This window comes from Camelus bactrianus, chromosome 10 (assembly GCF_048773025.1).
Source record: "Camelus bactrianus isolate YW-2024 breed Bactrian camel chromosome 10, ASM4877302v1, whole genome shotgun sequence".
NCBI classification, from domain to species: Eukaryota; Metazoa; Chordata; class Mammalia; order Artiodactyla; family Camelidae; genus Camelus; species Camelus bactrianus.
In genome coordinates this window covers 48,943,297-49,217,482 of record NC_133548.1, presented here as the reverse complement: position 1 = coordinate 49,217,482, position 274,186 = coordinate 48,943,297, and the positions used below count along the sequence as shown (strand labels likewise).

The 274,186-nt window shown below is 40.3% G+C and overlaps 4 protein-coding genes and 2 pseudogenes across 21 annotated transcripts; 3 read left to right on the top strand and 3 right to left on the bottom strand.

Annotated features, from left to right (window-relative positions):
* The first annotated feature begins 5,926 nt into the window (after nt 1–5,926).
* LOC105083350 (olfactory receptor 2AT4-like) lies at nt 5,927–6,905 on the top strand (annotated as a pseudogene).
* A 34,545-nt stretch (nt 6,906–41,450) lies between these two features.
* Nucleotides 41,451–58,344, bottom strand: NEU3 (neuraminidase 3). 3 transcript variants are annotated; one of them, XM_010973140.3, is made up of 3 exons: nt 57,955–58,344; nt 53,896–54,107; nt 41,451–46,457 (listed from the first exon to the last, which is right to left on the bottom strand). In XM_010973140.3, the coding sequence occupies exons 1-3, from the start codon at nt 57,977–57,979 to the stop codon at nt 45,396–45,398; spliced, it is 1,299 nt and encodes a 432-aa protein (XP_010971442.2). In that variant the 5' UTR covers nt 57,980–58,344; the 3' UTR covers nt 41,451–45,395. The 3 variants fall into 3 exon arrangements, with proteins under 3 accessions (XP_010971442.2, XP_045364732.2, XP_010971444.2); XM_045508776.2 differs by lacking the exon at nt 57,955–58,344 and adding an exon at nt 52,846–52,922 and having other exon boundaries at nt 53,896–53,912; XM_010973142.3 differs by lacking the exon at nt 53,896–54,107.
* Nucleotides 58,345–65,439: 7,095 nt separating this feature from the next.
* Nucleotides 65,440–89,612, bottom strand: SPCS2 (signal peptidase complex subunit 2). Its single transcript, XM_074372639.1, has 5 exons — nt 89,454–89,612; nt 76,793–76,876; nt 75,886–76,045; nt 71,211–71,346; nt 65,440–66,332 (listed from the first exon to the last, which is right to left on the bottom strand). Exons 1-5 carry the CDS (start codon nt 89,562–89,564, stop codon nt 66,146–66,148), a joined length of 678 nt encoding a protein of 225 aa, XP_074228740.1. The 5' UTR covers nt 89,565–89,612; the 3' UTR covers nt 65,440–66,145.
* A 132-nt stretch (nt 89,613–89,744) lies between these two features.
* Nucleotides 89,745–175,929, top strand: XRRA1 (X-ray radiation resistance associated 1). Of its 16 annotated transcripts, XM_074372621.1 has the most exons (19): nt 89,745–89,925; nt 92,402–92,466; nt 95,101–95,198; nt 100,503–100,684; nt 104,073–104,144; nt 105,318–105,390; nt 108,478–108,575; nt 113,364–113,497; nt 130,019–130,147; nt 130,900–131,117; nt 147,827–147,867; nt 151,036–151,161; nt 165,526–165,619; nt 166,394–166,509; nt 169,227–169,562; nt 173,689–173,884; nt 174,628–174,743; nt 174,960–175,065; nt 175,463–175,929. In XM_074372621.1, the coding sequence occupies exons 3-19, from the start codon at nt 95,105–95,107 to the stop codon at nt 175,714–175,716; spliced, it is 2,385 nt and encodes a 794-aa protein (XP_074228722.1). In that variant the 5' UTR covers nt 89,745–89,925; nt 92,402–92,466; nt 95,101–95,104; the 3' UTR covers nt 175,717–175,929. The 16 variants fall into 16 exon arrangements, with proteins under 16 accessions (XP_074228722.1, XP_074228723.1, XP_074228726.1 ...); XM_074372622.1 differs by lacking the exon at nt 92,402–92,466; XM_074372625.1 differs by lacking the exon at nt 130,900–131,117 and having other exon boundaries at nt 151,036–151,136.
* Nucleotides 175,930–180,338: 4,409 nt separating this feature from the next.
* On the bottom strand, nt 180,339–263,379 carry RNF169 (ring finger protein 169). The gene is made up of 6 exons (XM_074372638.1): nt 262,844–263,379; nt 237,545–237,618; nt 216,575–216,721; nt 211,141–211,259; nt 187,600–187,699; nt 180,339–187,157 (listed from the first exon to the last, which is right to left on the bottom strand). The coding sequence occupies exons 1-6, from the start codon at nt 263,343–263,345 to the stop codon at nt 185,976–185,978; spliced, it is 2,124 nt and encodes a 707-aa protein (XP_074228739.1). The 5' UTR covers nt 263,346–263,379; the 3' UTR covers nt 180,339–185,975.
* On the top strand, nt 224,410–233,614 carry LOC141578892 (small ribosomal subunit protein mS31 pseudogene; annotated as a pseudogene).
* Nucleotides 263,380–274,186: the final 10,807 nt, after the last annotated feature.

Here is a 274,186-nt window from a genome sequence, read left to right as displayed (position 1 = left end):
TTTAGTTTCATTGATACTTCTCAGCTGTTTTTGTGTTTTCAATTGGATTGATTCCTGCTCTACTATTTATAATTTTCTTTCTTTTACATACTTTGGGTTTAATTTTGTTGCGGAAAAATGTGTTACAGCTCGGTGTTACAGCTCAGTTGTGACAGCAACCTGGATACAGGCGAGAGACCAAGCAGCACTCCGAGAGTTGGAGAAAGGTTTATTAACGCCAGCAGTACCAGAGGAGTTAACACTCCAAACTCTGGACCCCATCTGTAGGTTTACACAGGCATTTATAGGCTGCCAGCTTACACTTTGCAACATCATATGCAAATAAAGTATAACAGAAGTTGACCAACTAGGAACAAGCTTTGTAGAAATAGACCAATCAGGAGTGAGAGAAATAACCAATCAGGAGTGAGCTCCATGCAAATAAAGTACTACAAATGGACCAATCAGAAGTTACGGAAGTGGACCAATCAGAAGTGAGAGTAAAAACCAATCAGGAGTGAAGGAAACAACCAATCAGAAGTGAGCTCAGGGACCCAATAGAATTTTAGGGGTAAGTAAGCCATTTCAGAGGCAAAAAGTGAGATAGAGCCTCTGGGCCAGGGAAATGGATGATGCTGGCAGGAGAGTAGTGGCCCTGCTTGGGGGTCCTGCCAGTCTTTTCATGGGGCTTCCTGCCTCAATTTCACCTTCTTTTTCTTAATGTGGAAGATTAGATTGTTGATATGAGTCTTCTTCTTTTCCAATATAAGTATTAAACTCTATAAATTTCTCTCTAGCTACTGCTTTAGCAATTTCCTACAAAGTTTGATATGTTGTATTTTCCTTTTTATTCAATTCAAAACGTGTTTTTCACTTCCAATGAGACTTCCTAAATCCTGGAAGACTTACTAAGGCCCATTCACTTGGACAGGGCTTGAATTCTACACTCTGACTCTCCAACATCCTGTGGCTGCTAAAATCTTTCTGCAGCTCGGAAGCCTCCCAGTTGTGTATTCTTCTGGTTTCTCTAAGTCTCTCCCTGTACATGCACACCTTAGGAGCTTGTCACTGACTTGAAAGGAATCTGTGCACAGATTTTGAAGTTCTTTCTCTGTAGTACTGTCCTCTCCAGGATTTTTCCCCGTAATTTCCAGTTCCTTCGGTAACCCAAATTCCAACGTGTATCTCCTCAGACTAGTAGGACTCAGTTTTCTAACTGAGCTCTATTCTCCAGTCCTGCAAATTGGGAAATGCCCTCAGGTAAAACCTGGGGTCATGTGGAAATTACCTCACAAGACTTCCTTCTCTCAAGGATCACAGTCCTTCAAGACCTGCTATTGATTGCTCTCTGAAGCCTCCAAACAATTGTTTTACACATTTTGTCCAAATTTTACAGTTGTTTTTGGCAAAAAGGTTAGTTGAAGAAGGTACTCTGTCATAGACAAAACTTAAAAGTCCTCTTTGAGTTTTTGAGTTTTCACACTATTAATAGGAGAAACACAGTGGGGTTTTAGAGTGAACTTTTATTTTCTGTAGATAACTATTCTCTTTTTGAGAAACAGTTCCTTACTCTGGTGCAGACTGAATGCCTGACAAGGAACACTAAATGACTGTGGTCCTGAGCTGACCCTTGTAATTGGGTACTAATTTGAACAAACAAAATAAAAAATTGGATATGTACAGAAACATCCAACTATTGAATGGAAGTAAAATAATAAATGTTATATTAGTTTAAGCAGATCTTGAAGGCACAAGGCAGTTACATGAGTGGGTGGCCCAGACTCCCATGATGTGCAGTCTTACTATATTGATACCTTCTCATCAACTCTAACTTATGACCTCATGGGAAATTGCCTATAATCAACTCCCTCAAGGAGAAAAAAATTCAGGCCTAATTCACAAATAGTTCTTCAAAATATGCTGGGACCACCCAAAAGTGGACTGCTGTTGCATTATAGCCCATTCGGGAGGGCCCTGAAGGATCAACATGAAGGTAAATCCTGTCAGTGGGCAGAACCTTTGGCAGTGCACCTGGTTTTCTACCTGGTAGGTTCATCTCACCTGGGAGGTAAAGTAGAAAGAAGTATGAATTTATACAAGTTTATGAGAAACAGCTAAAGCCTTTGCTGGGATATGAAGGAACTTAGAACAAGATAAGAGGATTAGTGAACAGAAAGTCTTGAGAAGAGTTAAGGTGATAGACTTCTCAGAATGGTCATGAATCGTGAAGATATTTGTGTCCCACGTGACTATTTACCCAAGGGTACCCGTAGTAGAAAGAGCGCTCCAAAATCAGCAAGAGTCGGCAAAATCAGGTAGACAAGATGATCCATCCATGGATCTCAGTCAAACTCATAATGAGAATGAAGGTTACACCATTGATATAAAGTCCTAAGCCCCTGAGAGCTGTTAATAATGTTCTTCTCATTATTAGCAAAGCCTGGGGACAAATCCTACCCGTACTCCTCATATATGCTCTAGGAAATGTTGGGGAGTTGATCCCTGAGCAATGGTGGGTCCCCAAGGGAACACCTTCCCAAGGAAAACACCCCAGAAGGCCTGCCTGAAAGGAGGGAGCTGAGGGTTTAATAGACCATGGCTCAGCGTCCAACAACTCCTCACATGGAGATACCACAGGAAACAGCAGTGTGGGCCTGGCTTAACAGGTGAGCTGGGCTAGGGATGGAGACAGGCAGATAAAACAAGGGGTAGGAAGACAGGGGCAGAGAAGCCAGGGCCTATAAACCCAGGCCAGGGATCAGGAAGACTGACTGGGTGTGCACAAGAGGCAGGTGCCCAGAATCCAGGTTGGATGTGCAAACGTGGGCTGTGGGACATTGGACCACACACCTTGGCAGGTCCAGGCAAGTGGGTATACTCACAGGTAGAATTCAAATCATCATCTTATCAAACCATTTCCTCCCACAGTAAAGCCAGGCTGAAGACAACAGTAACCACTGGAAACATTAGCAAACTTTGAGCGCTTACCTGTTCCAGGCCCTTGTGTAGCATTGCCTAAGCATTCTCTCCATAAGGACTCACAACAACCCCAGCGGGTCACAGCTAAGGGAAACGAGCTCAGGGAGGGGAAAGTGACTTGCCCAAGGTGACACAATTGCAGGCAGGAGCTGGAACTGGAATCCAGTCCTTTATGACTCACAAGTGCACACACTTGACCACCAAGACTCACAGGACAGGATGAAGGTAAAGCACTTGGCTGGCAGCAGGAGCTCTCTAGGTGGGAGAACCCTCACCCTCTCCTTTGGGGCATGGACCCTGTGACATCCGCTCTGCTGGACACAGAGGAGACACTCAGAAAAGGGCTCATCAAATTATAAACCCCTCAGAGATCTTTTTCTCCAAACCCCCCACTGCACAGAGGAGAAAACCAAGGCTCAGAGGCCCAAAGTTACAGCAAGCAAGAGGCAGAGCTGGTCTCAAAGCCAGGATTTCTGCTTGCCAGGAAGGGATCCTTTATAGTAGACTGGCTCCTGAACAACCTCTGCTCTCATCAGTCGTGGTCTTGAACAAGGACAATCCTTCTCCAACCCTCAGCTTCTCATTTGTTTAACAGGCATAACCACTCCCTGGCAGTATTGGATTATGGGAGGAGATGATGTTCACGAAGTGTAGCATGAGGTTGGACACTCAGTGATTGGTTTTTCTGTTCTTTTCTGTCCCCACCAGCACTGTAACCGGCTCGTAGACAATCCCAACTGGGAGGATCTACTGGGGCAATTTTTGGGCCTTGGGAAACAGGACCCTTTAGGTCCTAAGCACAGGGCTGCATCACCCAGATGTAGTGTGTAATCCAAAGCAAAACAAGAACTCTAACCTGTAAAAATAAGTGTAAGAGAAGTCCAGCCAAATTTTGGATATTTCCTGTCATGGGTTGGTTGAATGGTGTTTTGAAAGAACAAATGTTAAATTCTTTCAGAAACTACTTTTGGTACCTCTGCTTGGCTGGTGACCCAGCACATACCCATACCTGGTCCACCTGTTCTCTAGTCCAGCACTGCCTGGCAGTGAAAAGCCACGTACCGTCTCTCCGTCAGAGTCTCAGCATCCCTACCTTCATCTGCAAAGCAGTGGGACAGGGGAGGCAGGAGGAGCAACTGACTTGATGGCTCCTTTAGGGTCCCTCTGGCTTTGATGCTCTGTGTTTCTGCCAATCAAATCCCCGGCTCTGCCTCACCCGGGACTGGCAGCCATGATTGCCTCTCTGAGAGCAGAATGTCCAGGGCAGAGCAGAGCAGCTTCATCCTTTTGCTAGGTCCTGGAGTCTGACTTCTAGAACATTATTTCAATGTTCAGTGAAGGAAGATTTGCATTGCCAGATACCAGTTAGTACTCACCATATAGAGACTCAGATAAAAAACTGAAATATAATTTGTCTGATGTTATCAGTGAAAAGACAGAAAGGGAAACAGAAAATTTTGGCCTTAATATTTTCTTCCCTGAAAACCTGAACTTCTGGATTCTCCAGAAAACATGGCATAGAAGAAAGAGTCTTGTCCTGGAAATAAAAGACCTGAGTTCTGGTGGTGGCTCTGCGTCCAGTGCCTGTGGCACTAGAGAAAGGTCCTGCCCTTTCTCTGCTCAGTCTCTGGCCTTCAGGAGGAAAATTGGTTAGATTTGAAAATAAAAAAAAAGTTGTTTCCAACTTTTACATTAGTGGTTTTATGCTTAAAAGGTGTTTTGAGAAGAGAAAAAAATTACAGATGATTCTAGGAAAATCGTGGGGCTACTGCTCATGGACTCATCAGGATCAATGAGGCAGGAATACCAATATCAATATGGACTTGCCTGGGGGATTGCTTAGTCCAAGGGACACATATAAAGTGGAGGGTGAATCAGTATTTCTCTGTTAAAACCCCCCAATCTGTGGGTTGAAAACACTCCCTCCTGATTCCTCTGGGAGGGGTTCTTTTGTCTGGGAGCAGCTATTGCAAGCAGATCTCCAGTTCCTTTCCTTCCAAAATGCTTCCCAAGCAATGACCAGGGAGTAGGGAAGCCTGCTGGCTAGTGGGCGTGCAAAACAGGAGCACCTGCTGAGCTGCAGCGGTCAGTAGGGAGGCAGGTTCAATGGAGTAACACAGATACTGTCTTGGATTCTCTGTTGCTGGCCAACTGTGGGAGAATCCATTAACAGTTCAGACAGGCAGAATCACTACACCAAGCAAATAAGAGAGAAAGGAGCCATTCCCTGGTTAATAATTATGATGGGAAGACAGCATGTTGCTGTAAACCTCAGAGAAATCAGCTCTCCCTAGCAACGTGGTGACAAAGATGTCACTTTTTCAAAATTTAAAGCAAATGCCAAAAGAGAAAGGAGCTTAGGGGCCTGGTTTAAGAGATCTAATATCTCCAGAAGGACCATATGGGACATGGAAAAGGGGATCAGCATAAGTTCTTAGCACTTAACTGAAATTAAATAATTATGTGATTCTTTGCTGAATGTCTTTTTTTTTTTTTTTTTTTGGTGTGGGGAGGGAGGTAATTAAGTTTATTTACTTATTTTTAGAGGAGGTACTGGGGATTGAACCAGGACCTTGTGCATGCTAAGCGTGTGTTCTACCACTTTAGCAATACCCTCCCCTCCTTTAATGTCTTTCTCTACCACCAAAATTTCAGATCCATGAAGTTAGAGACCTTATTTGTTTTGTTCAACTTGTTATATACCCAGTATATAATACATGATTTTGTATATCATAGGTACTTTTTCCATACTTAATTTAAAAAAAGGAAAAATAGATGGAGGGTGAAGGATGAAGGGATGAAGGATGAAGGCAGATCCCATCATCTCTCTTCTAGAGTTGGCTGTAAATAAAGATAGTTATATTAATTATACAGTGATTATTATGTAATTCTCATTCCAGAATCACTGATTTTTCTGGTTCCCACCTGTTCCCACTACCTACCACCTGGGCATACAGCTTAACCCATCATGGAAACTGTAGCCTATAATGGATCAGAGGGCTCATCGACCATCTTCTTCCTTATGGGCATCCCTTCTCTGCCAAAATCCCTCTTCCTTCCTATCTTCTTTGTCTTTCTCCTCCTCTATCTGCTCATCCTGGTGGATAACACCCTGATCCTGGTGTCTGTGGTGATAGAGCCCAGACTCCACAAGCCCATGTACTTCTTCCTGATCAACCACTCAGCCCTGGACATTCTTTTCACTACAACCACTCTCCCCAAGATGCTGTCCCTAAGATGCTGTCCCTACTCTTACTTGGGGACTACTACCTCAGCTTCACTGCCTGCTTCCTGCAGATGTACCTCTTCCACAGCTTCTCCTGCTCTGAAGCCTTCAATTGGTGGTCATGGCTTATGACCGCTATGTGGCTATCTGCCGCCCACTGCACTACCCTGTCCTCATGACCTCACAGATCAATGCTGCACTGGCAGCCAGTGCCTGGCTCACTGCCCTCCTCCTGCCCATCCCAGCAGTGGTGCAGACCTCCCACATGGCTTTTGACAGCACTGCTCACATCTACCATTGCTTCTGTGACCACCTGGCTGTGGTCCAGGCCTCCTGTTCTGACACCACACCCCAGACCCTCATAGGCTTTTGCATCGCCATGGTGGTGTCCTTCCTGCCCCTTCTCCTGGTGCTTCTCTCCTATGCCCACATCCTGGCCTCGGTGCTTTGCATCAGCTCCCGAGAAGGACGCTCAAAAGCCTTCTCCACGTGCAGCTCCCACCTGCTGGTGGTTGGCACCTACTACTCCTCCATTGCCATAGCCTATGTGGCCTATAGGGCAGACCTGCCCCTTGACTTCCACGTCATGGGCAACGTGGTGTATGCTATTCTCACATCAGGCCTCAACCCCCTCATCTACACACTGAGGAACAAGGATGTCAAAGCAGCCATCAACAAAATGGCACATCCCCAGGACCCAAAGAATGCTGGGAAATCCTGATTCATAGGTGTAACTTTATCTTCTCACAAACACAAATAACAGTAGAGGGAAAAGTGGACATTTCAGATAGCCAGACAATTAGAATAACAATTCTCAAAGTACAGTCCTAGGTATTCTTCCATTGTAATAAAATAATGATTTTCTTTCCTTATTTCACAGACAAAATGGGTTGGATTTTTCTATTCAATTTTAAAGCTGTGAATCCTAAATTTCACAAGACTGTGAGTACAGTTGTGGGCACATTTCCATTATTTAAGCAATTTTGATTCTCAGAGACTTCAAGTATTTGACTAGAAAGAAATTCAGTCTTTTCCTTTGTATTTCCTCTTCTAATATTTCTAAATGTCCCCAGAATTGCTGACACATAGATATGAATCAGCTTTGCCTTTCTTGCTGGAGTAGCAACTTAGAAATTCCCTTCAAGGAAAAAGTCTGAAACTACTACTATCTCAACCCTGTTGCCTGGAAACTCACTGCCACTACCAATATTTCAATACCAGTCATATAGGAAATTTACCTCTGGTGTCTAACCCCTCATGGCATCATAAAAGTAGAGCATGCTCTTCCTCTAGCTTGTGCTTAGGCAAGAAGTGTCCCTCACCAAGCCTGTGGGCAAAAAACCTTTACAATCCTTTTAATTCTAAGCCACACCATAGTTTTCCTATCCATGACAATGGGGAGCTAAGTAGAGAAGTCTCTCCCTGCCATCAGTAGTATGCTGTGTCCAGGACCTCCACTCTTTCTCAAGATACAGTCCTAGGTATTCTTCTTTTTGGCCTTAGAAACCAGCCCAAGCTCTTTATTCCCTTCCCCAATGCCAAATTTCATCCTGAAGAATGTCTTTCACCTATAGCCTCACCCGCTAACTGGCACAGTCTCTTTGTATTTCCCAATTTTAAAAAGTCGTTTCAGCTTTTGTGCATCAAAGGACACTATCAAGAGACTAAAAAGAAAATCCGCAGTGGGGGAAAATATTTGCAAATTTGATAAGGGGTTAATATCCAGAATATATAAAGAATTCCTACAATTCAGCAACTACAACAAAAAACGAACAACCCAGTTCAAAAAATAGGCAAAAGATTTGAGTAGACATTTCTCTAAAGAAGATATACAAATGGCAAATAAGCACATGAAAATACGCTCAACATTACCAGCCATCAGGCAAATCAAAACCGTAATGAGATATCACTTCATACTCCTTAGGATACCTATTGTCAAAAAATGGAAAATAACAAGTGTTAGTGAGGATGTGCAGAAGTTGGAAACCTTGAAATAGTTGTGCAGCCCCTGTGGAAAATAATATGGTGGTTCCTCAGAAATTTAAACATAGAATTACCAAATGTTCCATCAATTCTACTTTTGGGTATATATCCAAAAGAATTGAAAGCAGAGTCCTAAGAGACATTTGTACACCAATGTTCATAGCAGCCTCATTCACAATAGCCAAAAGATGGAAACCACATGTCTATCGACAGATGAACAGATAAGCATATACCTACAGTGGAATATAATTCAGCCTTAAAAAGAAATGAAATTCTGATACATTCTACAATGTGGATAAACTTTGAAGACATTATGGTAAGTGAAATAAGCCAAGACACCAAAAAAACTAATATTATGTGATTCCACTTACATGAGGTACTTGGAATAGTCAAATCACAGAAACAGAAAGTGAAATAATGGTTACCAGGAGCTGGGAAGTGACAGGGAAAAGGGAAAGTTATTGTTTTATGCATATGGAGTTCTGTTTGGGATGATAAAAAAGTTCTGGAAATGTACCGTGGTGATGGTTGCATAACACTGTGAATGGACTTAATGCCCTCTATTGTACATTTTTAAATGGTTAAAATGATAAATTTTATATTACGTATGTTTTGCCACAATAAAAAATATTTTGACAAATAGTTTCAAATCAGGCCATAGGTCACAGGTCCCTGAGTAGCCTAGGGGCTGGCTGCCATCTTGTCAGATGCCCACTCCAGACCGACGGACTAGCTGTGGCCAGAGAAAGATGTGTGGTGTTCAATCACGTGGTTCAACATGGACACTAGAGTTAGTGGAGCAGTCTGCCTTAACAATTGGGGTGGGAAGGTAGGCATTTGAAACCTGGGACACTTAGGGGAGTTGTTGCCTTATCTGTGTCACATAGTTGTTGTGAAGATTTGAGTCAGACTGGGAAATTTCATCTCTCAAATATCTCTAGACTGCATCCACTCCTCTCTGTTCCACTTCGTTCACCCTGGTGCCATGTTACCACCTACTCTCTCCTGAATGAGCACAAGAGTCTCTTGGCTGGTCCCTTTGCCTGTGTGCCTGCCCTCCATTTCATCAGGGGCCAGAATGGGCTTTCTGACATACAAATCTGGTCACCTTACTACCCTCCACATAACTTACAGGCCTTCCCTGATCTGGCCCTAAATGACTTCTTTGACTTCAGATCTCACCATTGCCTCTCTCATGGCAACTCTGAACTTCTTTCTTTTTCTTTTCTTTTTTTTTTTATTGAGGTATAGTCTATTTACAATGTTAGTTTCAGGTATACAGCAAAGTGATTCAGTTATACATATAACATATTTCAGTTTCTTTTCCATTTATGGCTCATTACAAGAAATTGAATATAGTTCCCGTGCTATACAGAAGTTCTTGCCAACTGCTTTCAGTTTCCCAAACACACAAAGTTCTCATTCTTACCAGTAAGTCACTCTTCTCTCTTCCTTAAACCCTCTTCCTCTTTGTCCATTTCAGCTAAAATCTTACTCAAGTTTCTTCTGAAACATTGCTTTCTCAGGGGAGCCCTGGCACCTCACCCTGAAAAGTGGAGTAGATGCCCTTTGTATGTGCCCCCTTAGCACTTTATAATTCCCCCATAATGGCACTTTTAAATTTTTAATTTAAGGAGACCTTAGGAGAAAAGAGCTCCGAGCACATTATACCCATCAGTCTGTGTAGGCTCCTTGCTGGTTTTATTTGTCCTCCCCTTTACTTCCAATGCTCAAATTCCCATTCCATCCCCCTTTCCCGTTTAAGCACCCACTCTGATGTGTTTGCTGTATGTCCATAAATATAAGCATATCTTTGTAAAGTAGGTAGTGTTTTGTGCATGAATGAACAGGTCTATTTATATAAAAAGAATTATGTTACATGTCTCTATTTACTTCTTACATTTTCCACTCAGTTCTGTTTTTTAGATCTGTCTGTGTTGCTATTTATAGATAAAGTTTCATTGGTTCCAATTGATGCCTAATATTCCACAGTATGATTTTATCACATTTTACTTTTCTCCTAGTGCAGAACACCTAAATAGCCTCCAACTCTTCGCTACCACAGTGTCATGATAAATGTCCTTGTATATGTCCTTGTACGATCCCGTAGAGGATTGTCCCTGAAATATATAATAAGGACTCAAATATAGGTTAGTCACGGGTATGGACAAACTTCAGCTAAACATACTCCCTCTTCATTATTTGCAGATTCTGTATTTGCAAATTTGCTTACTCACTAACCCCAAAACCAACATTCTTGGCACTTTCAGGGTTACTCTCAGACACACCCAAAGCAGCACAATATCTGAGTCATCATATGTACATTCTTAGTGAGGTCTAACCAGGCAACACTGTTGTCTTGTTTCAGCTCATACTGTGAACATGTGTTATTTCCATGGTCTATTTTTGCATTGTTTTTCACATTTTTGTGCTATTTTGGTAATTTCCTTTTTAAATTTGTACCCAAGCATAGTGCTCAAGTGCTGTCTATGGCTCCTGAGCACAAAAAGTCTGTGATGTGCCTTCTGGAGAAAATACATGTGTTAGATAAGCCTCTCTCAGGCATGAGTTATAGTGATGTTGGCATGAGTTCAATGTTAATGAATCAACAATATATATTAAATAAGGGGTTTTTAAATAGAAACATCTATAAAACAAGGTTATGTGTTTGATCATTTGACAAAAATGTGACAAGAGGCTCATAGGAAACTAATCCTGTGTTTCCCCTAGAAGAGTGATGGAATATGTTCACTAATTTAGGGTTTGCAGTGACCTTATAAAACATAACTACCACAAATAATGAAAATTGACTATATGTACTTCAATATTGTTTCCTAGAATGAAATAGTGCTTCCTGTGCCACTTATACTCCCAGCAATAATGAATTACAGACTGTATAGTTCCCACCCTATCCCCCACATCTTCCCCCCAATACCAACATTGGTATTATCCAACTTTCTAATTTTCTTCATCTTTATCAGGATAAAGTGGTACCTCATTTTGTTTCACTTGCATCTCTGATTACTAATGAATCATCTCTGTAAATACTTGGTAGCAACTAGCATTTCCCCTTATGTGTATTGCTTATTGAGAAACTTCGCTCATTTTCTTTGGAATTCTTGTAATATTTCTGCTTTCAGGACTTCTGTATGTTTGTGCCTTGTCAACTTTAAATACTGAAAATATGTTTTTTCAAGTTTGTAATCTGTCCTTCATTGATCAGAAATTCTTAATTTTGATATACTTAAATCCATCACATTTTTTACCTTTTGGTATGTGGGTTTTCAGCCTTTCCTCACCACTATATCACAGCTATTCACCAACATTTTCTTTCATTAGCTTCCTAGGTTTTTTATACTTGTATCTTGAATTCAGGAGGGGAAGGTATAGCCCAGTGGTACAGTGCATACTTAGCATGCACAAGGTCCTGGGTTCAATCCCCAGTGCCTCCATTAAAAAGTAAGTAAATAAGCCTAATTACCTCTCCACTGCAAAATATAATACAGTAAAAAAAAAAAAAAGGTAAAAGTTGAATTCATGTGGAGTTCCTTTCTGTTTAAGTTGTAAGGTAGGAAGTCTGCTTTATTTTTCTTCATATTTGAAGCCATTTTTTTGCAAGTCTATTTTTTTAAAATCTGTCCTTCCTCACTGTTTTATATCTTTATCAATATCAAGTTCCCTATACACTTGTATACTTCTGAGCTATTTGTTTTGTTCTGTTGTCTATTTGCCTATTGCTATGTCAGTACCATATTATTATACTATAGCTTTGTAGTATGTCTTTTTACCTGATTCAGGAAGCCCCCTCTGACCTTTCATATTTCTTGAAGTTGACTTTATTCGTTTATTTAAATTTTGGAACATGTTTGTAAGCTCCCTCAAAAGTGTAGCAATAACTTTTTGAGACTGCATTATGCTACCTCTCCTACTTATTTGATACAGCTCCTGCATTTATTCAAATCTTCTCTCATGTCTTTCATTCAAATTTTTAATTTTTCAACAAACATGGTAGTCTTTTTTGATAGTTTAAACTTCATCATCTGTTTTACTATTGTAAAAAAGCATTTCCATTTTTTACTTGTTATGCTAGAAAAAGAAGATCAGTTTCTAGCTGGTACAGAGGTTCCCAATTATAGCCCTTATCACACTGAGTTATAAATTACCTTGTCATTACTTGTATTTATTCTCCGTTAGACTCCAAGCTATGTGAGGACAGACAGCCTCTGCCTTTTCCATTCCTACATGCCCAGCACCTCTCATAGGACCTGGCACACAGTAGCAGCTTGACAAATAGTTCTGCCCTTGGCATGTGGTGTCATTTGGCATTAGTTCCCTCACAATCTCTGAACAATCACCACATCAGACCCCACGTTTTATAGATGGATATACTCACACCCAAAGAGGGAAAGGATGTGTTTCCCATGGACTCAGTAAATTAAAGAAGAAGCTGGGGCCATAGCCTAGGTCTCCTGGCTGAGATCCATTCCATTTCCATTAAGCTGTCTCTGCTCTTCAAGTGCCCCTTCTCTTAATCTCACGGGAAGAACAGATGACAGATTCAAAAGTCAATTTCCCTAAGAGGTTCAAGAACCTGGAGGGTCATTCCTGGTGGCACAGAACCCCAAACTGCCCCTCCCCTCCACGTCAGTGGTTCTTGAACTTCTGTGTGCATTAAAATCACACTGAGGGCTTGTTGAAACACTGGTTACTGGGCCCCCTGCTGAAATTTTTTATTCAGTTTGTCTTGAATGGGGCCCAAGAATTTGCATTTCTAACACAAATAAGCACATAGTAAGCACTCAGTAAGCATTAGGTTTTTAATATTATCCTGCAGAATCAATGAGTGGATTACAGTGCCCATTATACTACTCAGCACTGCCCTATAACTTTCTCCTTAAATGCAGTGGGAGAAAAAACATTTTATCAAAAGTAAACTATTTTCTTTTTTTTTTCCCTAACAATGAAATCCTTCATATACAGACTCTTTCTCTGCCTTGTCTTACATGAACTCAGGGCCATCTTGTTGCCTGAAAATGTCTACTGCTCTTTTCCCTCCCTCTAGATTATTTTTTTATGTTTTGCCCTATTTTACATTGTCTTCAATTTCTAAACCCTTCTTTTGCATAGAATATAAATAAGCATACATGTATTACATATAAATGCATAGATATCATTATAAAGACATTTGCTTAAAACAAAATAATAATCATTAGAAAAAGTTAAGGACTAGACCCACTGTTTTGTGTTACATTTTATTCTGAGTAGATTCCCTCGGATAATCTCTAGTTTTGCTACTAAACTCAGATTCAGCTGCTTATCACTCAAGAATCCAATACTGAGAGACAAGTGTTGGGTAAAAGGAAAGACAGCGTTATTGAGGAAGCTGGCAATCCTGGGGAGAAGGTAGACTCATGTCTCAAAGAACCAACTCCCCATTGCCAATCAAGGGGCAAGAAAGTTTAAAGGGGAGTTTCAGGGGGACATGATCAGCTCATGGACGTTCTCCTGATTGGTTGGTGGTGAAGTAATCGGGAGCCAATATCACCAACCTTTTGGTTCCAAACGGTCTGGGGGCTACGTGCTTGTGGGTAGCATACAGTTAATTTCTTCCACTTGGTGATGGTTTCAGTATATTTCAAACAGCTCAAAGAATATGGCTCAAAATATCATCTATAGACTTTGAAGAGGAACTAAAAAGTCTCTGACTTTGTTTAATGGCTAAACTATTATTATTTTGTCTTGCTTGACGATTTTCCTTTGTTCCTGAATTTTCTCACTTCTCTGATTAAATTTATTCTTTGGAACTCAGAAGAGGCCTAGGAGGCTAAAGTTTGTTCTACAAACAAGAGGCAGATGGAGGACATGGTGGGGGAGGTCTGCCCCAGGAAGGCCTCATAGGGTCCTACTCAGTTACAGTTTCAGGGAATTTTCCAACCCCTGAACTGCTTAATTAATGTTCAGTATGGAGAGGTGGCAATCAGATATCTCAATAATATGACAGAGTAGTAAGATAATACTGAATATTAGGCCCCAGACAGCAGTTGCTCTTATGGTGTGTTGCAAGAGCCTGGTGAGATTCTTTCGTATTTCTATATTCTACTGGAGGCCTCCTCCAAGCCTGGGATTCCTTCTGTTCCAGTTGCCAGTAGGCCAATATTCAGAGAAGACTTCATTGCCTCAAGAAAGCTCAGAGGACCTCCAGGAAAATGTCTGGCAAGGTGACTATTGCCCTCTCCTACTGGTTCATCTGCCCAGTATTGGATTCTATTCATGTGAGTAGTCACCAGTGGAGGCTTGGACACCCTGATCCCAGGAAGAGAAGAAACAGCCCCAAGAAGATGAGGTGGCCTGGGCTCAGGGTGTTGTAAATACATGTCCTAGGCTGTGGGAGAGAGTGTGAGGTCGCCAGGCAGATCAGGTTCAGGATGGGATACCCAGAACAGCAACTATACCAGGGATCTAAATTCACCACCTGCCCCAGTGCCCTCTTGTGAAGGTCTGAGGCACCAAATAAGGTTCTTTCCTGACTTTAATCCCTGACAGTACAGAGGTCCCAGGGTCAAGAGTCCAGCAGTCTGAGCCCAAGCTTCTCTGATTTTGAAGACTCGTGATTACAAAGCCAAGATTCTGAGAGTAAGGTTCAAAATGCTAGTATTCTATTATTCTAAACCATTCTCAGAGTATGATTCTAAAGTTCCCAGACTCAGGGTCTAAGGTTTAAGACTGTAAAATTTAAAACTTAGAAACAAAGATTCCCCAAAAAATGGGGATAAAAATAGAAAATTCCATGATTTTAGAGATTGTAGACTCAGCATCCAAAATTAGGAACTAATTGCCAATGATTCCAAATTCTTAAAATTTTAAGTCAAAGAGTATAGAAATGTGGACTCTTTAGTTCTATGACTTTATTCCTAACTACTGATGGTACCTGAACAAATAAATCAGCTTTCCAGTGCACCTGCCAGGAAGTACTTTGCTCCTTCTGAGATGGTGCTCAGAGGCAAACCTAAAGGAAGGTCAGAGCTGCCAACTTGCTCAGTCACTTCCTTGTAAGGTCAGATTGTCTATGACAGTGAACCACTTCTCTGCCTTCAATTACATCACTATGTGGCTGGAGTGGACACCGAGTACTTTTTGTGTGCCCAGCATCTCTTCTTTTTAGAAACTACAACCCCCTACTCCATGCAACTCAGTGGGGTCATCAGCCACACACAGCATCACCTCTCCCACCTTAAGAGTGGGCACATGACCCAGTCTGGCTAGAAAATCCCTATACCCTGAGCACAGTGATCCTTCCACACATGAGCAGAGGGACTTTTCAAGCAATAATATACACAATGGGAGAAAGAGCAATGCACACTCTCATCACCTGGGATTAGGATCTGTAAGAACAGTATGAACGCTGTGAGTCAAGATTTGCTCCTAGCCAACTTTTCCATGTGGTTGAAGGAGCCAGGGCTGGCTTCTCCGTAAGTACAATACCTACAGTGCCAAAGGCCCACCATATTTTTAGGAACCCATGAAAATGTTTTAATTTCTTTTAAAATCATAAGAAAAGGAATATAATCCAGCACGGATTATATTCATCTTTATAACAATGCAATTACACAAAATTTAATTTTTATATAGAGGAAACAGTTCAAAAACCAAAAATACTGAGGGTCCATGAACATTATAGTGCAGCTTTGGAAAGAACTTGTCTGAGAATGAAACCAACATGGGAAAAATATCTTTGAGAGATGGAGCAGGAGAGCAAAGTTACCATGTGAATCTCTGGATCATTTATATCAGAAACCCAAATATCCCCTTGGGCTTCCCAGTTAAGTGAACAATTGATTCCATGTTTAACTCAGGCTAGTGTGTTGGACATTTGCTATTATGTTGGTTGTCCAGAAACTTCCTATGTTTGTGGATTTCCATCTTCTCCCACAAAAGAAGCTGTTTCTTGCTTTCCAGCTTCCCTTGCGAGTAGAACCCAGGCATGTGACCTAAATTCTCTGGCCCAACAGAGATTTTGTAAGCTGCCTAATCTCTTTTAGCAAAATTCTTTGCTGATTAAGCCAATCAGAGTCAGTTTTTGCTATTTGCAAGCAAGATTCCAACAGGTACAGCTAGTTTGAGCTGGGCTTCTGTCACTTGCAACCAAAAATGTTCTGACTAATACACAGCAGAGCCCTCTTCTGACCCTGCCCCTTCCTCAGGAGACAGAGCCAATCAATGGTGATATCTTCCCAACAGTCAAATCTCATTTGTCCCAGAGAAAGAATGGGTCAGGTTAAGTTCTAGCCAGGGCAGGACCACAGGGACCAGGAAAACTATAGAGTGCAGCTTGAAAAGTCAGTGTAATGTCAAGACTCCTCCTTAAAACCATTACCCTTTTCTCCTTGACTCCAACATCTTGTTTACCCAGGACTTTCTCTCTGACCATTTTTAGGAGGTAGGGTGCAAGGAAAATCACTTTATTGCTTTCTCCAACCCACAAGCACCACAGTCTCCCACAGATGTGTGTAAGACAGGTGCCTCTCCTTCTTCCCAATGCCTAAATGGAGAGAAGATAATAAATATGGAAGAAAATGTTTATCTATTTGGTGTCCTTGAAGTAGAGAACCCAGTGACTATGACAGAAAGAGTATTCCAAGATAAATAGCAGAGATATTCCAAGGAATAAAGAACTAATTCTGCAGCACTAAACACTGCAGCATATTTCAAGAAAACTTGGTGCAGGAAGATTGATACCTATGCATATTTTAAGTTATCAAACCTCAATGATAAAGAAAAATTGTTTCAAGCACTTAGGGAGAAAAAAATAATTATTGTATTTCTCCTCAGTATCATTCAACATTCCAAATGGTGGAACAATGTCACTGAAGTCCTTCAAGCCTAAAGACAACAGGTAAATATTCCAAACCTAACTCAGTAAGTATAGCATCCATGAGCTCTTCATTAAAAACTTACTTCATAAAGAAATCCAGACAACCAAGAAATGAATCAAAATAAAGATTTCTGGAATGCAGAAGCACAGTAAAAGGATAGTGGTGAGTACTAAAGAATCTATACTTAAATATAGAACTAAGACTCAAGAACTCTGGGGATTATAACTGCAGGATATAAATTAATGTTATAAATTTTAACAAAGTAAAATTAATTACTAACATTCTGAGGCTCCAAAGGAAGTGAGAACAAGTATACAAAGCTAATAGCTTCTAAAATTGAAATGAGAAATTTAAGAAATGACTCCAATCTCTTGTTTTTCATAGCATTTTTAAATTTTTTAATCATTGTGTTGTTTTTAGGAATTAATATCTCTTCAACTAAATATACATTTATCTGACCTTCATTGGTTTCTTCAGTTTCACTTCAGTTCCTTTTCCTTCTATTGAATTTAACTAAAATAAAACTTAACGCTATATATATATATATTTCAGATTATTTTCCATTATAGGTTATTATAAGATATTGAATATGGGGAGGGATAAATTAGGAGTATGAGATTAGCAGATACAAACTGCTATATATAAAATAGATAAGCAACATGGATTTACTGTAGAGCATGGGGAACTATTTCTATTTTTAGTGAGAATTGTGTAATAATAAAAAAAATAAAAGAAGCTTTATTTTGAAAATAAATTAAAAGGTTCTGTCCCAGTCATCAAACTAGTAAAACTGCTGGCTTCCTCCCACAATCTCAACCTCAAGGAGCCAGAGAGGAAAAACACCAGGATGCTGAGAAAACAAGACAAAATCCCTGGTATGACAGGGCCTTTTTAGAACTGGTATATTGGAGGGTGGTAGTACTGGTTTGGGGCAGGAGGCAGCCTTGAAGAATTGCAGGAGGAGAAAACAAATGGGGAACCATTGAAGTTCTGCTTTGACTTCTGTCCCACCGCACCAGCAGCAACTCGGAACTCCATTCCAAGTAGCCTCAGCAAAATCAGGGCAGTCCAGAAGAACTTCTGAGGTGTGAATAACTGACTCAGGCACTTGCCCAGGCACTGTTCCCCTCAAAACCCCAGAACTGGGTAATTACAGTCTAATTACAGTCTGACCTTAATGCTGCTTCTGCTTGTGAAGCAAGAGGTGATGACTTGACCTCCTGAGGTCCGTCTTGTTGGGAAAGGAGGGACTGATTATGATTTTCTCCAACTAGGGTTCAGCTGCTCTCCACATCCTGAGCTAACTAGGACTGACGTTTTGGGTCTGGCCTCCCCTCATATGCATTGCCTGATACTGCAAAACCAATACCAACAGGGGAAATGAATTAGTAGACTACAGTAACAAAGCATTTATGGTGCGCTACCATTTTAAAGAAAAAGACAATATACTGGGTTACTTATTTCAACAATATCAGAAATATTAAATAAGAGAGCCCAAGAATTATATTTAGCTTTTTAAATATATGTATAATGGTGCAGTAAGACATTATCAATGTGTAACACAAATGATAAAACAGAAAAGATCCATGCAGAAATATTAAAGATGAAAAGTGTAATAGTGGAAATAAAGAATACAATTGATGAAGTTAACAACAGAACAGATATAACTGAGAAACCATTAGGAAATTGGAGGACTACATTGAAAAAAGTGCCCAGAATTAAGAAGGAAGGAACAAAGAAAAAGAAATCTTTAATATTAAATATTTTTCTAAAACCCACTTAAAGATATGGAGAATTTCAACAGAGAACAGGAAACTAAGGTAAAGAACCAGAAAAACAATTCTAAAAATTGAAAAACATAGTAACTGAAATTAAAATTCAACAAATGAATTTGTCAGCAAGTTAGACAGCTAGAGAAAAAAATAAGTGAGGGGGAACATATGTCAGAATAAAGTGTCCAGAATTAGGCATGAGGCAACAAAAGCGGGACAAATACAGAAGAGAGTATAAGAGATTTATGGAATGAAGAAAGGAGGTCTTTCTTCAGGGAAGACCAGACAGGGAGCTCTAGAGGTAATGGGGAGAGAAAATGGGAAAGAAGTAATATATGAAGATCTAATGATTGAGATTTTTAAAGAACTGACCGAAGACATTAATGCCCATACTCAAGCAATCCTATAAGCCCTAATAGGGATAAACATGCACATCACAGTAAAGTTGCTAAAAACCAAAGACCAATAAAAATTCTTAAAGCAGCTAGAGAAAAAAGACAAATTCCCTCCAAGGAACGACCTTTATATACACTGACAGCAGATTTTTCAACAGAAGCAATGGAAATAGAAGATAATGTAATAATACCTTCAAAGTGATGATAGAAAATAATTGTCAGCCAAAAAGTCTATACCCAGTGAAAATATCCTTTATAAAAGAAAGACGAACAAAGCCATTTTCTGACAAACAAAAGCTGAAAGAATTTTCATCATCAAATTCACACCAAAGGGTGTTTCAGGCAAAAGGAAATCAAATCTTGATGATAGAGGAGCAGAAACATGCAGTGAGATTTTACACACGCACATACACACACCCAAAATTGAGTAACTCCATGGTCCTTATAATGATCGTTTCCCCTATTATCTCTCAAATGCTAGAGTCAGTGCTAATTCAGTATCCCACTCCAGTTCACAACATGTGTAATTTATCTGCACAGGAAACTCAATACATTATTAAGAAAAATTAAAAAGACCTAAATAAATAGGGGGATATGCCACGCTCATATACTGGAAGATTCACTGTTGTAAACATGTCAATTTTTCTCAAAATGATATATATGCACAATGAAATTCCAATCAAAATCTAAGCAGAGTTTTGTGTAAGTGTGGAAATTAACAAGTGGATTCCAAAATTTAAATGTAAATGGAGAGATCTAAGAATAGAAAAGATAATCTTGAGCAGAAGTCGGAGAGGAAGATGAGGAGGAAGGTGAAAGAAGAAGGGGGTGGAGGAGAAATAGGAAGAAGAAGAAGAATTTGAAGAAGAAAGTGGACTGGGTGGGGGCAGAATAAGGAAGAAGGGGAGGAGAAGCAGGGGGAAAGGGTGAGAGGTATTTGTGTAACATGAAGATTTGAAGTAGCATATAGTGCAATGGAAAATGGGAGCGGGAGCTGACACTAAGGTGTCTGAGTGATGCTGAAGACTCAGTTAAGATGGGTGAGGATTTGAGGTTAAGGAGACTCAAGTCCCCAACATTAAACAGAGTTTTCTGAAGGATTCTTCAGACATGTTGTTTCATCTGTTTTTCACAACATTCCTGTATGGGAGAGGTCATTCTCCCCGTTGTGCAAGGGAACCCGGGCAGGGGGACAACCAGCCCGCATCACACTATGAGTTGATGGTAAATCTCTAACCACAAAGCCTGTGGCAGAGCTGGTGCCTGGGGAAGGGGGCCAGAATCTGCTCACCTGGGCTTCCTCTTCAGGAGACTGGGCTGCTGAGCCAGTGTGTGGAGCTGCTCTTGGACAAGTCCCTGGCCCCCTCTTGGCCTCAATATCCCTATCTGGACAGATGGAGGTTGGGGTTCTATGGTGTGGGTCTGTGATTCTGGAATCCCATCTTTTCTGTCCATCCCTCCCTCCACAAGTGGAGGGTGACACAGAGCTCTGCCTGCATTCGAGACAATGGAGAGGCCCCCAGAGGGAGGGAGCTCAAAGCTGAGGGAGCACAGGAAGCAGTCACTGATGTATGAAGACAAGTCACTCTGAGTGCAGACCCCTCCCCTAGGCCTTTCTCCTCACATTCCTGAGGCAAACAACTTGCCACTGGGGGAGGAAAACAAGCCTAGGCTGGGCAGCAGGAGACCAGGATTCCAGTTAAGCTTTGTCACTGCCTTGCTGTGTTCCTCACCAAGTCCTTACTCATCTCTGAACCTCAGTTCTCTCCCTGTAAGATGAGGGACTTGGACCAAGATGTCTTTAAGGGTTCATCTGAATCTGACCCTGCGGGATGCTAAAAATTGCTCATAGATTCAGGGATCTCAACATTCTTAAAAAGTGCTGCCTTCAATAGACATTCTGAATTAACTACTCCCTACTGCCTTTTCCTTTGAATCAAATTGATAACAATCTTCATTCAACAAACATCTATGAAAGAAACACCAAAAACTAGGCATAGGAAATAGAGAGATGGACAAGTCAAAATTCCTGTCCTTATGGAGTCTACATTCAAGTGAGAGCACAGACAACAAGAAATAAACAGGATAATTATAGTTTATATAGTGCTATTAGTGAAATAAACCACCCCAAAATACACAAATAAATAAACCATCAGATACATGGGTGGCACTAGCTAAGAAGTGTGACTTCAGTTAAGTCACTTTTCCATTCTGGGCCTCACTTCTTTCTCTAGAAGGAGAATAATAATCCCGGGCTGGCGTAGAGGATGAGCACAGGGTGATTTTCCTGCTGCACTGCCAGGAAAGCGAGAGAACAGGAGTTGCTGGAGGGGAATACGCCTGTGACCTGGGTGAGAAGAGCAGATTCACACCAGGTTACTGGGGCAACAGAGAATATACAGAGGAAGGGAGGAGGGAAGGAGAGAGGACCCACAACCAGTATCACCGCACTTGCTCTGGGTTGTGCACTGTGTCAGGGGATTCAGGTTGTTGTTTCCAAGTCTCACAACAAACCAGCCATGTGGACATTTCTGTCCCCATTTTACAGAGGAGGAAACTGGTTCTGAGAGATGATGTGACTTTACAAAGTGGCAGAAAGAGGATTCGAGATGAGGTTTCTCTGACTTCAATTCTGATGTTGATTCAAGTATTAGAAGGATTTTAATGAGATACAAATAAGTATAATACTGAGGCCTTACATTCTTTGAAAAGGGAAGGGAAGAGATGTAGGAGGGCTGAGAGGTTAGGAAAGTCTTCCTGGAGCAGGTGGGTTGTCAGCTGGGCCTTTGAGTATAAGTGGGCTTGAAAAAAGAAGAAGAGAGAAACAGAGAGCATGGGGCATTGATTGGACTGAGACCAGGCCACCAGCTCAAGTGAGGGGTACCTAAAGGTGGCTCAGGAAAGATGAGGCTGAAAATGTGGACTGGCCTAATAAAGAGTAAGGCTGCCTCATTGTAGTTTATGGGCTTGGTTCCTGGGCATTCAGGAGCTGTAGGAGGTGTGCAAACCAGGTGGGAGCATGGGACAGGAGAGTAGATTTAAAGTCACAAGAAGATCTAAGGCAGGGTCATGGTTCTCGCACTTACTAGTCCTGTGACTCTACACAGCTTATTTAATTTCTCTGAAGTGCAAATACCTCATCCATAACATGCCTGACATAAAGAGTTGTGCTCATCATTGTATTTTCAAGCACCTGGCCTAGGAGCCATCGTTTTTGTAAGTGTTTAACAGATGTTTATTAGATGAGTTAAGATTAAAAACTGCCTGTCCCAAAGACCTAAACATAAGAGCTAAAAATACAAAACCCTTAGAATAAAACATAGAGGAAAAGCTTCATGACACCGGATCGGGCAATGATTTTTTTGAATATGACAACAAAAGCACAGGCAACAAAAGAAAAAATAGAAAATTGAGCTTCATCAAAATGAAAATATTTTCTTCATCAAAGGATACTATCCAAAGGAGTAAAAGGGCAAACCATAGAATGGGAGAAAATATTTGCAAAGCATGTATCTGATGAGTGATTAACATCCAAAATACATACAGAATGCCTACAGCTCAACAACAACAAAAAATCCCAAACAACCCAATTTAAAAATGGGCAAAAGCCTTGAATAGACATCGCTTCAAAAAAGATATACACATGGCCTATAAGCACATGAAAGGATGCTCAACATCACTAATTATTAGGGAAATGCAAATCAAAACCACTTCACCCACCTGGATGGCTATCATCAAAACAAAGAAACAAACAAACAAAAACAAATATTGGCAAGGATGAGGAAAAATTAGAACCCTGTGCATTGCTGGTGGATCATGAATGTAAAGGCCTAGCCTAGGGCCTGGCGCCTAGCGAGTGCTCAGTACAGGTTTATTACTACGGAGGTGATTTCTGTGATGAAGATGATGCACTTCATATAGAGCAACACTGAAGTCTAGTCCTTAGATGATGAAAACAGTTCTGTGATTATCTCTGCATTTGTACTTTTCCTGTAAGTGGACACGGTACCCCTGAGGTCTGCTCTCCCCTCAGAGGGACCCAGCCTAGCACAGGACAGATGGGCCTGCCTCAGACACACGCACACATACCTACTCTCTTCTCCCCACTTCCGAAGCTTCCTTCCCTAATTGGCCTCCAGAGGGGAAACAGATCACATTGAAGGGCCCTAATTAATCCCTAGGAATCCGGGTCCCCATAGTCTCCTCTCACTCCACCCCAACTCCCCAGCTATTTGTTCCAGACAACTCTGCAGACTCCCAGAGGAAAAAGAGGCCTTGGGAGGGGGTCACATGTGTGCCCTGCACCGTCTGTCATAATGAGTACCCAGGAGACCCTGCCTCATCAAGGCAGACCTGGAACTTGGAAAATGAATGCTAAGTACCCTTCCCTGCACCTGTTCTGGCCGCATACCCGCACTCACCTTTGCCCCTTGTTACAAGCATTTGTGTTCTCACCTGGCTTCCCCATGGGCATCTAATTTTGGTGTTCTGTTCAGATAGCTCGGTCTGTCCCTTGTTCTGAAGGCATGGCCTGTGTCCCTGCCCTGGCAGGGTGTCACTGCTGGAGTTCCTACCCTCACAAGAGATATTTCCACCATACACTTCTGCTCATCCTTCAAAGCGCAGAGCAAACATCCTCTGTAAGTCTTAGCCAAGTGCCAGACAGGCCGCCTCTCCCTCCCTGGGGCAGAGCTCTGGTTTGTGGCTCCTGGCAGAGATCTTGGGACTGCAGGCCTTGGCGCAGAGCTAGTCGAGTGCATATCAGTCTTCTTGGCCAGACCCCAAATCCACAAGCAGGTAGAAGCTGAGGCAGAGGAGGCCTCAGTCTCGGTTCTACTCTGCTGTCATCTTTACTGCAAAATGGATGCTCTGCATTGTGTTCAGAGTTATAATTTAACAACAGGTTCTGTAGTGAAATAAAATTAGAAAGCAAGACATAAAAATGTCCTTACTGCAGGACTCCTCTGGGCCTTTACTATGCTCATGACCCCTGTGAATCTCTAAGAAGGTTATCAGGATACAATAGCTCCTAAACTTTTTTGTCTACAGATCTTTTTGACTCCTGAGCATCTTATGGGACCAGTATTCTATAGAATCACTCTGGAAATTTCTGATCTAGATTACAACCCACATGTATCCAGTCCAATTGGGGGAAATATTTTACAGCTTCATCTTATACCATATGCCCAAATAAACCCTAAGTGAGTTAAAGAATAAAATGTGGAAAATGAAACCATAAACACTAAAGGAAATGTAGGCCTAAGCTGTAGACTCCTCGAGCCTGGCATTGAGCCTAATTCACAGTATTCTGTCATTATTCGCAGAATGAACACAAGATTTATGATGTCACTGACAGACATGCTATGTAGGAAACCCCCGATTTTGCATCTTGAACAGGCTGCTTCTGCTGTTAGATTGACAAGGTTCCATTTTGGCCATATTCCTCCTATGAAATTACATCTGGGAAACAAATAACCTGACCCTTGTAAAAGCTCCCTAATGGTGCCACCTAATGAGACCACCAGCTTGGGCCTGCATAAAACAGCCTTTCATCCAAAGCAGTGACCTCAGCCCTAAGACAATGGTTCCCTGGAATGTGGAATGGGACCTGGGGAGAATCTCCTAAACCTTCCCCTAGTAGGGACCAGTTTTCCGATCAGGACTCATTCCCTTGTAGGACCCCGTGGGCCTGGGCTCCAGAAACAACTCAGTGGGGCAGGTGCATTCTAACCTCCCACCTGGCCACCCTCACCCCTAGGCACCCAGGACCCTGGACATCACATACCTCTTGCCAGTTCTACTTCTCTGGCATCCTTCCCTTCCCCTCTACCCACCACCACTGCAGTGATTTAGTCTTATCTTCTCTCCCCTCAAGGGTCTCTGTCTCCCATCTCTAGGCCTGTGAGCTGGAAGGGCAAGGACCAAGTGTCCCTGACACCCAGTAGAGGAGCTCGTGTTTCTGAATGGGTGGCAGCACCTGGTAGGGACAAGTCCTAACCAGAGTTGGAAGTCAGGTTGTGTCACCTGGAGAAGGAAGCTGAGCCCCTTGCCATTGTCCACGTACCCAATCATGTCATGAAGCTGTCAATGGCCAAGATTTGCAACTTTTAAAAATTGAAGTACAGCTGATTTACAATGTTATATTAGTTTCAGATGTATAGCATAGTGATTCAGTATTTTTGCAGATTATACTCCATTATAGGTTATTACAAGTTAACAGCTACAATTCCCTGTGCTATACAGTATATCCTTGTTGCTTATCTGTTTTATACACAGTAGTGTGTATCTGTTAATCCCATACCCTAATTTGTCCCTCTCTCATTCCCTCTTCCCTTTGGTAACCACAAGTTTGTTTTCTGTCTGTGAGTCTGTTTTTGTTTTGCATATACATTCATTCATATTATTTTTTAGATTTCACATATAAGTGATATCATATAGCATTTGTATTTCTTTTATTTTACTAAGCATAATATTCTCTAGGTCCATTCATGTTGCTGCAAATGGCAGAATTTCATTCTTTTTTATGACTAAGTAATATTTCATTATATATATGACATATTTTCTTAACTGAATCATCTATTAATAGGCATTTGGGTTGCTTCTGTGTCTTGGTTATTACAAATAGTGCTGCTATAAACTTTGGGGTGCATGTATCTTTTTTAATTAGTGTTTTCATTTTTTCTGGATATATACCCACAAGTGGAATTGCTGGATCTTATGGTAGTTCTATTTTTAGTTTTTTGAGGAAGCTGTGTACTGTTTTCCATAAAAGAAAAAATAAACAAATGGGACCTAATTAAACCTAAGAGCTTTTGCACAACAAAGGAAACCATTGAAAAAACAAAAAGGCAACCTACAAAATGGAAAAAAGTATTTGCAAATAATGTGATCACCAAGGGGTTAATATCCAAAGTATGCAAACAGCTCAATATCAACTCAATATCAAAAAAAAAAAACCAGACAAACCAGTCAAAAAAAGGACAGAAGACCTGAATAGACATTTTTTTCCAAAGAAGGCATACACATGGTTAACAGGTACATAAAAAGATGCTCAACATTACTAATTACTAGAGAAATGTAAATCAAAACCCCAATGAAATACCACCTCACACCTGTCAGAATGGCTATCATCAAAAAGTGTACAAATAACAAATGTGGGAGAGGATGTGGAGAAAACGGAATCCTTGGGCACTGTTGGTGGGAATGTAAATTGGTAAGATTTGTAGCTTTAATACTAATTTCCAGGCAGGATGGAGACCCCCTCCCCAGCCCCTATGTGACTAACTTTCTGAGAAGAAATGCCAGCCAGTCACATCTGTTACATTCCCCGTGGACAGAGACTAGCAACAAGAAGTGCTGTTAAGGTGGGAGAGTGAGGGAGGACAGATCTGTTTCTCTGGTTCCACAGGAGTAGGGTTTATCACTGACCATTTTGAGTTCCCAGCATGTGGAGGTTTGGCAAAGGAGAAAGCCTCAGTGAGCATTGGATAGATGGTTGCATGGATGTTTGGATGGATGGATGGATGAGTAGATGGAAGCGTGGGTAAATAGATGGCTTCAAGGGTGGGTGTAGAGCACTCCCCTACAGGGAAGCCTACTTTCTAAGACTATCCTTCTACCCTTTCAAATCTGAGCTATATCCTTAACTCCTCTTTCCTCACCCCAGCACCTGCTGTTCACTGGGGTTGGACAGAAATGTTAGAAGATCTTTCAAATCCATAATGCCCTCTCCATTCCCATGGCCTCTGCCCACCTTGAGCCTCATTGTCTTTCTCTGGCATCATGACCCCAACCTCCTTTCTGATCTTCCTGCCTTCTGTGGATCCCCCTAACCCACTTATGTTGCTACATTTCAGTGGTCTTTCTAGAACTCAAGTATGACCATACCACTTCCTACTTGAAATTTTTTGCATGCCCATCACCTGTAGGATAAAGTCTGAACTCTTCCGTCTGACACTCAGTGTCCTGTCTAGCCTGGTTACAAACTATTAATCTACAGGTGTTCACACAGGCCAGGCCACCACGAGCTTATACCACAGCCTTTATGCAAATCCCCCCATGGTAGACGGATTACAAAGAAGCCCTCTTTCCTGGTGAATTCAAAATGGTACTGAAGGCAGATGCTGTCCGATCTATGCATAGACAGAGAGGTCTTGAGAGGGAAAACTTTCTGAGTAGAATGAAGCCTGGGTGGTAGCTTTGTGCAGTGCACAACTTTTGCTGCAGCCCAGATGGAGTGCACTCTCGTGTGGGGAGGGACTAGGAAGTTTCCCATTGCCCTTGCCCATGGTCTTCTCTCTGGAGCCCTGAAAGGCAGGATGTGCCCATCCCTCTTCACTGAGCACAAACCCTACTCAGTAGTCACTCCTCTCTGTCTCTGCACAACCTCTGTGCAAGTCCCTGGCTCACCACTCCATGTCATGGAATGGAAATGTGGAGTGCTAGGTGGGCTCCTGGCTGGGAACCTGGGGCCTTGGATTTTGGTCTCAGGCCCGGCCCTAACATTCTGGGGCAACTGGGCAAATCCTATCCTATCCTGTGCCTCAGTCAGGTAAATTCAGAGACTTGCAACCCTGATAGAACAGAACCAGCAGGAGCCCAATGAGGATGGGATTTCAATTAGCAGAAGCCCCTCCCCTGCCTAAGTCTCTCCTGCTAAGATCTCTCACCCCAAGAGGTGGATAGCCCAGATGCCCCTGCTGACGTGCCTCTAGAGTGTTCTGCCTTTTCTGCAGTCCTGCTCTAGCCTGTGCCCTCACCCTGGACAGAAGGACTAGATAAGCCCCAGACCTGGCTCTACACTGACTTGCTAGGTGGCCACTGCCCTGTCTGGGCCTCAGTTTCTCCATCTGTACAATGAGGGATTATAGGAGGTCACTGCTGGGCCCCCTGTGGCTCAGACACTCTCTGGTCATCAGCAGTAGGAGGGAAAACAGACAGTATCACTTCCACTTGAGGCTGTGGTGACTCCACAGAATGGGTCCTCTGTGGGGCTTGGATCTCGACAAACTTCTGGAGGGGCTGGAGCAGGGGCCTAAGCACAACACTGGGCAGGGCGAGGGCCTGGGAGAACAGTTTGAGCAAATGTGAGGAGGGGGGCGAGGAAGCCAGGCTGCAAATGCAGACAGCTGGGGGACAAGACAGGGCCAGGTCCTGCAGGGTCTTCAGTGCCAAGTTGAGGAGCTCAACTGAGGGCAGCAGGGAGCTGAGGAAGTGTTTGGCACAGGGAGGGGCAGGCGCAGTCAGATAAATGCTTTAGAAGTGTCACTCTGACTGGAGAGGGTAGTGTGGTGGACAGAGGCTGTGAGACCAGTGAAGAGGCTACTGCACTGGTCTGGGAGGGAAAAAGGGGTACTGAGGTGAGGCAGTGGCCATAAGGGAGAGGGAAGGGATGGATTTGGGGGACACAGAGGGAGAGCCGCAGAACATAGCTGCTAACTGGCTCTAGGCTTGGGGGCCTAACTGCCTCCTAGAGCACAGGCAGAAACCTTACAGGTGGGGAAACTGAGACCTGAAGACGTAAAGGCCCTGCCACAGTCACCAGCAGGAGGGTGGGGAGACTGGCCAGAACCCAGGCACCTGGTGCCCGCCCCAGAGCCTCTCCCACCACAGCACAAATAGAAGAGGTGAGATTACACAGGCTTCACGGCCCCGGACGCCAAGCCTGGGAATGTGGCTCGTCGGGGACTATGGCAGTTTATTCATATTTGGCAGCATTCTGGGTTTTTTGCCTTTTCCACTACAGGAAGCTTTCCAGTGCTGTTGCCAAATTGCACAGCCTAGCTGCTTGTAGGCCAGCTCAGCCCCCTTGATCTTTTGCAAGGAGAAAGCACAAAGCTCAAAGAGGTAAAGAGAATCACCTAAAGCCACACAGCAAATAAGTATCCCAGATTTTTCCAATCCCAGAACAGCTCTCCCATACCCTAGTAATAAAATCCAGAAGCCTGAAATGATGGGTCTGGAGAAGGAGGGGTCTGACCCAAAGTCATCACAAGTGGATGACAGAAGCAGGACCTTGAGCCTGGGTCAGACCCCAGGGGCCAATGCAGCAGCTGACTAGCTGCCTCCCCTTCCTTGGCCTCCCCTCCACAGCTGCAGCCTAGCGAGGAAGTCTGTGTCCTGACTCCCTCCGCCAGCAGTCATTGTGCCCCCATCTGTCTTGCCCGATCTGGTGCTGGGACATCTCCAGGCTGCCTTCAATTATGAGCCAATAAATATGAGATGTGCTGCGAGATGAGGGGCTGCTCAGGCCACCAGCCCCACCCCCACCACACTATTGCCAACCTCTGCACCAAGGAAGATTGGATTTTGTGTCCTTCATTTTTTATCTCTAGTCCATGTTGGATGGGGAGGTACAGGGCATGGGCAGTGGATAATTTTATCCTTCCCCCACTCTCTGGAGCCACATTGAGATGGGGTGAGTGATGCCCTCAGGCAGAAGTGGGGTAGTCCCCCACCCCAGCCACCAGTCCTGGGCTCCCGCCCTCTGCTGGGGCAAAATGATGTGCACAGAAGAAAGGGTCCTGGCAGGAAGACAAGGGACCTGGGTTCAAGCCTTGGCCCTCTTGCTGACCCACTCTGTGACCTTGGGTAAGAGTCTGAAGACATTCTGTGAGGTCCTTCTCTATTCCAAGCCCTGTGCAGGCAGGCAGAGGCCACAAAGAAACGTCAGACTCTCCCCCTGCCCTCAAGGAGCTGGCAGTCAACTCCAAGTAAACAGAAATCCAGGGAGAGGTGGCAGATGTTGGCACTGGTGGGAAAGGTGAGGATTTGCCAGGAAGGGAGTGAGGGAAGGAGGAGAAAGGAGACATTCAGGTAGAGGCAGAGGCGACTGCTTGAATGAAACGTGGCAGAATGTAGTCAGTGACCATCGTGTGCTTGGAGACCCCTATGGCTGGGACACAGGGCAGATGGAATGAGGGAGAGAAGAGTTTCAAGCAGGTAGATATGATCAGTTTTGCATTTTAGAAAAATTTCCCCAACTACTGTGAAAAGCAGATTTCAGGGGGTGGCAATGGAGAATGAAGGCAGGGAGTTCAGTGAGGAGGCTAATGCAATGGTCCAGGAGAGAGAAGATGATGTCCTAGATTAGAGCAATAACAGTGAATCCAGAAATAATAATAATCATCATTATCATCATTATGATGAATACTACCATTAAGTGTTACCATGGGACAGGCACAGTGCTAGGTATTTACATCATTTTTTCTAATCTTCACAACAACTCTTCAAAGTGATCTATTATCCCCATTTTGTAGATAAGGAAATTAAGCCTTGGCTGAATTAAGAGAGTTGCCCAAAGTCACATAGCCAATAAGTGGCAGAGGCAGGATTTCAACCCAGGTCTGTCCAATCCTAAAGCCCATGCTCTTTCTACTGTGTTCTGTTTCCTAGAAAGGAAGGCACAGATTCCAGGTAGTCTAAGAGGGCATAGAATCCATGTAATTTCTGTGATTGGATGTGGGAAGCAAAGGGCAGAGAAGATTCAAGGAAGCTGTGTGGGCTTCTAGCCATGGAGGCTGTGGATGGAGGGAGCACGGGAGGAGGAGCAGGCTTGGGAGCTGCAGATGGGTTTGGTCTTGAATCAGAGGTCAGTTGGATATCTGGGTGTAGAGTGAAGCCCTACCCTGGAGACAGAGATTTGGGAATTGCTGATAAACAAATGATCACAGTTGTGTGAGTAAATTAGGTCATTAGAGGGAATTTCTATAGCAAATGGAAGATTGAGGCTGGAACTTTGGAGCATTCCAACACTTGAGGATGAGCAGAAGGAAGAATCAGTGTGGTGCAATGTGAGGTCATCCCAGGAGAAATGGAACTGCTTCAGGTCAAGAAGTAAGTGGTTCCTCGCTCCTACACTGTTGGTGGCAATGCAAATTGGTGCAGCCACTGTGGAAAACAGTATGAAGTTTTCTTAAAAATACTAAAAATAGAGTTACTGTACAATCCAGCAATCCCATTCCTGGGTATATATCCGGAGAAAACTCTAATTTGAAAAGATGCATGCATACCAATGTTTATAGCAGCACTATTTACAATGGCCAAGACAAGGAAGCAACCTAAATGTCCATAAACAGATGAGTGGATAAAGAAAACGTGGTGTGTGTATGTATATATACACACACAATGAAATACTATTCAGCCATAGAAAAGAATGAAATAATGTCATTTGCAGCAACATGGATGGACCTAGAGATTATCATACTAAATGAAGTAAGTCAGCCAGAGAAAGACAAATATCATATAATATCACTTACATGTGGAATCTAAAAAAATTACACAAATGAACTTATTTACAAAACAGAAACAGACTCACAGACATAGAAAACAAACTTATGGTTACCAAAGGGGAATGGGGGGAAGGGATATATTGGGAGTTTGGGACTAACAGACACAAACAACTGTTTACAGAATAGATAAACAACATGGTCCTGCTGTATGGTACAGGGAACCAGATTCAATGGCTTGTAGTAACCTGTAATGAAAAAGAGTATGTATATTTTATATTTATAACTGAGTCACCATGGTGTACACCAGAAACTATTACAACATTGTAAATCAACTATACTTCAATTTTAAAAATGGGAAAAAAACCAAAACAAAACAAAACAAAACAAATAAGTAGACAAAAATCCAGATTCTGGAAACATATTTTATTGTTTTATAAATGTTTATCAACAACCCTCCAACCCCACAAAAAGAAGGAGAAGGAGGAGGAGGAGGAGAAGAAGAAGAAGTTCCTGAGGCTGCTGAGTGGTCAGAAAGGTGAAAGTGGAAAACTGGGTTTCGGGACCAGCAGGCAGCAGTCATTGGGAACCTTGGCAAAGGAGTCTTCATGGGCACAGTGTCACTAAATTGTTGGAGGGGCCCATATACACCCTACCCATGGCCCTTGGGCCATTTTTTGACCCCAGAATACTAGTGAATCCTATCCAACCTCTCCAGAAATCCTGAGTCAGGTGAGGGAAAATAGCCATGTTAGGGAGATAGAGGAGACATGAAGGGAAGGAAAAGGAAGATCATGGGAGAAGACAAATATATAAAAACTGTTAGGGCGGTATGATAACTAAGAAGCCACACAGCCCACCATGGCTGAATGCTAAATGAGTGAAGAAGAGTAAAAACTGTGTATAACAAGGGAGACAGAAGAGCGCGAGTGTCAGCTGTTGGTTTTAAAGACTCTTGGGCTGTTGCCTTTACACCTGAATGGCATATTGGCTGGGTTTAATAGTCCAGTGCATGTGAGCAGAAAAGCAAAACCTCAGCTAGATAGAGAAGACTCGACTCAAGGGTCATCATCAATTGGGTTGTACCAAAATACTCAGTGTTTGTCTTTGCTCCTATTTTTAATATTGATGAACCATTTGTTACAGAACTACTGAACTGTAACATGTTTTACCATTGACATGACTGATTTCATGTTTGATTGACAGGGTATTTTTTAGTCTGTTGATGGGCATACGTTGTTTTCCTCTGGAAAGGCTGCACAGTCTCCATGTGCTGAGGGCAGTTTGGTGGCGTGGGAGGAGTGGAAGCCAGTGTGAAGAAGGGTGAGAAAGTGTAGGCAGCAAGTAGAGAAATTCTTTCAAGAAAATGGGCTGTGCTATGGTAGTGAGGAAAGAAATAGGAGTAGCTGTAGAGGGACATGGGATGGAGGACATTTTTGAGGTGGGAAAGTCATACACATGTTGAATGCTAAGGAGTGATCAATGGAACCATGTTCCTGGAGGAACTGGGCAAAAAATGGGCTCCAGGGCCTTGAATCAGAGTAGGGGCAGCTCAGTGGCCACTCTACCGTACAGCACAGTGGTTAAGCTCAGGGTGTATAGGGAGACGGTCTGGCTTTGAAACTGGGCTCCATCAGGATGGCTTGACTTTGGTCAAGTTACTTTACCCAAGGCAGAACTGTCAGTTCCTTGTTTCTAAAATGGGGATATTGACATTGCTTGTCCCATAAAGTTATTATGAAGATCAAGTGAGATGATAGATGTAAAGTGCTTAGAACAGTACCAGGCACATATTAAGTGCTTGATAAAAGCTGTTAGTGGTCAATACAAATTAGCTATTAGCTAACTCGTCCTGTAAAGCTAGAGAGAAGGAGGGAAAGATTGGTGTGACCTGTGGAAACCCCACTTGGAAGGGAGGAATAATGATGGAGCTCACATCAGCATCTTTGCTCTTGGGCTAAGGATTTGGAGTTGGGCAGAGCTGGGTGCACCTCACTGTACCAGCCAAACCATGGCGTTTTCATCTGGACAGAGCTCCATCTCAAGGGGGATTGTGAAGAGTTCATAACATAAATGGGTAAAGCACTGAACACAGGGCTAGTCACTTGGAGCTGCTCAGTGAATGGGAGCGACTTTCAGTGATCACCCACCACTTTCCCAGGGGCACAGACCTTGGCAAGAGGTCTGCTGAGAGGGAGTGCAGAGCTGGGGATTGGAGCTTTAAGTACGAGAAGGTTGGCTGAGGTGCAAGGTGGTGAGTGCTGGGCGCTGCAGAGGGTCTGGATGGAACGATTGCCCCATCCCAGGTCCAGGCTGGCCAGGAGAAGGGCAGCCAAGAAGAGCTACAGGTATGAGGGGGTCCGAGGCTGGAAGCCTCCACAAAGTGGAAGGGGCCAGGAGAAAGGTCTATGGTGTGAGAGGAAGATTTTTGAGTTTCATTCAAAGTTCTGAATGCTTGCAGTATGCTAGGTGCCAGGAGTGGCACTATGCATACTTGAGCTCATTCGACCTCGAGCCCCCACCAGTAAGAGGCATGTCAGTCCAGGTGCAGGTTGATGCCTCAACCCCTAGACCTTTTGAGTCTCCCCATCCCACTGGGAACCCTTGGTATGCAAGCAGAAAGCATCCATAGTGGCTGGGCATCAAATTTTAGGGCTCTGGGAATGGAGGGGAGGGGCTTGCAGGATGCAGACAAGGGGAACAAGGGCCAGACATGAGCAGTGGGAGTGAGAATGAGTTTCCTCAGAGTGGTTCTCAGGTCTACCTAAGGCCCAATAATCTCCTTAGAACCTCACAACTTCCTAGTACAGTCTGCACCATCATCCCCATTTTACATCTTGGAGAAACTGAGGCTCAGAGATACTAAGTCCTTCCCAAGATTATGTAACCAATAAGAGACAAAGCTGGGATTTTCCCTCCAGCCTCATGAGTCCAAGTCCAGGCACCTCCTGCTGCTGTAGCTGCCCATCTACGTCCAGAATCAGCTGCACTCAGAGAGCTCTCACCTGGCTCTGCTTGGAACAACTGTGGCTCTGAGCCAGTCACCTTCCTCCCTGGGTCTCAGCTGAGTGGGGAGGGGTCCGCTGGATTTCGAAAGTCCACCCTCCTGCTCTTCCAGTGGGTTACAGTCTCCACCACCAGGCATCATGCAGGCCACTCCCCCTGCTCCCTAATAATTAATCTCCAGCCAACAGTCCCAGCTGCAGTGCTTTCATCATCCAATTACCGGAGTTGCTGGCACAATAAATCATGGTCACACAAATGCAGGCAAATCTGCAGCTATTTTCATGGCCATTACTGTGCATAGGACATTGGGACTCAGGTCATTTGCCTTTTTGACGTGGAGTCCTGCCCCCTCCCGCCCCATCTTCCCTGTCTTCTTTCATTTCTCACTGGTAGCTGCCCCACCCCCCTCCACCCATCACCTCCCTAAGCACACACTCCTCCCTTCCCCTCTCCTATCAGTAGGCAGTGGGGCCAAGATCAGAAGACTCTCCATGACCTTGGCCAAGCCATTTCACCTCTCTAAGATTTTATTGACCTCAGAGGGTTTTGCGCAAACTATATAACCCAAATATGGTACACCCCTCACTGGTGGTACACAGGGTGTTTGTTGGTGGTCTCTGCTATTTTTTTAATAACTACATATTTATTTTAATTTGTATTAGGAAAAAAATTTGCTAATATATCAAACCTGTGATCTCATGAGTATTATTACTTAGGAGACAGTGAAATTAGGTATATACATAAAATATGCTAAAGAAAAATATCAAGAATAATACATGCATTTAACAAAAATCAGAGAGGAGGCATGGAACTGCGAGAAGCTTGGAAACCCTGAAACAATGGCTGTGCAAGGCTATATAATGGCTAACTTTGATAAATGTTTGTTCTGTTCTCCACCTCCACTTCCTGTAGAGGGGAGGGTGGGGAGCCACAGAGGGAGGGGACCCATCCTGCTCTGAGAGGCAACCCAATCTAACCCAGGGTGGGGGTGGGGGGGCCTTTCAGTCATCTGAGAAACCTTCCCGAATGCCTGTTCCATGCAGGTCTGTGATGGGTTCTGGGGACACAGAGCTCAAATGGCAGGTCCCTACCCTACTGAAGCCGCCCCTGGTCTCCCTCACTTTTGAACGAAACTCTTTCAGTGTCTGTCAAGGTAGCTGTCATGACCTTTACCTGACAGGATGTCAGGTAGGCCTTTCCCTGAGGCTCCGATTTGTGGAATTGCAGTGAAGGCCCCCAGCTCAGGACTGGAGGCTCTAAGACCACACACACTCAGTAGAGAGACACAGGGGAGAGTGTGTGCACATGTGCACGTGCACACACACACACACACACACACACACACACACACACACACATATACACACTCACACTCACACACAGGACATAGAAGCAGTGGTAGCCTGAGTGCTCTGTGCTGAGAAGTTACTGTCATGGAAGGTGGAGAGTGTTCCGGAGCTCCTCAGAGAAATGAGCATACCAGATCTTGGGCAGAAAATTTGGGGAGCTGAGAACCCACAGGCCCACCCTGGGGCAGCCACTGAGCAGCACAGAGACTGGGGTGAAGTTTCCAGTCGAGCTATCCAGCAGCAGGACTCCCACTGAGGGCGTCCTTCCAGCCCTTCGAGCCAGTGGTGATGAAGGGAACACAGACAGGTATTCCAGGAAGGACTTAGAGGGCTCCCTCCCAGCTGTTCCCAGCTGCAGGCAGCATGGAAGAAGATCACAGCTCCACACAAAGAACACGCAGGTTAGAACTGGGGAGAGACCCATGGACTGTTCAGATGACCTCAGACCAGGTAAGGGTGACACCATCCACAGAAGGGGCTGGGCCTTACGCCTCTGACAGAGTCAAAGGAAAACTCAGCTGCCATCTCTGAGTGAGGTCTTGGTAACAGAGGGAGCAGAAGGGAAAGAACACTGTGCCAAGAAAACCATGCCCACCATCTCAGTCAACGACAGGTCTGCAGGTCCGCCAGTCTCAAATAGAACAGAACTAAAATAGGTCCTGTGTTCAAGCACACCCAGAACTTCCTCCCCTGGAAAGCAGCCGCCCATCTCAGGACATCAATTTCTCCTTGGGGACAACAGAGTGAATTAGTGATACCTCAGGCCAGTTTTGAAAGACTGGCAGAGATTGCTGCCCTGTCACCACCCCCAGGCACTGCTGGCCAGCAAGGAGTTGGAGGAGATTGCCACCTGGTGGTCAGTGTTGGCAGTGCCACAGAGCTACAGGCAAAATCATGATCTGGGAGCCCCCAGGCCCAGATCCAGGCTTGACTTAAACCGTATGACCTTGGGAAATTCGCTGCCACCCTACCCTCTGAGACTCATTCTTCTCAGCTAAAATGTGGGATTCATGATGCCAGCCTCGAGGGGCAATAGTGGGCATTTAACTAAACAATTGCGCCAGTGTCCCTCTCTTGGGCAGGCCCTTAATAAAGGTTTGATACACCTGGATCTCGTCCTAGCCAGACTCAGAGCAGGGTCAGCCCCAGGAGACAGAACAGGAGGTGAATGCCCCATATTTAGATGCAGGGCAGACATATCCTAGCCCCAGGTCAACCTCTCTCAGTCATGGCAAAGAGGAGAGCCAGACCTTGGCCCCAGCATCCTCCAGAGGAGCCAGGCATAGGCTCCACAGCCTAGAGCTCTCAGGCAGCTGTGCTCAGCCCAGTCTCCAACACCCAAACCCAGGGTTTCCCAGGTCTGCTCTGTACTAATTAGAAGAAGGTGTGCCCTCAGGTGGTTGTAGCCTTACAGGAGAGTGATTTGGGGAGCTCTCCACTGGCTGAATTTCAGGCCCCGCTTGCCCCTTGGCCACGCGCTTTTGTCTGGTGCACCAAAGACGGCAACCCTGTCCAAACACATCACTTACCTGAGCTCCCGACTCTGAAACCCATCTGCTCCCAGTTGGCAGAATCAGCCTCAGTTCCCCAACAAGTATAAGTGTATCTGCAGCTGCGAACCCTTGTCGGGCCCCTTTGGGCTAAGGGATGTCCGACGAGGACCTGAGCTTGGTATGAGGTTTCTGCTCTCCATCTGCAACTCCTGAAGCACTGGGATATTCAGTGGCCTAAGCAAACATGGAACCCTACCCTCAAGCCCCATCACACCTCACTGAGAATTGTAAAAAAAGTAGTTACTATCCTGAAAGGGGAGTCTTCACATAATGGGTGGAAGGCAATTGACACACCAGACTTTGGTCTCAAGATTCAAATTCCCCTTTTGGTCTTTTCTCACTGATTTCTGCTGCCACCACCATGTTGGCCTTTGGGAGCCTCGCTCTCTACTTCCAAGGCTCCAGGTCAAGTGTGCCCATCCAGCCATCCATCCCTCAATGCCAGCAACACAGGGGAAGCCAGGCTGCAGTGTCAGATCAGGCTCTTGGAAAGGTTTTTGAGTAACAACAGAAAATGTGGCATGAACCTGGATTACTGGAATGGCAGGGAAGGTGTTCCTCAGCTCCAACCTGGGAGCCACTTGGCGGCACCTCCCTGAATCCAGGGTTCACTTTAACTTGGGGTTCCGGGGATCATCCTCTGGGTCACTTAGATGCCATGAAGTCTCGACCAAAGCAGTGAGGTTAGGAAAGGCAGGAGTGTCCTATCCCGCCTAAACCCCACCTCAAAGTTTCCAATTTTGGAGGATCTCTACTTTTCCAAGTGATTGAAACTGGAATGGCCACTAACTCATTCATTCAACAAATATTTATTGAGTACCTAATACATTAGGGGAAGAAACAATATGGTGAACAATCGGGCACAGCACTCTCCCCTCAAACCTCATACCTGCCCATAGGGCTTGGCCTTAACGCAAACTCCATGGCCCAGAACCATCATTCAACTTCAAAAACAGGAGCCTGAGCTTTCAAGCCAGGCACACAGAGTAAGTAGCAGGAGGGGTGCTGCAGCTTCTTGATCACTTTCCAATGTCTTGATCACAAAGAAATCTGGGTCTCGGGCCCCTGAGAAGAGGGAGCCAAAGAGAAGGGTAACAGGAGACAGTAACGAGGACTTTTGCCTATGGCTGTGCACAGTGTGACCACAAAGGGCAGAACATGACAATTCAGACCAGACACAGGGTCAGATTACTGTCTGACTAGTGGGTATCATCACGTGAACATTAGTACTAGCAGTCTCTGTTCCTCCTGCCCCATGGGGCTGGCCAGAGTGTGAGTATGAGGTAGGTGAGGTAATAGGTGAAGAGGTAAGTTTGGTAACATGGTGCTGCTCAAAGAGTTTCCGTGGACCTGCAGCATCAGCATTACTTGGGGGCTTGTTAGAAATGCAGATTCTCAGGCCTCACTCCAGACCTACTGAATTAGATTCTGGGAGAGGGGAAGCAGCATGCTATTAAAAAACAACAACAACTCTCTAGGTGATCCACAGGGACACATAAGCTTGAAAAGTACAACTCCCACACTGTGTGCAGGTGATGGGCTAACAATTATTGCAGGGGAAAATCATAATAATTATGGCAGCTTCCATTTTTTGAATTACCTGCTATGTGCCAGGCACTTGTTAACCTTTATCTAAATTTAAATACCTTATTTCACATAACCTTGGCAACAACTCTTTGAGATACTTCTATTATCCTAGTTTTTGCAGGTGAAGAATTTATAGTAAACTACCCAAGTCACTTAACCTTTACAAGGCTCAGTTCCCTTGTCTGTATTTCAGAGACAACGTCTGGCCTCCCTGGTTGTTGTGAGAACAAGAGACAGTGTGTGGAGGTCCATCCACATTGTGTGATGGGCTCAGACCTGGCACTGGGTGCAGCTCCAGGGACTGGCCCACGGCAGGGAAGGGCAGAGGCAGTGTTGCTATCTCCGACTTGTGCCTCAATTGGAGACCTGCCCAGAGCCCGCAGGCTCTGATCTCACTCAGCGCTAAGCCAGCTTCACCTGCTATCAAGCTCTATTACCCCTCAAGGAAACCTATGTTCTCATTTCTGATTCTATTCCTAGTTGATGACAACAAAATCTATGTTTAGGATGACGCTGGGTTTTGGAAGGCAACTGCCCTGAAGGTTGAGGGTACTGGAAAGTAATTTCCAGCTAGATCTAGGCTCCCAAGGAGAGAAATTAATGCATTTTTCTTGGATGAAATAGAAAGGGAAGACCTTTGGTTTGAGAGACAACTCTAGTGCAACTGTGAGACACATTACTACCAGGATCAGCAGCAGCAGCCTCTTAACTAGCTACTGAATGCCCACCACATTCCAAGGACTTAAGAGACACCATCTCTGCCTCACATCAACCTGCAAGGTAGTAATCACACACAGGTCAGCCTTTTATCTGCCAGATGACAAAAATATAGGTTTGGAATCAGATCTGACTTCATTACTTACTGGTATGTGACATTGGACTATGTCATGTAATCTTATTGAGTCTCAACTTTCCTATCTCTAAAATGGGTTATTGAATTAAATGAGAGAATGTATGTATAACTGAAAACACACAGTATGCACTTTACAAGTGTTGCTCACCTCACATCTCCTTTCCTATACTGTGCTGTTCCTGGCCCTATGGTGGGCATGGAGAACAGCAATGACTCAGACCAAGTTCCTTCCTCCTTGGAGCTGAGATTCCCCTCTTCTATATCAGGCTGGGTCATTTCTCAGTAAGGGAGCAAAAGGTCTGGGGCAAAGTCAGAAGGTTGGGAAAATCAAAAGGCTGGAGATTTGCTAAGGACGTGACAGCCTTGGAGCACTCTCCCCGGGGGGCCCTGCCTTCCTCCCCTCTCCTCCATCCATAACTCTTATTTTCAGCATTCAATTGTCCAATGTTGCCAATGAAGATCAATGGGTGAAAGGTAATTTATTCCCTATTTACATGAAATTGCACCATTTCCTAAACCCTTTTGAGGATTCACTCCCTGGTGAGTGGCCGGGCTAGAAGCCTGCTCCTGCTATAACTAAACAAATGGATTCCCAGAGAGGGCCAGTGACTGGCACAAAATCACCCATCAGGCCAGTGTCAAGCTCGAGGAAAAGACCCTGGACTCCTGACTCCTCCTGGCCCAGTTCTTTGTCCATTCTATTCCAGTGTGTCTCCTGGTAATGTACCTTTTAGGTAATACTGTCAATCAAACTTGAGTAGACTGTATTGAAAATTTATTTCCCATGGCTTGTAGTTCTGCTCCAGGTAATAACAGGTTGTGGTACCAACTAATTGAATTTTCCAAGTATGGGTAGTCATATTCTTTTGGTTGCCAGCTATATACATCCAGCCCAAACTAGCTTAAGAAATAAAAAATCAAACAAAGTTGGGGGTTACGGGTTCCCATGACAGTGGGGGCCCTAGTTGGTATCATCAGGACTGTTGCTGCCTGGCTCTTGATTCTTTCAGGCTTCTGCTATGTACAGGCATTCTCACAACTTCATTCTTAGAACTTCATTCTTCCGTTTTATATGACTCTTAGTGTTATGATGAAAGATAGGCCCATTTGAAACTTTTTCAATAGTCATTTGCTTTAAGAAAGCAGCCTGACCTACTGAAAGAACTTGAAACATTTGGCGAAATTCAGCAGCTCATTAAGCATCTCAATGGTAGCAGTCAAATAAAAAATCACGAGTCAAGTTAAAGCTATCACCCACTTCACTGAGGTAATATTTGTGGCCTCTCCAGCTTCAATTTGAGAATAACCTCAAGGTTATTTTCAAAATAGAAAAAGACATGCAGTGACAAGCACTGGGGCTGGTGTCAGACAGGGGAGATTCTGTGCATCCCACTTCCTTCACTTAATAGCTAGTATGTAATATGCAACTAAATCAGTCATGCTCATCTCTGCCCTGCTTCCCTCGGTAGGTAACTTTGTTCAAAGGACAAGGTGTAAAAATGCAAAGGACGATTATTAAGGTTTTCTGAAAGTAAAAGTTCTTATGAAAAGCAAGAAACTGCCTCAAATCCATTTTTTAAAGGAGTTGGCTACAAACTAGCTACAAGTATTAGGATAATAACCATCTCATAGTTTCCTTAACAGCAACAAAAGTCAAAACAGTAGTCATCAGAATTAAGCTCTTTATTCATCTTCCTTGTTTCAAAGAGTCAAGGTAGTTCTTATAGTACAGAGAACACTTCTGGCACTTGGTATCACAGAGCCAAGGCACGCTCAAACATGCAGACCCCCGCATCCCACTTTGAGTCCTGGAGGAATGGCAGTTATAGAAAACCCAATCAGGGACAGAGGGGAAATACCAGTGACATGAGACCCCCCAAGTCAAGGCTTGGCTTTAGGCTTGGGCTGTGATCCTGGGACATTCAGGCAGGACCAACCAAGACAGAGAGCAGCTCATTCCCAGGAAGTACTGAGACCAGCCTGGACATACCCTCCCCCCACCCTCCTGCCGATAAGACTCATTTAGGGCCAATGTTCAGCAGGCTGAGTGCTATGCAAGCCACAGAGGGACACATCACGCTCTTCCTGCTCTTCCCACAGGGAACTTGCCCTGGCCTCTCAGTTACCTCCAGGAGGCCAAGGGTCTGTGACCCCTTTGTTCATTTAGCATAACTTTACTGCTGTCTGTGCTGTGCCAGGCCCTGTGCTGGGTGCAGAGGGCATAGAGAGGAATCAGACACAGTCCTTATCTTCAGGAAATTCAGAATATGATAGAAAAATCATATATTTCTAAGTAAGTCATTGTGATTCAAGGTAAAAAGGATGCAGAGAGGAGTCAGACTTGGCCCTCAAGGATTCATAGCCTAGCAGAGGCTGAGCGGGCACAACATGGACAATAACTCCAGGCAGCCTGTGGTAAGGCCACAGGGAGGCATGACCCGACAGCCACTGACTAACACAGGGGGGAAATTTACAGCTTACTGGAGAAGACCAAGCAGCCTAATCTAGCCAAAGTGGAAGTAATGAATCTTACTGCCCTGGGGAGGGGACTGTGCACCCTCAGGCTGGCCTCTGTGCATCCCTCGGACTACCCAACAGGCAGGGTGCAAGGTCTCTTACCTCTGGCTGCAGGTGCATGATATCCTATAGATCTGAGGGGAGACTGGTGACCAGGAGGAACAGGTCAAAATAAAGGGCCTGAGGTAAACGTTAGGAGCCTAGGAATGTGGGAACCAGCAGGTTGAATGAGTGGGAGGCTGGTCTGGGCATACACCAGCAGGAGGGCAGCCTTCCTGCACTCCCAGTGGTGGGCCACCTGTGCTGGATGGATCCATCCTAAGGGTCCAAGGACAGGGTGGGGGCCTCTAGGGGCAAAGGACCACAGCCTACACAGTCCTCTTATCATGCCGCTGGATTGGAAGCCTCCAGTCTGCTTTCCTCTTTTCTTCACAGCTGCCATCACCTGTCCTATCTTTTCCATTCTCCCAACCTGAGAGTGGCTGAAATGGGTTCAGTTAGGGGAACAGTATCCTGGTATAAGTCCCAGGGTCCTGAAGACCTTGGCTAACTGACACTAACAGAGTTGGAGGGCCTACAGCTGTTTTTAAAGTTTAAGACAGCTTAAAGTTTCAGGGTTGGGCAGGAACTTACCAGCAGCCTAACCTGTGCAGCCCTCTTTCCCTCCCAAAAACGTCTCGGAGAACAGCTCCAGCCTGTTGTCATTTCTTCTTCACAGCAGCTACCACCTACTCCATCTCTCCTGCCAAGGCTCCATGTCTGCGCCCCTTCTCTCTCTTCCTAAAGGCGTCAGGACTCCTACCTGCTGTTCTTTTCCTTCACAGCTGCCATCCCCCACTCTGGTCCTCTCTCATCCTCATTCTGGATTACCCCAGCCCTCTTTTCTTGTCATTCCTGAAATATGCACGCAGGCCCTCTGCCTATTCAGAATTTCACTGCTAGTCACTAAGCAGCAGCAAACATGAGGCAAAGGGGAAGGAGAAAGGGGAGGGAAACTAGAGGTAGATGAGACATCTTATGAGAACAGTGTGGTCCACACGGGCATGTGACTCAGCACCTGTCCCTGACTCCCTTCTTGGGTGGTCCCAAGAAGTCTTCATATTCTCATTCTCTCCATCCTTTAGCTTTTGTTATAGAACTTAGCCATCTTCCCTATTCCTATCTATTTGGGGTACAGTGCTCAGGAAAGCTTTGCTTAACAAGGAGTTTCCACTACTGAGGAGGGGGCAGCCCTTTTAATCCTCTCCCCTCCCCAGTTCCTCCCTGTACCACTAACTCTGCCCACTCCCAAACCCCCACCCCCTCCACTTGCCAACTTGACAGAGGTCTTCTTTGACAGCGGCTTCATTTGAAGAAGTAGAGATGAGTATTCATTATTTCACCCAACAACTAAAGGACCTATATGCTAGGCTAAATGTAAACACAATGAGGTGTTGGTGGCAATGAGGAGCCACAAATGACTTTTAACAAGGGAATGGCAATAGAAAGTGCCTCACACTATGCACAGGCACTCAGTTATAGAAATATTTACATAAACGTATAAATGAGTGAATGAATGATCATAACTGTGTGCTGGGAAGACAACTTTGGGAAATTCGTATGAGAGGCTAAGGGAATTTTTTAAAGCCCCTCTAAGCCCTGGGCTTAAGCCAGACGCTAAAGTAGGTGAAGTTAATCTCTACCAGCCTCTTAGGCTGTGTTCCATGACTAAGACTTGCTCTCCAGGGTCATTACCCAGCAGCAAACATATTTACCTGATACCTGTTCAAGGCATTATCCTCCCAAAATAGGGACAAAAAAGAAATCTCTCATGATAGAATATCTGTCACACTCTATGGGAGAAACAATCTAAAATAAGAGCAGCCATCTGGTATCATCTGAGACCCAGCACTGGCACAGTTCAGCCCCAAACCTATCACACAAAGAGGCATCCCAGTAGGTCCAAACAAATAGGCCTGAATCAGAGGTTTGGGAGTCCAGAGACCTTCCTAATGGTGAAGAGCTTCTCTACAGGTAAAGCAGTGGCTGGGCCAGGACAACATTCTGAAAAAAACAAACTGGGAAACTCAGCAGCTTGGACAAGCCCTGGGGAAGATGCCTGCAGGCACAATGAGATACAGTGAAGATAATGACATCAGGAGCTACGAGCACTCCAACTTAGAGCCCAGCATCTACAAACTAGCTGCTTATTTTCTCCTCCTTCTATCCCTATAAACTGCGAACTGCTTAAGGGCAGAAACTATGAGAAGTTTTGTCCAATGCTTTAAACTCCTAACCCATGTTCTTTTCCCATCAAGAGCTATCCTAATAAGGGAACTTCAGGTTCATCTTTCATAGGAGTCGTGCCATCAGAAATAATAAGTACCATTATTAAAGACCACTGACACGGAGCTTCTCACTTTCTTCTGAGGAAATAATGTTTTCTGGATAGGGGAGGGAAGGTTGAGCAGAGGGGCAAAGCTGGAGCAGACAAGTGATCACATGATTCTACTGTTCGGCCCAATTCCTCTAGAACAGGGAGCCTGTAGAGCTCTGAGCATGATTGGAAGGGTGTGGGCATCTTTTGTTACTAAAAACAGAACAAACCATCCAGGTCTTCCTTTGTGCCATGGCATCTGCTTGTAACCTCACACTTGGATGAGTGGCAAGTCATTTGAAAAGATGAGTCCTCTGACTTCCATTTTGAGATGAGAGTCACATATGCAGCCAGGACTTGCTGATCACATAGCATACGGGCACCCTGACTTTCCTAGACCTGGGAAGAAGAGAAATCACAGAACCAATCCTCTCATTTTACAGATGGAGACCTGAGGCCCAGAGTTCACGTGACATGTCCAAGGTCCCAAAACAAGACAGTGGCAGAGCCAGGATTATGTCATGGTCTCTCAATTCACAGTTCAGTGCTCCTTCCCCTGCAGTAGCTATGGCAAGATTTTCATTTTGCTCTTTGGAGGAGAAGCGGAAAAAAAGGTAGGGGGCAGAATGTTTTGGATTCTCTGCAGACTTCAGTAACCTCTGTTATCCTGGCCATGGTTGCCTGTTATGGTAACCCTTCTATGAAAAGATGGGTCCTAAGCCAATTGGTTTTGAGTTGGCTCAGTTCTGACCAGAGCTGGAACAGTCCCCGTTCACATGGCTCAGGATCTCTCGGTCTGTGAACAGGCGGAAGGCAATCTGCTCACACTCCCTCTTCGTTCCACATTCAAACAAACACCCAAATAAGCCCTCCTTCTCCAGAGCAGCCAAATCAGAGTAACCACAGGGCCCGCAGTGCAAGATCCAGGGGCGGGACCAGCAGGCAGCCTCCAAGGGGGTCTGGTTGAGGTAGATGCCTAGGTCAACCCTCCGTTTCTTATTGGTTGGGTGTGAGTACAAGAGCCATGATTCTGACCGGGTTCCAGCTTCCAGCTCTAGCCTCAGTGATCTGCCCAGGAGAGGGATCTGCTGAATGGTAGGAAAATCTTTGCCAGTAGGGTCCTGGCACACATGTGGAATCTCCAGGGGCCGGAAACTCACCACACTGCCTTGGCAGCCATGCGGGGGCTCACAGAGCTGTTGGCTCAGGGCTGGTCTCTGAAAGCATTCACCGTGGTCAGTGCTAAGAGCCTCTGCCCGGCGCCTGTTTGGTGTTCGGGCACTACAATACAGCACAGGTTGGCCGGCCCTCCTGCTCACCTCTGCCACTTCACACTCCACTGTCACTATGGGCTTAATCAGCCTGCCACGCTGCCATGTGGCTCCTAGGTCGTCACTGTAGATCATCAGGGAATGAGGCCTGACTTTATATGGTATCCGAAAGCAAAAGAACCAGTAAGGGATGTAGTAGGCGTATGCAGGGATGACCAGCCTCCCGGACTGCAGCTGGATGCCATGACCCGGGCCCACAGCAAATGTGGCCCAATGCTTGACCTCTGGGCCAATGACCTCCTCGGTCAGGTCCCTCACTTCGCTCCATGAATAGCCAGCATCCTGACTGCAGATGAAACAGAGACGGGCAGCATTCCTGCCTGTCATAATCTGTTGACGCTCAGTGACATGGCTCCGCACGCAGATGAAGAATAGGTACACACGGCCACTCTTCTGCTCCCACACAGGACAGGGGTTCATGGTCCGATGCCCAGGTAATGTGGCTTCCATCAGTGGCTTCAGGGGTTCCCACTGGACAAGGGAAGGGAGAGAGAGCAGGAGTGAAAGACTAATAGGAAGACAGGAGGCTCATTAAAAGATTAAAAGTATTAGGACCTCTCAAAGATAAGAAATAAATGGTAGTGAAATCTGTAAAATCATGAAGGCCCAAGTGTTGACTGAATTCTCAAATATTATATAAGTTATAAAGTTGCAGAGAGGTAATGCTGGACATTGTACATGCTGTCTCCTCTGTCTGGAACACTCTTCCCCACTTTGCCTAGATGCCCAATTCATCTTCCAAAACAACTCAAAATCACTTCATTTATGAAGCCTCCCATCAAACTCCCTCTCCATCCCTACCAAAGAATCAGTGGCTTTCTCTTTGTACATATAGAAGAGTTACAGCACATATTATATATCATACAGGCAGACCTCGGAAATACCGCAGGCTCAGTTTCAGATCACTGCAATAAAGGAAATAGCATGAAAAAGTGAGTCACGTGAATTTTTTGGTGTCCCAGTGTATATAAAAGTTATACTTACACTATCCTGTAGTCTATTAAGTGTGCAAAAGCATTATGTCTAAAAATCCCCAATGTATATACCTTGATTTAAAAACACTTTGTTGCTAAAAAAATGCTAACCCTTATCTAAGCCTTCAGCAAGTTGTAATCTTTCTGCTGCTGGAGGGTTTGAAATATTGCAAGAATTACCAAAATGTGACACAGAGACTTAAAGGGAGCAATGCTGTTGGAAAAATGGTGCCGACAGACTTGCTTCACGCAGAGGTGCCACAAACCTTCAATTTGTTAAAAACACATTATCTGTGAAGCACAGTAAAGGGAAGTGCACTGAAACAGGTGTCTGTAATTTTTTTATGTGACTGGCTCCCTTCCTGGACTGAGTCTTTTGAAGGTAGAAACCAATTTATTCTACTTTTGTATCACCAGTGCCTAGCACATGATGGGGGCAAAATAAATATTTTTATAAAGAAAGACCCCCCCCCAAAAAAAAGCAGAAAGAAAGAAAGAAAAGAAAAACAAATGGAAGAAAAGCACAGCAAGGCAGATAAATATGGAAGTTTTAGGCAAATAAAGGAAAATTTAAGACCAAGATTTTTTTCCCTTCTTCTACTACCCTGGGAAGGCAATTCATAAAAGTGTCATTAAAAACATGGAGTGAGAGACACCTAGTTCAACCCCTGCCTCCATCACTTGTCGTGTGATCTAGGCCAGGTTACTTAATCTTAACTTTACCTCCATTTCTTTATCAGTTAAATCGAGGACATAATAACATGCTCAAAGAGGAGTTGTAAGGATAACATGAGATAATGCCTAATCCGACATATCATAAACAAATACCTAATTTCCTTAATATATCTTTAAAACAACATTTGAAATTGGTATAAGAAATTTTCCAAAAACCTAACAGAACTGGGCAAAGACCAAGATCAGACAACTCACAGAAAGAGAAAAAAAAAAAAAAAGAAAATATGTTCAACCTCACATATAAAAAAGAAAAGCAAATTAAACTGGCATAGTATTTTTCATCAAACAAATTGGCAACATCATTAACTCTGACAATATTCTGTTGACAAAAATGTGAAGAAACAGGCACTCATATGTGGATTGGAGTGCAAAATGCTTCAACACTCATGAACGTCATATCAAAATTATAAATGCACTTATCTTTTCCCAGCATCCCCCATTCTGGGAATTTACCCTAAGATATATCTGCTCATCAAATTAAGTATGTATAAGATTACTCACTGTGGCATTGCTTGAAACAGCACAATACAGTGAACCCAAATATTCATCAATAGGGGACTGGTTAAATGAACATACAATACAACAGGTGAAAAAAGAGAAAGGAAAGCTTCTGTATACTGATATGGAAAGATCTCCATAATATATTATTAAATGAACAAAGCAAAATACAGAAGAGTGTATAAGAAACGTGAAGGAAAAGGACTTCCAATTACAGCAAACTAGGTATGTAACCAAATCTTCCAAAGAAAAATAGGCTAGATAAAAAATTAAAACAAAAACATCTATTTGGAAGCACCAGAGAGCAAACAAGGTGATGAAGAATTTTGGCCAAGAACTGAAACAGTTCATTCAGAGAGGATGACCTGGTATTTTAAGTACCTTTTCCCCTCAGTATGTCTACTAATTTTCAAAGAGGTAACTGAAAGGCTAAGAAGCTGAGCAATTCATCTGACAGCCCTATGGGGCTAGGAGGACAAAAATTAGAGGCCCTGGTAAACCCACCATGCTTTGAGTTGCAACCTTAATATACACAGCAACAAAGATGCATGCACATAGTACAGAAAAACATGCGCAGAATATTCAGAGCCACATTATCTATACACTTAATCACTAACCCAAATATGCAACAAATATAGAATGCATCGATTCAATGTATATAGTCATACAATGGACTATTATATAACAATGAAAATGAACAAATTACAGCTGTACATAACAATCTGAATAAACCTCAAGAATATGGAACAAAAGAAGCAAGACAGAAAAAAAGCCAAACATAAAGAATACATAGATTAAAAACAAGCAAAACAAAACTCTAGAATCAGACTAGTAATTACCTTTGGGAAGAAGAGAGGGGACAAAAGAGAAGCTTCTGAGGTGCTGGCAATATTCTATTCCTTGAGCTGAGTGGTGAGTCCAGAAGTACTGGCTTTGTCAATTTACAAAGCTGACATTTATGTTTTGTGCCTTTGACAATTATTTTTTATGTTTTCTGTATCTATGTTATCACTTCACATTTAAAAAAGTTTTAAAAGGGGGTATTAAGACTATCTACTTGTATTTCTTTGTTTCTACATGAAGAAGCACTAGGAGGATACATAAGAAATAACTGACTGCCTATAGGAGGTAGAGGACTGGAAATGGGATGTACACATTTCTATACCGTCTTTATCCTTCAGCCCTATGAATGCATTATCCACCCACAACAAAAAATTTAATTCCTGCATGAATGAGCAAAACACATTATTAAGCAAAGCTCAGATCATGGAATTTCAGAGTCATAAGGACCCAGTGCTAACACGTCCTACAGAAGATTCTCCTCTAATTCTTGTGGATAAAGGCCATTCAGTCTCTCCTTGAACTAGTCTAGGGACAGGGAACTCACTATGTCTGGGGCAGCCCATTCTATGACGGAGTACTCTGTACAATTGTAAACAGTTCTAACATATGTGCCAAAGTCAACTTAATTACTGGGCAGAAGTCCACCTTCCTCCATGAAGCTTTCCCAGATTGGCTAAGACTGCTTCCTAAATCCCCTCAAATGGCTTTGTTCCTCTCTGGAAAATATACGCATGAGAAGTCCACATTGCTGTCTGACCTGACTGCATTTTAAACCATGGAGACAGGGACCTCGCTTCCCTGTTTACTCTCAGAAAATCAAGGCCCGGAAGGCCACCAGCGGGAGAGGGCAGCTAGGCCTGCCTCGAGGAGGATAGAAAAGGCACCCACAGAGCTGACTCCAAAGTCTTACAGATACCACAAGAGACAGGAGATAAACAAAGCACTGTGGATGTCAGAGAAGGGAAAGATCATGTCTGATGTAGAGAATCCAGGGAGAAATCACTTTTGGTTCTTCTTACCTTCAACACACCCACTTCAAGTGTCAGCTTAGATGCCATGCCCCACACAATAGCTTCTCTATCTCCAGCTGCGTATGCACTCCTAAGGAAACACCCATTCTGCGTGAACCTGCCTTGTGACACTTTGTGGATTCTGTGTGGATGTTTTGGACAGTTACATCTATGCACAGCTTTGCTTTCTCTTTGCAATTTGGTTGAGCAAATTCTTCCCAAAGAGGAGTCAATGTATGAAGGCTCTTCTCTGCCCTCCTCCATACATGTCTCTTCTCTCTTTCAAGTGCCAATAAGACCGTCTGGGGAGCAGACTTAATTTTCCATTGTCACCCCAGGGATAGTGTGCCTGTCTTCTCAGCACCCTGTGTGGAAACCAACACTTTATGGATAGCACTCAATATGTGAGCTGATGAGAAGTAACAGGTGCAAACTCATTTGGATAATTAAGATTGCTCAGATCAACAATCTTGAGCGGGAGCCAGGAATATTTAAGAATATCCATCAGCACTGCTATTCCTTTCAGGAATAGGAGGGGAAAAAAAATACTGGGCAGTCCAGTTGTTGAGAAGTCAGAAGCTCAGCCATCCTTACTAGCTGTGAAGAGAAAATTCTTTGGGCCAGATATGTCTAACATAAAGTTGACATGAAGCTGGAAGAAACTGTAAACAAAATATGAAAGCATTAGAAGCCAAATGACCTCAACCAGGTGGGGCAATGGGACATAAACAAGCTGAGGCTTGACAGAGATAAAACAAATCTTGGGCTTAAAAATTTAGATGGAGAAACATGAATAAAGAACAACAAATGTAATGGCCAACAAGCATATGAAAAGATACCAAACATTGCTAATAACCAGGGAAATGCAAATTAAAATCATAATGAGCTATCACCTCATATTCATTAGGGTGGCTACTATCAAAAAAACCAAAAAGCAAAATAAGTGTTTGTGAGGATGTGGAAAAACTGTGTATTGTTGGAGGGAATATAAAAAGGTGCATTGTGGTAAACAGTATGGAGGTCCCTCAAAAATTTATAACAGAATCACCATATAATGATCAATTCAACTTCTAGGTATATATCCCAAAGAACTGAGAGAAAGGTCTTGAAGAGATGTTTGCACACCCATGTTCCACAGCAGCATTATTCACAATAGCCAAAGGTGGGAACACTCAAGTCCGTCAACCGATGAATGGATAAACAAAATGGTTAAATGTTATAATGGACAAACATACAACAGAATATTATTTGGCCTTTGAAAAGAAGGAAATCCTGACATATGCTACAACATGGATGACCCTTGAGAACATTACGTTAAGTGAAATAAACCAATCACAAAAAGACAAATACTACATGATTCCACTTAAATGACATAGCTAAAGTAATCAAACTTATAGAAACAAAGAACAGTAATGGGTGCTAGGGGCCGGGGGAGAGGGAAAGTTGTTGTGCAATGAGCTGTTGTGCAATGAGTATAAACTTGCAGTCGTGTACTAAGTTCTTGAGATTTGTTGCACAACAATGTGCATACAGTTAATGATACTGCAATGTACACTTAAAACGGTTAAGATGGAAAGTTTTATGTTAAGTGTATTTTACCACAATTGAAAAGGTTTTAAAAGGAAGAAAAAATGTGAAAAAGGCTTGGAGGTTTTAGCTGACCATGTACTTAATACTTGGGCAGCTACCCAAAAAAGTAAATGCTACTTTACCTTAGCCTGCGTTAAAAGGATACAAGATTGGACAGCCACCTGGCTGTTGAGCTGGTCAATCTATCTCTGGGGCCATAAGTTCAATTCTGAGTACCATACTTCAAAAAAGGACACAGACATCCCAGACCAGGTCCCAGGGACAGTAATCACAGTTTTCAAGGGACCAGAAACTAAATCAAACTGTAGCCGAAGGAGCCACTAAAAGAACCGAAGCTGTTGAAGCGGGTGTGAATATCGCTTTCAGGTACGTCAAAGTGCAGTTCTCCACAAGAGGGACTTTATCTGTACAATGTACAGATGGACTTCCCCAGAAGGCAGAAGACCAACAGTTAATTACAGACAAGTGCAGATCATCTCATTCCACACACACACACACACACACACACACACACAAAGTTCAGTTGCCTTAGGATTAAGGCAAAACTCATTGGAGGAGTTGTGTAAGCAGACCCTTAATAGAAGATGACTAAAGTTGAGTTCCTACTATGTAATTGCGATTATTAATTATATTCTGCAGATGATGAAACAGAGAAGAGTCAATTATCCGAGGTCACAGCCGATAAATAGGTCTTCCCTGACTTCATAGCCGTGCTCTTAACCACTAAGCTATTAGTAGCTCCAACAGAATACAAAAAACTTCTTTATTTGGGAAAGAAGTTGACGGTTCTTCTAACTTCAAGATTCTACAATTAAGTACATCAGAGAATGAATGTGAATAACATGAAGAGAAGGGAGGATGAGTTAAAGTGGATACATTTGTTAACGTGTGTGACTACCAGATAGTGAAGTTAAGTAACAGGTATGGTCTGATAACAAATGCTTAACCGCCCAACTGTCAGTGACAGAAAGTAAGGCAACATAACCACAGGCATGGCCTGTCCCGAAGGAAACAAAAGAACTAGAACTCCACGCTGGGCTGCAGGACGCCAGTAATATAAGCTGAGGTTTGACCATGGGACGCCATAAGAAAAACTCATGACAAGGTGTAAGAGCATGGACTGGAAATTCCCTAAAGTAAAACACTTCCCCACAGGGAAATGTGGGTAAGTCATCAAAAGCAAAGACAGGGGTTGCTGGCAAGACCCACCTTCAGCAGAATAGCATTTGCATTATAACAGCAAAACAAGGCATCCCAATGGACATGAAGTTTTAACGGTGAGATTTCTGTGGGCAGAAAAGCAGGGCACATTATGGGGATTAAAGTGCCTGTTTATTAAAAATGTATGTATGTATGTATGTATGTATTTAAGTCTCAAATCCATTGCCTCACTTGATCCTCACTTCAGCCAGCTCTGAGAGATAAAAGAAGGCAACAATAAGAAAAATGGGATCTGAACTAACCCTGTAGCTCACAGGCCCAAGGGCAGCAAGGCTTCTCTCCTCCATTAAAAACACAGTAAAAATGTGCTACTTAGGGACAAGGGCTCTGCCCCTTATAAGTTCTGCCCCTTATTAGGTGTGTGCTTAAGGGAAGTCACTTTAATCCTCAGCTCCAGTTTCCTCTTGTAAAATGGGGACAATCATATGCACTTCACATAAAGCACGGAGGAAGAAGAGGAAGAGGAGGAAGACAAGGAGGAGGAGGAAGCTAAGCAGGAGGAGGAGGAGTAAGGTGGCTGTTATCCTCCCAGCATCTTCTGCTAGCTGTGGTCTTGAACAAGCTACCTATCTGCTGGAGCATCAGGATCCCTCATCAGCAAAACTGGAATAATAATGCTTACTTCTTTTGTAACTCATGAGGATTAAAGAGAATGTCAGTGAAAAGCACACCACATGTTGGTTGAATCTAACGAAACATAGAAGCCTCTAGTCAGAGACTGAGTTTGAAGCCTACTTTTACTGCTTTATTATAGCTGTGTGACCTTGAGCAAGTAGCAACCTCTCTGAGCCTCAGTTTCCTCTTCTGTAAAATGTGACTGACAACAGTTCCTACATCACAGAGCGGCTGTGAGATCCAGTGTGCCCATGGAACAAAATAAGTACTCTATAAGTGAAAGCCATTGCTTTTACTGTTTTTTTAACTCCTCAGCTCTGACACAAGCTTTTTCCTGCAGTGACAGGAAAAGGCACAGGCTTTGACACGCTCTGAGCAATGTAGAAACCAAGGCCCAGGCCCAGATCTGGGATAGGGAGTCACCTGTACTGAGTGCCCAGTCCTCAACCCTCGCCTCAGCACCAGGTGGAGCGCATCCTCATCCCTGCTCGTAGAGCGCTTCTCTGCAAAGGCCAGGAAGGTGTGGGCAGGGGGAACGTAGATCAGGGCTGGGATCCGGTAGGTGACCCCTTTCTCATCTTCCTGCTGGAACAGAGGGCTGCTGAAGGAGCATGATGTCACCTCTTCCATGACCTCTGCAAGGATAGGAGGCAGCTAAATACATGTCCACATCCAAATGTGGCTTGTATACAAGTTCTGCTCTATCATCCATTTCTGGAGATCACTAGAAGGCACAGATGTACTTAAAATGTTTAAATTTTTATACAAAAGTAACATCATGATCTCGACAGCACAGAGCAGGCAATATACATTCTCATTTAACAAGTCTCCCCTCCAGACTCTGTGGGACTCCTGTCAAGTGTCTCTCCAGGGAAATTCTGCATGTGCCTCTGCCAAGCAGGCAGGGTATTAAAAGCCTAGATAGTTTCTAATGTCCATTACTTGGCTTGGAATTTTTAGGCCTTTCAGGTAATATAAATATAAACCCAAATCCATATGAGGGAATGCTTCTACTGGAACCTAGGATAAGAGGCAACCTTTTTCATCTTTGTCAGTAGCGAGATTTCTTTTTCCTGCTCCACCTGATAAGAGGACATAGATTTTCAAGGCACCAAGCTTCACGAAGGCGTCTCAGTTCTAACCAGAGTCTAACCCATGTGGGCCCATAGTTTCATTCACTGTAACAGTAGCCCAAGCTTCTACGTAAGTGGGACCAGCAAACATCCAGGGCATCTGAGGTCAGGTAAAGGGGCTGACTTCTCTGGTTTTCAGCTTACTCTTGGTTTTTTAGGCCCCTGGGGATTTCTCTTACTTTCTTGCAAATTCAACTACAAGGGACTTTGTTATATTTTACCTACCATTTTACAGGTTAGCCAGCCTGCCATAATGCTGAAAGTGGAAGTCTCTAGCTACATTTCTCAAAGAAAATCAGGTATTCAACTTCTCAGAGGTCAAAAAACAGAATCAAGCCAGACAGACAGAATCAGGCTTAGAATTTTTTTCTTTTTTCTCTCTCACTATCTGTCATCAAGCCCTGTCTTCCAAATCATTTGTAAAAAATAATGAGGCTGTAAGAACAGGGCCCATAGGTCTTACTCATAATATTTAATAAATATTTTTGAGTGCCTACTCCATCTAAGTCAGGCCATAAGGTAGGTGCTGAGCAGTCAGAACCAGAGGTCCCTGCCCTCAAGAAACCCATATCCAAGTTGGGGAAACAGACATATACATAGACAAGTATAATACCATGTAGTAAGTGCTACTTTAGAGGTCAACATGAGAGCATGTAGGAAAACAGAAAAGGGCATCAGTCCAGATCAAGGCAGCAGAGGAGTTCTGGAAGAGTCGTAACTGAGCCAAGTCATTTCCTGTCTCATATCCTTAAACTCTGTGCTTGGAACATTCAAATTGGCACTGTCCTCACTCCCTCACCTCCTCCAGATCTGTTCAAACATCATCAAACCCCTGAAGACTTTCCTGATGACTCCCTTGCCCCTCTCGATCCTCTTTCCCCACTCTATTCTCCATGCCACTCATCACTGATTTATTAGACTTGTTTAATATGCGCTACAGGATAGAAGCTCCATAAAGGGCAGGGATGTGTCTGTTTTACTCACTGCTACACCTCTACACCTATAACCATGCCTGGTAGTTGACAGGCACTTGACAAACATTCATTGAATGACTGAATGAATGGGCGAGCTGGATCTTAAAGGATGAATAGTGGGTTAGCCAGGTGAAAGGTGAAAAGGAGAAGGGCAGAGGGGTGCGATGCAAAAAGCCTAAAGGTCACAGAAAACATAGCAAGCTGTGGGGACTCTGTAATCCAGTATGTCTCTAGTGGAACGCAAAAGCTGTGAGCAAAGGTGGGATTGAAGGGGTCAGGCGAGTGCAAATCCTGGGAGGCTTTGATACCTCATTAGGGTGTTTACCCCACAGATAGGGAGCCATTCAACAGTTTTTGGCAGAGGAATGCCATAATCAAGTATGCATTTTAGACTATTCTCTCAGGTAGCCTTCTGGGCAATGAACTGAAGGGGAAAGTTGCATTGTCAAAGGCTACAGACTCCTAGTGTCAATCAGGACAAGCTTTGTCATCAGCAACATGAGTGATTCATTCAGTCACTTGTTTCTAACTTAAAGAGAGAAGAACCGTGGTTCGTTATCTGAGGCGGGTGGGGAGGTGGCCTCGAGTCCAGAAGCAAAACCTCCCCTCACTCCAATTCTGGGCTCTCAGTTGTCTTTCTCACACCGTACCTGAGCACACCTCTCTCTCCCCTGTTCAGGCTCTCCTGCTAGAGGGTCAGGCTTTCTCCTAAGTAAAGATCTGTTCCTAGGCCAAGCTGGTGTAATGGTTTAGAATACAGAACTGGACCAGACCAGGACTTCATGAACCCAGGCACGTTATTTAACTTCTCTATGCTTCCAGAGCCTCATTTATAAGATTCAGTACAATGGTTGAGGGAATTAAGTTAAAAAGCTTACTTAAGAGGCTATTACAAGGCCCATGACATAGTATGAGCTCAATATATAACAGTTATTATTCTTAGACTGTCAGTCACTGCATATTCTAGTTTCATTCCTTGAAACCTGTGGATGATGATGATGATAACAACCACAGTTACAACTCCCCTTCTTAAAGGCATTTAAATCCCTCTGCATCTCTGAGATTTAAACTCTTAGAAGTCATACGAGTTAATACCAACACTATTATTCATCAGCCAACACATGATTATTGGTTAACATCAAAAGAGGATGTCTCTGAGTGATACAAAGAATGGAGCACAGGCTAGGCATGGGAATGGGTGGGGAGGACCAGGACAAAGAAAAGGGAGAGAAAGTGGAGAGAGCACATAAGGAGAAATACAAGTTCTCACTGTGTGACCTTGTGCAGGTCACTTAATCTCTCTAGGTCTTAGATTCCTTGCTTATAAAATGTGACCAACAATAATATTTATCTAAGATTATCGAATGAAGAACCACTCAAAAGTGCTGTATAAACTTTAAAACACCGTGTAAGTATTATAAATTCCGATGTCCTCACAATTTCACTTGCGGCTTTGCTATCACTGTAACAATTAGAGTCCCCATCATTCTTTTTATTAATTATGATTATGCTGATCATGTTGATGACAGTGTGCAACACAGGTGGTGGCTCTGGCACTGATACCCAAACTATTTCACACAAACTATATGCTGGGAGCTAGGGATAGAGAAGAATCAGATATAGTTCTGCTCTGGAGCCGTTCATTTTAGCAGAGAACTCAAAGTTGTTAACTGCTGCTCCCTATAATCACCTTTCAGTCAAGCCCTCCATGCTCTCCTACTGGGAGAAAGTATAGTGTAGTTTGGTCTTTGAAGTCTGACTTGGCTTTGACACTTACTAGCAAATCACTTTACCTCTGAGCCTATTACCTTATTTGTAATGCGGATAATACCACCTATTTCTCAAGCTTTAAGAACAATGTAATTCCATAGACTCCAATAAATTCAGTGTAGCTGGCAGCCTCCAGTGAACCCCAAAAGGAGGCCTCTCTCATTTACTCACTCCTAACAAATAAAACTTAAGGGGCACCCATCGTCAGGCCTCTGGAAATCCTGTAGTCCAAACCCCTCTCATGGAACACATGGTAAAAACCGATCCGAAGGGCATAAACTTCTCTAAGGCCTCTCAATGAGTCAGTAACAAAACCTGGACCGAGGCCCAGATCTAAGTTTCAGCTCAGGGCTCTCTGCAGCCCACAGACCCTCTCTAATAAGAAGGGTTTTTCTAGCCTCAGTTCCCTTTCATCTCTAAATAAGTTTGGCTTCAGTCGAAGGAAAACAAAAACATAACAAGCCAAGAATACTTTCTGGCTATGTCTAAGACCCAATATTCCCTGTAGACTGGATTTCCTAAACCCAGATGGTGCTGCCCAACCTGTTCCCACAGTCACAGTACCCCACTTTTCGGGGGCTCTCCAGTCTCCCTGCCCCACTCACCTCCGCGGGACGCCAGCTCCGCCATCTCTCTCAGGGCAGATCTGGGCGCGAGGTCAAGCTCTCACGTCTCGGACACCAAAGTCCGGGAGAATGACCAAGACTAGGGAGACCGAGGCAAGAGAAGGACGGCGGACACGGACACAAACAGCCGAACAGTGCAGGATAAAGCGGGGGCGGGCATGCGCGGAGGCTGCGGCCGGCAGTTGCGGCCGTTGGTTGGCTGCAGCGGGGAGTCAGCCCCGCCCCCACCGGTCAGTGCAGCCTTGAACGTCTCTCCCCACGCCAGCCTTCAGCCACGTCCCAGCCTAGGCTTGGGACTTGCCCCTTCCTTTCCGGTCACCCTCTCCTGCCCAGGCCCCGGTTCAGCTCCTAATGGCCGCGCAGCTCCCTGGCTCCGCCCCTCACCCTTCCATTTCCTGCCCCCCTCCCCGTTCACCCACCCCCGCTTTTTTGAGTCCCCTGTATCCACGCTCTCACCTATTGGTCGCCACTCTGATGCTAGGTATCACTGCCTAAAACTTCCCTGGACTGCTTGAGAGTCGAGCAAAAGTTCCGGGCCTCGGAGAGGACTTCACAAAAGGGTACAGGGGTCCAGAGCATTGGGGAACCTACCCAATTCAAATTATATTCATATGCGTTATTTTATGTATGTATGTATGTATGTATGCATGTATGAATATATTTTTTGAGCAAATTGTATTTGATAACTCGCTGAATAAAATAAAAATCCGAGTCCATACTGATATGCACAATTGAATAGGAGAGAAAAAACAATTCTTCCTATAGTAGAATTCCAATTAATAAATGTAGACAGTGTGGAGACTATTTGAACATAATATGGTTTCTGAACACCTGCTTTCCTTCTGGGAGCCTGGAATTTTGATACGTGGTAGGCAGAGGGTTCCCCCATGAATAGCCCCAATAATATGGGTCCTGAGTCTAATGGATTCTCTAGGGAGAAACATGGCACACACGCTCCATTTGCATTGCTGGGGTAAACTGTATTTAATGAGATCCCTCATGGACGGAGAGAGCATAAGAAAGCCTACACATGGATTCCTTCAGACTCTGCCTGCATCTTTTTCTCTTACAATCCAGTGTGTGTCCTCTCTATATTGCTATCATAGATCTTAGCTGTGAGTACAACTATATGCTTAGTCCTGTGAGTGCTTCTAACTAATCTCTGAACCTAGGGATGAATCTGAGTCTTGGGAACCCTCAGCCAAATACCATATATAAAGATTTAAAACAAGTAAAACAATAATACCATGTGTTGTTAATGCACACATGTGTGAAGAAAATGCATAGGAATAATAAATACCAAATTCAGGATAGTAGTCATTTCTGAGAGTGCAGAAGTAGATGTGATTAGGGATACCCAAGGGACTTCAACTGTATTGGTAATTTTTTTTAAAGGTGGCAGTGGGCTTATGGGTGTTCACTTTATTATTCTCTAAACTTTATAATTTGTCTGAAATATTTCATTTTTAAAGAGTGGTTCTTACAAAGTCCTAGGGTTCTTCATCAGACTTCTTCAAACACATAATCACCAATTCTATGGATCATCAAGTCAACTTTAGGAAAATATCTAAAGTGAATTCCAAATCTCTCTCAGTTCTTCTTTGGTGGTCTCAGTCTAATGCTGAGGCAGTGAGGTTTAGCAGCAATCTCTATATTTGGAGGTGAAGAGATCTTGACTCCAGTCCTTTACTTCCTACTTCCTAGCTGAGTGACATTGGCAAGTTATTTAACATCTGTGCCTCAGGTTCCTCATCTGTAAAACAGGCACTCTTGGCCCCACTCCTCATTTAAAGATCAGATCAAATACATTTCATTTCATGGAGGCCTACCAGGCCTCTGTGCTAAAATAGTTACTCTCTCTCCAGCCTCCACAGCACTTTGTACAGATGGTTTCTGAGGCATAACTCCAAGTACAGCAGGATATATTAGCAACTGCACACTCTACCGTGGCCCAGAAGGAAGTCAAGAGTGATTCTATCATCCATAACCACACTGGCCAGTGAGTTGAGGTTCACCTGAGTAACTTCCAGGGCTGAGGTGATACCATTGATGGCTTCAGCTTAAGTCAGGAGCAAATTTCAAATCAACATTTCTAACAGGATGACTCTCAAGATGGGGATAACCTCCTGCAGAATGTGCATAAATGAGTCGGTCACCCTCCAGGAAGCTCCCCTGTGTAACCAAGGGTAGCCTCATTTTGGGGCAATCTCCACAGTCACCTAAGGGCTACATGACCTACTAGTGGTGTTTCCTTAAACACTTGAAGGTTGCTTATGACCCTCCATATGTGCAAGACACCATGTTTTCAGGGCAGAAGGGGCTAATGCCTGGCTTCCACAAAGGAAATACAATCCTGGGGGCATATATGATGTCCCCATTTATCATTGTTGGGACCTCCCAAGTGGGATCTACATCATTTAGAGGACACAGATTGACAGTGTCCCTAATGTAACTGCCTGCCCACCTGGTAGGCCTCAGAGTTCCCAGGTCATTTAGAATAATTGAAATCAGTCCTTGTTTTTGAAGATTCCCTGGTAACAGTCCAACCTAGCCCATTTGTCCATGTCACCAGCCAGGTGGCATCTATCCATCCTACAGGATGACTGAGCAATAGCTACAAGAATGGGGGTGAGGAAACATCTAGAGGTTGTGACATGTGTTTTGCATGAGGTACAGGGGCTGAAATTACACCTGATGTTTTTGCATGAGAGGTATAGGAGCTGAAATTACACCTGACCTCTCAGTAGGTTAAAGGGAATGTTTAAAAGGAATCAAACTGTGGTCAGAGCCATCAAGTGGTGGATAGCAAATCCAGCAGTTAGTTAAGTTTAAGGAGCTTGCAACAGTTTGAGACAGTTGTACTAGGCCATTTTTCTTTGAGAGGAAGCCTCCAGGGGTGACTTCTTCTAAATTTTATGATCTAGGACCATGTCAAACATCATCAAATATACAATTGATATCAATAACACATTGATGTGAAAGCCACAAAGCATTAGTACACTGAATTCATTTAGAGGCTCCCCCTACAGGTCATTTTAATTTTCCTTTCCCACTGCAAACTTGGCCCAAACCCCACCAGTTGAATTCAGACACTTTTCCCCCCACCATGGGAATCCAAACTAAGCAGTTTAAAATAGGTAAGTAGCAGGCCACAGTCACAGCCACAGCCACCAAGAGATCATGTTCTCTTCCAGCCGTAAGTGTGAGAGGCTAGCCTACACGGGGCAGCTGGGTAAGGACTTTTCTGACTCCTGCTCCAGGGTCAGTGCTGCCTCTTCCCTTGTGTACTGCTTGGCTCCTACAAGCATCTGCAGATCAGAGATTTCTATTTTGGGTATATTTTTCACCCCTCTGCATACCACTGTGGATCTGCCCCACAGTCCTTGGCACTTTTGAGCATCCCTGTGCCCAGTGCTCCCTGTCTCCATGGGACTAAGTAGGATGGTGACTTAGATGATTATATCCAATACAGCTATAAAAGGGGAGTCTCTCCCCTCCTCAAAGATTCCCCCAGCATACATAGCTTCCTTCCTTAAATCAGGAAAGGGATCAGGTCATGCATTTACTTTTGTTTCAAATGGTTACCTGCTTGGACTCAACAAACTCCTAATATTTTTGGTCCACTCAAAGCTCTATATCCTGATTGCGACACCACTTATTCCACCTTTGGGGAATCCTTTACTCATCAGTCACAGCCATAACTGCCTTCAGCTCGGGCCACAGGCTTGCTGCCTCATTATCAAAACATCCTTCCCTCCTTCTGGCCTTAGGAGAATGAGCAACAACCTAAATCCCAGTTGGGCAGTGTGTTTCAATTCTACCTCTTGTTGCTTAGTCTCAAAACATTCATTAACATGTAGGACAACCAGGGGCCCTTATTCCCCTCCTTTCTCACTAGCATTTGCTACCAGACCCCAGGTTACCTTCTTATATTCTCACCTGGCCCATGTCCTCTCTCTTCTGAAGCCTTGTCTGTCAGGATCCCATCCCTGCTACCAGACTGTCAAGAGTAGTCTATGAAAGGTCTAGAATTTGATCCTACTTGCAAAACGAACAAGTTAACCTATTATTTTTTCACAGATGCTGGCAGATGACGTGAGATTCCTGAATCAGAGACAAAGAACTTTATTGCTTATACTACAGTAAGCAGCAATGGGCAAGTTTGTGCCAGTCCCCCCTTCACCCCCCAACAAGTGATGCAGGTAGGCCTAGGTGGATGCCTACACATGCAGTGGGTTGTGTCACAGGAAAACCCTGAGCTTGGGGGATTCAACACTTTCACAGTGAACAGTAGGCAAACCTGCTCCTAGGAAAGAGACATTACCTCATCTCTCAAGGTTGCTCACTACAAACAGAAAACACTGAGATAAGGCATTCATGTGAAGCAAGAACATGCAGGGATGCTCAGGGTTCCTGGCAGATTGCTTCTCCCAACACTTTCTCATTCTCCAGTGGGTCACCTCTGACAGCATTATAAACTAAATCCAGGGCACTAAGAGCCTGAATACTGATACTGAATATTATTCAATACTAATCAGTGGTTTCCCAGAAGTTTGTCAGTCACAGGGAAATTTCCCTCAAAGAGCCAAAGCTCCCTTATAGCAGCCAAGACATTCTGCAAAAGACCCTGAGACCTTTACTGTTGTCTCTGAATGAATCTAAAGTTGGCATGATAGACTGCAGGAGGCAGCAAGCTATAAGACAATCTAACAGTTGCCTTTCTTCCTTAACAAGCCTTATACCCCAGAACCTCTCCTCACCCAAGTAAACCAGACAAATTTCTAACAATTCACATAGTTTCCATTCACAGAAGTAGGGAATTTTCCTCTTTTCATGTTTGTGTAGGTGTCTCTGTAACTGCTGTCTGAAAGGAGGAGGAACCTGTTGCCCATCCGGGATGAATATTAGTGTATTACAATGGGGTGGATCTGAAGCTGACTGCCAGATGAGTGAGGAAGTCCTCCTAATCAGAAGAGAGTGAGCAACCACCAGTTGCACCTTCTGAAGAACTGTCTTTGAACCTACTTCCCGGTACTCAGAGCCTACAACCACCTCCCCAATCCTCATTAACAGGCAATAATGTATTTAAAACATTATTCTGAGAAGGGGGTCATAGACAACACTAGGCTGTCAAAAAAGATCCATGGCATTAAAAAAAAAAGGTTAAGAGTCCTTGTCAATTATTCTTGAAGTAGTTGTGAATATCAGAGGAGTCATCTGAGCACATGTGCTTTCAGGCTGGATTATTAAGAATATTTTATTTAATAACACTAAAGGCTGTTAGTGGGGATAGTCTTTTACAAAAAAATATTGTGATATTAGCTGTTTTCCCAGATAACTTCCATCAAGGAGACAAGGTTGGAATCAGGGAAGGGGGTGTCTAGCCAGGGGTGAAGACATGATAGAGAGCTGGTGAGAGAAAGAGCTCTAAACTGAGTAGGAACTTGGACCCAGAGAAAAATACAATTTGCATGTATTCAAAGGAACTTTTGCATTTTCTTCCATTCCCTAAGGTTGTTCTGAAGCAAAAAGATTATTTCTAAAATACATATAAAAGCACCAAACATCAAATACACATTAGCAGCTCAAATTTACAAATAATGAAAAACATTAGCTGTCTTTCCCCACTCTCCTTAGCAGCCTTACATTTTTGGGAAGACCTAAGTCCAACCTAGGCAAGTGTGAAGGGTTGAGAGCAAGGAGGAAAACGTGATGGGCATCAGGGTTTCCTGGTGGGAGGGGTGCTGCAGACCTACTCAAGAGAGTGAAGAACAGCCCAGCCAACATTCAAAACTGGCTGGAGTGACCAGCTGGTTGATGCATGTGTGAAATGCCGGCCAGAAGCACTCTGCAGTGCCTCTGCAGCCTCACAGACTATGCCCATGCCAAGGCTTGAGCCTGTTCGAGTGATGAGAAACTGTCCTAAAATACCATAATTGGATAGGTGGGTGGGTGGAGGTACATGCAGGATGACCACATGGCTGGGCTGCTAACCCACTTCTTTACTTATCAAATTGATACTGCCAACTGGTTACTGGAGTCGGGGAAAAACCTTAAGGGATCCATGTAGCTGAAGAAATCTCAAAGTGGGGTTTTACGGGCAGATTTAAGGGATTATAGCATTCATATTATTCATAATGAAAAATGTTTTATACGCAGGCATTTCTGGGGGGGGGTAGGGAGTCTTTATAATCTCAAAGTATACATTACTGAAACTTCTCTGACAGATTCAGACACTTGGACCTAGAGAAAGAATGAGATTTGCTCAAGGTCACAAATTAGAATAAAGCTGAAAACAATCTCGGTCTCTTGTTTCTCACTGGAGGACCTTTTTCCCCACTCTCTCCCAAACCGATTCCTCCTTTGGGATAGTAAAAAACTAGAAACAAACAAACATATCAATTAATAGGCAAATAGTTAAATTAAAACCATCTCTACTGTGGAATATTATGCAGCTTTCAAAAGTGCATTGACCTATGTATACTGACAGGGAAAATACCTAAGAACAATTAAGTTAAAAAGACACAGAACATATTTCAAAATAATTCAATTTTCATTAAAAAAAAAAGTGAAGATACACGTTTGCATATTTAAAGAAAAAAAGTATGCATGGTGTGAAAGAATTCCAAGGAGTCATCATGGAGAGGGCTACTCCCTGTCCACATCACAAGCCTTGGGACCCTGTGTCTAACAGTAACTCCTTCATTGTAAAAACACAATTACCCGATTATACACTTTCAAAAGCTTCAAGTAGCTGACAGAATAGGATCACCACCTAAAAAAAAGAAGAAACTAGAAGCTCAGAGAATTACATGACTTACCCAGGGTTTATGGGAATAAAGAGTACAGAATTCAAGGCTTCAACTTCCTGTCCAATGATGTTCCTCAAACCCCCACTGTGTGGTGCTAGATAGGACATTCCCAAGTCAGAGAGGAGAATGTGCTAAGTGTGATTTCTTATAAACTGAATATAGTTTTAGGTACTAGGCTCAGTTGAAATTGTACTTACGTAGGGCTAGAGCAACAATATTCCCATAGGTCACAGTATCTGGGCAAGTGCCCAGTTCTTCTCTGACCACAGTGGGAAAATACTAGAAAAGATGCTGCTCACAACTCTGGAGCCAAACTCACAAGGTTTAAATCCCAGCTCTATTGGTAGCTATGAGACAATTATTCAATTTTAGTGCCTCAGTTTCCTCACCTATAAAATGGGGCTAATACTACTACCTACTATCTTAGGACTGTCGTGGGCATTAGTGAGCTAGTACATGTAAGGTACCTGGAACACTACCCGACACAAAGTACTGAGTGTCATTATTGTTATCACTGGAAAGCTAGTAGTTCCTCCTCTACAGGTCCTCAGGGACCTCTGATCTGTGAAGCAGCCTAGAAACAAAAGGAACCTATAGTAGTAAGACAGTTAACATGTACTGCTTTGTTCCTTCCATCAAGACTATGACTCCATTTTTTCACATATCTTTCCTTTTATTGAAAAAAATTTTAGAAAATGGCAGTTAATAAAGGGCACAAACAAATCAATGGGGATATACTAGTGGAAAACATAGACAAGATAAAACTAAAAATGCCACTGACTTCTTTAATTGGTTAAGAGCACAAAATGTAACAGGCAGAAAGTCTGTTTCAAACAAATTAAAAAGCTGTGGGGGTTTCTTTTCCAATTCTCCCCAATTCAGATATATACACACCCACAAAAATGGTGTGTGAAGGAAAACTGTCATACACAAGAAGTTGTATCCTGAATTAAGGGAAACAGCTGTTGAAATGAGAATTAACACAATGAAGTCAGCAACAGGTTAACAATTTTAAAAACTGCATCTTAAACGCCACCATGGCACAAAGCTATACTATATAAAGTACTGCTAGGTATGAAGGAGGAAATCTGTATGGTTTTTAGCAAAAAATGCTTTTCCAGAAAAGCAAATCAAAACAATGTCATCAGCAGACCAAAGAGGCTATAGCTAGATATCAGAGCTACAACTTCTCGTATCTGAGCTAGAAAATCCTATTTATCCAGAACAGACTAAAATTTTAGGACAAAACAGGGACTTTTTAACATTTCTTACTTTATCCATTTTAAGTTCACTGTCTCTTTCTCCCTTACCCCTAATTCAGCATGATCCGGCAGAAAGACGGCTGCTTTTAGAAGTGGCTATTTTATTTTTCTTTCTGTAGCGAGACTGTCATGGAGCCTAGATATTTCAGGCTCATATGCATCCATGACCAGTGTCCCGCTGTGGTCAAAAAACTTAGCAATGGACTTGGTGAACTCGGCTTCCCGTTGCTGCTTTGTTCTTCCACTGATGAAGGTCAGCTTCAGAGTGTATTTGTCATCAAACCTGAGCAAAGACAACAAATCAAAAACTATACACAGACTTTCAACAGACTTTTCAACACAGACATTTAACAGTAGAGCATTAAGTACTTTTTAAAAATTAATTTATTAATATTTAAAAAGTGCTTTACTATGAAAGTAACTTTCTCAATCAATGTCCATAATATAGATGCAGTTTTATAATCCAATAAACAACTCAAAAAGAATCATCCTACTGTTTTCGTGGAAAACCCACAGTAATTTTTTGGGGTAGTAATTGGATCCAACAGTTTTATAATTCCAATGAACAAGTTAAATCAGGGATCTCTAAATTTTGGAATCCCAGTATTAATAAACTTCAAGTAGGTATGAGCCCACATCTATCACTAATGACTCATGTTTCTTTCTGATGAATTGACATTACATTTCCAAAGTTCTGAAATGGCCAACGACCATAAGACTCTTCTTTAGACTCCTGATTGAAACCAAGAGCACTAAGGGTGGAGCTGGCTACTGGTGATATAGGGAACACACAGCACTAGCCTTTCAAAAAAAAAAAAAAATTACTGTGCATGCCCTTCACCTTGTCATAGACTGTTAAACCATATGGACCATCTTCTCTCACCTCTGGATTTCGGTTCGTTGTTATGCTAAGGGTCTTCCTAGTAGACACTTCTCTCCAATCTCACCTGACTAGTTTCCATTTGTTAATACTTGGGCATAAAACTTTCTGGGAAAACCTTTCCAAACACTCCCAAATTGCGTTAGATGTCTCTCCTATGTCATCCACAGCACCGTCAATCAATAGCTAACTCAAATACTGAGTGCCTGTCATTAACTAGGTCTAATGATAGGCTCCTATGCTATCAGTGAGATTATCTCTTAAAGTGATGACTAAGTATTTGTTTTCTTCACTAGTCACAGGGATTCTTGAGGGCAAGGATTTTGTCTTACTTGTTTTCTATTCTTAGCTTGGCACTTGGTAGGCAAATTTTTATTAATGAATGAAGAACTCTTATTTTCACAGATGTTCCCCAATTCCAGGCTACACAGTCCTTGTTCCCTGTAATCAGTCTAGCTCCAGGTTCCACCCTGATCCCAGGCCAGGGATATCTTTTACTACACAAACTCCACAGATTTCTTAGCTACACCATAAGGTATATCGTGAAGGCCTTTACTATCTCCACCCACTAAAGAAGGTTTATAACATCAACCTCTGGCAGGCTGACATTCCTCCCCCAAGTCCTCTCTTTCTGTCTCCATTTAATTAGGGCATATTCAACGGATTGTCAGGCTGGTATTACCTTTAGAGGAAGCAGATGCTTAAGCATCTGTTTTTCTCGGCCTGTTTAAAACAGTAACACTATCACCTATTTTTCAGAATCACTGTTACAGTTGTAATAGTTCCTATCATTAACTGGTGTTTAAAAGATCATAGCTCCATAAATTGTTGTCTAGCCAGTTACTTCCAACCTGGATAGCTAGGAGTACAGGTCCTTGAACTATTTTCAACACCTCAAAAGTTTTTCTCAAGTTTTGATCACTGTTGCTAAGCAATATCACAGCAATTTTTGGACTTTTGAGTCCAGTTCCATGGTTCTGATGGTAGGACATGATCTAACAGAAATAGTTTTAGAAATAGTTTCTCATTAATTGAACAAATATTTATTCAGGACCATCCATATGTCACGCAGTTTTGGATGCTAAGGACATACAGTAATGAACACAGCAGAGTAATCTCTCTGTCTTTTGAGAGTTTTATTTTAGTATGTGTGAGGAAACCAACAATAAAATAAAAACTATGATGCTCTTTTAAATATGGAAAGTCTTCACTAAACAGATGTTTGAGCAGAGCCTAAAGAAGGTTAGAGAACAAGCTATCTGGAAAAAGAATATTCCAGGCAGTGGAAACAATGCAAAGGCCTGAGGCAAGCACATGCCTAGAATGTGTGAAGAACAGAAAGGAGGCCAATACAAACAATGGAGAGGGAGGAGATGCGAGTCACAGGAGGTGAGGGGTGTCTGCATGTATGTGGGATGCAGAGAATAGGTAAGTATGCACTTCTAAGCCATGCTTAGGAATTTAGTTTTTTCTGAGAGGATTTTGAGCTGAGGATTGAGTTGATCTGCCTTACATTTTAAAGGGATCACTCTGCCTCCTGTACTGGAAATAGACTATGGGCAGGGAAAGCAGCTGCAGAAGTCTATTAGGACATTATTATAGGAACCTAACTGAGAGATGATGGCAGCAGTGGAGATACTAAGTGGTTAGAATGAATCTAATTAGGAGGTAGAGCTGACAATCTGCTGACAATCTATCTGAAGGACTGAGAGAGGAGTTAAATGGCCTGAATAACTAGGATGGAGTTGCCATTTACTGAGATTGGGAAAACAGGGAAAAGGAGGTTTAGATGAGGGATAGAAGAGTTAAGTTTTGTATATATTAACTATGAGATGCTCATTAGGATCCAATGTCAAATAGAAAGGTGGAACGTACCTGGAGTTCAGAGAATAGGTCTAGGATGAAAATACAGATTTAGAGATCTTCATCATTACAGATGGTATTTAAAATCTTGAAAGTCTAGATAAGATTACACCTAGTGAGTGAATATAGATAGAGAAGAGGTGGCAGGAACAAGCATTTCAAACTTAGAGAAAGAGGATAAAGAAGAATCACAGAGGAGACTAAGGAACAGACATTAAGAGAAAATTGTAAGACTATGGCACCCTAGAAGCCTAGTTTAAAAAAAAAAAAGAAGTATAACAAGGAGAGAGTGATCCACTGTGTTAAATGCTGCTGACAGGTCAAGTACGATGAGGAAAGAGAAGTAAAGATGAGCAGACCCCAGAAATAATGGGAGAGGAAGAAAAGGGGAGCAGGGAAATGGGGAGACCATATGAGAGAAGAAGGGAAGAGAAAAACAATTTTCCACTGGGAGAAATTACAATATATGCTCATGCCAGAGAGAATGACCCAGCAGAAAGGGAAACATCATGTCAATGAGAAGGGATAGATGCTAGCGGACAAATGGAGAGGAGGCTTCAGACAGGAACTGAGAAAGAAGGCAGGGTATGATGAGCACTGTGAGTGGATAACGATGGGAGACTTCTCATTGCTTCTATCTTCTCAGAAACAAAAAGAATATGAGAACGAAGATGGGTGAAGAGGACAAGAGGTTTGAGAACAGAGGCGAAGGTATGACAGATCCTCTCGGACAGTGAGAGAGTAACTGGATTACAGAAGTGCCAGGGAATCTAAGCAGGGAAAGGAGGAAGTGAGACACTGAAGGGATGAGGTACAGTGAAAAGGTGGGAGGCTCAATGGGGTTATTGATGCCACTGGGGCTGAATAACTGTTGGGACAAGAGAACAAGGAGACAAACTAGAAAAATAGAAAGCAGTGGTCAGAGAGTGGGATACTTAGAAGTGAAATTATTGAAGGTAATTAGTTATCAGTAACAGTAAGGTCTAGGGTATGTAAGGGAAATAAATATTTAAGACATGGCAGAAAACAAGATAATCAGACAGGAAGTAAAACTGAGAGACCACAGTACTGGAATAATCACCTACGTGGATACTGAAATTATCAAGCCTTCTGAAAGGAACTATGTTAGAGAGAGTGCCAATGAGTCAGGAGTCATCTCCAAGGAAAGAGAAGCAAGTCTGTATTTAACTACAATGAGACAAAAAGAGGTGGCATATTTCCTCTCCACAGGCACCAACAATGTGGCAGTTGGTAAAAGTCAACAGGTAATGTGAAAAAAAATCAGAGCCCTCTTATACTGCTAGTGGGACTGTAAAATGGTGTAGCTGTTTTGGAAAACAGACTGGCAGTTCCTCAAGCAATTAAAAAAGAGTTACTATATGATCCAGCAATTAAAATGTATGTCCACACAAAAACTTGTACATGAATGTTTATAGAAGCATTATTCATAATAGCCAAAAGGTGGAAACGACTCAAACATCCATCAAGGAATAAATGGATAAATAAAATGTGGTATGTCCTTACAATATAACATCAGGCATAAAAAGGAATGAAGTATCAATACATGCTACACTATGGCTGAACCTTGAAAACATTCTAAGTGAAAGAAGCCAGTCACAAAGGATCATGTATTATATGATTCCATTCACGTGAAATATCCAGGACAGGGAAATCTAGAGACAGAAAGTAGATTAGTGGGTATTTAAGGCTGGAGCAATGAGGAGACAGGGAGATGACAGTCAAAGGGTACAGTTTCTCTTGGAGACGATGAAAATGTTGTAAAGTTACCTGTGGTTATGGTTGCAAATATCTTTAAACACACTAGAAACCACTGAACTATATACACTTTAAATAGGTGAGCTATAGTATCTGAACTATATTTCAATAAAGCTGTTAAAAAAATACCTAAGTCAGAATGAAAATAATGAAATCAAGATGTTGCTAAGGTCTAGAACTCTGCAACTCTGCTCTAGGGGCCTGGCACAGGGTACAGATTTATGATGGCTGAGGCCAAAATGGCAGCTAGGAGCCCTACCAGCAGGAGAAAGAACCAACATCAGAATGAAAGTCTGCTCCTTCTTACATGTATCTCAAGTTGGTAATGACAGAAGCTGTTTATTAATTTATAATTCTTACTCTAATTGGCTCAGTTTATTGGCCACAAGGAAAAAGAGACTCATTTTTCATTCTTCCACCAAAGTGTACCTTCTCCCAGTTTATCCCCATTATCTGTGATAAATCATGCTATCTCAGAAGTGTAATGCTAGGGAAAATCTTCTAGGTCATTCATAACCCTTCATTTTACATGACTAACACTATGACCTGCAAAGAATAGGCATACAACAGTCTGTTGATAATGACTAAATACCCAGAGAAAATCCAACCGCAGGATTTAAGAATCTGTGAGGATAGTCATACCTTTTGAGACTAGACGACAGTTGCCAAATGTCATCAGGATCCATCCCTGTAGGATCTTTCCTGTGCGCCACAAGAAAGATGCTCTTTTCCTTATACGAGGTATAAATAGTCAGGATCCCCATCATCACAAAATAGGTTCAGATAAAGTTAAGGGAGAATACACAAACATACACACAAAAGAGAAATAACACAAAATGACAAGCAAGGGCTACAAAAACTTTCCTAATGGTGGTCCTAAAGGATAGAGTTTTGCTTGCTGCAAAAACACTGAAAATTTAACTATTTCATTTTCATCCTTATGTTTATATACCAAGAGAAGCAAGGCTCTCTCTGGTTAAATTTAGTAAAGAACACCTCAAAAAGGAAGAAAGGAAAAAGGAACAGAGCATAAACCAGCTCTCATCTTTTCTGCTCAAGGACAACATATATAAGATCCTCTATTACCTAGTTTGTAAAGACTTGTGCTATTTCTCTATACAATTCAAAACTAATAATCACAATGGACTTGACCGTGCTCAACCAATTTCAAGGATCAGTCAAAGAGAAGAAAATCTACTTCAAATTAGTTTACTATAAGAACAATTACTTCCTATATACATGTAGGCTTATTATTATATTCAGTTTTTCATAGGAGTAACTACCGTATTTGAGTAGCTGTGTGCCAGAAATTGGCATAAGAGCTTTGTGTACATGTGTCATTTAAATTTTATGGACGCGCTAGGCAGGAAAGTATAGTACGAAGTGTATGAGCTTTGGAATAAAGCAGTCCTAGATTTGAATTCAGGCTTTTAACTAATGTAACCTTGACAAGTGACTCCTTTCCCCAAGGCGTAATAATATCACCTCTAAAATGGGGATAAAACTGACTTTTTAGAATTGTCACGAGATTTAGAGATGGTATATATTTTTTAGTCTGTGAAAAATATCACAGATTTTTTAAAAAAAATTTTACTGAAGTGTAGTTGATTTACAATGTTAGTTTCAGGTGTATAGCAAAGTGATTGTTATACATATACATACACATATATATTTTCTTTTCAGAGTCTTTTCCATTATGTGTTATTACAAGAAATTGAATATAGTTCCCTGTGCTATATAGTAGGTCCTTGTTGTTTATCTATTTATATATATATAGTCATGTGTGTCTGTTAATCCCCAACCTGTAATTTATGCCTCTCCATCCTTTTCCCTTTGGTAACCAGATTGTTTTGTATGTCCGTGAGTCTCACAGAAGATATTCATAATGGTAGTCATTACTATTATAAAAATGACATGATTATAAAAGTGGCAAGATGTTGTTCTGTTTTAAACAAGTATAACCAAACAGATGAAATTCCATTGAGGCTGATCTCTTGGGAGACTACATATTAGTAATAAGGTTGTTGTCATTGTTCAAATTTCTTTGCAACTCCTTTGGGAACTTTTTTCAGAACCTATGGCATACTCTTTTGAACTGTTGTCTTAATAGTGAAAAAGTTCACACTGGGATCATTTATCTGATACTGAAAGGAGTTAAGGTATAAATTCTGGGACTGTGATTTGGGATCAATTTGGACAATACCAATTTTGACCAAGACCTGCTTTATTAAATGGCTTTCTAACTGCCTCTGAAGAAAAATTCCCAAAGCGGAGTTTTTAGAACTATTTCAGGCAGTGGTAAGATTGTGATGAAAAGTAAACTACCTATCAAAATGATTTATTTTAAACAACTAGTACACAGCAGTAGTACTAAGTGGCTATTAAGAATGAGGTAGTCCTGTATATACTAACATGGAAAGACATTCAAAGTATTTTTCAAATTAAAAAGTTCAGTATGCACAAACTGACTTGGGGAAGAGGGAGTGGCAACCACAAGAAAATTGTTACTGTGAACATATAACTTTACATACCAAAAGCTTTATTTATTTATTTTTTTTAGTTTTTTTTAAACCAAAAGCTTTATAAAATCTCTCATTTAATCTTTATGCTAATTCTTAGTGTGTATTACTCATATTTACAAATGAGCAGCATTCAGTCTCCAAAAAGTTAAATTCTATTGGCACAACTCACAAAATTACTTGGGATTTCAAACTCAGGTCTATTAAGTGTGCAATAACATTATGTCTAAAAACAATGTACATACCTTAATCTAAAAATACTTCATTGTTAAAAAATGCTAACTATCATCTGAGCACTTCAGTGAGTCATAATATTCTTCCTGGTGGGAGGGTCTTGCCTCAAATGTCGATGGCTTCTGACTGATCAAGGTGATGGATGCTGAAGGTTGGGGTGGCTGTGGCAATTTCTTATAATAAGACAACAATGAAGTTTACTGCATCAACTGACTCTTCCTTTCAAATACCTCTATAGCATGCAATGCTATTTGATAGCATTTTACCCACCGTAGAATTTCTTTCAAAATTAGAATCAATCCTCTCTCAAATCCTGCAGCTTCATCAACTAAGTTTATGTAATATTCTAAATCCTTGTTGTCATTTCAATAATCTTCACAGCATCTTCACCAGGAGTGGATTCCAGTTCAAGAAACCATCCAGAAGCAACTCCTCATCTGTTAAAGTTTGGTTATGAGATTGCAGCAATACAGTCACATCTTCAGGCTCTACTTCTAATTGTCGTGATCTTGTTATTTCTACCACATCTGCAGTTACTTCCTCCACTGAGATTTGAACCTCTCAAAGTCATACATAAGGGCTAGAATCAATTTCTTCTAAAGTCCTGTTAATGGTGATATTTTGTCCTCTTCCCATGAATCACAAATGTTCTTAATGGCATCTACAACAGTGAATCTTTCCCAGAAGGTTTCAATTTATTATGCCCAGATTCATCAGAGGAATCACTATCCAGGGCAGTTATAGCATTACAACATATTTCTTAAATAATAAAGCCTGAAAGTTGAAATCACTCCTTGAGCTATGGCTACTAAAGGGATGTTGTATTAGCAGGCATGAAAACAACATTAATCTTGCTATACATCTCTATCAGAGTTCTTGGATGACTAAGGGCACTGTCAACAAGCAGTAATATCTTGAAAGGAATTTTTTTTTTCTGAGTAGTAAGTCTCAACAATGGGCTTAAAATATTCAGTAAACAATGCTGTAAACAGATGTGCTGTCATCCAGATGTGCTGTCATTAAGGCTTTGTTGTTCCATTTGCAGAGCAGAGGCAGAGCAGATGTAGTATAATTCTTAAAAAGCTTTAGAATTTTCAGAATTGTAAATAAACATTGACTTCAGTTTAAAGTCACCAGCTGCAAGAGTCAGCCTGTCCTTTAAAGCTTTGAAGCCAGGCATTGTCTTCTAACTACAAAAGCCCTAGATGGCATCTTCCAATGTAAGGCTGTTTCATGTACATCAAAAATCTGTTGTTTAGTGTAGCCACCTTCATTAATGATCTCAGCTAGATCTCCTGGATAACTTGCTGCAGCTTCTACATCAGCAGTTGCTGCTTCACCTTGTACTTTATGTTATGGAGATGGTTCTTTCTCTAAATCTCATGAACAACCCATGTTAGCTTCAAACTTTTCTTCTGAAGATTCCTCACCTCTCTCAGCCTTCATAGAACTGAAGACAGTTCGCTGTGCTCTGGATTAGGCTTTGGCTTAAGGAAATCTTGTAGCTGGTTTGATCTTCTATCCAGACCACTAAAACTTTCACCATATCAGGATTAAGGTTCTTTCGCTTTCTTACCATTCATGTGTTCACTGGAGTAGCACTTTTAATCTCCTTTAAGAACTTTTCCTTTGCATTCACAATTTGCCTCACTATTTGGCACAAGAGTCCTAGAGTTTGGCCTATCTTGGCTTTCAAAATGCCTTCCTCATCACATTTAATTATTTCTAGCTTTTGATTTAAAATGAGAGACCTGCAACTCTCCCTTTCATTTGAACAATCAGAGGCCACTGTAGGGCTTAGTTTCAATATTACTGCATCTCAGGGAATAGGGAGGCCCCAGGGGAGGGAGAAGACAGGTGAATGGCTGGGCAGTGGAACAGTCAGAACACATACATTTATTAAGTTTGTTGTCTTACATGGGTATGGTTTGTAGTGCCACAAAAAACAACTACAATATTAACATGAATGCTCACTGATTACATATCACCATAACAAATATAATCATTGAAAAGTCTGAAATATTGAAAGAACTACCAAAACATAACACAGAAATATAAAGTGAGCAAATGCTGTTAGAAAAATGGCACTGATAGACTTGCTCAAGATGCATGGTTGCCACAGATCTTCCATTTGTTTAAAAAAAAAAAAAAAGTAGCTGTGAAGCATAATAAAACAAAGGGCAATAAAGTGAGGTAAGTCTATACCCTGGAATGAGAGGCTTGAAGCAGCCCGGTCGAATGGGAAAAGTTCTAGGCTAGAAATGAGAAGAGCTGGGTCTCACTATTACTATTACTGTGTTTTGCTATTAGTTGTTCACACTTGGATTATAATAACCTCTACCAATAACCCAAAAGAATTTAAGATAAAATAACAATACTGAATCTAAAATGTTAACAATAATTACTACATAATCTACAAATGCCCACATTTCATAATGTTAAATCCTAACATTAGCAGGCCCCAGGCTTGAAGTTTATTTTTTGTAGGGAGCAGGGACAAGTATCAGTAGAAAATTTAAAAAACTGTCAGTAGAAAACAAACATGAGCTTCAATAAAGGATATGATATGACGCACAAAGCCAAAACAGGCTTGGACTCTGGAAAGGGGTGCATATAATCCCAAATCAAAGCCACTAAGGCAAAGAAACAGGAGATGGTACAGATGGTGAGGCGACCGTCAATTAGACCAAAATTCTCCACATACTTGTACTTTTCCAGAAGTACCTAGTGAGAAGAACAAGGAATCAAGCTATTAGGAATACCTCCTTCTCTGTACTGCCTTTAATTCTTAATTTCTATGATAAAAGTTATCTTAATCACACAAATGACCAAGTAGTTCTCTCCAACCAGGATTTTGCCACTGCAAGCAAAAAAAGACTCAAGTTGTTTACAATGATCCCAGAGAGAAAGTTCATCAGCTTTTTCTACTTTTTTTTTTAATCCTCAACTTCTTCCCTAGGATGAAGCTAAAAATTTCTTTTCCTCGTTTTAAATAGAGAGATGAACGGGAAGGGTATAGCTCAGTGGTAGAGTGCATGCTTAGCATGCACAAGGTCCTGGGTTCAATCCCCAGTATCTCCATTAAAAAAAAAATAAATAAATAAACCTAATTCCCACCTCCCCAAACAAACCCCAATCAAACAAAAAAATAAGCAGAGAGATGATCCATCATGGATGAATGTCCTATATCCCCTCAACCTTCTTGTCTCTAGGCTAATTAACCTCAAAAACAATAGATTACCAGCTTTCTGGAATTTAAGACTTAGAGAAGCCTGAGGTAGGTAACAATTAGATTTTAACACATGTCCCCTATATACACTGCAAAGATTTTAGAAAATACTTTCTGGCTCAATTTCTAACACTGAAAACTAAGGTCATTCCAAGTCACAGAAGAAAAAAATCCTGCAAGAGATGTGTCACCAGCTGTACCCATACTAACAGACACCCCCTCCCCCAATCTCAAGAAAGTACCTTTTTGGCAGAATCATCCAAAGAATTTTTCACAGCTGATCCATCCCATTTGTCAATTTTTACAGGCTTATCATCAATCTTCCACTGTAAAACAAATAAATAAGTTGTGCATTAAGAGACATGGTATCTTACTGAAAGTAAAATGAACTACTTCTTTAAGAGCATCCTCAAGTATATATAACATTTACTCTGTCTTCTGATCCTGGACAGCTAAAAGACAAAACAGTTACAAATGAAGTTGAAGGAGACCAGGTCACTGGAATCAGGTGGTACGCATATGATGTTGCCAGTCTTCATGTTGGTTAAACTATGGCACACCCAGATATCCTGAGAAGATAGAGGGGCATGGGTGGGAGTGAGATTTCTCAATGTATACCTTTTTAATTTTTGACCATGTGAATGGATTATATAGTAAATTTTTTCAAATACAAGTGATTATGTGAACATAGCTTAAGGGGAACAGGATACTACAAATAATCCGATAAACCTGCCTTTCATAGATCATAATGCCCAACTCTTAATTTTTTTATTTCATAAAATTATTTAATTCATAAAAATTACAAACCAGCAGGCAATCCAAAATTCATTTGGCTTTAGAATAGATTTTACTGAAGGACAGAGACGAGAACTTCTCATTTCTCTTTCTGATTGAGTACAAGTTCACAGACACTGCATGTAAGAAATAAAGATGGAACAAATATCTGTAAAATGAGAAGACTTTAAAATAATGTAGAAATATAATTTATTAAACTTAACTTTGTGATTCTATATATTTTTACACAAAAAAGAAAAACTATTCTGTGAAGTTTGTTGAGAGGAAAACGTGAACTAAAACGGTCATACTTCAAATGATTAACAATCAGGGTTTTTTCTCTTTGGTGTCAAATAAAATCAAGCATTTTTTTGAGATAATTACTAGTGGCAGCCATGTTGTAATAATGAGTCTCACAGCCTGCCAGCCTAGAAATCAAACATGACACCTAATTTTAAAAATACTAATGGGACTGGGAAGAAATTAACAGGCTACCTAGCTAAATATAATCATTGAAAAGTCTGAAATATTGAGAGAATTACCAAAACATAACACAGAGATATAAAGTGAGCAAATGCTGTTAGAAAAATGGCACTGATAGACTTGCTCAAGATGCATGGTTGCCACAGATCTTCCATTTGTTTAAAAAAAAAAAAAGTAGCTGTGAAGTAAATCCCATTTTGATAACAGCAAGCAAAACAAAGAACTTGTACAGCCAGAATCCATAACAGACTTTATTTGTGAATCAAAGTCATTAAAAGACTTTTTTGGCTCATTCCAAAAAAAAAAACTATACTCTCAAAGAAATTCAGCTATACATACATCACAGAAAGGAAATGTGCCTCTACAATTCAGAGGATAATCCACTGTGTACATGAAAAACCTTAGCCTATCTCAAAGCAAATAGCATCTCTGCTGTAGTACAGACACACATCTGGAAAAAGGGCAGGAGGGTGTCCATTTCCCATCATTCTCGAAAACTGCCCATCAACTAAAATGTATGCTACCTGTCATGTACTCTCTCCTTCTATTCAGGATATTTTAGAAACTGTCTTTTCTTTCTCACTTTTACCTTCCTCAACCCTAAGTGCAAATTACTTTCCCTTTGTAGCAATAAAAAGATGAAGCAAAGGTTGGTTTCTTTTATGTTGACCCTCATAGGATAAACTACGAAGAAAAGCTCTGTGAAGAAGAATTCATATAGGCTTGAGACTTCCATCCTTAGAAAGGCCTGCTTTTTAAAAAGGATGGCCCTTGGCTGGCATCTGGGAAGTTGGCTGGTAGTTTCCTAGGCTGATATTAAAACTTTCCCTAAACTGTAAACAATGTGGTGTGTGCTAAACACCTGTTTTCCTTCTAGGAGTCTGGAATTTTGTCATGGGTTAGGCAGAGGGTGCCAACTTAACAAGCCCCCAATAAAAAACTTGGGCACCGAGTTTCTAGTAGGCTTCCCTGGCAGACAACACTTCACACATATCACCATAGCATGTTGTTAGAAGAATTAAGCACATTATGTGGAACTCCAGGAATCTTGCATTTGGTTTCCTCTGGACTTCATCCTATGCACCTTTTCCCTTTTGCTGTTTTTGCTTTGTATCTGTTTGCTGTAATAAATCTTACCCAATAGGACAACCACACACTGAGTCCTGTTGAGTCCTTCTAGTGAATCATTGAACAAAGTGATATTGGGATTTCTGATACACAGGCAGTATTGCCAATTAAGATACAGAAGATGTGGTAACTACACACACAATTCCTCTTCCCTTTATTCCCTCCTGCATATTATGGATACATGTATATTGGGCATAATCAACAAGTATTGACTTATTTAGTTATTATTTACACCAAGGTCACGTATGTACATAGTTTAAAAAGTAAAAGAGTTCTGTAAGTTGCTATAAAAAAAAAATCAGTCCTGTTTCCACTTAAGACTCTTGCTATTGTCATTTCCCACTCCCCAAAGAGAGACACAAATTTCAACTTCTTTGGCTGATTTTTTTTTTGGTATTCACCTCTATATCTCTGGGGGAAAAAGTCTGTATTATTAATTTTGTCAGCTTTTGGTATTAAATCTATTGACTTTTCACCATGAAGATAAGATTTAACTGTTTCATCTTCTGCCATTCTCACAGTTATTTTTCTTGCTTATCCCTCACCACTTTTTAAGATAGTCATAGTAGATCAATATTGATTTGATCTCATATAATACCTTAATTTTGGCTAGATCATTATTTGGAGTTTACATTTTGACCCTAAACGTTACTCACAGATTACTCACGTAGTGTATTACCTTTTTTTCCTGCTAGTTTTTTGTTTTCCTTGGAGCTACTGTTGTTTTCGTTTTTAATTATACAATGTGTTCCTCACCAATATATTCTCAAAATCTCCAACTGTTTAAATCTCCTCTCAATATGTTCAGACATATTCAGCATTCTGTGAATTTCATCTTCTGAGAGAAATCTCTCTTGGAGCCTTCTGACCTGCTTCAGTCTATGTGGACTGCTTTCCAGGACTGCTGTGTAACTGTCATCCTGGAATCTCCCTTTACCATGACCCTGGGGGTTCCCTTAACCTCCTCTTGGGCTGAACTTCCTTTTCTTAGATACCATGTCTTTCTCTTAGTTTATCATTCCCTTGATTTGGGAACACATCCTCTAGTGGCTTCTGTGAAGGATGGCATATGGGAAACAGATTTTGAGACTACATCTGAAAATATCTTTTTATTCTACCCTCACACTTAAATAAGAGAAATGATTTCTCTTCAAAAATGTCAAAGTTTTACTTCATTGTCTCAACAGAGCATGTGACTACTAAGATTTCTGAAGCCATTCTGATTCCTGATCCTTCATATATGATTTTTTTTCTGGAAAAATTCACAGGAAGTTCTTTATGTTGCCAGTATCTAAGATATCAAGATGATGTCCCTGAAGCAGGTCAATTTTCATCCACTGTTAAACTGCTAGTACCACTGCAAGGCCCTAAGCAGCTCCTCAATCTGGAAGCCAGTGTCCTTCAGGTTAGAAAACAAGATGTCAGAGTACTAAATGTGACAGACAGTAAGTGACAGGCAACAGAATTCATTAGGGCTAACTTACAAATACATGGTTCACGATAAAACTGTCCCCTTCTTTAGTGACAGAAACATTTTTACTTGCCTTAATCTCTGAACTCAACACTGAGGCAAATTCTGTTTGTGATTATTCTCTCAAAGATGTATTAGAATTCAAACCAGAACCTGCGTGGATTTACACTGAATACAGACAGATGTAGGCAAATACATGTTTCCCTTACTCAGTAAGGTGGGCCCTTAATATGCAAAGGAATATAGTACAATGGTTAAGAGCTACAGCTTTAGAGTCACACTACTTGTGTTTAACTCTAACTATTCCATTTAACAGATAGATGATGCTGGGCAAATAATTTGATTTTTCTACAGCCTTAGCTTGCTCAATAGTAAAATGAAGCTGGTAACAATATTTCACAGGTTAGTATGAGGATTAAATATTATAATACACAGCATAGTGCCTGTTACAAGACAAGTAATTATTAAAAATTCGCTATTGTTATTAATTGTGTGAAACTACATAAAACACCGCATCATAATACATGTATATGTGGGTACATGTATTGGCTCCCTTGCTACGTAATAGGAAAAGCACATTTTTGCATTCTCAGCCTGGGATACAATATAGTATCAATGGCTACTTATTGAAAAAAAGAAAAGAAAAAGACTTCTAAAATGTTAACTTTCAGTTTATCAAATGTACACATGGCTGAAATGATGTCATTTGGTTCTTTCTTGTCCACAGAATTCCTTACTTATTGAGCACATATGCATTATGTATTGTACTAAATGTTTTATACACACCATCTAATTTAATCCTTACAATAACCCTATTAAGAACAATAACCATCTGCTATGGACAAATGTGTATGTCTAGCCCCATCCATGCTCCCCATCTCCCTCCCAAAATCTTATGGTGAAATCATAACCCACAGTGTGATGGTATTCAGAGGTGGTGCCTTTGGGAAGTAATTGGGTCACGAGGGTAGAGCCCTCCTGAAAGGGATTAGTGCCCTGATAAAAAGACAGAGAAAGCTTGCTTTCACTCTCTTGTTTTCCACAATGTGAGGATACAAGAAAGCTGTCTGCAACCAGTTACGAGGGTCTTCACTAGACCCAACCATGCTGGCACCCTGATCTTGGACTTCCCAGCCTCCAGAACTGTGAGAAATAAATTTTGGTTGTTTAAGCTACTTAGCCTATGGTATTTTTTTGTTACAGAAGCCCAAACTGACAAGCATCTTCCTTTTACAGTTAACACTGGGGGTTTAAGAAATTTGCCCAAGGTGAAAGCCAGTAAGTGATAAAGCCAGGACTCAACAATCAAGTTTTCATGATTTCAAAACTTAGGCTCTTTCACTATTCCACACTGCTTCCCATAAAGTGTAAGGAAAGGAATTATTAGCCATCAAAAACAAAAGGACACAGACCCCTGAAGTGATAGCCATACAAAGTACCTTGATTCTTATCTAATATTATAGTTAGTAACATTACAAAAAATCTAAAAAAGACTTTAGTCTTGAATATGCCAGCAAAATCTTCAGGTTATCAAGTATTCTGAACTTTCCATTTTCCTCCATTTAAAACCAACTGCAATTTGACTGAAAATATAGCTCAAAAAGTCCTGTTTTTATTAAAGAAATCACTTTCCTGCCACTACCAACATAAGATACTTTACTGGCATACTTGATGCCAGACCTGGATGGCTAACTATTCACAAAAATTATGCATTCGATGGCTTTGATAGAACGTCACAGACTCACTTCAGTTATAATTCTACTCTGCAAATTTGAGTAATAAAACAATTTTAGTAATAGTGAAAATAGAAGTAAAGTTACACAATGATAAAGACCTCGGTGGATTCCTTCATAAATTTCCTTAGCTTGACAACTGGCCAGTAAGGCTCCAAGGATTCCTCAATTCACACTGAAGAGATAAAGGATACCAGAGGTCAGCTGTGCCAATGAAAGGACTCTGCTCTGATTTTAAAATAAGTGAGCATGGCTCTGAGAAAAACAAATAAACTTCTTGTCTCTCTTCTTTGGTCTCTCCCAGTTTAGAAAGTGGCTACAGGTGGGAAAGGGGTAAAGTAGTAGGAGATGAGGCACAAGACAAGACGGCTTGTTTACTAGGCTAAGGGACTTGGGACTTTATTCTGAAACAAGCAATGGAGGATATTTTAAGCAAACAACACATTTAAATTTGTTTTTTTTTTTTAAGTGATTTTTTTGTAGCAAACTAGCAGATGGCCTGGAAGGGAGTAACACTGGAGATAAACACATCAGATGGGTCCTGATTTAGATGCAGTGCCTGAATTAGAGCAGCAGCAAGGGGATGAAAGGGGAATATTTATGAAGTAGAATTGGCAGGACTTACTATCGGACTAGTTACAGGAAACATGAAAGAGAGAGGACAGAGATGACCATTCTACTAGAATTGGGGCTTAGATAACTATTTGAGTTGTCATGTTATTTTCCAGAAGGTACACAGGAGGCAAGAGGAGAAATACTCATTTATATATGCTGTTCAAGTTGTTTAAGCTCTTTAGTAAAATTGATTTCAGAATTTCCTTAAGATTATGAAAACTGATAGCACACTCAGAAGCTGAGATATAATTTGAGTTGGAAATATGCCCCCCTCCGTCCCAACATGCACACATTTGACAAAAGATCAGAAAGCAGTAAGTTCAAAATAAGAAAAAAACATTCAATTTGGGGAGAAAAATGTCTGTCTTGAGAATGCTTACTATCATCTAATTAAGATCCCAATTCAGAAATACTAGGATATCTCAAAGAGGGATACTACAGTTCTTTGCAAAATCATCTTCAATTTCAATCTATTTTTTATCAAAATGGCCAAGAAATACTTCAAATAAAATTACTTACTTAATAGTGGTTTAGTACTGGCTGCAGTTATCGCTGGAGTTAAGTTGGAGGTTAGAAATTACCACGTGTTAACTGTGAGCATGAACATTAGTGGCAACACCAGAGAAAGTAGAGGTCAGTAGACCATCTCTGGCTACTGAAGTCTAACATACCTATCAGATATTTAAGTGGAGATGGCAAGTAAGCATTTGGACATATAAGTCTCGGGCTTACTGGAGAGGTCCACATTGGAAATATCAATATGGAAGTCACCAATTTACAGGTGGTATTTAAGCATGACATTGGGTATCTCCTTGGGATGAGAGTCAATGGAAGAGAGGGCCAGGGCCTCGCCAATGTTTACAGGTCAGGAAGAAGACAAAAAAACAGTAACAATAAAGACAGAGACAAGTGGAGGAAGAGGAAACCCAGGGTGAGTGGTGTTCTAGAAGCCACATAAATAAAGTATTTCAAGAAAGAAGTGATCAATGAGTCAAATACTCAAGGTCAGGTAATATGAGAAACCACTATTGAGATTGACAAGATGCAGGTCAGAACAGAGAAATGATGTAGGCAACAATTAAAAAAGGGACCCAGGTAGATGGAGGTTATTAACATCTGTGGTACCACTATATTACACAGTGGTGAATAAGTAGTTCAAAAGTAATAATTTGAAGCTTTCAAAGTTATTCCATAAACAGGTAAAAATAAAAAAAAATGAGTTTTCAAAACTGAGATCTAATTCACATACCATAAAGCTCATCATTTAAAAATGTACAATTCAGGGATTTTTATTATACTCACAAGGTTGTGCATGTTTACCATCTAATTCCAGAACATTTTCATCACCCTAAAAAGAAACCCCATGCCCACACGCAGTCACTCCAATCACTGCCCCCTCCCCCCATTCTTGGCAACCACTAATCTACTTCCTGTTTGCTTGGATCTGCCTATTCTGGGCATTTCTTATCAATGGCCTCATACAATACGTGGCCTTTTATGACCAGCTTTTCTCACTTAATATAAAGCTTTCAAGGTTCATCTGTGTTGTAACATGTGTTGGTATTTCATTCCTTTTTATGTCCCAAGAATATACTACTGCATGGATATACCATGTTTATGGGTTGCTTCCACTTTTTGGCTATTGTAAATAATGCTGCTACGATCATTTGTGTACAAGTTTTTATGTGGACAAACATTTTCAATTCTCTTGAGTTTACAATTAGGAATAGAATATGCCAAGTCAAAAGGTAACTTTTTAAAAATTTCATCATCTTACATTCCCGTCAGAAATGTAGGAGGGTTCCAATTTCTCCATATCCTCACCAATAATGGTTATTTTTCTTTTTTCTTTTATTATAGCCATCCTAGTGGTATCTCATTGTTGTTCTGATTTGCATTCTCTAATAACTGATGTTGAGCATCTTTTCATGTCCTTACTATCCATCTGTATATCTTCCACGGATAAATGTCTATTTGTATCCTTTATTCTTTTTAAAATTACCTTGTCTTTTTATTATTGAGTTGAAAGATTCTTTATATAGTCAGATACTAGACCCTTATCAGATTTATGATTTGGAAATATTTTCTCTCATTCTGTGGACTGTCTTTTCACTTTTCTGATAGTGCTCTTTATCCTGAAAAAGTTTTGAATTTTGATGAAATGAAATTCATTATTGAATCTGAAACTCATTGAATAATGAAACTCATTATTCAAAGATAATGAGTTCAGAGATGCTGTTAAAGTTTAGTCTGCAAAACAATATTAAACATCTGCATCTTGTTTCTTTAAATACAGACACACATCACAGTAATGCCATAAAACTGTTCATCCTCTTTGTCAGAGCTGGGTTAGGGTACAGGCATACCACTCAGGTGTATGGCAAGCTGAGATACCATCAAAGAGAGCAAAAGAGTATACATGACCTAAGGACACATGGGTGGAGGGTGACAACGCCAAGGCTTCACCCAAATCATCCAACCTCAAAATAGATGCTCTTTCCACTACTACATTAGCTAGCATGTGGTCTGCTCCAGTATAAGAGGTAATGTACTAAATAAGGTAAGAGCACTGGATTAAGAGCTGGGAAGCCAAGTTATGGAATTTATGGTCTTGAACATGTGTGGTCTTGAACAAGTTACTTCATCTTCCCCTCTCCAACTGTGTCCAGGTCTATAAAATGAGGAGGCTGGAACAGATGAACTTCAAAGACTCTTCATCAGATACGTTTTTAGAGAAATCACTATTGATTAAAAACCAAACAAAAACAAACAAACCCCTTAAGATGTCAGAACCAGAAGGGATTTCTAAGACAGTCATCTAAGACAGTAGTTCTCAACCTGAATAAAATGTTAAACTGTTAAAATGTAGAGGATGGAAGAAAGTGAATGAAGAAAGGGAAGGAAGGAATAGCTATGTGTGAAAACATACAGCTGTTCAGGCCCCACCCCCCGAGAACCTGATTCTGGTTTGGGATGAGGTCCACAAATCTGTATTTTTAACTATAACCCCAAGAGTCTGATGCAGACAGTCTTCATATTATGTTATAAAAAATACATCTAAGGAAGCTGAGGCCCTGACTAACCAGCTAGTCAGTGGCAGCTATATATGTTTTGTTGAATCCTTACTATATGCCAGACACCACCTTTTAAGGAAAATGCTATTATTATTTCCACTTTACAGATGAGGAAACTGAGATACAAGAGTATGCATCTGTTAAGTGGCAGAACAAGGATTCAAAGCCAGCCACTGGCTCCAGAACCTATGTTCTCAACAATTAAGATATAAAAGCTGTGCTTTAAGATCACACTGACAGTTCAGCCAGGAGACAGAAATCCACATATGAGGTTAGGAGGGTCTGGATATAGCTTACAGAAAGCAAGGTTTAATACCACATTTTAATAGCCCAGACAAAACCAGCCAGGAGACAGAAATCCAGCTACAAGGTTAAAAGGATTTGGATATAGTTCTGGAAAGCACGGTCAATTTTAATAGCCAAAATAAATGAAGCAAACAATTTTTCTTCATAGCCTGCTCTGTAGAACAAAATGCTTTGATGTATTTTGGGGAAAAGAACTTACTGCAATGATCTAATTTACGTTATTCTGTGATGGAGACTGGAAGGTTATATTTGCATACCTATTTTTAAGATCAGGAAACGAGAATTGCTTTGTTTTTTAAGTCTGTTTCACAGGAGCAGAAATTCACATCTGCTTAGGGAAAGCTAGAAGCACATTTGCATCTCTTTATTACATTTCTTCATGGCAAGTTAAACTATAGCTGCAGGAAATAAAATAAAAACACCCCCCCCAATCAAGACAAATCAAAGAGAATGTAAGGTAACAGCCTCTCATTCCCACAGAGCAAAAGTTTCTCTATTCATTCAGCTTCTGCTCCACTGAGAGTAACATTTTCCCCCATGTTCTCTTCCACAGTACCCTCGTTTTCAGACAATTAGAGGTACCATTCTCTAAGGTAGTTTCTGAAGACTGAGGTGGCAGATCTGAAGTTTTTTCTCTGCTAAATTCAATTATGCAAATGCTTATCTGTGTCGATCACTACAGAGAACTATAAGAACTGCTCATGGGAAACTGGACAAATACAAATTGGTAGAACAATTCTAGACAGTATGTCATATTAAATGACAGCTTAATTCCTATGTGCAATAAATGCCAGAGACTTCAGAGGAACAACAACTCAATGTAAGGCTGAAGCGAAGTTTTCCAAGAAAAAGCACCTAAACACCTCCTCACTTATTTTCTCTTTCCTTGGCCCCTCAGTTCAGCCAAGTGCTCCTTTGTGAGGCCTTTTACCTATCTCTGCTACTCAAGTTAGGGTTCTCCTCACCTTGCATTCTATTTTTATAGCCATTTACAAAGAACATTTACCAATGTTATACAACTTAATATTTACAGTAAGCCTACAATATGTATAGGAATCCACATTGTTTACATAAGGAAATTTAAGTTCAGTAACATCACATAACTTACCCAAGGCCATGTAGTTCTTAACATGCTACACTAGAACTCAAATTTTTCTTTTCATACTAAATCCTATATGCTAATACAGTATACGGCCTTACTAGAAGATTTCTAATTTCTACCTTGCCAAACTATCTGAGTAATTTTCTAAAACCACTTTATATATAGTCTCAAAAACCTTCAAGGCTTCCTCCTCCTACTTCAAGCTATTCATGCCCTTCTCAACCTGATTCTACCTACTTGTCACTACAGGTTTGAGAGAATAGTCAAGTCAACTAACTACATGAAAAACATCAGGCACCAACCATGTACCTTTTTGTTCAAAGACATTCTTACTTGGAATGCTGTCTGTTTCTGTCTCTGTCTCAAAATAAGGTCCCAGCTCCGCTCTCAAACATGAGGTGTTTCCCTGGGGCTCTCAACCCCTTATCAATTAGAAATTAAAGATCATCCTCTCATTTTAACTTCTGTAAAAAGTACACATTTGAACACACCAAATACATAAAAGTTTGGGTACCCCATGTCCTAAACACAGCTATATTAAGTACTTTCTGACAGTAGGATTCTTGATTTTTTTTCCTCTGCCATCACACAACTGTATTAGACACTATAGGTTACAGAGATCAATCACATATATCATCTCCTTTGATCCTCCCCAAAACTTTAACATTTCAGATGAAGGAAGGGAAGATTAGTGAGGTTAACTGACTTGCCAGCCTACATACAGTTTGAAAGTAGTGGAGCTACACTGAAGCCCAGATCTATGATCTCCAAATCCATGCTCTTCCAACAACGCAAGGATGCCATATACTTTTCAGTAATCACTGCCTTAGCAGACTGTCCTGCTTAATGTTTGCTGGTGATCATCTAAATAGAGGAAAGAGCAAGAGCAGTTAATGGGACAGAATGAACACAGGCCGTGAGGTGTTCACCCACCAGGAAGGCAGGATCTGTGTATGAAAACGACCATCAATTCCCAATACTCTCAACATAACTTGAAGCAATTTACCATCCCAACCCCCAGGACATGTTCCTGTCTCTTAAGGGTTAAGAGTGTGAGAACCACGTAATTAAAAACCAATGACATCCAAAAAGAAAAGCAAAAAGATCTGAATCTGAACTCCTCCATATTATCATGTATTCAATTCTTAAGAACCTACCATGTGTTAGGCACAGAAGTCTGAAAGCTGTTTTCAACTGAAGTAAGCAATTCTGACGATTTACTGTATTAAAGACGCCAAGCTTACTATTTCTCATCAAACTGGCCCAGGGCCCTACAATGAGAACTGGAAGGGATCTTAAGGTCCATTAAGTCTAAGTCCCTCATTTTACACATGAGGAAACAAGACACAGGGAGAACAGGCATATTTCAAGGTCACACAGCTAATCAGAAGGAGATCCAGGACTAGAACCCAGATCTCCACGCGATTATTTATTCCAAGATGCTATGGAAAGGGCACGAAGGGCCAACCCAGGAGAAGAATTTTCCTCTTTTCCCCCTTTTCTTTTAAGCCCTCGTTGCTAGGACCGCAGTTTAAAAAACAAAATTGAATAGGCGGAGGAGAAGAGGTAAGCATGAGCAGGTAGCGGGCTCACCGATCCAATTCAACTAGTGCACTAGGTGGCAAGCACAGCGGGAAAAGAGAGAGTGAGGAAGGCGAGTGGAAAAAACATAAATCTTAAAGGCTTCCTGTCAGATCGCAGAAGTCAATACTCGAAGTTCAGTATTCGGGGTATCGTGATAAAATGCCTAGAAACTACAGTAAGCAAAAGGCCAAGAGCACTCTGGAATCTGCAGCAGCACGCAAGTGTGGTGGTCGTGGTAGGGAGTTTGGAGACTAGTGACTTCGAGTAGCTGCTTTCAGTCGAGATTCAGTTTTCCCTGCCGATGAAATGGGCACACTCCACAGTGGCCCCCAGCACCATCGAGGAAAAGCGATGGCCGCAATGAAGTGAGGGAATATCAAATAAGAAGCTGTGGTGGCCGCGGTTAAGGACACAGAATGCTTCCGATAAGAAAAGAAGCCTTAAAGAGGATAGAGCCCGGGTTTGAGGTGTATAGAGAGAGGGCTACAAGCGCCCGTAGGGTTCCCAAGGTGGACCAGACGAGGACTCCCCCTGAGAAGCCGCAGAAGAAAAGGGGGGCGAGGATGGGAAGGTGGGATCGCCGCCTCCCGGGCGTCCCAAGGCCTCGACTGTCCCCAGGAACCGACTCCTCACCTTGTCCAAAAAACCGCTGCGGCTACTGCCTGTCCCGCAGTTGGGGCCACCGCCAGCTCCACCACTACCTCCACCACCGGCTCTCCCGCCCTGAGCAGCCGCCGCCGCCATCTTGTCTGCCTCTGCTTCTCCCTCCCCTCCTACTTGTCAGAAACCGATTGGCTGGAGCTGACGGCGTGACGCGCCGTGCTTAGTCCACCGGGATCCGTAGTTTGGGGCTGGCTGACGTGAGGGGGCCAGCGGAAGTGGCCGCGGGGCTTGCCGGGACCCGTAGTAATTATAAGCTCCAGCCACCGGCTGCCGCCTATTCGGCCAGCCGCCGCATCGCGGTTACTAAGGGGTGGAGAAGGTAGTGGCAGGCGTCACCGTGGAGCGGCTCCGAGATCCCCGGGAGGCTCGCAGGCGTGCATCCCGCCTGACCGGGACGTCGCCCCCGCAGACGCGTCGGAGGCGGAAACGACGCCGGAGGCAGGTACGGCTGGAAACAGTTTACCTGAGGGGTTAGAGTCTCCGTGCCTCCATGTGTCGGGTTTCCCAAGGGGCGGCAGGAACTCGACCTTCACTCTTTTCTAGTCCTATTACAGCACTTACTAGTTCTCTCTAGCTTTTAGTGTTTTCGTGTTACAGAGAGCTCACGTTCACTGAGCGTCTGCGGTCGGCCAGATAATGTTCCATGTACGTGTACATTCATCTTCTTGTTTAGTCCCCTAACAGCGCAGTCAAATGAGGAGACTAAGGAACTTAACCAAGGCCAGATAGCATGTATCAGAACCTGGTTTAGAGGCCAGGGTTTTGTTTTGTTCTGGTTTTTTTTTTTGTTTGTTTGTTTGTTTTTGGTTTTTTGGGGCATCAAACCCGTATTATGCTCCCTTTGTTACAGGTGGGATCCTTGGACTCTTTAATCAATAGAAATTGATAAGAGGCCAGAGGAGGAATTCAGGCAAGGCTTTATTGGGACTCTTGCTGCAGCAGAAAGGGATGAGAACAAGAAACAGGTGCGGGGGGAGGAGGGGCGCGAGGTGGTCCCTGAAATGGGGAGAGAATAGGGGCTGATGGGTGGGTCTGGTCCAAGTGGGTAGTTTATGTGGTCTGCCCACCCCCTTTGGTGGTGCTGTGCGCAGGGATCGTGCACAGTACCCCGCTTTTGCTCCTGGTACCCCAGAAGTGGCAGTTGACTTTTGGCCTTTTTGTATCCTGGTCATAATCTGCCCCAGCTGTGGTGCATGCAGTTAATTTTAGTCTCCTGTAGTTTCTTCGTATTTCGTTGATCAGGGAAACTTTTATCCAGGTGCAAGCACTCATGTAAAGGGTCCTAGGTGCCCCTACCTCATCTTTGCCACTTAACGTTTACAGTTTTAGGATGTAATAGTATCATAGATTTTTATTAATTCCTTTTTTTACACAAATATTTATTGAGCACCAACATTGCTTGAAACTATACTGAGGGATACTCATGATCAAGAGAGACCTGTTCCCTGCTTTCATGGAACTTCTCTAATGACCTACAGTTATCACGTAACAGGACTGTATTACTATGGTCTCCCACATTGCATCATTTTTTTAATCTCCATGAATTCCTCATAAGTGTCCAAATGATTGAACAAATACCTATTGAGTACTTACTATGTAGTGGTGACTGTTCTGGTCTCTGGGATATATATTTGAAGCTAACACTCATGTGATAATAATTATTACTAAATAATATTAAATGTGGTTTCTTCACTCTGTGAAGCAATCCAGTCAGATACCCCTGTAGCTTTTCTGTTTGTAGCTTTTTTGTCTTTTATAACTTCTTATGTTTCAAGACCCAGCTCTAACGTCACCTGCTCTGTGAAACTTCTTCCTTCTTTGCATGCAAAATGAAGAACTCCATAGCATTGTGTTCATCGTTCTGTTTAGTTCAGTAAATACTCAATTGAGCCTCTTCAATGGGCCAGACCCTGTATCAGGTGCCAGGGATAATGACAGAGGTAGAACCCAGGCCCATCTTTAGAAAGCCTCACAGCCTGAGATTGGGGTGTGAGGAGTGAGGAACAGACAGGTAAGCAGACCATTATAGTACAGTGTGGCAGAGTGCCTCCATTAAGAGGTGGGCTAAGGTGTCACTAGGAGAAGGGGGATATACATGAAAGCTTTCTGTATGAGTCGGGGCAAAGAAGAGGGGCAGAAGTTTGATATGCCAAAGGAATGGAAAAAGCAAATGCATGCAGATGAGAAGCATTACTGTGTGTGTGTTGTGTGTTTTGGAACTGGGAGGCACAACAGTTAGATTGAGATTAGCTGCTTCAAATTTGAGATGGAGCCCATTGGTAGCTGAAGCTATCTAGGTAGGCAGCCTCTAAGCCTGGAACTTAGACTTTCTTTTTTCTACCATGTAGATAAAGTTCATACTTTTCTTAGAATTACTTTCTAGACAATATAACCTGAGGGTTATGTGCCCTTCCTAGCCTATTTGTCATAAATCCACACCTTTTCACCTAGTATTCTTCATAGGGAACTGGAATTTCCAGGGTTTGGTATGTCCAGGTCTATATGCCCTCCATGAGCCTGATTCATCCTTTATAAATTTATAGCAAATATCTTTTCCCAGATTTGTCTTATCTTTTGACTTTGTCTTTGATACTTTTATCACGTATAAATTTATTTCATGTAAATGGTCATATAATCTATCCTTTTCTTCCTGATTTGTGATTTGCACTTCTTATTTAAGCACTCTAGCTCCACCTCAGTGTCAAAATTATTCTCCTGTTCCACCTTGCTATCTGTGTCTCTGTCTCAGTCTCTACTTCTATATCTATCCATTTCTGGGATCTTTCACCCTGAGTTATTTTTCTAGGTCCCAGGTGAGACACATTTTGGAGCAAAGGGACACAGCAGGATATAATTAATGAGAAAGTTCAAGACCTCTAAATAGTAGGCTAAGAAGGAATGTAATATCTATTTTACAGGTGAAAAAACAGGTGAAGAAACAAAAAAAAAAGGAAAAGAGGTCTTTCCCGTGGTCAAAGATCAAGTAAGTACTGTGCAGATCAGAACCAAGGTGCCCATATTCTGTAAGCTACTGGAGTTTTTTCCAACAGACATCATCTGTAACATTTCCCACCCTGCTGTTAATTAATTAATTAACTCACCTATCTAGCAGTTAGGTGTGGTTGGTCACAAGAGAGATTTCCTGAAAGACAGATTGACTGGATGATTATCATTCCCCATCCTTCCATCCATTCATCTTCCCAGCACATTTTTTAGTGAGTTCTAGGCTCTATACTGAGCTCTGGGATTACAAAGAAGAATATGTGTCTTAGGCCCCATAGCAGGTGGGAAGTTGGTAAGGGGACAGTTATAATAAAATAAGTACTATACCAGGAGAAGGATGGGGTATTGTGGAAACTCATAGGAATGGCCTCCAACCCTTTTCATGGTGGTTAGGGACTGGGACATTCACAGTGCCCTGTGTTGAACCAAAGGAAATATCAAAATCACTCATTCATCCCACAAAAAATTATGGAATCTATTATGTGCCAAGTGTTAGGTGCTGGGAATAAAGAGATGAACACCATCGATGCTGTCCTTCCTCTACAGGAGCTCCAAGTCTAATTAATGAGATCAGAAATATGTATAAAAACCCTTGGGCCTGGGAGTACCATTGTATCCTTCATTTGGCTCCTACATGTTTATTGGGTATTTCTTATGAGCATTCCAAGGGTGGAAGAGAGATAGTGAATTGGACATGGTTTCAGACTTGGAGGTTCAGAGACTATTGAGGTGCTAACTATTGTTAGTAATCTTATGAGGGTACAAAGGGGTCCGGCAATGAAAGAGATACAGAAGAAACACTGCAGGGTTTAGCCAAAGCAGCAGTTACTTCCCTATGGAAGGTTCAGTGAAACCTTTGTAGAAGGGGTGTCATCTGGACTGAGTCTAGAAAGCAGCTCTTTTTCCCCCCGCTTTATTACCTCATTTCATTCTTACAGCAATTCTGAGGCACAGGTTTTTATCCTCATTTTACATGTGAGAAATCTGAGGCACAAAGAGGTAAAGTGATTTGCCCAATGTCACTCAGCTTAGTGGTAGAAACTAGTCTCAAATTTAAGTCTCCTGTCTCCAAAATTGTTGCCTCTCCTACTGCACCCCTCTACTTTTCATATTTGTCACTTCCAGGAAACATTTTCTTTGGACACTTGAACCCAGCTCTCCACTCTGCTCCTTCCTTTTACTGAATCTCTTCCCAGACCGTCCAGCTCAGGATCCCACATTCTTGCCAGGGCCTCCCTTTACCTGGCCAGGGGCTTCCAGATTCCCAAACCCCTGCTACCCCAAGTTGTCTGATGCTGTCTCAAAGCAGATTTGGGACTGGCTGGATCCCTTTAAAGAAAAATCTTTAATCTCTTAAGAGCTTAAGTTTTAAAAAATTTAGATCTTTGATTAGAGATTTTTTTCCTAGAAAGTAGCATTTGAGCTGACTCTTAAACATGAGACCAGTCAGATGAGCAATATGGAAAGGGCTATTTTAGGCCAAACTAAGAACAAAGACACGGAGGACTGAATGTGTTTGGGGGAATAGGAAATGATTCTATGAGCCTCTTGGGCTGGGGTGACTGGAGCTGGTAAGGTTAGGACATAGGGCCCCAGGGGCCTTCAAGACCAGGCTTAAACTTGCTCAGTGGAAATCTGGTCAGGAGACTGTTGCAGTGTTCTAGGTGGAAGATGGTGAAAGATATAATGAAATCAGTGAGAGATAGAGAAATATACATTGGAACTGTACTTCTGAGCTGGAATTGTCATGACTCAGTAAATCCCATTTCACCTGGCTTTATTTTTCTCAGACCTCTCTTTCTAAAGCTTAGCTTGGATCATGGCTCTCAGTTACCTTCAAAGTGAAGCCTGAGTTCTTAGCCTGATACTGAAGGCCTTCAGTTGCGGGTACCATTCTTCCTATCCAGTCTTATTGTCCAAGACTCCCAAATATACATCCTTCCCCTTCCTGGGTCAAATTGTTTCTTTACTGCGCCAGACATGCCCACCACCATGCCCTCAGGCCTGTGGCCCTTTCTGTTTGGAATGCTTATCCTTCTCTCTATCAGCAAACTCAGTTCATCTCTCAAATCCTACTTACCTAGTTCATACCTCATTATTTGCATTTATTTAAATATATTTATTAATTATTAATTAATTTAAATATAAACCCTCTCTCTCCTGAATGCAAAATAAAGAACATTTCTAGTAAGCACTTAATATGTAGTAAGCACCAGCTTTCTAGCTTGATCCTCTCATTTGTCTATTAAGGTAGATGTTATTACCCCCATTTTACACGTGAGAAACTGAAGCTCAGAGGGGTAGAGTAATTTTCCCAGTCATAGAACCAGACAGAGCCAAAATTCAAATCAGGTCTGTCTGATCCCAAAGGTGATGTTCTTTTTAGTGTTTCACTGAGTTAGGATTGATTTGAACCCCAAAACCCAGGGTCTTGTCTCTCTCTTTATTTAAAAGGCCAGCACATTTCTGAAGCAGGGTGGTGGACTTCCAGGATCTCAGAGATAGGGTGTGTATTGGGGGTGGTCTTGGTGGGCTCACAGGCTGTGTTGGGGTGAGGGAGCAGCACTGCACCTTCTTACTTCTTAATTCCTTGCTTTCCTTGCTTGGCTCTCAGGGCCATGGCTTCTTCAGGAGTCTACAAACTGGATGATGGGAAGCCTTACCTAAGCAACTGCTTTCCAGCCAAAAATCTGCTTCGGATACCAGTGGAAGGTCAGGTGACTTCTCAAATTGGTACCTTTGCCTCACACCCAATTTCTGCTTCAGAATGTCTCTGACACCCATTTCTTCCTCTTCGTCCCCTTCACTACTGTTCCCTGCCCCACCCAGTCCCTTCCCTTCCAATCCATCTCCCCACCAGCGGCCTGAGGGAGCCTTCTAAAGTGCACATCTAACCATGGTGTTCCCATGTATTCAGTGACTTCTCATTGCTGGTTCCATTACCTGCTGCTCTAATCCCCACTATCCTTTGTTACAACCGCATTCATTGATTTATGCCCTTTTCCATAGTGCTCTCTTTTCACTTAGCTTTTTTAATTCACTCAGAATGTTCCAGTCCTCACTCCATTTATCCAAACTCTTCCCATCCCACAAGGCCCAGCTCTTCTCCCACTTCTTCCAATAAGCCATGTCTAGCTACACCAGCTCTCGGTGCCCATCCTCTCTCATAAGCCATCTTCCTCTCTGTGTTTCATTGGATACATAATCATATTCTGCCCAGATCCTAAATAAAATGGCTTAAACTTGACTCTGCTAAGTAGTTTTTCAGACATTTATCTAGTTAAAAACTCCTCTGGGGCAGGGACTCCTTCTAACACTGAGCAGAGTCCTGCAAATGGAATACTGCTGAGAAGTGCGAGTTCACTGGATTGTGTTTGTTACTGAAAGGGTAGATCAAGGGAGAAGTGCCCCTAGGTTACTCTACATGAAGTGAATTGCTGGTCACTCTGTACGTGGAATATTAGAAAAACCTTCTCCTCCAGTCTGTCCTCCCCACTTTTCTTGAGTGATTTCTTTTTCATATAAAGACCTTTTATGTTTTAAACAGGCCACCTACCTGTTTGAAACCCTCCCATGGAGTTCTCAGTATGAACTTATAATTTCACTGTCATACCCCTCACACACACACACAGATTGACAGAGAAATAAATGTAGCCATGTGTATCCATACATGTAAGTATATGTACATATATTTCCTAGTCCACTGAGAGCAATGACAGCTCAGTCGCAAAGAGCACACCTGGCACCTAGATGATGATTTCTAAATACCTTTCTCCAGTAAAAGCCAGGGCTCCTCAGGCAAAAAGTTATATCCAGGGCTTACGCAGGAAAAATATATATTGAACCTGGAACATTGTGTGGTGCCAGAAAATAAAGAAGTGCTCAGAAAAATGATGGGGCAATTTGAAAGGACATAGGAGCCATCCTTTGGCCCCATGGCCAAAGCTGGGGCAGTATGGGCAGCAACATAAATAAAGGAAGAATTGGTTTGTAATCCATAGAATAAATATTGATGACCCTATACTAATATAAATAAACATTTAAATACATAAATAAGTGGGTGAATAGAAACAGCTCTTCCTTATAGTGAAATTCCAGTTAATAAATGTAGAAGGAATGTAGGAAATAGAAAATCACTATTAAAGCATCATAATGTAATTTTTACAGGTAAGAAACTTCTGCTGTACCTGTCAGGGTTCTCCAGAGAAATAGAACCAACAGGATATGTGTGTGTGTATATATCTATAGCCTACTAGTTGTGTTTCCATATGTGTGTGTATATACACGTGGACAAATATACACACACATATGTAACATTTTTTAGGGAATTGGCTCATAAAATGGTGGAGGCTGGCAAGTCTGAAATCTGAAGGACAGACAAGCTGAAAACTCAAGGAAAAGCTGATGCTGCAGTCTTAGGCAAAATTTCTTCTTCCTTTGGGGAGCCTATTTTTGCTTTTAAGGTCTTTCAACTGATTAGGTGAGGCCCATGCACATTATCAAGAATAGTCTCCTTTAAGTCAATTGGTTGTGGGGTGGAATGTATAGCTCAGTGGTAGAGCATACACAAGGTCCTGGGTTCAATCCCCAGTACCTCCGTTAAAAAACAAATAAGAGATAAAAAATAACCTAAATTACCTAAAGTCAGTTGGTTGTGAATGTTAGCCACATCTACAGCCATTTAGATTAGCATTTGATTGACTACTTACCATAGCCTACCCAAGCTGACATGTAAAATTAACCATCACAGATGCTAAGACTAGTAGGTCAAAGTATGATGAGAAACAGGATATTTGTATAGTCTTGAGATATCTTTATTAATTACAAAGAGAGTTCTTAGCACAGAAATTAAGCTGATACCATCTTGGCCAAGTGAGCAAAATAAACATCACCACTAATAAGACATATTGCCATCATGTATCCTCTGATACGTTGTGCTGAGAAGGGCAGAGCATCACTTCTTGCAAAACCGTAAGTTCTTAATCTAATTATGGGAAAACAAACAAATTCAAATTGAGGTACATTTTACAAAATAATTGACTAGTACTCTTCAAAAATGTCAGGGTCACACAAGAAAAAAGAAAGATTGTAAATTACGGGAGACTGAGATGTGACGACTAAATGAAATGTGAGGTCTTGCATTACATCCTGGAACAGAAACAGGACATTAGTGAGAAAACTGTCAAAATTCAAAGAAGGGCTATAGATTAATTACTGATGTTGTACCAATGTTAATTTCTTAGTTTCAACCATTGTGTTATTTTTAATTTTTAAAAAAATTTATACAATTTTAAAAGATTACTTTCCATTTACAGTGATTACAAAATATTGGCTATATTCCCTGTGTTGTGCAGTACATCTTTGAGTCTGTCTTATACCCAGTAGTTTGTGCCTCCCACTCCTGCCCCCATATTGCCCTTCTACTCCCTCTAATTTATTCTCTGTATCAGTGAGTCTGCTTCTTTTTTGTTATATTCACTAGTTTGTTGTATTTTTCAGATTCCACATGTAAGTGATGACATGCAGTATTTGTCTTTGTCTGGCTTATTTCACTTAACATAATGCTCTCCAAATCCATCCATGTTGCTGCAAATGGCAAATTTTCTTTCTTTTTTATGGCTGCGTAGCATTCCATTGAATAAATATATATATATATATATATATATATATATATATATTTATATATACCACATCTTCCTTATCCATTCATCTGTTGATGGACACTTAGGTTGCTTCCATATCTTGGCAAATGTAAATAATGCTGCTGTGAACATTGGGGTGCATGTATCTTTTTGAATTAGTGTTTTTGTTTTTTTAGATATATACCCAGGAGTGGGATTGCTGTGTTATATGGTAGTTCTATTTTTAGTTTTTTGAGAAACCTCCATACTGTTTTCCACAGTGGCTACACCAACTTATTTTAATACCAACAGTATACAAGGTTCCCTTTTTTCTACATCCTCAGCAACGTTTGTTATATGTGTTCTTTTTGATGCTAGCCATTCTGACAGGTGTGAGGTGATATCGTGGTTTTGACTTCATTTCTCTGATGATAGCGATGTTGAGAATCTTTTCATGTTGGCCATCTGTATTTCCTCTTTGGAAAAATGTCTACTCAGGTCTTCTGCCCACTTTTTGATTGGGTTGTTCAGTGTTTTTTTGTTTTGTTTTGTTTTTGATGTTGAGTTGTATGAGCTGTTTATATATATTGAATATTAACCCCTTATTGATCATATCATTTGCAGATACCCTTTCCTATTCAGTAGGTTGTCTTTTTGTTTTGTCGATGGTTTCCTTTGCTGTGCAAAAAGGTTTAAATTATAATTATATAAGATGTTAACATTAGGAAAACTGGGTGAAAGCTGTACGGGAACTCTGTATTATTTTTACAACTTTAATGGAATTCTAAAATAGCTCAAAATGAAAATTTACGAGGAAAATAAAAACCTTCCCATGGATACTTTTCCTACTGGAAGACTACTCCATTAAAACCCAAACTCCTTATTCTGTTTCTCAAGACATTTCTGATCTGACTTTGCTGACCTCCCTCAGCCCCATCTTGTTTCCTTCGTGTTCATCTCTTGACACCCTCTGGGCCTTCTTCCTGGCTGTGTTGGCAGTTTGGGCACCACCTCAGCCTGGAGTCTCCAGGAGTTGGGACTATTAGGATAAGACAAAGGTCCGTGCCCCAGATTGGGACAGCCCTGGGAAACAGTGCCTGAGCTGTCAGGCCCAGGGTGGGAATAGGAACTGGCTCCCATCAGACGAAGGGCAGGAGCTGCATTCAAGAGACAGGATTAGTGGCAGTGGTCAGAGCCCCTGAGGAAGGGGTAGTGGGCTGTGTGGGCAGGAGGCCCCAAGCTGGTTCCCACAGCTCTGTGCCATTCTTCTGTGCAGTCCTGATCTTTCATACCTCTGAGTACTTCTTGTGCTCTTCCCTCTGCCCAAGCTCCTTGGTTTTTCTGTTTCCACCTAGTCAACTTTCAACATGCACTGTCTAGCTCATGCCCTAGGCTGGTAGCTCCCTTTACATTATTAAGCGCCTTCAAATCCTCTGTCATAGTCTTCTCCATAGCCCCAGCTCAAAGTAGACACTCAGAAAAGGTCTAAATGGATGATTGTGGGTGGGGCTGTGTCTCAGGGTTTGTTCAGCGACACTCGCGGTGTGGTAAGCTCTGTGCAGGCGTTGGGAGCACTGAGATTAACAAATTAGACAAAGTGTGCTCTTGTGGAGCTCCCACTCTAGAGGGCAAGACAGACAATAAACAAGTGAACAAATACGATAATTACAGATTGCAGTGAATGCCTTGCAGTAAATAAACTACCGATGAAGGAGAGAAGAGATTCTAGAATGTTGTCATGGTTTTTGTTAGGTGGGCTTACTAGGAAACTCATTCTTTTTGCTTGCATGCATTTTACGGTTCCTGCTACAGTGAATGTGTTTTGTTTTGTTTTTATTTTTTTGGGGGATGCTAACTGTCTTACTATTTTCTTGTCCTGAGCCCCTAACGCAACCTTTTACCTATAATGATAAAATTCAGGGTAAGGTCTGGGAAGATGGAGTCCACTGAGTTGGTGTCACACAATGGGCTTCACCCAAGAGATGACAAATGGGGAGGTAACTAGCTGGCATAGGAAAGAATGATCAGCTCTGCTGAGGAGAATCAGGCAAGGCTTCGCAAAACAGGAAATACTTGATCTGGAATCCTGAAGAAACAATTAGAGTTTGGAGGCAAAAATGTGGAGGAAGGAATTGGGCAAGTTATTCCACACTTTGAGCCTTAGCCTTTTCATCTGTAAAATGGGGGCAGTAGCATGTCTTCAATGGGTTTGGAGTCAATTAAATGAGACAGGTATATAGACACCTCCCTCCCCAGCTGCAGCACAGTATCTGGAGCATATTAGGTAATGAGGAGCTGATTTAGGTTTTAGTATTATAGATAAACATTCTGTAAGTGCACTAGTTGTGGCTTTGGAGGAATTTGCTCCTTTTCACTGTTCTGATCTTCTCAACAGGCCGAGGACACTGGTTAGTGGCTCGGAAACGTAGCCACAAGAAGAAGCCCAAGGGTGTGGTTGAGGCACCCGCTGAAGGTCAGGAAAGCCAGAAGATTTCTTTTGAGGTCGGAGGGAAGAAAGTGTCTCGACAGGAAAGCCAAGTGGACACTGCTAGACATGTGCTGGACCGGGCTTTTCTTGTGAGAGGAAATGGATCCTGGAATGGCTGGCAGCACCAGCTAATGACTGTCTTGGTGGGGGGCAAGGACTTGCCCCGTACAGTTACCCCCAGTCCATCCCAAACTATTAGAGTGATCTTGGCAAATTGAGTACAGCCAGATGATGAAGGGACCCAAAGCTCTCTTAATTTGTAAAGTTTTTTTATATCCACCTTGTGAGATCGGTATTATCATCCCTATTATGTTGTTGCCAGTGTGCAGATGAGAAAACTGAGGCGCCGAGAACTAATTTGCCTTTGCCAGGTTCCCTCAGCTATTAATTAGGACTGTGGTCTACCCAGGATTAAAACTACTGAGGATTAGAACTCTGGTCTACTGACTCCAAAGCCTGTGCCTTTATGTTTTATCAGATAAAAACTTACAATAGAGTTAGAGAGGCAAAGAAGTAGGTCAGGGAGAGTTAGTAAATTGAAAATCCTATTCCAGCACCTAGTAGGATGTAAAGATTCCTGCTCTGCTTTGGGGAGATTGCTCTAGGAGCAGAGGGATTGAGGAGGTCCCACACATCACAGCCTTTGTCCTTTGGGTTTAGTGTCTGGCTAAAGGCCAGGAATGCCAACCAGATATTACCCAGTGACTAGAGAAGGCTTTACAAAGAGGACTTGAGTGGCTGTGCTGGAGACCAGCCATGTAATTTTACACCTGCTCTGTGCAATGCCTTGGTGGCTTTGCAAAGAGAGAGACATTTTGTAAGCCAATATTAACATACAGTCCAGTGCTCATAGCTCCCTAAGAAGAACTCTCTGGCAGCCTGCTTTGTGCCCAGGCTTTGTTTATGGTTCCCAAAGATAGATTTCTGCATGGATCAGATGTTGAAAGAGGGCTTTAAGGGGGCAGCTGATTGCATCTCACCTCAAGGCAGGTAGTGTAAACTTTTTGCAGAGTCCTGGGAATTTCTTTGATTATGATGTCCACTTCCTGGGGGTGAGGAAGACAAACAACAGGACTGAGGAAAAACACTTCCCATAGTGATCTTCTTTTCCCCTTTGTTTCCAACAATATATATGTCCCACGTTAATCGAGATGGCTTGTTACCCATGTTGCCACTTTGGATAGCAGAAGAAACAAGGATGTTTTTCAGAGTAATGGGATACCTACCTACCTGATGGATAGTTCTACTTGAATGTTTCACTGGCACCTCATATTGAACTACTGCACCAATCCCCTTTTACCAAGTCCCCAAAATACTTCTTTTCTAGTGTTAACTACACTGTGATGTTACTACCATCTACCCAGTCACCAAGCAAGTAACCTGGGGTTATCCTCGACACTTACCTCCCCATCACCACCCCAACCCTTGCCGTTACCAAGCTTTGGTACTTTTATTAAATAGTTGTCAAATCTGTATTACTCTCTTCATCTGCACTGCCACCAACCTAATCTGAGCCACTATCATCTTTTATTGGATTAATTGAATAACAGAGGTGCTTTTGTTTCACATAAAACAAAGCCAGAGGCATTATTATTTCAGGGTAGGCTAATTCACTGGTTTAATGACGTCTTCCAAGGCTCATGTTCCTCCATCTTTCTGCTCTTATATACTCAGCATGTTAACTTGTCTTCTTGGGCTGATTGCGTTCATGATCCCAAGATGGCTGCTGCAGCTCTGGTCATCACATTTAAAGGATAACATCCAGAGGTAGAAAAGAGATTGTTGCTGTCTTTTTTTTTTTTCTCTCTCTCTTGTTTTTCTGTCTTTCTCTTTCTTTTTTTTTTTTTTTTTTTTGGTAAGTTGCTTTTTTTCATTCTTTTTTATTAAAGTATAGTCAATTTACAGTGTTGTGTCAATTTCTGGTGTACAGCATAATATTTCAGTCATACATATGCATACATATGCTCATTTTTATATTCTTTTTCATTTTAGTTACTACATAATATTGAATTTAGTTCCCTGTGCTGTACAGTATAAACTTGTTGTTTATCTATTTTATATATAGTAGTTAGTATCTGCAACTTTCAAACTCTGAATTTAGCCCTTCCCACCCCTTTATCCCCTGGTAATGGTAAATTTGTTCTCTAGGTCTGTGAATCTGTTTCTGTTTGTAAATAAGTTCATTTGTGTCTTTTTTTTAGATTCCACATATAAGTGATATCATATGGTATTTTTCTTTCCTTTCTGGCTTAATACACTTAGAATGACAATCTCTAGATCCATCCATACTGCTGAAAATGGCATTATTTTACTCTTTTTTATGGCTGAGTAGTATTCAATTGTATATATATACCACCTCTTCTTTATCCAGTGATCTGTCAATGGACATTTGGATTGTTTCGATGTCTTGACTATTGTAAATAGTGCTTCTGTGAACATTGGGGTGCATATGTCTTTTTGAATTATATTTTTCTCTGGGTATGTGCCCAGGAGTGGGATTGCTGGATCATATAGTATATCTGTTTTTAGTTCCTTAAGGAACCTCAATACTGTCCTCCATAGTGGCTGCAGCAATTTACATTGCCACCTAAAGTGAAGAAGGGTTCCCTTTTCTCCACACCCTCTCCAGCATTTATCATTTGTAGACTTGATGATGGCTGTTTGGACTGATGTGAGGTGATAGCTCATTGTAGTTTTGATATGCATTTCTCTAACAATTAGTGATGTTGAGCATCTTTTCAGGTGCTTGTTGGCCATCTGTCTGTCTTCTTTGGAGAGATGTCTGTTTAGGTCTTTTGCCCATTTTTTTTTTACTAGGTTGTTTTTTTTTTGATATTAAGGTTTATGAACTGTTTGTATATTTTGGAAATTAGCTTATCCTGTGGATCTGCAATTTAAGGACACATTCACTTGGAGAAATGTGAATGATATTGGGGTTCTTTAACAAGGAAGTAGAGAAGTGGCTCTTGGAAAGGCATTTAACAATGTCTGGTGTATTGGCCTCACCCCACCCTTTCATAATCATACTAATGTCAGATTGTTTAGTTAGGATAAGAAGAAAGTTTGTTGATACATTATTTAGTACAGTACATGACCTAAAGTAGTACTTAGTAAATATTTGATGAATAAATGAATGAGTGAACAAGCCAATAAATTATGACAAATGTATGAGTTTGGTAAAGCCCCAGAAATAGATTTTTTTTTTTAAGAGCCAGGTAGAGGAAGTGGGGCCCAGAAAAGACAAGAGAAGGAACAGAGAGGAAGGAATCCTCCTAAAGAACCCCATGAAGTCAGTGTTTCTATCCCCATCTTACAAATGGGAAACAGGTGGGAGAGCTGAGGTGGTGGCTTGATTCTGAGCAGCTCTAAAGCCCGTGCTGTTTCCACTGTATCAGGCACCCTCAACAGGGAGTTATTTTTTGTCTTGGCCAATTACATAAGCTTTGTTTTGGGCTAACTCTCTGCACTGTGTTCCAGCTGAAGCACCACTGTGTGGAGAAACCATCAGACCTATGCAGCATTAACGTGAGCGGCCTGAAATTGTCCAAGGTAAGGCCAGCCAGCAGAGGTGTTACTGGGTGAGCCAGACTGATGGTGGCTCCTGGCTGTTTAACCAATTTACCTCCCGAGTCCCTGGGGGCTAGGAATCTGGTCACAGGGAGTGGGAAAGTCAGACAAGGACTTGCTGGGTGGAAACAACATTCAGACACAATATTTTGCTGTAAATTTGGTATTACCATTGTCCCATGTGAGGTGAGTTGAAGGAAATAAGTAGCCTTATGGAAGTGGCTTCAATTTGCTTAGAGTTTTGTTGGGCATGATTCATTGTGTGACAGAGTTCCAATCAGAAGAGCCTAAAGGAGATATTTCTCTCAGGTTTCAGTGCCAGAAGTAGTAATGATGCTTCTCCCAAGATGCTGGTTTGTTCTTAACTCACAGACTGTGACTTATGTAATGAGTAATGTTTCTTTTGTTGCATTGGCTAAAAGGTAGCTTGGAGCCACCTTTGTGGCCTACCATTAGCCAGTGTATATACTGCATATAATGGCATACATTTTTGGTTTGTAGGCCTTCCATGGCATATGAGGACAGAGTGCTTGTATAATGCCACACAGCAGTTAAAATGAGTGAACTAGAGCTATGTGTATCAACAAAAGTAAATCTCAAAAACATAGTGCTGAGTGAAGAAGGCAGGTTGCAGAATGATATCTACAATATGATTGCATTTAATATAAAGTTTTAAAACATGTTAATAATACTATATGTGGTTTATGGATACACATATATGTATTGCAAGTATAAACAGGTATGAGAATGATAATCACCAACTCAGAATAGCTGTTATCTGTGGGAGAGAAGGAGAAGAATGTGACTGGGGAGGGATATGTTGGTGGGGGGCGATCAGCTCTCTGTAATGTTTTATTTCTTTAAAGAAATTTGAAGCAAAGACTACAAAATATTCAGATTTATTAAAGCTGGATAGTGGTTTCATGGGTCTTCAGAGTATCATTCGCTATACTTTTCTGGACATTTGAATTATTTCATAATAGAAAAAAAAAAGAAGCAGAAAAGCCCTTCCCGCTCTCAACAAGTGGCTGCTCTTGTGCTCAGGATGTGTCTTATTCCTTGAGGTCTTTGCTCCTTCTTAGGGCAGCTTTGGAGCTCCAGCAAGGCCTCCAGGCAGGGAGCTAATCTTGTGTTCTTTGAAATGCCTTCCCGCAGGCTAAGGAAAAGGACTTCAAATATTTTAATTCTGTGATTTACATCAATGCTTCAGAAAACCTGCTGCCTCTAGGTAAGTTTTCTTCCTGAAAACTACCTTCTGCCTCTTGGCTGACACAGCCAGTCTCTCATGTTAGAACTTGCCTGTCAGTTCATCAGTGACTGGCCATGCATCTCTTTTCTGGGGTGCAATAGGCTGGGTGTGGGAGAACACACAGACCTGGATTCCAGCCCAGAGCTGGCACTACCTACTTCAAACATTTCTCTGTGAGCTGCTGCTTCTCTGTCTGTAAGGAGATAATTCCCTTCCTTTCTTTCTTCCCAAGGCAGGATGCCTTGTAGACTCAGACGGGATAAGTACAGTTGGCCCTTCACATCCATGGGTTCCACATCTGTGGGTTCAACCAAATATGAATGGGAAATATTTGAAAAAGAAATTCCGGAAAGTTCCAGAAAGAAAACTTGAATTTGCCATGCACTGGCAATAATTTCCATAGCGTTTACATTGTATTTGCAACTATTTACAGAGCATTTACATTACATTAAGTATTATTAGTCATTTACAGGTGATTTAAAGTGTACAGGAGGCTGTGCACAGGTTAGATGCAAATACTGTACCATTTTATGTGAGGAACTTGAGCATCTGTGGATTTTGGTGGGGGTTGGGAGGTGAGTTGGGGGTGGGGAATGAGAATGGAGGATCCTGGAACCAATCTCTTGCAGATAATGGGGGACTGTTTATGAAACATTTTCAAGCCTCTAAAAGCTCCTAGAGGAGTGTGAAGCCTTCTTGTTTATTCAGCAAATCCACAGCGACCCCTGCTGGGTGTCAGAACTAAATGCCTGCTTGGATTTTAGAAACCAGTGTCCAGTTCCTGTTATGGTGAGCTTAGTTATACCAGGATATGGTAAGTGCAATGATAGGGGGAATCAGAAAATGACAGGTAATCAGCTTGGCCGAGAGTGTCAGAAGAAACTTCTGAGATGAAGAGTACGTAAGCTGAGACCTAACACATGAATAGGAGTGACTCAGGAATTAGACGGTAAGAAGGCATTTCAGGCCCGCAGAGCAGATGCGGAATGGCAGTGCCTGATCAGGGGTCCTGAAGGAGCTTTGTATGTTTGCAAGGGATATAGGCAGGGGAGAATGGAGTCTAGAAAGGTGGGTAAGGACTACATTATCAAGGGCCCTGAATGACTTGGACTTAATCCTGCAGGCAAAGGAGAGCCTCAGAAGGCTTTGAAATAGGCTGGGTGGTGGCTGTGAGAAGCGTGGATTATAAAATGGAGGCCAGGAAACCTCGGAGATGGTTTCATTTTTCCAGGGGAGGGGAGGTGAGGCCTCAACCAGGGCTGTAGCAATAGGGGCAGAGGAAAGTGAGAAAGAGAAGGATTCAGGAGGAGGTAGAAATAACCAGACTTGGTAACTAATGGACATGGAGAGAAAAGGAGGAACCAAAGGAATTCAGTGAGACAGCACTACAGGAAAGGCAGGATTGGGGAGAAATAGGATGAGTTCAGTTTTGAATGCAGTGAGTTTAAGGATTGTTTTTAAGGAAGCATGTGACAAGTCCCTGCTCTTGAGGAAACAGCGTGGTCTGTCAAGAGCATGGGCTTGAAAAACAAAGGCCAGAAGGTATATGAAAGGACTCTCAACCTCATTAGTAAATAAAACAGTATCGAAGTACTATTTTCTACCTATAAAATATTGACAGAATGAGAAGGACTGATGACTGCCAGCATCAGTAGAGAAATGGATGCTCTCGTATTCAAGTGTAAAAAATTGGTGCAGCATCTTAGGAAGGCAATTTGGTCTCTTAAAACAGGCATTGCCTTTAATCTCATAGTTCCATTTCCAGGAATTTATTCTACAGAAACATACTTGTACAAGGCTGTTCATTGGAAATATCCTGGAAGTGCGTCTTTCTATGAGACTCTACCTACCAAGCAGTCTTTCTCTTAGACTCTACAGAACATTCCAACTCCCAGAACCACTGTTGGCCACACTTCACACCAGGTTCACTTAGAAGGCCAGGAGCGCAGCATCAGCAGCTCCTCTTCAGTGGGATCCTCACAGCAGTTCCTGTAGCCATCCGTGAGCCGTACTCTGTGGCCCCCAGCTTGGGTCCAAGACAATGAGACTCTTTGTGTAGATGCAGGAGCCTTGTTAAACTCTATGTCTGGCTTAGAAACCTTGTTCCTCATAGGAGCAAAGAGCTGTTATAACACTGTAGACGTAGCTCCCAGAGTTCCTGCAAAGAACATGTCCAGGTATAGAAGTCAGCATGCACAGAGAAGCCCACAGTTATGCCCTCGTCAGATATTTATAGTTCATTTATAGTTTCTCCTAGTCCAGATGTGATTTACTCATCTGGGGTCATTTTTACCACAGCAATATTGCCTAATGACACAGTTACCATGTTATTTGTTTCAGGTTACCAGGGGAAGAGGGCTAGAAAGTTAACCCAAGGTCCAGTTCTCAAGCAGAAGGAGAAAAGTGTTCTTACCTTTTATCCAGATAGTCTAACAATTATCACTAGGGGAATGGATAAGTAAAATAGAATATGTCTATACTATAGAACATAATTCAGACATTATGCAGATCTATGTTTTGATTTGGAACAGTCTTTTAACTCATATTGTTAAGGGAAAAAAACAAGTCACAGTACAATGTGTATAGTATGATTCCCATTCTGTAAGAAGTGTGTGTGTGGTTCAGTATACACAAGAGAAAAAGTCTAGAGTATTATAGGTGAAACTTTGAATAGTTGTCTCTGGGTGTTGAGATTAAGGGAATTTTTATTTTTCTATGTTTTTTATTTTTACTTTTATTGGTGGAAATTTTTGCTTTTATAATCAGAAATAATATTTTTAAAATAGGTTTTGGAGTTAGACTTAGATTCAGTTCTTGGCCCCTCCACTTATCAGCAATTCTGTTTCTAGCAAATCACTTAGTCTAGCTGAGCCTTTGTTTTTTCAGCAGTAGAATGAAAGTAGTAATCCCTATTTTTCAGGGTTGTTAGAGATTTAGAGCCCTTGTATGTAAAACACTTTACCCAGTGCCTGGCCTAACCCAGTGGGAACACAGTAAATAACTGTTAGATTCTTTCTCTTAAATCCTTCCCGATCTGTAGATTCTCTCTTTCTCCTCCCCTTGTAGAGGCATTTCACACGTTTCCAGCTTTAAAGGAACTGGAGCTCGCATTTAACAGCATCAAAACAGTCTACGTGAAATATGGAGACTTTAAGTCCTTAGAAGTAAGTTGGAGGTAGGGAGTTTTTGGAGCCCACCTGTTTCCCTGTAAGGAATGGGTGTAGAGGAGATTGCTGATTATAACTGTTGGGAAGGGGCTCTCTGGCCTTTGTAGCCAGACCCTTGCTTCCAGGTGTTCCTCTGGGGAGGGAAGTGGGGTTGGTGGTGGTGGCAAATAGATGAGAATATATTTTATCTCTAGCCATGGTGCATGGTTCTGGAAAATAAATGCCAAAGGTCATCTCCAAAGAAGTCTGTGCAGAAAAGTGAGTTTAAACAGAGTATTATAGGAGAGAGAGTTTGAGGGGAGATCTGGCTCCAGTGCGGGTTAAGGAGTCATGGACGTTAAATGCTAGGAACAGCAGATTGGACCAGCTCAACTAGAGGTGTTATGGACTGATTCCGGAGACCCATCCTCGTCTGAGTGAGCCCGATTGGTTCTAATGAGCTAGGATAAGGCTGTAGGCCATAGGCCCAGAGATGAATGTAAAATAAAGTAGGGCTTCTATGAGTTCTAGAGCAGACTCTTGACATTTGTACATCCATAGCTGTTTTCCAAACCCCAGATTCAAAAATACAAAAAAAAAAAAAAAAAAGTTTGCATTCTTGGCTTTCTCCTTCATTGAATTTCCTGTAGTCATGCATTTTTGATACATTTTCTCATACTTCAAATTAATCACCTCTTCAACATCCATGAAAACTTTAAGGTGATTTTTCACAAAGAAACAAAGCTTTTGTCACCACCTGAGAGTCACTGCATACATGGAGAGTAGAGAACAGCACAGCTGAGCAAGGCGTGGGGCTGGGCATCTGGCCAGGCTCACTAAGTAATGGGCTCTTTGCCACATTGTTGGCCTCATAGAAAAGTTTCAGACTCACACCTCAGCAAAGTTTCTGCATGTCATGAGCCTTGGGGTTTACCCCAAAGAGCTGGTAACTTACATAATTTAATCTGCAAACATCAGGGGTCAGACATTCTTCATAAAAACCTCATTTAACTTGGTCTGGCCAGAGACAGAGAGAGGGAGAGAGAGGGAGACCTTCCACAAGAGTGAGTTTTTAAGAGTTAATTTTATTTGTATAAATACAAGTAAGTTTTAAGAAGTTTTGACCACTTGGGATGGCAGTCTTCCTAAAATGGATTATATGTCTTTGCATTTTTAAAGCATGCTATACTGAATTTAATGGTATTTTCTCTCCGTGGTTTCTGGTCATATTGAGGATAACAGTGAGTTGAGACAGTGGTGGGTCTCATACTTACTGGACTTTCAAGAGCTTTGCTTCCTCAATAAAACAGACAGAGCAAGAGTAAATTTACAACTGAAGCAATTTTGTGCTAAGTTAAAAAGCATTTTATACTAGAGTTTATTATAGACGGTGGGGAACAAGTTCCAGATGCTCTAGAGATACAGAGAGCCATTTCCCTCACCTACAGGCCTGGGAGCATTGTCTTACAAACTTTCATTAATTTGTTATTTTGCTTTTTTAAAAAATAGTTATTGAGCTCCTGTGTGTCGTGCATTGTGCCAGGCAACTTATCTTCCTTCCCCTCTACCATTTCAAACCCCTACTTCACGTGCCTGTAGGCAGTGGGGAGGGGACATACCTACAGGCTCTGACCCCCAGCTGACTAGCTTGGATCATGATTGACTTTTTGGAGGCCCTACTTGATTGTTTGATAGCAACTGATGAAGTTTATTTATTCAGCAGACTAGCTTTACCCAAGGGAAATTATTTACATAAAAGAGTAAGCCAAAGTCAAGATGCAGACTATAAATGAGAATAGGAAATCTTTTGGCCAATCATTTGTTTTCATCTCTATGGTTTGTGGAGGCTCTTTAAGAAAAAGGATAAACCTGTCAAATGTCCTGAGTTTACAGCTCACAGCAATGAATACTTTGATGTGTAATAAAACTTGATGTGACTCAGCAGATGCAGCATCCAAGTTAGGAATCTTCTGTCCCTTTTTGCCAGAAGGGCTGTCACCTCAAGTGGAACTCTTCAGGAGTCAGTTTAGAAAAACAGCTTTGTCATGATTTGATTCTCTACATACAGGTCTGAAAAAGAGTCAGCTGGAGCCCTGCCCTTCCCTGAAAGTCAGGAGACCTTGCTTCTAGTCTTGATCTGCCACTACTTTGCCTTACCTTCTGGGCCAAGTAACTTACTCTCTCTGGAACTTAAGTTTCCTCTCTGTAAGTCCTGGGCCAGCTATGAAATTCTGTGACCTGTGGTTCTAAGATTGTTCATTTCTTTGAGCTGCCCTTGATTCCACAGAAAGCAAATTTGGACCCAACATTAAATAGCCTAATGCAGCTAGAGCAAGGGTCGGCAAACTTTTTCTGGTAAGAGGCCAGACAGTAAATATTTTAGGCTTTGCAGTCCATGTGGTCATAACTAGTCATAACTGTCGTAACTAGTCAACTCTGCTGTTGCAGAAGGAAAGCAGCTGTAGACAGTATGTAAACAAATGGGCAAGGCTGTGTTCCCAGAGAGCTTTATGATGCTGAAATTGAATTTTACATAATTTTCATACTATATTATTCTTCCTGGTTTTTTTTCCCCCAGCCATTGAAAAATGTAAAAACCATTCTTAGCTCATAGGCCGTACAAAACAGACAGCTGGCTGGATTTGGCTTACAGATCTTTGATTGCCAGTTTCTGAGTGAGAACACTGATGAAACAGCTCAGTATGGTTGGGATGAGTGACACACAGTTGAGTGTGGGGATAAATGAGCCCAGAGGGGTAACAGAAGAGAGAACATAGAGAGCATTGGAAGCCTTGCTAAGGACTTTGAACCTTATCTTACGGATAAAAGGGATTCATTGAAGGATTTGTAGCTGAGGAGTAATAGGGTCAGAACTGTATTTTAGAAAAACCAGTATGGCTACTATATGAAGAGTGGATTGTAAGGAACAAGTATGAGAGATACTAAGGAGGTAGAATTAATAGGTTTTGTTGACTACCTACATATGGGTATGAATTATCCCCATCTTTGTCTGTGTTTATCCAAGCTAGCTTTCCGGGTCTTCCTTCTTGAAGCGTTCTCTCTTTGCCCCTGCCAAGTGGGCTCTCCCCTTTGTGTGAATACTCAGAACTTTAAGAGGTTTGAGAATTTGCTGATGGCGGCACGAACTCCTTTGGTGCCGGGCATCTTCTGTGGCCTGTACAGTCTTATCAAGCCCTCTCTAGACCATGGACTCTAGTCATACCTACACCATTTGCAGTTCTCAGATAAGCAAAGCTGACTCCTGCCTCCTGGCTTCTATGCATGCCACTTACTGGGCTGTATGTCTTTTGCCCTTAACAATTTTGTGAATACTGACTAGTCTCTGAGGACAGCTTCAGCGTCATCTGCTTTATGAAGCCTGTCTGGACCTCTGGTAGAGCTCAAACATCTATCCCAACATCATTTCTTCTTAACAGACTTATAAATGTATCTAGCTGCCCAACTAGGCTGTGAGCTCACCCAGGGCATGGACTGGTTCAAAGTAAGCCTTCAGTATAGATGCCTTGAAGAAGGGATGGTAATGACCATGACAGCCAACAGTAAGCATTTACTGTATACCAGGCCCCATGCTAAAGACTTTATCTACATAATTCCTCATAAAAATCCATTATTATTTCCACTTTGTAGGTAAGGAAGCTCAGGTTAAGTAATTTGCCCAAGGTCACACAACTAACCAGGACTTAAACCCAGGTCTACAGAGCCCATCAAATAAGTACTACAGTGGAGTCAGACCTCCTTTGGCAGTGACTTGCAGTCAGTTGTGTATATGCGTGAATGACCATGTGACATTGGAGTGGCTGACTGAAAACCTTACCCATGCACCAACTGGATAAGATGCTGAAACTGGCCCCATTCAATAGGCATCAATGGGTGTGTGGGGCTGGAGCGGGAGGGAAAGGAGCGGACTTGTACATAAGAACTAAAATGAGTGTCCAGAGAGGCTCTTGTAGAAGAGAGAGAACAAAGACTGGGATGATATCATTCATCACAATTACCTTTGTCTTTGCGGAGAGAAACTGTTTCCTGACTGACCCCCTGGCCCCAGTCAACTATCTCGTGAATCTAGGTGGCCAGTTAGAAGGTGCTTTATGATGAGGTGACAGTTTGGATCATTGTCCTCTATTAAGCCAGCTCATTTCAGCTGATTTTTTAATGTGCATTTACTATGTGCCAGGTCCTATGCTAGGTTATAAGGATACAGCAATACAGTGCCAAGGCCTTTCAACTCAGAGAGTTTATAGTCTAGTGTACCACTGTGTGCCAGACTGCTGGGCACATCCGTGTACCAGTATTAGACTCAGTTATCACAGATACCTGGTCAACCATGAAAAACACTCTCAGAGCAGTCTAGATAAAGTCAGAGGAGGGGTGAGTCCAAGTGGTTGGAGAATTAAGAAAAGTTTTATAAGGAGACAGCTTTTGAGCCAGCCTTTTCAGGCTTAGATTCAGATACATGGAGAAAGGGCTTTCCTGGTTGAGTGAAAAGCTCAAGTAAAGATTTCTAGGTCGGGGGAGGAAAGGAATGGGGAGGAGTCACTTTGGCCAACACCACAGGATAAACAAAGGCTTGCAGTGTGGGAGCTAAGGCTGACAAATAGGTTGGGAACTGACTCCAGTAGACCTTGAATGTTAACCCACAGAGTCAAGAGGGTTTTAGCCTGTGGGTGATGGGCCCTCTGGAAGGTTAAAAAAAAAAAAAAAAAGGGACCAGCTCCCGCCTCATGTATGAGCATCATTGTTACGAGTAGTGCTTCTTTTTCCCCGTCTCTTATCCTTGCACCACAGTTCCTGGACCTTTCCTTCAACAGCCTGACTGCGGAGGCCATCTGTGATCTGGGGATTCTGCCACACCTCCGTGTCCTGCTCCTCACAGGCAATGGACTCACCTCCCTGCCGCCCAGTTTGGCTGTCACAGAGCAGTAAGTTCTACATCCCAGAGTCTGTCCCATGTGTTCCCTTGTGAGCCTCTATCTGGGTACAAGTCTCCAAGGAAATCATCTAGAGCAGCTGGAAAGGGCGGTAAGGGCAGGCTGTGAGTGCTCAAAGCAGGGAGAATGCCACCTACTGAAGCTTCCAGAAAAAGCTTCCATGGGAACCGGGCCACAAAGGTTGGGGAGGCCTCAGCTGGGTGTTTCACAGTCCCCTGTGCTGTTTATTAGGGGAGATACTGGTGTCTGACAAGTCACTTTCCCTTCCTCTGATCAGTCATTGTAGGCTATGGCTGTTGCTCTTGCCAGACTGTTCCCCCTTCCTGAACCCTCTAAATAAGCCTGACGTAGTCCCATTTTGCACGTTTGCTGAGGCCATACCTTCTGGCTAGAATGTACTGGTCTTTCCTCTCTTAGTAACGATAACATGTATGTAGTGCTCACTATGTGTCAGACACTGTCCTCAGCATTTAACATACATTAATTTATTTATTCCTCACAACAGCCCTATGAAGTAGGTGTCCTATTGTTATCCTCATTTTATAGATGAGGAAATTGAGGCACAGGTAGGTTAAATAACTCATCCAGAGTTACAACGCTTGTAAGTGGGAGAGCCAGGATTTGAACCAAGTCCAACTGACTCCAGAGACCATGCTTATGGCCATTACATTCTCTTATGTAGATTCTGTGTGTATTCCAAGGGCTAGCTCAGACCCTTCTCCTTTCTTTATCAGATGTCTTCCCATCTTAACCATTTTTTTTTTATTCAGTATTTTTTCAATTTTTTTTTCACTTTTTTCTTTTTTGATTTTATTTTTTTTAACATTTTTTATGGATTTATAATCATTTTACAATGTGTCAAATTCCAGTGTACAGCACAATTTTTCAGTTGTACATGAACATACATATATTCATTGTCACATTTTTTTCTCTGTGAGCTACCATAAGATCTTGTATACTGTGCTATACAGTATAATCTTGTTTATCTATTCTACACTTTTGAAATCCCAGTCTGTCTCTTCCCACCTCCCGCCCCCTTGGCCACCACAAGTTTGTATTCTATGTCTGTGAGTATTTCTGTTTTGCATTTATGCTTTGTTTGTTTGTTTTAGATTCCATATATGAGCAATCCCATATGGTATTTTTCTTTCTCTTTCTGGCTTACTTCATTTAGAATGACATCCTCCGGAGCATTCATGTTGCTGCAAATGACGTTATGTTGTCAGTTTTTATGGCTGAGTAGTATTCCATTGTATAAATGTACCACATCTCCTTTGTCCAGTCATCTGTTGATGGACATTTAGGCTGTTTCCATGTCTTGGCTATTGTAAGTAATGCTACTATGAACATTGGGGTGCAGGTGTCATCCTGAAGTAGGGTTCCTTCTGGATATATGCCCAGGAGCGGGATTCCTGGGTCATATGGTAAGTCTATTCCTAGTCTTTTGAGGAATCTCCATACTGTTTTCCACAGTGGCTGCACCAGACTGCATTCCCACCAGCAGTGAGGGAGGGTTCCCTTTTCTCCACAGCCTCTCCAGCATTTGTCATTTGTGGACTTTTGAGTGATGGCCATTCTGACTGGTGTGAGGTGATACCTCATTGTAGTTTTGATTTGCATTTCTCTGATAATTAGTAACATTGAGCACTTTCTCATGTGCCTATTGATCATTTGTATTTCTTCCTTGGAGAATTGCTTGTTTAGGTCTTCTGCCCATTTTTGGATTGGGTTGTTTTTTTCTTGTTAAGTCGTGTGAGCTGCTTATATATTCTGGAGATCAAGCCTTTGTTGGTTTCATTTGCAAAAATTTTCTCCCATTCCGTAGGTTGTCTTTTTGTTTTACTTATGGTTTCCTTTGCTGTGCAGAAGCTTGTAAGTTTAATTAGGTCCCATTTGTTTATTCTTGCTTTTATTTCTATTGCTTGAGTAGACTGTTCTAGGAGAACATTTTTGAGATGTATGTCAGATAATGTTTTGCCTATATTTTCCTCTAGGAGGTTTGTTGTATCTTGTCTTATGTTTAAGTCTTTGATCCATTTTGAGTTTATTTTTGTGTATGGTGTAAGGGAGTGTTCTAGCTTGTTCTAGCTTCATTGCTTTACATGCTGCTGTCCACTTTTCCCAACACCACGTGCTGAAGAGACTGTCTCTATTCCATTGTATATTCTTGCCTCCTTTGTTGAAGATTAGTTGGCCAAATTTTGTGGGTTCATTTCTGGGCTCTCTATTCTGTTCCATTGGTCTGTATGTCTGTTTTTGTACCAATACCATGCTGTCTTGATGACTGTAGCTGTATAGTATTGTCTGAAATCTGGGAGAGTTATTCCTCCAGGCTCTTTCTTTCTCTTCAGTAATGCTTTGGCAATTCTGGGTCTTTGATGGTTCCATATGAATGTTATTATGATTTGTTCTAGTTCTGTACAATATGTCCTGGATAATTTGATAGGGATTACATTAAATCTGTAGATTGCCTTGGGCAGTGTGACCATTGTATCAATATTAATTCTTCCAATCCAAGAGCATGGGATATCTTTCCATTTTTTAAAGTCTTCTTTAATTTCCTTCATCAATGGTTTATAGTTTTCTGTGTATAATAATTTCACCTCCTTGGTTAGATTTATTCCTAGGTATTTTATTACTTTGGGTGCTATTTTAAAGGGGATTGTTTCTTTACTTTCTTTTTCTGTTGATTCATCATTAGTGTAAAGAAATGCAACTGATTTTTGAACATTAATCTTGTAACCTGCTACCTTGCTGAATTCTTCGATTATTTCTAGTAGTTTTTGTGTGGACCTTTTAGGGTTTTCTATATAGTAACATGTTGTCAGCATATAGTGACACTTTTACCTCTTCTTTTCCAATTTGGATCCCTTTTATTTCTCTCTCTTGTCTGATTGCTGTGGCTAGGACTTCCAAGACTATGTTGAATAAGAGTGGTGAGAGTGGGCATCCTTGTCTTGTCCCATATTTTAGTGGGAAGCTTTTGAGTTTTTCACCATTGAGTACTATGCTGGCTGTAGGTTTGTCATATATAGCTTTTATTATGTTGAGATATGTTCCCTCTATACCCACTTTGGTGAAAGTTTTTATCATAAATGGGTGTTGAATTTTATCAAATGCTTTTTCTGCATCTATTGAGATGATCATGTGGTTTTTGTCCTTTCTCTTGTTGATGTAATGTATTACATTGATTGATTTGCATATGTTGAACCACCCTTGTGTCCCTGGGATGAACCCCACTTGGTCATGATGTATAATCTTTTTTATGTGTTGTTGGATTCTCTTTGCTAATATTTTGGTGAGGATTTTGGCGTCTATGTTCATCAGTGATATTGGCCTATAATTCTCTTTTTTTGTAGTGTCTTTGCCTGGTTTTGGTATCAGGGTGATGGTGGCTTCATAGAATGAGTTTGGGAGTATTCCCTCCTTTTCAGTCTTCTGGAAGAGTTTGAGAAGGACTAGTATGAGTTCTTCTTTGTATGTTTGGTAGAATTCCCTGGTGAAGCCATCCGGTCCTGGACTTTTATTTGTAGGGAGTTTTTTTTATTGCTATTTCAATTTCATTTCTAGTGATCGGTTTGTTCAAGTGGTCAGTTTCTTCTTGATTCAGTCTTGGTGGACAGTATGTTCCCAGAAGCTTGTCCATCTCCTCTAGGTTATCCAGTTTGGTTCCATATAGTTTTTCATAATATTCTTGTATGATATTCTGTATTTCTATTTTATTTGTTGTAATTTCTCCATTTTCCTTTCTTATTCTGCTAATTTGTGCTCTCTTTTTTCTTCTTTGTGAGTTTGGCCAGAGGTTTGTCGATTTTATTTACTTTTTCAAAAAAACAGCTTTTGGTTTGATTGATTTTTTCTGTGGTTTTTTTTTAATCTCTATTTTATTTATTTCATCCCTAATCTTTATAATTTCCTTCCTTCTGCCTTTTGGGGTTTTTTGTTCTTTTTCTAGTTCTCTCAGCTGGTGGGTTAAATTGTTTATTTGAGATTGTTCTTTTTTGAGGAGGGCTTGTATCGGTATAAACTTCCCTCTTAGCACTGCCTTTGCTGTGTCCCATAAATTTTGTGTGGTTGTGCTTTCATTTTCATTTGTCTCAAGGTATTTTTTAATTTCAGCTTTGATTTCCTTGTTGACCCATTGGTTTTTTAATAGCATATTGTTTAATCTCCATGCTTTCCTTTTTTTCTCCTTTGTTTCTCTGCTGTTGATTTCTAGTTTCATGGCATTGTGGTCAGTAAAAATGCTTGAGATAATTTCTATCTTCTTAAAATTGTTGAGGTTTCTTTTGTGCCCAAGTACATGATCAATCCTGGAAAATGTTCCATGTGCACCTGAAAAGAATGTATATCCTATTTTTGGGGGGTGTAATGCTCTGAAAATACCCACCAAATCTATTTTTTCTATTGTATTATTTAATTTCTCTGTTGCCTTGTTTATTTTCTGTCTGGAAGATCTGTCTAGTGATGTTAATGCTGTGTTAAAATCTCCAGCTATGATTGTATTCCCATCAACATCCCCCTTTATTTCTGTTAGTAATTGTTTTATGTACTTAGGTGCTCCTATATTGGGTGCATATATATGAATGAGTATCATCATCTTGTATCACTCGTTTAATCATTATAAAATGTCCTTTTTTTATCTTTCTTTATGGTCTTTGTTTTAAAGTCTGTTTTAAAATAGACTGCAACACCTGCTTTTTTGGCTTTTCCATTTGCATGGAATATCCTTTTCCATCCTTTCACTCTCAGTCTATATATGTCCTTCTCCCTAAAGTGGGTCTCTTGTATGCAGCATATTGAAGGTTCTTGCTTTATTATTCAGTCTGCCACTCTATGTCTTTTGACTGGAGCATTTAGTCCATTAACATTTACAGTAGTTAATGATAGATGTGTGTTTATTGCCATTTTGAACTTACCTTTGCAGTTGATTTGGTATTTCCTCTTTGTTCCTTTCTTCTTCCTTTTGTGGTTTGGTAATTTTCCTTTGTACTATCATGGATTTTATTTAGTTTTTGTGACTCCCTTGTAAGTTTTTGGCTTGTGGTTACCCTTTTTTGTAAGTCTATTAGCCCATTACTATAACTGCTTTTATTAAACTGATAGTAACATGATCTCAAACCCATCCTACTGAGAACAAAAAATTTAAAAAAGAAAGAAAAAAATATTCTATATTTTCCTGCCTCCTCCTCCCACTCTCAATGATTTTTATGGCTTCCTTTAGAATTTCGTGTTTATTTTATTTGTAATTCATGAGTTATTACCTTTCCAGTTGTGAGTTTCTCATTTCTGTAGCATCCTGCTGCTTTTCTATTTAGAGTAGAACTTTCAGTATTTCTTTTAGCATGGGTTTAGTGTTGCTAAACTCTTGTAGCTTTTTCTTGTCTGTGAAATTCTTTATGTCTCCTTCTATCCTAAAGGATAGCCTTGCTGGATAAAGTATCCTAGGCTGCATCTTTTTTTCATTCAGGACTTTGAATATATCTTGCCGCTCCCTTCTGGCCTGTAGTGTTTGTGTAGAGAAATCAGCTGAGAGTCTTATGGGGGTTCCCTTGTAACTCACTCTTTGCTTTTCTCTTGCTGCCTTTAGGATCATTTCTTTATCCTTGACTCTGGCCATCTTGATTATGATATGTCTTGGTGTGGGTCTATTTGGGTTCTTCCTGTTTGGGACCCTCTGAGCTACCTGTACTTTGATATCTGATTCCTTCTTTAAGTTTAGGAAGTTTTCAGTCATGATTTCTTCAAAAACCTTTTCAATCCCCTTTGATCTTTCTTCCCCTTCTGGGACCCCTATTATGTGAAGATTGGCATGCTTTATATTATCCCATAGGTCCCTTATGCTATATTCATTTGTTTTTATTTGTTTATCTTGTAGCTGTTCTGATTGGGTGCTTTCAGTTTTCCTGTCTTCTAGGTCACTAATTTGTTCCTCTGCATTATCTAGTCTGCTTTGCACAGCCTTTAGATCCGTTCTCATCTCAGCAATGAGTTTACCAATTCTACTTGGCTCTTCTTTATAGCTTCAGTTTCATTTTTGACATATTTTATATCTCTAAACACAATCTCTTTTAGTTCCTTCAGTACTTTGATCACTCCTTTTTTGAAATCTTGATCTAGTAGGCGATCAATGTCTATTTCATTGATCGTTCTTTCAGGGGATTTCTCTTGTTCTTTTAATTGGGAATGGTTTCTCTGCTTCTTCATCTTGCTCATACCTCTCTGGCACTGTGGTTTATGGAGTATCAGTTATCTATTGTGGTCCTTAAGGAGTTTATCTATCTAATGCCTATGTAGGAATAAAACTTAGGGGGGAAAAAAGGGAGAGAGAAAGAATTTTAAAAGAAGGGAGAAAAAAAGGTTTGAAAACAGTGTATAATGAGTAATAGAAGAGCAAGTTGAAGCAGAATAGCAATCGAGTTGAGACGTCCTTTAAAAACCTTTAAAAAAGGAGAAAAGAGGAAAAGATGTATTTGAAACCTGTGTATAATCAATAACAGGACATTAAAACCAAGAGAAATAAAAATGAAATGATGTGGATTTTTAAAAACAATAATAAAATATTTTTTTTTAATTTAAAAGGAATTAAAACTGGGGGTATATATAGTTGTTTAAGAAGTAAAAATTAAAAGGGTAATAGAAAATAGAACAGGTAAAAACAGATTTAAAAAAAAAAAGGGGTGGTGTCAGTGTTCTCCTGGAGACTGTGCTTTTAATGCGAAGTGTTTCTGTCTACGTCCTGTTTTGGGAGCTCAACTTGCTGTTTCCAGAGGGCCCTCCATTGGCGCCCTTGTCTGTGCTGCTCCCAGTGCCTGTCGGCAAGCAGATCGCGCCTCCTCCCAACACTGGGTCAGGTGCAGCTCTCCTTTGCTGTGGGCGGGCGGGTCACTGCCCCTCCCGATGCCGCAGTCAGATGTTGCAGTCTGGCCAGGTAGGAGGGCAGATCGCATCCCCTCCCAGCACTGCGGTCAGGGGCCACGTTCCTGCCCGAAAGGTGGGGGGCCGCCTGCCCTCTCCTGGCGCCAGTTGCTCCGCTGCTCTGTGCCACTGCGCGCTCCGCCTTGGGTCGGCGCTCCGCAGGCGTGCTCTGGGGAAGACTGAGGAACAGCCCTGTCCCTGCTCCAGGCCAAAACCCAACGCCTTGTTTGTCTTGGCGGAGCAAGTTCTCTGAGGGACCAGGACAGAAGGATCCTATCTGCCTCAGGCTGTAGACAAGTCTCTGTCTGGCCCTTGAGGCTGCTAAGTCCTTAGGTGCGGATTCAGGTTTTGCCTCTGCCCCCGCCTGGGTGCTAAGCGCCGGAGGATATGGCGGCTGTGCCTGAGCCCTACCTCTCTTCACCCAAAAACTTTCCATGGGTTTTCAGAGATGGGGGTATGCACCCTTCCCACCAGGGCACATCAGCCATGTTGTTTTATGGATTGCCCAGGTTGTTCTGCCCTGTGCACCCACAGCCACAGCACGCAGCCCCCTATAGTTCCCTGGAGCTGCCTCAGTGCAGCCGTCCCTGTCCTCCGCCCAGCTCGGGCAGCCTGGCCCTGCCCCCAGCTGCCTGGCCACGTCTCTGGCTGGGTGTCGGGGGGACCCTCTGTGCCCGTTTAACTTAGTTCTGTCAGTCAAGGGCTGCTCTGTACAGATCTGAGCCTCGGAGGCTCCCCCACCGTCCTGCTGGCCTCTCAGTTGGAGAGGGGAGACCCAGTGAATGAGCGCTAGTCCTCCTTTGCCACTTCCTCCCCGCAGGACCGGTCCCACACTGTTTTGCCTTTTCTTCTTTCTTTTTTCCTTTTCTCCTACCAGATTTTTGGCATCTCTATCTTTTGAAGAGGATGATGTTCTGTCGGAGTTCCTCAGGTGCTCTGGTTGGCTGAGTGGGTCTGTGGATGTGAGTCTTGGTGTATTTGTGGGAGAGGGTGAGCTACGAGCATCCTTCTACTCTGCTATCTTGGCCTCCTCCCTTCCCCATCTTAACCGTTTTTAAGTGTTCAGTTCAGTGGCATTAAGCACATTCACATTGTTGTGCAGCCATCACCACTATCCCTCTCCAGAACTCCTTTCATCTTGCAGAAATTCCATTAACTTAGACTAATGGACCTGACACTTCTGTGAGGAACGCCAGATAATTCCCTGGATTCCAAACATATTCCTTTTTTGTTCTTAAGGTATAGCAGCGATCATATCTACTTTTGATAATCAATATTAACTACCTAGCCAATGTAGTAAACATTTTCCTGCCTATTGGTTCAGTGGACTGTGGAACCCAAGTAGCCAGTAATAACTTCCAGTTAAGTACAACTATTGTTGTGTCCTTTGTAAAAGTATTCCTTTCCAGGAAACTAAGACCTCTAACTCAGCTCAGCTCAAAAGTTGCAAGAATGAGAAACAAAAAAGCTGCAAATGGATTGTTGGGTATAATTGTAAGAGGAGCTGCTTTCATTTTCATTCATTAATTCCTAGGACCTTGTGTTCTGGTTGTGAGAAAAACAGCATCAGTATCGGTTGCTGGTTTATTTCACACTCCATCCTGTAAATCAGCACCCCATCCTCACAATGGGTAGTTGCCTAGCTAGTGCAATAAATAAGTCATCAAAAGGCTATTTTATCATTCTAGTAGGTCATCTACTTACGAGTGATGGAGTCCATGGTAAAAAAGTGAACTCCATGTCTGTGAGCCCATTATTGTACTTCTTTGACATGAAATATGTTCCATGGTTAGAAGCAATGTTATGTGCACTACCAGAATAATGAATAAGACATTCTGTAAGTCCGCAGATGGTGATGCTGTCAGGATGTTGTGGTCAGGGAGTGAAAATCTTTGTCTCAAATGCACATTTATTTCTGTAGGGGAGAAAGTCACTGCTCCTTTTATGAAGGAAGGTGTCCACTGTTGTCATCCTCCTACTGCATGGCTGGCTAATCCTCCCAGAAATGGTACCATGTTAGGAACTCGGCATCACCCTTTGCTATTGGCAGGTTGGGTGCTTGACAGGGGTGGTAGCCAGATCTGCTTTGGTACAGGGAAGTGTGTAGCTTTCTTCCCTGCCTTGGGCCATTTTACGAGCACCAGGGTATCCAACTGACATTGATGGAATGGGTCATCTTGTCCACCTGATCACTGAGAGTCTTCGCCACAGTGGATAGTCTTTGGGAGCATTCATGTGGGACACAAATACTCCTCACACTCCCTATCCATTCTGAGAGGTCCTTTTACGTAATTTCCCCTCAGACCTCCCTGACAGCAGTTTTACACCCCTTGTTTTTCCCCCAAACTTTGACTGTTCAGGTAAACCACTGCCCATGAATCAGCATAGACTTGTACTTCTGGCTGTCTCACCAACCAAGCAAAATGGTCAATCAGGTATATTGCTCTAAGTTTTACTTATTGGGAGGATTTCTCCTCCCCTGTCTTTCAGAGCCATCTTTGTATGGAGTTATAGTACTGGAACAATCTGGTTTGGATTAGTATCAGCATGTCATGCAAAATCATTTGTAAACCCAGCTGCAGATTTTTGTCCTACAACCACTGGTCATAGGACCTTAGTTGTGGATTGACGGAGAAGCAACAGTACAGCAGGTATAGACATTATAGAAATCTAAGCAATATTCATTCATGCAACTTTTCCAGACTTGCTTGTGCCTGATCTCCAGTGTTGCTTTCGCTTAATGAGGGAGTTCTGCACATTCAGTTCATGATGAACAGCTCAGGAGACATGGTCACCTTAGTGTCTCATGGTCAGGTATTCAGTCTCTACCAACATATAGGAGTAAGCCAGGAACTGTTTTTCAAAAGGAAAATAGTTACCTGCAGAGTAGAGCACAACTTTGCTCAAAAATCATTCTGTAATTGGTGACTAAAAGAGGCTCTATTCGTAGAGTGGGTGACCATTCATTTACCATCCAAACAAGGACATAGTTGAGAGGGAAATCTCCGCTATTAATTATTTTGGGATAACAGGTGAAAACTCAGACTGTCCTTGAAAGTCAAAATGTATGGTAACCCTGTCTATACAGCCATAGACATTTAGGGCACATTTGGATCTGCTGAGTCATAATACCCAATGCCCTTGGCCAGTGACATAATGCTTAAATAACAACTTGCAGGGCGGTTGGATCTGTCACAGAGCCTTGTCTTGCTTTGGATCCCACACAGAACTGGCAGCCACAGTAAATGGACCAGAGACTCAGTAAGTGCATCAGAACAACACAGATGTTCTATGCTATCTGTCCAAATTCAAAAAGGCCAACAAAGCTTTGTGCCTTTTTCTTAGTAGCAGGTGGTGCAAGGTGTCTTTCACATTGGAGGGTATCCCAACATGCTCCAGATATGTGAACATCAAGAAATTTAATCAAGGTGGCAGTTCCTTGAATCTTTGTGAGGTGTTTAACTCCATCCTGTGGCACATTCTATACTGAGGCATCTGAGGTATTTCCAATTCCCTGCCCATCAGCTGTTATCAACATGATGTGGAATACCAAAATAATTAAGATCCCTGTGGAATAGATTATGATAGGGCTAAAGAGTTGATGTGGCCCCCAGAGAAGAGAACAAAGGTATACTGCTGTCCCTGTCAGGTGAAAGCAGACTGCTCTGGTAGTTCTCGTTCATTGATAAAAAAGAAAGAAACATTTGACAGGTCCTCAGCAATATCATAAGTGCTAGGGACTGTGTTGATGTGCTGCATGCAGTAAGAGGAGTCCACATATGGAACAGCAGCTGAAATTGGAGTCACCACTTGAATAAGCTTGCAGTAATCTCCAGTCACTCTTCAAGACCCGTTTTCTGCATAAGCCAAATAAACAAGTTAAACAGGGATGTCATAGGACTCATTATCCTTCCACCTTTCTAGTTTTTAGTGTTGGCAGTAATCTCCACAGTTACCTCAGGGATGCAGAATTATTTTTGGTTTACTGTTTTGGAAGCAGAATTCCTAGGGTGTCAGTTTGGCCCCTCCTACTAGAATATCCCTCATTTGGTTGGTCAGTAAAGAAGTGTGGTTATTCTGTCAGTTGCTTAGTATATCTGTTCTACTTACAAGTTCAGGAACTGGAGAGAGAACCACAAAGTAGGTTTGTGACTTCACTGTCCATCCACAGGCTAAATTTTCCTTCTTCCATGGGACCTTCACAATCCCTCACTTTGAGTGGACCACCGTGGCTTTCATATTCCCAGACATTAGCACCAATTTGCAGGTGTTATGTGGTAATCCTTGAAAGCACTGTTCAGTGGAGCTTTCTGCAACACTGGAAATGTTCTATATCGCATTGTCTGCAATGGTAGCCTCTAGTCATACTGAGCACTTGAAATGTAGTTAGTGTGACTGGAGAGCTGAATATTTAATTTTATTAAGTTTAATTAGTTTTTTTCTTTAAATGTAAATAGTCAGGAACTGAATGAGAGACCATGACTCTCCCTTTGGGCAACTCAAATCACTTTTTTTCTCACCAGATCTAGAGTTCTTTGGTTACATAGATCACCAGTAATTCCAAATCATCTTAATTCATTTATGGAAACTGAAATTCTTTGAAGCTAATATTTAATCCCTGCAAGGACCCCACTGTAGTTCACACTTCTCCCTAGGATTTAGTCCTTCAATGCCCTAACTTAAAGCAGGGGCATTTGATCAGGGTTCCCTTTCTGTGGCACAGCCTGGACTCCCAGTTTTTGGTCCCTGAACTGGTAAGTTTGTCAGAATCTCTGCTCAACTTCTCAGCCACTTTTGGAGTTGACAGCCTTAGGGGAAAAGTGGCCCCAAATATTACATGAATCCCTTTGGGTTTTCTTCTTCTTCCAAACCTTGGCCTCCCAATTTTTCACAACTTGTTAGTTCCCAGATGCCTTAAGGATTTTTTTAATATATATATTTTGTCTGGTTTTCTAGTTTATACTAAGGGGAAAGTTGGTGCACGTTATTTAGTCTGCAGTACCCATGAGCCTTTCCATTTATTTTGGCCAGGTGCCTAGGTGCCTGGTGTGGAACCATTTTAAACTAAACTAAACTAGCTGGATATTTTCTGGACCACTCTGATGATACAAATTTGGGCTAGAGTTTGCAAGAAGACCAGCCTGCCCTCTCCCTCCTTTTCTTTGTTCACTCCAAGGCAGTTTTCCCCTGGCTGAGGGGAATGGATTTAGTTCTGGTTCACTCTCTCCTGAGGGTACCTCTCTTTAGAATCCAAAATTCAGTTGGTGGGGGGGGATCTCCAATTACATGCCTCACCTTCTCTTTCAACAAGATCAGCAAATATCAGCAAAGGCACAAGTGGCTTCTTGTACTCAGGTTCTGTCTGGATTTTTAGATTTCAGCATGCTACTTCCTTACTATCTTCGTATCTCTTACATGTTTTTAAATGATAGATCTTTTTTCTTTTTATATTTTATTCATCATTCTAGTTGTTTTCAGTATTAAGTCTAATTTCATAAAGTAAGGCAATACTCCACCACTCTGCACTATTTCTTTATATATGAAAAAGGGAGAATAAATGTACCCCTGATTACATCAGAGTATCAACTGAAATAATTATGCTTTGAAAGTGATGAGGCTCCAGATAGGTATTATTGTCATTTTCTTCCCACTCATCTGTCCATACTCAGTGTGCTCTGTGGATTCCTCTTATTCTACCAGGCTCTTAAATCTTGGTCCCCTGTTGTCCACTCTCAACCCACTGTTTTTCTTAATCTTTAGAGTCTTTCTTAGTGGTCTCATCCCTTCCCAAGTCTTAGTATTTCTCTGCTTCACTTCTATCTCCTGAGCTATACACCCATATATCCTACTTATCCTACCGGACTCATCACACACATGCCCATGCCAACATCTCTTCTTGTGTCCCTGGCCTCAATGGTGGGCACTGCTTTTCATCCATTGTGCAGTTGTCCAGGCTAGAAACGTGTTCATCAGCCTGAATTCTTTCCGTCCTCACCCCACACATCCATTCAGTCGCCAGATTCTGAATTACACTTCCTAAACTTTCCTTAAACTTTCCCTTTTCTGTTAATCTTCCTGTTCGGTCTTAGTCTCCAGTTTCTCATCTCCCAATCCATCCTCCTTACCATCGGCCAGAGTGATGTGTCTAAAATGCACCTCTGATTCTATCACTGCCCTGCGTAAAGTCCTTCAGCAGCTTCCCAGTGTTCCGAAGATAAACTCCATTAACATTGATCACAAGATTTTTCATGACTTGACTCTGCCTGGTTCTCCATCCTCCATTCTCTTAATTTTTTCCATTTCACAATATACCTTATTTATCCCGAACTGTCTGTATCTCCATTCCTGGGCAGATCACAGTATTATCTCTGGGTGAATTAGGGGAATCATATTTGACTTACTCCATCTTTAGACTGCTCTCTTACTTGTTTTGACTGATAGCTGATACTTTGCCCTTCGCATTAGGCCTATTCCCTTGCTCCCTTGTTCCAAGGGTCGGCTCTTTGGCTTGACCAGCACAGAACAGAGGGGGATTGTGACCCCCTTTTTTCTAATCATCATATTCCTAATAATGTGACTTAAAAGAGCACTAGTTTTTTAGAAGCCATATTGTAAGTTCTTTTTCACGCAAGCAAGCTGTTAAGCCTTGTCTCTCTCACCCTGTGTTTGCATGGTAGGTTTCCTGTATCTTATCACAGAAGCTGAACTGACATTTGAACGAACATTAGAGTTTGCTAAACTTCATCTTGTTTGCTGCAATCCTTGGTCCAGTCTGTTGAGCAATAATTTTAGCCTGATTCAAAATCTTACAACGTAAAGTAAATGAAATCCTCTTTCATCATACAGTTAGAGGGCGGAACTGACTAGGCCCAGAGATGCTTAACACCAACTAGGAGCAGCAGCACCAGAACCAAAGCCCAGGGCTTCTGATCCTTATCCCCATGTTTTTTCTGATATGGCACAAGAATTCCCATTCCTGAATGGGAATCCAACCACTGGGGCATACTCCTACCTTCAAAAAAAATTCCATTAAAGCCATCAGATTTTAAATGATATCAATTCCTTTTTCCAAGAGAAGGTATAATAAAAAAAAGTACTACTCTGAACAGCTGGAAACCTCGATTTCTCCATTACTGACAGACTCCAGCCACTTCAAAGAGCTGTTCTCCCAAAACTGCCATGGGTAGGGCTCAGTGGGAAAGTCTGATGCTTTCCTGTGAAGCTTTGCATCTTATCTTCCTCACCTCCCTCTTGTCTGCCCCCCTATTTTAAGACACCTGTTTTAGAGACAAAATGAAACTTCACTACATTATAATTAGAGTTGAACTTAAAAAAGGCAAAGTAGTTTAACTTGTCACAAGAGACAGGTTCTTTGTTACGGGGCTTAAGAGGAATTTTTTGAAGCCGTATTTCTTAGCTGTTTCATATTTCATTGGGGTAAAAGTAAAGATTGGCTAATTAATTATAAATCAACAGAGCTTCAGTACACCCTCCAGTAATTGCTTTCAGGTAGATTAAAAATTCATTATAAGAAAGTTGGTCCTTTCAGGAAGAGGAAGAGAGTCAGCTGTGACCTTGAAAAATACCATGGACTAAAGGCTTCTTTCCTTCTCTGTTGAGTGTCTCCGGTCTTTGGACTTCAAGCCTCTTTTCCCACACCTTGCCAGGGTTCTTTCTGAAACCATATGTGACCTGTGCCTTTTTTTAGTGAGAACTATCATGGTTATAGTCTACAGTCTACATGGTTATAACTACAGTCATAGTTATAGTCTAAATCATTATTAGAGTACCAAAAAAGGAGGAATTTACTGTTAGAAAATTGGAACATCTAACAGCCATGCTTCAGGGACATACTGAATGTACGTCCTGAGCATTGTGGAGCAGCCTGAAGTTCGGTCCCCGAGCTTTCACATCTGCTCCGCTCTGTGACTCACCCCATTTGTCTTTACAGGTGAGCATCTGTGTCTCTCTAGGCCCCACCATGAGAAATATGACTCACCAGAGCTTCTAAAAATACTGCAGCGCCAGCCACAAAGCAGTGATTTTTCTCTCTGTTCCTTCTCTCTCACACAGTTGTTAAGAACATGGCAAATTCTCTCTCCAGTCTTCATGGTTTAGTTTAAACATGGCCTTCCGTGGGTCCTCCCCACCAGAGTGGATGATTCCCAGCAAGCTTCATGCCTGCCTCTGTTACAGCATTTGTCCCACTGTGTGCTGGGCATCTAGCTCCTCTGTGAGACTAGAAGCACCCTGAGAGGGGGATGTGTTCTTTTCTCTTTCTATTCCCAGCTCCACAGATACGTGTTAAAGAAGTTCATGAGTATAAATGAATGAATGCACCACTGGCCATATACTCCCTCTAAATTCACCTTTGAAATATTCCTGCCTTTGGGTGTACAGTAACAGTCCTTTTGGACTTTTGAACTCACTGCTTACCTTCGTCTAGCTTCTCCGGTCCAGGCAATGGCTACCCTTCCACCTCCCCACCCTTCAACCCACACAGGGCTTGAAGGTGTGTTGTGAGAGGTGGGCGCTGCAGTGGAAAGGGCCTGGAGTTTGGAGTAGAGTTTGAGCTCTACCACTTTCTATCTCTGAGACTTTAGGCAAGTCACTCTGAGTCTGAATTTCCTCATCTGAAGAGGAGATAGATAACACCTACCCTCCTCAGTGCTGTTCTGAGATGACGTATATAAAACAACCAACACAGTGCCAGGAATGCAGTAGGCTCAGAAGAAATTCTCCTTTCCCTTCCTTTTGCTGTATGCATGTTTGTGGTTTATGTATGTGTATATGTATTTGTGACTGGATGTCCATATGTGTTTGTTTTGGTGTATAGAGGGGATGGAGTTGGAGGGAGGAATGAAAACATGATCTGAATCGGCTGTCTTTGTGTGCTTAAAAATAATTCCCTAGGCCTCATCCACCTGGGGACACAAAAGAGGTCACATTGATGGTAGTACCTAAAATGCTACCAATTCCTACCCCATCTGTGTGATTCAGGACCTCAGCCTGTTAAATACCACTCTCAGATGTTTCTGGGAATCCTCAGAGAGTTTGCACTAAAGAAAAGACTTCTCAGTTCCTTACTGATGTGTGCATTTTATGAAGTCACTTTAGAGGAGAGCCTCACTGCAGCCAGGGATGGTGCCTTTCATCCATCCTCCCTTACCCACCTTGGTCCCTGCCAAGGGCATTGTCTCCAGGTGCTCCTATGGTTTCCAATCCTTGGGGTGACACAGCATACTTGGGAATCTTCCCTGACCCAGAATTGTGCAGTGTTCTTCTGCAGAATGCTTCCCCTAACTCAGTCACCCTGGTATTTTCCCTCCATCTGCCCCAACCCAGTCTCACTGTGTCCATAAGCAAATGTGTGCAGCCTTTCTTCATACAAAAGACTATAAGTATGATGGGGTTTGGGGAAGAAGTTAGTTGGGGAGGGAGTTAGATATTCTGGCCCCTCTTCACAGAGATCTCTCTTGGGCACTAGCAGAGTTCCCAAGCTGGTTAAGCCTCTGGATTGATTCTCTGTCTTCTTAGGAATGGTGGAGCTTGTCTCCTTCCCTTGTTCATTACCCAAGGTCTTTGCACTCACAGGGAGGCATCTGTAACATCGCTGACCAGAAAGAGGTACATCCTGAGGTTCCCAGCGCTGGAGACACTGATGCTAGATGACAACAAACTCTCCAACCCCAATTGCTTTGCTAGCCTGGCCGGGCTCAGGAGGTAAGGCTACAAGCCTCTCTCCACAGGACCCTCTATATCCCCCAGCCTTGCTCACACCTTGGGTGCTTCTCTGGAAGCCAAAAGGCCTGGGTTTAAATTTGAGCTCCACCACTTATCTGCTGTGTGGCCATGAGTAAGTCATTTCTTCCCTCTGAGCTTTAGCTCAAACCATGAAAGTGGGGCGTCAGTAAGGATATTTCTGATCATGTGACTGGATTAGAAGTAGCAAAGAGAAAGGATAGAAGGAGATATTATCAGAGATGGGATCCTGACCGTGAGAGAGGAAACAGGAAAAAAAAAAAAAAAGAATTAGAATCAGAAAGGTAAATTAAACTCTGAGTTCTACGTATAGTGGGCCCTCTGTATCTGTAGGTTTTACATCCACATATTCAACCAGATACGGAGGGATGACTGTATTTCTTTGAAGTAATGAAATGCTGGCATTTAATGTTTTAGATCCCTGGAAAATTTACTTTGGATTCAGCTACCATTTACTGAACACTGCTTTGTGCCAGGTCATTTGTATATTGTCTCATTCAATCTTTGCAAGAACCTTGAAAGGTTAATAAGTACTGTCCCCATTTTAGAGATAGGGATATTGAAGCCCAGAGAGGGTAAGTCACTGACTCAAGGTCACACAAGAGTAGTAAGTGTCTAAGCTTGATTCCATGTTCTTTCCCTAAAGTTGCTTAGTAAATGTCCCTGAGGTATCATTATTGCTGTGATTCTGTATTCACTTTCCTTAATTGAAGACTGAAGAAGTTAAGCCTGGACCAAAACAGGATTTCCCGGATTCCGTACCTACAGCAGGTTCAGCTCCGAGGTGGGTCTGGAGACTGGGTTGGAGGCAGGGCAAGTCCCCGGAAAGAGCCCCAGTCCATGCTGCAGCCCAAGTCATGGATATTTGAGGCCTCCGATGACCAACCGGATTATACTATACTGCCAATGAAAAAGGATGTTGACCGGACAGGTTAGTGATGCCCCTTGTTGCACAGACTAACCCTATGGTGTGAGTAAACTTCTGAAAGTTTATTCTGAAAGTCTGTATCTCCCTGGGGAGCTGCTGCTCTTAAACTGCTGGGCCTGGGAGAGTGTGACCTCAAACATGAGCTGTTTCAGTGATTTCCTAACTTGTTCTGTCAGTCAAGATGCTTTTAAAATCCAGTTATGAGTGGATATTTTTTGTTTTTTTAATCTCAAATAATAAGAAAATCAGAAGTAAGGCTTTTCAGAGATGGATGGTTCTGGGGTGCATTGATGTTCTCAGGGACTCAGGTTCTTTCCATCCTTGGCCTGCCTCCTTGTCCTTCTTGCTTGTTCTTTTAGGCTGGTTCCCTTTGAGGTCTCAAGATAGCTACCACAGTCCCAAAAATCACATCCAGATGGCAACATTCGGGGGCAGAAAATGAAAGAAAGGTCACCTTTATTATAAACCAAAATCCCTTTAATACATGAGTGTATATCTGGATTACATATTCTGCTCCACTAATCTAGTTCTCTATTACTGTGCCAATACCACATTGTTTTTAACATTTATTTTAATAAAATTGAAGAATAATTTACTTAGAGCAAAATTCAGAAATCTTGTGTAAAGCTTGAATTTTTACATATATACTTTTAACTGTCACCTGTATTACAATATAGAACATTTTCAGCAGCCCATGTGGTTCCCTCTCAATCAGTACCTCCTCCAAGAATAACTGCCATTCTGACTTCCATTACCACAGATGAGTTTTGCCTGAATTGAAATATATTTATCACTCAACATTATGTCTGTGGGGTTCATTCATGTTGTTGCATGTAACAGTGATTCACTCTTTTCCATTTCTCTTATTTATCCCATTTATACCACAATTTATTTACCCTTCTTACTGTTGATAGGCATTTTGGTTATTTGTTTTGGGGCTATTATGGATAAAGCTATTATGAACATTTTTTTACACATCTTTTGGTGGACATAAGCACTCCTTTCTGTTGAGTATATACCCAGGAGTGGAATTGCTGAGTCACAGAGTATAAAAGTTTATTTAGCAGTAATGGATACTGCCAAATACTTTTTCAGTGTGGTTGTACCAATTTTCAATCCCATATTGATGTAAGAGATTTCCAGTTAATCCATATCCTTACAAACGCTTGGTGACATCAGTCTTTTTCATTTTACTGGTTTGGGTAGATATGTAGTGGTATCTCATTGTGGTTTTGATTTGCTTTTCTCAAGTAACTAATTAAGTTGCGTACCTTTTCATATGTTTGTAAAGGTCACGTTGATATCGTCTTTTGGAAGTGCCTGTTGCCTTTTGCCCATATTTAAATTGGGTCGTGTGTCTTTTTCTTGTTGATTTGAGTCCTTTATCCTGGTTACAAGTTCTTTGTAGATCCATATATCACAAACATCTTTTTTCAGTCTGTGGCTTGCTTTTTCATATTAACGGTGAACTTAACAGACGTTCTTAATTTTAATGATGTCCAAATTATCAGTCTTTATGGTTAGTGCTTTCTATTTCCTGATCAAGAATTGTTGGTCTCTCTCAAGCCATAAAGATATTTTTAAATAGTTTTCTTCTAGAAGCTTGATTATTTTAGTTTTTACAGTTGGTCTATGACTTATCTAGAATTAATTTTTGTATGTGATGTGAGGTAGAGTCAAAGTTTACTTTTTTATGTGGATACTTAGTTGACACAGTACCATTTGTTGAAAAACTATATCCTTTTCTCCACTAAGTTGTTGAGGAGGCATTGTGGTAAGGCAGCTGACAGTGTATGTGTCTAAATTACTGTAGGTTTATAACAAGTTTTGACAACTGATAGTGAAGTTCTCCAGCTATGTTGATCTTCAAAATTGCTACAGGTATTATAAGGCCTTTGCATTTCTATGCAAATTTTAGAATCAGCTTGTCAACTTCCACACAAAATCCTGCTGAAATTTTGATTGGAACTCATTGAACCTATAGACCAATTTGGAGAGAACTGAATCTTTTACAATATTGAGTTTTCAGATTGATTAAAATAATATATCCCACCATTCTTTTAGGTCTTTTAAAATTCTTCTCAACAAAGTTTTGTAGTCTAAAATGATGAGGTTGTGCATAATTTTCATCAAATTTATTCTTAGGTATTTGATCTTTTTATGCTGTTGTCAGTGGTATTGCTTTTTTATGTTTCATTTCCACATGTTTGTTGCTAGTGTATAGAAATACTAAACATGTATCCAGTAACCTTTCTAAATTGACTTATCATTTTTAGTCATTTGCAGGTTCTTTTGGATTATCTGTGTTCATGATCATGACATTTATAGATAATGACCATTTCATTTCTTCTTTACCAGTCTTATACCTCTTCTACTTTTTAATTTCTTTATTTCACTGGCTAAGACTTCCAGTACAATGTTGAGAGACGTGGTGATAGTGGACATCCTTGTGTGTTCCCAATTTCAGGGGGAAGCTGTTCAGTATTTTCAGTATTTCAGAATTATGAGTTAGCTGTAGATATTTTTATAAATGCCTTTTATCAGATTAAAGAAATTTCTTTGTATTCCTAGTTTGCTAAGAGTTTTTATTATGCAGGAGTATTGAATTTTATCAAATACTTTTTCTGCATCTATTGCGATGATCGTGTGATTTTCTTCTTTAATCTATTAATATGGTTCACTGATTTTTTAAGTTCAGTTAAATAAAGTGATGAGAACTCTCAGGATCCACTCTTCTAGCTACTTTGAAATATGCAATACAGTATTATTAACTATAATCACCATGCTATATGCATTACATTCCTGTACATAACTAGAAATTTGTACCTTTTGACATGTTCAGCCATTTCACCACCCCTCAACCCCTGCCTCAGGCAGCCACCAATCTGTTCTGTTCCTGAGAGCTTGACTTTTTTATTTTGATTTGGATTAGTTTTTGTTTTTGTTTGTTCTTTAGATTCCACATATAAGGGAGATCATTTGGTATTTATCTTTTTTCTTTCTGACTTATTTCACTTGTTTTTATTGAAGTATAGTCAGTTACAATGTGTCAATTTCTCATGTACAGCATAATGTCCCAGTAATGCATATATATACGTATATTTGTTTTCATATTCTTTTTCGTTAAAGATTATTACAAAATACTGAATATATAGTTCCCTGTGTGACTTATTTCACTATTTCATTTAACACTAATACCTTCAAGGTCTACCCATGTTGTTGCAAATGGCAAGATTTCATTCTTTTTTATGACCAAATAATTTATATATGTGTGTGTGTGTATACATTTATATAAAATCACATTTGCTTCATCCATTTGTCCATCAGTGGACATTTGGGTTGTTTCCATGTCTTGGCTATTGTAAATGATGCTGCAATAAACATGGGGGTGCATTTTCATTTTCTTTGGATAAATACCCAGAAGTGGAATTTCTGAATGATACTATAGATTTGTTTTCAATTTTAAAATAATTAGGGGGAGGTAATTAGGTTTATTCATTTATTTATTTATTTTTAATGGAAGTACGGAGGATTGAACCCTGGACTCGTGCATGCTAAGCACTCACTCTACTACTGAGCTATACCCACCCCCTATTTTCAATTTTTGATGAACCTCCATACTGTTTTTTCACAGTGTCTGCACCAATTTACATTCCTGCCAACAGTGTGCAATGGTTCCCTTTTCTCTACATCTTTCCAAACACTTGCTGTTTTCTTTTTGATAATATCCCTTCTAACAGATGTGAGCTGGCATCTTATTGTGATTTTGATTTGCTTTTCCTTGATGATTGGTGATGTTGATCATCTTTTCAAGCACCTGTTGGCTATTTGCATGTCTTCTTTGGAAAGATGTCTATTCAGATCCTCTTCATTATTATTATTATTATTTTTGCCACTGAGTTTTATGAGTTTTTTAAAAATGTATTTTGGATATTATAACCCCTTGTCTAGATGTAGAATTTGAAAATATTTTCTCCATTTCAGTAGGTTTTCTTTTCATTTTGTTGTTTCCTTTGCTGTGCAGAAGCTTTTTACTCTGATACAATCCCACTTGTTTATTTTACATCGATTTTTCCCCTTTATTTATTTATTTTTTTTATTGAAGTATAGTTGATTTACAATGTTTCAAGTGTACAGCAAAATGACTCAGTTTTATATATATGTGTATATATATATATGCTTTTTCAGATTCTTTTCCATTATAGGTTATTATAAGATACTGAATATAGTACAAGATATTAAATATAGTATAATACAGTAGGTCCTTGTTGTTTATCTATTTTATATGTAATAGTGTGTATCTGTTAGTCCCAAATCCCTCCTACCTTTTCTTCTTTGGTAACCATAAGTTTATTTTCTATGTCTGTGAGTCTGTTTTCTGTTTTGTAAATAAGTTTCTGGGTATCAATTTTTTAGATTTAGATTCCACATATAATTGATATCTATGGTATTTGTCTTTCTCTGACTTACTTCACTTAGTATGATAATCTCTAGGTCCATCCATGTTGTTACAAATGCCATTTCATTTTTATGGCTGAGTAATGTTTCATTGTGTCTGATACTACATCTTTATCCATTCATCTGTTGGTGGACATTTAGGTTGCTTCCATGTCTTGGCTCTTGTAAATAGTGCTGCTATGAACAGTAGGGTACATGCATCTTTTTGAATTAGAGTTTTCATCTTTTCCAAATATATGTCCAAGAGTGGAATTGTTGGATCATATGGTAGTTCTATTTTTAGTTTTTTAAGGAACATTCATACTGTTCTCCATAGTGGCTGCACCAATTTACATTCCCACCAACAGTGTAGGAGGATTCCCTTTTCTCCACACCCTCTCCAGCATTTATTATTTGTAGACTTTTTGATGCTGGCCATTCCCATCAGTATGAGGTGATACCTCATCGTGGTTTTGATTTGCATTCCTCTAATAATTAGTGATATTGAGCATCTTTTCATGTGCCTTTTGGCCATCTGTATGTCTTCTTTGGAGAAAAGTCTGTTTAGGTCTTCTGCCCATTTTTTGGTTGGGTTGTTTTTCTTTGATATTAAGCTGTATAAGCTATGTGTACATTTTAGAAATTAATCCCTTGTCAGTCATATCATTTGCAAATCTTTTCTCCAGTTCCGTAGGTTGTCTTTTCACTTTGTGATTTCCTTTGCTTTGCAAAAGCTTTTCAGTTTAGTTAGATCCCATTTGTTTATTTTTGCTTTTATTTCTATTGCCTTGGAAGATGGATCAAAAAAATATTGCTGTAATTTATGTCAAAGAAGATTCTGCCTATGTTTTCCTCTAGCAGTTTGAGTATTTGGTCTTACAATTAGGTCTTTAAACTATTTTGAGTTTATTTTTGTATCTGGTGTTAAGAGAATGTTCTAATTTCATTATTTTACATGTAGCGGTCCAGTTTTCCCAGCACCACTTATTGAAGAGATTGTCTTTTCTCCATTGTATATTCTTGCCTCTTTTGTCATAGATTAATTGACCGAAAGTGTGTAAATTTATTTCTGAGCTTTCTATCCTGTTCCATTGATCGATGTGCCAGTACCATACTGTTATGATTACTGTAGCTTTGTAGTATAATCTAAAGTCAGGGAGCATGATTCCTCCAGTTCTATTCTTTCTGAAGATTGTTTTGGTTATTTGGGGTCTTTTGTGTTTTCATACAAATTTTAAAATGTTTTGTTCCAGTTCTGTGAAAAATGCCCTTGGTAACTGATAGGGATTGCATTGAATCTGTAGATTGCCTTGGGTAGTATGGTCATTTTAACAATATTGATTCTTCCAATCCAAGAACTCGTTATATCTTTCCATCTGTTTGTGTTCTCTTCAGTTTCTTTCATCAGCGTCTTACAGTTTTTGGAGTACAGGTCTTTTGCCTCCTTGGGTAGGTTTATTCCCAGGTATCTTATTCTTTTTGATAAAGTGGTAAGTGGGACTGGGTCCTTAATTTCTCTTTCTGATAGTTTGTTTTTAGTGTATAGAAATGTAATAGATTTCTGTATATTAATTTTGTATCCCGCAACTTCACTGAATTCATTGATGAGCTCTAGTAGTTTTGATGAGTTTCTAGTGAGACCTAGTGGTGTCTTTAGGATTTTCTATGTATATTATCATGTCATATTCAGATAGTGACAGTTTTAATTCTTTCTTTCCAACTTGGATTCCTTTTATTTCTTTTTCTTGTCTGATTGGTGTAGCCAGGAATTTCAAAACTACATTGAATCAAAGTGGTGAGAGTGGACTTCCTTGTCTTGTTCCTGATCTTAGAGGGAATGCTTTCAGCTTTTAACCATTGAGTATAATGTTAGCTGTGGGTTTCTCATATGTAGCCTTTATTATGTTGAAGTATGTTCCCTCTATACCAACTTTCTGGAGAGTTTTTATTAATCATAAGTTAATATTGAATTTTATCAAAAGCTTTTTCTGTTCCTAATGAAATGATCATATGGCTTTTATTCTTCAGTTCGTTAATGTGGGGTATCATATTGATTGATTTGCAGATATTGAAAAATCCTTGTATCTCTGGGATAAACACATTGATCATGGTATATGATCCTTTAAATATATTATTGGAGTTGATGCTAGTACTCTGTTGAGGATTTTTGCATCTATGTTCATCAGTGATACTGATCTGTAATTTTCTTTTTTTGCGATATCTTTGTCTGGTTTAAGTATCAGCGTGATGTGATCTCACAGAATGAGTTTGGAAGTATTCCTTTCTCTAACTTTTTTTAATAGTTTCAGAAAGATAGGTGTTAACCCTTCTCTAAATGTTTGGTAGAATTCACCTCTGAAGCCATCTGGTCCTGGACTTTTGTTTGTTAGGAGCTTTTAAATTACTGATTTAACTTCAGTACTGGTTCATATTTTCTCTTTCTTCCTGCTTCAGTTTTGGGATATTGTACCTTTCTAAGAATTTGTTATTTTCTTCTAGGCTGTCCATTTTATTGGCATATATTTGCTCGTAGTAGTTTCTTACGATGCTTTCTATGTCTGTGGTATCAGTTGTAACTTCTCCTCTTATTTTTCTCATTTTATTGATTTGGGCCCTTTCCCTTTTTTCCTTGATGAGTCTGGCTAAATGTTAATTTTATTTATCTTTTCAAAGAACATGCTTTTAGTTTTTATTCTTTTTCTAGCTCGTTTAGGTGTAAAATCATGTTGTGTATTTGAGATTTTTCTTGTTTCTTGGGGTAAGTTTGTATCATTACAAACTTTCCTTTTAGAACTGCTTTTGCTGCATCCCATAGGTTTTGGGTTGTCATGTTTTCATTTTCATTTGTCTCTAGGAATTTTTTTGATTTTCTCTTTGATTTATTCAGTAATCCATTGGTTGTCTAGTAGCATATTGTCCAGCTCCCACGTGTTTGTGATTTTTTCAGTTTCTTTCTTGTAGTTGATTTGTAGTTTCATAGTGTGTGGTTGGAAAAGATGCTTGATATGATTTCACTTTTCTTAAATTTACTGAGGCTTATTTTGTGGCCTAGCTTATGATTTATCCTGAAGAATGTTCCATGTGCACTTGAAAGAATGTGTATTCAGCTACTCTCGGGTGGAATGCTCTATAAGTATCAATTAAGTTCTTTTGATCTAAAGTATTATTTAAGGCCTGTGTTTCCTTATTGAATCTTTCTGAATAATCTGTCCTTTGATCTAAGTGAGGTGTTAAAGTCCCCTACTATTATTGTGTTACTGTCAGTATCTCCTTTTATATCTGTTAATATTTGCTTTATATATTGAGATGCTTCTTTGTTGGGTGCATGTATATTTACAATTATTACATCTTCTTGGATTGATCCCTTGAGCATTATGTAGTGTCCTTCTTGTCTCCTGTAACAGTCTTTATTTTATAGTTTATTTTGTCTGATGTAAGTATTGCTACTCTGACTTTCTTTTGATTTTCACTTGCATGGAGTATTTTTTCCATCTCCTCACTTTCAGTCTGTATTTGTTTCTAGATCTGAAGTGAGTCTCTTATAGGCAGCCTACATATAGGCCTTGTTTATGTATCTGTTCAGCCAGTCTGTGTCTTTTGGTTGGAGCATTTATTCTATTTACATCTAAGGTAATTATTGATATGAATGTTCTTATTGCCATTTTGTTAATTTTTCTGGGTTTGTTTTTGTATTTTCCCCCCTTCTTTTATTCTTTTGTGATTTGATGACTGTCTTCAATGTTACGTTTGGATTGCTTTTTCTTTTTTGGAAGTATACATCTATTACAGATTTTTGGTTTGTGGTTACCATGAGGTTTATTTTTTTATAGCAGTATATATGTATATGTGTGATTGTTTTAAGTTGCTGATCTCTTAATTTTAAATGCTTTTAAAATACTGTGCATTTGTACTATCTTCCCCTCATGATTACTCTTTTTGATGCCATTTTTTACATCTAATTTTTTTGAGTATCTGTAAGGTACTTACTGTGGATACAGATGATTTCACTACTTTTGTCTTTTAACCACCTTACTAGCTTTGTGTGTGGATGATTTCCTACTTTTACTGTATGTTTATCTTTACCTGTGAGCTTTTTCATTCCGTAATTTTCTTGTTTCTAGTTGTGACCTTTTTTCCCCCCATCTAAAGAAGTTCCTTTAACATTTGGTGTAAAGCTGGTTTGGTGGGGCTGAATCCCTTTAGCTTTTTCTTGTCTGTAAAAGTTTTGATTTCTCCATCAAATCTGAACCACAGGCTTGCTGGGTAGAGTATTCTTGGTTGTAGCTTTTCCCCTTTCATCATTTTAAATATATCCTGCCACTCCCTTCTGGCCTACAAAATTTCCGCTGAAAAATCAAGTGATAACCTTATGGGAGTTCCCTTGTATATAACTTGTTTCTTTTCCCTACTGCTTTTAGTATTCTCTCTTTATGTTTAATTTTTGTCATTTTGATTATAGTGTGTCTTGGTTTGTTCTTGTTTGGTTTAATCCTGTATGGGACTCTCTGCACTTCTAGACTTGAGTGTTTCCTTTCCAAGGTTAAGGGGGTGTTCAGCTATTATCTCTTCAAATATTTTCTTAGACCCTTTCTCTCTCTCTCTTCTCCTTCTGGGACCCCTATCCTATGAATATTAGTTTACTTGATGTTGTCCCAGAGGCCTCTTTAACTGTCCTTAGTTCTTCTCATTCTTTTTTCTTTTTCCTGTGTAGCAGCAGTGATTTCCACTACTGTGGCTTCCAGTTCACTGATTTGTTCTTCTGAATCATTTAGTATGCTATTCCTTCTATTGTGTTTTTCATTTCAGCTATTGTATTCTTCATCTCTAGTTGCTCTTTATATTTTTTAACTCTTTGTTTAAAACTTCTAACTTCTTACTCTATGCATTCATTCTTCTTCCAGGTTCTTTGATGATTTTTAGGATCACTACCCTGAACTGTTTCTCAGGAAGATTGCCTATCTCTACTTCACTTAGTTCTTCTTCTGGGGTTTTATCTTGTTCCTTGATCTGAAATATATTCCTCTGTTACCTTGTTTTTGTCCAAGTTGCTATTTGTATTTTAGTGTATGTGGTAGATTAGTTATGTTTCTTGACCTTGGAGAAGTGGCCCCCTGTAAGAGGCATTCTGTGTGTCCCAGCATGAACTCCCTTATCATCACTCAAGCTACATGCTCTAGGGGTTCCCCCAAAGAAGGCTGTGTGGGTCCTTCTGCTCTGGTGGGATGACTATGTGGGCAGTCTGGTAGGCTTGTTTGGTCCCTAGTCTGGTTGGTTGCCAGGCCCTGCCTCGTGTAGATGCTTCTGGCTACTGTTTAATGGGACCTGGTCACGAGGTGCCTGGTTGCAGAATCCTAGGGGGCCCTGCGGTTAGTACTGACTCACTGGTGGGTAAAATCAGAGTCCCGAAGACTCTGGGGCTGTTGCCCTCTCACTGTCAGGTAAAGCCAGGTCCTGGGGTTAGTACTGGACTATTGGCAGGCAGAGCTTGTCCTGGAGTCTGGCTTTAGGGCCCAGGTGTCCCAAGCTCTTTTGGATCACTGGTGGTGGTGGGGCCAATTCCTAACAACATTGGGTGTGGAGTCGAGGGTGTCTCAAAGGTTGCTTTGGCCTGCTATTGGGCAGGGCCAGGGCCCAGCTTGTCCCAGGATAGGGTCTGGCTTGTGTAGTGGGAATGTAGTTTTCTTACTTCTGGATTCTGCCCCCTGGTGGGTGACAGTGGTCTAGAAGCTTGTGCAGGCTTCTTGGCAAGTGGGGCTGTTGCCAAGCCACTGGTAGGTGGAGCTGGGGCTTGGCCCTCTGGTAGGCAGGACTGTGTCTAGGGGAATGTCTATAGGCAGCTCTGGGCTCAGGAAGTCTTAGGCAGCCTATCTACTGATGGGTGGGGCTATGTTCCCACTCAGTTGTTTGGCCTGAGGCATCTCAGCACTGTCACCTGCAGGTTGTTGGGTAGGGCCAGGTCTTGGAGCAAGTGAGCCACAACAGCAGTGTTCACATGGCTGAATGTTCCCCAATATGTGTGCCACCAGTGTGTGTCTCCAGGATAAGCCCCTGCCTCTCCAGGAGACTCTCCAAGACCAGCAGTTAGGTCTGGTCCAGGCTCCTGTCAAATTGGTGCTTTTGCCTTGGGTCCCAGTGCATGTGAGATTTTGTGTGTGCCCTTTAAGAGTGAAATCCCGTTTCCTCCAGTCTGTGGGGCTTCTGCAATTAAGCCCCACTAGCCCTCAAAACCAAATGCTCTGGGGGCTCATCTTCCCAGTGCCTGGCCCCCAGGCTGAGGAGCTTGACGTGGGGCTCAGAACTCTCACTCCTTTAGGAGAACCTCTGCCACATAATTATTCTCCAGTTTGTGGGTCACCCACTGGGGGGCTATGGGATTTGATTATATCGTGAGTGCACCCATTCTGTCCATCTTGTGATTCCTTCTTTATGTCTTTAGTTATAGAAGATCTTTCTTGGTGGGTTCCAGATTTTTTCACTGATGCAGATAGTTGCAGATAGTTGTGATTTTGGTGTGCTTGTGAGAGGAGGTGAGCTCAGGGTCTCTCTACTCTGCCCTCTTGGCTGCTCCTACCCACCAAGGACTCTTGATGAAGCTGAAGCCCTTTACAGACTGTCCTCAGTGGACTTCCCTTCTTTGCTGAGCTTCAAAGCTTCCAAGATCTTGGCATCTAGGATGTGAAAGGCTGAGGGAGAGAGCATGGGGCAGGAGCAGTGCCAGGGCATGTGCCCACTGGGGTGGCTGCCTGAGTGACCCGGGAACAAAGCTACATTGATTTTTGAATGTTGAACCAGCCTTAGTTACACTCTCAAGATAAACCCCACTTGGTCATGATTTAACTTGCCAATTGATATTTTGTCAAGGATTTTTGCATCTATATTCAGTAGATATGTCGGTGTTATTTTTTGTTTGTTTGTTATAATATTCTTCCCAGGATTTACAGTCAAGGTTATATTTGCCTCAAAATGAGTTTGGATAAATGAATATTCTTTTTCTGTTTCCTGGAAAAGTTTGTATAAGCTTGGTTATTTCTTCCTTAAATTTTGGAAGAATTCACCATTAAGCCATCTGAGCCTGGACTTCCCTTTGTGGAAAGATGTTGAAATTATTAAAATCCAGAGACTTGGAGGAGAATTCTCTTTGAGCTGAAATGTAGAAATGTAGACCTCTGAGGAGGAGGTGCAGCTCAGCTGCTGGTATCTCTGAGCTCAGATGGGCCTCACGGAGCTGAGACCCAGATCTCTGAGAGAAGGAAACTGGCCGGCTGGTGCTGGTATCTTTGAAGCTGGTTTATACAGGTTGGAAAACTGCAAACTGGATTCCACTGCTGTTGGGGAGGGCCTTGCTGAAATTGGGGTTAGATGACATTGCTCCAGTGGCGTTCACAAGAATCACAAGAAATGCAGGGGAAGCAGGCAGGAGGAATCAAGCTCCTTATTCCTCTTGCAGCTCTGCAGTCTCCCTCTAGCCCCACCCACTATGATCAGAATCTAACAGGAAGGAAACCAGGTGGCAAAGCAGAAACATGGTTTTCAGAGGCCCAGCTCCAGCATCCCAAAGCAGAATAGAGAAGTGTGGGTTTGGAAATAAAAAACAGTACCTTAATAATTGGCACAATTACGTTGTTCAGGTTTTTCCCAAGATAATTTTTTGTCTATTTGGTTTGTTAGCTTTGGAACAGCTGTGTTAAAGTCTCCTAACCACTATTTTCGGTTTGTCAGTATCTCCTTACATTTCTGGCTGTTTTTAACTATTAAGTTGGTTTGATTTCATTATGAGGTTTGTGACTGTTATCTTGGTACACTGTGTCTTTTAATCACTGTAAAATACTCCACCTTATCTTAATACTTTTGCCCTTAGCCTGGGCCTCCATTTTGTTTGATATGAATATTTATTTTAGGATGTCTCAAAAACAATATAACCCTCATATTTTCCCTGATATGGGTCTTTTTCTTTTAATAGAATTTAACTCGCTTATATTGTGATTATTGATAATTTTGATCTATTTCTGTCATCAATATTGTTTGTTTTCTATTTACCATGCTTTTTTCCCTCTTTTGTGCCTTTTTTGTGAGCACCGATTGAGTTTTCTTTTTTTTTTTTTTCTTTGTTTGTTTTGGGTTTTTTGTTTTTGTTTTATGCGGGGGAGGTAATTAGGTTTATTATCTATTTATTTAAATGGAGGCATTGGGGATTGAACCCAGGACCTAGTGCATGCTAAGCAAGTGTTCTCCACATGAGCTATACCCTCCCCACCAAGTTTTCTTTTAATTCTGCTTTTTCATCTAGAGATTTAAAGTTGTCCATCTCATTTCTACTTCAATGGTTACCCTAAAACTTTGCTCTAGTTATTTAAACTCACCTTTGTCTATCAATACCTGGAGTCAACCAAATGTAAGTATAATTCTTCAATAAGAAAAAAAATCTTCATATGTGCTTACCTATATTCCACCCTACCTCCATCATGTCCCATAATGTAATAAACCCTAATAATGATTTGAGTGGTTTTAATATTTGAAATTACTCAACAACTCTTTACACTGAGAAACTGAACTCTTATTAGTTTTACTGGCTTCTGGGACCACAGCTGCTCATATCTCAAATCTTACTCTTTCTTAGATTCCTCATTGTGTGTGTGTGTGTGTGTAACTTAACGAGCAGAGAGTTGAGTTAATAAAACTCTGGTTATTAGCACAGTGTAATCTTTAGTCTGTACAAAGCTCCTCCTGCCCTCTTATTTTTTCTCCTTCATTCTATTTTTTTAATTGAAGTACAGTCAGCTACAATATGTCAATTTCTGGTGTACAGCACAATGTCCCAGTTACACATATACATACATATATTCATTTTCATATTCTTTTTTTCTTCATTCTTGATCTCCACTCTTGTTTCCCATTTTCATATAAATATCTATGTTTGTGCTGGGTATACTTTCCTGGATATATGGATGTATCTTTGTAAAATGTATTATTTTGTGTATAATGTGTTCTGATTTATATAATGGTAATATGCTGTTGAGCTCATTCTGCTACTTAATTTTTTTCCCTCACGACTGTTTTTAAGATTTTTCCTTGTTACTGTATGCTCGTCCAGTTCTTTCCTTTTAACAAATGCGTAATATTCCACACTGTGCTGTAACCACATCTTATTCATCTATTCCCTTCCTGATAGACACCTAGGTTGCCTACCTTGTGTATGTCTCTTGCATACACCCCTGTGCCAGAGTTTTTCTGGAATATTTATTCTAGGAGCAGGATTGTTGGATGACAGAGTATACACATACATGGTTTATATAAATGCCACCTGATTTGATTGTTCTTCAAAATGGTGGCTCTAATGTATACTCACACCAGAGTGGACCAGGGTTCCTGTTTCCCTACAACCTTGCCTGCACTTGATATTCCCCAGCTTTTTAATTGTTCTGAGTTTTGTTATTCTGGTAGGTGTAAACTGATATTTCATTGTTTCAATTTGCATTTTTCTAATTATTGGTGATGTTAACTATTTCTTCATTTACTTAGCTATTTGGTTTTCAACTTTTATGAATTGCTATTTTATATCCCTTGACAGTTTTAAATTCTTTTATCCTGTCATCACCCATCTGTTAATTTCATCTGTAATGGTAGAGATGACATTTTGAAGAGAAATTCTTAATTTTGATTTAGCGAAATGTTTGTTACAACTTCCATAACAATACCACAGACTGGCTTAAACAGCGGATATTTATTTTCTCACAGTTCTGGAGTTTACGAGTTCAAGATCAAGATGTTGACAGGTTTAGTTTCTTTTGAAGCCTCTCTCTTTGGCTTACAGATGGCTGCCTTCTTGTGTATCCTCTCTTGGTCATCCCTCTGTGTTGTCTGTGTCCTAATATCCTATTCTTACAAGGAGACCATTCATATTGAGTTAGGGTCTATCCTAATGGCCATATTTACCTTAATTACCTATTTAAAGGTCCTGCTTCCAAATACAGTCACATTCTCAGGTACTGGGTGGGTTAGGACTTCAACATACAAATTGGTGAGAGCGACACAATTCAGTCCCTAACACCAGATCTATCCAATTTTACCTTATGGTTAGGCCTTTGATTTCTTTTTTTTTATTGAAATATAGTTAATTTACAATGTTGTGTTAGTTTTTGGTGTACAGCAATTATTACAAGATGCTGAATATATAGTTGTGCTATACAATAGGACCTTGTCTACCTGTTTTATATATAGTAGTTTGTATCTGCTAATCTCAAACCCCTAATTTATCCCTCCCCCTTCTTTCCCCTTTGGTAACTGTAAATTTGTTTTCTATGTCTGTGAGTCTGTTTTGTAGGTAAGTTCATTTGTATCATAGTTTAGATTCCACATATAAGTGATATCATATGATATTTGTCTGACTTATTCACTTAGTGTGATCATCTGTAGGTCCAACCATGTTGTTGCGAATTATGCCTTTGGATTCTTATTTAAGAAACATCTCCCTTCTCGTAGTGACAAAGATAGCTTCCTATTCGGTATTGCTTTTCATTTTGCTGTTTGAATAATACTTTCAAAGAGGGTTTACATGTAGTAGATTTTCTCAGTCCATAAAATATCCAAAGTTACCTTTATTTTGTTACCATATTTGAATGTTAGTTTGTTGAATAGAGAACTCTAGCCTTAAAATAATTTTCCCTTAAAACTTGGAAGATATTACTCCATTGCCCTCCAGATCCATTGTTGCCAGTGAGAAGTCTCATCCCAGTCTGATTCTCATCCCTTTGTAGGAAACTAATTTTTGCTTCCTGGAATCTCTTAATATTTCCCTTTTATCCTTTGGAAATAGTTACTAAGATGCATCTAGGTGTGCAATTCTTTTTTGTTTATCTTTTGGGGCACTTTAATGGTTATTTTAGTCAAGGCCATGTGGCTTTCTTCATCTTGGAAATTTTTTATTTATTTTCTCCTTTACATTCTCCATTTTATGAATTAGCTCTTCAGATGGTTCTGTTCTTCTATTCAGCACATTAAGTCTTTTATTTGGTTATCATACTTTAAAATTACAAAATTATTAAGTTTTCTTTTGTAATAACCTATTTTTGTTTTAAGAATGAAATAGCCTTTTGAATTCCTTGGAGGACACTAATTATTCTATGTTAAAGTTTTTATTCTTTTGTTTAAACTCTGTTGTTTTTTTCAGATGATAGTTCTGTAATGTTTCAAAACTTTCTTTCCTAATGTTAATTTTCCTCAAATATTAGGAGATGCTTGATTGTCCTTCTTTCTCTTGAACAGGCCCCAATTTGAACCTTGGAGTGCAGGTTCTAGTTTTTGGAGTTGCTTCCTGTAAATGTGGGTGGGGCCCAGGACATGAGTTCAGAGTGTACCTCAGCTTATCTTTCTAGATGTGGGGCCTCTCTGTCTCCCCAGAGGGCCACTGCTTAGCACCCACAGTTGTGACCATGGCCCATCCTCCAGCTAACTCCTGCTTTCTTCCTTGCACAAACCTTCCCCCAATTCCTTCCAGACCCTCTTCTTAGGAAAAGTTATTTATGCCACGTGATGTTCCACCCCTACTATTGATGATTTCATTGTCATGTAGCCTTTCTCAGTATAATATTATTAATATGTGGAAGGGATCCTGTTAGTCAGGGCAAAGGTGAGTGGTCCCTGCACAGGATCCAGTCCCAGCAGGTGTTTTGTTTTACTAGGTTGAACTTAGCTGTTAATTGACTCATCTTAGTCTGATGGTCCCAAGAATGAAGTCACTCTGCAGCTTCCCCATTACTACTTCTCTCTCCTGAATTCACTGTCTTAACACCCTCTGTTTCTGTGATACAGCAAATAATATTTTCAAATCCTCTGACAGAATATCTTTTGTATACATTTCTTTCTTCTAAGACAGTAGGTTTGCTTTCTAACCAGTGCTAACTACCCAATAGTTCTGAGTTTAGAAAGAGCTTGCATGTTGTAAAGTCAGAAAGACGTCATTGTGGCTGAAATATAGTAAGTGAGGGGCAGGGTAGCATGAGATAAGATTGGAGAAGTAGGCAGGGGCCAGATCAGGAAGGGCCTTAGAGGCCTGGCCAAGGAGCTTGAATTTGATTCTTAGTGCAAAGGGCTTACTACCTGACGTATGTCATAGCTGGTACCTCTTCCCAATTAGCACTGGAGCTGAGGACCATTGAGGACCCTAATAGAAGACACTGTGCTGCATATATATAGTGGATGGCTGAACCAGACCCTGGCCTCTCTGGGAGTCAGTCAGCGCTGTCACCAACCTTCGTTCTGTTTCTCTTCTATTTCAGAGGTCGTGTTCTCATCTTATCCTGGATTTTCAACCTCAGAGGTAGGAACTGCCTATTTTATATTTGTGTCCTTGAGTTAAAGCATTAATTTTAATATACAAAAATAAGTTAATGGAGCCATGAGAGGCACTTATATATATCACACTGAGGAAGTGCATTCACCGAACACGTTTTTACAGGGCACCTACCATGTGCCAGGTATTGCGCTGGTCTATGGGGCTACAGGAATGGACTCAGCAGACAGGTCCTGACCTCACACTGCCCACGAGCTAGCTTCCATTGTTCTCAGATGCTGTTCAATGGAAATGATTGTTGCCTCAAGTGATCAAGCTGGCATTGAAATGAGGCTGCCACCAAGATGAAGCTCAGCAGCTCCTTAACAAGAACCTTCCCCACATAACTAGAGTGATCCTGGCCAAATACACCACCATCCAGGGTCTAATCCTTGGTGCCACAGACTTAGATACTTGATTTTTGTCAGCACAGAAAATTGGCTCTTCTCTCAGGGTAGATGCTCACTAAACAAGCTCAACAAAGACTGGTGTACTAACTAAATGTTGATTTATTCATTTGTTAGTAAGAAGTACCATTGTACAGTTAGTCAACCTGCATCCTTGAGAAGCAGCTCAGTTCATCTTCTCCCGCATATGTAACTGGGTGAGAACTTATATCAATTGTTACATTATTGCCACTTAAAGCCAACCCAACAATGCTGACTTTAAACAATAGCAGTTTATTACTTCTCACAGTTATTTAGGTTGGTTAGATAATTCTGCTGGTGTTTAGCCAGGGCACATTTATGCAACTGGCTGGTTATCTGGGGGCTGGGCTCGTGGATAGCTGGCATGGCTTGGCATCTTTATGCTGTCTTTTCATCATGAACTTCTTTGCAGCATGATGGCATTAGAATTCCAAGAGAGCAGTGCTCTGAAATTCAAACAGTGGTACTTTCTGTTGGTCAAAGTATTGGTCAAAGCAAGTCATAAGGCCAGTATAACACTGCAGTACATATATGATGCTAGCCACCTAGAATTAGCAGGGATCCCGCAGGTTAAGGGCACAGTCCCCAACAAGACTGCCCCCAATTTAGACACTAGCTGCAGTTTGGGTGTCCCCAGGCTATTCATATTTGTGACCTACTAGCAATATATTTTAGAGCTCCCATGACCCCCTTAGGTTCAAAAATTTGTTGGAATGACTCATACAACTCAGGAAAGCACTATAGTTTTGGTTACAGTTTTACTATAAAGGGTACAAATCAGGACCAGACGAATGAAAAGACACATAACGAGGTCCAGGAGGGCTCCAGTGTGTGTTACCCTCCCGGCACATCTGTTGTCTTCACCAACCAGGAAGCTCACCTCTGTGTCAGAGCTTTTATTGGAGTTTCATTACATAGGCATGATCAGCTGAACCATTAGCTACAGGAAATGATTGAACTCAATCTCTAACCCCTGCCCCACTCCCCAGAGGTGAGACTGGCTCAAAGTCCCAATCCTCTAATCACATGGTTGTCTTTCTGGTATGGCCAGCTCCCATCCGTCCTAAGTCATCTCACTGACATGAACTCAGGAATGATCCAAGGGGTCATGAATAACAGACATTCCTATCACTCATAAGATTCCAAGGGTTTTAGAAGCTCATTGTCAAGAATTCAGGACAAAGACCAGACAAAATTTTTATTATACAGCAGCCAGTCTGGTCTTAAGGAGGTAGAGATACAGACTCTACGTCTGAATAGGAGGAGCAGTAGGGTCACACTGCAAAAGGGCATACATAAGGGATAGAGGGGCTTGTGGACACAGAAGCCAGAGATAATTGGTAGATTGGTCAGTGCTCAGACTCCAACTGTCTGGCATCCAAGAATATAGAGACTGAGTTGAATGGTTGAAACTTTAAGTGGCCTCTCTCTGTCTAGGTCAGATGCATTCCCCCCTTTGAGACAGGGCCCTCTCTGTCCACAGCAGAGCCAGCGTCATGCCCTCAGGTCAGGACATCCCTGCCCCTTGACAGGGCTAGATACCACCCAAGCCTGTCTGGCTTTTTTACATTTCTGTGCTCCAGTCGGACTTGCCTCCTTTGATTCACACAGCGTTACTCCAGGTAGGGAATTGCACAGTTGAGGAGAATGCCTTACCAGATTGCCACAAATTCCACTCTGGCCTCTTGGAGATTGCATTTGGATCTCCTTTAGAGGAGAGTTTCCAAGTTCATATAAGTTCCCAGGCACCATCACTGGTTTTTGTTTTACTCTCACCCATGACTCACCTGTCTCACTTGTGGCTGTACAAGTTGGACTCCAAGAGGACACAAAATATTTGGCCAAAAGTAGATGTTCCACAAATGGTCATTGAATGAACAAGTGAAATTTAAGTGATTTGCTCAAGATTACACAGCAATTAATGGAACTTAGAACAGAAACTAGTTTACCTGAACCCAGTCCAGATAACCCATTAGCCAAGCATCTTCCCGGTAATTTCCTTTGGTTGCATCTAACTCAGCTGATTCAAAGGAATCAGTGAGTGAACTGAGTTAGGCATGGTTAATCCAGCAATTACCACTTTCTCCTTGATCAAACATGTTGACCCAGAGGCAGGCTGGGTTGTGATGAGAGACCATGACCCTGCAAGTGACCCAGATAAACTGGCCACATCCAGGCCCCAAGGCCTGGATGAAGTCATCCAGGATTTAGCTGTTGTTTCTTCCTGAAATGAAAAGCCTGCACTGTAGGATGTGGACTAGCCCAACAAATCAGGTGCTCAAGGCTCAGGTCACTCTTGCTCTCTGTCTCCTCATAAGGAAAAGTCTCCTTAACAATGCAAGCACCTACCCTTTTGCCTTCTGGAGAAATTTTAGCCCAACTGTGTAGAAGGCCCAGTTTAGGATAAGCCACTGTAGGGCAGAAAGTGGGAACTGAGAGCAAAGAATCTCTGATGTTTGCCTCGCTGCTGTATTATCCTTTGGCTCCAGAGAACTTGAAACTGGAATTTTGGGTGCCAGAAAACTAGCTCATCATGTGACATCAGAGAACTTGGAGCCAGAACTCTGGGCCCTTGGTGGTGTCTCCTCTTATGACCCTAGATGTCTCTTTTGGCCAAGCCTCTCTGGAATGGTCAGTCATTCTTTCCACCACACTCCTTAGGATGGGTCTGTTGGTCCCCTTCTTTATCATAAGGGCACTTTGACTCTGACTTTCTTTTCTTTCTAAGACAAGCAAGGTATGTGCACTTCCTCCCATATTCGAGATTCTTCCTGTGAAGTCACTGAAGGCAAGGAACCAGACGCTGGCCCCGCCCTTCCCAGAGCTGAGGTACCTTAACCTGGCCTACAACAAGGTGACTCTCTGCTTCTCTACCTCTTTCCTCCAGCACAGTTGGGAGGGTTGGATGTGAGCCTCTCTGCCTGAAAGCCAGCGCTCTGATTCCCTGCATCAGCAGTAATGTAGGCTCGGGAATTCTCAGCGTGGGGGAAGTGCAGGGAGTGCAGGCCAGGCAGGAGTCCATTCAGTCACAGATATTGATTTAACATTTCCCATATGCCAGCTCTGTGCTAGGCGCTGGGGATACAGTGTACAAAGAAAGATTGGCCCTCTGCCCTTGTAAAGCTTGTCACCTACAGGGACACTGATACTGGACAAATGATCACAATATAAGTGTGCTTAGTGGTATGAAGACATTCGTAGTGCTATGAAGTATGTCATGGGATCTTAACCTAATGCTCGGGATCAGGGAAGATCTCTCAAGGGTGGTGGTTAAGCTGAGATCGGAATCATTGAGTTCAGTGAGGTGAGGAGTGAGGGTAGAGTGAAGTGAGAAAAGTTCTAGCCTCAGGGAGCAGCAGATGTAAAGTCCATGGGGCAGATTTAACATGTGTTTCCTTAACATGTTTCATGTTAACATATTTTTCTAAAAGCCACGTCCTATAAAACTTCCTATAAACCCCACTGATTGAGCCCTACTCAGGTGTGAAATGCAGGCAGCTTTGAAGGAACTCTGCTTACATTCCTTCTCAGGCAAAAGGTTGGCATAGCGAAACTCCCCAGGTGCTTTCTTCTAAGTTGTAATTTTAGCTGTAACATTTAGTTCTTTGATCCATTTTCAGTTAACCTTTATATGTGTTGTGAAATAGGGGTCCATTTTCATTCTTTTGTATGTGAATATGCAGTTTTCTCAACACCATTTATTGAAAAGAGTGTTCTTTCCCCATTGAATGGTCTTCTCACCCTTGTTGAAAATCAGTGGCCCATGGATGTATTATGGATCCTCCTTTCATTCTTGAACCTGGTAATTTGTGTCTTTAATTTTATTGATTCAAAATAGAAGTTATCCCCTTTATTGATTTAAAAAAAAATAAACCAGCTGCTGGTTTCTCTGGATTTTTCTACTGTCTGTTTTCCATTTCATTGATTTCTGTTTGTAACTTTTATTTCTGTCCTACTCACAATGAGTTTAATTGCTCTTCTTTTTCTGGTTTCTTAAGTAGTCTACTTTTTAGTCATTGATTTAGACCTTTCTTCTTAATATAAGCATGTAAAACTTTTTTTCTTTAAGCACTAGTGGAGCTGCGTCCTACAAATTGTGATTTGTGTTTTGTTTTCCATTCAGCTAAAATATTTTTACCTAATAACCTCCCCCCCAAAAAAAAATTTTAAAAATATTTTAAAATTTTTTGTAATTTCTTTCTTGACCCATGGGTTGTTTAGAAGTGGGTTGTTTAATTTCCATATATATGGGGATCTTCTCAATAACTTACATTTGTTGATTTCTAATTTAATTCTCTTGTGGTCAGAAAGCATAATCTGTAAGATTTCATTCTTCTGAAATTTATTTAAACTTATTTTATGGTCCACCCTATATTCTATCCTGGTGTACGTTCTGTGTACACTTAGGAAAAAAAGTGTATTCTGCAGTTTGAGGACAGTGTTCTATAAATATCAGTTGTTAAGGTAGTTGATGGTATCACTCAGATCTTTCCTGTACTATTGTCCTGTTTATTTGTTCTGTCAGTTTTTAAAAGTCGTGTGCCAAAATCTTCAGTCATGATTGTGGATTTGTTTATTTCCCCCTTTAGTTCTGTCAGTTTTTGCTGCATGTATTTTGAAGCTTAGGTACATATTCATTTAGAATTTTTATGTCTACTTGATGTGTTGATGCTTTATTGTTATGACTTATTTTCCTTTGCCTCTAATAATACTCCTTGTCTTAATGTCTGTTTTTTCTGATTTTAGTATAGATATATAGCTTTCTTATGCTTGCTGTTTGCATGCTATATCTTTCTTTCCTTTTATTTCCAACATGTTTATAGCTTTGTATTTAAAGTCCATCTCACTGAGACAGCATGTAGTGGATTCTCACTGGGATGCCAGAGCATTTTTCTATGTTTCTGCTCTGTCCTCATCTTGCAGCCTTTTCTGTGTTCCTACACCTCAGAGGAATTTATCTCCACACTCTTATTCCTCCCCCAGCAGTAGACTGCTTTTGCTTGTTACTTAGTGCTTGCCAGCCTGATGGTAGGGGGCCAATGGGAGGGCCCAGCCTCAGTCTTAGGTAGGCCCTGTGTTCCTTTGTCTGCAGGATGGGCCTTTCTTAGTGGTTCTGTCCCTCTCCCAGCAGTAGGTAACCTCTATGTAATGGGCCAGGCTGTATTCCACCCCCCTACCCCAAGAGTATCAGGTTTTAATTCCCCCAGAATGCAGAGCCTTGGGCCCTCACAGGTTTTACTGATCTTCCTCAGCAACTTAGGCTTTTGTTCACTAGGCAGAAGGGTTGGCAAGGCTTCCTGTCTTTCCTACAGTGGCAGCTGCTCTTCTCCTCCAGGCCTGCACCCCAAGGAAGACTTTCTCCAGTCTCTCTTCCTGCGTTCAGCCCTTCATCCACAAGTGGGTGTGAATTCCCCTTGTGTCTGCAGCTCTCACTTCTGTTCTCTTACTCTAGCCCACACTTGGCCTTTAGCAATTCACTAAAAATTTTAGCTGATTTCTTTTGAAATGCTTGTATGGCATTCACCATCTCTTCCTCCCACACTCTGCTGTAGGTGAGCCAGTGTCCGTGTCCTGTTCCCCCTTGGATATGCCTCCTCTTCTTAGATTTCAGGCCACTTGATTGCCCTGAGACCTTAGCTCTCCACTGGACTCAAGAAAACCTGCGATGCTGTAGGTTATTTAGTTTTTATCTTGTTAGGAGGAGAGCTGCAATCTTTCCATTTTTCTACATTCTCACTTGAGGTTTTAAATATTTATCTTTACGAGAGTTACCACCTAACATATATCTTTCTGTCTATTATCAGTTGTCTACCTCCAGAATGTAGGTTCTTTTAAGAACTAGGGCTTTGTTTTGCTTACAGCTATATCTTCATCATCTCAAACTGATAACACAATAGGTGCTTAGTAAGTTTGTTAGATGAATGAGTGATGTTTGGATTGTGTCAAGGAGTACTCATGCTGCCTGTGTTGAAATTAATATTCAATTTATCAAAGTTTCAAACTTTAAAACCAATTATGCCTTCAAACAGAACTATTCATCTAGAATATTCACTCAGAAATCTGGTAATTTTGTTTGACACAACATTGTAAAATGATTATAAATCAATAAAAAATGTTAAAAAAAGATTTTTAAAAAATCTAGTAATTTTGTGCCAAAAAATAATCACTTTCACTGTACCTTTAATATTTACTTAGTTCATAAATTTGACAAATTAAGCTATATTCATCTTAACCCAGTGAAAAATTAGGCAGAAATTTCAAGGTGTCATTGGAAACTGAATTTATTTCCAGGGGCATTAAACCAACCTTGTAAGGAACAAGCTGGCCTGATGGCCAAATTCTGCTTACAGTATCAGACAGAATCCTAAGCCTGTATCTTTCAGCTGGTACTTAATTTCACAGAAATATGATATACACACCCTAGGTATCTTTCAACTTTCTACCAGTTTCTTTCTTCTCCCTCCCCTCCCCTCTCCTCTCCTTTCCTTTTCCCTTCCTTCCTTCCTGAAGCATAGTTGATTTACAATGTTTCATAAGTACGGCAAGGTAATTCAGTTTTATACGTATATATATTCTTTTTCAGATTCCTCTCTATTATAGATTATTGCAAGGTATTGAATATAGTTCTCTGTGCCATATAGTAGGTCCTGTTGTTTTTCTATTTTATATGTAGTAGTATGTATCTGTTATACACTGTATATATCAGATCTCCAGGTGGCATTATTTCATTTTTTATGGCTGAATAATATTCTATCATATATATATGTCATATATATCATATATGTATATACACACCACATCTTCTTCATACATTCCTCTATCAAGAGGCATTTATGTTGCTTCCATGTGTTGACTACTGTAAGTAGTGCTACTGTGAACATTGGGATACACTTATCTTTTTGAGTTAGTTTCATCTTTTCCAGATATATGCCCAGGAGTGGGATTACTGGATCATATAGTAACTCTATTTTTAGTTTTTAAGGAATCTCCGTATTCTTCTCCATAGTGGCTGCACCAATTTACATTCCTACCAACAGAGTAGGAGGGTTCCCCAACTTTCAGCCAACTTTAATTGTAACTTCAACTTTTAGCTGCCTGATTTGGATGGATGGAATTTTGCATCCTGACAAAATTAAATTCTTCATCTTCCATTCTGTTATGACTGCTTCTTGACTCCTTGATTTGCACAAAAGCAACCCTTCACCCTCTCTAACCACCATTATATAGTCATTTATTAATACATATTGGTCTTCTTTGTAAGTTATCCTCCTCCCCTCTTTTTCTAAAGTCTAGATAAGAAGTCCCCAAGTTTTTTCTGTGAAGAGCCAGATAGTAAATATATTGCTCTATCACAACTACTCAACTCTGCACTTGTAGCACAAAAGGCAGTACGTAAATGAATGAGCATGGCAGTGTTCTAATGAAACCTTATTAAACAGATAGGGGCCCAGATTTAACCCATAGGGTATATCTGCCGACCCTGGTTTTTGTGTATTCTTTGAGCAAAGAGTGATTCATACAGTTTTAAATGTTTTGAAAAAAATCAAAAGAAGAATAATACTCCATGACACATTAAAATTATATAAAATTCAAATTTCATAGTCCATAAATAGTTTTGTTGGAAAAGAGTCACCACACTTACTTGCTTATGAATGGTCTACAGCTTATTTTGTGCTACAACAGCAAAGCTGAGTAGTTTCAACCGAAACGCTATGGCCTGAAAAGCCTAAAAACGTTTATTATCTGGCCATTGACAGAAAAGATTTGCTGACCTCTGGTCTAAATGATCAAATGTCAGAGTCCTTTAAGGTCCACTCCAAGTCCCTTTACTCTACTCTGGGTTTTCTCCCTAGGGCTGACCTCACATACCTTTTGCCCATGACCAGTGCCTCACAAACTTAAAACTCCTTTGTACCACAGACCAGTGTATCCACTGCCTACTTCAATTTCACTTGGAGGTCTAAAAGGCACCTCCACAGTACACATATCCAAAGTGAATTAGTGGTTTTATCCCTTCAAATTTGATGTTCTTCCATTGTTTCCTTATCTTAGTCAATAGCTGAGTTACTTGAACTATTGACTCCATTCAGGTACTTGTGCCAAAACCTGGTTGTCATCTTTGAAACTTCATTCTCCTGTACATCTCTTCTCCCCGCCCATATCTAATCCAAATCTTGACAAAGTTAGGTCTTCATATTTCTTTTTTCTTACTGAAGTATAGTTGGTTTACAAGTGTTAGTTTTAAATGTACAGCATAGTGATTCAGTATTTTTGCATGTTATATTCTATTATATGTTGTTACAAGATAATGAGTGTAATTCCCTGTTCTGTACAGTGTATTCTTGTTGCTTATCTATTTTATATATAGTCTTTTGTTAATCCTATACCCCTAATTTGTCCCTCTCCCTTCTCTCTTCCCTTTGGTAACCCCAAGTTTGTTTTCTGTGTGAGTCTGTTTCTGCTTTGCATATATAGTCATTTGTATTATTTTTAGATTCCACATATAAGTGTTATCATATAATATTTGTCTTTGATTTATTTCACTAAGCATAGTATTTTCTAGGTCTATCCACATCCCTGCAAATGGCATTATTTCATTTTTCTAAGGCCAAGTAATATTGAATTGTGTATATATACACTACATCTTCTTAGTTCAGTCATCTGTTGATGGGCACTTGGGTTCCTTCCATGTTTTGGCTGTTATAAATTGTGCTGCTATGACATTAGGGTACATGTGTCTTTTTGAATTAGTGTTTTTGTTTTTTCTGTATTTATACCCTGGAGTGATATTGCTGGGTCATATGGTAGTTCTCTTTTTAGTTTTTTGAGAAATATCCACACTGTTTTCCACAGTTGCTGCACCAATTTACATTCCCACCAACAGCATATGAAGGTTGTCTTTTCTCCACATTTTTGCCAACATTCATTATTTGTATACTTTTTGATGTTAGCCATTCTGACAGATGTGAGGTGATACTTCGTTGTGGTTTTGATTTGTATTTCTCTAATAATTAGTCATGTTGAGCATATTTCATTTGCCTGTTGGCCATCTGTATGTCTTCTTTGGAAAAATATCTATTCAAATCTGCTCATTTTTTAATTGGCTTATTTGTTTTTTGATAATTGAGTTATATGAGCTGTTTGTATATTTTGGATATTAACTCCTTGTTGGTCACATCATTTGCAAATATTTTCTTCCATTGCATAGGTTGCCTTTTTGTTTTGTCAGTGGTTTCCTTTGCTGTGCAGAAGCTTTTTAAGTTTAATTAGGTCCCATCTGCTTATTTTTGCTCTAATTTCTTTTGCCTTAGGAAACTGATCCAAGAAAGTATTGCTACAATTTATGTCAATGAAAATATTGCTACAATTTATGTTTTCTTCTCAGAGTTATATGGCTTCAGGTCTTCAGTTTTTTGGGGAAAGTTTGAGAGGATAGGTATCAGTTCTTCTTTATATGTTTGGTAGAAATCCCCTACGAAGCCATCCGGTCCTGGACTTTTGTTTGCTGGGAGGTTTGGGGTTTTTTGGGTTTTTTTGTTTTTTTGTTTTTTTTTTTGATTGAAGATTCCATTTTATTTCTAGTGATCAGTCCATTCAAATTGTCTGTTTCTTCTTGACTCAGTCTTGGCAGGATTTCTGTTTCTAGACATTTGTCCATTTCTTCTAGGTTGTCCCATTTATTGGCATATAACAGTTCATAGTATGCTCTCATGTTTTTTGTATTTGTATCAGTTGTTATTACTTCTTTTTCATTTCTTATTTTATTTAGGTATTTTCTCTTTTTTTTTTTTTTAAGGTTTCTCAATCCTCTTCATCTTTTTAAAAAAGCAGCTCTTAGTTTCATTGATCCCTTCTACTATTTTTTTCTAATCTCTCTTTATTTCCTCTCCAATCTTTATTATTTCCTTCCTTCTGCTGACTTTGGGTTTTGTTTGTTCTTCTTTTACTAATTCTGGTATGTGGTCTATCCTAGAGAGTGTTCCATGTGCACTTGAAAAGAATGGGTATTCTATTTTTTTTGTATGTAATGTCCTATAGATATCAATTACGTACAACTGGTCCATTGTGTCATTTAAGACCTCTGTTGCCTTATTGATTTTATGTCTGGAAGATCTGTCTATTGATATCAGTGGGGTGTTAATGTCACCTACTATTATTCTGTTATTATCAACTTCTCCTTTTATGTCTATTAGTATTTTATATATTTAGGTGTTCCTGTACTGGGTGTGTATATGTTAATGGGTATAATATCCTCTTTTTATATTGATCCTTTTATTTTATATAATGCTCTTACTTGTCTTTCATTATAGCCTTTGTTTCAAAGTCTGTTATGTCTGATATGTGTATCACTGCTCTCATTTTATTGTCGTTTCCATTTACATGAAATATCTTTTTTCCATCCCCTCACTTTCAGTTTGTATGAGTCTTTAGATCTGAAGTGAGTCTCTTGTAGGCAGCATTTATACAGGTCTTGTTTTTGTATCCATTCAGCCACTTTGTGTTTTTTGTTTGGAGCGTTTAGTCCATTCCCATTTAAAGTAATTATTGATATGTGAGGTATCACCTCACACCAGTCAGAATGGCCATCGTTAAAAAGTCAACAAAGAATAAATGCTGAAAAAACAAAAAGGAATAAATGCTGGAGAGGCTGTGGAAAAAAGGGAACCCTACACTCTTGGTAGGAATGTAGTTCGGTATAGCCACTATGGAAAACAGTATGGAAATTCTTTTAAAAACTAAAAATAAACTTACCATATGATCCAGCAATCCCAGTCTTGGGCATACATCCAGAGGGAACTCTCGAAAAAATACATGCACCCCAGTGTTCATAGCAGCACTGTTTTCAATAGCCAAGACATGGAAACAACCTAAATCTTCATTAACAGATGACTAGATGAAGAAGTTGTGGCATATATACAACTATTCAGCCATAAAAAAGAATAAAATAACGCCATTTGCAGCAACATGGATGGACCTGAAGATCATCATGTTAAGTGAAGTAAGCCAGAAAAAGAAAAATACCGTGATATCACTTATATGTGAAATCTGAAAAAAAAAAAAAAAAAAGACACAAACTTATTTACAAAACAAAAACAAACTCACAGACATAGAAAACAAACTTATGATTACTAGTGGGGAAAGGAGGTGGGAGGGGATAAATTGAGAGTTCGAGATTTGAAGATACTACTATATATAAAATAGATAAACAAGTTTCTACTGTATAGCACAGGGAACTATATTCAGTAACCTAAATGAAAAAGAATATGAAAAGGAGTATTATGTGTATGTATATCTGAAACATTATGCTGTACACTAGAAATTGACACAACATTGTAAACTGACTACAATAAAAAAAAAAGTCAAATACAAAGTTAAGTAGAACAGAAATAGTCAAACATAGTCATTGTAAGGTAAATGGACATTGTTAAAGAATTTGAACTCTTACAGATAACACTGTTGCTGAATAAACTGTATATAAACAATAAGGTAATTATTGATACGTATGTTCATATTGCTATTTTGTTCATTGGTTTTGAGTTTTTATAGGTATTCTTTGTTCCTTTCTTCTTTTGTTCTCTTCTCTTGTGATTTGAAGGCTATCTTTAGTGTTACGTTTCAATTGCTTTTTCTTTTGTTTGTGTCTCTTACTGATTTTTGGTTTGTGGCTACCATGAGGTTTATATATCACCTTCTATATATATACACAATTGTTGTAAGTGACTGATCTCTTAATTTCAAATGCATTTTAACAACTCTTTGTACTCTCCTCCCCTCAGAGTTACTATTATTGATCTCATGTTTTACATCTAATTGTTTTGTGTACCCCTTAACTACCTATTATGGATACAGGAGATTTTACTACTTTTGTTTTTTAACCTTCCTACTAGCTTGGTGTGTGGATAATTTCCTACCTTTATGTTTGTTTGCTTTTACTGATGAGCTTTTTATTTTCATAATTTTCATGTTTTTAGTTGTGGCCTTTTATTGTTCGCTTAGAGAAATTCTTTTAACATTTCTTGTAAAGCTAGTTTGGTCACGCTGAACTCTTTTAGCTTTTACTTGTTTGTAAAACTTACGATTTCTCCATCAAATCTGAACCACAGCCTTGGTGGGTAGAGTATTCTTGGTTGTAGATTTTTTCCTTTCATTACTTTAAATGCATCATGCCACTGTCTTCTGGCCTGCAGAGCTTCTGCTGAAAAATCAGCTCCTAGACTCATGGGAGTTCCCTTGTATGTAACTTGTTGCTTTTCCCTTGCTGCTTTTAATATTCTCTCTTTATCTTTCATTTTTGTCATTTTGATTACAGTGTGTCTTGGTGTGTTCATCTTTGGGTTAAGTCTGTATGGGACTCTCTGCACATCCTGGACTTGGATGTCTGTTTCCTTTCCCACCTTAGGCAAGTTTTTAGATATTATGTCTTCAATTATGTTCTTAGCCCCTTTCTCTCTCTCTTCTCCTTCTGGGACTTCTATAATCTGAATATTAGTGTGCTTGATGTTGTCCCAGGGGTCTCCTAAGCTGTCTTCATTTCTTATCCTGTTCAGGGTCAGTGATTTCCACTACTCTGACTTCCAGTTCAGTGATCTGTTCCTCTATATCATTTAGTCTACTGTTGATTCCTTCTAGTGTATATTTCATTTCAGTTAATGTATTCTTCATCTCTGGTTGTTCTTTATATTTTCTAACTTTTTGTTAAAAACTTCTGACTTCTTGCTCTGAGCATCCATTTTCCTCCCTAGTTCTTTGATCATCTTTATGATCACTACCTTGAATTCTTTCTCAGGTAGATTGCCTATCTCCACTTCACTTAGTTCTTCAGGGGTTTTATCTTATTCCTTAATTTTGAAAATGTTCCTCTGTTGCCTTATTTTGCTTAAGTTGCTGTTTTTATTTTTATGTATCTGGTAGGTTGTTTATGTTTCTCAACCTTGGAGAATTGTCCTTTTGTAGGAGACGTCCTGTGCATCCCAGCAGCACACTATCCTCTCCTCTCCAGAGCTGTATGCTCTAGGGGTTCCCCCATGAGGGCTCTGTTGTGGCAGGCTATGTGGGCGGTCTGGTAGACTTGATTCACCCCTAGTCCATTTGGTTGACAAGCCCTGCCATGGTTATAAGCTGCCGGCTGCTGGTTGGTAGAACTGGGTCATGAGGTTGCTGACTGCAGAACCCCAGAGGGCCCAGGTCCAGCTTACTAGTGGGTAGTCAGGGTCCAGGAGACCCTGGGCTGTTGCATGCCCACTGGTGGGTGAAGCCAGGTCCTGGGGCTAGTTCTTGCCTATTGGTGGGCAGAACTGGGTCCTGGGATATGGCTACAGGGTCCAAGGTGTCCTGAAGCTTGTGCTGGCCTGCTGTTGGGTGGGCCTGATCCACAGGCTGCAGGACTCTGGTTTTCTTGCGGCTGGCGTCTGCCCACTTGTGGGTGGGGCTGCATCCTATGGTCTCAGGTCTAGTTTCTGAGCCCTAATTTTGGGCGCCTGGTCCTGGGCATTCTGGTGGGCAGGGCCATATCCAAAGGTGGCTCTGGGCTCATGGGTTCTTAAAACAAACTGTCTGCTAGTAGGTGGGGCTTTGTCCATGTTCAGTTAGTTGCCTGGCCTGAGGCATTCCAGTACTGGTGTCTGCAGACTGTTGGGCTAGGGCAGGGCTTCATCCTGGGGCTAATAAGCTAGAGGGAAGATTCTGCAGTGGAGCTTGCCAGCACCAGTGTCCATGCAGTAGAACGAGCCCCCAAAATTGCTGCCTCCAGAGTCTGTGACCCCAGGGTGAGCTGCAACCATCCGCCTACCTCTCCAGGAGACTCTCCCAAGGTCAGCAGGTAGGTTTGAACCAGGCGATTATCAAATTACTGCTTCTGCCCTGGGTCCTGGAGTGTGTGAGATTTTGTGTGTGCCCTTTTAGAGTGAAGTCTCTGTTTTCCCCAGCCCTCTGGAACTCCCTAAAGTAAGCCTTGCTGGTCTTCAAAGCCAAATGCTCTGGGGGCTCATCTTCCTGGTGCTGGATCCCCAGTCTGGGGAGCCCAATGTGAGAAATCAGACCTCTTCTTTGGGGGAACCTCTGCAATTGTAATTATCCTTCTGTTAGTGGGTCACCGACCTGGAGGTGTGGGACTTAACTATATCACAGCTCCGCCCCTCTTACCAATCTCATCATAGTTCCTTCTTTATATCTTTTGTGGTAGAAGATCTTTTCTGGTATGTTCTGGTCCTTTTCATTGATGGTTGTTCTGCAGATAGTTGTGATTTTGGTGTGCCTGTGAGCGTATCCCTATGTAGAGTAGATGTGCCCAACATCTTTGGTTTGAGGGCTAGATTTGATGTGGATGCCAGCCATATCTTTCCTCAGGGTGTGCTGGCCACTGTCACCTTGAAGAGGGTGTGGCTGGTATTGGAGGAGCCAGTGCCTCCAGCAGGGTGTGAGGCAGAACTTCCTGTCTGCTCAGTGGCCGCTGCAGCTCTGTCACAGGTGGGGTCTGCTCCCTAGTTGCTGGAACGGAAGCCCTGAGGGTCTGGCTTGAGCTGGCTCTGTTCCCTTTAAGGGTGTGTGTTTTTCCTTCTTCCCGCAATGGGGCCTTTGCCCAAAGGAGGGGGTGCTGAAGTAAATGGGGCTTTGCGCTTACATAGGTGCAATCCTCTGCCTTTGTAGAGGTCTGAAGCTCTGTTCAGCTGCAGCCCAAGATTGCATCTTTTCCCCTGTTGCGGTAGCCCCACATCTAGTGCAAGGTTGTGGTGTAGAGTGAGCAGGGCTGGAGCGTTCACTAGGCTGGGACTGGGGATCGTGGTGTCATGGTTGAGGAAATTAAAGTGGCTGTGCTGCTGTCAGTAGTCTGAGCCACCTCGTGGCGCTGTTTGAGTGATCGAGCACTCACAGTGGCTGCTGCTGCCCCACATGGACCACACCCCAGGCCCCGGGCCACCTCTGCCCTAGAGATGCAGAGGTGGCCCGTGCACTCCTTACCAGTCTAGGGGTCTAGGCTTCTGCAGCTTTGATATCTGTCCCAGTATTTCACCAGGCAGCCAAGGGGGCTTGTCTCCCCTGCGTGGGACCCCAGGACTGGGACGCCTTGTCTGTGACCGGACCTGTTCACTCCCCAGGGTAGCGTCTGCACATGCAGTTGCCCTTTCCTCTTAGTTTCCATACGTCCCAACCCAGTGCTTTTCTTTCCATACTCATAATTTCATGGGAATCTTTCTTGCTGTCTTGGTTGTATAAAAGTTCTTCTGTTAGTTTTCCATGAGAATTATTCCACTATAGGTATATTTTTTATGTGTTTGTAGGGGGAGGTTAACTCCACATCCTCTTTGTCTTCCATCTTGATATGCCTCCTGAAGCAATAGCCTAAGTCCTCATATTTCTAAAAATTTATCTAATAGGTCCGCTCAGGACCAAAATCTTTAACTTTGGTCTGGTTCATAATTGCATCTCCTGCCTCATTTTGTTCCAAGCACCCTTTCTCTCTGCTTTTAGTCACACTCGCTGTCTTTAAATCCTTCCAGCAGGCATTCCTCCTCCTTGCTATGAGGCCTTTCACACATTCTTCTCTGTATGGAACGTTTCCTCTCTGGCATTAGAGTAAGTAATATTAGCTGCTCCAGCAAACTTAAAAATCTCAGTGACTAAACACAAAAGTTTATTTCTTGCTTTTACAAAATACATTGTGGATATTCTTGGTTGGCAGGTCCTCATGATCCTCAGAGACCCAAGTCCCTTCTGGCTATGGCTGTGTCGTTCCATAGGACCTTAAGAGTACATTATTTGATCCTGTGCAACTGGTGGATACATGGCTGAGTGAAGGGAGGGTGGTGAGAGACGTAGAGGATCATTCAGGAGGTTTTGAAAGGACTGTGCCTGGAAGTGGCATTTATCATTTCCACCCAGTTTGCATTGGCTAGAAGTGAGTCATATGCCCACATATAGGTGCCTGGGAGGCAAGAGAATACAGTCTGGCTGTGTGCCCAGAAAGAAGAGGGGATGGTTTTGGTTAATACAGAGTTTTCTTTGACACATACACATCCCACATCCCCCACTGCATCCACTAATTACCTCCTACCCATCCTTCAGGTCTCAGGGACGTCTTCTCTTACCGCCATGACTAGGTCCAATCACCATAATGCTTCATGTGTCTCTCTTTTGTGGCACTAATCATGGCTGTAAATTTACTCCTTTGTGTTACTGTTTCTTCAATGCTTGTTTCCCACTAGGTACCATTTTTTGAGGATAGGAATTGCTCTGTTCTGCTCAGTCCCAACCCAGTGCTTGGTACATGTAGGCATTCAATAAATATTTGTTGATCAAAGGAACAAAAAGGAAAGAGAATGAATAGGTAATTGCCCATTGGGCATCTAGTGCTCCCCAGGGAGGCTCCAGAGGAAGTCAACTCAAGTACCGTCCTATTCCCAGCCCTCTGACCTTGATGCCTTCTGTGGGTCCCAAATCTGACACAACACCTTTCAATGTGTCCAGGCATCTGAAAGGCCACTGCCCTGCCCGTGGACCCTCTGATACTATTTCACTGCTAATAGACACCCTGCCCACGGTTGTCCCCAGATATTCCAGCCACTTTGCTCAACAAGGATTGTGTATTTTTTACCCTTCAGAGGCTGGCCTCATAAGGGGTAGAGTGGCCTCTGGGCCCCAGCCAGCCATGAGGTCTCCCTTTCCACTGGCTCTGCTTATCGCTCAGATGCATGTATCCCCCTGACCTCCTGTCCCCTATCCCTCCCTTGATCAATGAACAGGACAGGCTTCTGTAAAAGAGACCATCAGTGTTGTTGACAGACTGACTGGGTGTGTAGAGGTTGCACTGAGGAAGATGAAGTGTCAGACAAGTTGTATCCTGAAGTCAAAGTCAATGTCTTGCCAGACTCCTTGTGCAACAAGTGCTATATATATGTTCTTATTATTTTGTCACCAACATCTCAATACTTGGTATGGATTACATATCCATTGTGGAGAAGGGAAAAAAAAATCATACCTTTCAAATACGATAATAGCGATGGTGGAATTTCGGATAGGAGGGGCAAGGTATTCTGGGTACGAGCAGATGAAATTGCAGAGATAAGATGCTGCCCAGCAGGGAGTCCTGTCCCCAGCAGCCTCAGTCCCCCAGCCCTACCCTAGTCCTAGGGAGCATGTAGTGCTGCATTGTGGGGCCTGGAAGCACTTGGGCAGAGGTGGGGGGCGGTGCCAAGCTGATGTTCTCCTGCATTCCTTACAGATCGCGAAGGAAGATGCCATCCTGCCAGTAGCTCTCTTCCCATCTCTCTGCGAGCTCATCTTCCATAACAACCCTCTGGTGGCCCATACACGAGGTATGGTGCCCACAAACCTGGCCCTGAACCCAGCCCCCAGGAAGCAATGTAGGCATCCTCATCCCTCCCTCATCAGTGCCAGGCCCTGCTCTGCTCTGTGTCATGGGTGGACAAGGTTTACGGTGCACTGGGAGATGGAGAAAACAACAGACACTGCTGAGCACCTCTGCTCTACTGGCTCATCCTGACAGCAACCCTGTGAGGCAGACCTTATTGTCCCTATGTACATTGGAGGAAACTGAGGATCAGAGAGGGTCCCATTCTACCCAAGGTCACACAGCAACAAAGAGGTAGAGCTGAGAATGGAGTACAGAATTATCTAGATCCTGCATGAGCTGTTTAACAACACCCTGCTTTGTGGAACTGGTCTGTTGTGACCTCACTCCCCACTTCCCAGCTGGGGAAGAGTGCGGGGCCCAACTGCACAGCCCTCCCTTCCCAGAGCACACTGAATGGAATAGATGCGTCAGTAGTGGAACCCACTGTCCAAGATGAAGCGGCCGGAGGCATTTTAGAAGCCTGGGCCCTAGAGTGACACCAGTGGAGCTCTAGTCCTTGCTCCACACTCTCTTGATTGCCTTGGGCAAATTCCTTAACCTCTCTGTGCCTCAGTTTCCTCACCTGTCAAATAAGCATAATAAAGCTACTGACCTCCTAGGGCTGGTGTGAGAATTAAGTAAGTTTGTGTGTATGCAGCAATTTTAGCAGAGCCTGGCACAGAGAAGCCCCCAGTAAATGTTAGCTAATAGTGATCTTTTTCCACCATGGCTCCAGGGGTCCCTCCACTGCTAAAAAGCTTCCTCCAGGAGCGGCTGGGAATCCGCTTAGTTCGAAGGAAGATAGTAAAGGCTAAGCATCGTATTTTGATGCCTCAGAAGGACTCGCGGAAGGTAAGGCTTCCAAGACAGGACCCCAAGCCCAGGATGGGTAGAGCCTATGTCAGTGCCTGCAGACGCACCTGGCACAGAACTGCTGGGATCCCTCCCTTAGTTTTGTAGTAGCAGCTTTGTCTTCTCCTGCCCTTGCTCTCCTACATACAGATACACCCAGGAGGGACAAGACAATCAGTCAGAGGCCCAAAAGTCAGAGTATGGAGGAGCTGGGAGGTCATTGAGTCTGATTTTATAGAGAAGCTGAGGCCCAGAGAAGATGCTGTGGAGAAGTGGGGAGAAATCAGAGAGAAGACCCAGGTGTGAGTCTGACTCTATCACTTTCCATAGTTGCCTGAACTTGGGCAAGATTTCCACTCTCTGGACTTCAGCTTCTCAACTCAGAGCTGCTGAGAGGACTGGTGGAAGCAACAGATACAAGAATACATCATAGACACCCCAAGCCCCTACCAGTGCAAGTTATGGTCACCTATGGTAATCATGAATGGCTGTGCCAGGCCTAGAATACACATCTTCTGCCTGAATCTTAGGAAGCATTTCCTAATGTTGAGAGCAGTTTGCTCCCTCTGTACCTCCCCCAGCTAGTGGTCTTAGTCTTGCCTTCTGGGGTGCCATAAAGTAAATCAGATCCCCTTTCCTCTGAAAGATTTCAGAAATTTCTGAAATGCTCCTCCCTCCTGAACTTTAGTCTTCCTATAGCCAAAAGCTGGACTGGTCATTGCTGACCCCAAAAGTTAAATACAGTTATCCCCTGACTGCCCCCTCTGTACAGCCACCCTCCAGTCTGGAGCCTTCAGATGACCAGAGCAGCATTTAAAACCAGAAATAGACAAATTCAAAGGGTTTCTATCATCTTTCCTTTTGTTGCCTCCTCTAAGGATCCTGCTGCATCCCTTCCCATCAGCCAGCTGGGGAGGGGCAGAACCAGAGTGAGCCAGATGCTCACTCCATGTACAGAGCACCCATGCCAAGAACTTGCACACACGCCATCCTGTAATCCTCACCACAGAACAGGAAACACACCAAGCGAAGTGAAATAACTTGTTAAAGGGTAGTGTTGGGGTTCAGGGGAACCACAAAGGTGGCTATCACAAACCACCTTTGTGATAAACACAAACACCAGTGGCCAAATGAGAAGCAAATCAATGCTTTGTAAATCTAGGCAACCAGCATCTAACCTCCAATGCAGGCTAGACTGGAGAATGTGGTGTGGCCTGTAGGCAGGTTGGAGATGCCTGCATGTCCCCTGTGTGCTCCCAGAGGTGGGCTGGATTTACAGCCTTTTACTCAATCAGTTATATCAACCAAGGCTGCTGGCCCTCGCTCATACCAGGCATGGACAGAACAGGGGGAAATTGGAGAGCCTGCCAGAGCAGGTCTAGACCCACCCAGCGTGTAACCAAGAAGCCGTGTGAGCCTCTGTGTGTGAGAACACAAACGGAAGATAAAACAGCCTGCCCTTGATGCTCAGCAGTCCAGCCCATCTGGGATGCAGGGCCCAGTGACTCTCGGCCTCTAACCAGTCAGATTATCGAGTCTTCCCTTGGGAAAGTGGGGATGGGCTAGAGAAAGAGCATCCCCCAGCACTCCTCCAGCACAGACCCATGAGAGCGAAGAATAAATGTGGTCCCTTCCCCACCAGCCAGTAAATGATGGCAATTGGTGTTTTGGATGTTGAGGCATGGGTTCTGAAAAAAGACTCTGGGTCCTTCAGGCTTCAAGTCTAAACACTGAGGTTTTATATATTTCAAAAAGGAAATATTTTCTTAAAAAGAACCTTATTTTATAAAACAGTCATCCTTCACTCTCCCTAGTTTGTTTGGTACATTTGCACACCCCAGCTCACTTGGGAGAACTCTGCAAGATCAGTGGGCAGGAACTATTCTCCTGTTACACGAGCTCAAAAGATGGAGTTGTGCTTGAGATTTTTCTACTGCACTGCACGGTCTGTCCAAGTACAGATATAAGTGGACCAAATACCTTTGACAAGAGAATAATAGGTCTACCAGCTACCTAGGGAGGGGATGCAGAATTAAGCCCAACAGAGAGAAACTGGGTACAGGGCTCTCTCCTGATAGATGAGCCAAAGAGAAGGGAGGGTGACAGGCTTTCGTTAATTAAGGAAGCTGAGCAGTTCAACAAGAAAGCAGTTAATTCCTTGGTCCTGAACCTGAGAGAGATTTGCTTTATGGGTCTCCAGATAAGGTGCAGGGACCAGCACCCTGAAAGGGACTTGGCGCTGCTGCCTTCCAGAGAATGTGGGACCATCTCCCCCAGGCCCTCGTTAGAGTCCCTGAGGAAAGTCAAGGGCACTATGTGAAACTTGATCAGAGGAATAAGGCTACTGAAGGCCAGAGTGATACAGTCAGGGATGCAGAATGAGGCCTGGAACTCAGGACAGGAATCAGATAGTCCAGGCTGTGCCGCCGAATAACTGACCTTGGACAAGTCATTTTACCTCTCTGAACCCATTTCCTCATTTCTAAAGTGAGCATAATTATTCACTGGGTAGTTTGAGGTGTAAATAAAATAACATATATCAAGTATGGGGCACATCATAGACGCCCAATAAGTGTGATTTTTGTCCCCTCTCTCCCACTATGAGTCCTTACCTAGCGCTCTGACTGATACAGCAGGTAGCCTTAGGCTGGTGATGTCCAGGAGGAAAGGTTCTGATTAGAAGCAAACCAATCTAATCAACCCTTCTCTCATGACAGGTGAAAGCCCAAGTCCCAAAGGTGCCAAAGAAGCCTCTGATTGTCCATCACCCACCCGTGATCACAATCAAGTCTTCCTCAAAGGAGATGCTGCAGTCAGAGGCCGCACTGACTGAGGAGCTGCCCACCACCAAAACCATTTCTGTGGCGCGAGAGATGCCCATGGAGGGCTTGGAGGGCCTTTCCCTGTCCCACCGGACCTTTGTGCCACTGCCTCCCATCCGCTCTGACTCTGCTGTGTATAGTGAAGAGACATCTCACCTCGGCGACCCTGCTGGCCGCCACAGCCCAGACGACGAGGACACCAAGAGCACCGAGTCCATCTTCTTGACCCAGGTGCCTGGACCCACCTGCCTCTGCCCACTTGTTCCCAGTTTCCCTGGGTTCCTCTACCACCCTTAGATGGCTAGATTGCTGCAGGCAGCTGGAAGTGAGCACCAGGCAGGTCTGGAAACCAGAGGGCAGTACCTTTGGCAAGGCCCATAGCCTCTTGTGGGAGATCTACTGATTCAAGGCTACTGTTAGGGACACCCATGGGGACAAGTCATGGTTCTGTGGCACAGACAACGTCTGGGGTCTGGCTGGGGCATTGGTTCTGACCAGTTTCTTAGAAGGATTTGCTGTTGCCTCTGCCTGTCTGCTTAAGGTCACCTCACTTCTGATGCTGTCTCTGAATCCTGGGATCACAGATGGATAAGACCTGGGTCCTGCCCTCAAGATGTCTTCAGTCTAATTGGGGAGATGGACAGGAACAGTGCATGCTGTCAGTACTGAGACTGAGGAGAACCTAGGGGCTGGGAGCCTAGAGGAAGGAGGGATGCCTTTGCCCTAGACCAGAAGGGCTTCCTGGAAGCAATTCAAATGAGCTGAGTTTTGCAGTCTGAGTAGGAGCTAACAAGGTGAAGACCTGGGCAGCAAGGACATTCTGGGCAGAGCGCACAGTGTGAAGCAAGGTACAGAGGAAAGAAATTAAAATGGTATATATAGGGCCCATGAGTGGTTCAGTGTAAAAACAGTAGAAAGGTGATGTGTAGGATAAGGGAAATATAAGGCTGGAGGAGTTGGTGGGGCCCCCTTGAACTTTATTATTTTAACACTACCCTCCCTGATCTTCCTGCCTCCAGTCTTACCCCTTCAGTCTGCCAGATCTTTCCAAGATGTACATCCGTCCATAAATTGTCTACCTCTCTGTCCACCCATCTCTTACTTATTCCCCAGATGACTTATAGTGACATATAAATTCATACAATATAAAAGTATCCTTATGTAAAAAAAAAAAGTATCTTATGAACTATATCAGAATCTTTTTGGAACAAAGCAGAGTTTAAACAAACAAGTATTAAAAAATAAATAATTGAGAGAGTTGGATGAAAGGAAGATATGGACAGAAAAGAAAATAATAAGTGCAAGGGTAATTCTGTCACTCAACCATGTACATCATACACGACTCTCATAATAGAAGTGTACTGCCAAAATGCATTTGAGTTTCCTAGCAGCCAAAGCAACAGTCAATTAGGAGTCACCATGAAAAAAAAAAATAGGTTTTTTTCTTCCCCCTTGCCTAATTGCCCAGGCTATAACCTCCAATAAAATGTTGTCTTATTCCTCCTGATCTTAGTGGAAAAACGTGCAGTCTTTCACCATTAATTATGATGTTGTGGGTTTTCCATAACTGTCCTTTATCAGGTCGAGGAAATTTCTTTCTATTCCTAGTTTCTGGAGTGTTTTTTTATCATGAAGGAGTGTTAGATTTTTTTTCTTTTTTAGTTGACTTTTTATTGAGTAAAAGATTCTTTGAATTCTATAGTGTTTTACAATTTTCAAAAGTGTCACACACATGATTTCATGTAGTCCCATAAAAACCCTTTCCCCTCCCCACCCCTATATTGTTTCTCCCCCCATCTCTCTCCCCACTGGTTACCACTAGTTTGTTCTCTATATCTGTGAGTCTGCTTCTGTTTTGTTTTGTTTACTAGTTACTGGTATTTTTTAGATTCCACGTATAAGTAATATCATACAGTATTTGTCTTTCTCTGTCTGACTTATTTCATTTAGCATAATGTTCTCCAGGTCCATCCATTTTACTGCAAATGGCAAATTTTCATTCTTTTTTATGGCTGGGTAGTATTCCATTGTGAATATATACCACATCTCTATCCATTCATCTATTGATGGACACTTAGATTGCTTCCATACCTTGGCAGTTGTAACTAATGCTGCTGTGAATTGAGGTGCATGTATCTTTTTGAATTGGTGTCTTTTTTTCCAGGAAAGGAATTGTTAGGTCCTGTTCTTTTTATATTTATTTATTTATTTAATCTATTTATATTTGTGTAATTTATTTTATTTATTTAATTTACATAATTGTTATGGTAATTCTGTTTGTAGTTTTTTGAGAAACCTCCATACTGTTTTCCACAGTCGCTGCACCAATTTACATTCTCACCAACGATGTACAAGGGTACCCTTTTCGCCAACATTTGTTATTTGTGTTCTTTCTGATGATAGCCATTCTGAATAGTGTGATGTGATATGTCATTGTGGATTTGATTTGCATGTCCCTGATGATTTGTGATATTGAGCATCTTTTCATGTGTCTATCGGCCTTCTGCATGTCCTCTTTGGAAAAATGTTCAGTTCTTCTGCCTACTTTTTAATCAGGTTGTTTGTTTTTTTGACGTTGAATTGTATGAGCTATTTAATATGTTGTATATTAACCCCTTATTTGCAAATATCTTCTCCCATTCAGTAGGTTGTCTTTTCATTTTGTTGATGGTTTCCTTTGTGTACAAAAGCTTTCAAGTTTTAATTAGAGCCCATGAATTTATTTTTGCTTTTGTTTCCTTTGCTTAAGGAGACAGATCCAAAAAAAAAAAAAACTGCTGCAATTTATGTCAGTGTTCTGCCTATGTTTTCCTCTAGGAGTTTTGTAGTATCTGGTCTTCCATTTAGGTCTTTAATCCATTTTTATTTTATTTTTGTATATGGTGTCAAAGAGTGTTCTGATTTCATTCTTTTACACGTCCACTTTTCCCAGGACCACTTATCAAAGAGACTATCTTTATTCCACGCAGAGTCCAGAAACCTTGAAGACACTGGAAAGGGATCTGGAGACAGAGCAGGAGTGTTAAATTTTGCTAAATGTTTTTCCTGTGTCTATTGAGGTTTTGTGTTTTTCCCTTTATCTGTTGATATGATGTATTACATTAATTGATTTCCAGATATTAAACCAATCTTTTACACCTGGGATAAATTCCGCTTGGTCATGGCTTTTCATCTGTTGCTGATTCAGTTTGCTAGTATTTGGGGGTATTTTTGTGTTTATATTCATAGGGATGTTGGTCTGTAGTTTTCCTTTCTTGTGATGTCTTTCCCTAGTTTGGGTTCAGGGTAATCCTGACTTCAGAGAATAAGCTGGGCGTGTTCCCCCTTCCGCTTATTTTTGGAAGAGTTTATGAAGGATTCATAGTTCTTCTTTAAATGTTTGGTAGAATTCACTGCTGAAGCCATTTGGTCCTGACTTTTCTTTGTGGGAAGGTTTTAAATTACTAATTCAGTCTCTTTGCTTGTTATAGGTCTATCCAGATTTTCTATTTCTTTAGTAGCTATAAATCTAAATAAAGGGTATAACTACATCCCTATCAGTTTCATAAAGATGTTTCTTATTTTTTATCCTTTTTAATTTTTATTTATTTTGGGGGGTGGATAAATAAATAGGTTTATTTATTTATGTTTGGAGGAGGTACTGGGAATTGAACCGAGTACTTCGTGCATGCTAAGTATGCACTCTACCACTTGAGCTATACCCTCCCCACAAAGATGTTTCTTATAGTACCATCAGGGTAAGGCTAAAAAAGTGAATTCAGACAGTATTCACTCATCCCTTTGGAACTCCTCAATAGCTTGCCAGTACAGCAAAGATAAAATACCAACAAAACCAAAACAAACACCCTCAGCCTGGCATTAAAATGTCCTTACTGACCTGGGCCCTGTTTATCGCTCCAGCTGCCTGTTTCTTCACAGTACCCTCCAACCACACCAATTTTTATTTCCCCCAAATGCACTTTGCTGCATCTGACCTATGCATCTTTGCTTATGCTGTTCCCTCCCAGCAGCAGTCCTCGTCCTCCTTTCTCATCACTTGCAGCCCCCCGCCCCTGCCAAACTCCTGCCTGGGAATGGCTCTCCTGGGTCTTCAAGACTTAGCTCAGGCTAAGGCATCAATCCCTCCAATAAACTTTCTGGTCCCCCAGGCTGGTGAGGGCTTTCTGTGGGCTCACCCAGAACCCTTGTGCTCCCTTCTGTTGCAGCATTTATCAAGGTGTATGGTCATCATCTATTTTCATGTCTGCTTCCTCTCACTCCAGTCTTGGTTCTTGCCCTTAAAAGGATGCAGCATGGGGACCCACACAGAACTCAGAAGTGTTAATGGAATGAATTTTCTTTTTCTTCCTGTACACAGGTGAGTGGGCTGTCTTCCTCCATCTTCCAGAAGGATGACTCAGAAGTAAAGGAGAAAGGCCAAAGACCACCCACAGTACCCAGAGTTGTGAAGAGGACTCAGAAGAAGCTCCCATCTGCCTCCCTCCCCAGCAAGTACCATGGCTATGAGGAGCTGCTGACAGCCAAACCTGATCCGGCCTTCCCTGAGCCAAAAGGTATGTGAGGAGAATGGTTCCAGAGTGACAGGCCCTCCGTGGCTCAGAGAAAGTCAGGGCAAAGCCAAAGCTGGAGCCAAGCCTCTTTTCCAAGCCAGGTGGTATCCTCTGACAGAATATCTGTCAAAGGGTCCCTGAGGGTATCCTGGTTTGTTTGGAACCCTACACGTCAGGGCCCCTGGCCTGTTGGGGAGCCACAGCAGTTGAGAGATTCCAGCCAGTTTGGGTCCAGCTGCTTTTGTGGGAAAAGTCTCTTCTGGAAGGGTCTGATGAACAAACACCCAGTGTAGTCAGATTCTAAAGCTCCTCCCCGGCCCAGTTAGGCCCCAGACTGAACAACCAAAATCCTCCCTATTTGGTTTGAGACAAAGGAGGCAGCACCTTCTCTGACCTCTTATTTCAGACTGATGTGTCAACAGTGTTTGTACTGTGCCCAGCTGTGCTCTCTTGGGTGTCAGTCCTGGCAGTGTAAACCCTCGAGGTTAATGGGTTACCTGGGGGTTAGTCCCCTCCCCTACTCCTGTGCTATTTTTCCATTAGGATCTGTGCACAAAGGGAACAAGTATTCACTGAATGAATGATGGCACTGAACAGATGAGGGCAGAATATGGGAATACTGTTTTTTTTCTTGGGGCTTCTCATCCTTTTACTCAGAGCTGCTATGAGATGGGGAATGAAGAATTAGCAGAGGCATCCAGGAGGAGGGGGATATGTCTCAACTCAGCCTTGTCTTTTTGCCCTAGGAATCCAGAAGAATGCACAGGCCCTGCAGCACATGCTGAAACACCCGCTCCTGCACCACTCCTGCAAGCCCAGGCTGGACACTCTTCAGAAACACTATGTTCCCAAGGAGAAACGGGTAAACCTCCACCTGAGTGTGTGAATGGTGCCTCAGGATCCTCACAGGTACAGAGGGGTGGCTGTTGCTGTAACTTTGGGACCTTCAAAGAGCTATGCTTTTCCCCAGTGCCCCCAGGTTCTCCCCTGCATGTCACTGTGACTGTGTGAGGAGGTGAGACCATGGAAGTCTGAGCATAAGACTGGGATAACACTCTGCTCTCTTACCTTCTGGCAGACCCAGAGGATCCCTATTCCACCCCCACGGAAGACTCGAGCTCAGCTGCTAGATGATGTCCTCATTCGCATGCGGGACCCTCGGAACATTACAGAGGCGCCACTAGGTACGGCCACCAGTCCTCAGCTACAAGAATCCTAGATCTAGAAGTTTACTCATCCGCTAGTATGACAAAGGACTTGTGTCAGAGCAGGAAGGACCCTTAGAGAGTATCTGCCCCAGACCTTCCTGTGTGCAGTTGGAGAAAACTGCGGCCTGAGTAAGGCAGAGAGTTGCCTAAAGTCACACAGCATATTACCGTCTAGAACTACAGCTTGAGAGAGAATCAGAAGGGCATACTACTGGCTTTCTAATGTCCAAGCCAGAGAGACCATTTTCAGGTCCTTAACATCCTCTTCCTACCCTATCCCACTTTCTGTGGGGCTCTGGACCCAATCCCTGCTGCTTTGGGTCAGGTGGACCCAGGGCGACCTTGGTGGCCCTCCTGGCTTCTCTTCCTGCAGGAGCTGTCCTGTGCCAGCGGAAGGAGCAGCGGCTGGTGAACCAGAAGCAGTACCTGGAGGCCAAGAAGCTGCTGAAGGAGTTTCGTGCACGCTACCGACGGCTGGTGCATTGCTCGCTACGGACAGTGTTCAGAGCCACAGAGCCGCCCCAGGTCCACCCTGCACTGAGTGAGGGCCACCCTAAGTTTGGCCGCTTCCTTGAGTTCATGGACGAGTTCTGCCAGGAGCCTATGGCCAGTGACTCGAAAGGCTAGGGCTGCACACACAGCCATGTACGCCACCCAACCTGCGCCCCACACCCTCCACGGGGATTCCATGCCCTTGACTGCTCCTTGGGACAAGCGCGAGCCTCGGAGCTCTACTGGGCCTCGCTCACTGGTGGCAGAGAATGGGGAGATCGTCAGGACCTCCCTTCCTCGGGCCAGGCAGAAACCTGGCGCAACAGCAATAAAGAGTGAGTGCATACAGCAAGGGAGCCCTCGTTCCTTTTTGGAGCCTGGGCCAAGTTGTTGCACTGGGGAAAGAAACCCAGCTGATGCACATCCCTGAAGTCCTGTGGGAAACCTGTCTGAGGCACACGTGTCTAGCAGAGCTGGGGTAAGCGCCAGGATGGAAAACAGTGTTGCTGAAACAGAGAAGCAGCACAAAATCTAAGGCTCAGAGAAGTTAACTCACCCACAGCCAATAAAGGGGGAGAGAGAGAGACAGAGAGGGAGAGGGAGAGGGAGAGAGAGGGAGAGAGAGGGAGAGAGAGGGAGAGGGAGAGAGAGAGAGAGAGAGAGAGAGAGAGGGAGAGGGAGAGGGAGAGGGAGAGGGAGAGAGAGAGAGAGAGAGAGAGAGAGAGAGAGAGAGAGAGAGTGAGAGTGAGAGAGAGAGTGAGAGAGTGTGTGTGTGTGTGTGTGTGTGTGGCAGCTTTTTCCATTGTGAGGGCAAATGTGGTGAGGGAGGAGAGGGGGTTGGGAATTTCCTCATCGGATGGCCATGGCCAAAGCTGGGACAAGTTGAGAGGATGACTTACATGGAATTTCCCAAGGTCTTCTGATCAGGACATAAGCTGAAGTCCCGTATGCAAATACAGTGGACTATGGCTCTAAAACGGACCCTGGGACTCTGCAAGGTCAACCTGGACTGAGGTAAGTAAACTAGTTCTGGCCAAGGCAGCCTATGGGGTTGTCCCATTCTTATGAGTGCCCAGTAGTCAGCACCTGCTGCAGAGGGGGATCAGAAGTCCACTTGTCTGAATTCTGGAGAGGTGTGCATTTCAGGGTGGATGCTGGGTCTGACGTAGTCACCTGGGCAATGCTTGCTCCTAAGACTACTCTCCTGGAGGTGCCTACAATTCAGATCTGGGGAGCAGGCCTGCAGCTCTCAGGGTCCAGGAAGCAGTGGCACAATGATTAATAGTCCTCACCATGGCACAGACTCCCACAGCCTAAGTTGCAATTAAGGTGATTATAGAAATACAGTCTTGTAGCCACAGGTGTAGCATGGTGTAGTATCTGCTGCATTTTGAGTGTGAGACTATTAGGACAGAAGTATTTGCATACCATCATACTTAACCAGTCTCACACATGTGGCCAGTGACATAGTTACAGCCAGCTGTGGTCATACCAGACACATTCAAATTCAGACAGTCACATACACAATTAATTACATACAGTCACCTGCACATACCAAGTTACAAAGTCAGTTACATCTCATTCACTCAGGCATCTGGACAGATCCATGTGCAGGGGCATGTCGCTGACTCACCACCTTGGATCTCCTAGGCCCCAAACCACCCTTCCCGTAATGTTAGGAAGGAGAATCCACACCATCATTCACACTGTAAACTGCACTAGATTCAAGTTCTAGAGAACTGGAATGCTCCCTTTAGCCAGAAACACTATCAAAGGCTCGAGGCCTGAAAGGCTCCTGGGAACATCCTGTCCCAACCTCAAGTCAGGAAGCCTCTTGCAGTCTCACCAACAGGTCATTCAGCTCCCACCTGCACATCTAGTGACAGGGAGCTCATTCCCTCCAAAGGCTGTCCCTTCTTTTATTGGGAAAGCTGTTGGATGGCTCTAGCCATTGGGCTAAGTGTCTGCCTAAGTCTCTCAGTAGTCCTAACTCTGCTTTTTGGCCAAGAGTGTACCTGTTCTCCCTGCCCAGCCAGGCCAGCCCTTTACTGACGTGAGCGTATCCTGAAGAGGCTACACCTGTCTAGGCCAGATGCTCTTAACTTTCAGTTATTCCATGTAGGATACCACCTGAATAAACTGATTGCCTCTCCTAGACTTGCTAAGTTTTGGGGTTCCCCCTACTCATGATTCCCAGATGCAGTGTTCTAGCTGTGCCCAGTGCAGCACACAGCAGGACTGCCCACTCCCTTCTCTGGCTAGGACATTCTTTTATATAGCCTGCCATACTATTTGCCTTTTGCTCACTCTTAAAACAATGATATTTCCTCTTTGGCTTTATTGAGCCTTTATCAGCAGACTAGTATCAGAACTGTGTTCCCTTTTTTTATACTTGAAATTGACCTTTGGTATCTGATGCAGGATTTCATATTTTATCATCTTAGCCTCAGCCCAGGGTTCCAGGCTGCCAGGATCATTCTGCATTCCTGATTGTTAACTTTCCCGTCTTGGAGGTTTATAGAGTGAGTGTGCAGAGTGCTGGCCCCTTTTCCCTCACGTACAACCAAGTCATGCAATGTAGAACTCCTGGGAAGGAAGCCACTAAGAGGCTACCCAGAGACTCTGCTGAGTACATCTAGGAAGACCTAGGTAAGACCACATGGTAGCTAATGTTTCTTATCCTTTCAGCCTCAGCTCAGTTATGTCCTTGAACTCTCCTCCCAAACTGAACTGCACTTTTCTTTGTAACCCAGTATGACTTCGATGGGCACCAAACTGTATCAGACCAAGAACTGATTATACCTCTGGTGCTCAGCCCAGAGCCTGGGTCCAGGAGGCCCTCAATAAGATTTATTGAAGAATGTGTTGGGAGGAATGGGAAATGGCTCATGTTGGCGCTTAGTGGGATAATACACAGTATATACACAGGTATGGCTAGGCAACCAGAAGCCAGTGTGGGCATCTTTCCACAGGCACTGCCTGGGCTTTCCCTTAAAACCATGTTCTTATTAACAAAAAAACAAAAACCAAAAAAACCCAGCATTCCAACCTGCCTGCTGTTGTAAGTATGCAAAGTATGACTGTCAGCTCATCCACCCTTTTATCCAAGTGGACTGCTGCATCTTGGGAAGACATACAATCATTTACAAGTTGTGTTCATTCTTTTCTACCAGAACAGTAATCTGGACTTGGTCATATTTCTGGGATTTGACTTTAACCCTGTGTCTTGTTTGCTATATGACATAGAGCAGGTCATTCACACTTACCCATAGCATCAATAGGGGTTTCAATCTCTATGGGTCCTTCTGGTGTTAAAAACACATTCTCAGCTCTGGGGTGAGTAAATTTCAGTTACTTGGTTTCCTGAGTTTTGTTCTTTTAAAGAGTCATGACCCAATCTTCATTTCAGTGAGTAAAGCCTAAGACTAGATTTGTCAGATGAATGGTAATTCAGAACTAATCAAGGGGGTCTTTCAGGTAGCGGCCACTTCCCCTGTTGCCAGCGTAGTCACTAGCTCTCCCGGGCAAATCCCATCTACAAGATACTTCATCCCCCTGGGCTGGCACTCAACCAGAGCCCCTTCCTTCTCCATAGCAGATGTGAAGCTGGCTGCCACTCTTCTGGGACTTCTCCAATCTTCTAACAAGAGCAGACCAGAAGAAATTTCTCCCACCACCAACTCTCCAAGATTAGGTAAGCCTATCCTGTTTTTCAAGTCATTTATCCAAGCTCCAGTGAGTAGCCGGGTAGACTCAGATGTGGCCACAGGAGAGAACTGATTTAGGTGCAGATTGTGCCTCACAATCCTTGCTACCTCAGGATCCTCCCACCCCTTTAGTGGGTACAGAGGGGAGATTCTGATCTCTCTAGCCCTGTCAGGCCCAGTACAAAAGGAGGAGATCCAACCCAGAAATCACCTCGAACGATATTGTTAGCTAAACCCAGTGGAGGAAGATGGCACCACTCTGAGGTTCATTTGACCCAGGGCAGCAGAGAAAGCAGGTAGCTTTGGAGTCAGAGGATCCAGCTTCCAGGATATGTCAGAGCCAGAGTTTCCCCTCTGCAAATGAGGGCCACCCACTTCACCACACCAGGCTATACGGGAATTAATGAGAGTGGTATGTAGAGTGTTTTCTGTTACTTTAGGGACCAAGAGACAATCAAGTTCTATTCTCCAACTAGCTGCACTGTTTCTTGCAAATCATTTTAACCACCCTCCTTTGGCGAGGTTGTACCAGATGATTTCAAAGGTCCCTCAAGTGCTGGTTTACCATGTACAGTATGCATTCTTACATCAGTCCTTCAAATTGGTTTAAATGGAACATGGATACATTAGATCTTTGTTGGATGAGAAACTGACACCAAGGGGATTTTGAATTTCTGAACAATGGTTCCAAAAGAGGGTATTTTCAAAAATCAGATGTTCTGAAAACAGCCCTAGTGTACAAGGATGTCATCCTGCACATCTGTTCTTTACTAAGACTCTTTCTCAGCGCCTTCATTAGGAGTGAGAACAGTTGAATACAAGGATGACAGCTGTAAGTTGGAAATAACTTATAACTCAAAAGATGTTGTACACCAGGGAAACTCCATCCCTCCTAGTTTCTCCCATCATTCTGAATGCCAAAGCAAGATGGTCCAATATGGGGCATCTCCCAGAGCAAAAACAGCATCAAAACTCAAATGCACATAGTCTAAGCTCAGCTCAGATTTGTCTGAGATTGCCTTCCAGACATAAGACTTGGACTAGAAACAGAACATTCATGAGGTTGCTTTACTGTATTTTCAACTTGGGCCTCTCCTCAAGCTGGCAAACATATATTGAAGAATGCACTTTGGTACTGTTTAAATAAACAACACGTCATCCCCTTTGATTTTCTTTGTTGGCAGAAGCATCCCTGGTAGGGAGTGCCCTGTTCTGAGTCCTCTGTCTTTGTCAAAATGCTCTTTATGATGAGTTGGAGAGAAGGCAGCAAGCAGTGGCAGTGCCGGGGATCCAAGCCCCTTCGCCACTCTCATGCAAACAGCAGGTTGAATGATACCAAAATACAACCCATTTTCTATTTCCAGGTGGGAGGGGATAAGGCCCTAAGGACAATGCGTTTTTACAAAGAGAGTAAACAGTGTATCAGGTGAAAAAAAAATCCATTCATTAATCCATTAGTTGGCATTTGAGATAGTCACTTTTTACCTTGCATGGTTATCCATTCTCTCGTTAGGACTTCAGGTTGAACCCACTGAGGGAGAGCCCCGGCTCCCAGTGGTCGCACAGCTTGGAGAGGGGGCAGGGCCAACAAGGGAGAATCTGCTGCCACGTGGAGCCAGGACCCAAGCTCTCATGGCTTGATCTTTGAAGAGGGCATTGCCTGTTTCTACCCCATATTAAATGAGAGCAAAGAGAGAGGAATAAGCCTGGCCTTACCTTGGCTTTGTCCAACTAGTTAAGACACCAGAAAAGGTAGAAAGGGAGCCTGCCCCAAGTTTGAGGTTGCCTCCCACATTTACTGAGACAAGGCATTAAGGAAGCATTTACTCACAAAGCAAAGTATGTATTTTTCTTAGGGAAAAAAATACTGATATTACATAGAACAGTGTGCACATTCAGTCTTGGCACTTTTCCTTCATCCAGTTTAACCAGTCTCTAACTGGTGTCTTCTGTATATATCGTACGTCTCTTTTCTGTATAACAATCTTCTTCAAAAAGCTATTATGGATAACAATCATGTGTAAAGATGCATTTCTGGGTATCTTTGGAGGAAAGTCTATTCAGCAGCCTCTGTTCCTAAAATCCCACCCCCAACTTTTTTTTTTTTTTAAAGGCAGACCTGCTTTCTCATTGAGTCACAAGAATTTATAAGCAGCTCTACTCACTTCTAAAATACAGGCCAAAAGACCAATCTGTAGGTTGATGCGGAAAAGGCTGGCTGAGAAAAATTCAAGTCCCTAAGGAGTTCTTGATTTTCTAAGAAAAATGAAGTGCTGGCTGGGTTTTAATCCTTGGTAGTTAAAATGACAGCTGTTCCAATCAAAATGTATCACTTCCCAAGATTCCACATTCACATTACTCTCTCTATGGGGATTTTCCCTACATGGGTATATATTCAGGGGATATAGGTACATTTTAATTCTACCTGAAAAAAGCAGGAAGAAAAAGCTTTTAAAACAAAAAGACTCCTAAATCCATTTGGGTGTCCCCCTTATTAGCAAATTGTACGTGTGTGTGAGTAAAGGACGATTCATTCAGACTCTGGAATACTGCGGTACAAACATGCCACGAGGCACTGAACCTCAAGTTCCTCACTTCTTAAAAAACAAGAGGGTCGGCAGGGGGGATAGTTTGACTTGGATGATTTTCGTGCCCATTTCAGCCATGTAATATTTTATGATTATGATCCAGCCTTCATTTTTCTTCCCTTCCTCACCTACTGGCCTTCCATCGCAATAAAAAGCCACGCAGGAAAAAAAGGAATCTCAAGTTGCTTCCAGCTCTGGTGAGAGGTCTGATTGAGCAAGAGCTTAGGAGGTTACTAAGCTGAGAAGTGAGCCTCTTCTGACCGTGTCTGTGATCCACAGCCTGCCTCATTTCTTGGGGCTTTATGCTAAAAGCAGCTCTTAAGAGATGCTGTTGTCCTATAATCACTGGAGGAGAAAAGTCATTCTCCTCTGGTAAAATCACTTAAGAAATGGAAAACAGCATTGCAATCAAACTCACAGATACTGATGGTATCTAAGTTGTTCAAGGGTGCTGGACAGTATCTTGAATGGGCCATCCAAGATGACTGTGGCCTTTCATAAAACCATCAACAAACTCTCAAGCCACACATACATTCAAATACATCCCAACAGACACTGAGTTCAGGAGCAAGGACTATCCTTCCCTTCCCTATATCTCCATGACCCAGCACAGGGTTGGCACGAGTTTGAAGCTCAGGAAATGTCTATCAAATGGAACAGGAAGGATGAACAGCACAGACTGCTATCATCAGCTTCACCACTCAAGCACCGTGGCAGCTTTCCATCTTAGTGTGTCAGTTTGTAGTCACATAGAAATTAATTAAGCAGCTTTACTCTCTTAAGGGCATTTTTCTTTAAGAGAAAATCAACAACAACAACAACAACAACAACAAACAGAAGGCATTCATCACCAGTGCTTCCTCCAGGCAAAAATTAAAAAAAAAATAAGTGAAACCACTTAACAAAAGCTTTTCCTGGGACGCCTCAGCCAAAAAGAATTAACCTTTTGAAAAGAGGCAGTTATATGAAAGGGACCGGGGGCTAGGTGCATAATCTCCAGATTTGATACCAACCCAACAGGCCCAGATGACTTCTTCCAGCAAATATAATCAACGGGTCATGACCATGTTCCCAAAGTGTTCCTCACTCAATAAAAAAGGGCTGAGAGCCCCCTACTCAGGCCACCACATTTTTTTGATTTCCCATCAGAATGACCCATCCTCCAACCTCTTATAACTTCCCCTTTAATAAGAAAAAACACAGAATGCATATACACAAGGAACAGAGTTAGAAGGACACAGGAAATTCCTATGGTGAATCAGATTCCAATGATTTGTGACAAACGTTTGTTTTGTGAGACAGTGTATCTCTCATTCTAGCTCACAAACCCTCCCCATCACTGTTTTTTCCTTCCTTGTCTTTTTCTCCAAAGAATTCATGGCTACAACTCCATTTGTGACCAACTTCACAATCAAGCAACAGGAGAGGGAAATTTTCGAGAAAGTGTTCAAGTTTTAGTCATTAAGTATGGGAAGCATCTTAAAGTACAGATAATACCTTAGTGGTTTTCCCCTCCTCCAAGGCCAAGCTGATTAAAGAGTAAGCCTTGTTCCTCCTTAATCTAAACTGCGTCGCCTGTATCTGAAGGACTACTGCTCATCTGGAAGTTTGGAAAAACTGTCAGTACCATTCGAGGCTCCACAGTAGGTAGTCAGTAAGATGGACCCAGCACTTGGAATATTCACTTAACGAGAATTTCCACTCTGCACCTGACACTAAAACTGTTGCTACTGCTAAGCAATTTCTTAAAATGAAAGTATTACTTTGGGGAGATATTTAAAATATATATCTATCTTTTTCTATTAAAAATATTTATCTTTTTTTTTCAAAAACAAAAATCAGTTCCAACTGAAAAGTGTTTTTCAAATTATTGGAGATACAGACAAAGGTGTCAAGTGGAAAAATAAGTGTCTTTGCTACTACCAATTAAACTAGCCTTCCAATAATATTTACTAAGATCGAAAAGAAACTATGAAATGGCAGTAACTGATGTCTTTTCTAAGGGCATTTAGTAAGTCACTCTCCCTGTCCTGTACAGGCCAGTGCCAGCTCTTCCATCTTGTGCACCAATATTCCCTTCAGCAGCCTTTGTCAGGTGTATGTTGCTAGTAGAACCTAGAACTGAAGTGGCATGAACATACAGTAATGAGATTGATGTATGTTTTCTAAACACACATCTGCACATGTGCACGCACACACACACAACACAGCATACGTACATTCAGGTGAGTGACACTTCCCCCAAAGTAGTCACTGAGGAGGGTCCACAAATCTCAATGATGACCAAAATGCTTAAGACATCTCTGGAACTCCTCTTTGGGAACTGTTTATGAGCTGCACAAGAAAACGGCTCTGACTGCTTTATAGCTGCACCTCATTTATGACTCCAAATCCTCTGGATAAGCCACCTTCTCTTTCCAAGTCTTCAGATCGCTTCTGACTAGCTTCAGACTTAAAATTCTCTTTCCTGTAACCCCAGAAATTAAAGATCTGCCCAGAGAAGAAACAAGGCAAATCTCCTGAGAAGAATCAAAAGTAGGTGATACAGTAAATCCCGTGTGACCTTGATAAGTGAGTCATTGTTCTGGATCTTAGCTTCTGCCTTAGTAAGAGGAGGAAGTTGGAACAGATGACCTTTAACGTCCCTTCCAGTTCTGACATTACATATATAGATGTCTCCAGACTTTGAGGACAGTTCCAGAAATGTTTTCACCAATGGCAACATCATTGGAAATACTATCAGTATCCTGCTGAGACCACCTGAGGGGGACAACATACATTGTGATATATCAAGATCCGAAAGGTGTGTTAATATGCCAGTCACGTGACTTTATAGTAACAACTCATACATGCACAGGGAATGCCAGCCCACCTGAGATTCCCTAAAATCCTATCTTAATCCCTACTCTCAATGAGCCCAGGTGGGCAGAAGCACCAAGCACCACCAGAGATGCAAAAGACACATGGTGTCAGCTGCTAAGGAAAATAAACCCCAAAGGTCCATGGGACTGAATTTACAAGCTGCATACAGCTAGATACCTTGTTTCCATAGTATGGAGTTTCAGTATTGTTCTTTGCCTGACTTCTGGGCAAATTATTTTTTGGATTTTAGATCAACATTGCAGATAACCCTTCACCACGTGGAGAGTAATAATGAAGTCCAAGTACAGTTTTATCTCATAGCGTGGAACCCCGAGGAAAACAGAGGCTGTATTCAGTAGGGATGGGATAACTGCACAGTATATGTTTATACTTCCAGTCAGTCTCAATTATCTCCATGTGGATTCTGCACAATCGAGATTCAAAGCCCAGCCAGCTTTCCCTAGGTTCTCCTGGCATGCCCTTGGATTGCAGTCCGTTATGGCAACCTCTTAAGTGTGGAAAATCCATGGGATTTGTTGTTGGGAGACCCAGCATCAGTCTGGGCTACGCCACTTGGTAGCTGAGAGAATCTGAACATCTGCACTGCAATTCCATCATCTGAAAATGGGGCTTACGTGTTTGGTCTACTGAGAAGACCACATTAAACAGTGACTAGGAATGTGGTCTGTCAACTATAGAGCATTAATCAAATATTATATTTTAAACAGAGAATGTACGTTAACTTTGTAGAAGCATAAAAACTGATTTCATTAGGTATATTTACTTGTGGCAACAGTAAGGAGGAAGGAGAACATTACCTTTTCAGATCTGCCAGAGAACCGAGATGGAACTAACTTTTATCTGCAAGGCTGATTTAAAACAACACCTGTTGAAAGAAGCCAGGAGATCTATCAGTTGGAGAAGGTATCCCCTTTTTCCTCTACCATTTCAAACCCTGGCCTCTGTGCTCCTGAATCGTATTCCAAGCTGCCAGATTTGGCCCAGAAGCCTTCGGGGGTGGGTCACTTAGGGGGTGAAGAATGCTTCTGGCCTGGGTCACAGGGAGGCAGAGACACAGTTCCCTTGGATACATACTATGAAGGCCCTCAGAACCTCTCAGAACCATATTGGACAGTGTTTTGCCATTAAAAGAAACCCAAAGTGAGAACACTGAGCTCTTCAGGGTATATGATCAAGCCCAAAGACCTGAAAAATAGGTAACACTGTTCATCAGGTGCTACTTGGCCCCAGCCATGTTGCTGGACCGCAAGAGATACTGATCCACGCTTCCTTTCCGGCGACTCACAGTCCGCCTCTCATTGTCAAACATGCGCTGCAACTGCAGAGCCAGCTGCCGGTCCTCTTCCTCTTGCTGCAATTTCTGCTCCATCTCTCGCAGTACTGGGTCTGTTGGGGCCAGACCCACCTCACCACTGCTTTGCCGCAGTTTCTTAAGAGAGCCATTCTGTTCCAAGTGCTTGGTCTTACAGCGTCTTTTCCGGCCCCGACGCAAGGAAGGAAGTGGCTCCTCACCTAAGTTGTCTGCCAGAACACCATTAGGCAGATCAAAATGATTCACTGTCTTCAGCTGTTTCTTTGTTTTAAGGACCCCTGAAACACTGTTTTTGGGTGGCACTGAATTAACTGCTGAGATTTTCATAGTTGTTGTGATACAGGTTTTATCTAACTTGGCATCTGGGGTTGACCCTGACCCTTCAAACTGCTCTTTCTCCAAAGAAGTCCCACTGGCTCCCACTCTGAGCTCTGAAGAACAACAGGTTTCCAGTGGGATCTCAGTGCTCCTCTTACTGTTGCTGCCCTGTTCTGCTTTTGTCTGGCTAGCAGAGGGGAGATAATCAAGGTCAGTGGGGGTGGGTCCTGTACACTCAGAGAGTCCTTGCCCACTGGACAGTCTTGTATTTAAAGCCAGAAGTGGCTTCTCCTTGTTAGAATGGGTAACTTCAGAGACCAGGAAGTCTTCCCCTGTTTCTGGAGCCAGGGAGGTGAGGGTGGCTTTTGAAAGGGTCTTTTTGATTTGCCTCTCCTGAAAGATCTGTTCCCACTTTTTGAGGATCCGTGGACTAGCCTCGTAAGAAGTCTGCTTCTGCAGGCTTCTATTTAGGTTACGGGGGGTTGACTTGATGATGAGGGGACTCAGCACACGGCCATCAGGGAGTCTCTTGGGGGGAGTACATGGTGAGCAGACGATGGGCTTGAAATGGTTGAGTTCTTCAGAGATGCTGTCATTGCTCTCAGGGCTGATAGAGCGCTCTGGCTTATGCAGGGAAGCCAAGGAAGAGAGGGAGCTGAAGGGTAGGCGCTTTTCAATGGTTAAGTCAGGGGCTGAAAGGCAGCGGTTGTTTTGAGTAGACAAGAGGACACCAATGATGGGGTTGGAGGCTGGGGTTATGGTTGTGACCTGAAAGAGATGAAAAAGATTATACATATATTTTTTTCCTTCATAATTCCTTCATGATGGTAGAGGGATAGGGAGGGAAAGGAGGAAAAGGGGATAAAGGGTGATGTGAGCCTAAGAAATGAGGAAAATCCCTAATTTAGCATGCACATGCCACTTGCAGAAATTCTGACACACTTGAAACAATTAATGAAATTGAAAACCTTTAGGGAAAAAAACTCATCGAGAACTTTTAAAAAAGGGTCTTCTAGTGGCCCTCATCCCACCCATCTGGCTACTAATTCAAACTCTCTTCTTTCACATCTATGTGTAAAATTCTCCAACATAACTAGTATGCCTATGACCCGTTCTGCCTCTTCTCATCTTGCACAGTTTCTTTGGTGGCCGTGTGCCAGAGGTTATGGGACAGGACTAGAGAGCCGCAGAAGCCTGGTCTGAGGTATACCTTGGCTTTGCTGGTTGGTGCTGCTCTGAGTCTGCTCTTTACTCTGTCCTGACCAGTGTCACTGCAGCTCTGACTCCTTTCCGTTTTGGAATGTAGGTTCCTAAAAGAGCATAAATAAAAGACAGTCAAAAGTAGCCCATATGATAGCTAAGGAAAAAGAATTGACAATCTCTTGTGTGCTTTCAAAGCCACATAGCTACAATAGAAAATGAATGAATTTATTAAAATATATTCTAGGAACAAATCCTGTCCAAAGAGAGAGAGCTCGCCAGGAAGGACATTTGGTTTAAGCCTTTGTTTCCAAACTGGACCCTGCTTAAATGATGCAAAACCAGTGGGTATTTTTAACATTTTTTATTGAGTTATAGTCATTTTACAATGTAGTGTAATTGCGTAGAGCACAATTTTTCAGTTATATATGAACATACATATATTCATTGTCACATTTTTTTTTCGCTGTGAGCTACCTCAAGATCTTATATATATTTCCCTGTGCTATAGTATAATCTTGTTTATCTATTCTGCATATGCCTGTCAGTATCTATGAATTTTGAAATCCCAGTCTGTCCCTTCCCACCCCTCACCCCCTTGGCAACCACAAGTTTGTATTCTATATCTATGAGTCTGTTTCTGTTTTGTATTTATGTTCATTTTATTTATTTATTTATTTATTTATTTATTTATTTATTTATATTCCACATATGAGCGATCTCATGGTATTTTTTCTTTCTCTCTCTGGCTTACTACACTTAGAATGACATTCTCCAGGGACATCCATGTTACTGCAATTGGCATTGTCATTTTTATGGCTGAATTGTATTCCATTGTATAAATATACCACATCTCCTTTGTCCAGTCATCTGTTGATGGACATTTAGGCTGTTTCCATGTCTTGGCTATTGTAAATAATGCTGCTATGAACATTGGGGTGCAGGTGTCATCCTGAAGTAGGGTTCCTTCTGGATATATGCCCAGGAGCGGGATTCCTGGGTCATATGGTAAGTCTATTCCTAGTCTTTTGAGGAATCTCCATACTGTTTTCCACAGTGGCTGCACCGAACTGCATTCCCACCAGCAGTGTAGGAGGGTTCCCCTTTCTCCACAGCCTCTCCAGCATTTGTCATATGTGGACTTTTGAATGATGGTCATTCTGACTGGTTCGAGGTGATACCTCACCATAGTTTTGATTTGCATTTCTCTGATAATTAGTGATATTGAGCATTTTTTCATGTGCCTATTAATCATTTGTCTGTCTTCCTTGGAGAATTGCTTGTTTAGGTCTTCTGCCCATTTTTGGATTGGGTTGTTTGTTTTTTTCTTATTAAGTCATATGAGCTGCTTATATATTCTGGAGATCAAGCCTTTGTCGGTTTCATTTGCAAAAACTTTCTCCCATTCCATAGGTTGTCTTTTTGTTTTGTTTATGGTTTCCTTTGCTGTGCAGAAGCTTAAGTTTAATTAGGTCCCATTTGTTTATTCTTGCTTTTATTTCCATTGCTTGGATAGACTGCCCTAGGAGAACATTTTTGAGATGTATGTCAGATAATGTTTTACCTATATTTTCTTCTAGAAGGTTTATTGTATCTTGTCTTATGTTTGAGTCTTTGATCCATTTTTGTGTATGGTGTAAGGGAGTGTTCTAGCTTCACTGCTTTACATGCTGCTGTCCAGTTTTCCCAACACCATTTGCTGAAGAGACTGTCTCTATTCCATTGTATATTCTTGCCTCCTTTGTCAAAGAATAGTTGACCAAAAGTTTGTGGGCTCATTTCTGGGCTAACCAGTGGCTATTTTGCTCATGCTCAGAGAGACACTTCACCTTCCTTAATAAGGTAGATACAGTTTTAAATCACCTTTACAAACAACACATTTTTTTCCTTTTATTAGGCCCAAACTTCTCCTCAATCTAAATCAGCCATGAAACAAATATTTAAGTACTTACAAAATGCATAGCAGTACACTAGATTCCTGTGTAGGGAGTCAAAATTAAATGCAGCCTCCCCCTTAATCAATTAATTTGAGCTTCCAAAGGCCTACCTCCTCATGATTAAAGAGATTTCAAGAACACATGATTTTGTTGTCTGATGCATGCATTAGCTTATAACTTTATACTGCAAACCAAAAACCAACAGATATTTTATCTATGATACAACTTTATTCAGCAAGCATTTATCATACACTTACTATATGCCAGTCACTGATGAGCACTATCTGGGCACTGGAAATACAGAAAAGAATGAGATACAGTCTAGGTCTTCAAGGAATCAGAGTCCAATGAGGCAGACAAAGAATTCAATACCATACAGTGAAATGACACAACAAAAAATTATACCTAAGAGACAGAATGGCAATAAAAGAGTTATTAATTACCTGGGATGGAGTGAGAACAGGGTTGGAAAAACTTCCTGTAGCATATGTACTTTGAAGGATAAATGAGGATTTGCCAGAAGACAAGGTGAACATGTAGCCATGCAGATGTAGAAATTTATTTCCTTAAGTGATTCTATTTCTGTTTAGAATGGAATGATATCTCTCTTCTGAGCAAAAGATGTAAAGTTTTACTATGCCAGATTAGTTCAGAGAAAATTATAAGGGAGGTAGTAAGATACACGCCCAGCGTGCCTCTCCCCTCCTTCATCTCTAGTGAAAGCCTAGCCTACCCACAGTGGCTTCTGTTCCAGCACTTCTGGTCTTCCCTCCCATTCAGACCCCTCTCATCTATGTCTCATGGCCACGTCACCGTGCTGGACGGCTCCAATCTGATGAACTAATCTATGCTATGGTATTAATAGGAGAAAGTGACGGCCAACCTGCATCATATGTCTGTACTTTACCAAAATTGAACACTGAACCAAAAACAAAAAATGTGAGAGTTGTATTATCTGGTGGGAGATATATTTTGGGGCACGTAGAAGACTTCAACATCACCCTATAAAGGCAGCTGCTTAGAAGTCAGCTTGGTTTGTATTTTACTTGAATGTATTGAAATTCACTTGCCTTCCCAGAACTCACACAAACTGTCAGTGGTGTACAAGCCACCCAGAAGTAAACTGGATAGCAGATTAAAATGCTGGGAAGAATAACATTTACTTTGGGTCAAGAAAATGGTTATAGAGCTGAAAGAGAGCATTATTATTTCATTATTGTTTCACATGATTCCACTGGAGAATCAAGTACACACTTAGAGGAAAAGATTTTCTGATCAATATAAAAAAGAACTTTGTGACATTCAATAGTAAGAGCAGTTCACTGATACTTGCTTTGAGAAGTATTGAGCTTCCTGTCATTAGAGGTGTTTGAGTCTGGATTCATACTTTAGGGTCCAGACATTCCAAAATTAAAAACTAGCTTAATATAATTTTTATAAAAAACAGGCTATACATCCATTTTGTCAGCAGTAACAGAGTCAAATTTAAAGACACTTTTGGCTATATGCCCAAGTTATCAGATGTACAAATGACAGCTACCTATTGCTGAGGAGAACCTCTTTACATGGCCTCTAAATTCTGTTTTGGTGAAAGAAAAGGCCCAGAGAGGGAATTCACACTTGCAGCACTCAAGCACACACCGACGGCACCTAAAGTAGTTTGTAATAATCTAAAATCTTTTTGGTAAACTTCAGTATGGCAGAAACTGTCATTGTCTCTTCCATTCATTTGGTCAGCAGACTTTCCTAAGCACCAATTCTGTGCAAAGCACTTAAGACAGGTTGATGAAAAGATAATTCTGACCCATAGATGCATCCAGCCACTGAAGTCTACCACAACATACCACAAAAGAGCTATAATAGCAGTAATTATACAACTAAACTCTCCAAGTGTTTTCTTTTAAGAGTTTCATAGTTTTGTATCTTACATTTAGATATCTGAACCAGTTTGACTTAATTTTTGTATATGATGTCAAGTTGGGGTATAACTTCATTCTTTGGCGTGTAGATACCCAGATGTCTCAGCACCATATGTGAAGAGACTTCTTTCCTATCCATTGAATGGTCTCAGCACCATTACTAAAAATCAACTGACCATAGATGTATGGCTTTACTTCTGAACTCTTGATTCTATCCCACGGATTGATATATCTATCTTTATTTCAGAACCACACACTTGATTTCTGTAGCTTTGCAGGACCTAAGTTTTGAAATCAGGAAGTGTGAATCCTCCACCTTTGTTCTTTTTCAAGATTGTTTTAGCTACTTGGGATCCTCTGCAATTCTATATGTGAATTTCAGTGTCAGCTTATTCATTTCTGGAAAAAAAAAAAGGAGGGGGACTGGAACTTTAATAGGTATTGCAGTCAATCTATAAAAAACTAATTGGAGAATACTGCCATATTAACAACATTAAGTCTTCTAATCCATGAGCACAGAAAATATTTTCCTTTATTTAGGTCTTCCTTAATTTCTTTCAACCATGTTTTGTAGTTTTCGGTGTACATGATTTGCACTTCTTTGGTTAAATTTATTCATAACTATTCTTTTTTCTTTTTTTTGATGCTACTGTAAATGGAATTGCTTTCCTAATTACATTTTCACATTGTTCACTCCTAGTATATAGAAATGCAACTGATTTTTATGTGGTGATCTTGTTCTGCAACTTTGCTAAATTTGTTAATTAGCTCTAATAGTTTTTTCATGAATTCCTTAGGATCTCCTACAAATAATATATCATTCGTGAGTAGAGACGTGAAAGGAAGAATACCTCTTCGTTTGCAATCTGGATGCTTTTTCTTTTTTTCCCAGTTTTAATGAGATATATTTGACATATAGTATTGTGTAAGTTTAGAGTGCACAGTATGCTGATTTGATACACTTATATATTGTAAAATGATTCCATGGTAGGGTTAGTTAATACCTCCATCACCTCACGTAATTACCATTTATTTTTTGTCGTGAGAAAATTTAAGACCTACTCTCTTAGCAACTTTCAAATATATAATAATACAGAATTGTTAATCACCATGTTGTACATTAGATGCCCAGAACGTACTTCAACTTATAACTGGACGTTTGTACCCTGTAACCAACATCTCTCCCTTTCCCCCACTCTCTGGCAAATGCCATTATACTCTGTTTTTATGAGTTTGGATTTTTAAGATTCCACATATAAGTGATATTCAGTATTTGTCTTTCTCTCTGACTTATTTCACTTAGCATAATGCCCTCAAGGTCCATCCATTGTATCGCAAGTGGCAGGATTTTCTTCCTTCCTGTGGCTGAATAATAATAATATATATAATATCACATCGTATTTTATTTATCCATTCATCCATGAATGGACAATGGATGGACACTTAAAGACTGTTTCTGTGCCTTAGCTATTGTGAATAATGTTGCAATGAACGTGAGAGTGGAAGTTATCTCTCTCAGATCCTGATTTCATTTCTTTGGCTATACAGCCAGAAGTGGGATTGCTGGATCATATGGTAGTTCTAGTTTCAGTTTTTTGAGGAATCTCCATACTATTTTCCATAGTGGCTACCAGTTCACACTCCTACCAACAGTGCACAAAGGTTCCCTTTCTCCACATCCTTGCCAACACTTGTTATCTCTCATATTCTCGAGGATAGCCATTCTAACAGGTGCGAGGTGATAACTCATGGTTTTGATTTGCATTTCACTGGTAATTAGTGATGTTAGCAACTTTTCACATACCTGTTGCCCATCTGTACACCTTCTTTGGAAAAATGTTCAGTTCCCGTGCTGATTTTTGACTGGATTGTTGGACTTACTGCTTTTAAATTGTATGAGTTCCTTATATATTTTGGATATCAAATGCATGATTTGCAGATATCTTCTCCTATCCCATAGGTTGCCTTTTCATTTTATTGTTTCTTTTGCTGTGCAGAAGCTTTTTAATTTGATGTACTCCCATTTATTTTTGTTTTTGTTGCTTATGCTTTTAGTGTCATCTCCAAAAAATTATTGCCAGTTGTTACCAATGTTAAGGAGCTTTACCCCAATGTTTTCTTCTAGGAGTTTTAAGCCTTTCAGGTGTTAATGATTAAGTCTTAATTCTATTTCAAATTAATTTTTGTGAGTGATATAAAATAGGAGGCCAATTTCATTCTTTTGCATGTGCTTATCTAGTTTTCCCAACACCATTATTAAAGAGAATCATTTCTTCATTGAGCATTTTGGCTCCCTTGTCTTGTATTAGTCGACTGTATATGCATGGGTTTATTTCTGGGCTCTAGATTCTGTTTCATTGGTCCATGTGTTTATTTTTATGCCAATATCACAGTTTCAATTTTTATAGCTTTGTAGTAAAGTTTGAAGTTACAAAGTGTGATGCTTCCAATTCTGTTCTTCTTTCTCAGGATTGGTTTGGCTATTTAGTGTTCCAAACAAATTTTAGGATTTTTAGGTTTTTGCTATTTCTGTGAAAAAATACCATTGGCATTTTGATAAGAATTGCACTGAGTCTATAGATGGCTCTGGGTAGTATTGATTTTTTAATATTAATTCCTTGATTCATAAACATAGGATATCTTCCCACTTATCTGTGTCTCTTTCAGTTTAATCAAAGGATTTTGTTTTCAGTGTACAGATCTTTCACAACCTTGGTTAAATTTATTCCTATTTTGTTTTGATGCTGTTGGGAATGGGTTATTTTTTTCCCTTCTTTTGCAGATATTTTATTGTGAATGTATAGATATATAACTTATTTTTATACATTAACTTTATATCATGCAACAGTACTGAATTAGTTGATTAGTTCTAATAGTTTTTTGGTGGAGTCTAGGATTTTCTATGTATAAGATGATATCATCTGCAAACAAGGAAAGTTTTACTTCTTTCTTTCCAATCTGGATGCCTTTTATTTATTTTTCTTGCTTGATTGTTCTGGCTAGGACTTCTAGGATTATGCTGAATAGAGTGGTGAGAACAGGCACCCTTGTCTTGTTCCTGATCTGAGAGGAAAATCTCTCAACTTTATACTGTTGAGTATCATGTTAGCTGTGGGCTTGTCATATATGGCCTTTATTAGTATGTGCCTTCTATACTCAATTTGTTTAGAGTTTTTATCATGAAAGGATGTTGTATTTTGTCAAACACTTTTTCTGTGTATATTGAGATGATTTTATAATTTTCATTTTTCACTCTATTAATGTGGTATATCGTATTTACTGATTTGGCTATGTTGGACCATCCTTGCATCCTCAGGATAAATACCACTTGATCATGGTGTATGATCCTTTTAATGTGCTGTTGAATTCAGTTTGCTAATATTTTGTTTGGAATATCTGCATCTATGTTCATCAGAGATAGTGACCTGTGGTTTTCTTGTGTCTTTATCTGGCTTTGGTATCAGGGTAATGCTGAACTTGTAAAATGAGTTTAGGAGTGTTTCCTCTCCTACAATTTTTTGAAAGAGTTTGAAAAGGATTAGCATTAATTCTTCACTAAATGTTTGGTAGAATTCACCAGGGAAACCATCTGGTCCTGGGCTTTTCTTTGTTATGAAGTAGTTTTTTTACTGATTCAATTTCATTACTCTATTGGTCTGTTCAGATTTTCTGTTTCTTCATGATTCAATCTTAGTAGGTTGTATGTTTCTACGAATTTATCCATTTCTTCCAGGTTATCCAATTTGTTGGTGTATAACTGTTCATCGTAGTCTTTTATGATCCTTTTTACTTCCTTGGTATCAGCTGTAATGTTTCCTCTTGCATTTTTGAGTCTTTTGAGTCTTTTTCCTTAGTTAACCTAGCTCAAAGTTTGTCAGTTTTACGTTTTAAAAAAAACCAGTTCTTTGTTTCATTAACCTTTTCTATTGTTACTTGTTACTTCCTTCCTTCTGCCGCCTTGGGCTTAGTTTGCTTTTCTTTCTCTAGTTCCTTGGGAAGTGTAAGATTAGGTTGTTTATTTGAGATCTTGCTTTTTTAATGTGTTTATTGCTATGTACTTCCCTCTTTTTTTTTTTTTTTTTTAAACTGAAGTATAGTCAGGTACAGTGTGTCAGTTTCTGGTATACAGCATAATGTCCCAGTCATGATATATATATATATATACACACACACACATATTCATTTTCATTAAAGATTATTACAATATATTGAATATAGTTCCCTGTGCTATACAGAAGAAATTTGTTTTTAATCTATTTTTATATATAGTGGTTAACTTTTGCAAATCTCAAACTCCCAAATTTATCCCTTCCCACCCCCTTTCCCTGGTAACCATAAGATTGTTTACTATGTCTGCAAGTCTGTGTCTTTCGTAGGTGAGTTCTTTAGTGTCCTCTTTTTTCTTTTTAGATTCCACATATGAGTGATATCATATGGTATTTTTCTTTGTCTTCCTGGCTTACTTCACTTAGAATGATGATCTCCAGGTCAGTCCATTTTGCTGCAAATGACGTTATTCATTTTTTTAATCACTGAGCAGCATTCCATTGTATAAATATACCACAACTTCTTTATCCAGTCATCTGTCGATGGACTTTTAGGTTGCTCCTATGTCTTGGCTGTTGTATATAGTGCTGCTATGAACACTGGGGTGCATGTTTCTTTTTGAATTAGAGTTCCCTCTGGATATCTGCCCAGGAGTGGGATTGCTGGACCATACGGTAAGTCTGTTTTTAGTTTTTTGAGGAATTTACATACTGTTTTCCATAATGGCTGCACCAAACTACATTCAATTTCCCCTTTGATTTCTTCTTTGACTAATTGGTTGTTCAGGAGGATTAGGTTGGTTTGTTTGTTTTAACAGAGGTACCTGGGATTGAACCCAGGACCTTGTGCTTGCTAAGCACACACTCTTACCACTGACCTATACCCTCTCCCCCAATTCTCCTATATTTATGAATTTTCCAGTTTTACCGCTGTAATTCGTTTCTGGTTTCATCCAATTTAGTCAGAAAAGATACTTAGTATGATTTCAATCTCCTTAAATTTGCTAAGACTTGTTTTGTAACCTGTATGATCTATCTTAGAGAATGTTCCATATGCAGTTGAAAAGAATGTATATTCTACTCTTGTTGGATTGAATGTTCTGTATACGTCTATTTGTCCCATTTGGTCTAAAGTATAGTTCAGTTCCAACATTTCCTTATGTATTACCTGTCTGGATGATTAACCCATTGTGGAAAGCAGGGTGCTGGAGTCCTTTACTATTATTGTATTGTTGTCTATTTCTCCCTTCAGATCTGTTAGTAATTACTTAATATATTTATGTGCTCCAGTGTTGGGTTCATATATGATTATTTTATCTTCTTGAGGAATTGATCCCTTTATCGTTATATAGTGTCCTTCATTGTTGTTACCATTTTGGCTTTAAGTCTTCTCTATATAAGAATAGCTACTCCTATTCTCTTTCCCACTCTGGCTCTCATTTGCATGGAATATCTTTTCTCACCCCTTCACTTTGAGGCTTATATGTGTCTGTAAAGCTGAAATGACTCTCTTGTAGGCAGCAGATAGTTGGGCTTTGTTTTTGTTTTTGTTTTTTTATCCACCTAGCCACTCTGCCTTTTGACTGGAGAATTTATTACATTTTTTACATTTAGAGTCATTGCTAGGTAGGGATTTACTAATGCCATCTTAGTCATTGTTTTCTGGCTGTCTTATTGTTTTCTTGTTCCTTTATCCCTCCCTTGTGAATTGGTGATTTTCTGTAGAGGTATGCTTTCATTCCCTACTTTCTATTTTTTGTGAATCCACTATAGGTTTTTGCTTTGTGGTTATCATGAGGCTTTCATAAAACATCTTATAGATACAACAGTCAATTTCATGTTTAATAACAACTTTGATTGCATACAAAACTTTACCCTTTTAGTCCCCTCCATTTTGCTTTTGATGTCACAAAACATTCTGACACAAAACACTTGATATCTTTTTATATTGTGTATTTATTAACAAACTAGTTTAGCCATAGTTATTTTTAATACTCTTGTCCTTTTAACATTTCTACTAGAGTTAAGTGGTTAACACACCACCATGTTACATTATTAGAGTATTCTTAATATGACCATATACTTACCTTTACCAGTGTGGTGTTGTATATTTTCATGTATCATTTTGTTTCAGCTTGAAAAACTCCTTTCAGCATTTCTTATAAGATAGGTCTAGTGGTGATGAACTCCCTCAGCTTGTTTGTCTGGGAAAGTCTTCATCTCTCCTTCATATCTGAAGGACAACTTTATTGGATAGAGTATTCTTGGTTGCAGGATTTTTCTTTCAGTGCTTTAAATGTATCATCCCACTCCCTTGGCCTGTAATGTTTCTGCTGAGAATTCCACTGATAGTGTTATAGAAGTTCCCTTCAGTTATAAGCCTCTTTTCCCTTGCTGCTTTTAAGATTCTCACTTTGTCTTCAGTATTTGACAGTTCTATTATAATGTGTCTGTTGGGCTGCACTCTGCAGGCCTGCAAGCCCTGTAACTTGCCCAGCCTCAAGACTGAAGAAAAGCCCAGAGTCAGTGACAGAGACATCAATGGTTTAATGGATAGGGGGATCTTATATGTCTGAAGCAAGGTCCTGGAGCAACACCCCACTGTGTGCAGCAGATGGCAGGCAGGACATGGCAACAGACTACAAGAGCAGGGGGAAAGGAAGATTGCCAGTTACAGGGGGAACTGATGTCAAGTTGGCTCATTGGTTACCAGGGAAACCAGCAGAAGAGCATGTCCCTCACTGCCCCTTTGATAAACTATCATGGTGGAAATGTTCTAATCTAAAGATTAGAACAATCACTGCCGGGGGTGAGGGGTGCAGGCAAAGGGCAAATATGTAGGCATTTACTGATTATATTATATGATTAAGAGGGAAGGGAAGTCATGTGAGTAGGATGCAGGTGACGCAGGGACTGGTCAAGCAGAGGATGTACAAAGAGCAAGGGAACAGCCATGTTGGGTGGCCTGATCATAGAGTGTTTTGGAGAAGATCTCAAAGTTGAGTTTGATGACCTATGAGCTTCACAAACTTAGATATCCAAACCTCTTCCCAGATTTGGGGAGTTCTCAGCTCTTATTACTTTAAATAAGCTTTTTGCCCCCATCTCTCTCTCCCTCTTTTCCTTCTGGAACTCCAATAATTCACACACTGTTCTTTTACTGGTATCCCATAGATCATGTAAGCTTTCTACATTCTTTTTCAGTCTCCTTTCTTCTGCTTGATCCATTCTGTAGTGGTGCTCTCAACTGCATTTTTCTTTTGATTCACTGTATTCTTCTACTCCAGAATTTGTTTGATTATTTCTTTTATGATCTGTCTCTTTGTTAAACTTTTTTTTCCCACGTACCGTTTTCCTAATTCCATTGATTTGTCTATGTTTTCTTATAGCTCACTGAGCTTCCTTAAAACAGCTATTTTTAAGTCTTTATTGGATAAGTCACAGACCTCCATGTCTTTGAGATCCACTTCTGGAAGATTGTGATCCCTTGATGCCATCATGTTTCCTTGATTTTTTACATTCTCTGAAGTTTTGCATTGCTGTTCTTGTATCTGAAGTAGCAAATCTTTCTTAACCAATCTTTACTAACTGCCTTCAGGAGATAAATACCTTCCATTAGCCCTGGTAGTTTCTCAGGGTTTCTCAGGGTTTCTCAGACATTCTACACCAGTTCCTCACCTCTTGCTCCCTCTTGTGGCACAACTCCTAAGCTTGTATGCCTTCTCTTGATCCTGCAACACACCAGGCCAAGGGCTGACAGCCTCCCTTTTAACTTTCCTAAGGGTGGCACTAAAGCTCTAGTTTGTGGTCTCTCCCTTGCCCACAGATTCTGGCTAGCTTTCTACACATGCTTAACTGACCATCTGCCAAACCCTGCTGTCACTGGAAGCATGCACAGAGAGCCAGCCACAGGGTATCAGCATGTGTGAGGAAGGTATGTGGAGTGACGGGAGTGCCCATGGGCCAGCTGGGAGGATCCATGAGTAAGGTGTGACCAGTGGCTTGTGGGCGGGCTTCTTGATAGAGTCTATAATGTACCTAGTAAGATCTCATCTCTTTAATGCCCTCTGAGAGTCCTATCTGCTACTCTCCCAGCCTCTTCCTTCCCCTTAGTCATGTAGCTAATGAGTCAGTACTCTGGTTGAGGTAGGAGAGAAATGGGCTTCTTTGGCAGTGTCTTGCACAGCTGGAGGAGCCAGGTGTTCACCACACACTCTTACTTTCCCCCACAAGAACAATCATGGGCCAGGAAAATTTCTTTTGGCCCTGAGCTGTGCCACCTTGGAGGATGGGTGATAGGTTAAGCCAAAGTATTCCTCCTACCCTCTCTAATGCATGAAGACTTCTTGTTGTTTTGCTTCATAAAGGATGCTGGTCTGTAGTTTTCTTGTGATGTCTGCATCTGGCTGTGATATCAGGGTAATACTGGCCTCAAGGGATGAATAAGTTGGGAAGTGTTCAATCTTCTAAACTTTGAGTCATCTTGATTTCTTCTTTAAATTTTTGGTAGAAGCACAAGTGAAGCCATCCGGTCCTGGGCTTTTCTTTGTCAGATGTTTTTTGATTACTGGTTCAACCTTTTCACTTCTTACAGGTCTATTCAGATTTTCTGTTTCTTCTTGAGTCAGTTAGTTAGTTTTTGTTTATTTCTAGGAATACATCTATTTCATCCATGTTATCTAATCTGTTGGCATAAAAGTGTTCATAGTATTCTTTTATAATCCTTTGTATTTCTATAAGGTAAGTAGTAATGTCCCCACTTTCTTTCCTGATTTTAGTAATTTGAGTGTTCTCCCTCTTCTTTTAGTCAGTCTGGCTAAAGATTTGTAATTTTGTTGATCTTTTCAAGATTCTCTCCACTGTTTTTCTGTTCTCTATTTCATTTGTCATCAGTATAATCTTTATTATTTCCTTCCTTCTGCTTGATGTAAGTTTAGTTTAGTCTTCCTTTTCTGGATCCTTAAAGTAAAAGATTGAATTATTTGGGATTTTTCTTTTTTAGTGTAGGCTTTTACAGCCACCAATTTCCCTCTAACCACTGCTTTTACTGCATCCAATAAGTTTTGGTATGTGGGTTTTCATTTTCACGTTCTTCTCAAAGAACTTTTCATTTCTTTTATGGTTTCTTTGTTGACTCTTTTTTTTTTTTTTTAAAGAATGTGTTGTTTAATTTCTGTGTGTTTGTGAATTTTCCAGTTTCCCTCTGTTACTGATTTCTAGCTTCAGTCCACTGTGGTCCAAAAAAAAAAAGATGTATTACTCCAATATATTTAAATTTATTTAGAGTTGTTTTAGGGTCTATCACATGGTCTATTCTGAAGAATGGACTATGTGCAAGAATATGTGTTCTGCTGTTGTTGAATAGAGTGCTCTATATATGGTAGGTCTAGTTGGTACAGAGTATTGTTCAAGTCTTCTATATCCTTTGTTTTCCTTTCACCTGTATATTCTACCTATCATTGAAAGTGAGTGTTAGTGTCTTCAACTATTAATTTTAAAATGTCTACTACTACTTTCAATTCTACAGTTTTTGCTTCATATTTTATGGGTCCATTCTTAGTTGTACATGTGTTAGTAGTTGTTATATCTTCTTAGTGGACTGGCCTTTTTATCATTATAAAATAATCCTCTTTGTATCCTGTAATAATTTTTGTTGTAAAGTCTACATTGTCTGATATTATAATAGCTACTCAAGTTCTTTCAGTCACTGCATCTTTCACTTTCAACCTATTTCTGTCTCTGGATTGAAAGTGAGTCTCAGCAAATACTTGGCCATTCTGCCATCTCTGCCTTTTAACTGGAGAGTTTAGTTCATTTACATTGAATGTAATTACTGATAAGGAAGAACTGCATTTTTCTATTTCTGTTCTATGTGTCTTATACCTTTTTTGTTGCACAATACCTCCATTAATGCCTTCATTTGTGTTAAATATCTCCTAGTGTACCATTTTGACTTCCTTCTTATTTCTTTATATGTTTTAGTTACTTTCTTAGTTTACAATTACTCTTCAAGGGGAGGAGTATAGCTCAGTGGTAGAGCTCATGCTTAGCATACATAAGATCCTGGGTTCAATCCCCAGTACCTCCACTAAAATAAGTAAATAAATAAACCTAATTACCTCCAAAATAAACAAAATACAATACAACAATCTATTTCAAATTAATACCAACTCAATTTCAATACCACACATAAACTTTGTTCCAATATAATTCTACCCCCCTTTATGTTACTGTCACATGAAGAACCACAAAAATCACAAATGTGGAAATACCATGTAAACCATAAACATAATATACAGATATTACTGTAGCATTTGGTTAGATTAAGAGGCTTCAAAATGCTGGCTGAGAATAGTCAAGAACAGTGAACTTGATAATGTTAAGATTTAAGAGTTCAAATAATCTTTTGCTAAAAAAAAGGGCAAGTAACTACTCCTCCTACCTTTGTACACACCTATTTCTGAATTCCCAAACCCTAACACAGTGCCTGACACAGGGATATATTCGATGAATTTCTTCTAAATTAATAAAAATACAGAAATGCCTATCTCCCCTTTAAGGAAAGAAAACTTAAACATTCATTAGGAATTTACTATCTGTCAGGCATTGTGTAAGTGTTTTAAATATATTGTATTTCATTTAATCCATATAGACACACTGTAAGTAGAGCATCCTCAATTTACAAAGGGAAGTGATTTTTCCAGGTCACACAGCTGAGCCAAGGTTTAAACCTGTATCTCCAAGATTCTAAGATCTGTGCTCTTTCTACCACAGCATACTGATCTTACATTCTACTTTGCCAAAGAACAGACCCAGCATGTCCAGGGAAGTTCTCTATTCAAAACACATACTGAAGTCATAAACAAGAGAAAGCAGCATTGTCTGAAAGGCAACTAGCTTCAGACTTCCACTGCCAAGAGACCAGATGGTTTCTGGGATATCTAGTTAAGCTAAAAATACCCACAACCACAATGAATCTGTCTTACAAACAAAGAAAAGGAGGAGCAGCCAGTATAAACATGCAGCTGGAAAGCTAGAAGATTTAATGCTTATAAAACACTGTGTAAAGAGATTTCAAATGTTAATACATGATATAAAACATTAGACAGCTCATGTTCTTAACTGCTCACTCATCACTCTCTCTGCCTCTTACATACCCATAGCACATTAGTTTCTTAATCAGACTCAGGTCTTGCAGAGCTCAGTCCCACCAAGAAGCTAAAGGCTGGAGAGGACCCACCTCCCCGCCCCTAGCCTGGGTGTGTGAGCCCCACTCCCACATACTTGAGTGAAAGCAGCAGCTTCCGTAGGCCTAGCTCTAGCTGCCATGCACCCAGAAATGGGTAAGACTTTGTTACAACCCCTCCCTTGTTGATTTATGACTGGATTCCCTTCCATATGTACACCAGCACTCTTTCTTTTTTCTTAAAGTGTACAATTTAATGGTTTTTAGTATATTTGCAGTTATTTAACCATCACAATTTTAGAACATTTCCATCACCTCATAAAGAAACTTCATACCCTTCTCCTCCTTCACCTTCTCCTCTAAGCAACCACTGATCTACTTTCTGTCTACATATTTGCTTATTCTGGACATATAGTATTTGCTGATGGATAGGAACACTTTACACAGATGCATTCCAAAAAGCCTAGCATAATGCAAAAGGATTTGAGTCTCCTCAAACAACAGGATAATAGGATAGCTTTTTACTCACCTCTGTAGCAAACTTAAGTATTTTTTAGAACAAGGCAGGGTATAAATTATTAAACAAACAGAAGGAAGGAAGCTTTATGTTGCAAAGGTTGATCATTTCAAGACAAACATTTAAGTGAAGAGCATTCTGTCATAGGGTTCTGACAGTGGCTTGATAGAAAGAATATAGGTTAGGAGTCAAGAGAGACCTGAGTTCCAATTCCATCTCTGTCACTCTACTGAGGTGAGAAGTTCTGGGGCAAGTTATTTAACCTCTTCGAACTGCATTCTCCTTAGCTATAAAATGAGAATAATGTTATAAACTTTATAGGATTAATGTGAGAACTAAAGGAAATGAGGTACATAAAGTACTCAACGTGGCAGGAAGCCCTAGGAAAAAGCTAGTTCCCTAATGCCACCCCTCACCATCCTGGCAGCCCCCTCTGGAAACTACAAAGATATTTCTATTGTAGTATGGCAGAGAGATTCCTGACACCTTTAAAACCTGCCACATCCCTTAAGTTCCACATCATTTCTTTTTAAGTTATCTTCCTTTTCCAGTACTCCATACTTTTAACAAGATTTGTCCTCTTAACCAGCTCATCCACTTGATTTGTTTCAGTTCTTTTATCCCTCCCCTCAACTCTCTCTCTCTCTCTCTCCTCCCCTCTCCTCCCCTCCCCCCTCCCCTCCCTTCCGCCATCATCAAGCTTTGTGGTTTCTTTTAAATCACTACCTTCTTTTTCTCTCATAGTCTCCTTACTGTTTGGACTATTCCCCACACACAACTTGCAAAGTCTACACCTTACATTTTTATAGAATTCTCTAACTGCCCTTACCTGTTCCTTTCCATGCCCTGGCCACATTTCCTCCACCCTTTAAAACTCTAATCTAAGCCACTTCTAGACACTTCGATTTTTGAGATTAAAAGAATCTTAAGAAATCATTCAGTGAAATCCCCTGGCCAGCAATAGGTCAGGCATAACAACCAGCATTTTACATAAATGAGACAGGAAGAGGTCAACTGATTTTATTCAAGCTCACCTGCTACTTTCCTAAAAACCTCCCTAGGCTAGCTTCTCTACCCTCACCTCTCTGGCTTGCCTCCTTTCATCAATTCTAGAACTAGTCTTCCAGTGTCATATCATTTATGTGTCTGATATCTGTTAACTGAAAGCATCTGTATTTCCATTTGTTCATTTTAAAAAAGAGGAACAAGTCTGTGTATTTTAATTCACTCCGACACTGACTGGGAACACAGTTAATATTGCCGAGTCTACAGTCAGTCTCTGTCTCTCTCTCTCCCCTTACACACACCTTTTAATAAGCACAGATGCTTCAGATCTCTTTTGCTGCATCCCACTCTGAACCACAGACTCAGGCTTAAAGGATCTGGACATAAGAAAACAAAATAATGTAGCTAATTTCTGTTTAATTAAGGCTTAATTATTACTCAGTAGAACACAGATTTTTCTCTTATAGAATTTTTAGAAAAGATCATAAGGTATTCCTGGAGAAGCAAGATGGCAGAGTAGAAGGACGCTTGTAGCTCACCCTCTCCCACAAATACACCAAAACTCACATCTACGGACCTACTCAGCCAACCAGAGCACCTGCTGAACTCCGACAGAACAGTGCCCTCTTCGAAAGACAAAGACGCCAAAAATCTGGTAGGAGAAAAGGAAAAAAGAAAGAAAAAGCAAAACAGTGCGGGACCAGTCCCGCGGGGAGGGAGTGGCAAAGGAGGACTGGCGCTTGTTCGCTGGGTCTCCCCTATCCAGTGGAGGGGACAGGGGGAGCCTCCGAGGCTCATATCTGCCCCGAGCACCCCTTGACCAACAGAACTGAGTTAAACGGGCACGGAGGGTCCCCGCGACACCCAGCCCGAGATGCAAGCCGGCAGCTGGGGCCGGGACAGGCCACCCGAGCTGGGTGGAGGACTGGGGCGGCTGCACTGAGGCAGCCCTGGGGGACTGCAGGGTGCTGCATGCCGTAGCTGGGACAGGATACATAGCAGAACAACCTTGGTCCCCCATAAATTGCGAAAAAAGCAAAGCAACAAGGCTAGTGTGCCCTGGGGACAGGAGCACCATAGCCTTTGTCTCCTGAGACCCGCACCACAATTACTGGCACTTCTGGTGAGAAGAGAGGCAGGGTACAGCCACCACCACCATCTCCTCCTGTGCACAGCACCTGGGCGCGGGCGGGGCTGAGACCTGAATCCGAACCAGGGGGCTCCGCAACCTCCTAGGCAGGACTGAGACTTGCTTACAGCCCAGGCAGATAGGATCTTTCTGCCCTGGCACCTCAGAGAATTCACGCTGCCGAGACAAACAAGGAGCTGAGATTTGGCACACAGCAGGGGCAGGACCATTCCACGGTCTTCCCTGAGCCCACCTTTGGAGCACTGACCCAAGGCGGAGTGGGCAGCTGCACAGAGCAGCAGAGTGACCAGTGCCGGGAGAGGGCAGGTGGCCAACTGCCTTCCTGGCAGGAACACAGCACCTGACCACGGTGCTGGGAGGGGGCGTGACTGAACCACTTGCCTCGCCCTAGCGCATCTGACTGTGGCATCGGGAGGGGGAGTGACCCGCCCCCCCACCAGGAAAGAGCTCAGCACCTGACCCAGTGCTGGGAGGGGGCACGATCTGCTAGCCAACAGCCACTGGGAGCAGCACAGACGAGGGTGCCAACAGAGGGCCTCTGGAAACAGCAAGCTGAGTTCGCGAAACAGGGTGAAGACACAAAGACCTCTCAATAAAATCATTAAGAGCATACCATCTCCAGAACGAGATAACTGATACTCCTTAAGCCACAGTGCCAGAGAGATATGAGCAATATGAAGAAGCAGAGGAACCACTCCCAATTAAAAGATCAAGAGAAATCCCCTGAAAGCATGATCAAGGAAATAGACATTGATGGCCTACTAGATCAAGATTTCAAAAGAGGAGTGATCAAAGTACTGAAGGAACTAAAAGAGATAGTGTTTAGAGATATAAAATACGTCAAAAATGAAATAGAAGCTATAAAGAACCAAGTAGAATTAGTAAACTCATTTGCTGAGATGAGAGCTGACCTAAAGGCTGTACAAAGCAGGCTAGAAAATGCAGAGGAATGAATAAGTGACCTAGAAGACAGGACAACAGAAAGCACCCAATCAGAACAGCTGAGAGAAAAACAAATAAAAAACAATGAAAACAATATAAGGGACCTATGGGATAATATAAAGCGTGCCAATCTACGTATAATAGGGGTTCCAGAAGGGGAAGAAAGAACAAAGGGGATTGAAAAGGTATTTGAAGAAATCATGACTGAAAACTTCCCAAACCTAAAGAAGGAATCAGATATCCAAGTATAGGAAGGCCAGAGGGTCCCAAACAGACCCCCACCAAGACACATCATAATCAAGATGGCCAGAGTCAAGGATAAAGAAAGGATCCTAAAGGCACCAAGAGAAAAACAAAGAGTGAGTTACAAGGGAGCCCCTATAAGGCTCTCAGCTGATTTCTCTATACAAACACTACAGGCCAGAAGGGAGTGGCAAGATATATTCAAAGTCCTGAATGAAAAAAAGGTGCAGCCTAGGATACTCTATCCACCAAGACTATCCTTTAGAATAGAAGGAGAGAGAAAGAACTTCACAGACAAGCAAAAACTAAAAGAGTTCACCAACACTAAACCCATGCTAAAAGAAATATTGACAGGTCTACTCTAAACAGAAAAGAAGCAGGATGCTACAAAAATGAGAAACTCATAACTGGAAAGGAGGTAACTGCCATGAATTACAAATAGAATAAACACAAAATTGTAAAAGAAGGCAATTAAATCATTAAGAGTGGGAGAGGGAAGCAAGGAAAGCCACTGTGGAAAACAGTATGGAGATTCCTCAAAAGACTAAAAATACTTACCATATGATCCAGCAGTCCCACTCCTGGGCATATATCCAGAAGGAACCCTACTTCAAAATGACACCTGCACCCCAATGTTCATAGCAGCACTATTTACAATAGCCAAGACATGGAAACAGCCTAAATGTCCATCAACAGATGACTGAATAAAGAAGCTGTGGTATATTTATATGATGGAATACTATTCAGCCACAAAAACCAACAACATAACGCCATTTGTAGCAACATGGATGTTCCTGGAGAATGTCATTCTAAGTGAGGTAAGCCAGAAAGAAAGAAAAATACCATATGAGATCACTCGTATGTGGAATCTAAAAAAAAAAAAAAAAAAAAAAAAAAAAGTACAAAACAGAAACAGACTCACAGACATAGAATACAAACTTATGGTTGGGGGTGGGAAGGGACAGACTGGGATTTTAAAATGCAGAATGATGATAAACAAGATTATACTGTATAGCACAGGGAAATATATACAAGATCTTGTGGTAACTCATAGCAGAAAAAAAATGTGACAATGAATATGTATGTGTTCATGTATAACTGAAAAATTGTGCTCTACACTAGAATTTGACACAACATTGTAAAGTGACTATTATTCAATAAAAAAAGTAAAAAAAATAAGTAAGTAAGGTATTCCTAATGCATTAAAAAACTAGCAACTTTATAGTATAAAAGCTTTATCAATGTGGTCACTAGACACCCCCCTAAATCCCACACTAATCCTATGGAATCTAGTCTAAAACACAGCTGCTAGCCAATCTGTTTCCTCCACAGCTCCTAGAGTCCTCCATTCCTTGAGACCCTAGGCTGTAAGTTTGGCAACCATTTCTGACAAAGCCCCCCTTTAAGTTACCCATGGACACAAGATCTATCTCATTCAAACATTCCACAAGTATTACTGAGCCTCTATTATGTGCCTGGCACAGTACTAAGTACTGTGAATACAGTGGTGAACAAGATTTTGCCCCTGCTTGTAAAGGATTTAAAGTCTAGTGGGAAAATGGGCAGAGGCAGCATAGGGCTCTATAAGAAGGTCATAGGGGACAAGAGAGTGTAGTAGAAAGAGCCAAGAAACGTCAGTTTTAACTCAGCTTCCTACTATTCTAGCAGTCTAAGATTTGGCAAGCCACATTCTCTCTCTGGGCTTTCATCTTCTCATCCATAAAACAAAGGAATTAGGTAAGACAATATTTAAGGTCCTCTTCAGCTCTAAGAATTTTAAGACAAGGTAACAACAAAGTAGCAGCAGCAATACTCACTGAAGGCTTATCATGTGCCAGAAATCTCACTAGGCACCATTTACTTAAGATACAATTTTGTACTGAATAGCAGTACTGGAATTACTCCATCGCTTTCTTTTTTTCATCTTTTAAACTGAAAAGAGGATAGTTTGATTATATTTATGTTTATGGTTATACCCTATTCCTAAGAAGACTTTTAAGTTGACTTACAGTAAAAATACAAAGACTGAGCCTTAACAGAGAATAAAGAAGTAAGTAATAAATATGAGAAGAGTATACCAAAAACTAGCTTTTAAAATTATAGGCCATGTTGAAAAACCATGATGACTGAATTAAAAACTCTGTCCTAATCCTAAACTTCCTGACAGCCAAAGCAAAGATGAAAAACACAAATGGACACGTAGCTCTTAGAAAAGACACTAGCTCAACAGAGAAAGTTTTTCCAGACTGAGCTTTAGAATAATTTACAACCAGATTCTAGTGGTGAAGAGGGGATGAGGAATGAAAATAAATAAATTTAAACAAACCAGTTTTTCAGATATTTAAAAGTTTAACTTTATAATTATATATCTTATGGTTCAAGTTAATTCTTTTCAATTAATGTATATTTTATGATTAACTTAGAAATGACCTTGGGCTAACTATATCTCTGTCTGCCCATCTGGAAGAGGTTTGATTTTCAAAGGACTACAGAACATTGTAATAGTGTTCAAAGCTCTTTTTGCTTTGAATTTTTCAAGTGAAAATAGCTGCTGCCAAGACTCACAGCCACAATTTATCGATGGATTCCTTCCAAAATAACCATCCGATCAGGTCTACTCACTCTTACCTCCATGCTTTTGGGCTTAAGAAAGAAAAGTTTATAAAGTAGAGAAGTAAAATAAAGGCAGATTAATTTCATTTAAATACAGGTGTAAAAAATTTTAAAGCCTATACATATGAACTCTCTTTAGGAAAAGAACTTGCAGAGAAAACCTAATATTTGCTGTTGCTTAACCGATAAGAAAAAATGCATCTGAAATAACCCAAAACTATTAACAATGCTAATTTTTTAAATTGTGGCAAACTATATATAACATAAAAGTTACCATTTTAACAGCTACCTGTAAAAGACTGAAATTAGAACATTCTCTAACACCATGTACAAAAATAAACTCAAAATGGAGTAAAGACCTAAATGTAAGACCAGATACTATAAAACTCCTAGAGGAAAACATAGGCAGAACACTCGTGGACATATATTACAGCAATGTTTTTTTAACCAGCTCCTGGAGTACTGGAATTAAAAGCAAAAATAAACAAATGGGATTTAGTTAAACTTAAAAGCTTTTGCACAGCTAAGGATACCATCAACAAAACGAAAAGACAGCCTACAGAATGGGAGAAAATACTTGCAAATGATGTGACTGACAAGGGACTAATTTCCAAAATATACAAACAGCTCGTACACCTTAGTATCAAAGAAACAAGAAACCCAATCCAAAAATGGGCAGAAGACCTAAACAAGCAATTCTCCAGTGAAGAGACATACAAATGGCCAGAAGGCTCATGAAAAAATGCTTAGCATCACTGTTAGAGAAATGCAGATCAAAACTACAATGAGATTATCACCTCACACCAGCCAGAATGGCCATCATTGAAAAGTCTACAAACAATAGATGCTGGAGAGGGTGTGGAGAAAAGGGAACCCTCCTACACTGTTGGTGGGAGTGTGAACTGGTGCAGCCACTATGGAGGACAGTATGGAGGTTCCTTAAAAAACTGAAAATAGACTTACCATGTGATCCAGCAATCCCACTCCTGGGCATATATCCAGAGAAAAATAAAATTCTAAAAGACACTGTTTATGATAGCCAAGACTTGGAAACAACCCAAATGTCCATCAACAGATGACTGGATAAAGATGTGGTACATATATACAATGGAACAGTACAATACAATCAGCCATAAAAAAGAATAAAATAACGCCATTTGCAGCAATATGGATGGACCTGAAGATTGTCATTCTAAGTGAAGTGGACCGGAAAGAGAAAGAAAAATGCCATATGACACCATTTATATGAGGAATCTAAAAAATAATAATAAGGACATAAATGAACTACTCATTACTTATAACTAAGATGATTGATCTCTTGAAAATTTGTAAGCACACTGACTGTCCTTTATGATTGGATTACTGCATTCTGTTGATTCTGATTTTGTAGTTGGCTTTATTCCTTTGATAACTATGTACGGTTAGAAAGATAAAGCTCTAATCTGTTCTTAGAAACAATAATCAGTACATATATGTAAACTAAAAAAATTATGCAGTATATTGTATATATGTATTTACATGCAATATAATGTGTATGTGCAAACTATAATAATTCTACCTAATAAAACTTAAAAAGAAAAAAAAAAGTTACCATTTTAACCATTTTAAGTTTACAGTCACATTGCTATGCAACCACCACCGTACTAATTCTTTTAACATATCAATATGACTCATCTCATTGTCAGTACTAACAACTCCATACTGATTTCCTAAATATCATCTGGAATTGAAACTTAGTATTTTCTTATCTTCGCAGCAGAGCAATTAGCATAGTCTTATCCTGAGGATACCACAAATGGGTCAAACTTACTTTTCTTCAAAAATTCAGATTAGCCCCTTGTTCCTAATCCATATTTGAAAACCAGTTCCCCCTCTTTTCCCCACTCCCACCTTCCCCAAAGTAGCTACAACAAGTACTTTTGCACCCCCAGTCCCTTTTGTCTTATACCCGAAAATGAAAGAACCCTGACTGAATTCAGTATCAGCCTCTTACCCTGCCAGGAAAGCTAAGGAGTAGGAATTGTTCTTGGAAACAAATGCCGAGCGGTGTGTCTGTATCATCTTGACTCGGGAAGGTTCTTCATTCTCTGAATCTGAGAGACGTGCAGGACACTGTCAGGAGACAAGGGAGACAACACTGTCCATTTGGGGTTCCCATGGCATCTCCCATAGCTATTGTTCAAATCTAGTCTATGTCACTTCTCTCTGAGTTCCAATCTACGTTTCCAACTGCCTCCTAGAGATCCCAAATGCATCTCTAACAGTATTTCCAAAATCAAACTCACTTATTTTTCTTCTCTAAGTCCCACTACCAACCCAGTTAGAAGCTTCAATCCACAACTTTCTTTTCTTCAAAGTTACAACATTGTATAGAAGTTTTCAGTACCCCAACACCTCTAAATACTTTATTTCATTTACTCTTTAACCAGCCCCACTAAGAAGGGGTTATTACCTGTCTTTTATAGATGGCAAACTGAGGCTCAGAATAGTTCAATTGCCTAGGATTGTAGAGTTAATAAGTAGCTATGCTGGTACTTAGATCCAGAGTGTCTGTCCCCAGACTGCCTCCATGTTATTTCCACTGTACTCCCTTCTACTCCTAAAATGTCTCTCAGATCTAACTCTTCCCATGTATAATCACTGTCATTGTCTTTCCTTGGATTCTCGTCATCTTCTGCCTGGACTATTGCAATAATCTACTCACAAGCCTTGCACTCTCCAGTCTTTCTTCCCTCTAATCCTTTCCACAGTATCAGGCACACAGACAGAATCCTGTCACTCCTCTGCATAACTGTTGGTGACGTCACAAGGTCTCAACCCCACAGCATGATCCAATAACCTTCACAAACTAGATCTGACTCTCTTTCATAGTTTTTCTCCCTCCTGTTCCCACACAGGTAACTCCTTGAGCTCTAGTACAATCAAACTACTTTCTCCACATGTACCATCATAGTCTTTCAAAATTCCTATTCTTTTGGACATGCTATTATTCCCTTTGCCTAAGATTCCCCTTCTACATTCTCTGCCTATAAAATACCAATTGGCCTTTCAGAGGCATCTTAAATGTCACTTTCTCTGCAAGGGCTTCCAAATACTGCTACATCAGCTTTTTACATCTTAATGACACTCACTCATTTCCTTCCTTTTATTTTAGAGTCTCCTTTTGAGTCCTTAAATTTACATCTGAAGTTTCTTTTACATGTGCCTTTTGCATACAACGTGTCATGAGGATTTGCTCATGATTCATTAGGAGTCGTTAGGGGGAGCAACTAATCACACTGAACTGCAGCTTCTTATTTAGGAACTTTAGACAAACTCTCTAAGAGTAAATGACGACCTTTTCTTTAAAACTTCTAACACCATTATATATAGTAAGTAAACAAAGAAATGTTTAATCATCTAATGATTAACCAGTTATCTAATGATTAAATGACTATCAAAGTTAGAGTTGTAGATGGGGCATGCAAGGCATCCTATAGGTCAGAGTACCTTGTATTCCTTAAATGCTTTGTTACTCTATAGGCTGAGAGGCACGTGCATACAATAGGCTAAGTTCCCTAATGACCTCTGAGAAAGAGTTGAAGAATTAGAATTTATAGAGCTTTTCAATTTATTAGGGTATCACTCCTTAAAGAACCCTGTTGTACAAAAAATTCACTGGAGAAACTTTAATAGCATAAATAGCATAATCAAATTTTCAACTCTGGGAAAAAGAAAAGCTTTGACATCAGTAGACTCAACAGGGGATAAATAATGCAGTTTCTGTTTACTTAGGTCTGTCTTCATAATCATTTCAGTACCAAGTAAGAGAATAATTAAATCCCAGCTCTATTACTTAGCTATCATTGTCACTATCTTTCTGAGCCTCAGTTTCTCACCTGAAAAATTAAGAATGCTTTGTCTACTCACAGATTGTGATAAACCGTTAAAAGCGCATAGTACATTAGCTAACAAGTAGTAAGTGCTCCACGGAAGATAGATTTGCTTGTATCAATTTAAATACTACTAATCTTTTAAGAAAAAAACTTTGGTATTATAATAGCTATATGCCAGATTTCTTTTAATTGTTGAAAATAAATTTACCTTATAAAAAATAATTATATAAACAGAAGGTACCCCAATCCCTCTATATTTCTACCCCAAAAAACCTAGAGCAGAAGATAGGAAAATATTTACCTCTCATCTTTAACTTTGGATAAGAATAAGCCTATAGCACTATGGATTCCTAAGATGGAAATCTCTGAAGTGATATTTTTCTAAATGTGCCTAAAAAAATTAACAGAATGATAATATACAGAGTTGGCAAGGGTGTGAGGAAATTAGTTTAGCACTTTTTTACTACTAGTGGGAGTATAATTATATACAAACTTTCTGGAGGTCAACTGAATAAGAAGTACCAGAAAGTCTTAAAAGGTACACTCCCTTTGATCTGATCATTCCACCTCTAGTAATTTATTCTAAGGAACTAATGAGCCAAGAGACTTTCATCACAGTGGTGGTCTAAGGTAGCAAAAAATCAACAGGAGATTAATTAAAACAAATTCTACAGTAAAGAGTAACTAGCAGGCCACTAAATAACGATGTGGGGTTCTTTATTTACATGGAAAGACTTCCACAACTTATATTTTAAAATGTTATAAAACAGTATATATAATGGGTTGCAGTTTCTGAAAAGAAAAACAATATATTTTATACCTACACACTTAGAAAAGAAGTCTGGAAGGATACTTACCAAAATGTTTATAGGGGTTATCTCTAGGTTGTGGGATGAGAAGCAATTTTTCACTTTTAGCCTTATCATCTTTGATGTGACTATAATTGTTACACCAAATTGTTTCCCAGCAATTCACATTATTATCAGTATTAACTGTACCACAATAAATCATAATAAATTAAACATGGTGCCTATTTTATTTCCATTCTGAACAAGTAACAGCAGATAACTATGCTTCTAGAATAAGCACCTTCCTCCCTCTATTTGAATTCAGTTTGGTACACATGTATCAAACACTTGTGATGTGCAAGGTACTACAGGAGATTTAAAAATAGGTAGGACACATTCCCTATACTCAACAAACTTACACATCAAGTAGCGACACATAAACATACAAATAACCATAAGGTAAGGAAGAATGCAGTAAGTCCTATAAAAGTTACAAAGTGAGGAGAGGAAAGTTGAGAGGGGAGAAATGGATGACAGGAGTGGAGAAACAAGTAAGGAATCCCTATAGGCTCCAGGAAGGTGACAGCTTTTGAACTGGACATGGAAAGATAAATAGCCTTTCAACAGTTAAGGTCAGTGGCGTTTCAATGAGATGAAATGCAAGACCAAGACTCTCAGGAGGGAAAGCAAAGGTTAGATACTTGGGGTAAGCAAACAGCTCTGTTCCCTAGAGTTTGGGGGTTGTAAGCAAGGATGGAAAGATAAACTAGAATAATACTAAGGACCTAAATGTTGGAGTTAAGAGTTCTCATTTAAATTCCACAGGAAATGGGGAGCCACTGAGGTATTTAGAGCAGGTGGGTAAAATGATCAGTCCAGTTCTAATCATAATACTCTCTAAAATATAATCCTTCAGTTGGCTTTCCACTGAGACCATCTGAGCTTCTCTTCAGTCCCAATTTGAATGTTTCCTTGGCTCAATGAAGTTATTTGTTCAACACCAAAAGCTCTTAAGACACATTTAGAGCAAAATTAGTCATTTAATAATTCCTCAAAAATATAAAAGCAACCAGAAAAAAACATAAAATCATAAAAATCTAAAACTTGAAGTGTTCATAGATTCAGTTTTATTCAATATGTTTTCCATAGAAAAATTTGCAAACCTGGCTATTGCCAATCAGAATTTGTACTTCCTGATTCCTTTTAAGATTAAATTATAGGTTGATAAAATTCATTTCTATTTCAAAGATTGTAGTGGCAAAAGAAAAAATAATTAGACTAATTTCCAATTCTTGTTATTAATTAATACTAGAGATCATTTCCTGGAGGGAACTTGGATCTGGCAAGGCCAAAAACAGCAGGTTCATTCTATCAAAGGCCCATAGTAAAGAGTAAGCTCTCTCTGTCGAGATTGGCTTGTCCTAATGGGGCCCTAATGGACAGTCCCTTTGGGGTGAAGAGGCAGAGTTTGCAGTCTTTAGAGACCACATACAGCACTTGAGGCTATTAGTCAGAAGACATACTATATGCATAAGACTATCATATGTTTCATTCTTGCCTTCCTAGATGAACTGTATTCTCTCCAACTGCAGTCTTTTTCCTTCTGTAGTTCCCAATGAACAGAGCACTGAGTACACAAGAACTTCATGTTTGTAAACTGAATCTTTTAGAAGACTGGAATGCAAATGGTTGTTTTTAATAATAATTACATGATAATAATTATTATTATTACTAGAATCAAAGAGCCCCACGTGCATGCTGACAGTCAGCAAATACTATCAATCTAAGAAAACTTAAGTAATCTCAATTTTTGAAGTTCAGGAAAAATGACTGCAAAGAGTAAACCAAAAACACAGAGAAATTAACCTTGCCAAAGTTTGTACACAGTCTATTACAATGCTGGGACCCGTTTAAGAGGCAGACTTCTCATTCAGAGATTTTTTTCCTCTATTCTATGTTGTCCGTCTTTATATACGATAAAGCTTTATTAAATCCACCAAATTAAAAATATAACCTGAAATACTAACAAGCCTGAATCACAAAATATTTTAAAATATATGATTCTAAAGATATGTTAAGTACATACAACAAGCAATAGAAGATGTCCAATCAAATACGAGTTACTAAAGGAAAAAAACCTCAATTGTAATCATCGATTTGAGCGTAATCAGTGGATCCTCCAAAACTGCTTCCAAATATTAGTTAAATTTTCCATTTATAACCATTTTCAGTAATTTGCTTGGTAAATAAGTAAGGGGAAAAAATTCAAGCAAGATATGGCCCAATGAGAAGTCTAATTAGGTTAAGTTTAAACTGAGTATCTAATCTAATACTGAGGACCTACCCTGTATCTAGAACTGTGCTGCTTGGGGCACTATAAAGAGTAAAGGGAAGTAAAATACAAACTTTGAGGAAATCGAGTTAAGGAAATAATACATACAGAACTTAAATGTCAAATAACAACACATTACGTCAAAATGACAACATAATTATAAAACTTACCACAAGTACTATACTATATTAGGTTTTCCCTCACTCAACTTTTTTCACCACTGTCCCCCTCTTAATCTTTCCATACAAGTCTCACTGTTCCATTCGTAAACCATTTTCTCCAGCTCTCATCTTGATGCTAAATTCTTCACTACTCTTAAGCTGCACAGTTAACGACTATTATTGTTCGCCAACATATGTTTTTCAGACCCATGTCACCTGGGCTAATTGCTGATTTTGAGGCAACTGTCCATCAGAAAGGTGATCTACTTACACGCTCCAGATTTGTTTTCAGTACTAATGGCTCATCTCTTTTTTTCTGTTCATCCATTTTCCTTTTTCCTATTTCTGTATCCTCTGGTAACAGCTTGTGGATTTGATCTTCAGAGGTTTTCTCCTCTTGTAACTTTTCTTCTCTCAGCTAAAAATACAAATTACACCAAGACAGCAGAGTTTAGGCAACTATACTTAAAAACATCTTTTACTCAATAATCTGTAAGAATGAACCACAAAGTTTTGAGACTATTTTTCTTATTGGATATAAAGCCCTCTTAATTTTTAAGTAAGTCTACTTTACTGGACTCTGGCCAAACATTTGCTTCATGGTTTAAGATTTACTGCTCTGCATTTCTGAGCAATATGAAATTGTAAAAGCTAAGATAATACACATATAATTAAAAAAATGAGGTTTATTCACTTAGCCAAAAAAAGCTGAACCTGAAAACTTTCCTTATTCCCATAAGCCATATGTAACTGCTTCAGACCAGGAGAACAGCAGAGATGTAGGCCACAGAGGGCCAGAGAAGCTGGGCTAGGCAAACCAGATCTTTGGGCCAACTGGCAACAGAAGTAACTGGACTATCTCAGTTCCAGTATCCTACAATTTATGCAGTTATCTTGTGATCTAGAGGAAAGGTCAAGATACATGGTCTACAAAGAAATTTAAGGCAGAGTAATATGCTCCTCATGGGGGGAGGGGGGAGTGTAGCATGGCATTATGAATATAAGATGGGCTTTGGAGTAAAAATCTGGGTTCTAGTGGTTCTATCACTTATTTACCAGCTGTATGATCTTGGGCAAATGAACCATCATATGTTCACCTACAAAACAGGGATAATGCTACTTTGCAGATACTGTTTTAAGAAGTTAACGAGGTAATAATATAAAGTACTTACTGTAGTATCTTGCTATATACTTATAGTATAACAAGAGTTCCCTATCCTAACCTTTCTTTAATTTCTTTTCATTGCCTAAGGTTTTAATAAAATTTAAATAACAAAATGTATATCAAAGCAATTCCAGGCTACTAATACTTTTAATTATACTCATAAAAAAATAAAGTCTTTTTATTGACAGTCAACTCAAGGTTAAAAAACAAAAACAACAATAACAATAAACAACAATAAAGATTCAGTCTTATCTTTTCCAATTTCTACAGGATGATTCCAATAAACCCTAACTAGTCTTTAACATGCTGAGTCTAACTCAAGAGGTTATGAACATGCAATGAACACCATATACAATGTTATTCAGGAGGAAATTGAAATAATGTACTCCCAACTCTGCCCAAGTCATACAAGAAAACAAGAGAAAGGAGGCTAATCCATAGATAGGGAGAAAGCAAACCTGAAGTCTATGCTGATTGCCCACATATAAGATCAATGCCTTTTGATGATCTTAGACGAGACACTCTTATTCAAGAATATGACCACAGGCTACACAAAGAGGCATTCATTTTTAGAGGATAGACAAGCAGAGTGGCACAAAAGAGAACAGGTTTTAGCATCACATTAATTATCATCATTTACTGAACTGTTATGTGTCAGGTGCTAAGCAAAAGCCACTGTACATAATCTACTTTTAAAAAACTAAGGTTTAAGAGTTAGGTAAATGTGTTCAAATTTATGGAGCCAAGGCCTTGGAGCTGGAATTCAAATCTACGTTTATCTCAGTGGTTCTCAACCAAAGATGATTTTGCCTCTCAGGGAACATGTGGCAATGTCTAGGGCACTCTTGATTGTCACAACTGAGGGGATAAGGTGTGTGCTACTGGCATCTAGTGGGCAGAGGCCAGGAATTGCTACTAAACACCCTAAATGCACAGGATAGCCTCCAATAATGTATACATACACAGATACTACTATTTTATAAAAACCTAAATTTTAAATTTCCTGTTTTATATATTTTAGTGTTATTTTATTTAGTGCTTAGTAGTATTTACATACTATGTTCTCTGGCTTTTCTAGTGTTTTGGAATGTACCCTCTGCCTCCTAGTGTTTATTGATGCTCTCAAAGTTTTGACAATGAACATGTGTTGCTGGCAAAACAATCTTTTCATTGCAATGTTGAGTCGCTGCTAACACAGCATCAACTTAATGCTGAAAATTTACAAAACTGAAAAAACCCATATATTCATTTAAATCTTCACATTAATAGTGTTATCTCTATACTGGGTTCTGCAGATGCTATTTTTTGACCCTTTTGGTGATTATTTGTAAGGATTTGAGAACTTGGTCTCTGGGAAAGAGATTTTATACTCAGGGAAAATGGCTCAGAGAGTGTCAGAAAGTAGCATGGAAACTTGAATAGGAAATAACAACAGCTGCTGTTTACTGAACTCTTCTATGGCCTAGGCATTAAGTTTATAGAGCTTATCTTATCTAATCCTTAAGGGTTTTGTTTGTATCTATCATTATCATTTTATAGACACAAAACTTAACACTCATGGTTATTTCCTAAAGTCACTGTTTGAATACTGAAGAGCTTAGATTTTTAAGCAAACCTTTGGAACTTCAGATACTAGCATTTCTCAACCTCAGCACTACTGACATTTTGGGGCAGATAATTCTTTGTTAAGGGGAGCTGGTCAGAGTCTGAGTAGAAGGCTTATTCATGAATATTTTATTGGGGAGCAGGAGTTAAGGATGGAATAGCATAACAATGAGAGACAACAAGCCAGTAAAAGTGGCTGGCCTAATAGTTGGCTACAGAGAACAATATGAGAAATAGTATGAAATGCATCTCAAGGCTATCAGTTTTCCAAATTGGTTATTCAGATTACACTCCCACCCTCCAACCCAATGTAGCAGAATGACAGTTGCTCTCAACCTTGTGAGCACTGTGTTTCTATTTTAGCCATTTCAGTGCATACATACTGCCACTACATTATGACTTCAATTTGCATTTCTCTGATGACTGAACATGTAGAGCAGCTTTTCATATGTTTACTGACTATCTGGAAATTCTCTTTTATGAAGTGCCTATTCACATTGTTGCCCATTTTTCTTTTAAATATTTGGGTTTTTCCTAGTAATTTTAGGAATTATTTATATTTTTTGGATATGAGGCAATTTTCAAGGAAAAAATATACATACAAGATACACACTTTTTTTTCCCCTCTCACAGTAACTTGCTACTCTCTTGGTAGTGTCTTTTGAACACTAGAAGTTCTAGGTTTTAATGTAGTTTAATTTAACATTAGTGCTTTTTATATCCTATTTAAGAAATTCTCCCATGTTATCTTTTAGAAGCTTATTATTTGACCTTTCACATTTAGATGTATAATTCACTTAGAATTGATTTTTTTAAAAAATCAACCACGTTAAGGAATAATCTACATATGATAAAATGAACACATATGGAATGCATAGCTCTATGAATTGTGACAAATGTGTATATCCATATAACCATATCCCTAATCAAGATTTAGAACATTTTACCACCCAAGAAAGTCCCTTCAAGCCCACTAGCCATCTATCTCCCACCCTACACAGCCCTTGGCAACCTTTAATCTGGTAACTATGACTACAGGTTAGTTTTGCATGTTATAAAATCACATAGTATATAATCCTTTACATCAGGATTCATTCACTCAGCATATTTTTGATATTCATCCATGTTACTGAGTTTATTATTATATTCCTTTTATGGGTGAGCTATATTCCATTGTATGAATATATCACAGTTTGTTTATCCACTTAAGTGTTGTACATTTGGGTTGTATTTAATTTGGGTTGTATTTAGTTTGGGGCTGTTATGAATAAAGCTGCTATGAACAAAGCTGCTATGAACATTCATGTCTTTTTGTGGACAGATGTTTTTCTTAGGCTTGGCTAAACAGCTACAAGTGGTTTGCTGGGTCAAGTAGTAAGTATATGTTTAAATTTATAAACAGCCAAATGTTTCCCATGGAGGTTATACCATTTTATACAGTCAGCCCTCCATATACATGGATTCCATGGATTGAACCAACCAGCAGATCAAAAATCCAGAATCAATCCACCTTTGGTGGAACCCGTGGATGCCACAGATATAAATGCCAACTCTACTAAGTCACTTAATATAAGGGACTTGAGCATCCACAGACTTTGGTATCTGCAGGGTTTCTGGAACCATTCCTCTGTGGATGCTGAGGGAGGACTGCACTCCCACTAACAATGCATGAGAGTTCCAGCTTAGTCACATTTGCACATTAATTCGCACATGAGGAATTCTTAGCCTTTTAATTTTAGCTGTTCTAGAGGACGTAAAAGGACATCATATTGTAATTTTAATAAGTTATCTCCCTGCTGGCTAATTATGTTGAGCATCTTTCCATATGTTTAGTAGCATTATCTTCTTTTATGAAGTGTCTGTTCAATCAAACCTTTTACCCAATTTTTTTAACCTTATTATTAAGGGCAACAGTTCTTTATAAATTCTGGATACAAGTCCACTGTTAGATATACATTTTGAGAATATCTTCTCCCAGTCTTTGCTTTGCCTTTATTTCCTAAATGAGTCGGAGTTTTTAACTTAGTAAAATCCAATATATCAATTTTTTCTTCTGTGATTAGGGTTTCTTGTGTTCCTATCTAGTAAATCTTTGCCTACCCCAAGGTCAAAATTTTTTTCTTCTACCTTTTCTTCTGCATAGTTTTAGCTTTTATGTTTAGTCTATGATCTATTTTGAATTAATGTTTGTATATTGTGTAAAGTAGAGATCAAAATTCACCTTTACTTATTCATAGGATATTCAGTTTTTTCCAGCACAATTATTGAAAAGACAGTTCTTTTGCCATTGAATTACTTTTGTGTCTTTGTGAACATCACTTGACTATATATGCGAGGGTCCATTCCAAGACTATATTCTAGTCTATTGATCTATGTCTTTTCATTATGCCAATATCATACTGTCTTGATGACTATCATTTTTAAATCTGGTAGTAAAGTCCTCCAATTATAACAGTCATTATTCTCAGACAACATAATCCTCCATGTAGGAAATCCACTAGAACCTACAAAAAAGTTACTAAAACTACTAAGTGAGTTTTGGATGGTTGCAGGATAGACTATCAAAATATAAAATCAACTGGATTTTTATATACTTATAGGAATTATAATACCATTTACAGTTAACATCAAAAATGTGAAATACATAAGATAAATCTGACAAGATTTGGAAACTAGAATCCGCAAAACACTGCTAAGAGAAACTAAAGAAGACCTAAGAAAATAGAAGGATACCATGTTGACAGGTCTGAAGACTCAATATTATTGAGATGTCAGTTCTCTCCAAATTGATCTATAGATTCAATGCAATCCCAGTCAAAATCCCAGCAAGTTTTTTTGTAGAAACTAGCAAGTTAATAACTAAACTCAGATGGATATACAGAGAACCAGGAAGTCAAAATAACTTTGAAAAAGAACAAAGTTGGCGGATTAACACTAACAGATTTCAAAACTTATAAAGTTACAATAATCAAAACAGCAGGGTACTGGTGTGAAAATAAATAGATCAATGGTACAGATAGAATATAGAGTTTTGAAATAAACAAAAAACCAAATAAATGGATAACTAATTTTTGACAAAGTTGCAAAGATAATCCAATGAAGAAAGGATAGTCTTTTCAACAAATGATGCTGGAATAACTGGGACATCAATTTGCACACCGTATATAAAAATTAACTCAGAATAGATCATAGACCTAAATGTAAAGCCAAAAACTATAAAACTTTTGGAAGAAAACATAGGAGAAAATCTTTGTGACCTTGGGCTAGGCAAAGAATTCTTGGATATAACACCAAAAGCACAATCCATAAGAGAAAAAAGGTATAAACTGTACTTTTTGAAAGTTAAGAATGTCTGCTCTTCAGAAGGCTCTAAGAGAATGAAGAGACTGACACACAGGAAGAAAAATGTTTGCAAAGCATATTCCTGATAAAAGACTTGTATCCAGAACATACAAAGATCTTTCAAAATTCAACAGCAAGAAAATATACATGACCCACTTTTTTAAAGGCAAAAGATTTGAAAAGACATTAAACCAAAGAAAATATACGAAAGGCAAATAAACACACAAAAAGATGCTCAACATCATTACTCACTAGGGAAACACAAACTAAAACCACAATGAGATACCACCACACACCAATCAGAATTGCTAAAATTAACGACTGACCATATCAAATGCTGGCAAACATTGAAAGAAACCAGAACTTTCATATGCTACTGGTAGGAGTTAAAACAGTAAAACTACTTAGGAAAAGTTTGGCAGTTTCTTAAAAAATGAAACACAACTACCTTATGATCCAGCCATCTCATGCCTAAGTATTTATCTAAGAGAAAAAAATATATATGCTATACAAAGACTTGTACATGAATGTTCATAGCAGCTTTATTTGTAATATAAATGGGAACAACCCAAATATCTATCAAAAGGCAAATAAATAAACAAATTGTGACATATGCATACAATGAAATACTACTCTGCAATAAGAAAGAATAAACTATTGATACATGCAACTAAGTGAATGAATCTCAAAATAATTACACTGAGTGAAAAAGCCAAACAGAAAAGCACAAGCAACAAAAGAAAAAACAGATAAACTGGACTTCATCAAAATTAAAAACTTCTGTGCAAAGGACACTATCAAAAAAGTGAAAAGCCAACCTACAGAATGAGAGAAAATATTTGCAAATCCCATATCTGATAAAGATTTAACATTCAGCATACATAAAGAACTCTTACAACTCAACAACAAAAAGACAAACAACCCAATTCAAAATTGAGCAAAAGACTTAAATAAGACATTTCTCAAAGAAGAGACACAAACGGTCAATAAGCACATGAAAAGACACTCAACATCATCATTCATTAGGGAAATACAAATCAAAACCTAATGAGATACCCACTAAAATGATTATTTTTACAAATCAGAACATAACAAGTGCTAACAAGAGCATGGAGAAATTGGAGCCCTCATAACATTGCTGGTAGGAATGTAAGATAGTGCTGTAGAAAACACGTTTTCTCAAAAAATTAAACATACAATTATTCCTATGACCCAGCAATGCCACTCCTAGTGATATACACCAAAGAAATGAAAACAGGGAGTCAAACAGTTATTTATATGCCAATGTTTACTGCAGCATTATTCACAATAGCCAAAAAGTGGGACAACCCAAGTGTCTATCAGGAGATGAAAGGATAAACAAAGCGTGATATACACACTTAATAAAATATCCAGCCATAAAAAGGAATGAAGTATTAAAACATGCTACAATGTGGATAAACCTTGAAAACATTATGCTGAGTGAAATAAGCCAAATACAAAAGGATAAATATTGTATGATTCCACTTACATATCTAGAATAGGCAAATCTGTAGAAGGAAGAAGTAGGTTAGAGGTTATTAGGAGCTGGGGGGATGGCAGAATGGGGAGATATTGATTAATGGGTACAGAGTTTCTATTTGGAGTGATGAAAAAATTTTGGAAAAAGAAAGTAATGATTGCACAACACTGTGAATGTACTTAAGACTACTCAATTGTACACTTCAAATGGTTAAAACGGCAAATGTTATATTATGTATATTTTATAGCACTTAAATAATTGAAGTGTTATATATCCTATTACATACATATCATGAACTTCCAGATAGCTTTCTTTTAGATACTACAGTAAACAAGTTGTATGACAGGTTCACTCAAGGCAAAGGCAGTATTTTAGCAGGAGACTTCAACTTCTTCTGGTTAGAATCAGGTAGTTGAATTTTCTCCTAACAGCTAAGCACAGAGGCAAACAGAATTCCTAGCCATAGGGCAATGCTCCATCGAAGGAACAGGCTATTGAACTCACTAGATTCTAAAATTCTGTTCATGCAAGGGCAGCAATGCCTGTACAATATTTGAAGCTAATCCACATGTCTTGAATAATACTCATTTCATCATGAAAAATTACTTATCTTCATAATTGTAAAATCTAAGTGATAGGTATACAGGGGTGCATTTTATTGTTCTCTCCACTTTTATGTTTGTTTAAATGTTATGAAAATTAAAAATTTAGAAATCATTTATAACATCCATTATGCTAGTTAACAAACCTCAAGTTCTGGGTGATTATAGAGCTAACTAAAGGGCTTTTAGGAGCCTCTGCAGAGAAAAGTTCAGATTACAGTCTTTCAAATGCCATGTAACTATTCCACTATTCCCCTTCAGTGCTTCAAATGTTAACTAGCCATCCTTAGAGTTTAGATTAAAATACATATACATATCAGACTGTTTCAAATGAAATATTTTAATATACATTTCATAACACACAAAACACACTTCTATCATGGATTTTTAACACAAATTGCTTGTGTCCAATTACTTGTTTTCAAATCTTTCCCTAAACACTATGAGCTTCTTTCAGTCTGGAACCATGTCCTATTCATCCTTCATTTCTTCTCTCCTACTTGAGTTCTAGACACAGGGCCTGTGTTCAATAAGTTCAGTTCCACAAATATTTACAAAGCACTAGAGTCTACATGTGAGGCACTCCTTTCAGTGCTAAGGATACAACCCTGACCAAAAATGACAAAGCTCTTTGCATGGGGCTTATGTTCTAGCAGAATGTGGTTGAAATGAATGACGTCACTGGACTAATTAATTTTTAAAAGGTCCTTCCAACAAATATTCTCTGCAGTATAAACTATACCTATTTTGGTCACTGTACCAGTCCCCCTGCTTTGGGGAGCTTCTCTCAATTCCACAATAAAAGATAACAGACCTGGCAGTGCCATGAACACAGAGCTAGTAGGAAAAGTCCTGCCAAATGGTACTTTAAAGATTAGGAGTTCACCAATCTGTAATTTTCTCATTTTCTTATCTAAGTAAGAAATGATCCACCACCCAATGATAGTAGACTACAGAAATTATTTGTGAGAGCTGTAGGACCTTCTAGCCTCGTGGTGTTTCATTAATCTTCCCCCCAAGACACAATAACAGATTTTTTTCCTATAAAATAAGATGATTATATATAAAAACATATAGTAAATTATATGAGTTATATATATTTAACTCATTTTCTAATTATTTCTGGGCCAAAGGTTCTCAAACTGGGACCCAAGACTCCTAAGAGGATTCACAAAGGTAATAATGGGAATCTTTAAGTTAATTTCCAATATATATATTTTGTTTGTTTGTAGACTTGGTCTTTTTTTTTAATTGAAGTTTAGTCAGTTTTACAGTGATGTTTCAATTTCTGGTGTACAGCATAATGTTTCAGTCATACATATTTTTGTTTTCATATTCTTTTTCATTATAGGTTACCACAAGATATTCAATATAGATCCCTGTGCTATACCAAAGAAACTTGTTGTTTATCTATTTTATATATAGTAGTTAGTTTTATCTGCAAATCTCAAACTCCCAATTTATCCCTTCCCACCACCTTTCCCCGCGGTAACCATATTTGTTTTCTATGTCTGTGATTCTGTTTCTATTTCGTAAATAAGTTCATTTCTGTCTTTTTTTTTTTTTTAGATTCCACATATGAGTGGTATCATATGGTATTTTTCTTTCTCTGGCTTACTTCACTTAGAATGACAATCTCCTAACAATCTAACAAATCATACACTTATAGTCCATAAGGTTGTAACCACTAAATATCACCATCTCAATAAATAGGCTGAATACACTTTTGTTGCTTATCTAGGGATTATTCTTTAACAGAAGACATCAAAAGTATTTTAAATTGTTAAGGGGGTTGTGAAAGGAGTATAATACAAGATAATAAAGTCGTAGACCACTACTTCAGAAACACTGCTTCAGAACATGATGAACTTGTTAGATATTCAAATTAGTGTCAGAATATTTCAATTTACTTCGGTATCTACAGCGATCAATGCTTTATATCTCCTATCTCGTTCATAGACTCTCATTTGATACTAATAGTTAACCACTACTATGGGGTCTAAATGGTGAGTATTGCTGATGCTGCACACAAAAAGAAAGTGTTTGGGATAAGTAAGGACTACCTGAAGCTTCCATCTCACAGCATCCAGAAATCATAGCAAATGAACTCTTGCAAACAAGGCTAAAGCCACGACTTCGACTTGAGCAATCACTTAAATAGCACCAGAGCAACTATTTGCTCTTATGACTTATACCTAATTTTAAAGAAATCACATTGACAATACTATGCTCCCTTCACTTTAAATTCTTAAACACCTTCCAATTTAAATGTTATGTTTAGAATTAAATATATATAAATATACATGCCAACATAACATTTTACAAATTTTCTCCTTTATGTAAAATGTTTAAAATTACTTCAATATAGGTTTTTAATTATTACATGTGTTATAAAAAATGCACATAAAATTAATTATAAGCATTTAAGTTTAAACATAAATTGAACCAGCAGATATTGTCTAAGTCATATGTTGTCAAGCTAAAAGGCTACATGAAGGGGAGGGCACTCACTTATTAGAAGTGTAAAGAGCTCTAAGTGATGGACTATGAAAAGTCAAAGACAGGTCTTCACTATTCAAATTGCAAGAAAACTGGGAATTCATTTATGGTTCATACCACTAACTTTCCAGCTTCCAATCATAACTTTTTGACAGTAAGCCATTTCTTACTCAAATGAAGAAATTTTTAAAATGGCAGCAATGGAGAGGGGTTACTTTGTGCTAGACTTTTTAGAATTTCAAATTTTAAAGAATAATAATTCTTACAGATTTAATGCAATCCCTATCAAATTACCCAGGACATATTTCACAGAACTAGAAAAAATCATAATAAAATTTATATGGAACCATCAAAGACCTAGAATTGCCAAAGCATTACTGAAGAGAAAGAAAGAGGCTGGAGGAATAACTCTCCCAGACTTCAGACAATACTATAGAGCTACAGTCATCAAGACAGCATGGTATTGGTACCAAAACAGACATATAGACCAATGGAACAGAATAGAGAGCCCAGAAATGAACCCACAAACTTTTGGTCAACTCATCTTCGACAAAGGAGGCAAGAATATACAATGGAATAAAGACAGTCTCTTCAGCAAATGGTGTTGGGAAAACTGGACAGCAGCATGTAGCTAGAACAATGTAGCTAGAACAATGAAGCTAGAACACTCCCTTACACCATATACAAAAATCAACTCAAAATGGATTAAAGACTTAAACATAAGACAAGATACAATAAACCTCCTAGAGGAAAACATAGCCAAAACATTCTCTGACATACATTTCAAAAATTTTCTCCTAGAAGAAATAAAAGCAAGAATAAACAAATGGGACCTAATGAAACTTACAAGCTTCTGCACAGCAAAGGAAACCAGAAGTAAAACAAGAAGAAAATCTACGGAATGGGAGAAAATTTTTGCAAGTGAAACCGACAAAGGCTTGATCTCCAGAATATACAAGCAGCTCATACGACTCAATAAGAAAAAAATAAACAACCCAATCCAAAAATGGGCAGAAGACCTAAACAAGCAATTCTCCAAGGAAGACATACAAATGATCAAAAAGCACATGAAAAAATGCTCAATATCACTAATTATCAGAGAAATGCAAATCAAAACTACAATGAGGTATCACCTCACACCAGTCAGAATGGCCGTCATTCAAAAATCCACAAATGACAAATGCTGGAGAGGCTGTGGAGAAAGGGGAACCCTCCTACACTGCTGGTGGGAATGCAGTTTGGTGCAGCCACTATGGAAAACAGTGTGGAGATTCCTCAAAAGACTAGGAATAGACTTAACCATACGACCCATGAATCCCACTCCTGGGCTTGTATCCATAAGGAACCCTACTTCAGGATGACACCTGCACCCCAATGTTCATAGCAGCACTATTTACAATAGCCAAAACGTGGAAACAGCCTAAATGTCCATCAACAGGTGACTGGATAAAGAAGATGTGGTATATTTATACAATGGAATACTACTCAGCCATAAAAACCAACAACATAATGCCATTTGCAGCAACATGGATGCTCCTGGAGAATGTCATTCTAAGTGAATTAAGCCAGAAAGAGAAAGAAAAATACCATATGAGATGGCTCATATGTGGAATCTAATAAACAAAAACAAAAACAAACAAACAAACAAAAACAAAGCGTAAATCCAGGACAGAAATAGACTCACACACAGAGAATACAGACTTGTGGTTGCCAGGGGGGTGGAGGGTGGGAAGGGATAGACTGGGATTTCAAAATTGTAGAATGGATAAACAAGATTACACTGTATAGCACAGGGAAATATACACAAAATGTTATGATAACTCAGAGAGAAAAAAATGTGACAATGAGTGTGTATATGTCCATGAATGACTGAAAAATTGTGCTGAACACTGGAATTTGACACAACATTGTAAAATGATTATAAATCAATAAAAAATCTTAAAAAAAAAGAATAATAATTTTTATATATGGATTACCATGTGCCAGGCACTATTTTACAGTAACCCTATAAGCTGGGTACTATGGTGTCCATTTTACAGACCAGGAAACTAAGACATGGAGAGATGAACTAACTTGCCCAAATTCACATGTAGAGCCAGGATCTGAACTCAGACAGTTGGCTCCTAAGCACTATAACGCCCTGTCTCTCAGGTTAGGGCAAAATAGCCACACCATCTGTATTGTGATTTATCAAGCATCTGCAGTTTTGTTTTAAAGTCTGAGATAAACAAAAAAGTTGCCTCTCAGATGTAAGCAGCACATGAGGCTTTAAACTCTCATTTGAATTCCAGAAGAATACAGCCAAGCTTGCAATTTTACTGAAAGTAGATTACGTGTGAATTTTTACACAAATTTGAATAGAGATAGGACACTTTAAAAATTATTTTATGGAATCTTTTTTTAAACATCACATTTTTAAATGTTACTTCTGATTCTTAAATGGTTAGGCTTTAAGGAAGATATCGGCATGCATGTGATATATTACAAAGATATTTTCTGTTATTCTATACAGCCATCAAAACTGTTGGCTTGGATATTGATATGGAAAGCTTCATCTGATATGCTAAATAAAAAGGTTAGTAAAAATGGCATGCATAGTGTGACCCTAAATATACTGTGTAAAAAGTCAAGCTTAAATTTATGATAGATATATTTTTCCTCCCAGTTTTATCAAGATACAATTGACATACAGCACTGTACAAGTTTAAGGGGTACAGCATGATGATATGACTTACATACATCATGAAATGATTATCATAATAAGCTTAGTGAACATTCATCATCTCATACAGACACAAAACTAAATAGAAAAAATTTTTAACTCTTAGGATTTACTCTTAACAACTTTCATGTACAACATACAGCAGTGTTAATTGTATTTAAAATGTTGTACACTGCATCCCTAGTACTTATTTATAACTTGGAAGTTTGTACTTTTTGACTGTCTTCACTCAATTCCCTCTCCCCGCACCTTCTAACTCGTAACCACAAATCTGATCTTTTTTTTCTATGAGTGAGTTTGTTTCTGAAGTATAACTGACCTACAACACTATGTTATTTCCTGTTAACAACGCAGTAATTGAATATTTCTATACTCAACATGATCACCATGATAAGTCTAGTTACAATCTGCCACCTTACAAAGATATTACATAGCTATTGACTGTAGTCCCCACACTGTACATTTCATACTCCTGACTCACTTGTTTTGCAACTGGAAATTTATACGTCTTAATCTCCCTCATCTATTTCTTTCCTACCCTTTCCCCTCTGGCAACCAACCACCGGAGGGGTTCTCTGTATTTATAATTCTGTTTCTATTTTGTTAGTTTGTTCATTTGTTTTGCCTTTTAGTTTCCACATATAAGTAAAATCATACAGTACTGGTCTTTCTCTGACGTATCTCACTTAGTATAATGGGGGTGGGGGACATTTGCTCTATCCCCATTGTTTCCCAGTTCAGTTTGTTTCTCCATGATGTTTCCAAGTGTCTAGGGAATCCTATCTCTTTGCCCCCTTTCCTGCCTCCCTTTGCACTCTGGAGGCCCAGAGGAATTGTTGGCTGTGACTGTGTTACTCACTTCTCTATATGGAATGGTCAGAACAAAAAAATAATATCAGGAGATATTTTGGCACTAATAGCATGATCTATCGCAAGAAAGATGAGCATTCTGCTCCAACCCATGAGATTTCCAAGGAGAGAGAGAGAGCCAAGACAGTGTAAATGAGAATAAGAAAAAAGACTTGATAAATATTATTAAGGACATGAAAGTTGAATTAAGCACAGTAAATGTACAAACAACAAAGCCACCCAACAGAAGACAACTTAAACGTTTGGAGGCTGCAACTGGCAGACTTCCAAAAGCCCAGAAGATGCCCCCAAAAAGAGAAGTGAGTCCCTGAGTTCTAAGCTAGTGGCAGCTGCATCTGCTGTTGCAGACTCCCTCCCTTTTGACAAGCAGACCACCAAGTCAGAGCTGCTCGGGGAGATCCAACAGCACAAGGAAGACTCAAGGGCACAGAAAGATGGAGAAAGACCTAAAATTAGTTTCAGTAACATCATGTCAGCTACGAAAGTTGCCAGATCTGCCACAGATAGAGTTAGTACGAGATCAGTGCATCAGATTCAGTTTGATGAAGGAGCTGATGATTATGTTGGCCATGAGAAGACCGTTGATCTTAGAAAAAGTTTTAGGCAAAATATATCCAAAGAGAAGAGATAAATACTTGAGCTTAAGGCAGTTATCAAAGAGGCATCTGAAACACAGAGACAGCACCTTCACTTTGGGATGTGGAATTTGCTAAGCATTTAGCTGCAGTCAGTGAATAGCCCTTCCAAAACAGTTCTGAAGAGATGATCCAGTAGACAAAAGAGGGGAAACTCTAGGAGTTTCTAATTAACAATGAAGCAGGTTTTAATGACAATGGTTCAGAATTTCACAAACATATATTTCTCGATAAATACCTAAAGGATTTTCCGAAACAAGGACCAATTAGCCACTTCATGGAGCTGGTGACCTGTGCCCTTTCCAAAAGCCCATATCTGAGTGTTAAGAAGGTTGAATACATAGAGTGGTTTAGACATTATTTTAATAAAAACAGGACATTCTAAAAGAAAATGGCATAAAGTTCAACTGGAGACCATGGAAGTTTTTATTTCAAGCTACTGGAGATTGGTATTATAACCAAGTAAAATAATTTTACTAGAAAAAATGATAAGCATTTAAATATGGTTATTAGGTGGCAGGATTACTGGTAATTTTCCCTTTCTCCTTGAAGTCTTTTTATAACTTGAACTTTTCTTCTTTTTACAACTCACAGTACTTTACAATTCTGCTTAGTTTTATAAGTAAGAAAAAATAAAGCTAATTAAATTTACTAAAAGTCTCACTAATCAGATATTTTAACAAAATATTTTATTTTAAACTAGAGACAGAAGAGTTGCAACTATTTCTAGAAAATACCCTAGTTTGGTTTTCAAGTAGTACTGAAATGATTTTATTTAAATTAGTCTCTAAACCACATAAACTATTATACTAATATAGTAATTTTATAACTACTGATCATCTCTCATAAATAAAAGAAACAAGGAAAAACAGCACATTGCAGATGTAATCTAAATAACCTGCTATTCTAATTAAATTTGATCATGCTTTGAATTTCCCAAATTATGTTGTTTTTCTTTGAAAAGCACATTACTTGATAAAGTTGTTTTTCCTCATCTGGGTGGCTGTAAATAGCAAAAGAAGAAAAAAACTAGGTGAACATTTCCAGATTTTGAACATCCTAAAAGGTAACAAGTTCTTCCCTCATGCAGTCAAAATTAAAACATACTCTTTTGAGAGTTTTTCCTTCTTAGGACCATACAGCTTATCTGCTCTTAAAGATGTATTAAGAGATTCTATATTTATTTCTTTTTCAAGAAAGAGGTGCATCAGCACATGCCAAAAGCAGGCATTTCCTCAAAGATTACATATTAACATTTCAGATGAAGAAGAAAAAAAGAGAAAATAATATGGTAAAAAGAACTCTAGAAATCTTAAAATACATCTAGTTCTATCATGAGACAGCTGTATATCCCTGCTCAAGTCATTTCTCTAAAAGAAGGGGCTTTAAAACTGGATGATCAACAACTCAATTCAATCAGTATGTAATAAATATGTAAACAAACAAACAAACAAAAACAAAGCATAAATACAGGACAGAAATAGAAATACAGACTTGTGGTTGCCAGGGGGGCGGAGGGTGGGAAGGGATAGACTGGGATTTCAAAATTGTAAAATAGATAAACAAGATTATACTGTACAGCACAGGGAAACATACACAAAACATTATGGTAGCTCACAGAGAAAAAAATGTGACAATGAGTGTGTATATGTCCATGTATGACTGAAAAATTGTGCTGAACACTGGAATTTGACACAACATTGTAAAATGATTATAAATCAATAAAAAATGTTAAAAAAAATAAAGTAAAGCATTTGCTAGTAAAAAAAAATATGTAAGTGCAAGATATTATATTAGATGTGGTGGAGAGTTAAAGAGACTAAAACAGATCCATCTTGAAAGATTTTACAATCTAACTGGGAAAAATTTTTTTCAACACGCAAACAACCTGCTGCTTCCATGGTGTTACAGAACATATTTAAGTAAATACAAGCTTCTTTTAAAATTAATAAATTTAAAAAATAAGGGAAAGGCCAGCTCAGCATTCAGCTCATGATGCATTGCATAGCCAAATAGACTTACGTGGAACGTTCAAGTTTTAATAAAGTACATTATATTTAACAGTTCATGCAAAAAGATAATAAAAGGAAACATAAAGATATATAATTTCAAAGATAATTAGGCCCTAAAAGTTTACTTACCTTGAAAAAAAATTCCTTCAGAAAAGTTAATGTCTGCCTTATAGAGTCATTACTCACTTCAGTAACCCACTGACTATATCTGATTACTCTATGCTCTGGCTAAGGACTAAGAACTGCAATGCTTACTACTTGAATAATTCAGCCAGCAATGGGGAGAAAATTCTCCTCAAAAACAAATTCTCCACCAAAAACAGTGGTGAGGGAGAATAAAAGAAAATGGATAGGTCAGTAAACTAATTCAGAGAAAGCCTAAACCATTCATGTGATCCACAGAATTATCAAAAGCAATTCATCTTTCCCACTATAGAAACCAGGGAGAAAAGCAGTCTAGAAGCAAAAAGACTATCCCCCCCACCACCTTCAACCTTTCTGTCTAATGATTCAAAGAAGACAAACAAAAGCATGATGGATCATGTTTCCCAACTATAACATAGAGCAACTATTACTTAACCATGTAGTCAAAGTGAAGCACTTAACAAATAAGCAGAAGAAATAATGGTGTAAATAATAGGCTTAATGCAACCAATAAACAGAACTTACAGCAACGCATCAATTGCTTTAAAAGACAAAGTAACTAACAATCTTACATAGATTAGAACCATGAAGAGATCAATATTGAAATAATTTCTCCCTAAAAATTATTTTTTCACTTCAATATATATTTACTGCAGACAAAAATATCTACATTCAAGAATGAATACAACAAAATTCTTCCCTCAATCAGTGTAGCCCAAATGAAGAACTGAACACATGCTAATACTCTCCTTCCACTTAAAACCCTGTGTCAGAAAACTTCTTTTTAATAGAATACATCTATAAAAGCACAGAAAAACAACAACAAAATAGCATGCCATTAGCAATCAAGATCACAAATACCCAAAAGGTATTTGTGGAATGAGCTTCCACATCTAAAGGTTATAAGCAGGGAATTCACAGAAAACGACCAGTAAGCACAAGATGCTCCTCTCTAGTAGTCAGGGCAGTGTAAATTAAAACAATGAGATATTTTATCCAGCAGACAGTAGAATATTAAAAATAATGATAAAGGTTTGGCAAAGATTTAAAGTAAAGGAACTCTTTTACTGTTGGTGAGAGGGTTAAGTTGAAAAAGTCTTTTTTAAAGGCAGTTTGTTATATCCACCAAAATACAAAATGTATATACCATTTACCCTGCACTTTCACTTCTAGGACTCTAACCTAAAGGAAGCATTTGCTTAGATACGTTCATGTATGTTTAGTGCAAAATCTCTTCACTGTTGGGGAAAATGGGAAACAATTTAAATAATCAGCAGATTATTTAAATGATAATAGAATGGTTAAGTGGATTATGCCTCATCCATACTATGAAATATCATTTAGAATTTAAAAGTATCTATATGAAAGTACCCCCAACCCCCGCCAAGAAAACCACATTGTTAGTAAAAAAATTTTTTTAAGTTACAGAATAGATATTATTCCTCAAAATTCCTAGCTTGTTTGAAGTATTTACCATCAGACTATAATACCCACAGTCCCTCTTTGCAGTCACCTATCTACCCGTCTGTCAGCTCCCCTTATTCACAGAAAGACTTCGCATCTAAGTTTCTGCGCAGCCACTCCAGTGATCATTTCTGAAGATTTCAGTATCAGTATAATCTGTTTCTTCACTTCCTTCTAAATAAATCTTCCATCCTACTTCAGTTATCTCTCCCACAGTCATAACCCAAACCTTGTCACATTCAACAACTAAACCACCTCCAAGTCTCAATTTTAAGCCTCTCACCACTTCCTAGCTTTTCAACTTTACTTGTATGCTAGTGACCCTACTTTTACAATTCCGTATCACCATCAAAAGTTCCAGTCCATTGACTCTCCCACTCTTACTGTCCATGTGTCCCTCATGCCCTCAACTCCTTCCTTAAATAACCTCCTTAAATAACCATGGTCCAAAACTACAACAACTTCCTTGTTACATCTTCAAGTCCACTGCACCTCTCCCTCGATCACACTTCTGGCAAAACCCTAACCTTGGTTAAACTCAACACATTGCTTACTCCAGAAGTGTCCTAATTAGTCTTATTTCCATTCTTGTACCATGATGCAGAGACAGCTAGCTGCCTATGCAATATCCATTCTTTCATTCCTTACTAAAAGAACCCTGACTTTACTTAGGAAGTTAATGTACCCAGCTAAAACACTATGCTTCCCAGACTCCCCGGCAGCTAAAGGAAGTCTGTGACAGCGAACTATAAAAATAGGTGAAGTCACTGAGTGGGACTTTGGAGAAAGCTCTTTAAAAGACCCAATACAGCTGACATACACCCTTCTGCCTCAGCCTTCTGTCTAGATGTGATTCTAGAGAAGGACATCCATCCCACACCACACGGGAGACAGGCACACTTGAAGACGTCTAAATTTAAAAAAAAAAGAGAGAGAGCCTGATCCCCTGATGTCATGGAGCTGCCATATCAGACCTGGATAGCCTGTCTCCAGTTTTTTTTTGTTGCTTGAGAAAAATAAAACTCCTAATTTATTTGAGTCATAAATTTTGGGTCTCTACTATTCTTAATTCCTAGGCCCATTACAGTTTATTCCCCACACAGCAATCACAGACCTTTTTAAAAGTGTAAGTCAGATCATATTACTGGCTTCCCAACACATTTAAAATAAGTTTAGGCCCCTTACCAGATAACTAGGCCTTCTTTGATCTGGCCTTCTTAACTCTCCCAGCCCATGTCTTACCAAATCCCCATTCCCCGCTTCCACCCAACACCTGCACGCTCAGATTCAGCCAAACCTCATACCTTTACTTGGCTTGCTCCTTCGCTTCTTTCAGGTAGCAACTCAGATGTTGCCATCTCTCAAAAAACAGTCCTTTTATGTCTCAAGTTTCCCTTCCACTCACCTATAACTCTTCTTACTCTATTTTATTAATATATATTGAATGGTTGTTTGCTTATTTACTGTCTTTCCCATTAGCGTGAAAAGGCCTCTATGCTCACTGTGCCTTCTGCTTTACCACTTTTTCCTACTTCCAACTCCTTGTTTTTTTCTTTACCTTTAAGCTGATAGCTTTAAATTTTCCATATTCTCCAAGCTTCTGAAAAGTTACATTGAAACTAAATATCTGCATATTCTGAAATTTTATTTGAGAACTTTGGTTCTTTTGATGTGTCCCCTGAGAATAATTTCTTTCTATGTAGAAACAAGCTTTGTAAGTGATTTAAAACAAAAACCAAAAAAAACTTCACAATAACAACATAAAAGTCAACCCAAGTCAACATGTAACACCCCCATTTAAACGAGGTCAAAGAATACACAGTCATTAAGCAGTTTTCTAATCTTTTCTCTTTAACATGACCTTATTAAATACCTATATTTTTCATTCAGTCTAGAATGCCACAATAATGTTATTGTCTCACCTCTTTCATGATGTTGTCTGATTCAGAGAAGTGGATTATTTGCCTGTATAAAGTATTAAATAAATATCTACATGTAGAATGATTATCTAATCATTTATGAACGTGGGTAGGGGATGGTGGTGAGGGAGAGTGCAAGGGAAGGACGACACAAATCTTATAGTATACTTCTTATTAGGAGCCTTTTTCAAGTCTTAATTCTCCCAAATGATTTCTAGACAATTAGCTTGAAAACATCAAAAAAGATGATGTGGACAAGCTAAAAGCTTTCCCAATGGTAAACGAAAATTATTCCACTACCCCCTTAATGGCCTAAGTTACATTCTTCTGGAGTTCTTAATAGAGTGAAAGCAATAAAAGATAATACCAGCTTCTTGTAATTAGAGGAATCTTGCAAGATAAGGAAAAATAATACAAGCTATTATTATTAAAGCTTAAATGCTAGCTTTTAATTAACAATTAAATGCCAAGAATACCTCTTGGTGGCCAGCTTTGCAACAGGTATGTGACAGGCCCTGTGAGCTACATTTTCATCTTTGAAAGGACAGCTAAAAAGGAGTTCTTAGTTAAGGTTTACTCTACTTCCATTATAGCTACAAAATCTAACTGGACCAGTAAAAGGTGGAGTGGAAAAAGACAGGCTCTGCATTGTAAATTTTAAAAACCCCTAGTAAATCAAAATCTCCACTAAGCATTCTTTAATGTCATTATTGCCATCTACTTTAAGAAAATGAATGGCAGTAATAATATGTATACTATACCTTTCTCAGGCTTTCATATTCCTCACAAAGTTCCCCAGGCTTGCTTAATTTGATTGGTGCTCTGAATATAAACTCTGGAGAAAAGGGAAAGGAAAACACTTTTTAACAAAACTTTCTAGGAAGGAACCAAGATCTTGTCCTACTGTTGCCCCCACATCATAAACCACATAAAAACTGTGGTCATTAATTTGCATATTCATTTATTCATTCATTCATTTAACAAATATTTATTAAAGGGTATAAGCCAGGCACAGTTCTAAGCACCAGGGAGGAGCACTGAACAAATAAAGTCCTTGCTATCATGGGGCTTACAATCTTGTGGATGGAACAGACAATAAACAAGCAAGCGTGTATGTGTTAATACAACTGGCAGTACTAGGGGCTATGGAGGAAAATAAACGTAGAATGGAAGAAAAAATATATTTCATCCAGAGTAGTTTAGAAGGCTCTCACTGATAAAGTACCATGTTAAAAGACCTCAAGGAAAACTGTGTAGTTTTAGTTCAGTGTTACCAAGCAATATTTTAAATTAGCTAAAGTTTTACTCATAATACTATTTCTATTTCTTTTTCAACACTGCACCAGAATATTTTCCTACATGTAATCTATAAATATTTTCTGTACATAACTTGAATTTTTATCCTCAAAGCCTTCAGTGGCTTTGATCAGCTTATAGTATAAAGTCAAAACTCTTCAATATGTCACTCAAGGTTCTCCAGAGACCGATCACAACTTTATCTTTCTAAAGTCCTGTATCTTTTAACTCTTGACTATCTGGTTACAATATATAAATGCCATATACTTTTAAACTTTTTATACTGTTTTTTCGGTTGAAATTCTGTTTTCTCCCCTTCTCTATATATAGTTTTAAATCTGAGATATCCAGGCACACAGGAGGCACAAAATACACACTGGTTATATAAAGAGATGATAAAAATCCAAGTTAAGAACAGGAATAAAAGATAAGTCCTAAATGCTATCAAAAAGGAGAAAGTACACACTTCTGCTTCCTTAAATGTTCATGACACTTCTATATACCCTATGTATATTCAGTGATTTAAGCATAGTATTTATTTTAAGACTTACTAATAACTCTATATCCCATTCAGGTTGATATTTGTTGCATAAAAGTAAGCTCCTCAAAAAGTTGACTTCTGTCCTTTTTTCAGTTGTCTCAACTATTTTATTTTTTAATTTTTTATTCATCTCAACTATTTTAGAAAGACTCATATGCACCAGAGAATGTGGAAGATACTCAGAAACATTGGACCTAATGCAGATGCAGAAAATTAACTTAAAGCTCTAGAGAAGCAGAACTCCAAGCACTAGAGAATTGTTAGACCCTGGGTTTGGGAGACAAACACTCCATCACCTTCACTACTTAAAAAAAAAAAAAAAGGCCTGATGAGTATTTTAATCATATCCCTAAGCACATTTCTACTTACAGGCAAATAGTATTTAAAAGTAGCTGCTTTAAAAGAAGAGGGAAAGAAGGGAGGGTAAAACAAAGCCCTTAAGGCAAAAAAGAACTTTTAATCCATTTATAGAGAAACTATTACATGGCAGGTACTTCATATCTATTTTCCCAGTGAATTGTCACAGAAACTTTATAAAGCAGGTATTTTATTCATTTTACAATAAGGAAAATGAGAGGTTAATGACTTGCCCAAGGCCACAGAAATAGTACATGGCAAATTTAAGAGAAATAGAAATAACAGGAACAAAGAGAGATATTACATAATGATGAAAAAGGCAACCCATCAAGAAGATACAATAATTATGAACTTGTATGAACCTACAACAGAGCAAAAAATAAGAGAAATTAATATATCCAAAATTATGGTAAAAAATTTTAACATACCACAATTAAAAACAGATCAGGCAGATCAAAAGGTAATAAAAATACAGAAAAATTGAACAATAAAATTAACAACCTTGAATATATATATTTATATACATGTATGAACCCAATGAACAAAATATATATGAAAGCAAACAAGGAACAATTGAAAATACACTAAGTGACAAAGAAGTTGCAAAAACATTTCAAAGAACTCATATTATACAGACTTTGCTCTTGGATCTTAGCTGCCATTTCCCAAGCCATGTTCTCTAGCTACCTGGCTGATTACCCTGGGTTACCCAATATTCTTTCTCAATAAATTGCTTTTCTGCTTAAATTTGCCAAAGTAGATTTCTGCTGATTAAAGCTAACAACACTGGCTGATTCTATTTTCCACATGGTACTATGAGATGACCAATAAACAAAAGTATTAAAACTGGTTAAGAAAAAAAGGAGAGAGAGAAGACAAATTAATACTAAGAATAAAAAGGAGGACCAAGATAGAGAAATTCAGGTGAGTTTAAATCTCCAGAGACTATTAAAACAATCCTTATAATGAAAGATCTTACATATATATCATTTTGCTTGTCTGCAAGTATATCCATAAATTGCTGAAATCAGAATTGCTATGTCAAAGAATATGTGCTTCTGTAATGCTGACAAAACCAAATTGCCCTTCAAGCCTATACGGACTTACAGTCCCACCAGCGATGCATGAGAGTGCCATTTCCTCACACCTTTTCCAGCAAAATGAGTGCTGAAAATTTTAGCTTTGCCAGTCTAATAAGTGAAATTCTGTATCTTATGTACTTATTTTATGAGTGAAATTGAGTACTTCTCATATGTTTAAGTAATTTGCATTTCCTTTGATAGAAAATGTATATGCATCTCCTTTACTCCTGTTGGAATTAACTTTTTCTTTATTTGTTAAAGCTCTCTCTATGTAAGGAAAATTACCCTCATGTCAGATGAATAGCAATACTTTTCCCAGTTTATCATGTCTTGACTTTGCTTATAGCGGTGATTTTTATGTAGTTATACTATCAAGCTTCTCCTTTAGTGGCCTCTGCATCTTATATCATATTTGGAAGGACATTCTTCAGGCCAAGATACAAAAACAAATTCTGTCATAGTTTCTTCTGGTACAAAGTATAAGATTCTTCTCATGTCTTCTTTTAAAGATACTAAATATTTTTATTTGGGAGCAACATAAGTAGCATAATCTTATTCAGGCTTTTAATAAGTCTACTATCCAACTTAAGGGACCAAAAATATTTTAGGGATAGCCTGGTAAAAATGATTGCTTTTTACTTACTGTTGGAGAATTTGCTTTCTCTAAAATAGTTCTTGTTGACATTTAGAAGAAAATGTCCAAAGAGCTCAACATCTTCAATATATAGTGTAAATACTACAAAATTAAAAGCCAAATCCCCAACTTAGAAGCTTCCAGAGTCTTGGATAAGTTAGCCTTAACTTCCTCTTCTGTAAAATCAGAATAATACCTATCATGACACACAATTATGAAGATCAAATGAATATACTAAGAATGAAAACACTTTGTAAACTATTTTAGCAGTGGAGTGGCATAGTAACTATAAAATTGTCTCTGGTGTTGGTGAGATAAAGAAATGGTAGTTTGGTCTGATTTATGAAATTGATACATTGTAACTGACTAAACTTCAATAAAAAATAAAATAAAATTAAAAAAAAAAAAAAAAAACAAAGATAATGCCCCAACTGCTTTGAAACATGTATGAAAAGTTAAGTTCACTTTGGGATACTCATTAAGAAATCTCAAAGTTCATACATAAGAGCAAGTAGGAACTCAGGATACTAACTGAAATCTTACTATGTCTTGACTCATTTGAGAGCAAAAGGTAATGGCAGGGGTAGAAGTGGAGTACTAACTAACATTCACCAAAATTAATAGTGATATAGATCAGCTTACTCTTGGATTAAGATTAATAATATTTAATGCTTTAAGAATACAAAATGCTACAGGGAACTACATTCAATGTCCTGTAATAAACCATAACAAAAAGGGAAAAACAGTAAACAACAAAAAAAAGAATACAATGCTAAATAGTCACTCTGTGACTTTTTCCCCCAACAGGACTTTGCTACATTAACTGGCATCATGCTCAAAAGCTCAAAATTTACATAGTTAACAAAGTAACTCTTGAACACAAAACCAGTTAGGAATAATAGGTTGTGAATTGGTCCAATGTGACATTAACTTAAATATTTAATCCTATTTCCTATTTTAGTAACACCCTCTAGAAATGTCAGCAAAGCAAAAAAAAAAATTCCATTTTCCCCCCTATGGGCTTGCAAAAAATGAGTATTTAGAAATACCAAAGGTTCTCCTTGCCTTGTTCTCATCTATCAAACGGAAATTAAAATACTGGCCAAACCTACCTTATAGAAATGCAGAAGACCACAAATAATAGTAGTAGTAGTAATCAGTGAAGAACCTCTATAATAAATAAAAACAGCTAACATTTAATTAGAGCACACTATATGCTAAATGCTGCGTACATACACACACAGAGAATGCGGAAAAGACTTAACAATAGCAGGCCTAACTGCCTACCTTCAAAGGCCTGCTTACAAGGCTGGCCCTTGGCTGGTGCCTAGGAACTTGGATTTCAGGAGAGTTCCTACCCTCCCAGATTAGGTACAGGTTCACTGTACCTAAACTGTTTGTAGAAACAATGTAGTTATGCTGAATACTTTCTTTCCTGCTGGGAGTCTGGAATTTTGGTACATGCTAGGCAGACTATCCCTACGTGCTCAACCCCTGCTAAAAACTCTGGGCATCAAGTCTCTAACAAGTTTCCCTGGTTTTTAACACTTGTTGCCACAACTTGTTGCTGGGGAATTAAGTCCATCCTGTGAGACTCAACTAAAAGAGCACTCTAGAAGCTCATGCCTGGTTTCCCCTGGAGTCTCTCGCACGTGCCTTTTCCCTTTGCTGATTTTAATCTGTACCCTTTCACTGTATAAATCATAGCCATGAGTAGAACTATAAACTGAGTCCTGTGAGTGCTCCTAGTGAATCATCAAGCCAGTGTGGGGGAGGGTCTTAGAGCCCTCCTGAGACATACCTATACACGTATCATGGACTAAGATCTCTGTAGATCTCAGTTTCTACTGGAGAAATGAAGTGAATACACTAGAGACTTTCTAAAGTTAATGATTCAGTACAGGTATACCTTGTTTCAGTCCACTTCACTTTCTTGCACATCACAGATTTTTGTGGTTTTTACAAATTGAAAGTTTATGGCAACCCTGTGTTGTCAAATGATGAACAGCCTTTTTTTGTACTAAAATATTTTTAATTAAGGAATGTACATTGTTTTTTAGACATAATGCTATTACACACTAATAGTGTAAACATAACCTTTATATGCACTGGGAAACCAAAAAATTCATGTGACTCATTTTATTGCAATATTCGCTTAATTGCAGTGGTCTGGAACCAAACCTGCAGTATCTCCAAGGTATGCCTATAATAATATTTTTATCTCATTTTCATTTACTACTCAATAGGTTTCTCTAAATTCTGAAATACTCTATTAAAGTTTAATATAATGGATAAAAATGCTATTAGAATGTTAAACTTACATAAGAGTAGCTATAACATCAAAATAATTACTTTGAAGCCTTATGAAATGTGGTGTTTCAATCCACCTGGACTATTATGAGAAATGGAGCAGAAAAAGGCCAGAAAATAAAAATCTCCCCCTTTAAACCACAGTCTTCTATAATATCTCTTAAAGCTTACTGGAGAACATGTATACACTCAACGTTATTAATTATACTAAGATATTTATCAATCATGATTAACCTTTCAGGTTCTCTGACTTTTAGTAAAGAAAGGTCATTTATAATAAAATAGTTTCTGTCTGTGATGTGGGACTTCCCTTTTCTTCATTTTCTCTTTACTTCCCTCTGCCTTCCTAGAGTCATATGTCAGCTTCTGCCACCCCAAAAGTTGAAACTATGGTTGAAATGCCTGCAATAGCATAAAAGCAGCTCAACAGGAGAAAATTTACATGACTTGGTATGGTGATGCCTTTTGAGATACAATATCAAAGACATGATTTATAAAATAAGTAACTGATAAGCTGGACTTCATTAAAATGAAAAAATTTTGCTCTGCAAAAGATAATGTCAAGAGAATGAGAAGAAAAGACAAAGATTGGACGAAAATATCTGCAATAGATATATTTGATATGACTGTTATCCAAAATACACAAAAAACTATCAAAACTTAATCAGAAAACAAACAACCTGTTTTTTCAAATGGGCAAAAGATCTTAAAAGATACCTCACCAAAAAAAATATACACATGGCAAATAAGCATATGAAAAAATGCTCAACATCCTATGTCATTAGGGAATTACAAGTTAAAACAAGATGCCACTACACCCCTAATTAGAGAATCTGACAAGAGTCCAAAACACTGACAACACCAAAGGCTGGTGAGGATGTAAAGTAACAGGAATTCTCATTCATTGCTGGTTGGAATGCAAAATGGTAGAGCCACTTTGGAAAAGAGTCTGGCAATTTCTTACAAAACTAACCACGGTTTTACCGTACAATCCAGCAATTGCATACTCCTTGATATTTACCCAAGTAAGTTGAAAACTTACGTCCATACAAAAACCTGTACATGGACATTTATAGCAGCTTTATTTATAATCACCAAAACTTGGAAGCAACCAAGGCACTCCTTAGTAGGTAAATGGATAAATAAACTGAGGTATACTGTGAAATTAAAGAAACCTCAGCTAAAACTGGGGCTGATCTGCAGGGAGAGGCTCATGCCCTACCATGCATCATCAGCTAGTCCAACTAAGAAGAGCAATGCACTTATTTATACCTCTGACAAGAAAGCGTTGCTTACTTTATTATCCAGCAGGAAGAAAAAACTCTCCATCCAACAACAGCCCTGCCAATTAGATACTGTAGAAGCCCAACCAATAAGAAGCCTACATACTTTGGACTCCCAGCTTCCTCCAAAGGGCTCTCTGGTTTTTACAGTCCCTCCCAACTCCCCTCTTTTCCCTATAAAAGCAAATTCCCCTTGTTCTCTGGATTTGCCTCTGCTCTGCTATAGTTTGCATATCCTGAATTGCAACTCCTCTGGCCACTCCTGAATAAACTCACTTTTGCTAGTAAAATAACTGGCTACTTTATTATTAAAGTTGATAATCCAAACAATGAAATATTATTTAGTGCTAAAAACAAATGAGCTATCAATACCATGAAAAGACATGAAGGAACCTTTAATGCATATTATTAAGTGAGAGAAGCCAATGTGAAAATGCTACATACTGTATGATTCCAACTATATGATATTCTGGAAAAGATAAAACTATGGAGACAGTATAAAAATCAGTGGTTTCCAGGGATGGAGAAGATGGGGATAAGTAGGCAGAATATAGAGGCAGTGAAGACTCTTTCTAATATTAGAATGATGGACAAATGTCATACATTTGTCCAAATCCATAGAATGTACAATGCCGACAGTGAACACTAAGGTAAACTACAGACTTTGGGTAATTTATGCTGTGTAACTGTAGGTTTATCCTTGGTAACAAATCTACCATTCTGGTGAGTGATAGTGGTAATGAGGGAGGCTATGTATGTGTTGAGGCGAGAGCATATGGGAAGTCTCTGTACCTTCCTCTCAATTTTGTTGTGAAACTAAAACTGCTCTAAAAAATAAATTATTGGAAGGGAAGAACAAAAGCAGAGCAACAAGATGTCAGAAGAACCAGAACATCACCCTCCTTAGTCCAGAGAAGTTAGTCCCAAAACCCACCAATCCCTCCACCAGAATCCACAGGGATTTTCAAGTGTTTCAGTAGCACAGAAACAACCACTCATCCTTCCTTCATCTCACAGAAAATACTAAAAACTACTTCAAGTGTTACTGAACTGCTGAGTATTTTAGTATTTATAAATGAATACAGTGGTAGAAGTACGTCCATAATGCCTGCCCTCTGACGACTACAGTTGACCCCTGAACAACACAGATTTGAACTGCACAGGTCCACTTATATATAGATTATTTTTTCTTTTTCCTCTTTTTTAAAAATGGAAGTATAGTTGATTTACAATGTTATATTACTTTCTGGTGTACAGCATAATGATTCAGTTATACATATATATATTCTTTTTCATTACAGGTTACTATAAGCCATTCGATATGGTTTCCTGTGCTATACAGTCGATTTTTTTCTCCCAATACATACATACTACAGTACTATATGACCCATGGCTGGTTGAATCCACATATCCATCATAAAGTTATACACGAATTTTCAACTGCACAGGGAGGTCAGTGCCCCAATCCCCATGTTGCTCAACGGTCAACTGTACTATGTTTAACAAGAAGAGAAACTCTCTAAGGATACGATGCCCAAAGAATGACAAGCACCCACTGTGGCCAGTGACCTAAGCTGAGTACTGCATTCAGTCTAATCTGAACTGTAGGAGCAGCTCTACTTCCTTGATGGTTCTTCCTGAAAAGAATTTTCTATGGAGTGGGGTGACTGGTTATTAATAAAGGCAAACAAAACAAACTATAAGACAGGCATTTTGCTAACTGCACCAAACCCTAAGGAATAAAGTGTCACTGTCAAAGCATCCACACTAGATACAAAATTAGAAAAAGAACCGCACTCAATTATATTGGGAAGGCAACTAAACTAACAACTCTCAAATCGAAAGGTAATCACCCCTTAGTACCAGGTTATATTTTTACCCTTGTAGGATCAACTTCTTATCGGTGCAGTAGAATAAAAAATAACTTAGGACTTAAGAGTCCCAAGACCTAGATCCTAATTTGAATACTCCCACTTACTAGCTATTTGTCCTTGGGAAATAAAAAAATCTCTTTGGCTAATTTCCATCTCTATCTCCACCATCAGCATCATTCTGATGGCTGGCAGTTACCTTATGCCAAGCCTATTTCTATGCACTTTATATTTTTAACTCATCTAATCTTCATAATGACCCAATGGGGTGATGCTATTATCCCTATTTTACAGATGAGGAAACTGAAGCACAGAGGATTTAACTTGCCCAAGGCTACACTACTGTAAGTGAAAGAGCTATGATTTAAATGCCGGCAATCTGGCTCCAGGATCTGTGCTCTTACCCACGATGCTTTATTATTACCTCCTTTATCAAAAGAAAGGGGGAAAAAAGCTGAACAACCCTATATAACAATGGGCAAAGGACATAGGCAGTTTATGGAAAAAATAAATTCGGAGGACATAAACATATTAGAATATGCTCAATTTAACTCATATTGAAAAACTTTTGAAACAAAACACTTATGTATCAGAATGGCAAAGATCAAACAATTTGATAAAAACAAGAGTTAGCAAGGGTATCCTTTATCTTAATGATATATCACACATGTGTACAAAGATGTACACACAAGAATATTCACTACAGATCATTAACAATTCTTAAGACTGGAAACAACCTAAATGTCCTTCATTTGGAGACTGATTTAATAAATATGAGATGACTGGGATACTACAGATCTATTTCTATAATGTCTGTTTTTATTCTTGGTCTGATTTCTTGGCATACCTGGTAATTACTGTTAGAATGCCATTCATTGTGTATGAAAAACTGTAAAGGCTATGGATAATATTATATTCCTACAGAGGACTCACCATATTCTCTGGCAGGCAGTTAGAATGAGGGCAGATCACCTCACTATCCAATCAGGACCTGAGCTGATTCAAGGTTGGCTGCAGTCTTTGTAAAGCTTGCAAAGCTTGTTCTACCCTAGTTTGTAGCCCTCCAAAGATCCAACTGAGAGCCTGGGGTATTTATCAAGCCTGCCTTCCTTGGAAGGTCCTGAACTGTTTTTCCCTCAACACTGAAGAAATGCTAAAACAGTGCTTTGCTTTTCATTAGTCTTCTGTGAAGCTTCTCAGCCTTTTACTCTGCACAGTTTAAGAATCTGCAAATGCCTCAAGAGAAAAAAAGCAGGTGGAGAGGCTGGGGTGGGGGGCAAGGGGAGATGCACCTCCTTTCTCTCTGGGATCTTGGCCTCTCAAGTTCTGGTTGCCTTGGCAGCCCTGAACTATAATTTTTGTTTCCCCAGACCCATGAAGAAAGCTCTGCTGGCTTTTCAGCCTCTTAATAGCTGTACTCTCTCTTTGCCAAGAATCCACAAATGTCTGAAGTCCTGGCTGCCTTGGCAACTTACCAATGCCTTCATATAGATTTCTTTTTTTAAAATCAAGCTTTTCTAGTTATTCTCAGCAGGAGTTTTGGTCTGCTACAATCTGCTCCATCATAGCCAGAAGCAGAATCTACATTCTTCATAAGCAGTGGAGAAGACAAGATTTTCATCATGAAACCACAAACCACTACTAAAGAGGGAACGAGCAGTGAGGAAGAAGACAAAAGAAGAAAATATTCCTTTGAGAAAGTCAAGAAAGGAATCTAATAATGGTAGAATATGTGTGGGTCAAGTCCTAAAGAAACTTACAATTTAACTAGGGAATGAAAAACATACACAAGTGAAACAACTATAGAATGTCAAAGAGTTATAAAACTAAACACCTAAGTGCTGCATAGAAGAGCATGAGGTAGAGGTGCACAACAGCAAAAGAAGACAATGAATCAAAGCACATCTTCTACAACAAAACATATGTAATACAGAGACACACAGGAAACAAGAGGCTACTTTCCATATTAATCTCAAGGTTACCTGTTTATACTGCCCACTGAACTTTGAACTACTCAAATGGAATACCCAAAAAGAGAAACTTTAAGGTTAAATTAAGCATACAATTTAGAAGTAGGAAGGTGGAAACATGGGAATTGAACCACAAATGTGTTCTAAAACCACACTAAAGTGCTTTTCACTTGATATACCATTTTTTATTTACTGCTAAATCTCTAAGAGTGCAGATGACAGCCAAGTACCCACTGTCTTAAACTAATGCAATTGCTCATTTAGCCCCTTGCCCAAGACAAGTAACAATTTACAGCAGGCAATATAAAGAGTGTTTACCTGAGAAGAAGCAGCACACAGAGAAAAAGTTAAAAGCTAATAAAATGTTCACATCAAATTTTAAGGCTGTTTACCTAAGTACCATAATTAACACCACAGATTACTACTACATTAATTTAAACTGTGTTTTAAAACAATCCTTTGGCAAAAAACTAATGAAATCAAAATGCCACAGCCCACATACGAAGAACTTACCAAATGTTTGTAACTTTTGACCTAATAATTTCTAGGACTCTATCTATGAAAATAATCTAAAATATAGAAAAACTTTTACATAAAAAGATTTCATTGCAACACTGTTCATAATTGCAAAACAAAAACAGAATGATCTAAATGTCCAAGATTGAAGGCATGATTAGGCTAATTATGGACAGTATACAATGTACTATTATTCTGCATCAGAAGTACATAGAAAGATTTTTTAAATAATATGAGATATTGCTTTAAGAAGAGAGGAAACCATTTAGGATAAATGAGAGATGCAAGTTGCTAGATTGAATATGCCTTGTAATTTCAAACAGGAAGAAACATTAAACATAGAACGGCAATAAGAAATGGAAAAAGAAACAGCAATATAACTGTAGAAGTTACAAAGGGAGAAGAAGAAAATATTAGTGACAATGTATCAAGTTATCATACATTAAGTGTGTAAGAATAATGGAAACTGTTATCAGGGATCAGGAAGTTAAAGAGGGAGGTGAGCAGTGAGGAGGGAAGTGCTGTAGGAAGAGAAAATACACACAAAAAAGGCATGAGACCCTTTCCCTAAACCATTTATTAATATAGCTTAGTAGCTAAGACAATCTCATAAAGTTTTAAGAAGAGATTTAAGTAACTGTAGAGATGATGAGAGATGCAAAGTTACAAAATAAACAATTACCAAATGAATCTTACAAGCAAACACTGCAATAGGAGAACAAGGGCTGGGAAGGGCAGGCAAGGCTTAGGAAGGTGGGATGAAGCTGAGTCCAACTGGTAAAACTTAGTTAAGTGAAAAGATGGAAGAAGAGCAATTCACATGAACAATAAAGCATGATCAAAAGTGTGTTAACACTACTGAACTGCACACGTAAAAGGTTAAGATGGTAAGTTTCAAGTTACATGTTTGGTTTTTTAACGTGATTTTCATTTTCTTAAAGTGTGAAGACTGGATTGTGAGGAAATATATTCTGTTAAAACAAAGTTTATCAGAGAGTTGTATAGGCCAGAAAAGTAGGTTGGGGCCAGATTACAGAGAGCCTTCAACATTAGGCTAAGGAATCTAAACTCATCCTGTCGGCAACAATAATACTACCGTATTTAATCTTATTAATATAGTAAAACTATTAATAAACAATAAAACCTCAGTTATCCAGCATATTTGGGAAATAGGATGTTCTTTAATTCTTTGTAGTAACAATGCCAAATTTGGGCAGAATCTGCCCCACAGTATGAGGGAGCTACCTCAGGGATTGTCAGGAATGCCTAACTGCCTGAGTTGGTCATTCACTTAAACATTTTTTCTTAATATAGCACTTTACCAACCACACGAGTATGCCTGGTAACTTCCGTAAGTAGAAAGATCCCAGGCTGTGGAGACCAATCAGACTCCATCACTTACCAGTGTAACACTGGGCACACTACAACTTCTCTAGCCCTCAGTTTCCCCATTTCTCAAGTAGTAATGAATGATTAAATATGAGTTAAAGCAATGCCTGTCTGGTACAATGAGGGACATATAATTGATCATTAAATGTTAGGTACTTCCTTATAAGGAAAAAAATTCTACTTATTTTCAGGGATAGAAATTTCTCAGAATTGTAGGAAAGTATAAGGAATTCAATGAAGAAAAATGGCATCAGAGTTTTTTTTATATATATTAGTGGGGCAAGTGGACAATGCTTATTAAGTTAGCTGCTAGTAAAAACTAATCATAAATATTCAAATTCCAAGTTGTATCTTGCTTCCTTAAAGATTTAACCTGATTTGTACTTTGATCTGGAGAGAATAATGAGGAGTCCTAAGCAGCATGAGTCGTGTAGACTCATGGCTAGACAGTAAATATTTTCGGCTTTGCAGACCAAAAGGTCTCTGTGACAGCTGCTCAATTCTGCTGTTGTAAGCAGCCATAGACAATATGAATGAGTATGGCTGTGTTCCAATAAAAATTTACAAAAATAAGCCTCAGGCTAGATCTGGACTGCTAAATGTAGTTTCATAACCCCTGGTGTTATAGATTGAATGTTTGTGTTCTCCTCATAATTCATACACTGAAACCTAATCCCCAATGTTACAGTATTTGGAGGTGGCATCTTGGAAAGGCTTTGCCCTTATGAATGGGATTAGGGCCCTTATAAAATGGACCCCAAGAGCTCCCCTGTCCCTTCCATCAAGTGAGGACACAGCAAGAAGACAGCCATTTATGAACCAGAAGGCAGGACCTCATGAGACACCGAATCCATCAGTCATGATCTTTGAGTTCCCACCCTCCAAGACTGTGAGGAATGAATTTGTTGTTTATAAGCCACCCAGTTATAAGCATACCAGTCCATGGTATGCTGTTATCCCAGCCCAAACTGACTATGACGCCCTGATTAGAAAAAGACAAAGAGAGTAGAGATCAACAGGAATTGCAAAAGCTGATATTAAACAAGCACGGAATCAACATGTAAGATTCCTCGTTGACTCCAGAAATAGCCCAAACAAGGCACAGTAAGGCAGCCTGCACTGGATCAGCACAGTCAGAGCATGAGGCACACAATAAAAGAGGTCACAAAAGCAAATGCAGGTATAGGAATGCTGCAGACATGATGGCTATGCAGACCGAGGCAGGCCAAGACCACGTGGTTGTCCCCATCACTGTATCACCACCATCCTGGTACAAAAGCCTTTGGACTTAACTTTTGCACTTTTTTGAGACAAAGAATCATCCACAATAGTCCATAAGGTAGAATGATACCAAAATTAGAAAGAGTGCAAGATTTGGAATCCTATCAACCTGCATTCAAATCTACTACCCACTGGCTTTGAACCTACCAGTATTCATCCTTGCTAGGCCTGTTTCTTCATCCATAAAATGGGAGTAACACCTACCTTAACAGGTTGTCTCATCTACTCCTCCAGTACCTACTTGGTACAAATTCTGTGAATATTAAATGGAAGCCTAACTGGCCTGTCTCTTGGACTCTGTCTTTCGATCTTCAACACTGCTTCCCTAGATCTTTATAAAGCAGAGACCTGACCCTATCACCTCCTGCTAAATAACCTTCATTGGCTTCCCTGTGCCTTCAAGATTTATAAATAGAACCCACTCTCGCACTCCAGCCACATCTTCTACCATTCTCTAAATACTTTCCCCTCCCCAGCCTTCACACATATCACTATTCCTCAATATGCCATACCTTGTCTCCTCTGACTTTATCTATGCCACTTCCTCTTCCCAGAATGTTTATTCTCTTTTTCACGACATAACAACTTGTTCAAAACCTGGTTTACTACCCTCTCCTTTGTAAAGTTTCTCACTTCCCACCCAGAGAGAATCACCTTAGGCTTCTGTGGGTCCTCACAACATTCTTGACTTACCTCAACTGTAGTAGCATTTATTACCTATGTTATAATTACTGGTCTCTGCCTCTGATTCCCCAAGCTAGGAGATTTTCTTGAAGATAGAGATGATCTCTAGGTATGTGTCTCAGGGTGAAAAAGTGGTTTAAACTTGTTGTTGTTGTTGTTCAATGAACCAATGAAAAGTGCTTTAATACCAGCACCATTTTGTCCTAAGGTCTTTTAAAGAATGTGTTGTCTGAAAGAAGATGAATTTAGTAGAATTTTTCTTTATAATTAGGGCAAAGATAAACTTTAGTAGAGTCCAAGTAAACTCCAAATTAATGCAATCCAATCTTTTGAAGTTTTTTATAATAATTTTACAGAACCAAATGGTAGACAAAACACAAGAAAAATGACAAAACAGATGTAAGTAAAGGGAAAATAAATCCACTATTATTCAGAAAAATAAAAACCAAAATTGGATATAAGTTGCCTTCAGGCTTAAAAATTTCATTGTACGTGCATGTGATAAGAAAGACTGGCTTGACAGCAGCAGTTCGTGAAAAAAAAAAGTTCTGTTGCCTACAAACTCACTAAGAGCAAGGCCAATGCAACCTTTGGTAGTATTGGTAAGAATTTAGCATCCAGATGGAGAAAGAGTAAATCCTACTAAAATTTGCACTGGTCAGGCATTATTTAAAGCATGAGGGTCAGTTCTGAGTGGCATATTTAAAAATGAGCAGAAGGATAAAGGACTCATGACATATAATCAAAAATGTTTTTAAAGTATTTTTGAGGACTTTTTCCTGTATTAAACATTTACTGAGTTTCTAAAAAATTTTAGGTACCACATGAAGCACTAAATACACAAAGACATAATTCCTGACCTCAGAGAGTTCAGTATAGTACCAGAGGCAGACAAAAAAACAAGGAACTGAAATCCAGTGACATGACAAATACACATACTCACATGATGGCACAAGGAAGGTAATCAACTCCTATTTGAGCAAGAAAAAAATTCACAGAGCACTTGTTTCACCTGGGTCTTAAAAGATGAGTCTAATTTGACAGGAAGATAAAAGGGGAGAGTATTCCAGAATAATTATAGGTGACAAAATTCAAAAAGGTTTCAAAAACTGAGTAATACAGCATGACCAGAATCTTGGGAAAGGGAGAAAGAGGACCAATGAGATGAATTTGAGAAGTTTAACCTAAAAATTTAGATAGAAATAATGTTCTTTAAATATTTGAATACTGAGACTAGGGAAGCAGATTTTGATTCACTAGAAACTTAACTTTCAAACAATTAAAATGATCCAAAAAGAGAGAGCAATGAGTACAAAGTCACCAGAATGGGGGGAAGTTATTTCTAATCATGTATAAGATCAACCTTCCCCTGGTATGCTAGATCTCATCTCTACTTACTAATGATATTGAGCATCATTCCAAATGTTTACTGGCCTTTCCGTTCTCCTCTTCTATGAAATGTCTTTTCAAATCCCCTCATCATTTTCCCAATGAGGTGTCTGTCACTGTGATTCGTAGTTCTTCATGTATTTTAGACATTAACCTTTCATCAGTTATTTCATTGCGAATATTTTCTCTGTGGTTTATCTTTATCTTTTATCATGTGGAAGTTTTGATGTTAGTGTGACCAAATTATGTCTTCTCCTTTATGCTTTGTATTTTTTGCTTGTATAAAGAATCCTTCCTACCCCATTTTCATAGAAATACTCCTAGTATTTTCTAAGTTTTACAGCTTGACTTTTAATCCATTTGGAATTAAATTTTGTGTATGGTGTGAGGTAAAGAGCTAATTTTTTCTTATTTTGTATAAAGTCAGCTAACTATCCACAACAACTGAAAATGGTATCTTTGCCCCACTGATGTGTAATGCCACCTGTCATCTACCAAATTCAAACACATGAAGGTATGTTTTTCTTTTTCCTTGACCAATCTTGCCTGAGATTTGTCTATAATACACATTCTGTATTAATATCTTCAATGAATTAGATTTTAATTTTATTAATCCTCTTCACTGTTTGTTTTCTACTCCATTAATTTCTATTCTTATCTTGATCCTTTCCTATCTTCTTCCTTTGGGTTTAATCTGCTGTTATGTTTTTCAATTGGCTACTTAATAATTTTCAGCCTTTCTTCTATTCAAATACCTTATAGATTCTAGGACATAAATTTTTCCATATTAGTATCTCTGAAATTGGGATCTTTCTCACACTTGGAGTTTTACAATCCTACTCAGGCAGCAGTGATGGTGCCACTGTCATTGCTTATATATGTAGGAATGTGCACAATTAAAGAATAAGCTCGCAAAAAAAGTAGTAAATTTGTGGTTATCCCTTGTGGTATGACTGGACAACAGTAAATTTTCAATGTTAGTCAACAAACCTATTACAGACCATCTAAAGACCTACAAGTCTCATCTAAAAACCTTCTGGTGAAGGGGAGGGGATAGTTCAGTGGTAGAGTGTGTGCCTAGTATGCTCGAGGTCCTGGGTTCAATCCCCAGTGCTTCCATCAAAATAAACAAACAAACCTAAAAACCTTCTGATGATACCTTTTAGCGAGTTCAAGAAAACATTACCATCAAAATTTGATGGGTGCCAGCACTTTGAAAGAAAATGCTGGAGATAGCCGTGGAGCATTCTTAAGAAACGTATCACCAATGCTCTCAATGACATAGTGAACAATACTATGTAGAAAAACACAACCCTCTACAAGTCAGTCAAAAAATAATTTAGAAGAATCAGACTGAGTATGAAGTCACAGGAATATTTTATTACTTCACTTCCTTTTATAAATATATGCATGAGTGATATACTAAATCTATATCTACATAAATTTATTAAGTGCTCTTTTAGTAATGTAAAGTTAAAAAATCTAAGTGATAGGAAAGCATTGTAATTGGAAAATAATAGTCCATCTCACGAATGACATCTTAAAATTCAATGAAATATGATACAGGCACTTAAATTTTCCTCTTAGTATTGCTTTATCTGTATTCCACAGATGTTTTCAGATAGTGTTTCCATTGTTATTTAATTCTAAATATGTTCCAATTCCCATGATTTTATTCTTAATCCATACATTATTTAGAAGTTTTTTTTTTGTTTTTACTTTTTAAATTTCCAAACATGGGCAGGAGGTGGGCAGAATTGGTTATATTTGTTATTAGTTTCTAATTTTATTGTATTGGGGTCAGAAACATGGTATACATATCAATCCTTAGTATCTAGTGAAACTTTCTTTGTGCCTAATTATGTAAATGCTCCACATTTGTTTAAAAAGAATGTATATTCTCTGATTTGGGAGGTGTATGGTTCTATGTATGTGCAATAGATCAAGTTATACATTGTACTTCTTTTCTTTGGTGGTTACCCTTAAATTTTTAATATGCATTTAACTATAAGCCTAAAAGTTAATCAATATTTCTATCCTCCTCCTGAACTATATATAACTCACTAATACTGATCACCTTCCCTCTCAGCTTACAATTTATCCTTGTCTGATATTTTACTTCCACTTTGGTTTTAGCCCCCACAAATTAGTCATAATTATTTTTGTTTTATATAGTCAATGCTTAGTTTACCTACCAATTTCTTTGTTCACCATGACTTCTTGTATCCTACTTTCTCCCCTAAGTTACATTTCTTTCTTCTGGAAGTATATTCTTTAGTGTAACTGTTCTTTCAGAAATAATGTGGTAAAGTCTCTGTATTTTTATTTATCTGAAAATACTTTTAGTTTGCCCTCACTCTTGAATGATAACTTAGCTCAGTATGAAATTCAAATCTCTCAACATTTGGAAGACATTATTCAATTTTCTTCTGGCCTCTGTTGTTAAGAGACATCTGCTGTCAGTCTGATTCTTACTCCTTTGTCCTTCTTTTCTGGTTGTTTTTAAAAGTGTCTGGTATTGAACAGTTTCACTGCAATGTGTTTAGTTGTGGGGTTTGTTGTCTTGCTCATTTAATTCTTGCTAGGCTCTCAAGAGTCTTAAGCCTAAAGATTCACGTTTTCTTTATTAATTTCAAAAATTCTTAAGTCATCATCTCTTAAAATTCCATTTCTCTTGTTTTATTTTTTTCCTTCTGAAATTGCTATTAGATTTGGGTCTTTTTGCTTATTCTTTCATTTCTCCACCTCTTTCACGTTTTCCTTCATCTTCCTGTTCTGCACTCAGATTTCCGCATATCTAACTCCCAACTTACTATTTTCATCTGTGTAAACTACTGCTTATTTACGGAGATTTTTTTTAACCTCTGGCTGTATTTTTCATTACATTTAGTTCTTTTTCAAATGTACCTGTTTCATGTCTTATTCATTTACTGGGATGTCAATTAATTGTTTAATGTGCTAATTTAAACTATCTTTCAAACTGCCATTCTCCTATCCCAGTTCTTAGAGCTATAATCCTCCTGCTTGTTGTATCTACTGACCTTCATTTAAGGTAGAAAACTGTTTCCTTGTGTGTCATTTTTCATTGTAAATTCATCTTCAGTTACACTTATTTCTTCTGTAAGAATCCCTCATGGCCTGAGATATGGGAGTACACATTAGTGTTGCTTTTCATTTCTCCAGGTGACCCAGGGGTATCACTGACTTGGAGCCAGTTTTTACACTAATTTCTCAGCATGGGGATACCTGAACCATATAATGTAAACTCAAATCCCAAAAATGAGCAAGGCATAGTTCTTGCGCTTCAAATTCTCAGGGACGCTTTTTTCCATTTCCTTTTTGCATAAAGCCCAGGCAAATAAAGACAGTATTTCTTATTATTGCCTTGCTTCAGTGGGAAGATTCCTCTCTAATCCACCCTTTTACCTAGGATGCAACACATCAAGAATCCCAGCTTGATGCAGAAGTCTTAGTTTTGGTTCTTTTTTTCCACACAGTTAACATTCAGTCACTAGGAATAGAAAACCAGAAATAACCCCTCATTCCCTTCCTTCATCTTTGTCCAGGGCATCACAGCATGAGCTAGAGGGCTTACTGAAGTTTTGGTTTTTCGTTCCATTTTTGTTTTTGGAATCTAGAGATTTTCCTGTCTTTCCTGTAAGCTCAGAAATGCACATAAAAGACCTGCTGTATATCATCCAGCTTTTCTGGATACTTGTAGCAGCAAAATCTTCAGCTAATATCAGTTAGCCGTCTTGCTAAAAGAGAATTTGGGATCTCCAATACATTTGCTACATTACCCCCATAGGAGTGATCTCTCTAAAATGGAAAGATGAACTCCTCTTTAAAACTCTTCAGTGGATCCTCCCTCCCTAGCATGGCATTCCAAGTCCACCAGTATCCAGTAATTGCTTATTTCTGCACTTCTGCCCTCCTTCCACTCTCCCACATGTACTCCATGCTCCAACTACCCCTATATGCAATCCCTAGAACTCTTTTTGTGTAATACTCCTATGCTTTTAAATGTATTGATTTCCCTCAGTTTTATTCTGCCCTCAACCACCTACTTAATACTCATGGTCAAGTGTCTGCCTTTCACTGAAGCCATTCCTGACCCACCCAAGCTGGGTTCTCTTTTTTCATAAAAATATCTACAATTCTTGAGCTCTTTATATGCTAATAATTCATCCTAATAACTCATTTAGTCTTAAGAACCACATTATGACTCTGCTACCATTACTATCCCCATTTCCAAAATGAGGAAACTAAGGTACAGAGAGGTTAAGCAATGTGCCCAATGACACACAGCTATAAATGGCAGGCCTGGAATTTGAACACAGATAGTCTGTCCTCAGACCCTGCTGCATTAACTTGCTCTATTAATATATGCCATATTGTCTTCTACAATTACATCTTGCATTAGTTATTACTGTACTTATTATACCACATTCCAGCTGCATGTTTATATATCAATCTTCTCAACTACACTGACCTTAAGAGACAGAATTATGCTTTATTTCTATTTGTAGTTCCACTGCCTAACACACAGAAGGCTCTCACCTCAAATGGTTACTAAATTAATGAATAAGTGAAGGAACCATCCCAGTCACTGCTTTAGTTCAGCCCCTCTTCATCTCATGTCTGAACTACTAAAACAGTCCCCTAACTGGACTCCCTTCCTCCAGTTTCTACTCACAATTTTCCTCCACATTCCAATGAACAGTGTCTTTCTAAAGCACATTATGACAATGTCATTCCATTACTTGAACATTTTTAAGGGCTCCACACTGTCTATAGGATAAAGTCCCAAATTCCTTCAGCATGACATACCATGACCTTCAAGATCCAACTTCTGTAGTTTCTTTTCTTCTCCTTCCCCACTCCAGCCCCACATTCCATCTATATTTAACTTCTTGTCAGTCCCTGTACATGCCAAGTGCCTTCATGCCTTTGTACATGCAGGTTCTTCTGCCTGGAATAGTCATCCCCTCCTCCCTCACCTGGTGAATTCCTACTCTTTTTCCAACACACAGTGCAAATGCCATCCTCAGGTTTCCTCCAGACTGTCAGTTATCCATTCCTCTACTCTTCTTGGCATTATGCATTTACCTCACTTACCACTTCATATTGTATGTGATAAGGTATGTTTCCCCAACCAGACTGTGGAATCTTAAACAACAGGAACCATGTCTCACTCATCTTTTTTACTGTATTATCCTACACAGTGCATGCCCTAAATGCTCACTGAATTAGCCGAATGAAATTTGACAGACATATCATACATCCTACACTCAAGCAAATTCAAACATAAATGAATTTAAGGTAGGTAAGTCTTCCACGATTGACTGGAAGTTATATAGGGAGTAGAAATATGAATAAAAACAAATACTACCTAAGTTCCTGCTGTTCAATCCTGAATTTTACATAATGGAGCTATTCCATCAATGGTAATTAAGGTTTAATCTCATCCTGAGTTTTAAAAACCGCATAAACACAAGGCAAATATTTCCACATTAGTATAATACATAAGGACACTCTCAAATTCTGGAATATGTGTTATTAAAGATAAAAAAAACTTGAGTCACTTTATACATTTTAAAATAAATCCCTTGAAATGAGGGAAATTCCTGTCCTTTCACACTAAAATCACATGATTTCGTTATTCATTAGTCCTAAATGCAATTTAGGTTGCACACACAGCACACACTGTCTGCCAACTGAGTAATAAACCAGAACTACTTGTTTTTCACAGAAAGAGGAAACTTTTTTAATGTATAAATGTTAACCCTAAGTGAACAAGGAGGTTGGAGTGGAATAAAGGGAAGGAATAAATGGGGTACTATTCAATTTATTGGCCTTATTCAATTTTTGAAATGTACTTTTAACACTACAAATTAAAAAATGCCAATTTGAAGGATTCATCAGCCTTTGTTCTAGCTTTTCTCCTCAATTATCACCCATGGTAGAAGAAAAAGAACTACCCTAAAAAGGTCTTGGTTTCCAGCTCAAGAGCAGCATAATTTAGAATGATCATCCTTCATTTCAAATCAAAAGACTAAATAAATTCTTAAAATTCATTAATTATTATCAACAAGGCTTAAATGTTCTTGTTGCATATAGCTATGTACATCTGTGTGGTAAATCTTTTTTTTAAACCAATGAACCAGGACTCTAGAATAACATTTCATTTATCAATGAAATATTAGACTATAAGCTCGAGTAATATTTCTATTCACTGTCATCCAAAGACCTAGAACAGTGCCTGGCAGAGAGTAGGCACTCATTACATACTTGCTGAATATTGTTCAAGATGGTCCAAATACTTAATATGTAGATATATACAATGAGCTGCAGAGACTCAAAGTACATAAAGTTGAAATCTGGGTTCATCTTGAAATGATCACTGACTTAATCCTTCACACACACTGCTGTACAACAAATCAACTGATACTGTTTCTAAAAGCAAATTGACAATGTATATAAGAAAAAAATAAAACACTTTATAACAGATGTTATTAAGGTTCTGAACTTTAAAGTTTGCCAAGAAGCAGGCAAAAAACAAAAATGTCACCAAGCGCAACCAAAATTTTCAATATACACAAACTCTTGCACTTTTTTCATAAATGATTCAACTCCAAAAGAGCCATGGGGCTTCAACAAAATTTTTTTTTAATTGTAAGAATTTTACTTAAAAATCAGTGAATTTACTACAAAGTTTCATTTCCAATTTTATAAAGCAGGCCTGACCTTTCTTTTATCAATTAATGTAATTATGCCAAAAGAATACTGCTAAGCAAAATACTTCTGAATATACCTAAAACTGCTAATTCTGTGCTGTTTCCCACTGGTAAAAGTACAATGTAAATATTTATAAAACTGGTACTTTTATTTTCCCTGTTAAAAGCATCATGAGCATTTAATGGGGAACTAGGCTATGTTTCAGCCCTTGTTTATCTGCTACTATGACCCCAATGACCTTTAGCTGGCACTCTTTCTAACTGTTCTGGGCCTCAGTTCTCTCTTCTGTAGAATGTGGGCCTGGGTTAAAAGAGTGGTTCTTAACCTTTTTTTTTTTTTTTTTGCAACCATTTCAGAGTATGGTGAAAGTTACAGGTGACCTCTTCATAAAAATGTACATATAAACTTATTTTATAAGCTATAATTTATAATAGCAAAAGACTGTTAACAACCTAAATGTCTACTAATAGATGGTCAAGTAAATTATGTCACAGCCATTCAATGAAATTCCTTGCAACTCCTTGTAAGTAGACTGAAGAAATCTTCTATGTACTGATATGAAAAGATATATCATGTATTGTCACATGAAAAAACCAAGTTACAGAACGTGTGTATAATATATAATTTTTATGTAAAAAGATCAAGAAATAAAACAAATATATTTGAATTCCCATGTATAAGCATAAAGAAACCGTGGAAGAACAAACACAAATCTTTGGTGGGACAGGGAAATGAAGAAAGGGGTATGAGGAACTTTTTATTGTATACTTTCTTATATTTTTGTTTGAGTTATGTGAATTGCCTATTAAAATTTTAAATTAAAAAATACTGCATGTAACTTCAAGAGGTCTAGACAACCTGAAGCTAGAAGATAATTCCCCAAACCCTGTTCGGCAATATTCTTCTATAATGTCCTTGACTTAATAAGCATGTAATTATGTATACCCAATGACCCAACAACAAGAACATTTAAGGAAAAATACTTTTCATTATGGTCCTCATATAAACATATAAAGTAACTGATGGGACTCAGTGACTCGATAGATCCCAATTTGGAATCTCATTTTATATATTTTTCCTTTATCACTGATACACAAATTTCTTCAAGGGAAAAAGTTTGCACAAATCATCAAGCCATACTCCCTCTCATGGTTCAAATCTCAGACCTGTTATTTCACAAGAGAATCCAGGCTTTGGAAATAAAAATTGAAATTTCTATCCTATTTGACCATATAGTCAATAGTGCTAATAGGGAGACTAGAAAAATACTGTCTTTTTTTTTTTTTTACCATAATCTCAGAATTTGAACCAAATTAAATAGTATATGAGATGATTACACAGCATCCACAAATTAGATAACATTTAGGGAGGACTTCATCCCGGATCTGAGCAGGAATCAGATAGAATTCGGTTTTCATCCTTGGGCAAATTATTAACCTCTCCTGGCCTCAGTTTCATCTGTAAAATGGAAATAAAAGTACCTAGCTCATAAGGAGGTTATGAAGTTTAAAAGGAATAATAAGGAACACAGAAAGTAAGACACAGAAATAAAAGTAAGGCATCCTAGGACAGTGGCAGGTGTCTGGCTGTTTGAATCAAAACAGACTTCATTCTGGAACCTGTAATTTCTAGGGATTGTACTTTTATACACAAGCAATGCCTCCTTTTCCCTATTGAAAATAACACACGGCAGAATTCCCAACACAAAAGTTGCAAATATCTGGCCTTTCCTGGTTATGTTTCTTGAAAAATCTCTTCCTAGGCAAGCTTCTATCAAAGAACTGTAGATGCTGTGTTGACTGGGCGTGTCTCGGAGTCCTAAGCTGAAACACAGTTTTGTTTTGTGTTTTAAACAGGGCACTTTCTACGTCAATCTCAGCACCAAAGAGTAGCACGCTGCTGAAGGGAGGAGGGGTAAGAAAGGCGAAGAAGTTGAAGGCATCATTCCTTCAACAGGCTTTTAATTGCCAGGATAATAGGAGGAAACTGACACTTCAATGGAGATAGAAGGCGTCCCCGTCAACCAATCTCCGTTTCCAAGACTTTTAAACCCATCCATCTTTTTTTGTCGAGCACCACTGGAGCTTATTATTAGTATTATTATAAATATATAAAGGCGTCGCTTACTACTTCTCTAGCCAAGCTCTGTGTTAAGCATGTATTAAGATTTTGTGAAAGCTGCACATGTGAGCTCATTCTCTCAACTCACTCTACCCTCAAGCCTGAAAAGCTCCCTTCACATCCTCAAAAGCAACCTGTCCCCTAAACTCTGGATACTCCTCACTGACCCATCCATTCACGCCTAAGATCACATCTTCACACGCAATTCAACCTCAAGCTCTTCACCCAATACTAAACCAAGCACTTCTCTGATTCTCCACGGCCCCTGCAAAGTTCAATACCCTCCTCGACTCAACAATTCCAACCTGGCCCTAACTTGTTCCAAGAATGCTTTGGTTCCCCCCAAACTTCTGATTCAGGTAAGGCGCGGGATACTTTCACTGCCCCTCCAAATCCATCATGCCCCTACTTCATTCCGAAGTTCAAAATTCAGAAACAAAATTCAGAAACACTGCACCTAGGCAGAGCCCGATTCCAACCCGACGAGACCACTCCACAACCGCTCGAGCAGGGCCTGGGGCCCTCCACCCCCTGACCAGGCCTGGCCGGGGCGCGGTGGCCTCACTCGGGACCCCAAAGGGAGGAGGGGAAGCTCCACCTGGCTCCGCGGGCGCGGCGCGCGGCTCCTGCTCCGGCCTGGGCCCCGCGGCGGCCGCGCCCCCGTCCCGACGCAGGCAGCAGCGCTCGGGTGGGCCGCGACGGGCGCGCTCGCCCAGCACCTCCGCGTCGGCCTGCCCGTCGTCGCGGGCCCGACGGCGGGCCCACCCTGGGCCGCGGGCGCGGCAGCGCGGGCAACCCGGGCCCGCCGCGTCGGCGGCGCGCTGGGCGCAGCTTCTGCACAACGAGTGGCCGCACGGCAGGGCCGCCGCTTCCCCCGGGGTCTCCAGGCACCCAGCGCAGCCCGACTCCTCCGGCCGCGGCGGAGGCGGCGGCTGCAGCAACGGCGGTGGCAACACCAGCAGCGCGGGGCCAGAAGCTGGGCCCGGGGCCCCAGTCTTGGCTGCCGCCATCTCGTCACAGCGGCCCCGCCGACCTCGCCGACGCAGAGCCGCCGCTGCCGCCGCGGAAGAAGCCCGAGTACTCGGACCTGCCGCCGCCATCTTGTTTCCCGTTTGAAGGGAGAGTCCGTTGCGAGGGAGAAGAGTAGAGGGCGGGGCAGTGCGCGGCGGCAGCGCTATCTCAATATTCATAAGGGGCGGGGATTCAGAGGAGGTTCTCCCGGGCCCTGGTTGGCGGGAGGTGAAGCCTCATTAATATTTATTAGTTATCCTTTATATATCCGTTCTTAGCCTCGTCTTCCAGCCTTTGCAGTTTCCTCTTTTTGAACCAAATCAGGTTGAGAACTGAGAGGATTTATTTGGAAACTCTGAGCGATATTAAATTTTATAAAGTATTTACACTTACTTATCCTGCAATACCCTGACAACTGAGGCTAAAGTGGGTGGGGAGAATGTGAATAATCCAGAACTCTGCCTCAGTGCTTCATTCGATGGGGGGGTAAGCTGTTGGGACTAAGACCAGGCCCACTGTTACCAGCAACTAACTGCCAAAAATAACAGCTTCTTGTCAGTCCTCTCTCCGCATCCCTTCCTGAAACTTCCTTCTCTTGGCTGGCAAAAACCACACTTTCCTAGTTTTTTTCCTTCTCAGACTCCTTTCTTGAGCCCTTCCCCTTGTTTGGGGCTTAAAACCAGGTATTCCTCTAGGCTCAGGCCTCAGTCCTCTTCTCTTCTCACTCTCTTCCATGCACTGCCGTCCAGCCCCCAAACCACCTCACGTTTTCTTCCAGCTGAAACTCCTGAATTGATACCTGCAGTGCGCTCCTGAGTCCAGCCCTGCATATTCAACTGCCTGATGGAAAAAACATCATTTGGGATGTCTGCATCCTTCGTGTGCAAAACTAAAGTCACTGTTTTCCACCCTCCTTTCAAAACAGCTCTTCTTATTCCTTTCATTCCATTAAAGGTACTATTCTCCCAGTTCCTCAACCTCCAAACGTGGTAATCTTTACTTCTCCCTCATCTCCCACACCTGTCAGCTCTCCCGCCGAAATTACCATTTTCCCACCTGTCCTCTCCTCTTCATCCCACTCCCACTGCCCAATTCAGGTCTCATCATCTCTCACCTGGATTATTGCAGTAGCTTCTACAAATTTTCTCCCTGCCCAGAGTCTCTTCCTCCAATCCATCCTCCACAGTTCTTAGAGTTGCTTCCTATAGGACAGCTCTGACCGCATCACTCCTGCTTGGCTTAATCACTGAGTGAGATGCTCAGATTTGTTGCCAATCCCCTTTCTGGATGCAGAGGATATGGAAGAAACAATGACTCCCCTCTGATAGAGAGATGGTTCTGCTACAGCAATTTTCCCATCCTTTGCTTTTTTTTTTTTGCATTAAAGTAGATTTGGAGCAGGAAGACATTAAGCAAGTGGCATTTCCTGTTGGGAATCTTTATAGGAAGCACAAGTTTTGCAAGGAGTGCAAAATTTTAAAAAGCAACATAATGTAATGGAAGGCATCAGAGGCCCTGGGTCTCCATGAGATTGCCTGGAAACAGTGCCTGAGCTGATAGTAAACCAGTCCAAAGCAGAATGATTGGTGGAAGTCAGCAGAAAAAAGAAAGTGGATTTCCCAAATGAGAACCAGATGGCTAAAGGACAGTCAAGAATTGAAGAAGGGTCAATGAGTAATTAAAACAAGGGCTTGTGTGCACAGAGGCCCAGACAGTCAGAATCCTGCCAAACACAGAAATATGGCCTCGGCCAGACTGTCCTTTATCCAGGGGTCCTCTTCATTTCACTTTCCACTTGAGGTTTTTGAGGATGCTTTGCCCAGATTCTGAGAAGGGAGGCCTGTGGTCCAGAGATCAAGCCAATTACCATTAGAAACAGGGCCCTTGGTGTGGGCTGTTCACTCTTGACAGTTTGGGGCTCTTAATCTGAAGTGTATTTACTGTTGGAGCAGCTGAACCACAGAAGTTTAGCATGCCTTCTTGGATACAAATAAAGACAGGAAATTTCTTTTTGCAGAGGGAAAAAGCAAGAGTTTTGAGTAGCACGAGACCAAAAGTGGAAGATCTAGGGTTAGTCATGGCCACTTTCTTCCTTTTATTAACTTGTATGATTTCAAACAGATAGTCTCTCTGAGCCTTAGTCACCTCATCTTTAAAATAAGAGAATTGGAATTCAGCAGTTCTCAACCAGGGATGCAGCTAAGACACACACACACACACACACAAAACATGCCAAAGTCCTTCCTCAAATCTACTGAACCCCAAAAACTGAGTGGGATGCCAGCATGTAAATTTTTTATAATATCATAGGAATTCTAATCATTACTCCTAGATAAGACCATTACAATATATCAATCCAAAGTTCTTTCTAGCTCTAACATTCTCGAAGTCTGAGTCCCAGTTTCCAGTCTCTCCTCTTTACGCTGTTGTCAAAGTAATCTTTACTAAAGCAGTAGCTGTGACAGAAGGCAAGGCAAATCCAAGAAACTTGGAGAGTTATTCACTACATGGGAAAATGAGTGTGATAAGGATGGTTTTAAAGTGTCAAGTCCAGGAGCCTGAGATTATGATCACAATTGACAACTTACAAGAGTGCAACTGGGAAGGAAAAGCAGCCTGAAAGATGAGGCCATGGTGGATATTTTGTTCTGTTTAGTTTACCATCAGCATCCAAAACTTCTTCCTGTTTGGGGGAAAGCCCATTCTACACAGTATTGCTGAGATGAGGGAAGCTGAACCAGGGAGAAGGTCCCTGCCCCACAGCAGTCAGAACATGACCTATGACCTAGGCTCAGCCACCTGGCCACTCCTCTCTGAACTTTGACACTTCAAGGAATGACACAAAGACATATTGACAGGTTTATAATTATTCACAGAAAGAGACAATGGATGTCCAACCACAGTGGATCCGTTGGGGGTTGGGGTCCAGAGGGGAGTGTCCCTACCAGGGTGACGGTGAGAATTCCAGATTGTGCCTGAGGCACGAACTTGGCTGTGGTGCCTGCTGCCTGGGTTATAACCTATTTTCCACACTCAGCTCTCTAGCCTTCCTGTGAACTCTCTATATCTTTTGAGGAAATTCCTTTTTTTTTTTTTTTTGTCCTTTAAATTACAAGTTCTGTTGTTTGCATCAAAGGACTCTGACTGAGACATTGGTTTGTTGTTTTTGAAGTGTCACCTGAAAATGCTTGTCAGGGCTGCTTGGTAAGTTATGAGATGATCCAAGAAGCTTAGTCTGAAGCCTAGAGTAGAAACAGCCCGAGTTGCATGTGTTGCTTTTTGCCTAAGCCCCAACCTGGACCACAGCCCACCAAGGGAAGACAGACTCACAGACTCACTTTAATGCAGTCATTGAGGAACACCTACCAGTGCTTGCTCTCCAGCTGCCTTTGCTCTGCCTCTCCTGTCGTCCTTTCTGAGGGTTGTATAGCTGCCAGAATTCCCTGCCATCCTTCTCAAAGTGTGTGCCTAACCAGCACTCCATGGTCCATACCCCCGCTATCCCTGTAGCCCTCCTCATCCACATCACTGCAAACCTTCCCTCTTCCCTCCAGCTGGAAGCTCCAGCTTCTTCCTGATGAACTAAAAGACTCAAATATGAAGCAAGGCCACTCGGCTTAGTTCCAAGTACAGCCAGGCTGTTGCTCCCTGCAGACCCCAAAAACCCCTTCTTGCCAACCCAGGCACTAAGTCCCTCCTGAGTCCTCACACACCCAGGAAGCAGAAGGCTCAGTCCCTTGGACCGCATCAGCACCACCCCTCCTTTGCCCTCCTCACCTCTCCTGGTGGCCTCTTCTTCCTGTACTCTTCCTCCCTCAAGCCAGATTTCCCCTTGAGATTTGGCCCCTTCCCTTTTGCTTTAAAGGTTGTTGTCACATTCTTACCATTACCCATCTTCAGTTCCTTCCTTTTTGTTTCAGAGGAAGAAGTAGTTCTTTTTGCAAAGCTATCCATTCTACCTGTCATCTTTCCAGCCTCCTCCGATTCTTTCCAGACACTACAAATACAAACAAGACTTGGTCCCTGGCCCTCTTAACAGCCTAACCCTAACAGGCAAAACTATACATGAATAATTATAACAGAAAAAAAGAGAGAATTATAACAGAAGTACAAGCTATAAAGGTGAAACACGTATAAGGTGTTATGGAAGCAAGAAAGCAAAGCTGGTGAGAAGAGGTGGGAAAAGTTTCACAGAGGAGGAGACATTTGAGTTCTGTTTTGGAGGATGAGGAGGAGTTCACTAGGTAGACACAGAGGAAGGAAGGCATTCCAGGCAGAGGGAAACAAGAGCAGAGGCAAAAAAAAAAAATGTATAAAAGTTCAGGATCTGTGCTGGACTGATAAGGAATTTGATGTGGCCAGAACATTGGGCTGGACATGAGGCTAGAAAATTGGAGAAGAAAAGGAACTAGAATTCATTGAGCAACTCCCATGTGCTAGGCACATGCCAACCAATAATATATCTATCTCATTTAAACCTCAAGTAACCCTGTGAGGTAAGTATATTATTATCGCCATTTTTCAGAGAAATAAACTCAGGCTACTGGGGGAACCATTGAAATTTGGATCAAGGGAGCGTTGCATATAGATCTATATTTTATAAGGATAACTCTTGAGCCTATAATTATCAGTGAGGAATAAAAGTAATCTAAGCAGATGTCACCCCACCCCTATGGAGCTGAGATATCACTGGAGAAATTATAGTGCACCTAACATTCATCCTAGCATTCCTATATTCAACAAATACCTAGTGAGCAGTTACTACATGGTAGGATAATACAGGTGCTGAGAATTCAGCCGCGCACTAGGCAGGCAGGGTTGTGGGGGCTGAGCCAGCTTTGGTGGAACCAGCTTTAGGTACAGTATTTGGCACATTCAGGAGGCTGTGGAATGAATGAATGTTAGCCCCTTAGTTATGTTTTTAGTGTTTAGTGAGGTTTGAATGCAGTCCTGGCCAGAAAAGAAAAAGTTCTGTTTAACAAGCAAGCACATTGGTGAAGAAAAAGAATTCTTTAATTTCTTTAAATTTCCCCTCTATATGTATGTATGTATATGTATAACTGAATCGCTTTGCTGTACATCTGAAACTAACATTGTAAATCGACTACATTTCAGTTAAAAAAGATTCCCCTCTAGATACCTATAAGTCCAACCAGAATCCTCAACCGCTCTCACTCTTTCTCTCTCTGCACCTCTCTCCCATCTCCTTGGTCTTTCTTCCTCTCTTCCCTACCTTCAGAGACTCTATCCTTCTCCCTCTAGGCTCTGGCCCAAGATTCCAAGCAACCAATTCCCTCTTTCATTTGGTCAATTCATTTGTTTTAAGGGGATAGTGGTGGCCCTAAGTCCTTTAGGTTCAACATACAGAGAATAAAGAAATAAATTGCCAAAGGGCCCTCCCTAACTCCACTTCAGAGTGAGACACCTAAAAGGCAAAACTTTCCAGCCTGTTGGGAGCCCACACAGATCAAACTTCTGGGACACAGAACAGGAGTATGGTGGAGAGAGTATCTGGAGAGGCAAACAGAAAATATCCAGAACACCTTCTATCTAGTCATGCCTTCTTCTATTTTCTGTACTGCAGCCAGAATGATCTTTCTAAAGCATGAATCTGGGAGTTTGGGGGAGGGGGAATTAGATGAAGGTGGTCAAAAGGTACAAACTTCCAGTTATAAGATAAACAAGTACTAGGGATGTAACATACTACTTGATTAATCCAGTTAGCACTGTTGTATGTTATATATGAAAGTTGTTAAAGAGAGTAAACCCTAAGAGTTCTCGGCACAAGGAAAAATATTTTTCTTTTTCTTTTCTTTTGTATCTATTTGAGATGAGGGATGTTCCCTGAACTTACTGTGGTAATCATTTCCTGATATATGTAAGTCAAATCATTATGCTGTGCATCTTAAACTTATACAGTGTTGTATGTCAGTTATATCTCAATAAAACTGAAAGAGAAAATAAAGCATGAATCTAAAAAAAAAAAAGACAAGACAAACTTTGCTAGTTGTAATCACCTTTTACAGTATAAATAACATGTTTTATTTGAGTCTGTCTGTTTTTCTCATCTCAACAAAGAAATCCTCCTGCTACCTTCATTTTTTCTGGACCAAGTGTCCCAGAACTAGAGGTTGGTGACCCTCCTCCAGGAAAAGAATAAGAAGGAGAGAAAACCCTCATTTTGTTATATATAAATGGATGGCGACTAGAATGAAGAATTTGCCTCAGAAGAGAGTACTGTGATGGGAGCAGAAGAAAAAGTTGGGGGGGTTGCTGCAAAAGCACCTCTTACGATTGACTTCCTCTGGTTTGGAAAGAAATAGATATGAGATGAGTTCACCTAGAGGCTGAAAACAGAGAGCATGGTCTCCCGAGTTCATTAATCCTGAAGGAGGATAGGATTCTATACCAATCTACCAGTGGCTGGCTGATTGGTTCTCTTCTGGAATGGCCACTGTTCCACAGTTCTTTGTTTTCTAGGCTCTGGGCTCTACTACCTCCATCGCTGGGAAAAGCTTACAGCCAGGTCTCCCGGGCCTGTGATGCTGCTGAGTGACCACCAGGGGGCAAACCAAGACTACCGAGCTCTCCCCACCATCTCCACCCAGTTCTATGGAGCCAAACTCAGAATGTCAGAGATGGAATCGGCTATAGAAATCAGCCAAGGCTTCTGATCTAACATTATTGTTTACAGGGAGGAAAACCAAGGTCTAAAGAAGAGAAATAATTTGTCAAGGCCACGTAGTGAATTAATGGTAAAGTAGGAACCAGAAACAAAAGTCTACTGGCTACTCCAGTCCCATACCTGTTCTACACCACCAAGCTTCCTCTTGTCTCATATGTAATTCTAGAATACACTGGGGTTTTTTTAAATTGTTGTTGTTGTTGTTGCTGTTGTCGTTATTTTAAAAAAATTTTTAGTTGAAGTATAGTCAGTTTACAATGTTGTGTTAATTTCTGGTGCACAGCATGTTTCAGTCATACGTATACATATATAGATTCATTTTCATATTCTTTTTCGTCATAGGTTACTACAAAATACTGAATATAGTTCCCTGTGCTATACAGTATAAACTTGTTGTTTATCCATTTTATATATAGCAGTTAGTCTCTGCAAATCTCGAACTCCCAATTTATCCCTTCCTACTCCCTTCCCCTCTGGTAACCATGGTTTATTTTCTATGTCTTTGAGTCTGTTAGAATATACTGGTTTTTAATGTTACATCTTCTATGAAAAGGACTTGTCCCTCTAATTAGATTGTAAGTCCTTGGGGCCAGGGACCATGTTTTGCCCAGCATTGTCTATTTTCTCCTTCAGCACCTAGCATCCAGCTCTGTAGGCAGACTATGCCCAATACCAGATGGAGGATTTCAACACATATTGTGAAACTGCTATGTGGTGGGCCCAGCAGTGGTTCCTGAGAACACAGAGATGAAAATATACTGTCCCTGCTTTCATGGAGCTCACTCTCTAGGGGAGAAGGCAGATATGTCAACAAACAACTATAATTCAGGAAGTGAGTTTTTAACAGTGGTGTAGACAGAGTGATATGGAAGCACAAGAAGGGGAAGTGACAAACTACCTGGAAGGGATACAAAAGTGGGTCCTAGTAGAATGAGAACTCATCAGAGACAGGTAATGGGAATTTCAAATAGGAGGAACAGTAGAATAAGCTGACACACTGAGACATGAAGCTATGGTGTGTTAGATGAAAATGATTGGTTCTGAGTAGCTGGAGTGTACTATATACAAGAAGCTGGATTGGGGAGAGAGTAGTAAATAAGACTAGAAAGGAAGTTTGAGGTCAGCTGTAAAGTTGAAGTCCATTCCTTCATTCATTCTACAGACAGTAAATACCCTCATGTGCCAGGCACCACTGTTGTTGATAATGATGGTTATGAGATAATAAAAGTGAAGGCAATAATAATAATGATGAAAACACAAGAGTGGTTGAATTTGAAGGATTTGGGGCCTTGAGTTTAGGGTTCATTCCTCATATAAGGCAGATAATCCAGACACATATTCTATCCTCCGCTTATTTTCATTTATTCAAAAAAATATTTAGTAAGCCCGCTCTACATGTAGGCACTGTTCTAGGAATAAGGAATATAGCAGTGATTAAGAATTAATATCCAGCAAAGAAGTGGTGGTATATTTATACAATGGAATACTACTCAGCCATAAAAAAAATAAAATAATGCCATTTGCAGCAACATGGATAGACCTGGAGGTTGTCATTCTAAGTAAAGTAAGCCAGAAAGAGAAAGAAAAATATCATGTGACATCACTCATATGTGGAATCTAAAAAAAAAAAAGACAAACGAACTTATTTACAAAACAGGAACATTCTTACAGACATAGAAAACAAACTTATGGTTACCAGGGAGGGAAGGGGGTGGGAAAGGATAAATTGGGAGTTCAAGATCTGCAGATACTAACTACTATATATAAAATAGATACACAACAAGTTTATACTGTATAGCATATAGCACAGGGAACTATATTCAATATCTTATAGTAACTTATGGTGAAAAAGAATATGAAAGCGAATATATGTATGTTCATGTAAGACTGAAGCATTATGCTGTACACCAGAAATTGATACAACATTGTAATCTGACTATACTTCAATAAAATATATATACAAAAAAAAAGAATCAACATCCAGGCTGCCATAGAGTTTTCATGCTCATGGAGGATAATATACAAGTGAAGAAATAAGTTTCAGATCATAAGTGACACAGAGGAAATAAAACATGGCAATAGAAAATGACTGGATGGGGACCTCATTAGATAGGCTGGACCAAGGAAACCTCACCGAGGAAGTGACATTTGAGCTGAATGAAGTGTCAGCTGGGGAAAAAGCTGAGGGAAGAACATTCTAAGCAGGAGAAGCCTCCAGGGCAAAGACCCTGCTGAGGGTCCAGGCAGCTTGGTGTACCCAGGGGCAGAAAGAAGGCCAATGGACTGGAGCATAGCAGGTATAGGGAGACTTCTAAAGTCAGAGGGCAGGCAGATGTTAGGTCATGGAGGGACTTTTCAAAATGTAGCAAAGGGTTTAGATTTTATTCTAAGTGCAATTTTAAGTGCAATGGAGAGGTTTTAAGACAGTGACACTGAATGATTCACATTTTGAAAAGATAACTCTGGTGGCTCCTCACTCCACCTTTGGGTGGATACAGTGCCTGCCACCATCTGGCTCTGGAACCCAAATTGTGTGGCACCATCCACAGGTGCTCTACCTACATCCTCACAGATCTATGCAAAGAAGTCTCAGGACAAACCGCTTTTTGAAGGTCCCCCTGAGCATGGAGGAGGCAGGAGCAGAAGTTACATTCTCCTTGGTGCTTGGTTAGTGATGACACCAGTAAGAGAAGAGGCCTCTGATCGATTGCAGAGCTTAGGACCTGGTTGAAGGATGATCCTACTCCATGTGTCCCATTGAAGACACTTTGTCCCCACTCAGTTTCCCCCATGAGGACTCTGTGAAATTAAGGGCCATGTGTTCCCCTATCCTGCTTTCCCGATACCTCCTCCTTCAGAATCTATGTGCAGGCTGTCCTGGGAAGAGAGGGTCCACTGAGAGAAGAAAAAAGATTTAGAAATATTCACATAGCCACATAAGAACCCATAGAAATAATTCTGGGGAGGCCTCACATTCATTCTACAAGCATTTATTTAGGCCAACTATATGCAGGATATCTGCAGATTCAAATGAACATGTCCTAAAATAACAGTAGGTCTTAAATATTTTCTACAGGGATAAATAACTCTGACCTGGCTGAAGGGTGGGAGTGGAGTGGGGATTGTTTGCTTCACAAATAATATCAACTTTAACAGCTCCTTTAAGTAAGACTTTCCTCCTAATGGATCTAAATTGGACACAACTTTCAAGAGTCAATTTGTTTACCCTTTGCAGGACATCATCAAGTAAAGACAGTGCACTATATACCAGTGAAGAAATACTTTTACCATACAATACTATAGCCAGCTTGTAAAAGCTCAGGAGAGGAATTTGCGAAATTTTTCAGGAATTTTGCAAGCTGATTGTCAAACACAGTCATTACTAAACATTAAATTAGATAAATTTGTAATTAAATAAGTTGTATTTAAAACATTCAAATCATCACCTAATTATTTTACTACACTTTACAATTTTACTATCAACGTTCTTGAAGTTATTTAATTTATTGTATCTGTATGATGGAAATACTGCATAATGATGTCCTACTGTGCATCTCAACTCCACATTCAATGACATCCTTTGGTAACCCGACATTAGCCATGATGGGAGTATTCACACCATGGAAACTGGCAAATGCTATAAACCAAAGCTTTCTTCTCCTGTGGAGCTGGTTGTTAAACATTTGTCAGGACACCACTGGTGTAGTATGTGTTACATAGTCCTCTTATATTAACTCTCATATGGTGAATCTGCTTTTAGAATCTTACTTACGAAATTAATTGGACTGTGGTTAAGAAGCCTTTCCCTGACACTGAACCCTGTGATCCTTATTGTTATGCTAATCTTACATAATCAAGCAGCCTGCAGCCCAGGGGGAGGATTGCTAGCCACAAATAACATGTCACAAGAAGACTATTTGAAAGAACAAGAATATTGTCCAATGAACCTTTATTTAGCAGCTACAAAGCTTTGTGCTGAAGGTTAGGAAAAATAATAGATAAATAACAGTGTATGTTCTCACTTTAGAGAAGGTGACATAAAACCTTTGATGGTACAATGTGCTAAGTGCTATAACAGAGATACAGAAGCATGGAGGAAAGAAGGCCATTAAAGAGATCTCAGCGAGAACCTGGACTACAAGCATCAGTGTCTGTCTTGTTCTCCACTGTGTCCTTAGCACCTAGCATGGTGCCTGGCACAGGGCAGGCTCTCAGTAACTGTTGGATGAATGAACAAGATTACTT

Excerpts from the sequence above, each read along its gene's own strand:
- SPCS2 (XM_074372639.1), bottom strand. The coding sequence starts at position 89,564 with ATGGCGGCGGCGGCTGCTCAGGGCGGGAGAGCCGGTGGTGGAGGTAGT. Across the intron at positions 71,347-75,885 it reads TTTGGCTTTGTGCGTCATAT|CCTATTTTGTGATGATGGGG; the intron begins CATATCCTTTAT and ends ACTTTATCTGAA. Across the intron at positions 66,333-71,210 it reads CTGTCGTCTAGTCTCAAAAG|GTTTGATGACAAATACACTC; the intron begins GTATGACTATCC and ends GTCTTTGCTCAG.
- RNF169 (XM_074372638.1), bottom strand. The coding sequence starts at position 263,345 with ATGGCGGCGGCAGGTCCGAGTACTCGGGCTTCTTCCGCGGCGGCAGCG. Across the intron at positions 211,260-216,574 it reads TGAAAACAAATCTGGAGCGT|TGTCCTGCACGTCTCTCAGA; the intron begins GTAAGTAGATCA and ends GTCTCCTGACAG. Across the intron at positions 187,700-211,140 it reads TCCTTAGCTTTCCTGGCAGG|GAACCTACATTCCAAAACGG; the intron begins GTAAGAGGCTGA and ends ATGCTCTTTTAG.
- NEU3 (XM_010973140.3), bottom strand. The coding sequence starts at position 57,979 with ATGGCGGAGCTGGCGTCCCGCGGAG. Across the intron at positions 54,108-57,954 it reads GGAGCTGGCGTCCCGCGGAG|AGGTCATGGAAGAGGTGACA; the intron begins GTGAGTGGGGCA and ends CTATCCTTGCAG. Across the intron at positions 46,458-53,895 it reads GGACTGGGCACTCAGTACAG|TGGGAACCCCTGAAGCCACT; the intron begins GTGACTCCCTAT and ends TCCCTTGTCCAG.
- XRRA1 (XM_074372622.1), top strand. The coding sequence starts at position 95,105 with ATGGCTTCTTCAGGAGTCTACAAACTGGATGATGGGAAGCCTTACCTA. Across the intron at positions 151,162-165,525 it reads TTAACCTGGCCTACAACAAG|ATCGCGAAGGAAGATGCCAT; the intron begins GTGACTCTCTGC and ends CATTCCTTACAG. Across the intron at positions 174,744-174,959 it reads ATGTTCCCAAGGAGAAACGG|ACCCAGAGGATCCCTATTCC; the intron begins GTAAACCTCCAC and ends ACCTTCTGGCAG.